At 43.9% G+C, this 288,358-nt stretch overlaps 1 protein-coding gene across 1 annotated transcript; it reads right to left on the reverse strand.

Annotated features, from left to right (window-relative positions):
- Nucleotides 1–27,539: 27,539 nt before the first annotated feature.
- Nucleotides 27,540–221,871, reverse strand: LOC124545152. Its single transcript, XM_047123985.1, has 3 exons — nt 221,628–221,871; nt 31,830–31,952; nt 27,540–28,361 (listed from the first exon to the last, which is right to left on the reverse strand). The coding sequence occupies exons 1-3, from the start codon at nt 221,737–221,739 to the stop codon at nt 28,309–28,311; spliced, it is 288 nt and encodes a 95-aa protein (XP_046979941.1). The 5' UTR covers nt 221,740–221,871; the 3' UTR covers nt 27,540–28,308.
- Nucleotides 221,872–288,358: the final 66,487 nt, after the last annotated feature.

Consider the following 288,358-nt stretch of genomic DNA (forward strand, 5'->3'; position numbering starts at 1 on the left):
CGCAACTACCCTCCCGACCTGGTACAGAAGGAAATAGCTAGAGCCACTTCGTCATCCCCTCAAACCCAGAACCTCCCACAGAACAGCCCCAAAAGTGCCCCACTTGTGACAGGATACTTTCCGGGATTGTATCAGACTCTGAATGTGGCTCTCCAGCAGGGATACGACTTCCTCAGATCCTGTCCTGAAAGGAGATCCATCCTTCATGAAATCCTCTCCACTGCACCAAGAGCGTCTTTCCGCCGTCCACCTAACCTTCGTAACCTCTTGGTTCATCCCTATGAAATCCCCAAAACACCTTCCCTACTTCTGGCTCCTACCCTTGTATCCGCCCCCGGTGTAAAACCTGTCCCATGTGCCCTCCCACCACCACCTACTCCAGTCCTGTAACCCGGAAGGTGTACACGATCAAAGGCAGAGCCACGTGTGAAAGCACCCACGTGATTTACCAACTGACCTGCCTACACTGTGATGCATTCTATGTGGGAATGACCAGCAACAAACTGTCCATTCGCATGAAAGGACACAGGCAGACAGTGTTTGTTGGTAATGAGGATCACCCTGTGGCTAAACATGCCTTGGTGCACGGCCAGCACATCTTGGCACAGTGTTACACTGTCCGGGTCATCTGGATACTTCCCACTAACACCAACCAGTCAGAACTCCGGAGATGGGAACTAGCCCTTCAATATATTCTCTCTTCCTGTTACCCACCAGGCATCAACCTCCGCTAATTTCAAGTGCTGCCTCTCGTACCTCACCTGTCATTCAACAACATCTTTGCCTCTGTACTTCCGCCTTGACTGACATGTCTGCTCAACCTCTTTGTATTTACACACGTCTGCCTGTGTCTGTATATGTGCGGATGGATGTGTGTGTGTGTGCGCGGGGGGGAGGGGGGGGGGGTGCGCTCACGTGTGTATACCTGTCCTTTTTTCCCCCTAAGGTAAGTCTTTCTGGTCCTGGGATTGGAATGACTCCTTACACTCTCCCTTAAAACGTACATCCTTTCGTCTTTCCCTCTCCTTCCCCCTTTCGTGATGAAGCAACCTTGGGTTGCAGAAGCTTGAATAGTTGTGTGTGTGTGTGTGTGTGTGTGTGTGTGTGTGTGTGTGTGTGTGTGTGTGTGTGTTTTTCATTGTGTCTATCAAGATACCAGCGCATTTCTCGTTTGGTAATTCACAGCATCTTTGTTTATTATAAATACCAGGTGATTAAAAAGTCAGTATAAATTTGAAAACTGAATAAATCATGGAATAATGTAGATAGAGAGGTACAAATTGACACACATGCTTGGAATGACATGAGGTTTTATTAGAACCAAAAAAATACAAAAGTTCAAAAAATGTCTGACGGATGGCACTTCATCTGATCAGAATAGCAATAATTAGCATAACAAAGTAAGACAAAGCAAAGATGATTTTCTTTACAGGAAATGCTCAATATGTCCACCATCATTCCTCAACAATAGCTGTAGTTGAGGAGTAATGTTGTGAACAGCACTGTAAAGCATGTCCGGAGTTATGGTGAGGCATTGGCTTCGGATGTTGTCTTTCAGCATCCCTAGAGATGTCGGTCGATCACGATACACTTGTGACTTCAGGTAACCCCAAAGCCAATAATTGCACGGACTGAGGTCTGGGGACCTGGGAGGCCAAGCATGACGATTGTTATGCGCAATCACTGACATTTTGAATTTTTACCCCTCTATCTACATTATTCCGTGGTTTATTAAGTTTTCAAATTTATACTGACTTTTTGATCACCCGATATATTAGAAGAAGAGTTTTACATAGAACTATACATTACTAAGTCCGGCTGTGTCACATCTTATTGTGGTTTGGATGATAAGATGAAGTGTAAGTGCATACGTCAATCGCTGTTTTCTATAAATTTTGGAATGATGCTATTGTTTCTTGCTGGAGATTTTTACATTTAAGAAGTTGATGATGTTATATTGGTCTCATGTTCAACAGAATTTAATATTTTTGTACATGCTGCTCAGGTTTGTTGCAATGTGTAAAGATACTCATTGGTGTCATCATAAAGATAAGTGTAGCACTCAAATACATTTTATAGTAGACAATTTTGCTGCTGATGTGACTGGTAGCTATGAAAAGTGTTTACTGTAAGTTGTTTAGGATTTATCTGCTAACATCCTGGCTAGGTAGCCAATCAATCTTTCTGTTTGTATACTCTGTTATTACAACTAAAATTATTGTATGACTGTACCAATGGAACAGTATTATGAAAAGGAATGTTGCTACTCAGCAAGTAGCAGAGATGCTGTGTCGCTTATTTGTTGTGCCTATCTGCAACTCAGCATCTCCCCTCTAGGGTGAGTAGCAACTTTCCTTTTCCTAATATTGTTACATTCCATCGTGAATTTTCCATTGTTTGTACCAATGTAAGTAGCTCAATGGGCTCATAGATCTCTGCCATGCTCAGTACCTTATGTTAAGCAGAAAAGTTGATTAATGAGCCTGTCTACGTCACACACCCCCATGATCCGTGGACCTTGCTGTCAGTGCAGGGCTTGCATGCCTCAGCGACACAAATGGCTGTACCGTAGGTGCAATCACGATGGAGGAGTATCTGTTGAGATGCCAGATAAATGTGCGGTTCCTGAAGAGGGGCAGCAGCCTTTACATTAGATGCAGAGACCTGAAGACGCTGGAAGATTCAGATTGATTTCACAATTGTAAGTCAGAGATTTCAGAACCAGATTTTTAATTGGAAGACATTTCCAGGGGCAGACATGGACTCTGACCACAATTTGTTCATTATGAACTGTAGATTAGAAACTAAAGAAATCACAGAAATGTAACAAATAAGAAGATGGAACCTGGATAAGCTGAAAGAACCAGAGCCTGTTAGAGTGTTTCAGAGGGAAGATTAGGCAACAGTTCACTAGAACAGGGAAAAGGAATACAGGAGAAGCTGAATGGATAGCTTAAAGAGATGAAATATGGAAGGCAGCAAAGGATTAAATAGGTAGAAAGACAAGGCACAATAGAAATCCTTGGACAACACAGAAGATATCAAATTTCTTTGGAGAAAGGAGAAAATATAAAAATGCAGCAAATGAAGAAGGTGAAAGAGAATACAAATGTCTAACATATGAGACTGACAGAAAGTGCAAAACGGCTAAGCAGGAATGGTTAGAGGGCAAATGTGAGGATTTAAAATTATGTTTCGCTACGGGAAAGATAGATACCGCCTACAGGAAAATTAAGGAGGCCTTTGGAGAAAAGAGAAGCAGCTGTATACATATCACAAGCTCAGAAGGAAAACCAATCCTTAGTAAAGAAAGGAAAGGTGAAAGGTGGAAGGATTCTATGGAGGTTCATATAACAGAGATGAACTTGAAGACAGTGTGATAAATATGGAAGAGGATGTAGAAGTAGATGATGAGATGGGAGGTACAATACTGCAAGAAGAATTTGACAGGGCACTGAAAGATCTAACTCAAAACATGGCCCCAAGAGTAGATGACATTCTGTTAGAACTACTGGTAGCCTTGGGAGAGCAAGATATATGAAACTGGTGAAATACTCACAGACTTCTAAAAGAATATAACAATTCCAGTTCCAAAGGAAGCAGGTGCTGACACGTGTGATTATTACTGAACTGTTACCTTAATAAGTTATGGCTGCAAAATACTAACATGAATTCTTTACAGAAGAATGAAAAATCTGGCAGAAGCCAACCTCGGGGAAGATCAGTATGGACTCTAGAGAAATGTAGGAACATGCGAGGCAGTATTGACCCAGGGACTTATCTTAGAAGATATGTTAAGGAAAGGCAAACTTACATTTATAGCATTTACAGACTTGGAGAAAGTTTTTGGCAGTGTTTTCTGGAACAGTCTCGTTGAAATTCTGGAGGTATCAGGGGTAAAATACATGGAGTGAAAGACTATCTGCACCTTTTACAGAAACCAGACAGTAGCTATGAAGACTCAAGGGGCATGAAAGGAAGGTAGTGGTTGAGAAGGGAGTGAGACAGGGTTGTAGCCATTCCCCAATGTTATTCAATCTGTTCACTGAGCAAGCAGTAAAAATTTGGAGTAGGAAGAAGAAGGCAGAAAAGCTTCTGAAGATGACTAATTAATTTGTCAAAACCAGTAAAGTATAATGAAATTTATTTTGCAACTGATGATTGAAATTTATCGTGAGAAAATAATACTAAGTTGCTGAAAATTACAGCCATGATTAAAATAAGAAATAGAACATTGAGGTTGCTGACAACGTTGTAATTTTGTTAGAAACAGCAAAGAACTTGAAAGAGCAGTTGAATGGAAAGGACATGATCTTGAAAGGATAATGTAAGATAAACATCAACAAAAGCAAAACAAGGATAATGGAATGTAGTTGAATTTAATCAGGTGATGTTGAGGGAATTAGATTAGGAAGTGATACACTTAACGTAGTAGATCAGTTTTGCTATTTGGGCCAAGTAGAGAGGATATAAAATGTGACTGGCAAGGGCAAGGAGAACATTTTCTAAAGAAGGGAAATTTGTTAACATTGATGTGTTAAGTGTTAGGAAAGTCTTTTCTGAAAGCATTTGTCTGGAGTGTAGCCATGTGTAGAAGTGAGAGATGGATGATATAGAGTTTAGACAAGAAGAGAATATAAACTTTTGAAATTTGGTGCGACAGAAGAATGCTGAATATTAGATGAGTAGATCACATAACTAATGGAGAGGTACTGAATAGCATTGGAGAGACAAGAAATTTGGGGCACAACTTTACTAAAAGAAGGGATCATTTGATAGGACATAATAATCTGTGACATCAAGGGCTCACCTATTTAGTGCTACGGGGAAGTGGGGGGGGGGGGGGGGGGGGGGGGAGGTAAAAATCACAAGGGGAGACAAGAGATGAATAAAGTAAAAAGATTCAGAATGATGTAGATTTCAAAAATCATCCGGAGATGAAGAGGCTTGCATGTGAATGAGTAGCGTGGAGAGGTGCATAAGACCAGTCTTTGGTCTGAAGACCCCAACGTAACACATTGCATCATTTAGTTAAGCAGTTAGCTCTCCATCCACATTCTAAACACTGAGGTCTAAGATAATGCTCTGCAAGATGTATTTAAATGCTCAACAATGAATTTAGTTGAGTAAGTAGATGCCTGCCTGCCTGCCTGCCTGCCTGCCTACCTACCTACCTACCTACCTACCTACTACCACAAACCCACCCACCCTCCCAGTGATATATATTCAGTTACCATATCTGGATTAGAACCAGAGCTATAGTCACTTATCTTGAAATGCGATTTTAAATTTTACAGGTTTTAGACTTTATATTCCACAGACTTCTCATAGACACCTGCAGACCAATGGTATTTCACATCTTACCAGGACTGTCAAATTTGGAAAATATGAAATAAATCAGAAATGGTAAAATAGCAAATGTTTATCTTTTGTGTTGCTTACATAGAACATTACATTACATTAATACTTCTTCCACAGATCATGAATACAACATTTTGTAATGATGTGGAACATGCCAGTTTACCAACATATATATTGTCACATAGAAGGAGTGGTAATTAGATGAATGACGAACACAAACTTCACTTAATGAAGGTTTATTCAGCAGTTGCACATACAAGAGTGTGGAACGAATTGCCTCCGGCCAGAACACAGACAGTATATACACAGCTACAGAACATTCCAGTGCAATGATTCTTGACATTTGTGGATACTTCTAGAATGTACTCAAACTGAATATAGAAATTAAAATTGTCCAGTCCAGGTGAGTTTTGAACTCACGACCCTCCATGCAACAGTTTATTATCATAACTACTACACCACGGTGCTACTGAGCTGCTTCTGTGACATTGCTCCCTCCTTAAGAGAACAGCGTCTCAGTGTTATGTCCTCCTAGTCTGGGAACAAGTCATCGGTCCTGCATACACCAACTCCTGATGACTGTTTCTCCCCCTGGCAGTGATCTTCTTAGAACTTATTTTGCCACTACGCTCTTCATCACCTTTCCGATTGTTGCCTATTGCTGCAACTTTGAATGTACCCCGGGTTGCAGGATCCTTATAGGGCTTTATTCGAAAGATGTGGACCGTATCTCTGATCTTTCGACATCTTGTGTCGGGGGCGAAATCTTCAACTTCCAACTTCATAAGTAACATCAGATAACTGTCTTACAACCTTTTAAGGTCCAAAGTAGCGCCTGAGGAGCTTCTCAGAGAGACCAACCTTCTGAACAGGAGTGAAGATCCAGATCACCAGGCTGGTAGACAACAGGGTGGTGGCTCGCATCATTCCTTTGGCGATCATTTTCTTGAACCTGCAGCATGTGGAGTCGAACTAACCGCCGAGCTTCCTCAGCTCTGGTTAAGACCTGGCTGACATAGTCGTCGTCCACGTCATCAGAATGTAATGGAAACACAGTGTCCATCGTCATAGTCGTCTCACGCCCATGTACCAGAAAAAATGGCGTAAATCCCGTGATGTCTTGTTTGGCGGTGTTGTAGGCAAACGTCAAGAAAGATAGCACCTCATCCCAGTTGCTCTGCTCAACATTGACTAACATTGACAGCATGTCGGCCAAGGTCTTATTAAGGCATTCAGTAAGCCCGTTAGTTTGCGGATGGTAGGCAGTCGTCATGTGATGAGTAATGTTGCACTGAAGGTTTCTCTCTCTCACAAGATTTGATTGAAAAACTTTCCCCCGATCCGTAATTAACGACCATGGGGCACCATGTTTTAATACAATGTCTTCCACGATGAATTTGGCTATTAGGGATGCTTCAGGTGTTTTCACAACTTTTGTAATGACATAGCATGTCAGATAATCAGTGCAAACAGCAAACCATCTATTGCTACTAGCAGACATTGGTATTGGTCCGAGGAGGTCAATCCCAACATGCTGGAAAGGCGTTTCAGCTGGTGGAATTGGTATGAGTCGACAAATTGTTTTCTGAAGAACTGCATTTCTCCTCTGGCACTCTCGACAGTGCGACACATAGTGACAGACACTCCTAAATAAACCTGGCCAGAAAAATCTGTTGCGGATTGTATCATATGTCTTAATAAATCCTAAATTTCTGCAGGACATCTAAACGCTTGTGTTTAGGAGTAACTGGTAGCCACCTATTTCCAAACGAATCAAAGTTTTTCTTGTAAAGTAATCCATTAACTACCTTAAATTGTCCTTTCACATCCTCTGACTGATTTAAGGCAAGCATAATTTGAGATATCTTGGAGTCCTCCTCCTGCTCAGCAGACAGTTCCTGGAGTGCAGCGAGACAGTCACTATCTTCATCAAAGTCTTGATGGTCTTGCACAGGGTTTCTTGAGGGACAGGCAGCATCTTGGTGTTTTCTTCCACTTTTGTATACTATGGTAATGTCATACTCTTGAAGATGTAGTGCCCACCGGGCGAGTCATCCTGTTGGATCCTTAAGACCTGTCAACCAACAAAGTAAATGATGGTCTGTAACAACTGTGGATGGCCATCCATTGTTGTTGTTGTTGTTGTTGTTGTTGTGGTCTTCAGTCCTGAGACTGGTTTGATGCAGCTCTCCATGCTACTCTATCCTGTGCAAGCTTCTCCCAGTACCTGCTCCAACCTACATCCTTCTGAATCTGCTTAGTGTATTCATCCCTTGGTCTCCCTCTATGATTTTTACCCTCCACACTGCCCTCCAATACTAAATTGGTGAGCCCTTGATGCCTCAGAACATGTCCTACCAACCGATCCCTTCTTCTGGTCAAGTTGTGCCACAAACTTCTCTTCTCCCCAATCCTATTCAATACTTCCTCATTAGTTATGTGATCTACCCATCTAATCTTCAGCATTCTTCTGTAGCACCACATTTCGAAGGCTTCTATTCTCTTCTTGTCTAAACTATTTATCGTCCATGTTTCACTTCCATACATGGCTACACTCCATACAAATACTTTCAGAAATGACTTCCTGACACTTAAATCTATACTCGATGTTAACAAATTTCTCTTCTTCAGAAACGCTTTCCTTGCCATTGCCAGTCTACATTTTATATCCTCTCTACTTCGACCATCATCAGTTATTTTCCTCCCCAAATAGCAAAACTCCTTTACCACTTTAAGTGTCTCACTTCCTAATCTAATTCCCTCAGCATCACCCGACTTAATTCGACTACATTCCATTATCCTCGTTTTGCTTTTGTTGATGTTCATCTTATATCCTCCTTTCAAGACACTGTCCATTCCGTTCAACTGCTCTTCCAAGTCCTTTGCTGTCTCTGACAGAATTACAATGTCATCGGCGAACCTCAAAGTTTTTATTTCTTCTCCATGGATTTTAATACCTACTCCGAATTTTTCTTTTGTTTCCTTTACTGCTTGCTCAATATACAGATTGAATAACATCGGGGAGAGGCTACAACCCTGTCTCACTCCCTTCCCAACCACTGCTTCCCTTTCATGTCCCTCGACTCTTATAACTGCCATATGGTTTCTGTACAAATTGTAAATAGCCTTTCGCTCCCTGTATTTTACCCCTGCCACCTTTAGAATTTGAAAGAGAGTATTCCAGTCAACATTGTCAAAAGCTTTCTCTAAGTCTACAAATGCTAGAAATGTAGGTTTGCCTTTCCTTAATCTTTCTTCTAAGATAAGTCGTAAGTGTAACAACTGTGAATGGCCATCCATACTGACGAAATTTGCACATGGCCCAGGTCACAGCAAGACATTATCTTTTTGTAGTTGAGTAGTTTCTCTCGGCTTTTGTAAGTGTCTTAGAAGCATAGGCTATAATCTTCTCTTTTCCATTCGAGATTTGCAACAGAACAGCACCAATCCCATACCCGCTGGCATCTGTGTGTAGTTCTGTAGGTGCTCTCTCATCATACAGACCAAGTACAGGGTCAGTTGTCAGCACCACCGCAGCTAAATTTAGCATTGGCTTTTAACAACTCTTGGAATGACCTGGCTTTGATACAAATGTCTTTGATAAAACGATGGTAATAAGAACATAATCCGAGGAAGCTTCTCACTTTTCTAATACTTTTAGGAACAGGATATTCTGTTATAGATCTCACATTTTCTGGGTCTAACCACACACCTTTGTTTGACAAAAGGTTTCCAAGTATTTTGATTTCTTTTGCTCCAAAGAGACACTTTCTTGGACTGAGTTTCAGTCTGCCTTGTTGGAGACACTTAAGAATGGCTCTCAGTCTTTTTGTATGTTCATCAGATGTCTCTGAGAACACTATAATGTCATCTAAATAACAAAGACACATTGTCCACTTCAGGTGCCTTAGAAGATTATCCATCATCCGTTCAAAAGTTGCTGGTGCATTAGACAAACCACACAGCATTACCTTAAACTCATACAGGCCCTCTCGGGTGATGAATGCAGTTTTCTCACAATCAGCTTCATCTACTTCAATTTGCCAGTATCCCAAATACATGTCCATGGTTGAGAAAAACTTAGCCCCCTTCAGACAATCAAGTGTATTGTCAATTCGTGAAAGAGGGTAAACGTCCTTTTTTGTTATCTTATTAAGCTTCCTGTAAACAACACAAAAGTGCCACCTGCCAACCTCCTTCCTGACGAGGACTGCTCATGACGACTATGGGCTCTGTGAATGTTGAATGATGTCATTCTTCATCATTTTCTCTACCTCGTCGCAAATTATTTGACATTTCTTTGCTGACACACGATATGCTCTCTGGTTTATTGGTTGATGGCCTCCAGTGCTAATCTGGTGCTTCACCGTCTATTTGTCTAATTTGCTCTTCACCTGTGGACTGAAGAATGGCAAGTAGCGTCTTCTGTTGTTACTTAGTGAGATCTGGTTATAGTCGAGCTAGAAGATCTTGTCTCATAGTGGCAGCACTAATTTTGCCTACAGACTTGGCATGGGAGATTTCTATGATGCTCAGCTGTTCTTCAATTAATGGCTCAGTGTTTGCTACGCACATGCGTCTTGGAAGGATCTGCGGTTTTCGGCGACAGTTAACTATCCACAATTCATCGAATCTGTTCTTAAACGAGACAACAGAAGCTGGGATGACCAAGTTATTCTTCAGTGGTATGCTTCTCTTACATTCCACTACAAGATCCATGGATTGATGCACGACACGACACGTGACAGTTACCTTTCTAGTGCTGACTTCAGGCATGATCACTTCATCCAGCACACATAGTCTCCCCACACTCAGATGCGCATCACAGTATCTTATCTCGTCTAGCTCAATCTTCAAGTGACCACAATCTATAATTTCCTATGAAGCTTTCAAAAAGTCCCATCCGAGAACGATGTTATGACTACACTCTTGTAACGCGATGAATTCTAAGGGCTGTGAATGGCCACTTATACCCACACGAAATGGTACATCTTCTTGTAGGTTTTACATATTTCCCATCAGCCACCTTCAGCAGAGATGTTTTGTTGTCAACAAATATGGTTTTCTGCATATGGTGACGGTACTTCTCTGAAATGACTGAATATGATGCTCCAGAGTCCACAAGAGCTTGGGCTGGTCGGCCGTCCATGGGGATATCGACATTGTTTCCCATCATTTTTGTAGTGATCGACAGTGGAGGATTTTTCTCTCCTGCGGCCTCACCTCCAAGGAAGGTCGCACCCTTTAGTTTTCCAGGTTGCGGCCACTAGGTGATGGGCTGGAGCTTCTAAACAGCGATGGAGACCTTGATCGGCATGTTGGGGAGCATCCTCTCCAGCAGCTAGCTTGCAGTGATGGTGACCTGCGTCGTCCTGCACCCACATCTTCTTGTTCATCTTCATCCTCCTGGAGTTGGCGTCGGCTAAGATCGGTCTGCTGTCTTCTGGCGCAGGCATCATCAAATATCCACCGCCTTTCTCGACAATAGCGCACCCCATGTCCCAGTCGTCCACAGGGGAAACATACCGGTTGGTTATCCTGAGCCCTCCAGATTTCAGTCTTCCTTGGTGCCCAAACAGGTTCCACATGCAGCATTGTAGGAACATAACTCCACCTGGGTCTCAACTTTTTCACCGTTTTAAAGGTAAATGAAGGACAAAAGATTGGGTTCAATGTCTGTTCCACTTCCTCACTTATGACCCCTTGAAGTGTCTTGGTTTTTTGCTCACCATGCAATCCAAGTGCCTTCTGAACTTCCTCTCTCACTATCTGATGAAGAACACTTTTGAAATCAGTTGCTTCCTCCATCGCAGACATCGATACAATGTTTGGAAGCCGATCAAACTTCTTGCGTGTTATTCTTTTTTGATGCATTGTCTCGATATACTGGCACCATTTTATGAAGGTGTCTGCTGTCGAAACCTCCTTCAGGAGTAGGGCTTGATACATGTCCTCAGCAACAGAGATGTGCAACCTTATCTTCCTCCTTCATTCTAGGACCCACTATTTTACACAGCTCCAAGACACCTTGAATGTAGGATGCTGTAGTTTCTCATTTACACTGTGCCCTGCACTTTAATTTATCTTCAGCCTTGCACTTCTGTTGTTGTGTGTCGCTGAAATACTTGCGCAGTTCCACCTGGGATACTTCCCAGTTTGTGAACTTCTCCTCGTTGTTCTCATACCATTGCTTGGTACTGCCCTCCAAGTAGAAAAATATGTTAGGCAAACACACGGCGTCATCCCTTTTGTCAAATTTGGCTACACGCTCATATATCTTCAGCCACTTGTTTGGATCTTGGCCATCATCACTAGAGGAACCGGAAGGATGTCTCGTGTGGTGGCACACAATTTCTGTCATCGTAACGTCTTCTTCTTCTTCTTCTTCTTCTTCTTCTGGTAGACTGTGATCTGTTGAATATGGCTCGAACTCGGTTTTCTCAGCACGTAAAAGGCGGCTCTGTCGTGGCCTGATGGGAGCCACTGTGTCATCGAAAAATTGCGCTATCACAATTTCCAATACCCAGTGTCTCCACCAGAATAATGTCACGTAGAAGAAGGTGTAATTAGATGAGTGACGAAGACTAACTTCACTTGAAGGTTTATTCAGCACTTGCACGTACAAGAGCGTGGAGCGAACTGCCTCTGGCCAGAAGAAATATAGGTCTATATATAGCTACAGAACATTCCATTACATGATTCTTGACATTTGTGGATACTTCTAGAATGTACTTGAACTGAATATAGAAATTAAAAGTGTACAGTACAGGTGAGTTTTGAACTCACAACCCTCCATGCAACAGTTTATTATCATAACCACTACACCACGGTGCTACTCAGCTTCTTCTGCAACAATTTAGCAAAGAAATCTTATGTTGATATATATATACACTCCTGGAAATGGAAAAAAGAACACATTGACACCGGTGTGTCAGACCCACCATACTTGCTCCGGACACTGCGAGAGGGCTGTACAAGCAATGATCACACGCACGGCACAGCGGACACACCAGGAACCGCGGTGTTGGCCGTCGAATGGCGCTAGCTGCGCAGCATTTGTGCACCGCCGCCGTCAGTGTCAGCCAGTTTGCCGTGGCATACGGAGCTCCATCGCAGTCTTTAACACTGGTAGCATGCCGCGACAGCGTGGACGTGAACCGTATGTGCAGTTGACGGACTTTGAGCGAGGGCGTATAGTGGGCATGCGGGAGGCCTGCTGGACGTACCGCCGAATTGCTCAACACGTGGGGCGTGAGGTCACCACAGTACATCGATGTTGTCGCCAGTGGTCGGCGGAAGGTGCACGTGCCCGTCGACCTGGGACCGGACCGCAGCGACGCACGGATGCACGCCAAGACCGTAGGATCCTACGCAGTGCCGTAGGGGACCGCACCGCCACTTCCCATTAAATTAGGGACACTTTTGCTACTGGGGTATCGGCGAGGACCATTCGCAACCGTCTCCATGAAGCTGGGCTACGGTCCCGCACACCGTTAGGCCGTCTTCCGCTCACGCCCCAACATCGTGCAGCCCGCCTCCAGTGGTGTCGCGACAGGCGTGAATGGAGGGACGAATGGAGACGTGTCGTCTTCAGCGATGAGAGTCGCTTCTGCCTTGGTGCCAATGATGGTCGTATGTGTGTTTGGCGCCGTGCAGGAGAGCGCCACAATCAGGACTACATACGACCGAGGCACACAGGGCCAACACCCGGCATCATGGTGTGGGGAGCGATCTCCTACACTGGCCGTACACCACTGGTGATCGTCGAGGGGACACTGAATAGTGCACGGTACATCCAAACCGTCATCGAACCCATCGTTCTACCATTCCTAGACCGGCAAGGGAATTTGCTTTTCCAACAGGACAATGCACGTCTGCATGTATCCCGTGCACCCAACGTGCTCTGGAAGGTGTAAGTCAACTACCCTGGTCAGCAAGATCTCCGGATCTGTCCCCCATTGAGCATGTTTGGGACTGGATGAAGCGTCGTCTCACGCGGTCTGCACGTCCAGCACGAACGCTGGTCCAACTGAGGCGCCAGGTGGAAATGGCATGGCAAGCCGTTCCACAGGACTACATCCAGCATCTCTACGATCGTCTCCATGGGAGAATAGCAGCCTGCATTGCTGCGAAAGGTGGATATACACTGTACTAGTGCCGACATTGTGCATGCTCTGTTGCCTGTGTCTATGTGCCTGTGGTTCTGTCAGTGTGATCATGTGATGTATCTGACCCCAGGAATGTGTCAATAAAGTTTCCCCTTCCTGGGACAATGAATTCACGGTGTTCTTATTTCAATTTCCAGGAGTGTATATCAAAAAATTCATCTGCTATTGAGTAGAAGTAGTTGTCATTCAGAAATTCTTTTAATTTGCTTTTAAATGCTAGTTGGCTATCTGTCAGACTTTTAATGCTTTTTGGTAAATAACCAAAGATTTTTGTGGCAGCACAATTCACTCTGTTCAGAGTTAATCCAGAATATTGAAGAGCATTCTTTCTTCTAGAGTTGTAGCTATGCCCTTTGCTGTTATTTTTGAATTGGGATGATAGCAAAATGCATAGCTACAACACTAGAAGAAAGGATGATCTTCACTACTCATGGATAAATCTGACTTTGGCGCAGAAAGGTGTGTATTATGCTGTCTCAAAAATCTTTGGTCATTTACTAAATTAATGTGTTTTTGTTCATCAGAAAATTAAGCCCCCCCCCCGCCTCTAACTCTCTGGCCTATGATAATTCTCTACATGCTTTATAAAAATGCATAACCAATGAAGCAAACAAGCAACCAACCAAGTGACAGACATTTCATTACTGTACCTGGATTAGAACAATAGGAATAGTAATTTATCTAGAAATGTGTGGTTAATTTTCATAGTAGTCAAACTTGGCAGGCCAATAATTTCCTATAGACATGTCATAAACATCTGAATTAGAACCGGAGTCATACTCATTTATCTTTAAATGTGTGGTTAAATTTCACAATATTCAGACTTTGTAGAACAGTAATTTCTCATAAACATATCACGTATATCTCCAGACTGATGATCTTTCATATCCTGATAGCATTGTCAAATATAAAAAATGTGAAAGGAATCAGAGATGATTAAGTTTTAAATGTTTATCTTTTGTATAGAAAACAGAACAACAAAATAATTTGTGTTACCAACTTACACACATCATTGCAGTACATGGTTTAGAGCAAGTATTATAGTTATTTATCTTGAAATGTATGTTTATGTTTCACAGTTTTCAACTTTTGAGAGCGAGTAATCCCCCATGGACTTATCACATTCATCTACAGACTGATGGTCATTTGTATCCTACAGGATTGAAATATGAAGGAAGTCAGAGTTTCTCAAGTAGAAAAAATTTATCATTTGTAATGTTTACATAGCTACATAACTAACTAACTACCTACTTACCTACCTGCCTACCATCCAGACAGCCAACAAACCAACCAAATAATAGACATTCCATGGTGCAAACTGAATTAGAACTGGACCTACAGTCATTTATCTTTAAATATGATTGTATATCTCAAAGATTTCAAAGTTTGTAATTGAGGAATTTCCCACAGACTTGTCATATTCACATGCAGAACAGTGGTCATTTGTATTTTACAAGGAATGTTGAATGTAGAGAATCTGATACAAATCAGAGGTGCTGCAGTTAAAAATGTTCATATTTTGTATTGTTTACCTGCTTACCAGTTTGGATTCCATAGAAATATTGGAACACGTGAGGCAATACTGAGCCTACGACTTATCTTAGAAAATAGATTAAGGAAAGGCAAACCTACATTTGTAGCATTTGTAAACTTAGAGAAAGCTTTTGACAGTGTTGACTGGAATACTCTCAAATTCTGAAGGTGGCAGGGGTAAAATACAGGGAGCAAAAGGCTATTTACAATTTGTATAGAAACCAAATGGTAGTTATAAGAGTTGAGGGGCATGAAAGGGAAGCAGTGGTTGGGAATGGAGTGAGACAGGGTTGTAGCCTCTCCCCGATGTTATTCAATATATATTGAGCAAGCAGTGAAGGAAACAAAAGAAAAATTTGGAGTAGGTATTAAAATCCATGCAGAAGAAATAAAAACTTTGAGGTTCACCGATGACATTGTAATTCTGTCAGAGACGGCAAAGGACTTGGAAGAGCAGTTGAACGGAATGGATAGTGTCTTGAAAGGAGGATATAAGATGAACATCAACAAAAGCAAAATGAGGATAATGGAATGTAATCGAATTAAGTCAGGTGATGCTGAGGGTATTAGATTAGGAAATGAGACACACAAAGTAGTAAAGGAGTTTTGCTATTTGGGGAGGAAAATAACTGATGATGGTCGAAGTAGAGAGGATATAAAATGTAGACTGGCAGTGGCAAGGAAAGCGTTTCTGAAGAAGAGAAATTTCTTAACATCGAGTATAGATTTAAGTGTCAGGAAGTCGTTTCTGAAAGAATTTGTATGGAGTGTAGCCTTGTATGGAAGTGAAACATGGACAATAAATAGTTTAGACAAGAAGAGAATAGAAGCTTTCAGAAAGTGGTGCTACAGAAGAATGCTGAAGTTTAGATGGGTAGATCACATAACTAATGAGGAGGTATTGAATAGGATTGGGGAGAAGAGAAGTTCGTGGCACAACTTGACTAGAAGAAGGGACCGGTTGGTAGGACGTGTTCTGAGGCATCAAGGGATCACCAATTTAGTATTGGAGGGCAGAGTGGAGTGTAAAAATCGTAGAGGGAGACCAAGAGATGAATAAACCAAGCAGATTCAGAAGGATGTAGGTTGCAGTAGGTACTGGGAGAAGCTTGCACAGGATAGAGTAGCATGGAGAGCTGCATCAAACCAGTCTCAGGACTGAAGACTACAACAACAACAACAACAACAACAACCTGCTTACCTACCTACCAACCAAACAACGTGACATCCAGCCAACCAACCGAGTGACAAACATACCATTGCAGTACCTGAATTAGGAACAGAGATGTAGTCATTTATCTTGAAATCTGTGTTGAGAATTCATAGTCATCAAACTATGCAGGTGAGTAATTTCCTACAGACTTGTCATATACACCTGCAGATTGGTGGTCATTCTCATCTTACCACAATTGACAAATGAAGAAGATTTGAAAGAAATCTGAGATACTTAGTTGAAAATGTTTATCTGTTTTATTGTTTACATACCTATGTACCTACCCACTGAAATGTTTCCTCTTTCGATCAAGCATCAAATACTGAATGTGAATTATCTGCTTTGTAGAGCTGATTTGTTGCTGTTGCTGTAGAAAAGAAGTAAGTTGAACTCCTGGTAGAACCAAGACTGGCCAAGTGGGTAGTAACACCCACATTAATTTGTGCCACACCTGATCTTGAGCTTAAATGTAGTTTATTTCTGTGATGAAGTCATTCGAGCAACAAGACAAGCCATGGTACAAATGTACAAAGTTGGCACTGTGTTTGCCTTGGCAGAGTTGATTGTTGTTTCAGTATGAAGACTGGTTTGGTGCAGCTCACCGTGCTACTCTATCCTGTGCAAGCCTTTTCATCTCCCAGTAACTACTGCAAACTACATCTTTCTGAATCTGCTTACTGTATTCATCTCTTGGTCTCCCTCTACTATTTTTACAACCCTCCTCACCACCCACTTCCCTCCAATAGTAAACTGATGATCCGCTGATGTCTCAGAATATGTCCTAACAGCTGATCCCTTCTTCTAGTCAGGTTGTGCCACAAATTTCTTTGCTCCTCAGTTCTGTTCAGTACATCCTTATTAGTTACGTGATCTACCCATATGATCTTCAGCATTGTTCTGCAGCACACATTTCAAAACTTCTATTTTCTTCTTGTGTAAGCTGTTTATCATCCGTTTTTCACTTCCGTACATGGCTACACTCCATTAAATACTTTCAGAAAAAAACTTCCTGACACTTAAATCTACACTTGATGTCAACAAATTTTCGTTCCTCAGAAACACTTTTATTACCATTGCCAATTTAAATTTTGTATCCACTTTACTTTGGCCATCAGGTTCCCCCCCCCCCCCCCCCCCAATAAAGAACAAAACTCATCTACTGTAAGTGTCTTGTTTCCTAACCCACATTCCATTATCCATATTTTGTTTTTGTTGATGTTCATCTTATATCCTCCTTTTAGAAAACTGTCCATTCCATTCAACTGCACTTTCAAGTCCTTTTGGATGCTAATTCCTACTCCAATTTTTTGTTTTGTTCCCTTCACTGCTTGCTCAATGTACAGATTGAATAACAGCGGTGATAGGCTACAACCCTGTCTCACTTCCTTTTCAACCACTGCCTCCCTTTTATGCCTCTTGACTCTTTATAACCACCATCTGGTTTCAGTACAAGTTGTAGTTAGCCTTATGCTCCCTTGAGAATTTCACAGAAAGTGTTACAGTCAGTGCTGTCAAAAGCTTTCACTAAGTCTAAAAATACAGATTTGTCTTTCATTAACCTATCTTCTAAGATAAGTCGTAGGGTCAGTATTGCCTCATGTATTCCTACATTTCTCTGGAATCCAAACTGATCTTCCTCAAGGTCAGCTTCTGCCAGTTTTTCCAATCTTCTATAAAGAATTCATGTTAGTATTTCACAACCATGACTTATTAAGGTATTAGTTCAGTAATAATCACACATGTCAGCACCTGCTTCCTTTGGAACTCGAATTGTTATATTCTTTTAGAATTCTGTGAGTATTTCACCTGTTTCATATATCTTGCTCTCCCAAGACTACCAGTAGTTCTAACAGAATGTCATCTACTCTTGGGACCATGTTTTGAGATAGATCTTTCAGTGCCCTGTCAAATTCTTCTCGCAGTATTGTATCTCCCATCTCATCTTCATCTACATCCTGTTCCATATCTATCACACTGCCTTCAAGTTCATCTCCTTTATGTGAACCTCTGTGTACTTCTTCCACCTTTCATCTTTCATTTCTTTACTTAGGATTGGTTTTCCTTCTGAGCTTGTGATATTTATACAGCTGCTTCTCCTTCCTCCAAAGGCCTCCTTAATTATCCTGTAGGCCGTGTCTATCTTTCCAGTAGTGGAACATGCTTTTAAATCCTTACGTTTGCCCCCTAACCATTCCTGCTTAGCCATTTTGCTCTTTCTGTCAATTTTATTTTTTAGATGTTTGTATTCCCTTTTGCCTGCTTCATTTGCTGCATTTTTATATTTTCTCCTTTCATCATTTAAATTCAGTATCTCTTATGGTATCCAAGGCTTTCTATTATGTCTTGTCTTTTTACCTATTTAATCCTCTGCTGTCTTCACTGTTTCACCTCTTAAAGTTACTCATTAATCTGCTATTGTATTCCTTTCCCCTGTCCTAGTCAACTGTTGCCTATTGCTCCCTCTGAAATTCTCAACAACCTCTGGTTCTTTCAGCTTATCCAGGCCCCACCTCTTCAGTTTCCTACTTTTTTTGCAGTTTCTTTAGTATATAATCTACAGTTCATAACTAATAAATTGTGGTCAGAGTCCATGTCTGCCCCTGGAGATATCTTGCAATTTAAATTCTGGTTCTGAAATCTCTGACTTACAATTATATAATCTATCTGAAATTTTCCAGTGCCTCCAGGCCTCTTCCATGTATACAACCTTCTTTCATGATATGTCTTCTATTTTTCCTTCTCTTCCTTTTCCTATTACCAAATTCCAGTCCTCCATCATTATTACAGTTTCATCTCCCTTAACTATCTGAATAATTCTTTTATCTCATTGTACATTTCTTCAATCTCTTCATCATGTGCAGAGCTAGATGGCATATAAACTTGTACTACTGTGGCGGGTGTGGGAGTTATTTCTTATCTTTTGTACAATAAAGCATTCCCTATGCTGTTCACAGTAGCTTACCCACTTTTCTATTTTCTCATACATTATTAAAGGTATGTCTGTATTACCCCTATTTGGTTTTGTATTTACAACCCAGTATTCACCTGATCAGTAGTCCTGTTGCTCCTGCCACCGAACTTTACTAATTCACACTATATCCAACTTCAATCTATCCATTTCCCTTTTCAAATTTTCCAACTCATCTGCTCAATTAAGGGATCTAATGTTCCACACTCTGATTCATTGGATGTCAGTTTTGTTTCTCCTGATAGTGACATCCTCCTGAACAGTCCTTGTCTGGAGATCCGAATGGGGTACTATTTCAACTGTGGAATGTTTTACCCAAGAGGATGCCATCATCATCCAGCCATATAGTAGAGCTGCACACCCTTTGGAAAAATTTCAGCTGTAGTTTCCTTCACTTTCAGCTATTTGCAGCACCAGCACAGAAGGCCATTTTGGCTGATGTTACAAGGCAAGATTGGTCAATCATCCAGACTGTTGCCCTTACAACTGCTGTAAAGGCTGCTGCCCCCTTCAGGAGCAACAAACTTGTCTGGCATCTCAACAAATACCCCTCTGTTGTGGTTGCACCTATGGTACAGCTATCTGTATAGCCGAAGCATGCAAGTCTCCCCACTAATGACGATGTACATGGTTCATGGGGGCAGAATAGTTTACGTAGTTACAAATGAGACTGGCACAGAAACTTCGAGAAAAATGCCCCCCCCCCCCCCCCCTCCAACAGTGGTTTCTCATGGGCCTTATATACATTTTTCTGCAATGTCAAGACTGTTAAGAACAGAAAATTAAAGAAATACCATGTATTTTGACAGATATCAGAACAGTAAATGATATTATATGAAATGTAAAATAAAACAGTGTTACTCAATATATGAGTCTTGCTTCAGATCATTCTCATTCACAATGCAAGTAGCAAGAGATACAAATATACAACACAAATTACATTTTAGTGGATTGTTCGTAAAATATCAAATATAATTTCTGCCTGGTTGGTTTCGTAGTTTTAATAAAATATATTTTATTTCAGTGGTAACAGTCTTTTGAAAATCGCCCTGGCAGACAGGATAATGCTTTGCAGTTACATACTAAGACTCATATTTTAATATAATTCTGATTTTTTACTTTCAAATAATATCAGACTAAAAATATGTTATGTTTCACACCCCCCCACCCCCCCTTTTCCCCAAAAAGTTTGTTCAACCAAAGGCTAGACAATACTTTTGAAGCCTGAATGAGAATTTCACTCTGCAGCGGAGTGTGCGCTGGTATGAAACTTCCTGGCAGATTAAAACTGTGTGCCCGACCGAGACTCGAACTCGGGACCTTTGCCTTTCGCGGGCAAGTGCTCTACTATCTGAGCTACCGAAGCACGACTCACGCCCGGTACTCACAGCTTTACATCTGCCAGTATCTCGTCTCCTACCTTCCAAACTTTACAGAAGCTCTCCTGCGAACCTTGCAGAACTAGCACTCCTGAAAGAAAGGATATAGCGGAGACATGGCATAGCCACAGCCTGGGGGATGTTTCCAGAATGAGATTTTCACTCTGCAGCGGAGTGTGCGCTGATATGAAACTTCCTGGCAGATTAAAACTGTGTGCCTGACCGAGACTCGAACTCGGGACCTTTGCCTTTCGCGGGCAAGTGCTCTACCATCTGAGCGCTCCGCTGCAGAGTGAAAATCTCATTCTGGAAACATCCCCCAGGCTGTGGCTAAGCCATGTCTCCGCTATATCCTTTCTTTCAGGAGTGCTAGTTCTGCAAGGTTTGCAGGAGAGCTTCTGTAAAGTTTGGAAGGTAGGAGACGAGATACTGGCAGATGTAAAGCTGTGAGTACAGAGCGTGAGTTGTGCTTCGGTAGCTCAGATGGTAGAGCACTTGCCCGCGAAAGGCAAAGGTCTCGAGTTCGAGTCTTGGTTGGGCACACAGTTTTAATCTGCCAGGAAGTTTCACTTTTCAAGCCTGTTGAAGTAATAGCAAGTAGGTACAGTTTTACATTTTTGTAAGTTACAGGTGAAAATGACAATATAAGTCTTCTGCTGTATATGAGTGATACAAATTTACATAATCAGAATACCACTGGCATGAAACTTAACTGTTTGAACAAAAGATGGATCGCATATTTCTAACTTGGCACAAAATTACAGAACTTTCAGGTATGTAAAACAGTAAGTATCACATCAGTGGTATCATTCTTAACTGGTTCTGGTGATTAGGTATGAGTCTTAATATTTCAAGACAAAATTAAATAAACTGTTACATTTTCAATATACTAATATGATACAAAATTGTAAGAAATAATGACAACGTTTAACACAAAGTAAATACTTAAATATGATTACCAGTGCTGCTGTGTGTATACAGGTTTATTGTTAATAATGCAATATAGCTATAAGTAACAAGTCATGGATTTTACAAAATAATATTACACATGCAGTTCCTTCATTGCTAAATTTCAGGCAACATATGCCACTGTAGCTCAGGTGACAAGACATTTTAATACGCCAACAAGCACAAATGTTAAGTGTAAAATAAATAATTTTACCAAGATTCACAACACAGTGCATGGTAATAGAAACCTTTCACTATCCCAAGGAAGATCCAATTTCAAGAATCATTTACCTTCTTTTTACATCACAATAATGAAGTATCTGGCATTAAAGTGTCTAAATCATTAGTCTAATTACAATGAAGTGTTAATGAAACTGGTGGAGCCATGAAATTTCTGGTGCAGTTGTTAGATCGGTTACTGCTGCTACAATGACGGGTTATCAAGATTTAAGTGAGTTTGAACATGGTATTATAGTCTCCGAGGTAATGATGAAGTGGAGATTTTCCCATGCAACCATTTCACGAGTATACCATGGATATCAGGAATCCGGTAAAACATAAAATCTCCGACATCACTGTGGCAAAAAAAAAAGATTGTGCAAGACAATGACTGAAGAGAATTGTTCAATGTGACAGAAGTGCAACATTCTGCAAATCATTGCATATTTCAGTGCTGGGCCACAACAAGTGTCAGTGTGCAAACCATTCAATGAAACTTCATCAATATGGGCTTTTGGAGCCAAAGCCCACTCGTATACCCTTGATGACTGCACAACACGAAGCTTTATGCCTCGCCTGGGCCTGTCAACACCAACATTGGACTATTGATGACTCAAAACATATCCATTAACTCCTGTCTATACATTAGGTCAATGCAATGTATAAAGCATAATTTCCAGTGTATGTACTGGTGCAATAAGATGAGAAACTGCCCAAACACAATACACAGTGACATATTATGACCTCCCAAAATTGCATTATATATATATATATATATATATATATATATATATAGTTATAATAGAGGGAAACATTCCACGTAGGAAATATATATCTAAAAACAAAGATGATGTGACTTACCAAATGAAAGTGCTGGCATGTCGACAGACACACAAACAAACACAAACATACACACAAAATTCAAGCTTTCGCAACAAACTGTTGCCTCATCAGGAAAGAGGGAAGGAGAGGGAAAGACGAAAGGATGTGGGTTTTAAGGGAGAGGGTAAGGAGTCATTCCAATCCCGGGAGCGGAAAGACTTACCTTAGGGGAAAAAAAGGACGGGTATACACTCGCGCACACACACACACATCCATCCACACAAATGCAGACACAAGCAGACATATTTAAATATACATATACAGACACAAGCAGACATATTTAAATATGTCTGCTTGTGTCTGTATATGTGTGGATGGATATGTGTGTGTGTGCGAGTGTATACCCGTCCTTTTTTCCCCCTAAGGTAAGTCTTTCCGCTCCCGGGATTGGAATGACTCCTTACCCTCTCCCTTAAAACCCACATCCTTTCGTCTTTCCCTCTCCTTCCCTCTTTCCTGATGAGGCAACAGTTTGTTGCGAAAGCTTGAATTTCGTGTGTATGTTTGTGTTTGTTTGTGTGTCTGTCGACATGCCAGCACTTCCATTTGGTAAGTCACATCATCTTTGTTTTGGTAAGTCACATCATCTTTGTTTTTATATATATATATATATATATATATATATATATATTGTTTGTTTGTGTGTGTGTGTGTGTGTGTGTGTGTGTGTAATTTCTTGTATGTAATGGGGAAGCAAAAGTTCATTCATATATTCATATAGGTAATTAAAATTCCACATAAGCACAAGTTTATATAATTTAAGTAAATTTTAATACATCATGACAAATGTACATTTATGTAACTAAGTTTTAATTAACAGACTGATACTAAGCAAAGCCACAAGTGTAATTCATAATTATAATCCAAGTGACAAAAGTAGGTCTAACCAATCACGTATGTTATTAACTAAGGGACAAGAGCAAGTTTTTATAAGCATAGGAATAATAAGGCAATTGCTACTGAATTCATATAATCATGTTAAAAGGAACTGAGTGCCAAATATTGGTTTAAATAGACACATGTGAGCAATAAGCATGGTAGTATAGAATCCATTCAATCACCTGTGTAATAAATTGATAAGCAAAGTAACAAGTGTTGGTTTATACAGACAAGTGTGAACAATAAGCAATGTAGTACACAATTCGATCATTTGTATGTAATAAATTGAGTGGCAATAAGCAAAGTGACAGGTGTAAATTTATATAAGCATGTGAGCAATAAATGTGCATGTACCTTACCAGATATTCAGATAGATGAGTATAGATGATTTATTATCAGTTTTCTCTTGTTTAAAAGAATGGTTGTTAGGAATTGTTTTCATCCTCGACACAAGAAGTGTACAGGCAATTTATGTCCAAAAGGAATAAGTATTTGGGTGTAATAAACAGGATGATAGCATGTGTGAAAAATGAATGGTAGGAATTTCAAACGGGTATGTGCATGATAAAATTGTACTCATATGCGAATCATATATTGCAAGTTTTCTGTGAGTATGTGTTCTGTTCGGTGTGTATAGAAATATTATAAGAATAGGAAAAGACAGGAATATGACATAAGAAACTGTGTTTGATGTTGAAGAAATGTCGCATGGCTAGGACCCTGTGCTTGTCACACACAAAATGCCTGAAGAGTGTGCATTCCCCTGAGGGTTGTAATGATCATATGTGTCTGAAGAAGATTCCAAATTGGTATAAAAATTTCTGGATAAACAAACTGGTGTGTAAAATGTGTTAGCTTAGTCAGAATGCATGTGTGGTTTCAATTGAGTTACGTTTCGGAGTCCATAAAGTTTCTTGGATTTTGGATAAATGAGCCTGTAAGCAGTAGAGTGTGGGTTTTGATAAATTTCAAAAGATTGTATGTAAATATCAAAAAATTCTTAATTTCCCTATTTACTGCTTTAGATTTCGTATAAATTTTTGCTAGAACTAAACCTCAAATTTTAAATTGTTTGCGTCTTACTTTCCTATTATGTCTCAGCATTCTCTTGTTGTAATGCTGTTTCATAGTTTGTCTAAAAACATCCTCTCTCTCAGTGACAGATATGCTTTTGGAAGCTGGAAATTCAGCAAGTTCGCTAATGAGATAAGTGGGTTTCTTGTTATACAAAATTTCATGCAGACAGAATCCTGCTGTGGTGTGTTGTAACCTATTTACTACATCTTCAAAACTACTGGTATATTTTAACCAACCTGAATGATCCTTAATCCAATAGGTTCTACATAAACAGTTTATTTTTCTTGTGTATTGTTCAGTCATGTTACAGCTTTGTGAGATAGTGGAAATAAGAATATATTTTATGTTGTAGATTTTGTTAAATTGTTTCCATACTTTTGATGTGAACTGACTTTCATTATGAGATAAAATTGCTTTTAGTATGCCTACTCTGTGAAAATAGTCCTTTGTGATTTTAGTGTTGACTTTCTTGTGGATTGCTTTCTTCAAAGCGTATATTTTTACGTATTTTCAGAACAAATCTACCATGACAAATATATATTGAAAGCCACTTTTTGCTCTTGGCAATTTGCCAAACAGGTATAACTCTTTGTAAATAGCCTCTACTCTTTTTGTTACTAACCTTTACGCTTTGACATCTGTCACAACTAGCAACAAACCTTCTGACTGTGTTGTGAAAACATTTTTTCCTGAATTTTTTGAATACACTTCAGTGTCCAAAACTTACTTGAGTATTTCTTATAAAGTGTGTCAACATATTGGTTTGGCCAACTAACTTTCTCGAATCACTGTCAGAACTGTGTCTATAAAATAAAATATCTTTGTACATTTAATTGTAAAGTTGTTCTTTTTTATATCCCATCTTTCCTGTATAGCTTTTTACAAGTTTCCAATTATCATCATTGTTTTGATTTCTTCTGAACTGATTGCAAATTGCCCTAATTTCCTTTCATCCCTTACTGCTTTCAGGTACATAGGCTGCTTTTGAAATTTTCCCCTACAGTTTCAGTCTCATATCCATCATCACCCCAGCTGGTAACCTAGAAAATGCATGTGCAATTAAATTTTCCTTTCCTTTAATATACTGAACTGCATAGTCAACTGGTTGTAAGTAAATTGCCTGGTAATTCTTCCATGATATGTAGCTTAAACTCTTGAATATATTATGTAATTGGATAGATAAAATACCTACTTACCAAGTGGCAGCAGAACATTGTTGTTGTTGTTCTGGTCTTCAGTCCAGAGACTGGTTTGATGCAGCTCTCCGTGCTACTCTATCCTGTGCAAGGCTCTTCATCTCTAAATAACTACTGCAACCTACATCTTTCTGAATCTGCTTAGCGTGTTCATCTCTTGGTCTTCCTCTACGATTTTTACCCTCCATGCTTCCCTCCTTGTAATCCCTTGATGCCTCAGAACATGTTCTACCAACTGAGCCCTTATTCTAATCAAGTTGTGCCACAAATTCCTCTTCTCCCCAGTTCTGTTCAGTATCTCCTCACTAGGTACATGATATATCCATCTAATCTTCAGCTTTCTTCTGTGGCATCACATTTCAAAAGCTTCTATTCTCTTCTTGTCATCCATGTTTCACTTCCATACATGGCTACACTCCATACAAATACTTTCAGAAAAACTTCCTGCCACTTTACTCTATACTCGATGTTAACAAATTTCTCTTCTTCAGATACACTTTCCTTGCCATAGCCAGTCTACATTTTGTATCCTCTCTACTTTGACCATCATCAGTTATTTTGGTCCCCAAATTCATTTACTGCTTTAATTGTCTCATTTCCTGACTGAATTCCATTTTATTCCGTTATCCTCAATTTGATTTTGTTGATGTTCATCTTATATACTTTTTTCAAGACACTGTCCATTCTGTTCAGTTTCTCTTTCAGGTTCTTTGTTGTCTCTAAATTACAATGTCATCGGCAAACCTCAAAGTTTTTATTTCTTCTCTATGGATTTTTAATTCCTACTCCAAATTTTTCTTTTGTTTCCTTCACTGCTTGCTCAATAAAAAGACTGAATAATGCCAGGGATAGGCTGCAACACTGTCTCAGTCCCTTCTCAATCACTGATTCCCTTTCATGCCCTTTGACTCTTATTACTGCCATCTGGTTTCTGTACAAACTGTAAATAGCCTTACACTCCCTGTATTTTACCCCTGCCACTGTAATATCCATGAATATTGAAGGAATATCTCCCTGCAAGACATGTGCCACACTGAGCACTGTGATGTTTTGCGTGTTCAAGAAATACATAGGGATACCCAGCAGAGACGTCCTTCTGTTTCTGTAATGAAACTGGTTGCTGAAAGACCACATGCACAGTATGGAAGCGCCTTCTTTATAAGACCTGACCTTGAAGTCTGTAGTGTTTTTCAGTCAGACAATAACAATACTGAAATTATTACTGTTGAGTTAAGTAACTGTACAGTCACATCAGTATATAAACCTCCGGCAACAGATTTTTCCTTCACCCCACCTGAAAATTTTATTCCAGGAAAATCTTCTATTGTGATAGGTGATTTCAACAGTCAGAGCCATGTTTGGGGGTACACTCAAGAGGATCAAAATGGTGCAGATGTGCGGACCGTGAGAAGATGCCTCAGACTGCGAGACTACCCCACGCAGCTGTTAGTAGTATACACACCACTGCCAGCAGAATTTGTCTCGAAATTAATATATTATCTTTGTTCTACATAGCAAGAGTGCTCTTCCAGCCAAGTATTTTGCTAATATTGTGAAAATTTTATAGACTAAGAGACTTTGCCCAATAGTAAATAAAAAAATGATATTTTTTGGAGAAACCGTTATATTGTTACTTTCCAGCAACAAATAATAGCAGTTGTAATTTTGACGGTTAAGAGGAAGGGGCTCATGGCATGTAAAAATGAAATACCAAAGAATTCTTGCATTATGTTTATTTCACATTATTTACAAAAATATATTCAAATGTTTTTGATACCGATAGAATTAGGTTTAAGTGCCACTTGTATAGCCTAATGAAATACATATTAAGTAGCATTGTACATGCAGTAATTTTTTTATACATGATATATACTTTCTTTCTGCTTCCAACTGATAATGTTCATTAAAATATATTTACATGAAACAACATGTAGTTTGAAAAACAACATTAGAATTTTTATTGCACAACACTTATCAATTTGTATATATGTCTGTACAACCTTAAAACTGTATTTTGTTTTGAAATTTTGCATAAAACAGAGTAACTAAATAAAATTAACTTGTGCATATAACTCTGGGCTTTCTTAATATTTACATTAGTTTTTACATTATTTGTAATATATTAAGAAAAGCATTTTATTTTCCTAACACATTAATTTCACTTATCAATATTATTATCATCTAGATGGAGTGATATATTGACTTATTACACATTCTTGTTAATACTGTTACAAAATGGGGGTTACAGTAAGAGAACATTTATGTTATAATTGTTTGCAGTTATAGATGTGCTTGGATGTCATTCTCACATTAGTTTAGCATTAACATGAGTTCAGCCTGGTAACAATTACATGAAAGTCTTCGTATTTAGCGCTGAGTGGTTGCTGACTACTTCTGGTTCACTGGTGAAGAAAATATACCACAAAATATTCCACAGAGAAAGGTTTTTAATGCTGTGTGGGAAATTTAAATGATGTTACTTGCTTTATTCACCAGTGTTGCCCTCAACTTTTTTGACACTTGTCTTCTTTTTTGTAGCTGAAACAGATATTTCAGATATTGTCAAAGTACAATAATGAACCATATATGTGCAAACTTTTTGGAAGTCAGTAGGTATCATCTATTCTGTCCATTAAGTCCTTTTTTGTGGTGATATTCATAATTAAACTGGACAATGTGTCACACTCATTTTTAGTTCAAAACCTGATGCACAACTTTAGTATGTATATAAAGTGATAAACATATGTCACATGTACAATGCTCAAAATCAAAATCTCACTGCTTGTTATAAGCAGGTAATTTTTATTAAGTACACATATCCCTAAGTCTATAAGGGTTTTGAGAACTGTACCTGCATACAAATAATACCTTTTTGCCAGAATTTTGCATGTTTTCTCTGTTATTTATGTATTTCATTGTTTATGTTTCACTTAGATTATGAACTATTGTTGTTTGAGTGAATGCTACTGTACTGATTATGATGATTTTTTGGAATATTTGATTTACATGAGTAATAACATGGAAACTTTAGGAAGTTGTCTTATGGAATCAAGTGCAGTTTTAAGAATGGTTCCTCCAATTCAAAAACAGTCATTAGTCCACTAAAATGGTCATCAATGAGAGACACGTTTGACTTTAGCTGGTACTGCTCACATTCAGAAACTCAATGGTTTGGCGCAAATTAATTGTTGCTAAACTGTCAGGGAACTTCCAGAAGGGGTTGGAATCTCAGCTGGATTTGTCATGAGATTTTAACTGAAAAATTGTATGTGCATTGGATTGTGACAAACTGTGATTCTTGTCTGATGATGACCAAAGAATAGAAGGAACATCAGTTGAATGTTCTGAAGATTCACCTCTTATTTCTGTCCAAGTAGGCATATTTGGTCGCTAATCTGCTGCAAATTCAGATATCATCCTGCCAGATCATGTCTAATCTGATTGATCCATCTCTTCTTTGGGCATTCTCTTGGTGTCTTGAAATAAGTTCTTTCCCAAACCATGCTCTACCTACTTTTTGTGGGCCCATTTTTTTGAGACGATCAAACACCGTGAGATTTTTAACTCAAAATCACTGCTGAAAGGCTGCTGTTTTTACACAATTAATGAAATTTGTCATGTGAACTGGACATAAGCAGGTATAGCACTTGGTTTCCACACTGGGAAAGGCTGCAGCATTTGTTGGGCTATACTACACATCAATCTGTCACCACAACCAAGATTTCAGAGGGACGGTGGTGGTAGGGGGGGGGGGGCATTCACACTTTATCCAGAAGTTTACATATTCTATCTTCTTTCTGTTTCATAATCAGATAATAAACACTACCAAAATCTAATTTCAAGACAAAATCTAGAGGTAGCATATTTATCTACTGAAGTCACATTTCCCGACACTTTACCACAACAAACTGTACTAAAAGACATGATTTGGAAAGACTTCTATGCATGTTAGCTTCACTGCACGCTTAATAGTTTTCATGTTTTCAGTTCTAAACAGGAGATGTTTAATGTTTGTTTGTTCAATCCACGGCATTAATGAGTTTGTGCGAAATCCACGGAATTAATGAGTATGTGTGATGAAATAGTGATGCTTCTGGTACATCACAAGTCATGTGCTGTGTTTGTGAATTTTGGATGACAAAATAAATACTGAACTGTGATCAAATCAGGCAGTGACATAGAAAATAGTCTTTGTTGGCTCATATTCTCTAGCATGTTTGCATAACGTAATGAAGTCCCTCCTGAGAAATAAAGCTCTTACACATAAATGAATCTAATATTACAGAACATACTTCTATTAAATTAATGAGAAAGTCTTAAGATCTTTTGCCAATGGCCTTGCCGCAATGGATACACAGGTTCCCGTCAGATCACTGAAGTTAAGCGCTTTCGGGCATGGCCGGCACTTGGATGGGTGACCATCTGGGCTGCCATGTGCTGTTGCCTTTTTTTGGGGTGCACTCAGCCTTGTGATGCCAATTGAGGAGCTACTCGACTGAATAGTGGCGGCTCCAGTCAAAGAAAACCATCATAACGACCAGGAGAGAGTTGTGCTGACCACACGCCCCTCCTATCCGCATCCTCAGCTGAGGATGACAAGGTGGTTGGTTGGTCCTGATGGGCCACTTGTGGCCTGAAGACAGAGTACTTAAGATCTTTTAGAAAACGCAGAGGTGAATGAAAAGACTTCTGGAATTTTAACTGCTACACTACCATGATCTTGCTAGTTTTGGTATCTCACATTGTCTGATACCCTAATTGCCAATATGTCATTAACTTCCATTTAATTATATTAAATTGTGCCAAGAATGATGTTTTTGGCACACCTTCAATATGCCATTGCTTTGAAGCAGAACCCTTTCCTAACACTTGAGTTGTAATATCAAAACAACAAAAATTCTTTAACAACAAATAGGACATTTCCCACATTTTCTTAATACAAATTGTACCAATAACAATGCGTTTTTGAGAGATCCACTATGTGGTAGTGCTTTGAAACACTATTTGTTCATTGGATGTAAGCTATAATATAGAACCATGCATTAAACTCACTAGCTATTGGCTCAACCAAACCTAATGTGGCATCTTCCTAGTTCTGCTTGTGACATGTACGTGATGGAGGAGAGCTAAGATAAAGCAACTTAGCCTTCGGGAGGTCCATAAGAGCCTTACTCAGTAGCAACCTTGCTCCAAATCTCTGCTACACAGAGTTGACCAGTATTTCAAGACACAGCCTAGACTGCTGTCTGTTCGAAAAATGCCATTCAGTGTTAACAGTTCAAAAAATTTTGACTGTCATTACGTGAATTCATGTGGTATATAATTGAAATGTGTTCTGATAATTCATGTTCTGTAATCCATTACTGAGAAATGTATTTTAATGTACATTTTGTGTGGCTCTGCCTCAGAGTGTTTAACTATGAGCCACAACTATACAAGCCAAAAGAAAATTTTAAGAATGGAAAGTGGAGTGGAAACATCACTGGGGCAAGTGCGCATTTATATCCTTACTTTCAGCTGCTACTGCTGCTAAGATATCACATGAAGGCTACTTTACATTGGAAAAGAGAACAAGTTTAAATAGTTTGATAGTGTGTAGAAATGTTACACCACTAAAGAAGGTGTGCTGTTCCTTCTGTAGTTCCTTCTGCTGCCATATTCACTCAAAGATGTAAAGAACAGAATAGTTAGATCAGTGATTCACTGTGTAATTTATTATAATTATTTAAAGAAATTTAACTGTATCTTTAAACTGTGTTTCATTTTCTCAGAGAGGTCATTGTAAATTATGCAGTAGGCTGTCTGAGCTGCTTGAAATTTTACATATCAAACAGAGAGCAAACAAATAAAGTATATTTTGTTTATTTTCTTAGTTCTCTTTTTTCTTTATGTAATACAAGTAAGTATTAACTTATTACATCTTTAATGTAATTATTTCTGTTGTACAGTCTAAAAAAATTAATTGTGCTGATTTTGATAATTGTAGGGAACCACAAAAACTCTTACCTGTAATTAGCTTTATAGGCTCATCAGGCTTGTGGTTCTTGTAGTCTTTTCCTCCAAACTCCACTCCTGAACTAACTTGGTAGATTGGCAAGGGAATCACTGTTGAAGATACTGGAACCATTACTGTGAACAGAAAAAAAGTATTCATTCAGTACATATGTGGAAATCTTAATTAATTAAGGAAAAGAACAGTCTCTGTAAATAATTAACCGATGCGTGTGACTGACAGCTCTTAAAAAGAACTGAATTTTTAGTTCTATAAAGACAATTCCTTTTTCCAGAAAGTAAAAAGTGTCCATAAAAAAAGAAAGCAACAGAAGGATTTGGTTTGTTGAAAGCAAAAGAGAGATCATGAGAGATCTGTGAAGTAAGTGAGATGCATTACTTAGTATCAGTACCGTACACAGAATGAATCTTTTTCTCTAATGTGAAGTATGTGGTCTTTTGAAATATTCTGACAGATTAAGATTGTGTGCTGGACCAGGTCTCAAACCCAGTTTCTTGCCTCTTATGTTCAATAATCATATGAACTGAGCTATTCAGGAATGATCCTTTATCTACTTTTCTGAATATACTACTGCTGTGGGTAGCGAAGCATATGTCATGTGCAGTGTGGACTCTTTGATTATCCATGTTATCTCTGAATTTTGAGAAAATGAATGATATTTAGATTTTCTTTGTAGTTTATCATTACAAGATGTAAATATCAATTGTATGTTGAGTCAGATAAATTGTATTCTCACTTGACACTGGTCTTGAAGTCCTAGAGGACAGAACTTCCAGGTCTGAGTCACGTTCCAGCTCATAGTTTTAATCTGTCAGGAACTGCCACACAATGGGTGCTGCACAGCACTGTACATGCAAACTAAGTTGGCACTCAGTGTGATGGCTGATGGGAGCGACTGTAAATGGGAAATGCCTTTACAGTCGTTCCTACCAAATATCGAGCTGAGTGTCAGCTTCGTATCTACATATAGCAGTGGTTCCCAACATGGGGGTAATTACCAGCTGAGGGGTAAAATGAAATTTCCTGAGGGGTGAAAACTAAACGATTTGATTCTGTTTCAATCACAAAACTAAATTATTTTTAAAAAAGCATTACTATTATCACAGTTTTGTACGACTCAAATAATAATTTTATATACATATGTTTGTGTTTTGCTAAAGGTGGACCCAATCCAAAAACATATATTGTTAAAGCAAACACAGACAAAAGAGCTTCAATCCCAAGATGAATAATTATATAAGTTATCAATAATTACTTTTTCAATTATTACCATTAATGTGGCAGAGGTTAAAGGTTTTTCACATCGTCCACACACATGTTGTGCTTTGTGCCATACATTGCCAATGATAAAAGTAGGGTATATATGTAACAAATGCTAAATATCTCAGCAAAATGTCTTCTCCAAGTTGTGGATAGTACTTACAATAGTCCAGAAAATTCTCATTACTCGCTTTGAAACAGGAAAATGAATTGATTTACAGCATGACACAAGAATAACTACATAAGACCAACTGTAGTGCTGTACACAGTAATTATTATCATTTTATTACTATTGCTATTAGTGGCTGTGGTCAAATACAAAACGTTAACAGCCTGAAGTTTACCAGCTTCACCAGTTCAGAAGAATGGAGGGCGGCAATCAAGTGATTTATGAACAGTAAGTATAGTGCACTCATTTTAACTTGGTTGATTTTACATGGGGGTGCAGTCTGCAGGTCAAGCAAGTGCTGCAATCAATGGAGAGGAGTAATGCAGGGGAAGTATGTTTTGTAACAAGTGTCTACCCTTCCCACTTTCTTATCGGGAAAGGAGTTATGGGTAGCACTTGCAATGCACCATGAATACCTTTGTTGTTCATTCTAAAACACACACACACACACACACACACACACACACACACACACACACACACAAAAATATCATTCATCTTTCATCATTTTAAAAATAAAAGTGTTCCATGAAAAGTCTTTCATTCTACAGTTTAGTTAGGTGCTAAAGAAGTTGGTGATAATGTGGGGGAGGTGTGACAGATCGTTTTTTTTTTTTTTTGGGAGGGGGAGGGGAGGGGGGTACTAGCTTATGTCCAATTGCTCTCAGGAGTAATGATCTAAGAAAGGTTGGGAATCACTGACATATCGTAAGCAATCAACTGTGAACCAAGGAGAAGAAAAATACACATTTCAGTGATAGCTGTTGTTCAAAAACGTACATAATAAATAAATAAAGTTATTAATCAGTGCTTCACACTCAGTTTTGTGCAATATGTGCTATTTTGTCATAAAATGATTTTCATTTTTCCAAGGGTTCAGTGGCTGAAAAATAAAATCTTTTGCTGAAAACGTCATGTGTTCAGTTGTATTGAATAACATCAAAAGGGTTTTAATTACTCAGCTATTGTAAGTTAATTATTTTATCCTGCGCATGAGTTTCCATGGATGTGTGACCAGGAGCATTAAATAGATAAAAGAACTCTCTCATCAAATTGCATCAATAATTGTCAAGCCCATGAGGTTTTGAATATGTGAAATGTCTTTTCCTGTAGCCAGAACACAGGATGTTAACATGCATTATATAAATTCTGTCAACAACAGCCATTTCTGATGAAAATAATACAAATTATAACTGTGAATAATTTTAAACTTATGGGAAAGAAAATTTGTGCATTTGGTGGAACCTACCAATAAAATGTATCTTACTATTGATTTTGTTGTTTTCATATATACCCATACAATTCTATTCATTGATGAGTCACCAGTATTTCAGTCATATGATTGTATAGCAGATGCCATGTGACAGTAAAGATTGCATTGTATTCCATTCTGTTTAACAGGAGGTAGCTTGACGAAAACCATAACTATCCAAATATGCAGAGAGAGAGAGAGAGAGAGAGAGAGAGAGAGAGAGAGAGAGAAGCCACAAAATTGCTGTTGAATTGTAATTTATTTATCGCAGGATGATAAAGGATTTATATGTTATTTTTTTAAATCTTGTCTTTGATTCATACTACAAGTAATCACCAGAAATAATATATGCAAAATATTTGACAGTAGCAATTTCTCCTTGAAGCAGATGTACCAGATTGTTTCTGACATATTAGTCCAAAATCTATGAAAACCTTCAAAATTTTGTATTTGACAGTTTTATTTAAATGTGTACCAGCATTTTTTATTAGCTTAGTGTCATGACATTATGCCAATATGCAGCACGGTCATCCTAATGTATGGATTTATAACCTGTTCCATTTTGACAATAACAGAAGTTCCTGGATGGAGCATTTCTTAAAATAAGAGAAAGTCTTGCCATGGCCACGGGAGTGTACATTTGGGTGTCTGTATGGTTGTGAGTGTGAATGTGTGTACTTTTGATAGAAAAAGAGCTAGTGCTCAAAAGTTAGTGTGAATGCTCTTTCCTGTCACATGTCTCTGTGCTCCATCTGTCTATCCCTTATTTTACATATGGTTCCATTTTGAGAATTTCTGAAAAGTGATAGGCAGCAGTTATGAAGCAATAACTGATTTTACATCATGCCCAACTTGCACTCTTGTTTTCTTCATGTCATTAATAACACACTCTGACCAATTACAGTTTTGATCACAAGGGACTGAAAGCAGAATATATTGTCTTTTTCTCATTGGTAGCAGCTGTCATTCTGGATTTCAGTTTTGAATTTGTTCCTCTTACTGGGTTAAGGTTAGCAGTAGCATAACAGTGTGGAACATAACACGGCAATGAGTGATGTGATGAACATTTCTCCGATTAAATGAAAAGAAAAGGAAGGAGGATTAGATTTTAATGTCTCATCAACAGGAATTCATTAGAGATAGTTAAATAAAACTTGTGATAAGGTGAGACACTTCTTGTACTGTTCCTAGTCTCTCTTCACTGTTGACAGGAGCTCGCAGTTGTGAAGATACACAGTGTTAACACTAAGTAAATGGAGGAATGCAGTGAGTATGAATATGATCCAAATAATGTTCTCACACATGCAAAGTTGATTGGAAATTACAGTTGGTAAGTAAAAGATGTCAGGGAAATAGCTCTATCAGCTGCAGAAAACAATACCATAAGCCCCTAAGAGCAGAAACTAATCCATGGACTGTAACTGAGTAATTGTTGCCATATCCTATTTTTATTTCCATCAAGTAATTTGTTCAATTGATGAAGGAGCAAACGGGCAGGCTAGTATAAGGAGCAGCCAATAAGCAATGCAACACATGTTTTTCTGAAAGTAGCTGGGTTTTATTTAGGATTCCACTGCACCATATTATTCCCTACCGTTCTGGTGACAGAGCCCTGTTTTTCAATGTAATCTCCGTTCAATGTGACAGCCTTACACTCCTTACAAGAAGGGCCTGTATGCCCTCATGGCACCACTCTACTGGTTGACATCAGAGCCAACATCTTGCTGCATCAATGACCTCCCCATCATGAATGTATTGCTTCACACAGAGTGCATCCTTAATTGGGCCAAACAGACAGAAGTCAGAAGATGCAAGATCCATGCTGTAGTGTGGATGAGGAACAGCCCAGTGAAGCTTTTTCTCTCAGGTGCACAGACTTCTACATCTACATGAATACTCTGCAAATCAGAAGTATCTGGCAGAGTGTTCATAGAACCACTTGTGTTAGGTCTTTTGTTGTCATGGAGAAAGAGAAGTTCGTTTGCATTTTTGTGGTAATGAACATGCTGAAGTCATTCTTCAGTTTCCTGAGGATAGCACAATATACTTTAGAGTTGATCATTGGACCATGAGGGATGACATCAAACAGAAAAACCCTTCAGCATCCCAGAATACTGTCACCGTGACTTCACTGCCTGAGGGTACACCTTTGAACATTTTTTTCAGAGGAGGGGTGGTGTAACACCACTTCATGTACTGCCGTTTTGTTTCCGGTTCAAAGTGATGAAGCCATGTTGCCACTGTTTGACAAAAAATTGTCTCAATCAGCTTAGTAATGCACAAACAATTCCACACAGATACCCCCTTGTTGCTCTCTATGGTCTTATGTTAGGCGATGAGGAACCCAGCAGTCCAACTGGTTGACACGTGTCAGCACTACCAACAGTTTTGCAGTGAAGCTTTTGATTGTGACATGTTGATAACCTCAAATGAGAATGTCCACATGTTGCAACATTGCAGGAATCAAAGCTGTGTGCAGCTGGCTGCCATGTGGGAGATGGGACAGGTTTGCACATCCTTGCTGTGATGATGAGAGACCCCTTGCTCAACGGCTCACTGTATTTTTGTTCACTGCCATGTCTCTGTAGACACTCTACTAGTGTCAATGAATATTTGCAATGCTGTGGTTTCTGCCAAAAGAGACTCAATCGCAGCTCTCTACTTGGAACACACATCCATCACCGAGCTGCCATTTTGAAGGCTACGTACAATGTCGCCACCCGTTGGTACTTTGTGAAACTATAAGGGCTGAATTGGGAATATTCCATGATGTCCCACAACAATTTCCGCATTTCTCAGCTGAAATTGGCTGAGAGAGGAAAAAACAAATGTTGCATTCTTTATGGAACTTTTCTTGTATTTACACAGAGGATGTGCAACTTTCAGTAAAGTTGTACCCCTAGTCTTCAGGATGGATTGTTTCTTCATTACAGGATAAAAGGGAAATACATAGCTGCAGATGAAGGAGGTCTGTAGCTGACACAGAGGTCAAAACAGTCACCTAGTCTCACTGCAGGTTGTCTACCTAACGAATTCCAGGGACAACAAAAATTTGACTTTCTGTAATTCATATTAGGACTGTTATTAAATATTGATATGTCAATATCAAAATGGCAATATCAATTGCCCATATTTTTATTTTATACCATACTTTATCGCAATTTTTTATAAATACTTGAAGTTGTTCTTTTGAAATTTTAATGGAACATAATTTTACTTTCACTGTTTGAAGGAGTCTTAGTACTTTTTGAGGTTTCATCACATCCAGTATTTCTCTTTGACCATGTGAAGCAAGTATGGATGGCACAAAGAGGAAGTCCAATTGCCTTGGGGGACGGCAGTGTGAATGGAATAACAAGATATCTGATGTGAAGAAATAGCACACCAGTTGCGCTAAAGAAACAATTTTAACGCAACTAGTGAGCTATTTCTTCACATCAGCATTCTTCAAAAAACAATTGCTGAAATTGATAAACAAAAATCTAAATGACAAAATTGTCCTTGGCGATAGATGTAGATGTGTGAGGAGAAATGCTACTACAACTATCAGCCCTGTGAGGTAGCCGCGTGGTCTGAGGCACCTTGTCACAGTCCGCATGGTTCCCCCTGTCAGAGGTTTGAGTCCTCCCTCAGGCATGGGTGTGTGTGTTGTCCATAGCATAAGTTAGGTTAAGTAGTGTGTAGGCTTAGGGACTGATGACCTAAGTAGTTTGGTCCCATAAGACCTTACCACAAGTTTCCAAATTTTCCAACTGTTAAGTCAGTGGCATTTGCAGGAATGAATAAACAGGGAAGTCGACATGAAGTGTTCCAGAAAAATCAAATACATGACGAAACTGAATGACAGATCCATGGGACACCTGTTATTGTGCCACTTACCTGCAGTTACCACTGTTAGCAAAACGATTATGGTGAAGAGTGAACATGCATCATTTTCCTTTCAATTCTTGCTCTAAGGGGGATAGACAGACTGCTATCTTGTTAATGTACAGAATATCTAATAGTAAGTCAACTCTTAAATATACAGAACTAAAAATGGCAGTACATTTACAATTTGCAGCTGATATTTGTATAGACTGGTACGTCGATATTTTTTCTGTCGATATGTCGACAATTTTTTTTCAATATATTCAGGGCCAATAATGGCATATTTTTAAATATTGATATATCACATTCCCCCCCCCCCCCCCTTCCCCATCCTGCCCATGAACTATGGGCCTTGCCATTGATGGGGAGGCTTGCGTGCCTCAGCAATACAGATAGCCGTACCACGTACCGTAGGTACAACCACACAACGGAGGGGTATCTGTTGAGAGGCCAGACAAATGTGTGGTTCCTGAAGAGGGGCAGCAGCATTTTCAGTAGTTGCAGGGGCAACAGTCTGAATGATTGACTGATCTGGCCTTGTAACACTAACCAAAACGGCCTTGCTGTGCTGGTACTGCAAACGGCTGAAAGCAAAGGGAAACTACAGCCGTAATTTTTCCAGAGGGCATGCAGCTTTACTGTATGGTTAAATGATGATGGCGTCCTCTTGGGTAAAATATTCCGGAGGTAAAATAGTCCCCCATTCGGATCTCCAGGCATGGACTACTCAGGAGGAAGTCGTTATCAGGAGAAAGAAAACTGGCATTCTATGGATCGCAGTGTGGAATGTCAGGTCCCTTAATCAGGCAGTTAGGTTAGAAAATTTAAAAAGGGAAATGGACAGGTTAAAGTTAGATATACTGGGAACTTGTGAAGTTCAGTGGCAGGGGGAACAAGACTTCTGGTCAGGTGACTACAGGGTTATAAATACAAAATCAAATAGAGGTGATGCAGGAGTAGGTTTAATAATGAATAAAAAATATGGGTGCAGGTAAGCCACTACAAACGGCATAGAGAACACATTATTGTGGCCAAGATAGACACAAAGCCCACACCTACCACAGTAGTACAAATCTATATGCCAACTAGCTCCGCAGATGATGAAGGGATTGATGAAATGTATGATGACATAAAAGAAATTATTCAGATAGTGAAGGGAGATGAAAATTTAATAGTCATGGGTGACTGGAATTCGATAGTAGAAAAAGGGAGACAAGGAAAAGTAGTAGCTGAATGTGGCCTGGAAGAAAAGAATTAAAGAGGAAGCCACCAGTTAGAATTTTGCACAGAACATAACTTAATCATAGCTAACACTTGGTTCAAGAATCATTAAAGAAGGTTGTATACATGGAAGAACCCTGGAGATACTGGAAGATGCAGATAGATTATATAATGGTAAGACAGAGATTTAGGACCCAGGTTTTAAATTGTAAGACATTTCCAGAGCCAGTTGTGGACTCTGACCACAATCTATTGGTTATGAACTGTAGATTAAAACTAAGGAAACTGCAAAAAGGTGTGAATTTAAGGAAATGGGAGCTAGATAAACTGACAGAACCAGAGGTTGCAGAGAGTTTCAGGGAGAGCATTAGGGAACGATTGACAAGAATGAGGGAAAGAAATACAGTAGATGAAGAATGGATAGCTTTGAGAGATGAAATAGTAAGGGCAGCAGAGGATCGAGTGGGTAAAAAGACGAGGGTTAGTCAAAATCCTTGGGTAACAGAAGAAATACTGAATTTAATTGATGAAAGGAGAAAATATAAAACTGCAGTAAATGAAGTAGGCAAAAATAATATACTAACGTCTCAAAAATGAGATCGACAGGAAGTGCAAAATGGCTAAGCAGGGATGGCTAGAAGACAAATGGAACGATGTAGATCCATATATCACTGGAGGTAAGATAGGTACTGCCTACAGCAAAATTAAAGAGACCTTTGGAGAAAAGAGGACCACTTGTATGAATCTCAAGAGCTCAGATGGAAACCCAGTTCCAAGCAAAGAAGGGAAAGGAGAAAGGTGGAAGGGCTATATAGAGGGTCTATACAAGGGCAATGTACTTGAGGATGATATTATGGTAATGGAAAAGCATGTCGATGAAGATGAAATGGAAGATGTGATACTGTGTGAAGAGTTTGACAGAGCACTGAAAGATCTAAGTTGAATCAAGTCCCCGGGAGTAGACAACATTCCATTAGAACTACTGATAGTCTTGGGAGAGCCAACCCTGACAAAGAGCAAGATGTATGAGACTGGCGAAATACTCTCAGACTTCAAGAAGAATATAATAATTCCAATCCCAAAGAAAGCAGATGCTGACAGATGTGAAAATTACTGAACTATCAGTTTAATAAGTCACGGATGCAAAATACTAACACAAATTCTTTACAGACGAATGGAAAAACGGTAGAAGCCAACCTCGGGGAAGATCAGTTTGGATTCCGCAGAAAATTTGGAACACGTGAGGCAATACTGACTCTACGACTTATCCTAGAAGATAGATTAAGGAAAGGCCAACCAATGTTTCTAGCATTTCACAATGTTGACTCGAATACTCTCTTTCAAATTCTGAAGGTGGCAGGGGTAAAATACATGGAGCGAAAGGCTATTTACAATCTGTACAGAAACCAGATGGCAGTAATAAGAGTCTATGGTCATGAAAGGGAAGCAGTGGTTGGGAAGGGAGTGAGACAGGGTTGTATCCTATCTCCGATGTTATTCAATCTCTATATTGAGCAAGCAGAAAAAAAAAAATAAAAAAAAAATTAAAAAAAAATTGTAGAAATAAAAATCCATGGAGAAGAAATAAAAACTTTGAGGTTCGCTGACGACATTGTAATTCTGTTAGAGACAGCAAACGACCTAGAAGAGCAGTTGAACAGAATGGACAGTGTCTTGAAAGGAGGATATAAAATGAATGTCAACAAAAGCAAAATGAGGAAAATGGAATGTAGTCGAATTAAATCTGGTGATGCTGAGGGAATTACATTAGGAAATGAGACACTTAAAGTAGTAAAGGAGTTTTGCTATTTGGGAAGCAGAATAACTGATGATGGTCGAAGTAGAGAGGATATAAAATGTACTGGCAATTGCAAGGAAAGTGTTTCCGAAGAAGAGAAATTAGATAACATCAAGTATAGATTTAAATGTCAGGAAGTCGTATTTGTGTGGAGTGTGGCCATGCGTGGAAGTGAAACATGGACAATGAATAGTTTAGACAAGAAGAGAATAGAATCTTTTGAAATGTGGTGCTATAGAAGAATGCTGAAGATTAGATGAGTAAACCACATAACTAATGAGGAGGTATTGAACAGAGTTGGGGAGAAGAGAAATTTGTGGCACAACTTGACTAGAAGAAGGGATCGGTTGGTAGGACATGTTCTGAGGCATTAAGGGATCACTGATTTAGTACTGGAGGGCAGCGTGGAGTGTAAAAATCGTAGAGGGAGACCAAGAGATGAATACACTAAGCAGATTCTGAAGGATGTAGGTTGCAGTAGTTACTTGGAGATGAAGAGGCCTGCACAGGAGAGAATAGCATGGAGAGCTGCATCAAACCAGTCTCTGGACTGAAGACCACAACAACAACATATCGCATTCCCAGTATTTTTAAAAATATCAGCAGTCCTAATTCATATAATTATTGATTGGATATAAAAACTTAAAATGCTCTCACAGTCTTTCATTAAGAGGCGTACTCTTATTTTAAAAGTTGATGACAATACGTCAAGTGTTTAAGTTAGAAATTGTGTATACGTCTAGACACAACATAACTCAGGGTGTGCTATATTCTTCCAATGTTTGAGAATGACAGCATCTAACAGCTTCAAACAAAGTTTAATCTACTCATAATTTCAAACCCTTTCAAAACCTTGTCTTGCTGACTTCTTTACGAAGTAATTAAAGGAAAAATGTCTACAGTTTACTACATTTTCACTGTTCATAAGGTAAACTTCAGCCTGAGCAAAATGGTCCGATTTTTTACTTTTTTGCTACTTACTCTATTCCCAATGTATTTTGTGAGCAGTATCCACAAATACCACTGTGTGCACCTGCAAAGTTATATATTGTACGACACACAGTTTAGGAGATAAGACCCTGAAAAATGTGAAAAACTAGCTTCACTTAAAACGGAGCCAGAATTACCCAGACTATCCTCATTTAGTTTGGTTTTACTTTTTCATTAGTCTATGAGTGACTAATCCAAAACTAATAAAACTGATGTGATTAGGGCCTTGAGTCTTCGAACCATAAAGACTTTTCATGATTAATGTCATCAGGTTGTAACAAGAAGCTTTCAGATCACATTCCTCACACATAGAGGAATAAAATATGTTATGTGGACACTAGTCCAGAAACACTTTTGTTTTTGTGTTGGAGCTCATTTTCTACTTCTCTTCACAATAACATTAATCACGGGAAATGTACAGAAGCAAAATGTACTAGCCTTACAAGTAATGTTTCTTGTTTATGTTTGGCTGGTATGTACAGTAAGCTTTAATTCTTTGGTTCATTGTCAGTGTTCGTAATTCCACTCGAACAAAGGTAATGTTGACATGTGACTCAGTTCATTTCTATGCTAGCATCGACCACGTAGGATGAGCCGTTTAATGTTCTCATGGACTGTACAGTGCAATGGAACCGTACTCAAATGCAGAGCTGGCAGATGCCCATTTGTTGGCCTGGCACGAATTAGCAGCCCATACTGGCTGTGGCACTCAATGCTTGTGTTGGGAGAGATTTACAGGACGATGGTGCCCACACATGAGGATGTTTTGAGCAACTGATCACGGTGTTAGGGAGCATGGAACATTTTGAGGCTACTACTCGCAACTAGGACATCTTAACTGGAGGAGCAACTTGGTGCAGTGATGACAACCCTGGTGTCAGCGTAAGACAATTAGCTGCAGCACGTAATGTTGACTGCATTACTGTCTAGGGAGTGCTGCACGAGAATTGGCTGTGTGTATACACAGCAGAGGGTCGAAATCGTGTTGGAAACTTGGCACGAAGGGTACAGAGAAGCAACATTAGCACCCACTGGCTTTCATATCAAATGTTGCCAGGTCAACGGCTCACAACTGCCATTACTTTGGACAGAGATGTAGCCAGGGCTTTGTCAAATGGAGGGGGGTGGGGTACGATTTCTTAAAGAGGACCTTAAAAAGACTGATTTTCGAAAATGATCACGAAGTTTTCAGCAAGCAGAGATATAATTTTGTTAGTTAGGAGTGCTATATGTTGGCAAACCACTAAGAAACAGTCATGCTCCAATCTACCATCATCCTCCAAGGACATTTTACATTCCTCTTTTTTTTCAGTCTTGATGTGATTAGATTAGATTAGATTAGATTAATACTAGTTCCATGGATCATGAATACAATATTTCGTAATGATGTTGAACAATCCAAATTTTCCAATACATGACGTAATTATGTTAATTTAACAACATAATTAAGTTAATATAACAAAATTTTATTTATTTTTTTAAATAATTTTTTGTTTGTTTGTTTTTTCTTTTTTTTCTTAATTTATATCTAAAAGTTCCTCTATGGAGTAGAAGGAGTTGTCATTCAGAAATTCTTTTAATTTCTTCTTAAATACTTGTTGGTTATCTCTCAGACTTTTGATACTATTTGGTAAGTGACCAAAGACTTTAGTGGCAGTATAATTCACCCCTTTCTGTGCCAAAGCTAGATTTAATCTTGAATAGTGAAGATCATCCTTTCTCCTAGTGTTGTAGTTATGCACACTGCTATTACTTTTGAATTGGGTTTGGTTGTTAATAACAAATTTCATAAGAGAGTATATATACTGAGAAGCTACTGTGAATATCCCTAGATCCTTAAATAAATGTCTGCAGGATGATCTTGGGTGGACTCCAGCTATTATTCTTATTACTCACTTTTGTGCAATAAATACTTTATTCCTCAGTGATGAATTACCCCAAAATATGATGCCATATGCCAGCAATGAGTGAATATAGGCGTACTAAGCTAATTTACTAAGATGTTTATCACCAAAATTTGCAATGACCCTTATTGCATAAATAGCTGAACTCAGACGTTTCAGCAGATCATAAATGTGTTTCTTCCAATTTAATCTCTCATCAATGGACACACCTAAAAATTTTGAATATTCTGCCTTAGCTATATGCTTCTGATTAAGGTCTATATTTATTAATGGCATCATACCATTTACTGTACAGAACTGTATGTACTGTGTCTTATCAAAATTCAGTGAGAGTTCGTTTACAAGAACCACTTAGTAATTTTCTGAAAGACATTATTGACAATTCCATCAGTTAATTCTTGTTTGTCAGGTGTGATTACTATACTTATATCATCAGCAAACTTCGCCTCTTCATGACTATAGAATGGCAAGTCATTAATATATATTAAGAACAACAAAGGACCCAAGACTGACCTTTGTGGAACCCCATTCTTGATAGTTCCCCAGTTTGAGGAATGTGCTGATCTTTTCATATTATGAGAACTGCTTATTTCAACTTTCTGCACTCTTCCAGTTAGGTTCGAATTAAACCATTTGTGCACTGTCCCACTCATGCCACAATACTTGAGCTTGTCTAGCAGAATTTCATGATTTACACAATCAAAACCTTTGAGAGATCACAAAAAGTCCCAATGGGTGGTGTTCGGTTATTCAGATCACTCAAAATTTGATTGGTGAAAGCATATGGCATTTTCTGTTGAAAAACCTTTCTGGAAACCAAACTGACATTTTGTTAGTACTTCATTTTTACAGATATCTGAAGCTACTCTTGAATATATTACTTTCTCAAAAATTTTGGATAAAGCTGTTAGAAGGGAGATTGGACGGAAGTGGTCAGGAACGGATAAACACTAATGTTTTGAGAGGCCGTGTTTATTACCGACAGGGTTTTTGAATAAAGAGATCATTGTTCGACAGAGAAGCTAGAAAAATTTTTAGTAGCGAAAATGGAAAGTATTTGGAATTATTCAACCTTAGACGTTCCCAAATTTCCTCACTTAAGTACGCACCTTTCACTTCTTGCAGCGTAAAAAAGATCATTTCTGCATAAACAATGTCCCAACAGACAAATCCATGAGCCTAAATGACGAAAATTTGGATTATTATTAATTTATCACATGGCATTTAGTGCGTGGAGTCTCGAGAGAGATGCTGGGCTCGCCTCTGATGCAGCTCTTTTCGTTTAAGCAGAGGGGCTGTATCTGTAACGGAATTCGAATCTTTCAGGAAAGGAAGGTATTCGGAAGGAAATGGCTGCGGCCTATAGAACGGGAGCAACCTCGGCATTTGCCTAACTTGAAAAGGGGAAACGACAGAAAACCATTTTAAAGGTTGCCGGTGGGCGGATTCAAACCAACTGACCTCCCGAGTCCAGGGACTGCTGGCTTAGCGGCTCAGCACACAGAGCTACGCAAAGTCGGTGGAGTATTTGGGAATACTGGTTTATGCACGTTGTTTTAAAATAAAATAAAATGCGTCACAACAAAAGATGGACTTCTCATACTGCAAGTTTTTCCTCTAATTGTGTAGTCATTTGATAGTGCATGAGTACAAGCGTATGTTAAGATTTAATCGTGCATGGAATTACTGGATTCAGTTATTATAGTATTACAAGAGCGTGAATAGATTTTGGACGAAAGTGGGTGAGAGGGATGCAGGGCGCAGGGGGCTTGAAGTCAAGCATCCCGCTGAAAAAAATCTTTCAGAAGAGACCGAACTATATAGTGTGCTGTCTGTCTTCACTTACGCCTTCCTATTTTCACAAACCTTTCCCATCGTTCTGTATCAGAACTGGTTTTCATAACTGGGCACTGCCATGGTGACCAGATTGGGCGATATTTTTCCATCTGGGTTAGTAATGATACAATTTTTTTTAAAGAAATGTAACCATCGCCACTTGAGCGATATTTTTGTTGATCAAAGCGACTTTTGGGCAACACAGACAAATTCAAGTTTTTTTATTTAAGCACTGATTTTAACATAATGTTATTTGTAATGATGTTTACCGCTCCGCTGCCTTTTGAAATACTGAAATATTGTGACCTCAAAGTTCTATCAGCCTCCAAATAACGACTTCAGTGTAACATTAAGCTGCTATACATGGGTATTTTTAACTTGCCATAACGCTAGTGGATGAACCAAAATAGGTTTTCCTCTTCCTTCTTGTTGCAAACTTATCCATAATGAGGAACTGTCGGTACAGCACACAGCACAAAAAACAATAAACGGTACCACTCACATTAAATTCAACTATAAGGACTGAACTCATTAACAAAACACCAACTGAGCTCAAGCAAGACCAACGTTTGGTCTTTGCTAAAACAGGCATGGGCGATAGCCGACGGTCCTATGAATGCATAGGTACATCTACATCTACATCTACAGCTATACTCCGCGAGCCACCTTACGGTGTGTGGCGGAGGGTACTTATTGTACCACTATCTGATCCCCCCTTCCCTGTTCCATTCACGAATTGTGCGTGGGAAGAACGACTGCTTGTAAGTCTCCGTATTTGCTCTAATTTCTCGGATCTTTTCGTTGTGATCATTACGCGAGATATATGTGGGCGGTAGTAATATGTTGCCCATCTCTTCCCGGAATGTGCTCTCTCGTAATTTCGATAATAAACCTCTCCGTATTGCGTAACGCCTTTCTTGAAGTGTCCGCCACTGGAGCTTGTTCAGCATCTCCGTAGTTTAAATCTGTCGTTGGCACTGCTGACAATCGATAGTACGTACACTATGTGATCAAAAGTATCCGGACACCTGGCTGAAAATGACTTACAAGTTCGTGGCGCCCTCCATCGGTAATGCTGGAATTCAGTATGGTGTTGGCCCACCCTTAGCCTTGATGACAACTTCCACTCTCGCATGCATCCGCTCAATCAGATGCTGGAAGATTTCTTGGGGAATCGCAGCCCATTCTTCACGAAGTGCTCCACCGAGGACAGATATCGATGTCGGTCGGCGAGGCCTGGCACGAAGTCGGCGTTCCAAAACATCCCAGAGTTGTTCTATAGGATTCAGGTCAGGACTATGTGCAGGCCAGTCCATTACAGGGACGTTATTGTCGTGTAACCGCTCCGCCACAGGCCGTGTATTATGAACAAGTGCTCGATCGTGCTGAAAGGTGCAATCGCTATCCTCGAATTTCTCTTCAACAGTGAGAAGCAAAAAGGTGTTTAAAATATCAATGTAGGGCTGTGCTGTGATAATGCTATGTAAAACAACAAGGGGTACAAGTCCGCCGGCCGGAGTGGCCGTGCGGTTCTAGGCGCTACAGTCTGGAGCCGAGCGACCGCTACGGTCGCAGGTTAAAATCCTGCCTCGGGCATGGATGTGTGTGATGTCCTTAGGTTAGTTAGGTTTAATTAGTTCTAAGTTCTAGGCGACAGAAGTTAAGTCGCATAGTGCTCAGAGCCATTTGAACCATTTTGGTACGAGTCCCCTCCATGAAAAACACGACCACACCATAACACCAACGCCTCCAAATTTTACTGTTGGCACTAAACACGCTGGCAGATGACGTTCACTGGACATTCGCCATACCCACACCCTGCCATCGGATCCGTGCCGTGATTCGTCACTCCACACGTTTTTCCACTGTTGAGTCGTCCAATGTTTACGCTCCTTACACCAAGCGAGGCGTCGTTTGGCATTTGCGCCGTGATGTGTTGCATATGAACAGCGGCTCGGCCACGAAATCCAAGTTTTCTCACCTCCCGCCTAACTATCATAGTACTTGCAGTGGATTCTGACGCAGTTAGCAATTCCTGTGTGATGGTCTGGACAGATGTCTACCTATTACACAGTACAATCCTCTTCAACTGTCGGCGGTCTCTGTCAGTCAACAGAAGAGGTCGTCAACAGACGAGGTCGGCATGTAGGCTTCTGTGCTGTACGTGTCCCTTCACGTTTCCACTTCACTATTACTTCGGAAACATTGGACCTAGAGATGTTTAGGAGTGTGGAAATCTCACGCACAGATGTATGACGCAAGAGACACCCAATCACCTGACCACATTCGAAGTCCGTGAGTTCTGCTGAGCGCCCCATTCTGCTCTCTCACGGTGTTTAATGACTACTGAGGTCGCTGATGTGGGAGTACCTGGCAGTGGATGACAGCGCAGTGTACCTAATATGAAAAATGTATGTTTTTGGGTGTGTCCGGGTACTTTTGATCACATAGTGTATATCTTTCAGTTTCACTACACGGCATCTAGGTCGTGTGTATTTTCATTTACAGTAGGTGATAGGGACGTCCGCACCCAATGGATCCCCATCCTCTTTGGCTAAGTCTTTGTCCCTCCCCCTGTAATTTTTACCTGTGGGCAAATTGAAGGGTCAGGTGTATTAACATAACCCTCACTGGAAGAACTACAGCAGAACAATGAAAGCGCTGTTGCCGCTATTCCTCAGGCATAGCTGCTACGTGTCGCTCAGTTCGATAAATCTAGCGCAGTGATACATCGACATCGAAGGTGGCCATTTCCAACATGTTCTGTGATGCTCATTAACACGGGTCTAACGCGCCAGTCGTATTGTGAACATTTTCAGGGACAGTTTTATTTTGACCGCCCTGCGGGCCTTCCGTGGTTTCCTTAAATCGGGATCGTTCCTTTGGAAGAGACACAACCGGTTTCCTTCTCTGATCTTCCTGTTTGTTCGCGTGCAACTACAGTAGGAATTGATTAGCGGCTCCATGGAGTGCTGTGTGCACAACGACCATATGTGTTAAATTAAAAGGAAGGTCAGCGTTGATAACTTGATACCAGTGTCTGAGTTTAACGTGTACAGCCCCGAAGATGATCACTATGTGATCGAAAATCGATTCTGCTATCAATAAAACATCAATTACGACCAACGCTCACCTTCCTTTTAATTTTACAGAAGGAATGTTAAAATGTGTATTGGCTATGATGTTTTGTGGTGTTAATTTTGTGTGCGGCATCAGGTTTTTACACCTCACAAGCAACCATAGTTGACACTGCTACAGCTTGGTGCCAGCAGTGAAGGGAGAGAGAACCAAACACGAGGACGTAGCCAAAGAGGGCAGAGGGGGGAGGGTGTCCAGCAGAGGTCCAGGCTTCCGTTCCCTATCAAATAAACGAAATTATATACAACCTAGTTACCCTGTAGTGAAATTGAAAGATATTTTGATTTCCAATCATACGGCGTAAAAGGGATACGCAGTTGCGACTGCACCTCGCATCCCTCCCTCCTCCCTTCGTCCAAAATCTATTTTCGCTCGTGATACTGTAATAACTGAAGCCAGAAATTCCATGCACAATTCAGTCTTAAAATATGCGTGCATTCATACACTATCAGATGACTGAACATGCACAATTGAAGGAAAAACATGTTTTGTCAGAATTCAGTCGTTTGCATTTTGTTATAAAACAACGCACAACAACCAGTTTCTCCAAATACTCGACCGACTTCGGGTAGCCGTGTGTGCTGAGCCGCTGAGCTAGCAGTCCCTGGACTTGGGAGGCGAGTTGGTTTTAAGCCATCTGCTGGCAACCTTGAAATTGGTTTTCTGTGCTTTCCCATTTTCAGTTAAGGCAACTGCCGGGTTTGGTCCCATACTAAAGGCCTCAAACAATCCTTTCCGACCACCTTTCTTTCCTGAAGGATTCCAATTCCCTTAAAAATGCAGCCCTTCTGCTAAAATGAAAAGAACTGCATCTGAGGCTAGCCGAGCTTCTCTTCTGAGAATTCCGGCACTAAAAGTCATATAAATTAATAATAATCCAAATTCTTCTTATTTAGGCTCATGCAGTTGTCTTCTGGGACATTCTCAAATGTGGAAATGACCTTTGTTTCACAGCAAGAAGTGACAGATACATACTTAAATGAAGAAATCTGGGAAAGTGTAAGGTTGAATAATTCCAGACCCTTTGCACTTTCGACACCACAAATTGTTGTAGCTTCTCTGTCGAACAGAGATTTCTTTATTCCACCAGCCCTGACGGTAATAATCACGGTGTGTTAAAAAATTTGAAACTGTCCATTCCTGATCATTCCCTCAGCTCAAAACTAGATTGAAAGAAGATGAGTGTAAAATGAGCTTGGAGGGTGAAGGGAGGTGGGAACACGGCTGTTTCTGGATGGTTTACCAAAATACAGCACTCCTAAGTAACGATATATTCTGCTCTTGGTGAAAACTCCGAAATCATTGTCGAATAAAATGGGTTGTCCTTCTTATGGAAACTTTCAGAATGAATGAAAAACACGAGGTAATTTGAGCTCGATTTTAACCAAATGCTAGATTTTCACGCAACTAAATGTTGCACTACGTCGTCTACATCCACATCTACATGGTTACTCTGCAAGTAGCCAGTCACTTTAGTAGACTTGTTAAATTTTCATGTTCCTCCAATAAATCGAAGTTTTTGGTCTGCTTTCTCCACAACATTATCTACGTGATCGTCCCAGCTAAAGTTATTCGTACCTAATCGTTCCAATTTCAGTAATTTGTAATTGTAATCGCTAAAGGTTTAGTTGAGTTTACAGTCTTTAGATTTGTGTGATTTATCGTGTAACTGAAATTTAGCGGATTCCTTTCAGTACTCACGTGGATGACTTCACACTTTTCATTATCTAGAGTCAATTGCTACTTATTACTCCGTACAGATATCTTGTCTAAATCATTTTGCAATTCGTTTCGATCATCTGATGACTTAACAAGACGATAAACGACGGCATCATCTACAAACAAATTGAGAGGCCTGCTCAGATTGTCCCCTAAATCTTTTATGTAGATCGGTAACAACAGAGGACCTATAACACTTCCTTGGAGAACGCCAGATACTGTTCTGTTTCACTTCATGAGTTTCCGTCAATTATTACGACGGGAAATCACTATTCGAGTCACACCTTTTTGACAGGAAATCGCGATTCCCGCCAAAAACTGAGACGATACCCCACAGGCACGCAATTTGATTAGAAGCCGCGTGTGAGGGACGGTGTAAAAGGTCTTCTGGAAATCTACACTCCTGGAAATTGAAATAAGAACACCGTGAATTCATTGTCCCAGGAAGGGGAAACTTTATTGACACATTCCTGGGGTTAGATACATCACATGATCACACTGACAGAACCACAGGCACATAGACACAGGCAACAGAGCATGCACAATGTCGGCACTAGTACAGTGTATATCCACCTTTCGCAGCAATGCAGGCTGCTATTCTCCCATGGAGACGATCGTAGAGATGCTGGATGTAGTCCTGTGGAACGGCTTGCCATGCCATTTCCACCTGGCGCTTCAGTTGGACCAGCGTTCGTGCTGGACGTGCAGACCGCGTGAGACGACGCTTCATCCAGTCCCAAACATGCTCAATGGGGGACAGATCCGGAGATCTTGCTGGCCAAGGTAGTTGACTTCCACCTTCTAGAGCACGTTGGGTGGCACGGGATACATGCGGACGTGCATTGTCCTGTTGGAACAGCAAGTTCCCTTGCCGGTCTAGGAATGGTAGAACGATGGGTTCGATGACGGTTTGAATGTACCGTGCACTATTCAGTGTCCCCTCGACGATCACCAGTGGTGTACGGCCAGTGTAGGAGATCGCTCCCCACACCATGATGCCGGGTGTTGGCCCTGTGTGCCTCGGTCGTATGCAGTCCTGACTGTGGCGCTCACCTGCACGGCGCCAAACACGCATACGACCATCATTGGCACCAAGGCAGAAGCGACTCTCATCGCTGAAGACGACACGTCTCCATTCGTCCCTCCATTCACGCCTGTCGCGACACCACTGGAGGCGGGCTGCACGATGTTGGGGCGTGAGCGGAAGACGGCCTAACGGTGTGCGGGACCGTAGCCCAGCTTCATGGAGACGATTGCGAATGGTCCTCGCCGATACCCCAGGAGCAACAGTGTCCCTAATTTGCTGGGAAGTGGCGGTGCGGTCCCCTACGGCACTGCGTAGGATCCTACGGTCTTGGCGTGCATCCGTGCGTCGCTGCGGTCCGGTCCCAGGTCGACGGGCACGTGCACCTTCCGCCGACCACTGGCGACAACATCGATGTACTGTGGAGACCTCACGCCCCACGTGTTGAGCAATTCGGCGGTACGTCCACCCGGCCTCCCGCATGCCCACTATACGCCCTCGCTCAAAGTCCGTCAACTGCACATACGGTTCACGTCCACGCTGTCGCGGCATGCTACCAGTGTTAAAGACTGCGATGGAGCTCCGTATGCCACGGCAAACTGGCTGTCACTGACGGCGGCGGTGCACAAATGCTGCGCAGCTAGCGCCATTCGACGGCCAACACCGCGGTTCCTGGTGTGTCCGCTGTGCCGTGCGTGTGATCATTGCTTGTACAGCCCTCTCGCAGTGTCTGGAGCAAGTATGGTGGGTCTGACACACCGGTGTCAATGTGTTCTTTTTTCCATTTCCAGGAGTGTAGATATGTGGAATCAGCTCGAGATTCCCTGCTGATAGCACTCATTATTTCTTGTGTTTCGCAAGAACGATATTTTCTGAATAATCCGCGTTGCCTGTCTATCAATAAATCGTCTCCTTCGAGGTACTGATAATGTTCGAACACAATATGTGCTCCAAAATCCCACCGCAAATCAATATTGGCGATATGGTCTGTAATTCAGCGGATTACTCCTACTTCCTTTCTTGGATACTGGAGTGACTTGTGCAGCTTTCCATCTTTGGGTACGGTTGTTTCTACGACCGAGCGGTTGTATATGATTGCTAAGTATGGATCTAATGTATCAGCATACTTTGAAAGTTACCTGACTGGTATGCAATCGGGACCGAACGCCTTGCCTTTCTTTAGTGTTTTAAGTTGCTTCGCTACACCGAGGATGTCTGCTTTTATGTTAGTCATGTTGGCCGTTGTTCTTGAGTCGAATTCTGGAATATTTATTTCATCTTCTTTTGTGAAGGAATTTCGAAAAACAGTGTTTAGTAACTATGCTTTAGTGGCACTGCCATCAATAACATAACCATTGTCACTGCGCAGTGAAGGTTTTGATTACGTCTTGGTACTGGTTTTCTTTACATACGACCAGAAGTTCTTTGGGTTTTCTGCCAGATTTCAAGACAGAGTTTCGTTGTGAAACCTATTAAAACCATCTGGAATTGACGTTCACGTTAAATTTGAAGTTCCCCTAAAACTTCGCGAATCTTGGAATTATCCGTTCTTTTAAGTACGATGTGCTTTTTTTGTTGCCTCTGAACACTGTTGTGACCTGTTTTGTGTGTCGTACTATGATATAATTTTGCAGGTGCATTCAGTGGTGTATGTGGATACTGTTTGCAAAATGTGTTGCGAACAGAGTTAGTCGTCAGGCTTGATGCCTAAGCTTGGCTGCATGAGCGTCGAAAGTGTAGTAAACGATAAGCTTTTTTTCCTTTCATCCTTTTGAGGGAGGTGTCAGCGAGAAACAATTCCGTAATGATTAGAAATTATGTGTAGAGTTTGTTGCAAGTCGCAAAGTGCCCTCATCCTCAAATACTGGATGAATGAAGGCTGAGTATTTGCGCGCCGTCAGTTAAGATGGCTTGAGACAAACACACTGTTTTTAACTGCAATACTTTTCTTACTGTGTTCAGCTTTTAATATAAAAATGTATGTAACTATCAATAAGCACACTGTTACAGTATTTTTAACATTTAAATTCGCTCAATAAGAGTGCGAAATATTAAAAATCGAATTTTTGTTGCCCCTATGCTGCGACTGGTAGCGGACTCTGGGTTTTGGGATAGCGTTTCAGTAACATATACCGGATGGTTACAATTAAGCGCTCTTTATTGAACACGTTATAAGACGGAAACTAACTACCGTACGAGGAGCAAACTTGGTAGCATTAGTATCAAGGTCATGAGGAAGAGAAATAATGAACAATCAATTACACTGAGCCGGCCGGTGTGGCCGTGCGGTTCTAGGCGCTTCAGTCTGCAACCCCGTGACCGCTCCGGTCTCAGGTTCGAATCCTGCCTTGGGCATGGATGTGTGTGATGTCCTTAGGTTAGCTAGGTTTAAGTAGTTCTAAGTTCTAGGGGGACTGATGACCACACATGTTAAGTCCCATAGCGCTCAGAGCCATTAGAACCACTAGTCAATTCCACTGAAATACTACAGTTCATCGTAGCATTACATACCGGTACCATTACTGCCACAATATGGGGTCAATACGGAGCGCATCAGTGTCCAGAAGAGTCTGAAAGCGCAGGACTGCATTCTGCACATCGGAACGAAGCACGTCCGTAAGTATGCTGGCTACCTCTCTTTATATGCTGCGCTTCAGGTCAGAACAAATGTGAATGTTCCGCTGGTAAGCCGTGTCCTTCAGGTAGCCCCGCAACCAGAAATCACAGGGAGTGAGATCAGGTGATCGTTCCGGCCAAGCATTTGGAAACGATCGGCTGATAATTCGATCGTTCGGAGAAGCAGGTGAAATTCGCGAGCGATGTGCGGTGGGGCCCCATCTCACATAAAAACTGTTGAGTTCAATGCGTCTCTCTCCTGTAGGGGCCGAGCGGTTCTAGGCGCTTCAGTCTGGAACCGCGCGACCGCTATGGTCGCAGGTTCGAATCCTGCCTCGGGCATGGATTTGTGGTCCTTAGGCTAGTTAGGTTTAAGTAGTTCTAGGTTCTAGGGAACTGATGACCTCAGATGTTCAGTCCCATAGTGCTCAGAGCCATTTGAACCATTTCTCGTGTAGGGCGAGTACGACATGTTGGCGGTAACGCTGGCCAGTCACACTGCACGCCTTTCGTCCTTGTGCGCCAACCTGTTAAAAAAAGAATGGGCCAATGATGAAAGTAGCCGCGAAGCCACACCACACGGTGACACGTTCACCATAGAGAGGAACTTCATGCACAGTGACTGGAGGTGAAGATCCCCACACTCAGCAGTTCTGTGTGTTCATCTCATCCGTCAGAGAAAAATGAACTTCGACTGTCCATAGGACGATCCAGGGCCCGCCCTCGTCGACTTCAAAACTTGGAGAGCGAAGTCAACACGTCGTTGTGCATCCTGCGGTGCAAGACGCTGTATGATATGGATCTTGTACGGATACTATTTTAGAATGGTTCGGAGCACCTTCCGTACAATGGACTACGGGATGTTCAACTGTCAAATGGCTCTGAGCACTATGGGACTCAACTGCTGAGGTCATAAGTCCCCTAGAACTTAGAACTACTTAAACCTAACTAACCTAAGGACATCACACACATCCATGCCCGAGGCAGGATTCGAACCTCCGACCGTAGTGGTCGCGCGGTTCCAGACTGTAGCGCCTAGAACCGCTCGGCCGCCAGCGGCCGGCTGTTCAACTGTCGGGACACAGCACGCGCACTGCCTGACGATCGGGAACTGCGTGCAACTTATCTGCCATAGCAACAGCGATTTCATCAACCACCTGTGGTGCAACAGGTCGCCGGCCTCTTCCCGGAGCGACGCCCAATTCTCCAGCTCACTGGAACTTCATCACGCTCCGCACAGCAGGTGGAGAAAGAGGAGCCTTCCGTAATCCTTTCACCCGGCGATATTCTCGAAGTGCAGCTGCAGCATTACTGTCGTTTTTATAACAGAGCTTCACTAATAATGGCCTGATCCTTTTGTCCAAGCTGCCGGCCGCGGTGGTCTCGCGGTTCTAGGCGCTCAGTCCGGAACCGCGCGACGGCTACGGTCGCAGGTTCGAATCCTGCCTCGGGCATGGATGTGTGTGATGTCCTTAGGTTAGTTAGGTTTAAGTAGTTCTAAGTTCTAGGGGACTGATGACCTCAGATGCTAAGTCCCATAGTGCTCAGAGCCATTTGAACCATTTTTTTTGTCCAAGCTCAAGTTGACACGCCAACATGTGCACTGCGACTGGTCAGTTGTGTGAGAGTACGATTCACGATGGCGGGAGAGAGTGGCCAAGCGGACGATACGGCGGCCATTTTTCTGCCAAACTGCGGGCGGGGCTTTTGAATGGCCAGTAGTGCAGTAGTGGAGTACACACTCACCGAATCAAAAGCACAAGACAATATGGCGAAATCATTCGTTAAATGCCTTTCTTTACAGCTATAATATACTCATAGTAGCCTACTACGTACAGCACAGGAAAATTTGATACAGTGGCTGTAAAAATTATTCGTTACTTGCATTTATCTCCTTTAAAGTTCGTTTACTAGACATATTGCAATGAAAGTAACGTAAATAAAAAAATATATAGTGTATACCATTTGTTTTGTATCGGATTTATGTCATCCTGTTGACTGCGACTGCCCACTGCTTTCGTCTTTCCTCATTGCGTGGAAATGCTAATATGCGGAATCCACCTCCGCCTCTATTTGGAACAACCAAATGCAGCTCAACCTGGCATCGTTTACGAACGTCTGCAGAACGAATTACAGATGTCAAAAACAATACTGTGCAATTACTAACGTGTTTACTTCAAACATGTAGGCCTACCGACTTCAGCACAAAACGCGTCATTATTTCAACTCGTATTTAAGACCGCAAACGCTAATTACGTACTAAAAACGATATACAACTAAAGCGAACATGCATGCACAACGCATAACAAGTCTCTCAATAATTCAACTACCTTTTAATCATTTCCAAAAGTCCTCTGAACTTCGATTCAGCTCAAAAGCACGGCTAACATAGGAAGCGCCAGAGACGCTTTGCAGAAAAATGGCGCCAAAGCTAATCAACCAATCACGGGCAATTTCACCTATGGCCACTCTCTCTGTATACAGGCTCTCTAACTCACGATGACTGATCACGGCACCTGGTGGTCATAGTTGGAACTGGACGGTGGCGCTGTGACGCATCGAAATCGTGCACCCCATACTCTGGACATGAATGCTACGAAGTTTGGTGCTCGTAAGGCAATTAGTGCCCGTGTTATGATGTGTTAGATAGGGAAAGTTTAATTATAACCACGCGGCATAACACCCGTTGAAAAATCACAGTTTTGGGCGCGAGTTTTTGGAACTTACTGGTATCGTGCGCTTTCGTGTACGGCTCGGTAATGTAGCGAATCGTACCAGTTAAACATTTACCGAATATATCTACACCTCGGAAAGGATATACTGGGTGATCAGAAAGTCAGTATAAATTTGAAAACTGAATAAATAACGGAATAATGTAGACAGAGAGGCACAAATTGACACACATGCTTGGAATGACATGGGGTTTTATTAGAACAAAAAAAAAATTATACAAAAGTTCAAAAAATGTCCGGCAGATGGCGCTTCATCTGATCAGAATAGCAATAATTAGCATAGGAAAGTAAGACAAAGCAAAGATGATGTTCTTTACAGGAAGTGCTCAGTATGTCCACCATAATTCCTCAACAGTAGCTGTAGACGAGGAATAATGTTGTGAACAGCACTGTAAAGCATGTCCGGAGCTATGGTGAGGCCTTGGCGTCGGATGTTGTCTTTCAGCATCCCTAGAGATGTCGGTCGATCACGATACACTTGCGACTGCAGGTAACCCCAAAGCCAATAATCGCACGGAGTGAGGTCTGGGGACCTTGGGAGGCCAAGCGTGACGAAAGTGGCGGTTGAGCATATGATCATCACCAAACGACGCGCGCAAGAGATCCTTCACGCGTCTAGCAATATGAGGTGGAGCGCCATCCTGCATAAACATCGTACGTTCCAGCAGGTGTTTATCAGCCAGGCTGGGGATGATGTGATTCTGTAACATATCGGCATACCTCTCACCCGTCACGGTAGCAGTTACAAAACCAGAATCACGCATTTCCTCGAAGAAAAAAGTCCCGATAACGGTAGATGTGGTAAATCGAACCCATACGGTGACTTTCTCGTCGTGCAATGGAGTTTCCACGACAGTTCTAGGATTTTTGGTAGCCCAAATTCTGCAGTTGTGGGCATTGACAGAACCTCGGATCGTGAAATGAGCTTCGTCGGTCCACAACACGTTACTCAACCATTTGTCAACTTCCGCCATCTTTTGAAACGCCCACACTGCAAGTGCCCACCGCTTCACTAAATCGCCAGGTAACAGTTCATGATGCCGATGGATTTTGTACGGATTGCATCGGAGGGTACGCCTCAGTGCCAATCAAACAGTAGTGTATGGAATGCCAGTGCGACGTGCGACTGCACGTGCGCTGACTTTCCCGTGCATACACGAACCCGCTACAGTCTCCATTTCTTCCTGAACTGTCTCAGCAGCATTACGCCTTGTGCTCGGTCGGCCACTACGGGGTCTATCGTCTAAACAACCCGTGGCTTCGAAATCATTCTCGCCACAGCTGCATTTAGCAACGGACCTTTACCCGTTCGAATCCCCTTCCTATGGCGATAGGATCGCAACGCTGAAGTAGCACATTCCCTATTCTGATACCACAGCTTCACTAAAAGCGCCTTTTCAGGTAACGTCAACATGCTGCGACTGCTGGCGCATCTGATTCTCTCTCATTACAGCTCCTTTTATACACGATTGTCATGCGCAGCCACTGACGTTTTCCTGTCCAGTGCCATCTGTCGGACATTTTGTGAACTTTGTTTTTTTTGTTCTAATAAAACCTCATGTCATTCCAAGCATGTATGTCAATTTTTGCCTCTCTATCTACATTATTCCGTGGTTTATTAAGTTTTCAAATTTATACTGACTGTTTGATCACCCGGTAAACCGTACGGTTAGCTGGTTCAGCTTTTCAGCCCTTTCCCTCAGCATTCAGTTTAATGGAGCAGATCCACTTTTGCTCCGTGCGTCGGTAGAAGCGCTGAAGAGGCCGAGCCTGTGCGCTTGGCGCGGCTCCAGGCGGGCCGTCCTCCGGAGCTGCGGCCTTACTTTCACCTGCCGTGCTGACCCGGCGTGGCTTACGTTCCCACAGCACAGCCGCCCGCCGACTGCAGGCTCCCGTCGCCTAGCCTCGCACACACCGCCCTAGCCCAGGCGAGGCCGGCAGCCGCGCTTGCCTGGAACTCCATCCGCGAGCTCCTCTCCGTGCGTGGCAGTCGCCTTGCAATCTCTCCCATACTACTGACAGCAGGACTGCAGAATATGTCGTATTTATTGCGTTTACAGGCAACACATGTACAACCACACATGCAAAGCGTTTCAGGAGAAATAGGAAGTATTTTAGCAGATGTTAATTTAGAATAATAGGTGTGGTGTGCGTACTGTAAGACCTTCAGTACACACACCATCAGATTATTTGACTTGTCGCTCTAACGAAGTAGGCGAGTGTCAGCAATATGTCTCGTGGTCTTATCGTGGCGTGTTTATCTTCTGCCGTTAGGTCAGACAATAGAAACGCCACTTGCACGCTTAGAGTAGCAGAATGACGGTGACCAATTTTAAACAGAACTGGGTTAATTTTCACACACATTTATTAAATTAATAAAAATCATAGATATTACGTAACTTGATTCTGGGAGCTGTTTACAATTGACAATCTGAAGTTCCTTTGGTATTGGTACGTTAATCTTATTCTCACTTGTATTTCTGATACCTGACAAAAGTGTCTATACATTTATCTTCATGGCTATGTACAGGGATATGGTAATCTTATTAGGCGCAGACTGAAGCTTGACTGTAGACTGGTACAGACAAATGTAGACAAATGCAGACTGACTAATCGGAGGTCTGTACACTCGTTATAATACCTCGCGCGTTCAGGTATCACCGCGCGAGTGTGATCCGCGAGGAGAAAAGGTTCTACGTTGGCAGCAATCTCATTGGCTGCGTTACATATTAATACGCGGATCGGCGGAAGCAGAATTTGGTCCGTCTCTATGGCAGCGCCATCTCGTAGTGTAGAGACGGACGAGCGCTGCGCCTGCGCTGTTGTGCTTAGCGGGGCGCGCTCTAGTGGGAAAGTTGTGTACGCGCTGACTACGCGGAACTATGTACACAACAATAGGAATACAACATTCCATACCCTACCGACAAAAAAAAAATCGCAACACCAAAAAATAATTAATGTAGGGCAATGAAATTTCGAGAGTGAATTTGTCTAGGCAACACACACCACTGGCCATTAAAATTGCTACACCAAGAAGAAATGCAGATGATAAAGGGGTATCCATTGGACAAATATATGATACTAGAACTGACATGTGATTACATTTTCATGCAATATGGGTGCATAGATCCTGAGAAATCACTACCCAGAACAGCCACCTCTGGCCGTAATAACGGCCTTGATACGCCTGGGCATTGAGTCAAACAGAGCTTGGATGGCGTGTACAGGTACAGAGCTGCCCATACAGCTTCAACACGATACCACAGTTCATCAAGAGTAGTGACTGGCGTATTGTGACGAGCCAGTTGCTCGCCCACCATTGACCAGAAGTTTTCAATTGGTAAGAGAGATCTGGAGAATGTGCTGGCCAGGGCAGCAGCTGAGCATTTTCTGTATCCAGAAAGGCCCGTACAGGAACTGCAACATGCGGTCGTGCATTATCCTGCTGAAATGTAGGGTTTCGCAGGGATCGAATGAAGGGTAGAGCCACGGGTCGTAACACACCTGAAGTGTAACATCCACTGTTCAAAGTGCCGTCAATGCGAACAAGAGGTGACCGAGACGTGTAAACAATGGCACCCCATACCATCACGCCGGGTGATACGCCAGTATGGCGATGACGAATACACGCTTCCAATGTGCGTTCATCGCGATGTCGCCAAACACGAATGCGACCATCATGATGCTGTAAACAGAACCTGGATTCATCCGAAAAAATGACGTTCTGCCATTAGTGCACCCAGGTTCGTCGTTGAGTACACCATCGCAGGCGGTCCTGTGTGCGATGCAGCGTCGAGGGTAACCGCAGCCACAGTCTCCGAACTGATAGTCCGTGCTGCTGCAAACGTCGTCGAACTGTTCGTGCAGATGGTTGTTGTCTTGCAAACGTCCCCATCTGTTGACTCAGGGATCGAGGCGTGGCTGCACGATCCGTTACAGCCATGTGCATAGGATGCCTGTTATCTGGACTGTTAGTGATACGAGGCCGTTGGGATCCAGCACGGCGTTCCGTATTACCCTCCTGAACCCACCGGTTCCATATTCTGCTAACAGTCATTGGATCTTGACCAACGCGAGAAGCAATGTCGCGATACGATAAACCGCAATCGCGATAAGTTACAATCCGATTTTTATCAAAGTCGGAAACGTGATGGTACGCATTTCTCCTGCTTACACGAGGCATCACAACGACGTTTCACCAGGCAACGCCGGTCAACTGCTGTTTGTGTATGAGAAATCGGTTGGAAACTTTCCTCAAGTCAACACGTTGTAGGTGTCGCCACCGGCGCCAACCTCGAGTGAATGCTCTGAAAAGCCCAATCATTTGCATATCACAGCATCTTCTTCCTGTCGGTTAAATTTCGCGTCTGTAGCACGTCATCTTCGTGGTGTAGCAATTTTAATGGCCAGTATTGTATGTAACTGATTAACATTGCAGGATCACAGGTTAATGTAGTCGCGGCATAAGCCATTGCAAATGCAAGATGCTTGTACATTGATAACCGGCATAACCGCCAGAATGTTGAATGCAAGCGTGCAAGCAGCGTCGTACAGGCGCCGGATGTCAGTCTGCGAGATGGAGTTCCACGACTGTTGCACTTGGCCGGTCTATAAAGGGCCGGTTAATACTGTTTGTGGGCGACGTTGGAGTTGTCGCCCACTGATGTCCGACGTGTGCTCGACTGGAGACAGATCTGGTGATCGAGCAGGCAAGGCAACATGTCGACACTCCGTAGAGCACGTTTGGCGGTATGTGGGCGACCGTTATTTTGCTGGAAAACATCCCCTGGAAAGCTTTTCGTGAATGGCAGCACAACAGGTCGAATAACCTCACTGACTTACAACTTTGCAGTCAGGGTGTGTGGGATAGCCACGAGAGTGCTCCTGCTATCATAAGAAGTCGCACCCCAGACGATAAGTAGAGGTGTGCGTCCAGTGCGTCTGACAGGATGGCTGCACGCCTCCTCACCGACGCACGGCCATTACTCGTATCGCGGCAGAACGGCTTTCATCAGAAAACACAACAAACTTCCATTCTGCCCTCCACAACAGCGACAGTAGTGAAGTCGCCAATGACGGTAGTTTGGAGTCAATAGAATGCGGGATACAGGGCGTCTGGTTCCAAGCTGTGTTTGAAATAACCGATTTGTAACAGTTTGTTGTGTCGCTGTGGTTCCAACTGCTGCTCAAATTGCAGCTGTAGATGCAGTACGATGCGCCACATCCACACGCCGAACACGATGGCGTTCCCTCTCTGTAGTGCCACGTGACCGTCCGGAGCCTGGTCGTCTTTCTGCGACCGTACATTCTCGCGACCACCACTGCCAGCAATTATGTGCAGTGGCTACTGTGCTGCCAAGTCTTTCTGCAATATCGCATGAGGAACATCCAGCTTCTCCCAGACCTACTGCACGACCTCGTTCAAACTCAGTGAGGTGTTGATGATGGCGTCTTTCTTGCCTTAAAGGCATTCTTGACTAACCTCGACTCACCATGTCCAATCTCAAAGTAACTAACGCTTATGACCATTGCAGCGTGTACCCTTAACTCACGAGGCGTGACAACTTTTTGTCCACGCAAGTGACTTATCTTTTGCGGTCCCATCTCCCCCCCCCCCCCCCCCCCTTCTTCCCTCGCTAATAATTGTGATTCGTGCAGTATACAAACCTTGCAGGGGCGCCTCAAGCGGCCGCTACTGACTGTGGTAACGTCCCGTATAGAAATGTTACGATCGTGTCGCCTCTGGCACCCCTCTCCTCTCAGCTTGGCGTCTGACACTAAACCCGGCAGCGCTGACAGCGCCCAAGTCCAGTACAGTGCGTATCACGGTTAGTAGCGACAACTGACGCGGGCGGAAGTGTACGAGGGAGGGCGGCGGTGGCGACAAACGCTGAGTCGCTCGTGTGCAAAAATGTTCTCGAACCAGACCTGTGTGCAGCTGTCTCATTCTGATGCAGATGCAGGAGACGTTAAGCAGATGCAAATGAGTCAGTTCGAAGAGGATTTTCATAAATTTCGCCTCCGACTTCAACGCACATTCGATTTGTCATGACATCACCACGTGTAGCTCTTTAGAGATCTTCTCGGTGTTCTCTTGGGGAGAGAGGGGGGGTGGGGGTGGAGGGGGAGCACTGTTTTCACAGTCCGACCGATCTGTTGTGTTTACCTGTTCCTTGTAAACTCTGCCTTTGAATGACCTCCCACGGGAAAAATGTAAAGTAACACGTTCCTACGACTTTCCTGGCCAAGAAACGTGGTCGTTTCTGCTGACGCATCTTCTACGGAAGGTTGGTTTAGAAGATGCGTCACCAGAGAATCAGAATGTGCGTCACGCCGGAAAAACGTACTCAACCTTGTATCGAAACGAACCTCATCCAATAATGCTGGACGCCCGTTTATAAGAAAGTAAAGATACCTGGACCCTGTGAGACGATGCGGCAACAGAAAAGTCAAGAGATCGTCCATCACACTACACCGCAATTTACTGAGAGGCGTTCTTGAGAACGTTTCTCCACAAACGCATGTGGCTTTTAGTAGGACCACCGATGTGAGTTACGGATGCTATTGGCGATATCGCCACGACTGAATGCAAGTTCATCAGTAACCTGAATCAGCGGGATTATTTGGCGATTTGCCATTAGCCGACTTCAAAACTCGAATCGTCTACCTTCATCTCAATATTTGACCTTTCGAATCCTCTGTCAATGATAAGGCCAGATGTCGCGTGTGCGTCATTTCCGCAATATTGTTGTATGTAAAACACCGATACGTGGAGAAATTCTGCATGTGCTTATTGAATGACTACGTTCCATCAAATGAATCGTGTTTCGTGCTTTATCCAAGCCGTTCATTTGCACGTTCACGTGAGATCTGACTGCTGAGCACTCCATCAATGTCTTTCCGTTTAGTGAAAACGCGCGTAAACACGCTCGAACCTGGTACTCTGCGCTTAGGAGACCGTCTACCGTATTTTCTGGAGGTATCAGCAGCGTTCCAGTTGCAAAAGCCGTACACAAATACTATACGGCTAGCGTCTCCTATCTTGCTCCTGAGATGCCTTCCTCTTCATCTTTCTCTATTAGCCACGCAATCTTCTTTTCCTTTATATTTCCTTAATTATGTTTCATCATGTCTCTATTCTTCTCCTCCCTTCACCATGAGTCTCCCTCATACTCCGTGCTGCCGGCACTCCTATCTAAAATCTGTCTCTTCAATAATGTCTAATTATAACAGTACTTGTGACCTAAGAATATAAACTCTATATGTATGTATTTTTCCAGGTGTACCTTTCAAATTGTTTATTTCACTTTTTGTACTAGATGTAGTTTAACATACCTACTAAAACATATGAATGTAAAATAAGTAGAATGCCTGGTTAGATGTAAGAGAGGGCCTGATGGCCCTAATCTTGCCAGGTTAAACAAATCAATAAAAAAAATAAATCAATAAAAAAATAACGACATTCCGGTATCTTGAAAACTGGAAAAAGTTGAAAGAAGAATTCTAAGGAAACTACTCTGAACTAGAAATAATAGTACTGATGAATACAAGTTAAGATCAAAAATAGTGATCTACTTTAAAATGGAGAAGCTAGCTGATCTAATGAGGAATAGAAGAAAATGTTCAAATGTGTGTGAAATCTTATGGGAATTGACTGTTAAGGTCATCAGTCCCTAAGCTTACACAATACTTAACCTAAATTATCCTAAGGACAAACACACACACACCCATGCCCGAGGGAGGACTCGAACCTACGCGGGACCAGCCGCACAGTCCATGACTGCAGCGCCGAGACCGCTCGGCTAATCCCGCGCGGCAGGAAAAGAAGACTCGAGTTTTACGGACGCATGTGTCGAATGGATAAGAACAGACTAACCAAGCAGATCTCCAACTTATAGATATAAATCGAAACTCACATGGTTGGCAAGGAAATATAGAATCCAGTAGTAGTATAGCATAATTATAGAATAAAATAATAATTGGATCCTTTTACCGACCTCCCAACTCATATGACGTAATTGCTGAAAAAGCCACATTTAAACAAACGGAACACACACAAGATTGGCGATGTTTTACACAAGTTCGAAATCTGGTGCAGGCTTTAATGCGAGCTGCTTATAATACATAGCTTTCACAACGAAACTTAGTCTCGAAACTGGCAGAAAATCCAAAGAGATTCTGGTCGTATGTAAAGTATATTAGCACCAAGACACAATCAATGCATTCCCTGCACGATAGCAATGGAAATATTATCACTGACAGTGCTGCTAAAGTAGAGTACAAACACAGCCTTGCGAAATTCTTTTACCAAAGAGGGCGAAGTAAATATTTCAGAATTTGAATGAAGAATACCTGCCAACATGAGTAACTTAGAAGTGGATATCCTAAAAGTAGTGAAGCAACTTAAATTACTTAACAAAAGCAAGTCTTCTGGTTCAGACTGTACACCAATTAATTTCTTTTCAGCGTATGTTGATACACTAGCCCCATAGTTAACACTCATACACAACCGCTCGACTGACAAAAGATAATTGCCCAAAGAGTGAAAAGTTGCACAGGTCACATCCGTATTCAAGAATTCACTAAATTACAGTCTCATATCATTAACGTCGATATGTAGCAGGATTTTGGAACATATATTGTGCTCCAACGTTATGAATTACCTCGAAGTGAACGGTCTATTGATACACAGTCGCCGGCCGTTGTGGCCGAGCAGTTCTAGGCGCTTCAGTCCCAAACCGCGGTGCTGCTAAGGTCGCTGGTTCGAATCCTGCCTCGGACATGGATGTGTGTGATGTCCTTAGGTTAGTTAGGTTTAAGTAGTTCTAAGTCTAGGGGACTGATGACCTCAGATGTTAAGTCCCATAGTGCTCAGAGCCATTTGATACACAGTCAACAGGTATTTAGAAAACATCGTTCTTGTGAAACACAACTAAATCTTTACTCACACAAAGTGTTGAGCGCTGTTTTTGGATTTCCAGAAGGCTTTTGACACTGTACCTTACAACCGGCTTGTAATCAAATTGCGTGGAATATCGTCTCAGTTATGCGACTGGATTCGCGATTTCCTGTCAATGAGGTCACAGTTTGTAATAATTGAAGGAAAGTAATCGAGTAAAACGGAAGTGATTTCTGGCGTTCTCCCAGGTAGTATTATAGATCCTCTGCTGTTCTTTATCTATATAAAAATTTAGCAGACAATCTGAGCAGCCGTCTTAGGTTGTTTGCAGATGATGCTGTCTTTTATTGTCTAATAAATATATTAGAAGATCAAAACTAATTGCAAAACGTTTCACAAAAGATATCTGTATGGTGCGAAAATTGGCGGTTGATCCTAAATAATGAAAAATTTGAGGTGCTAAAAGGAATCCGTTAAACTTCGGTTATGCGATAAATCAGTCAGATCTGAAGGCCGTAAATTCAGCTAATTACGTAGGAATTATAGTTACTAACAACTTAAATTGGAAAAAACACACAGAATATGTAGTGGAGAAGGCAAACCAAAGACTGCGTTTTTTGGCAGAAGACTTAGAAAATGCATCAGATCTACTAAAGAGACTGCCTACACTACGCTTGTCGGTCCTTTTTTTTTTTAGAGTAATGCTGCGCGGTCTGGGGTCCTTACCACATAGAATTAACGGAGTACATCGAGAAAGTTCAAAGAAGAGCAGCACGTTTTGTACTATGGAGAAGTTGTGGAGAGAGTGTCAGGGACATGATAACAGGACATCATTAAAACAAAGGCGTATATCATTGCGGCGGGATTTTCTCACGAAATTTCAATCACCAACCTTCTCCTCGGAATGCCAAAATATTTTGTTGACACCGATTTATGTAGGGAGAAACGACCATCATAATAAAATAAGGGATATCAGAGCTCACACGGAAAGATATAGGGGTTCTTCTTTTTCGCGCGCTGTTTGAGTGTGGGATAACAGAGAATTATTGTGAAGGTGGGTCGACGAACGCTCTGCCACGCACTTAAGTACGATTTGCAGAGTATCCATGTAGATGTCGACGTAGAAGCAAAATTGAAAAAGAAAAACACTGGAGCTAGAGTGGACACAATAGATAACAGAATACTTTTTAGAGAAACAACAGAAAAGGCAGGATTTCAGGAAAGAAAGAGGGCTGCGAAAGGAAAAAAGTGAACACAGAAAGAAAAGAAACGACACTTTCTAAGGATGATGGAAGTCTGGAAGCAACGATAAACTAAATACAAAGAAGCAAAACAAAAGTTGATTTCTCTGTATGTCCATATTTTTAGAAGTGGTTGCGGGACTCGGCTGTTCGGTAGAGGATGTCAAATTAACTGTCAGTCGTCAATTTTCAACTTTATTTTATTTGGCAATCAGTTTCAGCGTTTTACTACGCCATCTTTGATTTATCGTTCCGTCCAAAAGGGTTATTCGAATAAATGAATAAATAAATAAATGTCGCCATGCTCAGCATTTGTAGGTACACCCAGCATTGTTAAACGATACGGTAGAATTGACCTAGAAATCACAATCACGGTTCAAAATTGGGTTATGTAAAGTAAAAACAACTTCGCAATTTGAACTTCAAGACAAACGTGGCACGGCAACCAACTGTATCCCTCTAACAAATGCAAGCTAGACCCGTGTTCTGTGGAATGTTTTATTCGAATTAGTGTGAGTTACCGGTTTTAATTCCTATTCCAATCGCGAACTGAGCGAGGCGAAGGAATGACTGCTTGTACGAATGTGTAGGGGCCCTATCCTCTTTTATATTATTCTCAAGAACCCTGCACGAAATACACGTTGCTCACAGCATAATACCGGCGCTACAGTCTGAACCCGCGCGACTGCTACGGTCGCAGGTTCGAATCCTGCCTCGGGCATGGATGTGTGTGATATCCTTGGTTAGTTACGTTTACGTAGTTCTAAGTCTAGGGGACTGATGACCTCAGACGTTAAGTCCCATAGTGCTTAGAGCCATTGGAACCATCTGAAAAGTGAAAAACGTATTAAATAAATAATATTTAAGCTGGCGCCGTACTCAGATCTTGGTGGGCTGCCGTGCAAGTTAAATTATTTTAACGTCTATTTTACACTGAAGAGCCAAAGAAACTGGTACACCTGCAGCACGTTGCTAGACATCCCAGATATGCTCAATAATGTTCATATCTGGGGAGTCTGGTGGCCAGTGGAAGTGTTTAAACTCAGAAGAGTGCTCCTGGAGCCACTCTGTAGCAATTCCGGACGTGTGGGTGTCTCATTGTCCTGCTGGAACTGCCCAAGTATGTCTGAATGCACAATGGACGTGAATGGACTCAGGTGATCAGACAGAATGCTTATGTATGTGTCACCTGTCAGAGTCGTATCTAGACGCATCAGGGGTCCCATATCACTCCAAATGCACACGCCCCACACCCTTACAGAGCCTCCACCATCTTGAACAGTCCCATACTGACATGCAGGGTCCATGGTGGTTGTTGTGTTCATATCCGTAGACGTCCGTCCGCTCGATACAATTTGAAACGAGATTCGTCCGACCAGGCAGCATGTTTCCAGTCATCAACAGTCAAATGTCGGTGTTCATGGGCCCAGGCGAGGCGTATAAAGTTTGTGTCGTGCAGTCATCAAGGGTGCACGAGTGGGTCTTCGACTCCGAAAGCCCATATCGATGATGTTTCGTTGAATGGTTCGCACACTGACATTTGTTGATAGCCCAGCATTAAAACCTGCAGCAGTTTGCGGAAGGGTTGCACTTCTGTCACATTGAACGACTCTCTTCAGTCGTCGTTGGTCCCGTTCTTGCAGGACCTTCTTCGAGCCACAGTGATATCGGAGATTTGATGTTTTACCGTATTCCTGATATTCACGGCACACTCGTGAAATGGTCGTACGGGAAAATTCCCACTTCATCGCTACCTCGGAGATGCTGTGTCTAGTTGTCTTGTATAGGTGTTGCCGACCACAGCGCCGCATTCTGCCTGTTTGCATATCTCTGTATTTGAATACGCATGCCTATACCAGCTTCTTTGGCGCTTCAGTGTATTTCTTCAATTTTCTCGTAATACGCACCACATAAACGTCCTTGTTAGTAATCTTTCAGGCTCTTGGTCATTAGTTTACAAGGAGCCACCAAACCTTGTTAGCATCCAACTATGTTGCAACATATAAGCTACTGTATGTGTTCGTCAACAGTGCCAACATCAAGATAACTTCTTTATACGTCCTGTGAGAATTGTTAGAAAGGCAGTTGATGGAGAACTGAGCACTTGTGGAAGTCTATAAGTGCCATGTAGACTGTGCAGGAGAATAGTTTACAAGCACCAGAATTGTGTATCACAGCCACACGTGTAGAAACACCAGTATTCAGGCTCGTACACATAGGAAATACATAATGACATACATTTAAAAGCTGAGCGTTCCTTATTCTCCAGAATAGCACGTAGCGATACAGTCACTTAATTGAGCTTTGATACCCTCTGTGCTGCTAACTGATGCCCCTGGTACTTAGAATGCCAGGAGAGTATCAAAGCTCAATTAAGTGACTGTATCGCTACGTGCTATTCTGGAGAATAAGGAACGCTCAGCTTTTAAATGTATGTCATTATGTATTTCCTATGTGTACGAGCCTGAATACTGGTGTTTCTACACGTGTGGCTGTGATACACAATTCTGGTGCTTGTAAACTATTCTCCTGCTCAGTCTACATGGCACTTATAGACTTCCACAAGTGCTCAGTTCTCCATCAACTACCTTTCTAACAATTCTCACAGGACGTATAAAGAACACGTTACTGTTAATTTAAATACATAATCATTAATGTAGACTGAACTGGGAATATCCCACATGTGTACCATTGGCGATTTATCATTTATTATTGCGTTAACAGTAGGATTTTTATTGTATATTAACAGTGTGTATCCTGTGTTCGGCGTCTTGTTTAGTCGTTTTGGCATACTCTGAATGTAATTCTTATTTGATGTCGAATCAGTCCATTGTTCCTCCAAGTTACATTGTACGAGGCTACGCCTAGGTAATGTCTACCCCATGAATTGTCAAAACCAATTGTAATATGATATTTCCTGTGATTAACTGACTGTATGGACAAGTTCTGAACGCCAATAAATTAAAAAAGAAAGGTACCGGCACATGCTTCGTACTACCACATGACAGACACACTTGTACCTCGTGGACAAGGGAGCAATACCGTGTAAACTGAGGAGCTAATGCAATAAATTAAACTCCAGTGACTGCTTACGTTAAGTAGTTAAGCTAAGGTGCGAGTATGTCACCTTCAACCCTAACCAAAAATTCTTTCTTAAGCGAAGGTAAAGAAAGATCAGAGGGGCAGCAATAAACATCCAGACTTTGTCTCCACGTCCTGCTACAGCGGAAAAAAATGTGCAGCCGACACATAAAACCTTATAGTGTGTATTCTTGAACGAAATTCCCTTACACATCTACATCTTCACCTAGACTCTGAGAATTACCGTAAACCGCGGGGCAGATGATACTTCTTACTGAACCCAACATTAAATCTGTTAGTGTACCATTTACGGATGGAGCATGTAAAGAATGACTGTTCGGACGTCTCTGTGCGAACTGTTGTTACAGTCTATCAACGGGAATTATACTGGATGCTTACACAGAGGACAGGCGAAGACTTTTTATCTTATTTGAAGAGAGCTAAATATAAAATAAAATGTCTTCTTTGTACGATGACAATCTATGCCTTCGAAAGCCGGGTGTGTAGTACATATTTTGGGCTATCACAACAGTCGAGGTCAGATGATGCAAGGTACATCAGCGCCAGATCAGATTAGACCAACAGAGCAAATCATCTGCCGCTGAGCTCTGTCTCGAAGATAATAACGGTGGAGGTAAGTTTTTATGGGACCAAACTCCGGAGGTCACCGATCCTTCGGCCTATCACTAATTAATCTAACTTAAAGGAACTGACGATAAGGGTAACACACACACCCATGCTCGAGGGAGGACTCGAATCTCGGACAGCGGGAGCCGCGCCAACCGTGGCAAGATAATCATGAAGAGACCAGTATCGTGGGGAAAACGCCAAGTATTTGGGACTGTGTAATACAAGATTCTATCGAAATAAAGACGTCGTAAAACGTAATGAACAGGGGCGGAGGTTTCAGGTCATAACTTGCGATCTGACACTGGATGTTTTAATAACTCGCTGGCCATCACATCCACCAGAACTGGATAACGCTGAGATAATTTGCGATTCACGGAGTATCAGCGCAGTATCTGAAAAACGAAGCCATTACATGGCGTAGTAGATGTCGGGAATCAAACTCAGATATAAATAGCGGCGCGAGACCAACGGTGGTTCACAGTGATTGGATTCCAGGCAGCGAGGGCAAAAGCTGATGAAGACGACTGTGTCGGTCGTCGAAATATTATGCAGAAAATGGAAACAACAACTCGGTGGGATATCCGGAAGCTCAATAATAATCTACCATCCCTAGAAAATTTGAGATGACATGTTCTTGAAATGCATATAGCGTCCTGCTTCTAGTTACGACTTTTCAGCATTTATGTTACACTGTCTCTCCAGCATTTTTTCATCCGTGACACCTTTCTGTTATCTATTGGTAGTACATCTAAACCACCTGACCATTCCTGACGCACTGTAGAACAGGGGTGTCCAACCCACGGCCCACACGCCGCATGCGGCCCAAAGCAAGTATCAATGCGCCCCAAGAAATCAGCATCTATCAGATGATGGGTAAAAAAATCCATAGAATTCCGTTTATGTAACGTTATGATTAACTGAGTATTATAATGTGAAGGTCCTGCCATACATTTCTATTCTCTCATTGATCCATTGATCCATACCCTTCTCTATTCTCTCGGCAGTTGTTATTAGTGTTTATTAAGTGCGTCCTAAAATACTTGTCTACTTCCAACGTCGCCCAGGTAAGCTAAAATGGAGGGCGCCCCTGCTGTAGAACGTTAAGTGCTTTTATTTTTCATTGTAAGTAGCATGTGAAGAGAACAGCCGTGGGTTCTGTTAGATACATCAGGAGGGTGGTTCGACATCAGTCTTGTACACGAGACATTTTATATATTTGTACTTGGCAGGTAAGTCTTATCAGCATCCGCTATGCTGGAAAGGAGAGGGTTATGTCATGAGGAAATGTCATAGAAAAACTTCAGTGCTTGATTTTGAGGATTTCGTCGTAGACGGTAGATACGAAAAAAAGTTTTATTGCTACGTATGCATCGATAACGTACTTCATACCTTAAAACAATGTATTTAGTTGCGAATAAATGTTGTTAATCAGTGGCTAAATAAGGTGACATTCTAATTCAAGTTACGGGCTTTGGCAACCTCTGGTCCTCGCAAAGTCCATCGAAATACTTCTTTTTTCTACTTGTTTGTTAGACAACTTACACTCGATGACTCATCTTTCACAAATGTTGTGACCAATCGAAAGTACCTTCGTCCAGCCTTAACTATGGACTCTTTGATTGCTCTGGCAGAAGGCTCATCAAGCTAGAACATATGAAATATTGGTTAACATTATTATATTAATGAATGAAAGATTCACGTAACTTTGAAACACTTCTTTACAATGGCAGTACTGGATAATTTACAACTTTCATTGACTAGCAAAGCATCACTTGATGCACTAATTAACAAAATGTTGTCTTGAGGTACTATGGTCTACATTTACTAAGGTACAAATTCATCAGGAACTTTACCAACTCGTCGGTCCTACACTACGACGCTGACTCCGTCAGATGAGGTCACGAACTGGGGACGAGCTCTTGCAGGCTCGACACTACACTGACCTCGGCGTGAGGGCTCCGCTATCCTGAACGAGAGGCGGGGCCTGCAGGGGCGCCTTCCATTGGCTGTTGCGCACTGCAGCGAACCTCGCTAAGGTCTGTGGTTTCGAATCGCGTTGCCGACTGTGTTGTGATACCACTATCTCTGGAAGGTATCACGTTGAAAGTGCCTCGTATCGTATGATCCTCTGACACTGGCTGTTTGTGACAACAATTGAGCGATATGTCACAGTGGTAAGACATTGTCTCGCAGGGGGAGGGGGAAGTGATTCAAACTCCAGTCCACCCACGCAGATTGAGGTTTTCTGTAATTTTACTCTCCCACTCCGAAAAGGCTTGTGGAAATTGTCACGTTGGTTCATTTGAAAAGTAAACAGTCAATATCCTTGCCGTATCCGAGTTTGCAATCTGTCTCTTAAGAACCTCGTCATCGACAGGATGTTGAACTCTCTGATCTTCCTTCCTTTATTTCTAATAGCGCGGTTCATAACACGCCATTTGCAGCTGCGCGACCATATTCTCAGACTGCAGGACCTTAGCTGCCGGATAGGTTCTTTCTACTACTTTACATTCAACGTTAAAATGATATCCAAGCTGTAAGATTCAATCACGTTGGCGAGAGCTATCGCTACACTTCGTTCGTTACATTTCATAATCGTTCGAATGACGTTTATCAGACGCTCGAGAAGATCAGTGAACCTAAGTTTGAGTGTATAGATAGTGTCGTATCTGCTAGCCTCCACGCGATAAATTTAGTTTCTCTAGCGTTACGCTAGAAATATTCACGGAACAAGTTTTTGACTGCTACAGCCGTAGTATTTTGTGGCCAAAAAGTTTGTATACAGTCTCTACTAGTTCTAAGATGGTGGCTGTTTCTTGATTAGTCTCGTAGTTTACGACGCCCTTAAAGTCCAAATTTAAATTATAGCTTGATTCATTTTTGTACACCACTGTTTTCAACATTCCGACGGATGCTGCGTCATAGCCTTCCACGAAACATTTGCTAATATCTAGTTCCCTTCTTTCTATACATTCAGTTAACTTATGATCGTAGGAGATATCTGATTCACGTACCTTCACGTCAGAATGATTTTCAAATAATCTTTGATTATATTAACATAGGTAATTACTTCTCTTGACTGACTTTACAAATTGTTCCATTTTCCATCGCATTTTAATTTTTCTTTATATTCTCTATTTTTTTCTTTCCAGAGGCACTTTATCCTAGTGGGCATTGCCCCTGTCATACCAGCCTGTTTACTTCTCTGCTGTTATCGCTGGGTAATCTTCTCAATTGCGCGGCGGTTATTTTCCGCGTATCCTCATAGTATGAACGAAAAACAAATGACGACTTGACGCAGTTCTCAACAATACAGAGGTCCCTGCGGCTGCCCACACCGTTGCTTAGCATCAGTCTTGTGGCGAGTGGAACTGCGAGTTACGCAACGGCTTCCGTCGTCAGCAGTCTTAAGAAAACCGTGAAACGAAGTCAGAGCGCGGCGCAACGGTACCAGTCACAAGGTAAGCCATCAGCCGATATAATTATGAGTTCCAATCTGTGGCACCCAAGGTGCAGGCGCCAGATCGACTGCATCTTTCTGCTCGCTCACGACAAATTCTCACAGGCACGAGTGTGTAGTGAATATACAGATCCTCGACAGCAACTATTTCCAGAGTAATCTGATTTTGCGTATTAGTCTTCTGGACTGCTTACCACGGTTTATCTGAGACAGTTTGTGTTCGAGAAGCATGAATTTTATAACTGATAGTTCTCCTACAAAGTTTCTGTACGAAATGCTCTCTGCATTCCCCCGTATAGACAATACTCTACAAGTCGAATACATCACTATAGTGTCTTTGAAACTCACATTTGTTATGCATGTCTCAGAAGAAGAAACACATTTATGTAATACCTTTATAATGGATTACAGCAGCATTTCATGCATTAGGCTGTATTCGTCAGAAAAGTGATTTTTCTTTTAAAAGCATAGTCTTATCACTGGAATAAATCGTGATTTGAAATTGTTGTTTCTTCTTCTTCTGCCTCTCCACTGACAGATGATGGCGACCAAACGACGCATATTTATTGTCTGAACCGCAGCATGTACTACTTCACCTGGTCATGGTGATCTTCGCCACTGCTTAATACGAGGGCTATCCAGAAAGTAAGTTCCGATCATCGGCGAAATGGGCACTACTGTAAAAGTCAAAAATGTTTTATTTGCAACAGCTAGCCACAATTCCCGGCTAATTATCTAAATAATCGCCGCTCCGACTTAGACATTTGTCGTGGCGTCGTACTAATTTTCAATACCCTTGTCATAGAAGGCAGCCGCCAGTAATTTCCGCTAATTGTCTACGCAGGTCTACAGCTCGTTGTCTGTGCCAAGCGGTTCGTGCGAGCAGAGATGAAACTCAGGGGGTCAATTACGGTCTGTATTGTGTAAGATAAAACACTTACCACTGAAAACGCTGCAGGAGGATCTTCATTGCCCCTGCAGAGCGCAGCTGACAATTGTCATGAAGAAGGAACGGCGTGACAGTTGTGTTACGTGGGCTACATAGCTTCAGGCGAAATTTCTCACCTGGCCCTCGTACTTGGCGAGAGACACTATTTTCTAGGTTCATTTAGGTGCTCACTGTGAGCTCAGAACTGAAAAGAGTGATGTGACGCGATCGACTGGCGTTCTACAAACACTGCCTAACACATCTGTGTAAAGCTTCATCGGATTTTTACAGTGGTTTCCATTTCGCGACCGATCGGAACTTACTTTCTGGATAGCCCTCGTATTATTAAGTTATTCTTCTTCGCTCTTTTCTTCTTTTACACTCTGTCTTCCCCTCCATTACGAAATGCAGAAGTGCATGTATGTGTTCCGTAAGAAATGTCCCAGGTACGCAGTTTTTCTTCGTTCAAACGTTGTTAACTTTCTATAGTCGTCGCTTTACTTCCGTCTTATTTATTCTTCCTGCGTACTGTATTTTGAGCATTTCAAAGGCCTTGACAGTCTTTGCTGTTGGTATGTTTGTGCTCGTCCTCCAGAACCGTACACATGTTCAGACCATACGTAGCATCTTAGAAATTGAAATCTAAGGCTTAAATTTATGATTGTGCTCGAGAGAATTTTCTTAAGTGATATGAGAGCAATACGGGTGTTCTCTATGCGACATTTTATCTCCGTGTCTGATACCTAGTCTTCACAGAGCCACCTTACAAGGTACACAAACACATAAACGTGTTTGCTCTTTCAGTTGAGGAGCCACTGAATCGCTGATTTGCATCCCTGATGGAGTCAGGCTGTCATTTGAAAATAATTCATAAAATGCGTCTTTTTATGTTGGTATTCGGACCTAGATTACTGCTGAAAACTCCTATTGTGATGACGAATTATTCAAGATCATCTAAATTACTAGCAACCAATACTGTACCATCAACATAGCGGACGTTATCGATCAAGACCAAATTAACTTTAAGCCCTTTTGAGAAATACCAAGTGCTCCCCGCAAGATACTCTCTGAGTACAGATTGGACAACAGGTGTGAAAGAAAGCGTACTCGCCGCACTCCTCTACAGATGTTAACCAAGTCGGTGTCCGCATTGTCGAACATAAACTGTGCTGTCTGATGTTTCTGCTTTTGCATAATTAAGTCGCTTCAGCTTTTAACACCCTTGTGCCAGTGCGGTTCTGAGTCGTCTATCTCTGTATAGTTTGTCTACATTTGCTTGCTGCTCGTCTCCATTGGTTTGAATTGGTAGAGGTTTCCGTAATTTGAGCTGCTAATTTATTGACGACGATAGTACAGGTATACACGCCGACGTCGCAAGCTGAGGATGAAGAGACAGAGAAAGTGTATGAGGATATTGAAAGAGTAATACAGTATGTAAAGGGGGATGAAAATGTAATAGTCATGGGGAACTGGAATGCAGTTGTCGGGGAAGGAATAGAAGAAAAGATTACAGGAAAATATGGGCTTGGACGAATAATGAGACAGGAGAAAGACTAATTGAGTTCTGTAACAAGTTCCAGCAAATAATAGCGAATACCCTATCCAAGAATCACAAGAGGAGGAAGTATACTTGGAAAAGGCGCGGTGATACGGGAAGATTTCAGTTAGATTACATCATGGTCAGACAGCGATTCCGAAATCAGATACTGGATTGTAAGGCGTACCCAGGAGTAGATATAGACTCAGATCACAATGTAATAGTGATGAAAAGTAGGCTGATTAGTCGGGAAGAATCAATACGCAAAGAAGTGCGATACGGAAGTACAAACAAGGGAACCTCCCCATCGCACTCCCCTCAGATTTCGTTATAAGTTGGCACAGTGGATAGGCCTTGAAAAACTAAACACAGATCAATCGAGAAAACAGGAAGAAGTTGTGTGGAACTATGAAAAAAATAAGCAAAATATGCAAACTGAGTAGTGCATGCGCAATATAGGCAACATTAAGGAGAATGTAAACTGCGGAGTGCCGTGGTCCTGTGATTAGCGTGAGCAGCTGTGGAAATAGAGGTCCTTGATTCAAGTCTTCCCTCGAGTGAAAATTTTAATTTTTTATTTTCAGACAATTATTATCTGTCCGTCTGTCCGTCAGATGCGATCACTTTTTTGGGAGTGATTATCACATTCACAAGAAAACCTAAATCGGGCAAGGTAGAAGAATCTTTTTACCCATACGCCAAGTGTACAAGTTACGTGGGTCGACAACATATTCCTGTCCTGTGACGCACATGCCATCACCAGTGTCGTATAGAATACATCAGACGTGTTTTCCTGTGGAGGAATCGGTGGCCCTATGACCTTGAGATCAAATGTTTTCGGTTCCCATTGGAGAGGCACGTCCTTTCGTCTACTAATCGCACGGTTTTGCGGTGTGGTCGCAAAACAGAGACACTAAACTTATTACAGTGAACAGAGACGTCAATGAACGAACCGACAGATCATAACTTTGCGAAAATAAAGAAAGTAAGCTTTTCACTCGAGGGAAGACTTGAACCAAGGACTTCTCGCTCCGCAGTTGCTCACGCTAACCACGGGACCACGGCGCCCCTGCGTTCATAGTCTCCTGGATGTTGCCTATCTAGTGCATGGACTACTCAGTTTGTATATTTTGCTTATTTTTTCATAGTTCCACACAACTTCTTCCTGTTTTCTCGATTGATCTGTGTTCAGTTTTTCAAGGCCTATCCACTGTGCCAACTTATAACTAAATCTGAGGGGGGTGCGATGGGGAGGTTCCCTTGTAAGGAACGACGAGATAGTCTCTAAGTTCTGTGAGGATGTAGATACAGCAATAAGGAATAGCTCAGTAGGCAGTACAGTTGAAGAGGAATGGACATGTCTAAAAAGGGCCATCATAAAAGCTGGGCCCAAAGAAGGTAACTGCGAAGAAACCACGGGTAACAGAAGAAATACTTCAGTTGATCGATGAAAGGAGGCAGTACAAAAATGTTCCGGGAAACTCAGGAATACAGAAATAAATAGGAAGCGCAGGGAAGCTAAGACGAAATGACTGCAGGAAAAATGTGAGGACATCGAAATAGAAATTACTGTCGGAAGAACAGGCTCAGCATACAGGAAAGTCAAAACAACCTTCGGTGACATTAAAATCGGGGGTGGTAACATTAAGAGTGCAACGGGAATTCCACTGTTAAATGCACAGGAGATACCGGATAGGTGGAAAGAATATATTTAAAGCCTCTATGAGGGGGAAGATTTGTCTGATGTGATAGAAGAAGAAACTGGAGTCGAATTAGAAGAGATAGGGGATCGAGTATTAGAATCAGAATTTAAAAGAGCTTTGGAGGACTTAAGGTCAAGTAAGGCAGAAGGGATAGATAAGATTCCAGCAGAATTTCTAAAATCATTGGGGGAAGTGGTAAGAAAACGACTTTTGACGTTGGTGTGTAGAATGTATGAGTCTGGCGACATACCATCTGACTTTCGAAAAAATATCATCCACACAATTCCGAAGACGGCAAGAGCTGACAAGTGCGAGAATTATCGCACAATCAGCTTAACAGCTCACGCATCCACGTTGCTTACAAGAATAATATACAGAAGAATGGGAAAGAAAATTGAGGATGAGTTAGATGACGACCAGTTTGGCTTTAGGAAAAGTAGCGGCACGAGAGAGGCAAGTCTGATGTTGCAGTTAATAATGGAAGCAAGACTAAAGAAAAATCAAGACACGTTCATAGGATTTCTCGACCTGGAAAAAGCGTTCCACAATATAAAATGGTGCAAGATGTTCGAAATTCTCAAAAAAATAGGGGTAAGCTACGGGGACAGACGGGCCCTATACAATATGTGCAACGGCCAAGAGGGAATAATAAGAGTGGACGACCAACAACGAAGTGCTCGTATTAAAAAGGGTGTAAGACAAGGATATAGCCTTTCGCCCCTACTATTCAATCTGTATATCGGAGAAGCAATGATGGAAATAAAAGAAAGGGTCAGCAGTGGAATTAAAATTCAAGGTGAAAGGATGTCAAGATACGATTCGCTGATGACATTGTTATTCTGAGTGAAAGTGAAGAAGAATTACATGGTCTGATGAACGGAATCAACAGTCTAATGAGTACAGAGTATGGACTGAGAGTAAATGGAAGAAAGACAAAGGTAATGAGAAGTAGTAGAAATGAGAACAGCGAGAAACTTAACATCAGGATTGATGGTCACGAAGTATATGAATTTAAGGAATTCTGCTACCTAGGCAGTAAAATAACCAATGACGGGCGGAGCAACGAGGACATCAAAAGCAGACTAGCTATGGCACAAAGGCATTTCTGGCCAAGAGAAGTCTACTAATATCAAATGTCGGCCTTAATTTGAGGAAGAAATTTCTGAGAATGTACGTCTGGAATACAGCATTGTATGGTAGTGAAACGTGGACTGTGGGAAAACCGGAACAGAAGAGAATGTAAGCATTTGAGATGTGGTGCTACAGACGAATGTTGAAAATCAGGTGGACTGATAAGGTAAGGAATGAGGAGGTTCTATGCAGAATCGCAGAGGAAAGGAATATATGGAAAACACTGGTAAAGATACTGATTAAGAGATGAGGGAGTGACTTCCATGGTAGAAGAGGGAGCTGTCGAGGGCAAAAATTGTAGAGGGAGACAGAGATTGGAATACACCCAGCAGATAATTGAGGACGTAGGTTTCAAGTGCTACTTTGAGATGAAGAGGTTAGCACAGGAGAGGAATTCGTGGTGGGCCGCATCAAACCAGTCACGAGACTAGTGAAACAAAAAGAATATATATATATATATATATATATATATATATATATATATATATATATATATATAAAATCCAAAGTTGATTATCTTCGAAGGGGAGATCTGGTGGTGCTAAAATTAGCTCGCCACCCCAGTCACGTGGGGGTGGGGCGGGAGGCAACTTTAAAAAAATTCAAATGGGAACCCCCATTTTTTATTGCAGAATCAGATTCTACATAAAAAACTACATACGTTTTGTCTTAAGCATCTGTTTTGATTGTTGATAGTTGGCGCTGTAATCAAGAAAATATATGTTCTCATTTTTGCATGGAAAATGATTACGGATAAATGAATACTTATTTACTTCGTAAATTTTGATTCACTAAAACTAGAACTCTCCCTCTCTCCCCATATGGGTTAGTTAGTTAGCTAGTCAGATGATTTGTTTGATAATTAAAAGTTGTGTGGTCTCATGACCACGAAACTAACAAAACTTATCCGAATCTGCGGAAAAAATTAGTATTTGGGTCAACATTTGTAAAACTCTAATTCCTCTCTCCCAAACCCCACCGTGTGGGGAGAGAGGGAGAGTCTTAGTTTTAGCGAATCAAAATTTACGAAGTAAATAAGTATTTTTTATTTATCGGTAACCTTTTTCCACACTAAAATGAGAACATGGATTTTCTTGAATTACAGCGCCAATTACCAAGAATCAAAACAAACGTTTAAGACAAAAGGTACGTAGTTTTTTTTATGTAGAATCTGATTCTGCAATAAAAATGGGGGTTCCCATTTGAAATTTTAAAGTTGCCTCCCGCCCCACCCCCAGGGGGCTGGGGTGGCGGACTAATTTTAGCACCAGAAGATGTCCCCCTCGAAAATAATCAACTTTGAATTCTACACATTTTTTCGTGTGAAGCTTATTTTTCGAGTTATTCTGGTTTGTCAACTTAAAAGGAATGTATATATTCCTTTCGTAGGCAACTTTGTCGACCAAATGATACTATACGCAATAGCCTGACGCTAGTCTATAGGAATCATTGTCTGACCCTGCTTCATTTCGATTAAAGGTAGTTTATGGCGTTGAGTACGAACTGTCTTAAGTAGGTGCATGAGTTCGTAGCGTTTTTGTTTGGCATGTTGCTATTCCTATTGCTATGGGTTTATTCATCGATTGTAATTTTTTTTAATTGAAGTTCACTGTCGCTGTTTGTGTTTAAATGCTGCCATTATGTCATTTGGAGATAGTGAGGGGAGCTGTGGACTCTAAAAAATCAAGTGCCAAGTGGCATATTTTCCTGTTTGAGTTCAGTAGAGGGGTGACAGCAGCGGAGGCAGCCGCAAACATTTGCGCCGTGTATGAGGTTAGTGCCACTGGACAGAGCACGGCAGGAAAATGGTTTTCTCGTTTTAAGCAGGATCGTTTTGACATTACTAGTTACCCTCCGTGTTCATGAAGCCCTTCGGGGTTTCATGAAAGTCTTTGGAATGCATTACTGCACAATGACCCGCGCCAGCGTACTCGAGAACTGGCAAATGTGTTGAACTGAGATCATTCCACCATCGTGCGACATTTGCATACATTGGGGACGGTTCAACCATCGAGTGTATGGCTACCGCATGATCTAAGCCAAAATCACAAAAATCAATGGATGGCCACATGTGGCACATGTGCATCTCTGCCAAATTGTCATAAATTGGCTCGTAAACAACACCGACCATCCCTGTCCTGTATCGTTGCTGGTGACAAGAAATTGTGTCTATATGCAAATGTAAGGAAAAGAAAGCAGTGGTTGAGCCCAAGCAAAGCAGTATAAAGACCTGCACGCATCCACAGAAAATAATGTCATGCATCTGGTGGAACAGCGACGGTCTACGGGCTCCCCCATCACTGCTGACACTTATTGTCAACAACTGAGACGTCTTACAGACGCAGTCCAAGAACAACGACCAGGAAGACTGCGTCAAGTGACGCAACTCCACGATGACGTCATTCTGCTAGGCTGCCAACAAACGCTGTACTGGAGTTGGGTTGGGAAGCCATTCCGCAACTCACCTTATTCACCAGATCTTGAGCCCCCAGTTTTTCACCTATTCCTCTCTCTGTTGAACAACCTTCAAGGAACGTCCTTTCCGTATGAAAATGCGCTCCGAACGTGGCTCGAGTTCTTCGCCTCAAAGCTATGCGATTTCTACAATCGCAGAATCGGAAAGTTACCCCAGCTTTGACGGACTGTTGTACACCGTGAAAGAGAATGTACTGTCGATGATTAAAATCCGCCGTGTTTATTTAACTTATGGAGAAACGCTAAGAACTTATGCACCAACCGAATACGTGACCTCTTACGTCATTTTGTAGCTGCTGACTTGACCATGACCGATTCGAGAACATTTCTCCATACCGGCGACACATTATTTGTTCTCATCCCCCATCCTCTCCCTCAGTTACCTTTTTTTGGGCTCTTGGTAAGACCATTTGAAGATAAATGTTATAATGTGTAACCTAGTTGGACGAAACGAATTGATGCACACGGTACAGAAGGGAATTCGCATTTTTCATGATGCAACAGAAAATTCGTGCACTGTGCTTAGGGGCATCGAGGCAGACGCAAATTTGGAATGCTGCTTTTTTGCGATGGCTGTGCAGTGTTGACGGCTCGATAGCCGGGAGCCGGACACTCGAGACTGCAGAGTGTTCTTCATTTTTTAAAGATTATATCACATTTAGCTTTTTGATCACGAACCAATCCGCAGATTATAATAATGCAGAATTACACCGCTAAAATTCGTTTTTTATGTAAAATGTGTAATTTTTTAACAACAACTAAATAAAATAAGGTCTCACCTGACTCAGCAGTGGCTCAACTCTAGAAGAGGCAGTTACAGCTATAGGAAGGTCATCAGCTACGCTCACAGTGCTGCTGTTTTTCGCTGCATGTAGAGGGGTATCGTAACTTAAGTTTGTTTTTCATTTTCCTTCCTCTCCTGTGCTTTACGTATTCGGTAATATGCGCCAGATAGTTTCTTGTTTTCTTCAGGCCACAATTACGGCATTTTTAAATGCTTGTGTCGTTATTTCGAAAAAATGTTAAGCTGGAAAAGGGCGGCTAAAGTGTAGAGTTGGGCTAAGACACAAACTGGATGAGCTTCAACGCAGTAAATAAGAAAACACTTGTTGGAAGAATGTATTTAAAAATACGTGATGCTGGATTTTACTTTGAGACGTACACGTGTTGGTGCTTTTATCATAAGGGATAAGGTGGATAAGTGGACAAGGCAGTGCTCAGTGTGTCTAAGTTTCTCTCGCTTCGACGATGCCTGCAGCTGTTACCCCGCATCGTAGTGGCTACATATGGAAGAAGGCAGGAAGGTTCCCATGTAGGTGCATCAGCGTTGCTTCCCGCTTGTGTCATCTGCTGGAAATACTCTCCACTAGACTGATGTGCTCGCTTCCTCACTACCCCATCACCTTGCCTGCCTCCCACCACCACGTATTCTCTCCCCGTCTCTGTACATTTCTTTCTTAATTTTTTTTTGTTCGAGTATGACAACGAAATGCACTGCCTCTCAAAAGAGTGAAGCATCGACAAACGTCGGGAGGGGCAGGTGGGAAAGGGGGGAACGAAATGCAAATTCAAGGGCTGATAGGAAATGTGACGTTGTTTGAGTAACTACAATATCGTCCGTCCCCGATAGCTGAGTGGTCAGCGCGACAGAATATCAATCCTAAGGGCCCGGGTTCGATTCCATGCTGGGTGTGGTGTTGTCCTAATCATCATCATTTCATCCCCATCGACGTGCAAGTCGACGAAGTGGGGTCACATCGAAAGACTTGCACCCGGCGAACGGTCTACCCGACGGGAGGCCCCAGTCACACGACATTTACATTTTACTACAATATCGAATCAAATGTACAAAGAAGTTGCCAGTATGAGTTCTGTTATCAGTACGATATTTCATCCCTTCTTGTCTGGATGCATGCACTGATTCGTTTGCGAAGGGTATCACCTGTTGTAACTGGTCCTTGATATCCCAGATACTGGCTTGGTGTCCCAGCTGGTCCCACACATTTCTCTTGGGGGAGATCTTGCTGGCCACGGGAGTATTTCATCACCACGCGCACAGTTCACTGGGACATGTGCCATCTGTGACAAACCTTGTGCTGTTGAAAAAATGGCAACATCGTATGTCACATGAGAGGTAATACAAGAGGGCACAGACCGTCCGTGACGTTCCGTTGTTCAGTTAGAGTTTCCTCAGTCATCATCAGCAGTGACCTGAAGTCATGCCCGATGGCTTCCGATTAAGGCTGTTGATTACATAACAATATGTATAGGCAGTAATTTTTTTTCGATATATCGGTACGTCGACATCGAAATTGCAATATCGACTGCTGATATTTTTATTTTATATTACATCTTCGTCGCAATTTTCGATAAATATTTGAAGTTGTTCTTTTGAAATTATAGTAGAACATAATTTTACTTTCGCTGTGTGAACGAGTCTTACTACTTCTGGAACTTTCATCACGTACAGTCTTTCACTTTGACTGTGTGAGGCAAGTATAGGCGGCACAAAGAACTTCGATTGCACTCTGGGGTGGCGGCGTGAACAGAGTAACAAGACATCCTATGTGAAGAAATAGCACATAACTTGCGCTAAAAAAAAAAAAAAAAAAAACAAATTTAACGCAGCTAATGTGCTATTTGTTCACATCGGTATTCTTCAAAAACAGTTGCTGAAACTGGTGAACAAAAATCTAAACGACAAGAAAATGTCTTTTGGGGTGGGCGTAGACGTGTGAGGGGAAATATTGACGTAATCGTCGCTACCAACAGATACTGCAGCGCCACGGAATTTTGACACTACAACTGCTGGTTCGCTGGGGTCTGCACAACATGAGATATGCCAGTGACGAAACCGAACGACAATCCCATCGGACATATTTCATTGTGCCAGTTACCTGCAGTCACTACCGTTATCAACGTGGTTATCGCCAACTATGGACGTCCATCATATTTCTTTCAATTCTTGTTCTCAGGCTACTAGCTTGTTGATGTACAGAATATCTAATAATAAACCAATAGTTAAATATACAGCTCGAAAACTGTCAGTATATTTACAATGTGCAGCCGATATTTTTTTCTTGGCTGGTGTGTCGATATGTTCACGACAATATGTCTGTTGGTGGTGTCTAACTAAGGTAAACACACACAAATAAGAACTTATAACTTCTTTATTAGATAATGTTATAAGACATGAATCGGCGTGTTACTTACGCAACGATACATTTACAACTCTCTACAACAAGACAATCTTGTTTTGTGTCTTGTGACATCACAGAACATATATCACTGAAGCCGACCTTATCGCCGTCAAAACAATCACTAACACACCATATAGCAGTGCAACCTGCTCCCACATATTGATATACGTACACTACTGGCCATTAAAATTGCTACACCACGAAGATGACGTGCTACAGACGCGAAATTTAACCGACAGGAAGAAGATGCTGTGATATACAAATGATTAGCTTTTCAGAGCATTCACACAACGTTGACGCCGGTGGCGAAACCTACAACGTGATGACATGATGAGAGTTTCCAACCGATTTCCCATACACAAACAGCTGTTGACCGGCATCGCCTGGTGAAACGTTGTTGTGATGCCTCGTGTAAGGAGGAGACATGTGTACCATCACATTTCCGACTTTGATAAAGGTCGGATTGCAGCCTATCGCGATTGTAGCTTACCGTATCGCGACATTGCTGCTCGCGTTAGTCGAGATCCAATGACTGTAAGCAGAATAAGGAATCGGTGGGTTCAGGAGGGTAATACGGAACGCCGTGCTGGATCCCAACGGCCTCGTATCACTAGCAGTCGAGATGACAGGCATCCTATGCGCATGGCTGTAACGGATCGTACAGCCACGTCTCGATCCCTGAGTCAACAAATGGGTACGTTTGCAGCAGCACGGACTATCAGCTCGGAGACCATGGCTGCGGTTACCCTTGACGCTGCATCACAAACAGGAGCGCCTGCGACGGTGTACTCAACGACGAACCTGGGTGCACGAATGGCAAAACGTCCTTTTTTTCGATGAATCCAGGTTCTGTTTACAGCATCATGATGGTCGCATCCGTGTTTGGCGCCATCGCGGTGAAGGCACATTGGAAGCGTGTATTCGTCATCGCCATACTGGCGTATCATCCGGCGTGATTGTATGGGGTGCCATTGGTTACACGTCTCGGTCATCTCTTGTTCTATTGACGGCACTTTGAACAGTGCACGTTACATTTCAAATGTGTTACGACACGTGGCTCTACCCTTCATTCGATCCCTGCGAAGCCCTACATTTCAGTAGGATAATGCACGACCGTATGTTGCAGGTCCTGTACGGGCCTTTCTGGATAAAGAAAATGTTCGACTGCTGTCCTGGCCAGCACATTCTCCAGATTTCTTACCAATTGAAAACGTGTGGTCAATGGTGGCCGAGCAACTGGCTCGTCACAATACGCCAGTCACTACTCTTGACGAACTGTGGCATCGTGTTGAAGCTGCATGGGCAGCTGTACCTGTACACGCCATCCAAGCTCTGTTTACCTCAATGGCCAGGCGTATGAAGGCCGTTATTACGGCCAGAGGTCCTTGTTCTGGGTACTGATTTTTCAGACAAATGGCAGTTTTAGCTCCATCAGGCATACGACCTTTTGCATGTACGGCATGAAAAGTCTGATAGAAACAGTCATCGGAAGGGTGCAAGCGGGAGCAGGTCGCCTTACCATCTGGGGAATGTTTTCGTGACATTCCTTGAGTGATTTCGTCATTCTGGAAGGCTCACTGGACCAACACAAGTATGCTTCTATCCCTAGGGATCATGTCCACCCCTGCATGCAGTTTGGTTTGCCTCAGTACGACGGCATCTACCAGCAGGGTAATGCGACGTGTCACACAGCTCGCAGTGTACGCGTCTGGTTCGAAGAGTATCAGGATGAGCTTACAGTACTGTCCTGGCCGCCAAACCCCTGGACTGAAACTCAGTCGAGGATCTGCTGGACCTGCTCATACGGGCTGTTCCCTCCCTGGATCCTTAACCTAGCACAGCTGGGCGTGGCAATGAAGTTGGCACGGCTCCACGTCCCTGTCAGCCCCTTCCTGCATATCCCACGGCAGTCCGCCTTGTAAAAGGTGGCTATTCAGGCTTTTGACGGGTGGTCTCATTAATGTGACTGCACTGCGTTGAGCTGTGGCTGGCCCATGTTATATGTTGTATTAAACCTTGGTTGCTATTCTGTGTCTAGTCTCCTGCAGTTATCGTGATAATGTTGTTATCCTCTCTGTCTCTGCGAGTGGCAGCAGCGGTGTGCATCCATATTCGCACCTTTTACTATCTTTGGGCTAGCCCTTATAGTTTCCGGCTGTGCTGTGTGCGGTTGGCGTGGAGCAGCGAGGAAATCTCTGTGGCGCGTAGTTTGGCCAGGGCCGCTGGCGGTCTCTACGCGGTGTCGGAGTGTCTGGGGCTGTTCCCATTGCTACAAGGTCCGTGGCTCACTGATCCTGGACACGAAAGTTGAGTTTTGACTTAATCTACCAGCAAGTCACAACTGTTCACATTGTGTCGTTTGGATTTCGTTGTCGGCTGTTGGGACATTCCCGCGAGCGACAACGCGTGTTTTCAAGTTGGCAAATTTTAGCCACGCTCCGGTGGAGTTTAACTGTACTTGGTTATTTTGAATTGAAGTGAACCAGCCGAATCTTCTGCCTTGTGTCCGTTAACGTTCCAGTTACGTACCCTTGCCGTTGACGTAAATTCAGGCAGCGTATTTTCCTCATCGTCTTGTCGCTGTCCGGCATGGTGTGTAGTTTGACAGCTCAATGTATAGTTGGTTGTGGGCGCCAGTACCTTCTACGTTGTTCCATTGAACTCCCTGTTGTGTGCTGGTCGGGTGAAGCGGAGGTTATCTTGTCGGTGAGTCCGTTGACTGTCTGTCGGCTGGGTTGTCGTCGGATCCAGAATGGTTGCGCTGACTGCCTGTCTCACCTAAGCTAGCGTTAGTGTTTCAGTTCCAGGCCGACCCTTCGAGACTTTTGAGCGCGATTGGGCGTACTGTCTTCTCATATTTGTTCCTGTTGTTTGTATTTGTATGGCTTCTAGCCGATTTTCAAACTAAGGTTGTTTTGCACTTAAGGCGTAAGATTGTTTGGGCCTTCAGCCTAATTTAAAGAACTGTTTTAAGGTAAGGCCTTTAGCCTTTTAAAAATTTATTTTGGCCTGAGTCTTAAGTGATGGGCCTTCAGCCGATTTTTAAATTAAAGTTGTTTTGCTCTTAAGGTGTCAGATTGTTTGGGCCTTCAGCCTAATTAAAGAACTGTTTTAAGATAAGGCCTTTTGCCTTTTAAACATTTAATTTTGGTTTGAGTCTTAAGAGATGGGCCTTCAGCCGATTTTTTTTAAAATTAATGTTGTTTTACTCTTACGGTGTGAAATTGTTTGGGCCTTCAGCCTAATTGAAAGAACTTCTGCCTTTTAAATTTCTGATTTTGGTTTGAGTCTTAAGTTATTGGCTTTCAGCGGATTTTAAATTAAAGTGGTCTTGCCCTTAAGGCATGAGATTGTATGGCGCATTCAGCCGGTAATTAAGTTCAGAATATTAATGCTGTGTTTTTTTTTCTTGGCTCTCGTAATGTTTGGTCAAATAAATAATGTTGCATCTTCGAATGTAACTGACAGCTGCTTATTTTGGCTCCTTTCCACAATTTAAACTACCTGTCCTGTCCTGCCGATGTAGCAGTGCGTCTCAAGCGAATTAAATAACGATCCAGTTGCCTAAGTAGGTGGGCTGTCAGAGACCAAACAAACCCAATAAAATAATAATAAAAGTTAGCACGGCGCAAACTTTCCAAACTAATTAATCTATATCTACATCTGTATTCTGCAAAACTCCGAATGCATGTCATGGCTGCTTCCCACTGCACCACTTATTAGGGCCGCTTCTCGTGCCTTTCGTGTTGGGTTTCGGAAAGAGCGCCTGCTTAATTGCCTCTGTGCACTTTGCTAACAGTCTACTCTCCTCTTTGCGTTTCCTTCTGGAGCCATACATGGCTGGCTGTGGTCTGTTCCTAGATTCCTCACTTCACACTGCTCATCGCAACTTTGTAAGTAGCTGTATGATGCGTATCTTCTACTGTCTGCTAGTGTAGGTTTGTCAGCACCCCCGTGGGTCAAACCTACATATAACCACTTGTGTTTCCTCCTTTGTACCTCGGTATTCCTTCTTAGTCCTCTCTGATACCGGTCCTACACATTTCACCAATATTCTAAGACGGGACGCCCGTGTGTTTTGTAAATCTCCTTTGTACAGCTATTGCATTTCCTAGCTTTCTAAGAATCAGCTGAAGTCTGCTGGCAGCTTTAACTGTCACTCAGCATGTTGATATAGGCCTGTTGATGTATCATTACAAATTATCGTCGCCAGGTATTTGTATGAGGTGACTCCAACTGTGGTATTGTAGTCACAACTGAAGTAACTTGTCCTCGGAAGGCACTAAATTTTTGGTTTCTCGAAGTTCTCTGTTTCACATACCTAAATATTTAAAGTTGTTGCCAGTACCTGCACTACTCTGACACGCTATTAACGTTTGATAGATTATCTGTGCAGCTTTTTCAGATAGTATTTCATCATAGCTAACTGTATCATCTGCAAAAAGTCTGAAGGTATTACTAAAGTTGTATTCCAGACAGTTGTATTCCAGACTGTTAATATACAACGTGAACACTGACGCTTACTTCTACTTCTATGTCTGTCGCTGACTCTCCATGAAGGCAACATGCTGTGTCATCTGTGCCAAGAAATCCTCACTCCAATCAAAACTCTTGTTTGACACTCCATCCGATCGTTCTTTCGACAATAAGCGTCGACAAGGCACAGGGGCGTACGGTTTTCTGAAGTCGAGAAATACTACACATACCTGATAAACTAGATTCATGGCTTTCAGAATGTCATTTGATAAAATTGCAAGTCACGTTTCGCATGAGCGATGTGTCTGGAGTCCATGCTGTTTGGCAAGAAGAAGGCCATCCAGCTTAGGCACCTCGTCATGCGTGAACTCAGGATATCATCTAAGAATATTCGTTTCCTTCGTTTGTTAAACGATATCTGCTTGAACTTTGGCCCTTTTCTCGCAAAGATTCGTCCATCACAACCGCGACTCACACGTAATAAGGTCGCGCGTGCAGAAATGAGGGTATTGAAGTCACATTCTAATTCCTGTTTCATGTGGCTACTGTGCGCTGGCTGAAAGCGTTGTCAGCGGTGGGAAGTAAAGCGAGGATCGGGACAGCAAACTGGGACATTATTATTGAGGAGCAGTGTCGTCCCGACTGTCTCTCTGATCGGTCGCTTTCGTATCAAAGTGCTTCCACAGAATAACATAGGGGACACTCCTACAGTACCGGCCACCTTAACTTTTACACATGTAAAGCGTGAAGTATTTAAAAATTTGGGAATTTACTAGAATACTCTGATACTTAAACCAATGGCTTACGGATGAACATGTATGATTTCCCTGAAAGTTTACAAAAGTGACAGGTCATGTAGAAGTAAAAACAGGTGGTTTTCAGTCACTTCAAAAATTGTCGTCTAGTACCCGCCAGTGCCTCTGCAGGAAGATTGTCAGGCTTTATTGGTAAATAACATTACACAAGTAAAGAAAACCATTAAACGTATTATTATATGAACAAAATTCACTAATTTCAAAGACCACTGGTCACTTATTGGAATCTTCATAAATGAAATCAAAATATTTTCTCGGTTTACACAACCAACATGTGCCCACTCTTTACTTCTAGTGAATTCCACCCAAACTTCTTCGAACGATTTACAGCATATTACTCATATTGTGCTCTCGTCCGTTGCTGTAGTGTTTCCACCAAATTCCACCTTCTTTTGACGCTTTTTTATTTGTTGCATCACTATTTGAACTGTTTACTTGTTTGATTCTTTTAGACGTATCTAACGTTTACCTTTTGCGTGCATGACGTCTTTCTGACTTCCTTTTCCCAGCTTTTTGTCTTTTATTCAATCACCTGAAGTGCTTCTCAGGACGCGAAAAGACTCAGCAGCCTGCCTTGCTGTCATAGTCCCAGATATTCTCTTTAGCCCATTTTTCTGCTTTTTCCCCTATTCTCAGCCATTTCCCTCTGAAAAGTGAAGAGTTATTATTATGTCGTCCCTAACGCTCTGACTGGTCGGTACTGAATGACAACTCATCGGCCGCTAGTGTCCGACAGTCACACAGTAGAAACGACACCGACTGGGTATTGCTTAATACACGATGTGTTGAAAGTCTTACGGCTACAGTATCATGGCGTCTTCCATCCTATCTCTTGTATAGCCCGCGCAGGATACTATGGAGAATCCGCAGTGACCAGTTTTCGTCCAAAGCGCTGGGCAAGTTCATTCGGTAGTTCAGAAGGGAAGGCCGGTAAGAGTTTTTGACCTTTCGGCCGGCCAGAGATGACAGAATCGAGCAACGCGTCCAGTAATCTTTTTCAAACTATTTTACTCAAACTGTTCGATAAAAAATTTCATTTTTGCTTTACTTATAGCTTTGTATTTCAGGTTCATGATGATGTGCCCATCATTTCGTTAATGGTCATAGTTGTCGTGATATTTACGTGAAAGTAAGACACTGCGCGAAATTCGGAGAAGTGTGCAACAAAAAATTGAGGTCGCTATGATTTTGCGTTTGGTGCATATTACATAAAATATTGTTGCGTATGAAATTTAGCTAACACATTGAATCTTTCTTTTAGACTCGGGCAGAGGTATCTATCTATCTGTCACAAATCTCGAGAAAATTTATCTGATGTAGGACACTCATTTGCGATGGCGCCGCGCCAGCGATAAAGCCAGAGTGAAATATCCAAAACATTCCTAATATTTCATAAACGGTTTGAGACATCGAAATGACATTTTGGTAAATGATAGCAGGCAAAGAGGAGAGTATTTTACCATATTATTATTATGTAAAACTTCATTATCTACCGTGTTACTCCAGTAACTATATATATGAATTACAAAGTGTCTTGTATTATTGCATATTTTGAGGAGTAAGCACCAGTAAACCAACAATGTGGGAAGACCTCACCCTGTTACTTACCCGTCCTATGGCGGTTTGGGGCATTTTTGTAAGAACATGAAACAAGGAATTTTTCTCCAGCGCGGCGTGTCTCTGTGAAAACGTCGTTTGCGTTAGTCACCACCAGGTAAACATCGCGCGTGTTGAGCAAACAATTACGACACTCCGACTGAGTCAGCGCGCGGGACTGTGCCTTTGCACAAGTGATCTTGCACGGAGTGCGTTCGGCCATTGACTCCCAAATCCGTATTTACATAGCGGCCACCTTGCGCCCTGCCTGCGTCCGTGATCGAGGATTTCTTCCCTCAATGGGCAGTTCTTCTTGCCAAGCACATGCAAATCGGTGTGGCTCACTGTCCACCTAGAGAAGTGGACTGAAACCTACTGGGCTGATGGAGGGCTACGTCACTCGGAGGCTGGATGCGAGATGGCGTTCATTCCGTGGTTATCTGCAGTCACCTGCGAAACTATAGCCTCACGCCAAAGTTGCTCCTCTCCAGCTTATTCGTGACTGTATACACGGTAAACCCGAAATCCACCGATTAAAATTTCCGATATTGTTCAGGTATACTTTCTTGGTGTTTTGGTGCATAGTCTCCGGTGGTTCATTACAGAGTAACTGGTTTAATCTCGTTTCCCCCTTTATCTCTTCCTCTGCGCACTGAACACAAAATACACAATGCGGGGCAAAAAACTGAAGAACCCATATGTGAAAGAGGAAACGAAATGAAACTGCAAGGGCTGAGAGAGTATGTGTCGTTATTTCAGTGATTCCAAGATAGAGCCAAATTTACAGACAACTTGGCAGTACGAGTCCTATTATCAGTAAGGCGTTGAAAAAAAAAAAAAAAAAAAAAAAAAAAAAAAAAAAAAAAAAAAAAAAAAAAAAGCCTCTAAGTACTATGGGACTTAACATCTGAGGTCATCAGTCCTCTAGACTTAGAACTACTTAACGCTTACTAACCTAAGGACATCACACACATCCATGCCCGAGGCAGGATTCGAACCTGCGACCGTAGCAGCAGCGCTGTTCCGGACTGAAGCGCCTAGAACCGCTCGGCCACACCGGCCGGCAAGGCGTTGCACCTCCTCTGTCCTGGATGCATGCACTCATTCGATTGGGAAGGCTATCAGACAGCAGTTGTATACTCTCCTAAGACAAACTAATTGGTCGTCGATATCCTGGATCCGGCACAGGGATGGATTTGATGTCCAAGTTGTTCCCTCTGTCGGGGACAGAGCTGGTGATATTGCTCCCTACGGCAGTACCTCAATAATACTGAGACGTCTCGTAGAGATGCGTGCCATGTCTGGACGAGCGTTGTCCTGTTGGAAAATGGTATTACGATACTGTCGCATGAGAGGTAACATATGAGGAGAAGCGTGTCAGTGACATCCGTTGTATCATTAGAATTTCCTGTCACTACGAGCTGTGACCTGCAGCCATACACGGCGGCTCTCCACGCCATGACAAACTCCGCTGCTCCTCTGTGACCCTCCATAATGCTGGGAGACTGAGACACCTCCGCAGGTGGCCGCCGTACTCGCCGAATACAATTATCAGGGGTGTTACACAACCGCGATTCGTCGCTGAGCACGATGCGATGCCAGTCGTCAGTAGTCTACGCTTCATTTCACAGCTCCGAACAGAGCCGTTTGTGTTGTGGTGTAATGGCAGCCTACGCTTAGGATGGTAATTTTCTAATCCAGCAGCTGCTAATGTCGGATCGATGGGGCAGGATGACACAGCGTGTTGCAAAGAGCCCATCACATGATGTCGTTAGATAGCGTCAGATGTAAACGGGCTACGATCTGCATGGTGCGGAATACGCCGATCGTCACAGGTGGTCTATCGGAGTCTTGACGAAGAGTATGTATGCCTTGAAGTTGCCATGCAGTCCAACGTGGGGCGACTGTCAGATCCGAATGCCCCACAAATCTGGATGTTCCACGATTTGACCATCTACGGAAATGGAGATCCACAATTAGGGTCCTTTCAAACTCTGTCCGCTGCTGACAACGCTGTATCATACGAGTGCGCGGTATCTCCGCGTCCTTCACAGTGGTTAGTCAACACCCCCAATACACTGAAGCGCCAAAGAAGCTGGTATAGGGGTGCGTATTCAAATACAGAGGTACGTAAACAGGCAGAACACGGCTCTGCGGTCGGCAACGCCTATATAAGGCAATAAGAATCTGGCGCAGTTCTTAGATCGGTTATTGCTGCTATAACGACAGGTTATCAAGGTTTAAGTGAGTTTGAACTTGGTGTTATAGTCGGCGCAGGAGTGTTCCGTGGATATCAGGAATGCGGTAAAACGTCACATCTCCGACATCGCTGCTGCCGGAAAAACATCCTGCAAGAACTGGACCAACGACGACTGAAGAGAATCATTCAACTTGACAGAATTGCAACCCTTCCGCAAACTGCTGCAGATTTCAATGCTGGGCCATCAACAAGTGTGAGCGTGCGAGCCATTCAACGAAACATCATCGAAGGTCCATTCGTGTACCCTTGATGACTTCATGTCACAAAGCTTTAAGCCTCACATGGGCCCGACAACACCGACATGGGATTGTTGATGAATGGAAGCATGTTGCCTGGTCGGAAGCTGTTGGACGTATGGAGACAACCTCATCAATCCATGGACCTTGCGTACCAGCAGGGGACTGTTCGAACTGGTGGAGGCTCTCTAATGGTGTGGGGTCTCCGCAGTTGGAGCGATGTGGGACCCCTGATACGTCTAGATACGACCAGGTGACATGTACATAAGCATCCTGTCTGATCACCTGTGTCCATTCATGTCCATTGTGCATTCGGACGGACTTTTGCAGCTCCAGTAGGACAACGAGACACCCCACACGTCCAGAACTGCTACAGAGTGGCTCCAGGAAAACTACAATTCCGCTGGTCACCAAATTCCCTGGACATGAACTTTATTGGATGGCTTGCAACGTGCTGTTCAAAAGAGATCTCCACCCACTCGTACTCTTACGGACTTATGGACAGACCTCCAGGATTCATGGTATCAATTCCCTTCAGCACTACTTCAGATATTAGTGGCGTCCATGCCACGTCGTGTTGCGGCACTTCTGCTCGTGGAGGCGGTACACATATCAGGCAGTATACCAGTTTCTCTGGCTGTTCAGCGTATATCCTATGAGGCCGAGTAACAACACTAAACACGAACAGTACTTGATGTACGCTGATGGTCGCTCTACCTGTCCCAGAGAACTGCAGTTCAAATCATTCACATACACGGGGGCCGTGTGTATTCATACGAAGGCACGTTGACATCTGAGCAGGATGCTTCAATTTTTTGTCAGGCAATGTATTTGTGAGCAATGCAAATGTCGACAGTATTCACTGTGTTTCTGTATATCGTGTAGATTACGATTGTTTGCTGAAATGTTGACTTCTGCAGTCAGTCTGCTTACGAAATATTACGAACAGCTCAACTGCTCATGAGCAATGTCCCCAGGACGCTCCCTGTTCAAGAACCAGCTCGGCATGCAGTTTTAAGCCGTCGCATAGTTTCATTACTGATTATCCCCCTCTATAAAGTGGACATTTCAATCGGAAACAGCATCTACATCTACATCTACGTGATTACTCTGCTATTCACAATAAAGTGCCTGGCAGAGGCTTCAATGAACCACCTTCAAGCTTCTCTCTACCGTTTCACTCTCGAACGGCGCGCCGGAAAAACGAGCACTTAAATTTTCTTTGCGAGCCCTGATTTCTCTTATTTCATCGTGATGTTCATTTTTCCCTATATAGGTGGGCGCAAACAGAATGTTTTCGCAATCGGAGGAGAAAACTGGTGATTGAAATTTCATGAGAAGATCCCGACACAACGAATAGCGCGTTTGTTTTAATGATTGCCACTCCAATTCACGCATCGTGTCTGTGACACTATCTCCCCTATTTCGCGATAATACAAAACGATCTGCCCTTCTATGTACCTTTTCGATGTCATCCGTCAGTCCCACCTGATGTGGAACCCACACTGCACAGCAATACTCCAGAATGGGACGGACAAGCGTAGTGTAAGTAGTCTCTTTAGTAGACCTGTTGCACCTTCTAAGTGTTCTGCCAATAAATCGCAGTCTTTGGTTTGCTCTATCCGGAACGTTATCTATGTGATCTTACCGATTTAGGGTATCTGTAATTGTAATCCCTAAGTATTTAGTTGAATTTACACTCTTCAGATTTCTTTATTCAGGGTCAGTTACCACTTTTCGAACCATACGGATATTTGATCTAAATCATTTTGCAATTCGTTTTGGTCATCTGATAACTTTATAAGACGGTAAATGACAGCATCATCTGCAAACATTCCAAGAAGGCTACTCAGATTGTCTCCTATGTCGTTAATATAGATCAGGAACAATACAGGGCCTATAGCACTTACTTGGAGAACGCCGGATATTAATTTTGTTTTACTCGATGACTTTCCGTCTATTACTACGAACTGTGAACTTCCTGACAGGAAATCACGAATCCAGTCGCACAACTGAGGCGATACTCCGTAGGCACGCAGTTTGGTTCGAAGACGCTTGTGAGGAACGGTGTCGAAAGCCTTGTGGAAATCTAAAAATATGGAATCAATTTGGCATCCCCTGTCGATAGCACTCATTACTTCATGAGTATATAGAGCTAGTTGTGTTTCGCAAAAACGATATTTTCTCAATCCGTGCTGGCAATGTGCCAATAAATCGTTTTCTTGGAGGTAATTCATAACGTTCGAACACAGTACATGTTCCAAAACCCTACTGCAAATCGACGTTAGCGACATGGACCCGTAATTCAGCGGATTACTCCTACGTCCCTTTTTGGGTATTGGTGAGACCTGAGCAATTTTCGAGTCTTTAGGTACGGATGTTTCTATTAGCGAGCAGTTGTAGATAATTGCTAAATACGGAGCTATTGAATCAGCATACGCTGAAAGGAACCTGACTGGTATACAATCTGGACCGGAGGCCTTACCTTTATTAAGTGATTTGAGATGCTTTGCTACACCGAGGATATCTACTTCTATGTTTCTCATGTTGGCAGTTGTTCTTGTTTGGAATTCAGGAATATTTACTTCGTCTTCTTTGGTGAAGGAGTTTCGGAAAACCGTGTTTAATAACTCTGCTTTGGTGGCACTGTCATCAATGACTTCACCGTTGTTATCGCCCAGTGAAGGTATTGATTGCGTCTTGCCACTGGTGTGCTTTATGTGTGACCAGAATCTCTTTGGGTTTTCTGTTAGATTTCCTTGTGGAAATTATTAAAAGCATCTCGCTTTGGAGCACGCGCTATGTTTCTAACTTCTGCAGATCTTTGACAATCTTGGAGATTTTGCGTTCTTTTAAATTTGGCATGATTTTCGTTTATTCTGCAACAACGATCTGACCCGTTTTGTGTACCACGTGGGATCAGTACCATCACGTATTAGTTTATGTGGTGTACATCTCTCAATTGCCGTCGATATTGTCTCTTTGAAATCATTCAACATCTTTTCTGCGCTTATTTGATCAGATCCGAGGGAGTGGAGACTGTCTCTTAAAAAGAACTCACTGAAGTACTCTACTCGACTTTTGTAAGTTTTGCAACAGCCTTCCAAAATGGATACTGCACGTTATAACTGAGACGTCAGTGGACTGGCGGCATTTACATCCTACAACCACTAAAGTAGGAAATAAGTAGTCGTTTATTCGTTAAAACAGCAGTGAAGTGTCGTAAGATTATAAGATGTGACAACAACAAACAGCGTTATCGATACAATGGTCAAAAGCAACATCGCCCGCCGTGTGTGCCAGTTGTGTACAGCCCGCGGCGCGGGCACGGACATAGAGTGACAGGTGAGGAGAAGGCCAAGCGTGTCACATACATGGTAGGGGCGTGGCACGAGCACGACTCGACGCCAAGACAAGTGATTGAGCGTTGCCAACTCGGAACTACGTCTTCTTCGAACGACGAACGTGAATTGGGTTAATTAATGGTAATCAACAAAAGTCTAAAAGACGTTCTTGGGTGTATCCTCACTGGTATGCTAATGTGAATAAACGTGGCGCTTTCGACATTATTTAAGGAGATCATATGTATCCCGCTTTCCTTTTCTTTCTTTCCGTGAACATACTAGCGTCCCAGAACTGTGGTTGGAACGTCAGTGGCAATACGGGAACATCTGCAGCCCGCATATTTATCACCATCAACTCAACAAATCTGATAGAAAGCAGCTGATCTTCACTGGGAACTATGAATATACCGAACTGTATTGCTGGCATCGACAGAAAGCACATCAGAGTTGAAGCTCCTGCTAAAACTGGATCAAGATTTCATAATTCCAATCCACAAGCTTGTTAGCTGTTTTCATATACAGATGGATTATTTTGATCACTTAACGTTGGTAGGTATGGCTGCAACAGTGATGGATAATTACTAAAGTGAAGTTCTTTAGGCAAAGCATTGTTTGAAGGCGCACTCCCCCCTCCGGAACCTACACCTTTATCGAGAGAAGACTCCATATTTTCTTATTGTTTTGCTGTGAAAGGACATTTTCTTTCACAGAATACATAATGAAACCATAATCTCGTAGATGACTAGTCAGTAGTAGAATATGTACGGGAAGAAGGCTTGCAGAATGTTCTTTTGATATGCTAGTGTCTAAGATCCGGCTGTTGGATACTTCAGTAAACAGCAACTTGAATAAAATCTATGTGGTAGTTCAGGCTATTTGTGTGATAGAAAACTTTATACGGGTTCGTGATAGTGTTTACTGGATGACGAAAGGATCTAATATTACATTAGAGTCGGCAAATAAGTAAAACAGATTTAGAGATACGTTTTGTACAGGACCACGTTACGTATTTCTGTTTAATTCCCTACTTGTGAACTCTCCACTCCACTCCGCTCCGATGTATCAAAGAGATTCAAATGTCTGATGCCTTTGCAAACGAGATAATGTGTTAAATATATGGCGTTAAGCACGTGAGATAAAGTTTAGTAGACATTTGAAATTCCGTTTAAAGTTTGTAGCAAGGCACTAAGTACTGTTGTTGTTGTGGTCTTCAGTCCTGAGACTGGTTTGATGCAGCTCTCCACGCTACTCTATCCTGTGCAAGCTTCTTCATCTCCCACTACCTACTGCAGCCTACATCCTTCTGAATCTGCTTGGTGTATTCATCTCTTGGTCTCCCTCTACGATTTTTACCCTCCACGCTACCCTTCGTTACTAAATTGGTGATCCCTTGATGCCTCAGAACATGTCCTACCAACCGATCCCTTCTTCTAGTCAAGTTGTGCCACAAACTTCTCTTCTCCCCAATCCTATTCAATACCTCCTCATTAGTTATTTGATCTACCCATCTAATCTTCAGCATTCTTCTGTAGCACCACATTTCGAAAGCTTCTATTCTCTTCTTGTCTAAACTATTTATCGTCCACGTTTCACTTCCATACATGGCTACACTCCATACAAATACTTTCAGAAACGACTTCCTGACACTTAAATCTATACTCGATGTTAACAAATTTCTCTTCTTCAGAAACACTTTCCTCCCCATTGCCAGTCTACATTTTATATCCTCTCTATTTCGACCATCATCACTTATTTTGCTACTTTAAGTGTCTTATTTGCTAATCTAATTGCCGCACCATCACCCGATTTAATTCGACTACATTCCATTATCCTCGTTTTGCTTTTGTTGATGTTCATCTTATACCCTCCTTTCAAGACACTATCCATTCTGTTCAACTGCTCTTCCAAGTCCTTTGCTGCCTCTGACAAAATTACAGTGTCATCGGCGAACCTCAAAGTTTTTATTACTTCTCCATGGATTTTAATACCTACTCCGAATATTTCTTTTGTTTCCTTCACTGATTGCTCAATATAAAGATTGAATAACATCGGGGAGAGGCTACAACCCTGTCTCACTCCCTTCCCAACCACTGCTTCCCTTTCATGTCCCTCAACTCTTATAACTGCCATTTGGTTTCTATACAAATTGTAAATAGCCTTTCGCTCCCCATATTTTGCCCCTGCCACCTTCAGAATTTGAAAGAGAGTATTCCAGTCAGCATTGTCAAAAGCTTTCTCTAAGTCTACAAATGCTAGAAACGTAGGTTTGCCTTTCCTTAATCTAGCTTCTAAGATAAGTCGTAGGATCAGTATTGCCTCACGTGTTCCAATATTTCTACGGAATACAAACTGATCTTCCTCTAGGTCGGCTTCTACTAGTTTTTCCATTTGTCTGTAAAGAATTCGTGTTAGTATTTTGCAGCCGTGACTTATTAAACTGATAGTTTGGTAATTTTCACATCTGTCAACACCTGCTTTCTTTGGGATTGGAATTATTATATTCTTCTTGAAGAATGAGGGTATTTCACCTGTCTCATACATCTTGCTCACCAGATGGTAGAGTTTTGTCAGGACTGGCTCTCCCAAAACCGTCAGTAGTTCTAATGGAATGTTGTCTACTCCCGGGGCCTTGTTTCGACTCAGGTCTTTCAGTGCTCTGTCAGACTCTTCACACAGTATCATATCTCCCATTTCATCTTCATCTACATTCTCTTCCATTTCCATAATATTGTCCTCAAGTACATCGCCCTTGTATAAACCCTCTATATACTCCTTCCACCTTTCTGCTTTCCCTTCTTTGCTTAGAACTGGGTTTCCGTCTGAGCTCTTGATATTCATACAAGTGGTTTTCTTTTCTCGAAATGTCTTTATTTTTCCTGTAGGCAGTATCTATCTTACCCCTAGTGAGATAAGCCTCTACATCCTTACATTTACCCTCTAGCCATCCCTGCTTAGCCATTTTGCACCTCCTATCGATCTCATTTTTCAGACGTTTGTATTCTTTTTTGTCTGCTTCATTTACTGCATTTTTATACTTTCTCCTTTCATCAATTAAATTCAATTTTTCTTATGTTACCCAAGGATTTCTACTAGCCCTCGTCTTTTTACCTACTTGATCCTCTGCTGCCTTCACTACTTCTTCCCTCTAAGCTACCCATTCTACTTCTACTGTATTTCTTTCCCCCATTCCTGCCATTTGTTCCCTTACGCTCTCCCTGAAAGTCTGTACAACCTCTGGTTTAGTCAGTTTATCCAGGTCCCATTTCCTTAAATTCCCACCTTTTTACAGTTTCTTCAGTTTTAATCTACAGTTCATAACCAATAGATTGTGGTCAGAGTCCACATCTGCGCCTGGAAATGTCTTACAATTTAAAATCTGGTTCCTAAATCTCTGTCTTACCATTGTATAATCTATCTGAATTCTGTCAGTATCTCCAGGCTTTTTCCATGTATACAACCTTCTTTTATGATTCTTGAACCAAGTGTTAGCTATGATTAAGTTATGTTCTGTGCAAAATTCTACCAGGCGGCTTCCTCTTTCATTTCTTAGCCCCAATCCATATTCACCTACAACGTTTCCTTCTCTCCCTTTTCCTACTACCGAATTCCAGTCACCCATGACTATTAAATTTTCGTCTCCCTTCACTATCTGAATAATTTCTTTTGTTTCGTCACACATTTCTTCAATTTCTTCGTCATCTGCAGAGCTAGTTGGCATACAAACTTGTACTACTGTAGTAGGCGTGGACTTCGTGTCTATCTTGGCCACAATAATGCGTTCACTATGCTGTTTGTAGTAGCTTACCCGCATTCCTATTTTTTTTATTCATTATTAAACCTACTCCTGCATTACCCCTATTTGACTTTGTATTTATAACCCTGTATTCGCCTGACCAAAAGTCTTGTTCCTCCTGCCACCGAACTTCACTAATTCCCACTATATCTAACTTTAACCTATCCATTTCCCTTTTTAAATTTTCTAACCTACTTGCCCTATTAAGGGATCTGACATTCCACGCTCCGATCCGTAGAACGCCAGTTCTCTTTCTCCTAATAACGACGTCCTCTTGAGTAGTCCCTGTCCGGAGATCCGAATGGGGGACTATTTTACCTCCGGAATATTTTACCCAAGAGGATGCCATCATCATTAACCATACAGTAAAGCTGCATGCCCTCGGGAAAAATTACAGCTGTAGTTTCCCCTTGCTTTCAACCGTTCGCAGTACCAGCACAACAAGGCTGTTTTGGTTAGTGTTACAAGGCCAGATCAGTCAATCATCCAGACTGTTGCCCCTGCAACTACTGAAAAGGCTGCTGCCCCTCTTCAGGAACCACGCGTTTGTCTGGCCTCTCAACAGATACCCCCCCGTTGTTGTTGCACACGGTACGGTACAGCTATCTGTATCGCTGAGGCACGCAAGCCTCCCGACCAACGGCAAGGTCCATGGTTCATGGGGGGGGGGGCACTAAGTACTCTCATTATGAAATACTGAATGAGTGTAGTCTGCATAATTTGCTGTCCGTATTAGGCGAAAGCTAGTCTTTCGCGCATCTTAGTGTTTAAGACGCCATATCTGCTTAACTATGTGTTGTATAATTTTGCAAGTACATCCAGTTGTACATGTACGTACTCTCCAGAAAGTCTGTTGCGGATAGAGATACTAGTAAAGAAGTATTAAGCTATAGCGCCATCCCTGACACTGAAATTTTACTGCTTGAAGGGCGAAAATATAGTAAGCGATAAAATCTCTACCTTTCACTATTTTGTGGGTGTGTCAGCGAGAAAAAATTTCGGAAATATTTGAATTTATGTGTAAAGTGTGTTGGAAGTCGGTAAGCGCTGTCATTCTCAAATGACAGATTAATGAAGTCTAGGTAATTTGTGCACCGTCAGTTATATGCTGCTTCAAGACAAGTACACTGTTTCTACCTGTTGCACTTGACGTTACCACATGGAGCGCTAGCATCGCTGCAGCGTACTGTCGTCTGTAGTGTTTTTATAACCATTGCCGGTAAATACAATTGGTGTGTGCGGACAGCTACAAAATTAATAGAGATGTATGAAGCTGATGAGGCGCTTTACAACGTGAGGTACCCTGAATACAAAAATAGATTAAGAATATTGGAGACCTAACCTGACCTGACCTAACCTAACCTAACCTAACCCTCTCCTGTAGCAAGGAATCGGAGTGTTATAGTGAGCCTGTCTTCAGAAGATATAGCATCAAAAGATTACGACAGAAATTTAAATTTTTGATTTGGAGCAATAATTATGTGAAATACTGTAAATCAAGTTTTGCTGCCCCTGGGAGGTCTTACATAGGCAACCTGCAGGCGGAGTTGTGCACCGTGGACCGTAAACCGGCTTTGGTCGTTTATTTAATATAGATTTTCTTTGTTTTCGGCAAATAAATTTATGAATTCGAATTACCGTACCTGTCTATTGTATGTCACTTGCGCTCGCTCCCCAACCTTTATTCTGAGCGTCCCTGTTGCTGTGGTCAGCATTGCTGTGATAGTAAATACATGGGTATTTCTGCACAGAACCAATAAAATAATTATTGTAAGCGGGATCGTTTCCCATTTTCCAGGGTTCGGAGAAAACCGCACAACGAAAGGAGAAACGTTCGTGAAATGTCACTAGCATAGAGGTGGAGCCTGGCAAAAAGTGGCGCTCGCCGCATTCACCGCTTGCCAGTGGCGTGAAGTGCCAGACGCCACGGTTCATACTGTCAGCCCAGGAGGCGCTGCTGCAGTAGACATGGGTGTGTGTTCCATCTGCAGTTGTGTGCCTTGTGGCCGGGCGGTTCTAGCGCTTCAGTTCGGAACCGCGCGACCGCTACGGTCGCAGGTTCGAATTCTGCCTCGGGCATGGATGTGTGTGATGCCCTTAGGTTTAAGTAGTTCTAAGTTCTAGGTGACTGATGACCTCAGTCCCATAGTGCTCAGAGCCATTTGAACAATTTTTTTGCGTGCCTTGTGACGCGCCACTTGCTAAGGCCGGTATTACATTATCAAATTTCTTTGTCAAAGACTTGATCAAAGATGTGATCCAATATTCCGTCCAATATATTTGACAAAGATCTTTGACGTAGTGCTAGAGGGTCATCAAATTTTTCGTCAAAGTTCAAGATGGCTGACAACAACTTGTTACTAACCGCAGCAGTTCTACGTACTCCAATTGCATTGTGTGCACATGCGGAAAAGAAGTGGGGGAAAAAATGGAACCATACATACGAGGTTGACAGTCTTAAAAATCCTGGGATTACAACTTGATAATAAATTCAGTTGGGAGGAGCACACCACAGAACTGCAGAAAGGCCTTAACAAATCTGTATTTGCAATTCGAGTGTTAGCAGACATAGGAAACATAAAAATGAAAAACCTTGCATACTTTCATTCCATAATGTCATATGGGATAATATTTTGGGGTAAATCTTGAAGTCAAACAAGTTTTCAAGATCCAAAAGCGTGTAATACGTGTTATTTGTGGAGTAAATTCACGGACCTCCTGCAGAAACCTCTTCAAAGAACTGGGTATACTAACTACTGCCTCTCAGTATATTTACTTCTTAATGAAATTTGTCGTAAATAATATATCTCTTTTTCCAATAAACAACTCAGTTCATACATACAATACCAGGAACAAAAATGATCTGCACAAGGACTTAAAAGCGTCTGTGATCTATTCTGTTACTCGTTTTTATTCTCTATGGGTGTTTTTAGTATTTGGAAAAAGGGACTGATGACCATCGCAGTCTGGTCCCTTTAATCCCACAAACCAACCAACTTACTTTAGTTCAAAAAGGGGTCCACTACTCAGGAACACTCATCTTCAATAATTTGCCAGGAAACATAAAAAAATTTAGTTAGAAATAAAGATCAGTTTAAAAGGAGCCTGAAAGACTTACTACTGGCCAACTCCTTCTACTCCATTGGCGAAATTTTTAATAGAAACAAATGATGTATTGTATTTATTCATACTATTAGTATTGTTATTTCAGCTTAAACAAAATCGACATGTTCCACATCCACGAGGCTCTCCTCAGCACGGATCTATGGAACGAAAAACAAATCTAATCTGGGTGAAGCCGTGGGTTTTACGACGACACGATAAAAGCATTCAACAAAACTTGTTACGTGAGCTTACAGTGGAAGACGTCAAGTCGTACATCAATTACTTAAGAATGGATGAGCATACATTTCTGTCTGTGCTCAATGAAGTGTATCCTCATATCACAAAGCACAATATTCACTTAAGAACTGCTACATCTTCTGAAGACAGGCTCACTATAACACTCCGATTCCTTGCTACAGGAGAGGGTTAGGTTAGGTTAGGTTAGGTCAGGTCAGGTTAGGTCTCCAATCTTCTTAATCTATTTTTGTATTCAGGGTACCTCACGTTGTAAAGCGCCTCATCAGCTTCATACATCTCTATTAATTTTGTAGCTGTCCGCACACACCAATTGTATTTACCGGCAATGGTTATAAGAACACTACAGACGACAGTACGCTGCAGCGATGCTAGCGCTCCATGTGGTAACATGTCACATTGCAGTGAACAGAAGACAAGCGGTTTCTTTGATCAAATATACAGCGAGGCCCTAGATTTGATCAAATATTGGACGACATTTGACAAAGTCCCTATTACACTATCAAATATCTTTGACAAAGATATTGGACAAAGATATTGGACAAAGAAATTTGATAGTGTAATACCGGCGTTAGTTAGGTTTAAGTAGTTTAAACTTGTAGGCGACTGATGACCTCAGTCCCACAGTGCTCAGAGCCATTTGCCCCATTTTTTCGCGTGCCTTGCGACGCGCCACTTGCTAAGGCACTTCTGGCCAGGGGTTGGAGCACTGACTATTCCACAGGAAACAGGCGTCATCCAAGGTCTCGTCTGCCGTTGCCACTTCTGCTGGCCGTCGTGTGGTCCGACGGCGACACTGAATTACAAATAACACAAGAGATGCGAACAGCCACGCTGTAGCTGACGTGCGTTTCTTGATAGCGGATGTCTCTCCACTGCAAAACTGCCTACAATTCTTAGACCATGGACACCTGTAGACTGTGTACGGAATTGTCTCCGTCGAGTTAACGTTTGCATCCAATATCTAACAAGGGGAGGTAACGACGCTAGGCTCGCGAATTTACTTCAGACTTTGTGCACCTTTAGTAGGCCATTAAACCAACATAATGTGCGAGTTGTAAGGTACAGTACTCTGGCAATCCCGAGAAAATCGCAAGAGAAGTTCTACGCGTCTATTATGTAACCTGTGCATCTGTGCCAGGTGTCGGGCGTTAGAGCTCATGGTGGTCAAGTAATTAGCTTTCGAGCTTTGTAAGACGAACGCGAATGAGGCGACGGTTCGACTCCCGCTGCGACCTTCATGTATGTAGTACACGGCGTAATTTGACTTGTGTAGTACAATTGCGTACTGCAGGAATGCGCGCCAGCCCGTGCCGCATTCGTGTACTAATGAGCTGCCATTTCGAGTGTGACAGTGATGTGGAGTTGTGGAGTGCTCAGCATCGTGCCTTTGCTGTTGGAAGTTATTTCAAGAATAACGACTCTGTTATTGCTACCCAGCGTCTATTTCGGCAACGTTTCAACTTGGGACGTCATGGGAAAGTTCCACATGGACGGATCATTGTGAGGTGGGTACGTACTTTTCGAACAACAGGTTCTGTTTGCAATGTCAAACCGGGAAGAAGTGAAAGAACTGTGCAGACAACAGAAGCCGTGGAAAATGTTCGTGCTGCACTATTGCGGAGCCCAAAAAGATCTGGTCGTCGTCATGCGCAAACTGTGCATATGTCCGATCGCTGATTCGGGAGATAATTGCACGAAGATCTCCATTTTCACCCATATAAGCTGCAGATTGTTCAGGATATTAGGCCTCGCGATTGGGTTTCATGCGAAGCATTCTGCTTAACCATGCGTGATGTCCTTCGCCAAAATCCATAAATGTTGCACACCACCCTGATATCAGATGAAGCTCATTTCGAGTTATGGGGTTCAGTGAATGGAGTGATGTAAACCCTCATGAACTGCACATCAAGCCCTTGCACAGTTCTCGAGTCACAGTGCGGTGTGGAGTTGCTTCCTTTGGGATTATTGGCCCTTACTTCTTTGAGGATGACAGCGGTGTGGCTGTAACTGTCACCAGTGAACGCTACCTAAGGATGCTGCAAGACTTAGTTCTTACCCAATTAGGTATGGTCGATGTGGATGTGGAACAATTATGGTTTGAACGAGACGGAGCGACCTCGCATACAACCAGAATTTGCATGGATTTCTTGCGACAGACATTTCCCGGTAGAGTAATTTCCCGTTTTGGTGACATTTGCTGGCCGCCTCGCTCACTTGACCTTTCAAGTGCAACTTTTTCCTTTGGGGCTACCTGGAGCAAGAAGAGTTCCGAACACGTTGTGCCATCATTCATGAGTTGAAGCATCGCCTCAGAACTGCCGTCGGCAATGTCCCAGGGAATACGTTACGCCGAGTTATGGAAAGCTTCCAACGCCGCCTAGATGAATGTGTTGTGCAGAGGGGACATCGTTTGACAGGAGACCATACGCAATGGACAGTGACTTACATACTAGTAAAAGTTAATTGACATAAGAGGTAATAAATAAATTACAGTTACTGCCTCATGGTGTGTTTCTAATATCCTACTATGAACGCTGCCGCACTCTGTACAAGTGTAAATGTTCAGATATTCAAAGAATTTGCACCTATACCATTCGTTCTTGCTCATCGCTAAGGAGGTTAAGTACCAAATCCGGGTATCTTACCAGGTTGCACGTATAAGGGATTTCACAAATCACGACAGGCATATACTTTCAGCAACCGCGCGGGTTTAGCCGAGCGGTCTCAGGCGCCGCAGTCATGGACTGTGCGGCTGGTCCCGGCGGAGGTACGAGTCCTCCCTCGGGCATGGGTGTTTGTGTTTGTCCATAGGATAATTTAGGTTAAGTAGTGTGTAAGCGTAGGGACTGATGACCTTAGCAGTTAAGTCCCATAAGATTTCATACACATTTTTATACTGTCAGCAGGAAAACTGCGTTTCTTCGTTTTTTTGTCGATACCTCTAAATATATTTGTTCTAATAATTAAATTTATATAAAAATAGTAAGTAGTCAAATAACATGAAATTCACTAAAGCGTAATGCAAATACACGTGGATTTTTTAATTATGTTACCTCATATAAATTAAACAATATGACCAGCGATGAAAAAATACAGATTAAAAATTAAGTGTGAGTAGGACTACAACAGTCGCCTCATACACCTTCGTCTTACGAACGCTAACCACTTGACCACCAGGAAGTCTAACGTCTGGCACCTACGTCAGTTACATAAAAGACACGTAAAACTTGTTCTTGTGATTTTCTCGGAATTACTAGAGTAACGCACCTTGCTACTTGCCCATCATGTTGTTTTAATGGCCTACTAAAGGCGTACAAAGTTTGAAGTAAATCCGTGATCCCAACGTCGTGGTCTCCCCTAATGGTTCAAATGGCTCTGTGCACTATGGGACTTAATATCTGAGGTCATCAGTCCCATAGAACTTAGAACTACTTAAATCTAACTAACCTAAGGACACCACACACATCCATGCCCGAGGCAGGATTCGAACCTGCGACCGTAGCGGTCGCGCGGTTCCAGACTGAAGCGCCTAGAACCGCTCGGCTACACCGGCCGGCGCGGGGTGCAAAGAGGCGGCTTTGTCACTACCCACGGTGTGAAATAGAGCCGGCAGTTAGCCTACAGTTTTTTTTTTTTTTAGCTGAAATTAAGCACTGATTTTAACAACTGAACGACTAGTTGTATTAGTATTACACATGCACTAACACAGTTAACCTAATTTTTTCGCGGTTCCCAGTGCCAGTACGATGGCTATTGTTTTTGCACCTGGACAGGTGAAAGGGTTACCAGCACTCCTAAACATGTTCTTTCTTCTACAGGCGACAGAACTACAGTCCTTCAGCGAATACACGGCCGTGCTCGAGTATGAGTGTTCTAGCTCACCACTCCCAAAGGAGTAGCAGACAAAATATCAGTCTGGCGGCAAGCATTCAATTTTCTGGTTCCTCTTTTTTTTAAGCCGTTTAGTGCGGAGAAAAATCGAAAATTGATGACACAGCATGTGAGATTAGTTTTTTCCGATATCAAAGGGCTCAGTGCCAAAATATTTAGGTGGAAAAGTTTGCTGCGTAGCTTTGAGTAGTCGTCCGATTTGAAATTCACCCTATTCTTAGGAAGGGTGTAAACATTCCTTCGTAATTGAGCAGTGGGGAAACTATAATCAAAATCGACATGAAGTAAAACAAGCTCTGAGGTTCCTAGCCTCAGTGGGCGAAGTCGCTTACGGAGACTTGTGTGGTGTCGCTCGACTCGGGAGTAAGCCGGTTCGACTCCTGGTGATGGAAAAACTTTCGCTGCCAGTATTTGGCTCGCAGGAGGAAATGAGATGGTAGTGTAGACTTTCTTTGCGCGAACGTGCTGGTTTAAAAATCAAACCCCTCCGCAGCGTCTGATGAAGTGAGGGCACGCGACAGCGGTGGGTGGTGATGGTCCATCGGTGGCCTCCTTGGTGCTATTCGCGAGGAGTGGGCTATCTGCCGGTACCGCGTCTCACCCTCTCCCTTCTCTCATCATCATCATCATCATCATCATCATCATCATCACATCACCATCATACAACAGAAACATCACAGTACACACACACAAAATACATACATGTAATATTACAAATAGTGTGTACTGAAGCATGTTGTAAATAAACAAACAAAAAGTTGTGAGGTTGAATAGAAAAAAGAAAGACTTTGCAGTTAATGTTTCATAAATATCCTGAACTATTTTTACGACATGAAGTATAATGAACACTGCCATACAATTCGTAATATTCGTACGCAAATACGTTCACTCAAATAGGCGGTAACTGCTTGGTAATGATATCATTTATTAGTTTGAACTTGTAAATTGACTGCAGTATCTCGAGAAATGCGATCGCAAATTATTCTGTTTTCGAAAACAACATTAATTTTGAAGCGAAATGCAACGGCCTATCGCGTGTCACTTGGTGCAAACAAACGTGGTAGAAGATTTAAGCAGGGTACTGAAGGTACCTTTATCGCAAATACTGCAATTGAGATAAACTTAAATGGAACAGTATACTGCCAGTCGCCTGCAAATGGATGTCACCACTAACCGGCTGATCGACATATAATGACGTCATGTGTGGTCTGTACCATCTGTGGTCTAAGCCACAGCAGTACATAAGTTGGACAAAAACACCGCGAGAGATGCATTCTTTAACATGAAGGCGGATGCTAGCCGAGCCTGCAGGCTGCGATGTCGTATTTGCCCTCGAACGACCCCTGCAGTGTCCTCAATACGTTGCAAGTGCGAGTCCTGGTCAGAACCGTGTTCTGTTTAGTTGTGAGTGCATTAGGTCGGAGCTACACGGTGTTTCAAAAATGACCGGTATATTTGAAACGGCAATAAAAACTAAACGAGCAGCGATAGAAATACACCGTTTGTTGCAATATGCTTGGGACAACAGTACATTTTCAGGCAGACAAACTTTCGAAATTGCAGTAGTTACAATTTTCAACAACAGATGGCGCTGCGGTCTGGGAAACTCTATAGTACGATATTTTCCACATATCCACCATGCGTAGCAATAATATGGCGTAGTCTCTGAATGAAATTACCCGAAACCTTTGACAACGTGTCTGGCGGAATGGCTTCATATGCAGATGAGATGTACTGCTTCAACTGTTCAATTGTTTCTGGATTCTGGCGGTACACCTGGTCTTTCAAGTGTCCCCACAGAAAGAAGTCACAGGGGTTCATGTCTGGCGAATAGGGAGGCCAATCCACGCCGCCTCCTGTATGTTTCGGATAGCCCAAAGCAATCACACGATCATCGAAATATTCATTCAGGAAATTAAAGACGTCGGCCGTGCGATGTGGCCGGGCACCATCTTGCATAAACCACGAGGTGTTCGCAGTGTCGTCTAAGGCCGTTTGTACCGCCACAAATTCACGAAGAATGTCCAGATAGCGTGATACAGTAATCGTTTCGGATCTGAAAAATGGGCCAATGATTCCTTTGGAAGAAATGGCGGCCCAGACCAGTACTTTTTGAGGATGCAGGGACGATGGGACTGCAACATGAGGCTTTTCGGTTCCCCATATGCGCCAGTTCTGTTTATTGACGAAGCCGTCCAGGTAAAAATAAGCTTCGTCAGTAAACCAAATGCTGCCCACATGCATATCGCCGTCATCAATCCTGTGCACTATATCGTTAGCGAATGTCTCTCGTGCAGCAATGGTAGTGGCGCTGAGGGGTTGCCGCGTTTGAATTTTGTATGGATAGAGGAGTAAACTCTGGCGCATGAGACGATACGTGGACGTTGGCGTCATTTGGACCGCAGCTGCAACACGGCGAACGGAAAACCGAGGCCGCTGTTGGATCACCTGCTGCACTAGCTGCGCGTTGCCCTCTGTGGTTGCCGTACGCGGTCGCCCTACCTTTCCAGCACGTTCATCCGTCACGTTCCCCGTCCGTTGAAATTTTTCAAACAGACCCTTTATTGTATCGCTTTTCGGTCCTTTGGTTACATTAAACCTCCGTTGAAAACTTCGTCTTGTTGCAACAACACTGTGTTCTAGGCGGTGGAATTCCAACACCAGAAAAATCCTCTGTTCTAAGGAATAAACCATGTTGTCTACAGCACACTTGCACGTTGTGAACAGCACACGCTTACAGCAGAAAGACGACGTACAGAATGGCGCACCCACAGACTGCGTTGTCGTCTATATCTTTCACATCACTTGCAGTGCCATCTGTTGTTGAAAATTGTAACTACTGTAATTTCGAAAGTTTGGCCGCCTGAAAATGTACTGTTGTCCCAAGCATATTGCAAAAAACGGTGTATTTCTATCGCTGCTCGTTTAGTTTTTATTGCCGTTTCAAATATACAGGTCATTTTTGAAACACCCTGTAAGTCAACGTGGGCAAATTCTTGGTGCTCGTACACTGGGTGCTTCCGTAACCGTGGGAGCCGAAGCGTTTGGTGTTCCAAGAGGCACCGTGTCGAGTATTTATACCGCACAGAGGGAAAGCGGAGACCCATCATCCGCCAAGTCACGACGCGGGCGAAAGTGTGTCTTGAGTCATTGCGGCAGACGGTCATTGAAAAGGACTCTGACGAAAAATCAGAGGTCGTGAGCTGCAAAAGTCACTGCAGAACTGAAATCCGCTCTCGCGAACGAGCTCATAACCAAAACAACACGGAACGAGCTCCAAAAGCTGAGAATTGCGGGGCAAGCTAGAATTCCAAAACTGCGCATCGGTGGTGGAAACGGCAGTAACAGGAAAACGTGTTGCCGATGCCATAAAACTGTTCTATGGAGCAATGGAGGAAAGCCATTTGGCTAGACGAGTCTTGTTTCAGGTTGTTTCCAACAGCTGGCCGAGTTTACGTCCCAAGAGTGAAATATGGCGGTGGTTCGGTGATGGTTTGGGCAGCCATGTCGTGGTATTCCATGGGCCTCATGGCTACTGCGCAGGGTCGCTTTACTGACAAGGATCACGTGCCATCCCACGGTACAATGTTTGGTGCCCAAAGGTTGTGATGCGTTCCAAGTTTGCTACTCAATGTTAGGCATTGTAATGTGTCGTGTTCTTAGTCTTCCCATGCTTTTGTCTACAGCATGAGTGTACAAAAGAATTGCCCGGGCCGAATAATATAGAGTCCAAAAACAGAGTGTTCCGCTTGCCCTAGTTCAGAAGTTTCAGTGTTCACAGCTCTAGCGGTCCGTGGATCTTCAGCTTGGTGTTTATATCATCAAACAGAAGCACTATAATAGTTGGGATACAGTATATGTCGAGATTCATTGCAATTTAACTCATCATATCATTTATTTTCAAAATAATTATTCGAACACTTAGAAACGGTTGAAATATATGAACTCCACGTCAACAGAATTACTACAACCAGGGCGTTTCACATCTGTTTCAATGGACAGGTGAATGGGCTGAGGGTTTACGAACGTAAAGAGCGAGTGTTCGCATCTAACCGGAATCAATTGTCATTTCTTTATTTAGACCTGTGCAGGTAATGTTTTAAACCTCAATTCGCTACAAATTGTGCAGTTGTAGGCTTTTCTAAGTTCCACATTCATTCAAAAGACCCCATTTTATAATAGTACAATCTTTAAACAAACAGACAAATGGTCATAGTAAAAATATTGAAAATGGATGTATTCATTTGTAATTACATCGGCCGCCACCTGGTGTCTGTATAGTTTTCAACTAAAACAAACGTATCAGCTGACTGGCGTATTTTTCTAAGTTGTTTCCAGTTTAATATTCGTTCTTCAACCACAGTAGGCCTAAGAAGACATTGGTAGCGTGCTAGCTTACTATACTGGTACCTGTAATATGTATGGGAACGGATTTCACCGCAGCATTTTTGTAATCGCGTCGCAAATGTTTCGTGGTTTATTTTTGTTATTAAATTGTATTTTCTTTATTTCAGTATTCTCTTCAGTAAATAACCAATTATGGTTTGTGAATTTGATGTCTAAAACTAATCTTCCTTGAAGGGTGATATTCATATGACCTCCTATAAAAATACAAATAATCTTTCTTGGTGGGTGATATTCATGTAACCTCCCATAAAAATACAAATAATCTTCCTTGGTGGTGATATTCATCTGACCTCTCATAAAAATACAAACAATCTTCCTTGGAGGGTGATATTCATCTGACCTCCTATAAAAATGCAAATAATATAGTAGCAAGTAGATTTCTATTCTGAAATTAATATTGTTAGCCTAATAGCTGTGTAGTCAACTGGCTCTGAGCACTATGGGACTTAACATCTCAGGTCATCAGTCCCCTAGAACTTAGAACTACTTACACCTAACTAACCTAAGGACATCACACACATCCATGTCCGAGGCAGGATTCGAACCTGCGACTGTAGCGGTCGCGCGGTTCCAGACTGAAGCGCCTAGAACCGCTCGGCCACACAGGCCAGCAGCTGTGTAGTCCATTTACGGAGAAATGAAATAAAATTAAATGAATAGTAGGCTACGTATAGCTTCAGTCTTTTGTCCACATGCCATTGGTATCAAGAACAGCTCGGATTCTTCGAGGCATAGAATTTACAAGTGTATCAAAAAAGTTCTCATCCATGGAAGTTGGCTCCCATGAACAATGACCCAAATCCCATAGCGCATTCACAGTTCCCGGAGGAGGGTCTGGTCAATTTTATCATAGAACCTTCTTTAGCTGAGCCCGTACATGCTCTTTGGGATTGAGATCAGGTGACTTTGGAGGCCATGGAAGGCAATGAATACATAGTCCCTTCTTTGAAATCAGCTCTGATTCCTACTGCTAGTATGTGATGGATGATTATCATGCCGGTAAGTGAGACGTCCTTCGGGGTACCAAAGCCGAGTTCGAGGAATCATTACATTTTCAAGGAAATGTTCATAGAATACTGAACTGAACTTGCCTTGGATACGTTGTAAGATTCCTGCACCCATGTAAGACGTCCAGCCCCAACATTTCACACTTCGGCGTCAGCTTCTAGCGCGTGTGGCCACGAAGCGCGCGTCATATCGTTGCCCATCTGTACGGTAAACAAGAGCAGCACCCCTGGTCGTGGTCTCAGTAGTGCACTCGTCGGAGGAAATGACTTTCCTCCAATTGACATCCTCCCAGGAACTCCACGGCTTGCTCGTCAGACAACGGTTGTTTGATACGAGCACGACGGGACCTCATTCCACGGTCCTTTAGTCTTTTTGGGTGCTGTTCTCGACGATCCCGGGAAATGTGAAACTCCCCTTAGTTCCCATATGAGTGACAAAGGTGCATTCTGGGGCGCTCTGACATGTTCTTCATCTTGTCTCCAAGTAGAGACTCGGGATCTTCCAGGTATTGGACGCCTCGCTACCTCCCCATTATTTCTAAATCGTCTACTGCTCTACTCCGTGTCCTTGCTGTGGAAGCATCAAAACCTCAACGACGTCCTGCCTCAGATGCACTAACACCGTTTGCAAAGAGAGCAGTTATTCGCTAGCGAATGTTCACATCAGCCATTTTGAAGCAGATCTATGACGTATGCCAATCAGCAGATATGTTTCTCTTAGCTGAAAACTGTAGAGACACCAGGTGGCGGTCGAAGTAATTACAAATAATTTCAACCATATTCAATATTTTTACTATGAACATTTATCTGTTTATTTAAAGATTGGACTATTATAAAATGGAGTCTCTTGAAAGAATATGGAACTTAGAAAAGGCTACAACTGCACAATTTGTAGCTTACTAAGATGTAAAGCTTTACCTGCATAGTTCTAAATTTAAAAAAAAAATGAGAATTGACTCCAGTTAAATTCGAACGCTCGTCTTTTACGTTCGTAAACCGGCAGCCTACCCAGTCAGACACTGAAACACAAGTGAAATGCTCCTGGTGTGTAGTAATTCTATAGACGTGGAGTTCTTATATTTCAACCGTTTCTACGTGTTCGAATAACTACTTTCAAAAAAAAAAAAAACAAATGATACGATTAGTTAAACTGCAGCGAATCTCGAAATGTACTGTATGCTAACTATTATATTGCTTCTATTTGACGATGTAAACAGCAAGCTGAAGCTCCACAGACCGATAGAGTTGTGAACACTGGCACTTTTGTTTATTTATTAATTTGTCAAGTAAAGACCTGCAGCGTGTTATTATATAGCAGGTCGTACATTGTGTGACTTTACCATGTTATATCATAGAAATTCAGTTTTATTAGTAGTACATATGGTCTTTTTGTTTAAACTTATTGCTAACTTAGATAATGATAATAAATGAGATGTATAATAGGTTGTCGATGTATTTTAAATTTAAATTACAACTGTATTTAACGGAAGAAACAAGATATTGCAAATTGACTTAGATATGATGTGACGGTTCTCCCCTTTATACCTTCTGCGTGTATGGTTACATCTGTTACATATGCTGTCCTGACAATGGTAATACTCAATTTGATGTATTGATTAGTTGAGTATAATGTGTTTCCGAACTTGAGGTGACAGTGGAGACTGGGAGTTGATTTGAAATGTCATAGTCAGCTGCACCTGGTGCAAGGGCTCGGTAAAACTTCGTTGCAGCGAAAGAAGAAGAAATGTCACAGCTTCAGATACTGTTACATGCTGTGAAATGGTATAACGAACAGTTACATACTGGGTTACGTTTGCAGATTGATTCGATTTAGTGTTGTAGAACCTTCGGTTACTTTGACGATGTTTGTATGTTTATCTAGTTTTCACTTCCTGTGTGTGATAAAGCATCCCATTCCGTGTTTGTGCTTGTGTCTGTGTCGTTTACCATGTACCGCTGATCTGTCCGATGTGGAGCTTGTCTTATTCTAGCGTATGGTGTCTCCTGTTGGTATGTTGCATATAGTGCTCGCGATACTTCGTCTGCGATGTTCTTTATAGAGTTCCAGTCATCTTGTCTGCGTATTAACTGTCCAATGTCCTGGTTTCCTAAACACGGCGTTATGTGCCACAGGTTATCGGAGATGGCACTTCTGAACTTGGGCATCCGCAGTGCTCTGTTCTTGGACTCTGCACTATTCGGGTCGGGCGATATTTTTGCCCCTCCTTGTAAGCCGCTAGTCACGGTCGGCGTGGAGAGAGACAGGAACACGGGTTGACAGCAGCGCTGGAACGGGCGAAAGTGGTGGCCCAGTTTCCGGCGGAGCTGGAAGCAGCTGGAGCGGCGCGGCGGTGAAATGCGGCCCGGCCTTGGCTCGCTGCCTCCAGGACCTTGCCTTGCTGGACAAACCGCGCCAGGTACAGCAGAGCTAGGGCGGCGCCGCGGCAGCAGTATTTACGGTACTCTCCCAGTCCGCATTCCGCTCCCGAGTGGCGGCATCTCGCACCCTTCACCACCTTCTTTTCTTCTTTCTTTTTATTCCAAGCCAACACTACTAGAGAGACGCCCCCGGCGCCCAGAAAGAGAGAGGTCGTAGCAGACGGAGCGCCAACACCTGCCCCTACGTCTATACTACGCAAGGTACTTTATGTACCACTCTCACTTCGCATCTCACCTGTTCCAGTCGCGAAGCTGCGAGAGAAGGGCGATTGCTGGTAAATTTCCGAATGACATCCAGTCTTTTTAACGCCACCATTTATTATTTTTTATTTGCTTGCTGTGCACTATACGATAGGGTGACAATTTCTTATGACAATAGTGGAATTTTCATACATTACTGGCCAATAAAATTGCTACACCAAGAAGAAATGCTGATGATAAACTGGACAAATATATTATACTAGAACTGACATGTGATTACATTTTCACGAAATATGGGTGCATAGATCCTGAGAAATCAGTACCCAGAACAACCACCTCTGGTCGTAATAACGGCCTTGATACGCCTGGCCATTGAGTCAAACAGAGGTACAGGTACAGCTGCCCAAGCAGCTTCAACACGATACCACAGTTCATCAAGAGTAGTCACTGGCGTATTGTGACGAGCCAGTTGCTCGGCCACCATTGACCAGACGTTTTCAATTGGTGAGAGATCTGGAGAATGTACTGGCCAGGGCAGTAGTCGAACATTTTCTGTATCCTGAAAGGCCCGTACAGGACCTGCAACATGCGGTCGTGCATTATCCTGCTGAAATGTAGGGTTTCGCAGGGATCGAATGAAGGGTAGAGCCACGGGTCGTAACACATCTGAAATGTAACGTCCACTGTTCAAAGTGCCGTCAATACGAACAAGAGATGACCGAGACGTGTAACCAATGGCACCCCATGCCATCACGCCGGGTGATACGCCAGTATGGCGATGACGAATACGCGCTTCCAATATACGTTCACCGCGATGTCGCCAAACACGGATGCGACCATCATGATGCTGTAAACAGAACCTGGATTCATCCGAAAAAATGACGTTTTGCCATTCGTGCACCCAGGTTCGTCGTTGAGTACACCATCGCAGGCGCTCCTGTCTGTGATGCAGCGTCAAGGGTAACCGCAGCCATGGTCTCCGAGCTGATAGTCCGTGCTGCTGCAAACGTCGTCGAACTGTTCGTGCAGATGGTTGTTGTCTTGCAGACGACCTTATCTGTTACTCAGTGATCGAGACGTGGCTGCACGATCCGTAACAGCCACGCGGATAAGTGCCTGTCATCTCGACTGCTAGTGATACGAGGCCGTTGGGATCCAGCACGGCGTTCCGTATTACCCTCCTGAACCCACCGATTCCGTATTCTGCTAACAGTCATTGGATCTCGACCAAAGCGAGCAGCAATGTCGCGATACGATAAACCGCAATCGCGATAGGCTACAATCCGACCTTTATCAAAGTCGGAAACGTGGTGGTACGCATTTCTCCTCCTTACACGAGGCATCACAACAACGTTTCACCAGGCAATGCCGGTCAACTGCTGTTTGTGTATGAGAAATCGGTTGGAAAATTTCCTCATGTCAGCACGTTGTAGGTGTCGCCACCCGCGCCAACCTTGTGTGAATGCTCTGAAAAGCTAATCATTTGCATATCACAGCATCTTCTTCCTGTCGGTTAAATTTCGCGTCTGTAGCACGTCATCTTCGTGGTGTAGCAATTTTAATGGCCAGTAGTGTACTTTTCTTGGCCAAAAAAGAAAAAAAGGGACAACTTTTAATATCTCGTTAGGTAACGCTTTTTATTTCCAACATTTCCTCCTCCTTTGAAAACGTAGCAATTACTGATATGAGTAATGGTAATTAAATATACACTGGTGTCCAAAATTAAAGCAGCAAACCACTATTTCCCCGTCCTGTGTCTAATTCACGATATAATCAGACAAACTGTCAACAGATGTCCGTATGATCGTCGTCTGCACGGAAGATGGCATTCTGGATGGTGGACAACCGTGTCAACGATGGTGTCTGGGTACCTATCAAACGGGATAGTGTTTGCCTAGTAGTCCCCACATCCTCAATCGCTGTGTACACAGTCACAGATGGTGCAGTATGGCAAAGAGAAGACGCTTATCAGGCTCTTTGCGGTGGAGAGCGATGGGAAGAATGGAAGCAAGACAGTCGCAAACTGATGTGTTTAATGTTTTTTGGATGTGGCGACAGTTTGTAGAGATCGAAACCGTATCCCGAAGACCAGGGCGGGGTCGACCACTTGTAACATCAGAAAGAGAGAACTTATTTGGCTGTAAGGGCATGACTGCACGGTAACTGGCATCTCACCTCGCAGCATCCACTGCTCGTGCTTCGACAGAGCGGCCCTTATTGTCGGAGACCTGGTGTATCTGTACCTCTGACGCGTCCTCACTGAAGGGACCGCCTTGAGGGGAGCCGCCAACATGGCACCTGGGCGCTCGAACAGTGGACGGTGTTGTTTTCATAGATGCGTCACGTTTTGGTCTGGACAGTGGTTCTCGTCGGATTGCCATCTGGTGGGGGACCACTCGAACACCTTTCTTTGAAATTGTACGGTTACATCGGCAAGGTTTAACTGTTGTGGGGCATCGTGAAGAATCTTGGGACGTCATGTGCGGTTGTTGCGACATGCTGTTGGCCCTGCCTTCGTACTGCTGGACGATAATACTCGACCTTATGGAGCACGCGCGGTTGATGTTTTCATAGAAACGGAAGATATTGCGCTCGTGGCGTGGCCTGCCCACTCTCCCGATTTTCATCCAATAGGGCACGTCTAGGATGCACTGGGCACACGGGTTGCATCCAGCAGCCATTCTGCGAGCAACGCTGCAGGTAGAGTGAGCGTTATCGCCTCAACATGAGACTGACACATCCTTCACAGCATGTCGCATCGTTTGTCAGGCTGTATTGCTGCCACAGGTGGGCACGTCCGATAATGGGCGCGTTAACCAGTTGTCGGAATGTGTGTGTAAATCTGTGAGGTCCGAAAGAACTAAGCACATTTTTGTCTACCATTGTGCACCATGCAGTTGTTTACTTTCTGTATTCTTTATGTTGTTTCTACTTTACTATCACCTGAATATACTGTTTTGTGGCAAAATAAACTCAATCTTGCAAAATTTCGGCTTGTTTCTTTAGTTTTGAACAGCAGTGTATACATACTGAGGTGGAAAAAGTCATGGGATGCCTCCTAATATCATATCGAACCTACAGGGTGTCCAGAAAAGGACACCCTGATTTCAAAATTAAATATCTCGAAAACAAAGATCGATATATGAATGCAGTAAACGGTACGTTTATTGTGAAAGCTATAAGAAGTTTGTACAGCAGTTTCAAATAATAGTTACAAAAGCTGCTATCAGATGGCGCTGTAATCGCCATACGTAATGCGAAGCCCAGAGCGATCAGTTCCACTATTGAAACGTGACAGGAGGTTAGCGTACCGAAGGAAATGATTAAAACCGTGTACTCCATTGAACAACGCGTTTTTCTGGTGCTACAGTACCACAAGGCGAAGTTTTCAAGCACGATTTAATGTTCCAAAAGGACCCGATGCGAAAACCATTTGTACGCTCTTCGCAAAATTTCAACGAACAGGCAGCGTAACTGATGATCTAGTTGGGCATGTTGGCCGCAAGCAAACCGCAGTTACACCTGAAAATACCGCCACAGTTTCTGGAATTATTCAGCGAAATCCAATGTCATCCGTCCGTAGAATTTCATCTGCGACTGGTTTGAAGCGTTTCAGCACGCAGAAAATACTGAGAAAGAGCCTACACATGTTTCCATTCAAAATTCAAACGCACCTGGCCATGCCTGTACGAGCTGTGCAACAAAGGGTTGCCTTTGCTAATCAGATGCTCACAATGATTGATAGTGAAGGATTTGATGTTGGCTGCATCTGGTTTACAGATGAAGCACACTTCCACCTGAATGGATACGTGAATAAGCAGAACTGGCGATTTTGGGGTTCCGAAAAGCCATATTGGTGTGAAGCGAAACCCCTTTATTCTCCTACACTTACTGTGTGGGCTGCAGTATGCAGCAGAAGCATTATTGGCCCTTTTTTCATTGGAGAAACGGTCACTGGTGCACGTTACGTTGCAATTTTGGAACAATTTGCCGCCACACAGCAAGCGTTAGAGGATCGACCAGGTACTGAATGGTTTATGCAAGATGGAGCCCGACCACGTCGGACCAAACAAGTGTTTCGCTTTCTTGAGGAATACTTCGGGAACGGAATGGAAAGTGTCTTGAAAGGAGGATATAAGATGAACATCAACAAACACAAAACGAGGATAATGGAATGTAGTCAAATTAAATCGGGTGATGCTGAGGGAATTAGATTAGGAAATGAGACACTTAAAGTAGTAAAGGAGTTTTGCTATTTAGGGAGTAAAATAACTGACGATGGTCGAAGTACAGAGGATATAAAATGTAGACTGGCAATGGCAAGGAAATCGTTTCTGAAGAAGAGAAATTTGCTAACATCGAGTATAGATTTAAGTTTCAGGAAGTCGTTTCTGAAAATATTTGTATGGAGTGTAGCCATGTATGGAAGTGAAACATGGACGATAACTAGTTTGGACAAGAAGAGAATAGAAGCTTTCGAAATGTGGTGCTACAGAAGAATGCTGAAGATAAGATGGGTAGATCACGTAACTAATGAGGAGGTATTGAATAGGATTGGGGAGAAGAGAAGTTTGTGGCACAACTTGACTGGAAGAAGGGATCGGTTGGTAGGACACGTTTTGAGGCATCAAGGGATCACAAATTTAGCATTGGAGGGCAGCGTGGAGGGTAAAAATCGTAGAGGGAGACCAAGAGATGAATACACTAAGCAGATTCAGAAGGATGTAGGTTGCAATAGGTACTGGGAGATGAAGAAGCTTGCACAGGATAGAATAGCATGGGGAGCTGCATCAAACCAGTCTCAGGACTGAAGACCACAACAACAACAACACTTCGGGAATCGAGTCATTGCTTTGGAATATCCCAAATTTACTGGTGCAGGCATGGATTGGCCTCCATATTCGCCGGATTTGACTCCCTGTGACTTTTTTTGAGGGGCACGGTGAAAGACATGGTTTACCCGAAGCTTCCCGCCACGCTGGACGAGCTTGAATCGGCGATCTCTGTGGCATGTGAATCCATTTCGGTTGAGACACTACGAAATGTGATGGCGAATTTCATTCTTCGTTTGCGCCACCTCTGTAGTGCCAGTGGTGAACATTTTGAAAACATTGTGATGTGATTGTTTGCAAAGATTGTTTTCATACGATTATTTCACTTATGTATGCTGATATGAGCTGTACAGCGTACAGCGCCATCTGTTAGCAGCTTTTGTAACTATTATTTCAAACTGCTGTATAAACTTCTTAGAGCTTTCACAATAAACATACCGTTTACTGCATTCCTCTATTGATCTTTGTTTTCGAGATACTTAATTTTGAAATCAGGGAGTCCTTTTCTGGACACCCTGTACTTTTGCCCGGCATAATGCAGCTACTCGACTATGCAGGGACTCAACAAGTCGTCGGAAGTTCCTCGCAGAAATGTTGAGCCACGCAGCCTCTATAGACGTCCATAATTGAGAAACTGTTGCCGGTGCAGGATTCTGTGCACAAACCGGGCTCTTGATTATGCACCACAGATGTTCGATGGGTGCCCAAATCATGCGCTCGAATTGAGCCAGGTGAAGCGTTGCTTCTCTAGGTCATTAAGTGAAGGCCATCGGCCATTGCGTTTCCGGGGTGGGAGGTGATGCCTGAGATTTGGTATTCGCGGCACTATCTTGACACTGTGGCTCGCCCTGCAACTCCCTGCTTGTGGACCTCCCTTCGTGTTATTTCACGAGTGGAATATTCAGTTCTGGAGTGACTTTTGCACCTGTCGTCCTCTTATTTTCCGGCAAAATTCTGTTCAATGATCGTCCGTCACGATCACTCAACACACGCTGTCATCCGTGTTGCGACTTAGAGGATGATGTATTACCGTCTTCCCTGTAGGGAGTATAAGTCTTCGATACGGTGCCTCTTGAAACACCGGACACTTCACTTGGTTACGGGAACAGCCACCGTACACGCACCAACAATTTACCTACGTTCGTGTTAACTTCCGACATAGTGCTCTCACAACTACACAGAACACTGTTCTGAGCGCTATTGACGTACTGCGGACGTAGCACTGCTGCCGTTCCTGATGAAATATATCAGCGCAACCTACAGGCTTGGCTCGCCCCTGCGTTTATGTTCACGCCTGAATTTTTCGCGGTGTTTCCATATTTTTATGGAACACCTGCATAATAATACAAAAGGTTTCTGCATACTTATGCGCCGTATGTTACATTTGTACATGTTGAGAGTTAACTGCCAGTTTCTACACCAAGCGTCGATTGCTTGCAGATCTTCCCGAATTCCTCTACGGGTTTTAAGAGTTTCAACTTTCATGAACCTAACGTGGGTTAGCCCCACGCCTTCTTTTCCAGCTCAGATCCTAGGGACGCCACCGCATTGCTGGTACAGAATGTCGGTATTATTTTGATATCAGACTGTTCATTGGTAGAATACCTTATCAGAAATGTTAACTCTTTTCGAGTGGAGGCCTGTAGGACACGGTGTGCAATGTTGCTGTATAGTTTTGTTCATTAGTTACATTTCCTACTTAAGTAATCCACGCATAGGATAAGCAGAACTCGACATGAAGGATAAAAAAGGTCCGTGGGTAAACACTGCCAGCGAAAAGGAAATGTCTGGGTTCGATCAACGGTCTGAACATGAATGGAAGTTTCAGTGTACAAACGCGGAATCCCTCCCACAATGTAAGTTCACCCTTAAGTCATGATATTTTCGAAGTCAATTGTAAGCATATGAAACAAAACTTTGACTGACATTACATACACTAATTACATTTCAACGCAGTCTTAAGCTAAGAAGATACACGAAGTAAGACGAGGCAGCACAAAGATGCTCACATCACAAAAATTTTATAGATAAACTTCTTTCTTGTAAAACTGAAGCGCGAGTACCCTTGCAATAGTAAAAGACGTAACTTGAGTACTTTGTATGGACTTATCTAGCTGAATTCCGCAATGGACGTCTGACGTGAATCAAGTCAGCATTCGACTGTCTAACCACGCATACCCTCGAATCGAATTCCCAGCAGCGCCTGGCCAAACATGTGGCAACACAGCTCAGACTGAAAGCAAAAATTAAAGGAATTCTGAAAGTCTGGAGTTAGTCTGGTTTTACAGAAAGCTGATTTGCTTGACAGCTCACTTCACCCTGACCATTATGCATAAAACGTCAGTAACGGTTTTCTTGATACTGATTCCATCCTAAGAATGTGCTTATCGCTTGCTATCACAAACAGCAATGGAAAAAAAGTAATTTTCAAATGTGAAGTTGATCCAAAATTGACTTCAAAGGTGAGATTGAATTAGACTCAGTTTTCGATCCCTAGACTCAAAAAATGAGATGACTCTCGTGCATGTGGAACAAGTCAGAAAGTGTAACATAAAAAAACATAAACATTCGAATGTAATTCTCACTTCCCCGATCATTTATCAGGAAATTGTCAAAATATGTGAACACGTGACAGGAAACTAGAACTGCTAATATTTACAGAATTAATACACTCCCAGAATGAAACGTAGTCACGCACTTTTAATAAATTTATCATACACAAAATACCTAATCTTGACTTTTGTGACCAAATGTCATGAAACTGAAACCTAATACACATTTTTACTTGAGTTGGTCTAGCAGGTTCTGTTAAGATATTCATCTATAGAGTAGAACGAGTTGCCTATCAAACAGTCTTTCAAATTATGCTTTATAAAATCAAGTTTTTAATGGTTGTTGGCAATTTATTGAAAATGTGTGTTCCTGAATACTGGACTCCTTTTTGTACCAAGGTAAGTGATTTTAGGCCTTTATGTAGACTGTTCTTATTCCTAATATTGATACAATGTATTGAGCTATTGGTTGGCAATAAAGATATATCACTTGTAAGAAATTTCATTAAAGAATAAATGTACTGAGAAGCAGCGGTTAGAACACCTAGTTCCTTGAACAGGTTTCTACACGATGTTCTTGAATTTACACCACAAATGAGTCTTATTACACTCTTTTACACTTTTAAAAACTTTTCATCGGATTGGCGAATTACACCAGAATATGATCCCATATGACATGATAGAATGAAAGTAAGCAAAGTATGAAAGTATGAAAGTTTTTTTAATATTAATATCCCCTACATTTGAAATCTTTCACACTACAGACCTGTTCACGCGCTTCAGCAATTCTGTAGTAACCCCTTCCCAACTGTAGTTATTATCGAGTTGCAACCCCAATAATTTTATTCTGTTAACCTCTTCGATCTCCATGATTTCGTATGTTATACACGTACTGAAAGGAAATCTCTTAAAGGTTCTGAACTGCATAGAGTAGGTCTTTTCAAAGTTTAATGACAGTGAATTAACTTTAAACCATTAATAATATCAGCGTGATTAGCAGCCATTTCTAAATCTGTACTTGGCTTGCTCTTTGTTGCATTGTTTGTATCATCTGCAAACAAATAAAACCATGACAATGTAACTAGAAGTAACTAACAGAATTACTTTCGTATTTAATAATATTAGAATGGAAGAATGGATTAAACACATTCGGAATTGTATAAGCATAGTATACCAGCTGTTAACATACGGCTGCGCTGGTATAACAGTGAAATGAAAAGAAATGTGCGTATGTAGAGCTTTATTGATCAAGGAGTCCTTGATAGGGATGTTCGGCCACTTGGTGCAAGCCTTTTTATTTGACGTTAACTCAGGGACTTGGAGAGCCATGATGGTAAAATGATGAGGAGGAAAACACATGTCCAGTCCTGAGGGGACAAAATTCGACCAGGATGGGAATAGAGTCCACGACCCAGTGATCCAGGGTCAGCAACACTTACAGCAAAACGACCAGCTCATGACACCTATCAGTTGTTTTATTATGACTAGTGATGCTGATGGTACTGAAATAAAATAGTGACTTTCTAAAATTATTAAATAGCATTAAATTGACGAAGAAAGAAATAATTTCTAGTTCTGAGCAGCACATGTTTTATAATATTTGTACGTGTAATGACTTCAGCTACCATCACGTGTCTGCCTGTTAACCCGTGGCTGCTCTCACATATCATAATCAACTGCAGCCTCACTGAAAGCCTGCCACATTGTGTTTGTAGTACACCGTATAACTGACACGTCATCGTGAGTCATCAAGCGTCTCAGAAGCCGTAAGAGAAGCGTGATGCTTAGTGGCTAAAATGCGATGGGTTGTGACTGATATTGGCGTGGAAGTATGGGTTAAACACGTTGAGGATTGTATGAACATTGTATTTCATTACGTTGAATCGTACTAGGTGGAACATATCAAACAATAAAACCGCTTTCACAATTACGATAAACTTCAAAACTCAAAGAATAAATAGCTTTTTCAAACTGCAATTATTGTTCCAAATTTCGTGTTATATTTTTCGTATCAATAAATATATTATACTGCACCCTTCCTAGAGCAGCCTATGTTCTTCCTTAGCGTTCGTACTAAATTTCATCAAAATCGTTTCGGCGGTTTACCCATGAAAGCGTTACACACAGAGTTACTTTCGCATTTGTAACAGTAGTATGTATTACGCGTAGTTTCGTTAGCATGAAGTGTAGACGTAAATCAATTAACCAATAAGAGTATTTAAAATATTCGTTTTAAAGCTGGTTATTAGTGAATCAAATACACTCCTGGAAATGGAAAAAAGAACACATTGACACCGGTGTGTCAGACCCACCATACTTGCTCCGGACACTGCGAGAGGGCTGTACAAGCAATGATCACACGCACGGCACAGCGGACACACCAGGAACCGCGGTGTTGGCCTTCGAATGGCGCTAGCTGCGCAGCATTTGTGCACCGCCGCCGTCAGTGTCAGCCAGTTTGCCGTGGCATACGGAGCTCCATCGCAGTCTTTAACACTGGTAGCATGCCGCGACAGCGTGGACGTGAACCGTATGTGCAGTTGACGGACTTTGAGCGAGGGCGTATAGTGGGCATGCGGGAGGCCGGGTGGACGAACCGCCGAATTGCTCAACACGTGGGGCGTGAGGTCTCCACAGTGCATCGATGTTGTCGCCAGAGGTCGGCGGAAGGTGCACGTGCCCGTCGACCTGGGACCGGACCGCAGCGACGCACGGATGCACGCCAAGACCGTAGGATCCTACGCAGTGCCGTAGGGGACCGCACCGCCACTTCCCAGCAAATTAGGGACACTGTTGCTCCTGGGGTATCGGCGAGGACCATTCGCAACCGTCTCCATGAAGCTGGGCTACGGTCCCGCACACCGTTAGGCCGTCTTCCGCTCACGCCCCAACATCGTGCAGCCCGCCTCCAGTGGTGTCGCGACAGGCGTGAATGGAGGGACGAATGGAGACGTGTCGTCTTCAGCGATGAGAGTCGCTTCTGCCTTGGTGCCAATGATGGTCGTATGCGTGTTTGGCGCCGTGCAGGTGAGCGCCACAATCAGGACTGCATACGACCGAGGCACACAGGGCCAACACCCGGCATCATGGTGTGGGGAGCGATCTCCTACACTGGCCGTACACCACTGGTGATCGTCGAGGGGACACTGAATAGTGCACGGTACATCCAAACCGTCATCGAACCCATCGTTCTACCATTCCTAGACCGGCAAGGGAACTTGCTGTTCCAACAGGACAATGCACGTCCGCATGTATCCCGTGCCACCCAACGTGCTCTAGAAGGTGTAAGTCAACTACCCTGGCCAGCAAGATCTCCGGATCTGTCCCCCATTGAGCATGTTTGGGACTGGATGAAGCGTCGTCTCACGCGGTCTGCACGTCCAGCACGAACGCTGGTCCAACTGAGGCGCCAGGTGGAAATGGCATGGCAAGCCGTTCCACAGGACTACATCCAGCATCTCTACGATCGTCTCCATGGGAGAATAGCAGCCTGCATTGCTGCGAAAGGTGGATATACACTGTACTAGTGCCGACATTGTGCATGCTCTGTTGCCTGTGTCTATGTGCCTGTGGTTCTGTCAGTGTGATCATGTGATGTATCTGACCCCAGGAATGTGTCAATAAAGTTTCCCCTTCCTGGGACAATGAATTCACGGTGTTCTTATTTCAATTTCCAGGAGTGTATATGTAAAATTTGCTTGAGTGATACATTCCTTTTCTTACATTATCTTTGCTAACAAACATGTTCTCTTACTGCCACCATTTCTTATTTTTAAAATGGAGATACTGATATGTGCACGAATACAGATCTCAACTCTTTTACATCTAGTATTATTCATAAACATTTCTGTATAGCCGCGCGCTTTAGCACGCTGTTTCCGGGAACCCATGCAGACGGTTATGTACTAGGGCCAATGTGGCGGCCAGCTTGGATATCATTTTTGTGTCGTTTCCCACATCCGACTAGGTGAATTCTGGGCTGGTACCCACATCCCCCTTGAGTTACACGATTCGCAAACATTTCGAAAACGTCCTCACACTCTCACACGGGACAGACTGTTGGGGTGTACAAATTTCGCCTCGGCGGGGAAGGGGCGGCGTCACGAATATCATCCGGCCACCCTCTACCACTGACATTGCCAAATCCAGATTAACACGCCGATCCCGTGAAGATACGCGATAAGGACAGAAAATAAAGAAAGATAATTGTTGTTCACATCGTTATCAATAAATCCTGCTGAATAACTAGATGATTTCAATCATTTTCATTTTAATGTAGTAAATTTATTAGATAATAAATTGTATAATCAAATGTCATGCAATTAAATGAAACATGTTCTGCTATAGGTTTTTAATTCGAGATTTACTCTAAAATTGTGTTTTATTGTTTGTCACATTATTTCTGCTGGTGGCTTGAGCCTGAGGTTCCTTTCATCTACACAGGTATCAAAGAAGCAGACGACTATGTGATGTCAGCAACCCATGCAGGAAAAGTATATACCATGAGGCTATCCTGCCACACGGATTGACATGCTATGCTGTATGCTTAATTATATCACTAGAAACCAGTTTTTATTTAATGGGTATATGATTTAAATGCAAGATATTAATCCTTATTCAACATTTTCAGAAAGCAATAACGTGTAAAAGAAATAAATTAAACAAACCACAGTGGATTACTATGAAATGGGAATTTCACCTTCGGAATGAACGAAAGAAGATGCAATACCTCGTCACGAAGAGTAAATGGATTAGAATTAACAAACATTAACAAGAATATACTATACACATCGTATGATAGCAGTCTTAACTAATTTTTTCTTTCAGAATACGAGGCGATTGATGCAGGCTGTCAGACAGAACTACACATCTTAGTTTTAGTGATGAAGTATGCTAGAAATAAGAAACTCTATACTATGATTAGTTGTATGAAGTAAATGGTAATATGAATAATGAATAATGAAGTGTCTTTTTTGCAGATGATAATGAATGATGATGAATAGTTATATGAAGAGTATGCTAATATGAATAATGAAGTTTTTCTTTGCAGGTGATGATATTGATAAATTTTATATGGCCATTAAACGTACCACTTTTAAGTTTTTCTCTGCAGATGAGAATAATGATGAAGTTTATATATTTACTGTTAGTTAAGAAATGCTATGTAGTTACTTAAGTGTTCGTTGCAGTTCGTTTTGACAGTATGTCTTATGTTGCATGGTATAATGACTGAATGTTTTGGAAAGGACAGCTAGAGTACGTACATATTGAGTACACGTTTCATTACCTGTTAATTCGAAGTTCACTACTTTTTAGCATAATATGCGATTCTTCTTTCAACTGAATAATCCATTTTGTATTTTTTACAGGAGAAGCTATTCATGAAATTAATGTGCTATAAGCAGTTAGTCATTAAACCTGTTCTAGTACTTGCATTTTTTTTGCCCATTTGTGTGTGTCATTCATGAATGTGATCACATATACTCCACTTGTTTCATAACCTTGCTACAGCTGACTCGTGACGAATGACGTTACTAATCGTTATTTGCAGCAATAAGTCAAAAGCAAATATTTTCATGCCCCAGCAATTAATTATCGATCCCAACGCAATGCACTGCTAGCACAAAAAAAAAAAAAATGTATTACCAGTCCCAAATAATGCCACCAGTTTAAGAGAGTTCTGAGTAATACTGAATGATGTTTTCTAACCACAGATCTTGAGTAGTAGTTACAGTGTGTTACATTTTAAATATGTCATATGTCACTGGAATGATGAGTTCTGAGTAACACATAATGATGTTTTGTAATAATGCATAAATACTATGCCAATAATTTCTGTAAATAATATTTTTGTTATACTCTATAAATGCTATGCCAATAATTAACTCTCATTTTGAATGATGACTTCTGAATAATACTGAATAATTTTTTATAAAAATATAAGAATACTTTGTAACTGGCCAATCAGCGCCAATAATTATTTTAAATATGTCGTTTGTCACTTGAATGATGAAAAATGTTTTGTAATATTCAATACTTGCTATATGTTTAGTAACTGGCCAATGAATGCCGCTGTTTCTTATATTTTAAATTTGTATTATGTCACTTACATGCTATTATATATGAATACTAGTGGCTTGATGCTACACTCATTAGCTCCTGTTTTGAATGATGACTTCTGATGGTTTGTAACTGGCCAATGAGTGCCAATGATTAGTATAACTAGATGAATTATGTAAATGGTATGCCATTAATTAACTCTTGTTTTGAATGATCACTTTTGAATAATGCATTAAAATGGTTTGTAACTGGCCAATGAGTGCCAATATTCACTGTAATCAGATGACTTATGAATATTATTCTGTAATACTTCATACATAGTACAGAAATGTTTAGTAACTAGGCGATGAGTGCCACCAATTACTCAAATCGGTTGATAGACTAGTGTAATTCTCAATGATGACTAGCATAAGACTTAATGTCCTTCACTTTCTAACCTAATTACCAGAAATTACTGCAATATCCGTTTGTCCTGTCCATCCTTATGATCATGGAGCACGATATTTGGTTTTTGCACTAATTCTACGTTGGTGAAGGAGTGTGGTGTTGACACATCATGCTGTCCACCACCTTGAACAATGGAGATGTTATTATGGCTATACTATTTGATGTACCTAATGTACTACCAAAATGATAACATACAATATTAATACAACATTTCAGTGTCTTGGCTACACTGATAAATACTTCAGGAAGAGAACTTCAGATTGTCTCACTTGGTGTTGTGCTTCTGTAGAAAGATATGGACTTTCAGTGCAACTACGTGCAACCTACTGTGCTACAACCATGATGCAATCCTTCCCATTCCTTTCCTAGTTCTTGTAAAATGGTAAAGACTTATACAGTGCTTTTAAATTCTTATAAAATGATAAGGACTTCTACAGTGCGTGTGCACTTCATTTCATTTGTTAGCAAGATCAGTTGTCCTAAATATGCTAAAGACTTTTACAGTGCGTGTGCACTTTATTTCACTCCATGATATGTTATGTAAATATGCTAAAGACTTCTACAGTGCGTGTGCACTTTATTTCACTCCATGATATGTTATGTAAAAATGCTAAAGACTTCTACAGTGCGTGTGCACTTTATTTCATTCATTGAAATGTTTATTTGTTGTAAAAATGCTAAAGACTTCTACAGTGCGTGTGCACTTTATTTCATTTTTAGGGTAATCAGTTCTTGTAAAATACTAAAGATTTTTACAGTGTGTGTGCACTTTATTTCATTTGTTAATATGATCAGTTGTCCTAAATATGCTAAAGACTTTTACAGTGCGTGTGCACTTTATTTCATTTGTTAATATGATCAGCTGTCCTAAGTATGCTAAAGACATATACAGTGTGTGTGCACATTATGTCATTTGTTAATATGTTTTGTACTCATTGCGTATACATTTTGTCATTTCTTGATATGTTCTGTACTCAGTGCATGTGCACTCTATTTCATTTCATGTTCTGTACTTATATATATGTATATACTCTGTGACTGTAGACTTAGTTAATTAAGTAGATTATAGAAAAATTTGTTGCTCATGGCAAGTCCAATTGACTCACCATCGCTGCCAAATTTTTGCCCCCCCCCCAGTGGAGGGTTATGTGAGAGGTCCATGATTAAGGAATTTGTTGCTAGCGCAGTCGAGCAGATGTAATTTCGATGGATTGCTCACGCGCTGCCTGCGATATGTAAGGTATAAGAGAATCTCAGACCAGAGAGCAGTGTTGTATGCAGTAGGAACTGTGCGGTAGTTGGAGTAAGTAGTGCCAGCGAGCAGTCTGGTGTATCGTGTTGGCTGGGCCGGTCGTGGTGCAGCGATGGCAGAGCCTGAGCGTTATAGTATAAGGTAAAAGCAGCCTCGCGCATATCTAGTAATGTTATGTGAACTCCCATGTAAATCTTTTAAAAATGTCCTAATAATAATCTTTGTCATATAAAGTAATTTCTAACAAGCATTCACTTCAATTTAAAGAATTTACTAATTTCTCCAATCCATGATCATTCCGATTGTTGCAAAAGAAAAATCAGTTGCTTCCTTCCATAAATGACAAATATATAGGCCGGCATTGCACAGAGCTGTGCTGGAAAAAGGTATTGTAAGAGCAGATAGTTGCCGACTTTATCGAGGTAAGAATTTTTGCTTTTTATTCAGAATGATCTTACAGGGCCATGACGCAGCACTGCTGTCGTCCAAAGTTTACCAGGTTATTGAATTTATTTTTTTTTATCACGAGGTTTAGGAATTTTTCTGTTTCAAGCTTACATTAAATGAGAAAAGAATTTTTGTGGGTACATTAAATGGGAAACAAATTTTGTGTGGAGGTTAAATGTGAATGAATTTCTGTGGGGAGGTTACACTAAATTAGAATCACATTCAATATTCGTATTATTGTTTTTTTTATTTTTTGTGGGGAGGTTACAGGATTCAAACGCCATGGAGACGGAGACGTCTAAGAGCACTGCCCAAAGTACTCGCGGTGCTCCAGGGCACGTAACACCTGTTCTACCAGCTGCAACAAATGCTGATGGGATGTGAAGCGTCCCCTCTGGTCGACGAACTGTTCGTCTGGGATGAGGTCTTCTGCTGCGACATTTTGGAGGAGATGCCTAGCATACAATCTTTCAAATACTTTCGAGAGGGAGGGAAGCAGACTTATTGAGCAATAATTCTTTGTCATCCAGAAATCCTTGCCGCTCTTCAGGATAGCTGCTACTTCCACATGTTTCCACATGGGAGGGTATCTGCTGGACTGCGTCATGCTGACAGCATTTGGCAAACCTCAAGAGGTAGTTGCTTCAGTAGGACATTGTTAATCTTCGAATTGAGGCACTGAAGCTGTTGCCCACCTCCTCCTCAATGACTGATTCGACCACAGGCGTAAAATTGGCCGTAATCGCGTCAGTCAAGGTACTGTTTTTGTATCCAGCTTGCCCACTTTGCAGTGGCTGAATCTGTTGCTTACAACACAGGAACCGTTCGGCGCTTTGCCAGGCGCTGTCATCCTCTGGATTGAGTGTGGCTGTGGGGCCGTTCCAATGACAGTTATGTTTATCTACAGTCACTTTAATGTTACTGTGCAGACAGTGGAGAAGCCATTTGTTTGCCAAGTGGTGGATGAGCTGCCATTCATGGAAGAACTGGTTCTCCCATGTCATGGCCTCTAGGTCGCTGGGTATGAACTGCTGCAAGAACACCTGCAGCCTCTGCAGCTGCTTGGGCGTGGATGTGTCTTGCAGTGTCTGGTGTGTGAGATGAACCAGTGTCTCGTGTACCGCCACAACGGCTGCAATCGACTCTTTCGTGCATCTGGAGCAACTGGCCTCAGAAATGCTCGCAATCAACTCCACGGAAGTGGCAGTGTTGCTAAACTGTGCTGCAGTGTCAACATCCGTGTCGAACACCACCGGAAGGTTGTCAGACGATGAGTCACAGTGCTTCAACGCGAACTTGATCTGGCCGACACCCCTGAGAATGACAACGTCCAGGATGTCTGACTGGCAGTGACAGCACTAAATTTTGGGGTTGTATGGCCTCTGGACGATCGGAACACGCCTCCGAGCAACATGCGGAAGGCGAGGCAGCCACTGGTGTTGGTGATACACGAGATCCGATCTTCATGTTTCACGCTGAAGTCGCCAGTAATAAAAGACTTTCCTTGCATCGACGGCAGCGCATCACAGTCTCCTATCTCCACGTTCCCTCTCAGCATTTGGTAGGGTGCGATGGAATTCATGGTGATGGCTGTAGAGTTGATAGCAACACCCATTGTGTCCACACTCTGCTGGCTGCTGATCTGCTGTGGGTGGGCGTGCTGGTGTCATCCTCGGTTGGTTGGTTGATTTTGGGGGAGAGAACCAAACAGTGAGGTTATCGGTCCCATCGGATTAGGGACAGATGGGGAGAAAAGTCAGCCATGCCATTTCACAGGAATCGTCCCAGCATTTAGCTGAAGCGATTTAGGGAAGTAATGGGAAACCTAAATCAGGATGGCCAGACGCGGGTTTGAGCCGTCGTCGTCCCGAATGTGAGTCTAGGGTGGTAACCACTGCACCTGCTTGTTCGGTGGTGCCATCTTGCGAGCAGGACAGGCGGTGTGACATCAGACTGCACATGCTCGAGTCGTGCTACATCGCTGACCTGCTTGGCGTCTGTCTGCACGTAAGCCGCGGTAACTCGCAATTTGCAGGTCACCTCGTTACACCACTGCGGTTATTTTTCTCTTGCCTCGGCGTCGTTCTTGCTGTGGTGCAGTCCAGTACACACGATGGATTGGACCAGGGAGGCACACGAACGAGGTCGTGGTACGGCAAGGACTGTTCTCATTGACCCTCGGCCCGCAGCAGCTCCATTGCGCTGGAAGCTTTTGCGGTTCTTTACGATGCGACAATAACACTAGGAAGAGTAACATGTTCTTTGGGTCTCAGGCGACTTTATGCAAGAGGGACAATTCACGCCAAAGCCGAGGTTTAGTAAGTAGACATCTTAATGGGGAGATGATGGAAGACCACCTACAGAAGCTTCAGTGATGCCACTGAATAAGCGCAGCAGTGGAGTCCTACCCTGCCGATGAGTTTCGTGACCTTTCGGTAGTCGTTGTTTTTCTGAAGTGTAACCTTGCGGAGGTCACATCCTGAGACACAGATCGAGAACGGCACGGTCTGGGACAACTTGAAGTCCTCTGTCCAGTAGATGGTAATCTTGGTGTGGTATGACTTGATGTCCTTCGTCCACTAGATGACAATGGGCTGTAGAGGAGGAGATTTCTTCACGTGTGGTGCGGCTTCGCACTGGCCGGCAGAGTCGAGAATGTGGTCGAAACTAGCGGCTGTACTTCAAGTACAGCAGCTTCGGTAGTGTGCCTGAGCTTTCAGGTAACAAGCCTGTCCTCCTGACCCTACTGCTCGGACGCTGGAGACGCCTTGACGCCTAACGTCGATGCCTTCTTCACGGTATGCAATCTGGGCGCATCAGCTGACGATGTGTAGAGTCGTCCTCATCTACAGTGGCACGGGGCTTCTGTGAGGTGTTGACCACCTGTATCCTTTCTTCTCGTGTCCCACCCTCGGTGATAAGACAGACAAGGAAAGCCGAGGCAGCACTGTTGGGCCCCACATCAGGTGTGGAGACGGTGGCTGGCGTTGTTGCAGGACCGCCAGTAAGCTGAGTAAACAGGAGCGGAAAACGGCTCTTCGTCGACAGTCTTCACTGCGTTTGGATCAGTGCCGCCCTTGTGGCGGCGTCGCTGTTGTACACCGGGGCTATGCAGTAACTTGTATCAAAGTAGACACGCACGCATTCCTTCCTACTGACTGCTTACCATTACGCTGACGCCGAGCTTGCGAATCTGTAACTCCGTCCGCAGTCGTCGGCGCGCTCTCGTGACCATCTCAGAGCGCCCATTAGTCGCAAGCATGGCCACCGACTGAGCCCGCCCTGCCGGACGGGGATACGTCACCCCCCCCCCTCCCCCCACCCCCGCCACTTGGACACTGCTCATACACTGTCCCATTCCTACAGAAGCTTAATGTACCAGTGCCCTTTAAAGAGGTACACTGAACTTCTGTAGGAATCACCAGTGGCTAAAAACCGAAAACTGACCGTTAGTCCGGTTCTAACTACTGTACAAAAATGGTTCAAATGGCTCTGAGCACTATGGGGCTTAACATCTATGGTCATCAATCCCCTAGAACATAGAACTACTTAAACCAAACTAACCTAAGGACATCACACAACACCCAGTCATCACGAGGCAGAGAAAATCCCTGACCCCGCCGGGAATCGAACCCGGGAACCCGGGCGCGGCAAGCGAGAACGCTGCCGCACGACCACGAGCTGCGGACGACTACTGTACACTCTCACATATTAATTGTATCGGTTTTAGCAATTCGTGACCAATAACTTGTGCGAGATATTCGAAATCGTGTTTCGACATTCTGGTAAAATTCTGTAAGAAGTATCTATCTACCATCAGTCCACCAGCTAAATTTTCTGATGCATTTCAGTTACTCTAAAACGGGCGCATTCACGATGCCCGATTTCTCTTGCTTTTTCTAACTTTATTCCGTATGTACTGCAATAGCAGTAGAACTGCACTCAGTTCCACTCTAACTCGCGTTCGTCCATTGTGTAGCAATAGTTTAGATCCGTGTAAACACTTCAGGATTGGAAATTTATTGCTAAAAACATTGCCGGGCCGGTAAAGTAGTGGCACATACGGCTGCATTCGTGTGGTCGCAGTGCTGCCGGACAAGATTGTCCAGATGTATTGTTGGCAGTGTGCAGTTTACACTGATAAGCCAAAACATTATGACCACCGCCCACTGCGAGGTTGGGCGCCGTCTGGTAGCATTGCAGGAGCGTGACACGGCAATGAAGTGGATCAGAGGCGGATGGGGAATCATTCTACCTGCGACATGAACAGCAAATCGGGAAACCTACTGACATGAGCCTCTTTCACACAGTCTTTGAGTGAGTATCTCGGGCCGGTCGGTGTGGCCGTGCCGTTCGAGGCGCTTCAGTCTGGAACCGCGTGACCGCTACGGTCGCAGGTTCGACTCCTGTCTCGGGCATGGATGTGTGTGATGTCCTTAGGTTAGTTAGGCTTAAGTAGTTCTAAGTTCTAGGGGACTGATGATCACAGATGTTAAGTCCCATTGTGCTCAGAGCCATTTGAACCGTTTTCTAGTATCTCGGGATTAGCCGAGCGGTCTAAGGGCGCTGCAGTCATGGACTGTGCGCTTGATCCCGGCGGAGGTTCGAGTACTCCCTCGGGCATGGGTGTGTGTGTTTGTTCTTAGGATAATTTAGGTTAAGTAGTGTGTAAGCTTAGGGACTGGCGACCTTAGCAGTTAAGTCCCATAAGATAACACACCCATTTGAAAATTTTCGAGTATCTCTAAAACTGCTTAGCTGGTCGAATGTTCACGTGCTACTGTAGTGAGCATTTACGGAAAGTGGTAGAAAGACATTGAAACTACCACTGGTGGCAGAACGTGAGATTCGGAAGGCTTGTCTGTTCTGTTAAACAGGGTAAGTGGCGATCCGTAGCATCTCTGCCAAAAGAGCACAACGCTGGTGCACGCACAAGCGTTTTTGAGCACACAGTTCATCGTATATTGTTGAACATGGAGCTCCGCAGCAGACCACCTCTACGAGTTCACATGTTGGCCCAGCGACATGGTCAATTACGATTGTAGAGGCCACTGGATCGTCGAGATTGGACCGTGGATCAATGGAAACGTGTCACCTCGTCGGACGAATCAAGTTTTAGCTGCACCAGGTCGAGGGTCGTCTCCATAAACGCCGCCATCCGCGCGAACGGTGTTCGAAGCGTGCACCACACCCAGGCCGCAAGCTGGTGGGAGCGGTATTATGCTGTGGGAGACATTCCGCTGCGCTCGCATGGGACCTGCGGTAGTAATCGAAGACACGCTGACTGCTGTGCACCACCTGCATCCCTTCATGCTTAATGTCTTACCCGCCGGCGGTGTCATCTTCCAGCAAGACAATATTGTCCGTGTCTCAAAGCCAGAACGATGCTACAGCGGTTTGAGGAGAACGACAGTGCACTCAAGTTGAACTCTTGCCACGAAATTCGCTTGATGTGAATCCAATGGATCCCATTTGGGCCGCTATGAGGTGCCATCACCGCCTACACAAGTCAGCGGCCCGCTCTGTAAGGAAATTACGCACGAGTTGTGCGACGTTCCTCCACAAACCTACCAACACGCTGTCGAATCCATGACATGCAGAATCGCTGACGTATCGCGCTCCAAAGGCGGACCTCAAGTTATTAAGCAGGTGCTCGTATTGTTTTGGCTCGTCAATGTATATGGCCCGTGGAAACCGTACTTCTGCACCAAGACGTAATGCACGTAAAACAAAAGTCACTATAGTGTGATCCATGAATGATGGCGGTTGGCGCACGTCGAGGCACGGACGGGTATTACACTGTTGCAGATTCCAAGCGATTCCCGTACGCGCATGGGTGCGCTCTGCGCTTGAAAGAAGCGGCGTCCAGAAAATTATGTCTCCCGCTTCCTTATGCAGAATTTGTCACTTACCACACCACCAGCGATGACAACTCGCAAAAAATGGAATTTAAATTCACCAAATAACCCGCTTCTATCACATTTAATGCTCGCATTAGCTACAGAATTCGCAGTAAAGCGCTCAGAGCACTACTGACCGCTCATTGGCTGTCGGAGAACGGGTGACGTAAGAGCGCATAACCAGTCTAAACTCGACTGCCATCGTTCGCGACTCCAACTGTAACAATATAAAACCGAGCGACGTGGCGCAGAGGTTAGCACACTGGACTCGCATTCGGGCGGACGACGGTTCAAACCCGCGTCCGGCCATCCTGACTTAGGTTTCCCGTGATTTCCCTAAATCACTTCAGGCAAATGCCGGGATGGTTCCTTTGGAAGGGCACGGCCGATGTCTTTCCCCATCCTTCCGTAATACGATGGGACCGATGACCTCGCTGTTTGGTAGCGTCCCCCAAATCAGCCAACCAACAATACAAACGCCTTAAAAGCATATCTTGGAAGCTTACATTATAAGATTTCGTATTAGTTTTTAAATTTTTAAAAAGCATTTATGTCGCTAGTTACTAACATTAAAGAGAAGAATATTTTACTGTTAACAGCTCATCTACCTCCATGAGGTGCATACGATTGGAATAACGCGAGATGTGGGGGCGGGGGGGGGGAGAAGGAGGAGCCATTTGGATTCGTGAGATGGAAATGAAAGCGTCCTCTGGTGTGAGGCCAGGCTTCAACACTTCTGACTCGTTCCTTGCTGTGAAACGTCGCTGGGAGAACACCCACAAGCACAACAGCGCGCCTTTCCGGGAGGTCACCTCCTGCCGCTTGCGAAATACGCCCGTTAACTTAGCCAGGCTGTTGTTCCGTGGTACACACACACACACACACACACACACACTCGCACACGCACACCTCACTCCATGGCTACACGCGGACGCACGAACCACAGGCAGCTTGTCTCGTATAAGGAGCCTCAGAATGTAAGCTCTCTAGTCTCGTAGTGTTCAAGTCGACCACAATACTACTGTAATAAAATGCAACACCTACAGCCGTCCTTACAGTGCCATTTATTATATGGCTACCAAGTTGGCAGTTGACAGTTGGAGACACAACATCGCTGTTACAGGTTACTTGCGAAAACCAGCTCATAGATGTTGGCCGCTATACGATTAGAGTTAGCCCCCTCAGCGTCAGTTAAGACCTGAAGATAGTCCACGGAAGCACCGAAACTGGTAGCCATATAATAAATAGCATCGTGAGGACGGCTGAAGGTGTTCTATTTTATTACGTAAGTGGAAAACCGAAGTCACTCAAATCTCCAATCAGAGCGATGTCCATGCAAAAATGGGCTTGGGGTCTTCGGTCGGCATATCGCGACTCAGGGCTATTCGAGACGATAATATAAGCACAGCCGAGCTTAAAGCACCGGCAGTGCGGCGCGTGCTCCTCAGTCGCCACTGCGCTTGTTTACTGTAACGTCAGCGACTGTTTCCGATAACGGCCAACTGCACTAACATCGTGGTTGAGCAGTAAACGCAACATGCGACCCACCAACACACTTTGTCGTGAATCACTGGCAAGGCAAGCATACCTCGAACAATTTTGCTCATCTTTTCCACGACCGTACCACAAACATGGATGTAACAAAGGCTGTACTACACGATATCCTACTCAAGCGTTTTCCATAAATCAACGTGAAAGTCTTTGTGAGCCCGTTCATTAACACGCGAAATCGCTAGCTTTCTGTCGCGGCGTTAGCGCAATTGGCTAAGGGCGTATACTAGAGATCTAACGCTGTTGCGCTCAAGTCTCATTATTTTTTTTTTACTTATTTTTGTCCTAATCTTCCAATAAATGTGCTACAACGAATCAAGTTTTTCCTTCGGAAAAGAACAGTGACAACAGCAACGATACTCACTGTGGTATTTCCTGATCTCTACGTCTAATGAGCAACTGCGCCTTAACAAGCATGTATTTATCGTTAGATTCACGTGCGTGTCGTAGTGTTGCTTTGCAGAGCAATACCTCCTTTGGATGGTGTAAGCGAGAGCGTATGTACTCTACCTTTCACTAAAATAAAGCAATTACCCTTTTCTCACTGAGTTGCGTATGAATGATTTAGCTTTTCGGTAGTGGTTGTTCCAGGCAGCTGTTCGAAAACACGCAACTTTATGATGTGGTCCGTCGTAATTTAGAATGAGGTTAAGGGAAATAGTAAATCCCGACGTTTTAACCGTTCTTTACTGCAATAACTGTGATACGTGTTCGAACTTCGTCACTAAAGATGCAGTTTCAACTGTACAATGTAAATAGAATTTTAAACAGGTTAAGAGGGGTAGGACGTCAAACGGGCCAACTTGGTTCAAATGGTTCTGAGCACTATGGGACTCAACTGCTGAGGTCATTAGTCCCCTAGAACTTAGAACTAGTTAAACCTAACTAACCTAAGGACATCAAAAACATCCATGCCCGAGGCAGGATTCGAACCTGGGACCGTAGCGGTCTTGCGGTTCCAGACTGCAGCGCCTTTAACCGCACGGCCACTTCGGCCGGCGGCCAACTTGGAGCAGGAGAGGCATCACAGGACATTTTAACTTCCACTGTCTATATTTTTACAAATAAATCCATAAAACTTTGTCAGCATGACCAGGAAGGACTCGGAATTTAGACTCACAGCAGTGGAAGTTCGAAAACATAACAAAATAATTTTTTTTTACATGTGCAATTTCATCATTTTTTTCACTTACTAATGGCAGCATTTGTTGCTATAGGCACACTTTTCTTCATAAGTAAGAGAGATTCTTCGATGAATTTTCCACATCATACAAACCATACTCAAAGGTGTATAAAACTCTAGAATTTTACAAATATATTAAAAACTGTGGTAAAAATTGAGGTAATTAACTAGAAAATTTGTGTTTTTTCTAAACATGAAGTTTAAAATATAACAGCTCATTCGTTTTTTCATAAATTAAATAAATTCTAGAGTGCACCGAACAGCAACAATGGACTCACCACGTGGTCTTTTGAGACGAATCCCAGCTCTGTGTGCAGTATCGCGATGCATGTATCCACATGTGGACGCTCTGAATCGTGGTGGTATGGCGTGCCATGGGTACACAACATAATCACTTCCGCCTTAAATATACGGTAATGTGGACAGCAGACATTAAATTACTAACATGTTAAGAAAGAGGCTGCCCCCGTACATTGGTGGTTTCATGATAATGTCTTCCAAGAAGACAACGTCAGACCGCATGTGACCCGTGCTGCCCTGACCTACCTCATTACAGGTATTGGACTGTTGCCCTGGCCACTACGTTTCCGGATCTCTCACCCACTGAAACCAACATCTGGCCGCATAGCTCTTACTTGTTTCAAACAAGCCCATTTCAGGACCAAAGATATGGGATGTGGTTCCACGATCCTGCACAATCGAGTGGATAGTGTGTCTGTGTTCTCAGGCGCTACTCGTGTGAAGCTTGCTAGATCCTCCTCGGCGGTGAGCACGGATCTCCTGGACCCATCGACTCTGTACTTACAAGACAGTCGTCGGATCACTGCCAACGCTAGCAGCAACGCTACAGAATGACAAACTGCAGTCTTGATGGGTGACGGTGCTACAACTGGCACAGTCTGGTAGACATTTCTCCTTGTTACGTGAGACATAACACGATCTTCTCACAAACAACCAACATTCGAATGCGATTTATGAACGAGCAACACGCTATGTAATCTTTCCTCTATACAAAACCTAGATGGCGTTAACCCTTCCTATTTTCTGCAGCTGTGCTAAAATGCTAATCATTTGTATACCCGAGCACACTTCATGCTAGTTTGATATTTCTTGCTTGCTGCCCTTATTGTGTGCAGAGTTGTACGAGAGACAGAACTTGGTTTGGGTCGTCAGAATCGAGCAAGGTCTCGCTCTAGTTGAGGTACTGGGACAACATTTTAGAGGACTGGGTATCCGTGCCATTGAGGAAGCTCGCTCCTCAATGGACCAGTGAGGAGACAGGTGGAGTGATTAGACTGATGCGTATGCCGAGTAGTATGGTGAAGCGTGTGTCTGGCTCCATCGAACGTAAGTGCTTGATAATGGCTGCTGCGTTGAAACTCTATTGCCTGACAAAAAAGTGAAGCACCCAGGAGAGGTGAAACAAAATTAGATGCCGTGGGTTGAGAGGATATGTATTGTTATTTCGATGATTACAGAGTCGAGTCAGATTTACAAAGCACTTGGGTGTATGAGCCCATTTATCAATATGACGTTGCGCCGCCTCTGGTGTGGATCCACGAGCTGATTCGATTGGGAAGTGTGTCGTAAAGCCGCTGTATTCTCTCCTGAGGCAAGCGGGCGCAATTGTTGTGACTGACCCTTGACATCCACCGAGCGAGGTGGCGCAGTGGTTAGCACACTGGACACGCATTCGGGAGGACGACGGTTCAATCCCGTCTCCAGCCATCCTGATTTAGGTTTTCCGTGATTTCCCTAAATCGTTTCAGGCAAATGCCGGGATGGTTCCTTTGAAAGGGCACGGCCGATTTCCTTCCCCATCCTTCCCTAACCCGAGCATGCGCTCCGTCTCTAATGACCTCGTTGTCGACGGGACGTTAAACACTAACCACCACCACCACCTTGACATCCTGGATACTAGCTCTGGAGCGAAGTTAACAATGAGCTGATGTCTCACGTGTTCTATCGAAGACAGATCTGAGGATTTTGCTAACCAGACACGATCAACAACACCAGGCAGGCAGTTCAGAGACACATGTACCATGAACGAGCACTGTCCCATTGAAAAATGTCAAAACATTATGGTGTGAGAGGTAACACATGAGGACACAGGATGCCCCTAACGTACTGTTGTGCTGTCAGCTTTCCCCCAATCACTACCAGCTGTGACCTGAAATCATAGCCAATGGGTCCCAAACTGTGACGTCAGAAGTAACACCGCTGTGGCTATCCAAAATATTGGAAGAATGGTACCTCCCACAAGGTCACCTCCGCACTCGACGATGGTAGTCATCCAGTAGAGTGCAGAACCACAGTTCATCGCTGAATACAACACGACGCCATTCACCAGCAGTGCACACTTCCCAGTGATGGCAGCAGTCCACAAGCAGCCACGTGTGTTGTGGTAACAGCAGCCTACACATGGGGTGGTACCCCCCAGTTGCCTGCTGCTACTCTCCGACTAACGGAGTGGGATGACACGGAATGCTGCAGGAGGTCCATTACTTGTTCTGGGATGGCAGATGTGAAGGTGCAAAGGTGTGTTTGGTGAACAATACTGCGATCCTTCCTTCTGCTGGTCAGACCTGGTCGTGCAAAACCTCGGAGATGGGTATGCCTGCCTTCACGTTCGCACAGCAGTCTCACACTGGACGCCACACAAGTATGGTAATTGCACGATTCGAGTAGCTGACCAAATGGAGATCAACAACGAGGCTCCTTTCGAACTCTTATCACGTGCTGATAGTGCCATATCACACAAGCACGTGGCATTTGCACGTCCTTCACACTGATCGCTCAACGTCTGCTGCTGTTCGCACATCTTATATATGCTGCCAGGACTGGTAACATAAGTAATCACGAACCACACCAGTGCACTCCGGTGGTGGTTCTACTTGTCACAAAAAACTGCAGCTCGAATCATTTACGTACCTGTCAGTGGTGTGTACGTGTAAGACGATACATTGACCCGCTATGTCTTCTAGGTACTTCAATTTTTTGGTAGTGTCAGTATACCTGTGGCCAAATAAATGGAGAAATAAACTGCAGTAGAGGAAGAGTTATGTATAGAACTTTAGCTGGCGACAGAAAAAAGTGAAGACTGTGAACTTGTTATTTATCCGCCATGCCAGGGACTACATTAAATGTATTCGCTATTGGGAATAAGGATAACCGTCAGCTGTAGAATGAATGACGACAATGAAAATTTCTGCCGGACCGGGAATCGAACCCGGATTTCCCGCTTATCGACAGCGGTCGCCTTATCTCTGCCTGCTTAGCCGGGTGGTAAAGTGCTTGCCTCCGATGCAGCCGGCCTGGGTTCTATTCCCTGCCGGGTCGGAGATTTTCTCTGCTCGTGGACTGGGTGTTGTGCTGTCGTCATCATTTCATCCTCATCGCCGGCACGCAAGTCGCCCAGTGTGGCGCCGACTGAAATAAGACTTGCACTCGGCGGCCGAACTTCCCCGGGTGGGGGCCCCTGGCTAATAATGCCACACGATCATTTCATTTTTTGCAGTATTTCTCTTATTCTGATTACTATGCAAAGTTCCTTTGTAGCAGGAGCAGCGCCTGTTCCTTTGGACACGCATCCATGCCCAAAGGAACTTTGCAGCGTAATCAGAATAACACAGATACTGCAATATCATATGTCAGGAACTATCTTAATGGACTACAGTCGCCCATTGACGGGATAGTACAGATGAAAAGGGCTTTGCACTGTCGATAGCATATTTGTGATTGGAAGTAGCGGAGAGGCTCCGTCGATAGAAACCCAAGTGTTTCGTCAGCGACCTTGGATCAAATGGTAATCAAGCTCTCAATGACGTGGCGCCGCAAGTCCGTGATATGGGCGTTTGCGAAGCTTGCTCAGAGTTACGTCAGCTCTATTATATGAAGACGCCTGCCCACAAACGGGTGGTCGAAATTCTACATCAACGTCAACATCTGTACTGTACAAAACTGAAGTGCGTAGTAGAGAGTACTTCTCATTGTACCATATACATTACCTGTTCAAAAGCATTCGGCGGCCCACTAGTGGACATAATACGACTTTTGTCCACCCTTCGACTTTGTGACGACTTGAACTCTGGACATCTTCAGTGGGGTGCTTGAATGTCTGTGGACGAACAGCGGACCATTGTTCCTGAAGAGCGGGAACCAGAGACGGTGGTGGTGATGGATGCTGGGATATGGAGTGAAGTCTACTATCCAACTCATCCCAGAGCTGTTGCACTGGGCGCGCGTCGGGACTGCGTGCAGGCCAGTCCATTTCAGGAATGTTATCGTCCACAAAACATTGTCTCACAGATGCCGCACTGTGACACCGTTCGTTGTCATGCTGACACAAAGAGTTATCGTCCTTGAATTGTCCCTCAGCAGTAGGCAGTACCCAGTGCTGCAAAATGCGTTCACAGCCATTTAGCGGCTGCTTTAGAGCAGTACGGGGGACTCACCATAGCCAAGAAAGAACGCCCAAACTGCAACACCGTCTCGTACCGGACTACCACAGGCTATAAGTGCTACAGTTTTTCTCTTGACCTGTTTGTCCCTATACGTTCTACTATATTTAACAAATGATTATTAAATATGTATTTCTACCTGTGACTCATCATTTATAGCCCTTCCATTCAGTTCCATAGTGATGTTCTCCTGTCCTGCTAAGACTGAGAGGGGGATGTTCAGCGTATACAGAGAAGGAAATGACGAATAGTCACAGGTCTGTTTGACCCACGGGTGAGTCTCACGAAGATGAAGAAAATAATGCCTCGAAACAGGTCATAATATGACAACCAGTAACGCTGTAAAGAAATTAAATTTAAAATACTTACCTCTAAATGACGTCACACCAGCCATTACCATTACTGTTACATTCACTACTTGAAACCGACAGAGTTTTTGAGATAGTTATCTTTCTCCATGCAAGCAGATACACAGAAATGTATAATGAAGGACTATCGGAAAAAAAGCTGCACAAATATCCAAGCAGATATTGATAAGCTGCCAAAGTAGTGCGAAGACTGGTAACTTCGTTTCAACGTTCAGAAACGTAAAGTCACGTGGCTAAAGCATCGATGACTCATAATTTAAATCAATGAACTTATGTGAATATTTGGGTACTACTGTTCCTAGGCATATCGCAAGGAACGATCGACTAGCGTCAGTCGTACGTAAGGCAGGTGGCGGACTGCGGGTCGTCGGTAGAAAACTGCGAAAATGTAGCCATTTTACAAAAGAGATTGTTTACAAAACACTCGTGCGACCCATCCTGGAATATTGCTGAAGTGTGGCGGACCCAAACCGAGTAGGACTCAGAGGCGATATTGAAAGTATAACGAGAAGGGCAGAAGGAATGGTCACAGGTTTGTTTGACCCATGAGACACTGTCACGAAGGTGATGAAAAGACTAAACTGGTTGAAGAGACATACTACCATTTAGGCAGACATTCTTCTCGCGCTCTATTTACGTAAATGGAAAGCGAGAAACCCTAATTAGTTGCACAGCCTGATCAAAAGCATGCGGACAACCGTACATAATGCGATTACTAGATTTTACGACAATCGGACTCTCCAGTATACGAGGAGGAGGATATTCTGATGTGAGTAGCCAAGCGGTAACAGCAGAATGGGTCGATTACGAGAGCTCGCTGACTTTGAACGTGGACCAGTCATTGCATGTCATCTGAGTAGCGCTTCCATCAGGGACATTTCGAAGAATTTGTGTGTAATGTGTAAAAGGTGGTGGATAGGAATAACTAACTCACATCTGTACGTTTCATTTTTTAAAAGAATGTTCAGCATTAGCCATACTCACACATTAATTTGCGATGTGAATGTGAAATGACTCGTTCCACATCATTACGATTTATCGAACAAAATGAAGATGAAAATAATTAACAAAATAACTTAATATCTATTATGTAAGAGAGAAAATACTGTCTCTTTTGCAACTAAAGGTTGGGGGTATGTAGACTCAGAATCTGTTTGGATTAGCATTTACAGTGATCGCTGATCGGCATATCGTTTTATGTGGAATATACCTTCATTGGATTTTAGCTTACTTCTCCTACAGTAGAAATTACTGTACGTACGTACGGTGACAAATATCTGGGTAATGGTACTTTTTTGCTGTCTGCTATAGTTAAGAAGCACTTGTATTCTGCAAGACACTTTAAGGTAGCAGTTTTAAGTGTGGGGCGTTTTGAATTAAGGTTACGTCAGCTTCGCTAAGAGGTCGTGCCTGAACCAAGTCGCCCGTTGTTTTCTTGTTTTGAAACGCGTGCAGAAACTGAGGCTGGCCAATGATGGGTTGGAGCGCGACCGTCACAACGCCAGAAGGGATGGGCGATCTCTGTGACCATTACGTCAGATCTGCTTTCGCACAAGCTCGGAAAGCTCGGAGCACGGCCAGGCCACAGTCTGCGATGCGACAAGAGAGGGGGGGGGGGCGGGGGGGGTCTTCTTGTACACTCACTCTGCTCCTCTCCCATCGGACGGCGCGAGTTCTCCCTCGTTTACAGTCGCGGCAGGTTACTACGTTGTACCGTCCACACTCTACCATGACGTCTGCATGTAAACACTGGTTGGTTGGTTGGTTGGTTTGGGGGGGATTAAAGGGACCAGACTGCTACGGTCATCGGTCCCTTGTTCCAAAGACAAAGAACACCCACAGAGAATAAAAACGAGGAACAGAAGAGATCACAGACGATACAGAACAAGAGAAACAGACAAGCACAAGACAAAACGAACTAAAACCATACAGAGCGTGACGGTGGTTGGCCGACCATAGAAAGAAATAAGGAAAAGCCAACCACTTAGAAACACATTAAAAAATCAGTGTAAAATCATAGGCCAAAGGCCAGAATCAACACAAAACGATAAAATAAAACAGAAACACTCAGAGTAAATGATAAAATCCCCCTGCCCGAATAAAACGTAAAACTAAGTCAGCCATAGTGGAGGCGTCTGTTAAAAGGGCAGGGAGCGTAGCAGGCAGCGCAAACGTCTGCCTGACCACAGCTAAAAGGGGGCAGGCCAGCAAAATGTGGGCCACTGTCAAAGCTGCCCCACAGCGACATAGAGGAGGGTCCTCCCGGCGCAGTAAATAACTGTGTGTCAGCCGGGAGTGGCCAATGCGGAGCCGGCAAAGAACTACTGAGTCCCTGCGAGTGGCTCGCAGGGATGACCGCCACACAGCCGTCGTCCCCTTGACAGCACGGAGTTTATTGGACATTGTCAGTTCGCGCCATTCATCTACCCATAGCGCCAAGATTTTGCGGCGGAAGACTGCCCGCAAATCAGTCTCTGGGAGGCCAAGGTCCAGAGATGGCTTGCTGGTGGCCTCTTTCGCCAGGCGGTCAACATGTTCGTTACCCTGGATACCGACATGACCGGGGGTCCACACAAAGACCACAGAGCGGCCGCAACAGGCAAGAGTATGCAGAGACTTGTGGATAGCCATCACCAGACGAGAACGAGGGAAACACTGGTCGAGAGCTCGTAAACCGCTCAGGGAATCGCTACAGATAACGAAGGATTCACCTGAGCAGGAGCGGATATACTCTAGGGCACGAAAGATGGCGACCAATTCAGCAGTGTAAACGCTGCAGCCATCCTGCAAGGAACGTTGTTCGGAACGGTCCCCTAGAGTGAGCGCATACCCGACACGACCAGCAACCATCGAACCGTCAGTGTAGACAATGCCAGAGCCCTGATACGTGGCCAGGATAGAATAAAAGCGGCGGCGGAAGGCCTCTGGAGGGACTGAGTCCTTCGGGCCCTGTGCCAGGTCCAGCCGAAGGCAAGGGCGCTGGTAATTTGCAAGTTTTTACGAGTGACTGTTGATACAGGGTTTGTCCGGAAACACGTCCAGGCGTTTATAAATAAAATATCGCACGGTGTTTGTGAAGATGATGTTTCGAGAAGTACTGTCTTTTCTTGATTTTAATTTTTTCACTCTGAAATTACCACACGAGGTGGCGCAATGGTTAGCTCGCTGCGTTGTGGGCTGACTGCGCCCACTCTGATGAAAAAGCCTGATAACGGTGTCTTGCGTTGTTCTAGGCCAGCACACACGGAATCATAGTAACACAGAATAGTGAATAGTAATGCATATTACTCAGCTTTGGTAACGCTGGTTACAGCAATTGTAGAATGCAGGTTAGGCCTATGTGTCCTGCGTTGACTTCACATCCATGAACACAAACCCAATAATGTTCCCTGAATTACAGTTGGAAGAAAACTAATCTTCAATCTTGACGCTCTATTGGCAAAACAATTCCAAACAAACAGTACTAAAAAACAGAGGCCACGGCGTTGGAATCACGAACTTGCTCAAAACTTCTTACACCTTTAGTAGGCCATTCAAACAAGATAATGTGCAAGTAGTAATACCGAGAAAATCGCAAGAGAAGTTTTACGCGTCTATTATGTAGCTGATGTGACTGTGCGTAGGGGTCGGATGTTGGAGCTCCTGGTGGACAAGTGGTTAGCGACCGACCTACATAAGACAAATGCGTATGAGGTGACGGCTGGACTCCCGCTCAAACCTTCATTTTTGTAGTGTAAGTGTAAATTCTGTGATACTCAAAGAATTTGCACTTACACTATTCATTCTAGTTACATTATCAACGTCACATGGCTAACAGCCAAATGAGACCTGCGTCTGTGTCTGTCTGCAGCTCGAAGCGTCGAGCTGCAAAGTAGTTCCGGGTACCTGACCAGATTGCATGTATCAAGGATTTCTCAAATCAGGACAGTCATATATTTTCAGGAAAACTGTTGTATCCGCGGACCCAACCGAACAGCGCGCGCGCCCTGCTGTCGCATCGCTTGCCACAGTTTCCCGTCGCGACCGCCGGCGGCGCGTGGCGTCGCGCCATCGCTGAGCTGGGGCCCACAGCGCCCTCTGGCTACACGATATAACAGGAGCGCTGGCCGCGAGTCAGCGAGTCTGGCGGACAGCTCGTTGCAGTCGTCAGTGTCGTCGTTCGTTGTCTGGTTAGCTAGCTCGCTGTGTCATTCAGTGTTCTATAACGACTTAGGCCACGAACCAGGAATATTCTTTGGAACTGTATCTACGAATTTAGTCACAACCTGGTCACATCCTACTCCACATCCAAATTACGGTTGCCACGCCCGGGCAGCAATAAAAAAACTCTGTGTTTCTTCATTTTCTTGTCGATAGATGTACAGATGTTAGTTCTAATAAATAAATTTATTTAGAAGTAGTAAGCAGTCAAATAACATGAAATTCACTAAAACCTCATGGAAATACACATGGTTCTTCATATTACCTCTCAGATGTCATATAAATTAAATAGCATGAGTGAGGAAAAAACGTAGATTATATGTTAAGTAGGAGCAGGAGTCGAACTGTCGCATCATAAACGCTCGTCTCACGTAGCTCGACCGCTCTCGACTTGACCACCACAGATACATCACTTACATCACGGACGGGTAGAACTTCTCTAGCGATTTTCTCGGAATTGCCAGAGTAGGGCACCTTACTACATGTGCATTATGTTGTTTTAATGGACTACTGAAGGTGTACAGAGTTTGAAGTAAATCAGTGATCCCATCGTCGCGGTCTTCCCTTGTCAGTTAACTGACTAGGCAGGAATTCTTAGTTCATACACGACAATCCTATTCACTGCTCTCTTTCTGCTGGAGACTAACACCTGCCTATCTCACTCGACGACTTGAAGAGTTCAGGAACGTTCTGCAGAACTCCCTAGCAAGTCTCGGACTGACTGTTAACTGACCACTCCTGCTCGCGCACGGTTACTTAAGCGCGCGTCTCTCTTGCTGGTGGCGCTACCACTCCAGAGGCCGTCATTCTCTTGGACAGCGTCATTTGGTTTCCGCGCAGCGGTCTTCCTGCTGCGGACGTCCACAGTACTTCTGGCACCGTCATAAACTCATCTCAGTGCACCACACACACTGACCTCGCATTCGGAAAGGTAAAGATCCAGCTTCCAGTCCAGCCGTCCACATTCAAGTTTTCCGGGGTCCATAAATAGCTCAAGACAAATACTGCGATGGATCCTTCGTAACGGACACGGCCGTTTTCCCTGCCCATCTTCCCAGCTTGACCTTGCGCTCCGTCCCCAATGTGGCTGTCGACGGCACGTTACACCTTACTCGCCCTTCCTCCTTTCCACACTGAAACTAAAGAACGTCGGGCAGCGTCGCGTTGTCGACAGTGCCGGATGCCCGCCAGCGCCTGCAAAGTGGCCCAACAGCGGCGGCCGGAGGCAGACATCCGCGGCGGCAGGTAACAGCTGGCTCCCAGGTTGTAATGGGGACGCGGCGCGCTGCCGTTCTGACCTCAGGCCGCCGGGCGCGCGCCCGCCGCGAACGTGGGTCAGCCACAGGGGTCTGTGCTAGCTCACTGCTTCTTCTTCGTACACTACGACGAAAACAAAAATTGCAACACCAGGAAGGTATTTCGCGACATAAACGAAATGTGGTAGGCGTTTTTGTACACCTGAAAGACTATGTCCATTCAAATTTCGCGCAAGTCGCATAAGGGTGGCGCTAGTGGCGCCACTATGAGGGTGCAAAGCAGGTTCGCTTTAAATACACGCAGTACATCTACATCTACATGATTACTCTGCAATTCACATTTAAGTGCTTGGCAGAGGGTTCATCGAACCACAATCATACTATCTCCCTACCATTCCACTCCCGAACACGCGCGGGAAAAAAGAACACCTAAACCTTTCTGTTCGAGCTCTGATTTATTTTATTTTGATGATCATTCCTATCTATGTAGCTTGGGCTCAACAAAATATTTTCGCATTCGGAAGAGAAAGTTGGTGACTGAAATTTCGTAAATAGATCTCGCCGCGACGAAAAACGTCTTTTCTTTAATGACTTCCATCCCAACTCGCGTATCATATCTGCCACACTCTCTCCCCTATTACGTGATAATACAAAACGAGCTGCCCGTCTTTGCGCCCTTTCGATGTCCTACGTCAATCCCACCTGGTAAGGGTCCCACACCGCGCAGCAATATTCTAACAGAAGACCAACGAGTGTAGTGTAAGCTGTCTCTTTAGTGGACTTGTTGCATCTTCTAATTGTCCTGACAATAAAACGCAACCTTCGGCTCGCCTTCCCCACAAGATTATCTATGTGGTCTTTCCAACTGAAGTTGTTCGTAATTTTTACACCCAGGTACTTAGTTGAATTGACAGCCTTGAGGATTGTACTATTTATCGAGTAACCGAATTCCAACGGATTTCTTTTGGAACTCGTGTGGATCACCTCACACTTTTCGTTATTTAGCGTCAACTGCCACCTGCCACACCATACAGCATTCTTTTCTAAATCGCTTTGCAACTGATACTGGTCTTCGGATGACCTTACTAGACGGTAAATTACAGCATCATCTGCGAACAACCTATGAGAACTGCTCAGATTGTCACCCAGGTCATTTATATAGATCAGAAACAGCAGAGGTCCCAGGACGCTTCCCTGGGGAACACCTGATATCACTTCAGTTTTACTCGATGATTTGCCGTCTATTACTACGAATTGCGATCTTCCTGACAGGTAATCACGAATCCAGTAGCACAACTGAGACGATACCCCATAGGCCCGCAGCTTGATTAGAAGTCGCTTGTGACGAACGGTGTCAAAAGCTTTCCGAAAATCTAGAAATACGGAATCAACTTGAGATCCCCTGTCACTAGCGGTCATTGCTTCGTGCGAATAAAGAGCTAGCTGCGTTGCACAAGAACGATGTTTTCTGAACCCATGCTGATTTCGTATCAATAGATCGTTCCCTTCGAGGTGATTCATGATGTTTGAATACAGTATATGCTCCAAAACCCTGCTGCAAACCGACGGTCGTGAGCGTTAGTTATTTTTGAGATTGGACGTGGTGAGTTGATGTTAGTCAAGAATAGCTTTAAGCGGCCGGCCGGAGTGGCCGTGCGGTTCTAGGCGCTCCAGTCCGGAGCCGCGTGACCGATACGGTCGCAGGTTCGAATCCTGCCTCGGGCATGGATGTGTGTGATGTCCTTAGGTTAGTTAGGTTTAAGTAGTTCTGAGTTCTAGGGGACTTATGACCTAAGCAGTTGAGTCCCATAGTGCCGAGAGCCATTTGAACCATTTGAATACCTTTAAGCCGACAAAGATACCATTATCAACACGTCACAGAGTTTGAAGGAGGTCGTGTAACTGGGCTACGAGAAGCTGCATGTTCCTCCTTCGACACGGCAGAAAGACTTGGCACGTAGCCAATGTACATGACTGTTGGCAGCGGTGGTTACGAGAATGTACGGTCGCAAGAAGACCGGGCTCCGGACGGTCACGCAGCGTTATCGAGAGGGACGACCATCGTGTTCGTGGTGGGTCTCTGGCGCATCGTACTGCATGTGCAGCAGCAGTTGAGCAGCAGTTGCCATCACAGGATACAACGAACTGTTACAAATGGGTTACTTCAAGGACAGCTCCGAGCCCGTCGCCCTGCAGTGTGCATCCCACTCACCCCAAACCATCTCCATTTACGGCTTCGGTGGTGTCAAGCAACAGCTCACTGGAGGGCAGGATGGAGGTCTGTTGTGTTTTCTCAAGAAAGCGGATTCTCCCTCGATGCCAGTGATGGCCGTGTGTTGGTTAGGAGGAGGCGAGCTGAGGGACTGTAAACAATCTGCGTGTTACATGCACTGGACCTACACCTGGAGTTATGATCTAGGGAGCGATTTTGTATCACAGCAGGAGCATTCTCGTTGTCATCCTGACTGCAAATTTGTATGTCAAACTGGTGACTCGACCTGTTGAGCTGCCATTCATGAACAGCATTCCAGAGGGTGTTTTCCAACAGGATAACGCTCGCCTCATACCGCAGTTGTAACCAACATGCTATACGGAGAGTCAACATGTTGCCTGGTCCTGCTCTGTTACCAGATGTGTCTCCAGTCGGGCACAGATTGGAGATCATCGGACGTCATCTACAACCTGCCCTTCTGTTCAGAGACTAGATGCAACAGGCATGCACCTCCATCCGAGAAACTCACACACGGAACCTGTGTAATACAATGCATGCACGTTTCTATACTTGCATTTCCAATTCTACAGTTACTAATGTACCGGCATTCCACATTTGCAAAGGCTTATCTCGTTTCTACGTTAATCTGTCATCTTGCAATGTTAATCACTTACGTTTGTGACCTACACAAATGTATTCGCGAGTTTTATTAGTCTGCACTAATATTTTTCGTGGTGTTGTTCTTTCCCTCTGTCAGAGTACATAGGCTGTTCTGAAACTAATGTTTCCCATTTACTTTCATGTAGACTATGACAGATACAAAAAACACAGTTAAATAGAGCGAGATTCCAGCTACATAATGTCACTTTTCCAATCAGTTAGCACCGTTCGTTGTGCATTTTTGCCATCGATCAGCAAGAGACTGTCTGCCCCGCTCCGAAAAATCGTAAGCAGCTGAAGACTGAAACGTCCGAGTATGATATAAGCTGGCCACGTAGTCCATCTTTCGTAGGTCCAAAAACGTGAAGGTCTGAAGGTGCTAAATCTGGGCTATACAGTGGATGTCTCAGGTAGGACAGTCCACCGAAATTTGGCAGAGTCTTACAGTCGTAAGATTATCGTGTTGCAAGCGGAAGTTCGTCTTCTTTTCTGCCCTGATCCTGGAATTTTAGGCTTTCAGCCTGGTCAGCGTCGCCTTGCAGCGTTCTGAACCGACAGTTTTTTTATGCTCCACGACACCCGAAAGAACCACACCTGCCTACCCCAAAAGAAAGTGCACATCACTATGCCAGTAGGTGGATGTATCTTCTTTGTTGCAGAATATGTGGACTGTCCTTTCTCATCTGACACGTGGTGACATCACGTTTCATCACTGGTGATCATGGTGTTCAGAAAACTACCAATTTCAGCCTCATGTCAGTTCAACAGGTCATGACAAAATTTAGTCTAATGATTCTTTTGGTCTCAGATAGGTTTCCACAGGGCTCATCTCGCACACACGTTGCAATAGCTGAGCTTGGCAAACATTTTGTCAAAGGGATGCAGCTGATGTTCGGGTGTGCACACAGTTCCATGGTAAATCAGCCATTCGTCACAGATGAGTTGATGGAGACAGTGCTCATTGCGAGGGATGGTACCTCAGCAGTGTCGAGCTGCACGTAGCTTGTAGTACACATCCTTTTTACCAAATGAAACTATATATTTCCACAGTCCTTTTCATGTCGCAAACATCCATGCTGTTTATATATGTCTGAATGTATACATTATAGATGTTTGGGACTTGAAAAGGTCTGTGGGTACGTAGTTTCATTTGATTCAAGCAAATCTCCTGGGTTGCAGGCACTATCTCCCGTTTCGTTCAAAGCGTAGGTGCTATACTAGTACAGCTGGACAGCCTGTGCAATGGTGTTCGAGTTTAGGGGGAATAGCAAGTGGGGTGAACCATGAATGGTGTGCTGGCGTAAGCTGTCGCCAGCACACTGATTGGCAAAGACGTAGCAAGAAGACAGATAGTAGGCGCTGGATCAAGCGCGCCTATCAGGAGAGAGGCCAGAGACAGACTCGCAAGCAACGCGCCGCCAACGCCCGCTCGACCGCAAGTGTTTAGACCACCGCCGCGGGCCGGAGGGCTCAGTCTGTCACTAGTGCACTCGCTCAGCCACTAGCTCATTCACTGACGCACCAACTCGCACTCCAGTTTGGTACCTGTCATTCATCGCATAGTGGGCCTTGCACTTGACCAGCAGTGAGGTTAACGTGGAGCATTAGTGAACAGCTTGTACCACAACACATGGACTCCTAAAGCTAAGTAGCTTCTTGTTTATGTAAATAAAGAATCCTGTAAATACATATGTGCAATTGTGTTGTAGAAAGAGGATACGGACCACCAAGAAACATCTTCTCCCTTGATTTCTATGGTACAAGACTCGACAATGAATGGGAACTTGAACTGAGGAGGGAGACGAGCTAGAGCAGTCCGTGCAGTTGCACAAAGCCACTGTGCCAGGGTGGCGTAGTGACTAATGAGCACCAGACCCAGGTTCTAACCCTGGCCTCAGTAGTAACTTTTATTCGTTGCTTCAGTCTGCATAAGTGTTAAATGGTTCAAATGGCTCTGACCACTATGGGACTTAACATCTATGGTCATCAGTCCCCTAGAACTTAGAATTAATTAAACCTAACTAACCGAAGGACAGCACACAACACCCAGCCATCACGAGGCAGAGAAAATCCCTGACCCCGCCGGGAATCGAACCGGGGAACCCCTGCATAAGTGTAACATACTTTTTATCCACTAGTGAAAAACAGTCCACTCGGCAGATAAAAACGACTCTTCGATACGAATCCTTGGCTTTTGCGAGTGACGTAAAAACATACGACAAACCTCTAAATACTATGTCCAATGTGACGTCATATCAATGTGGATGTTTTCAACTTAACAGACAGAAACAGTGAGTAAAAAAAATTAACAACTTCACAAAACAAACACTTCCGATTACGAATTTTGTAATGAAAGATATAGTTTTCCGAACGAAAAAAGAATCGAGTAGGTGCTATCGTAAAAACACACACTACCGCTTTCATGGACGTAACAACATAAAATATGAAGTGGAAAGAAATGATTCTGGTAAAAATGGAAAGTATTAGAAAATACACTTTATATATATATATATATATATATATATATATATATATATATATATATATATATATATTTACAAATACTGTAGATGAACGGCTGGACACTGAATCGAATCGTAACCGAGAACTGCGACTACCGGTACTGCCGGAAACTACCAAAATAAAAGCTGCACATTAATTTTCGCAAAATACAGTCCATGTAACTGGAAAAAAACTTACTACTAACCGAACGAGTCAAAACTATGATGTTGTTGTTGTTTATGTGGTCTTCAGTCCTGAGACTAGTTTGATTCAGCTCTCCATGCTACTCTATCCTGTCCAAGCTTCTTCATCTCCCAGTACTTACTGCAACCTACATCCTTCTGAATCTCCTTAGTGTATTCATCTTTTGGTCTCCCTCTGCAATTTTTACCCTCCACGCTGCCCTCCAATGCTAAATTTGAGATCCCTTGATGCCTAAGAACATGTCCTACCAACCGGTCCCTTCTTCTAGTCAAGTTGTGCCAGAGACTCCTCTTCTCCCCAATTCTATTCAACACCTCCTCATTAGTTATGTGATCTACCCACCTAATCTTCAGCATTCTTCTGTAGCACCACATTTCGAAAGCTTCTATTCTCTTCTTGTTCAAACTATTTATCATCCATGTTTCACTTCCATACATGGCTACACTCCATACAAATACTTTCAGAAACGACTTCCTGACATTTAAATCTATACTCGATGTTAACAAATTTCTCTTCTTCAGAAACTCTTTCCTTGCCATTGCTAGTCTACATTTTATATCCTCTCTACTTCGACCATCATCAGTTATTTTGCTCCCCAAATAGCAAAACTCCTTTACTACTTTAAGTGTCTCATTTCCTACTCTAATTCTCTCAGAATCACCCGACTTAATTCGACTACATTCCATTATCCTTGTTTTGTTTTTGTTGATGTTCATCTTATATCCTCTTTTCAAGAGACTGTCCATTCCGTTCAACTGCTCTTCCAAGTCCTTTGCTGTCTCTGGCAGAATTACAATGTCATCAGCGAGCCTCAAAGTTTTTATTTCTTCTCCGTGGATTTTAATACCTACTCCGAATTTTTTTTTGTTTCGTTTACTGCTTGCTCAATATACAGATTGAATAACATCGGGGAGAGGCTACAACCCCGTCTCACTCCATTCCCAACCACTGCTTCCCTTTCATGCCCCTCGACTCTTATAACTGCCATCTGGTTTCTGTACAAATTGTAAATAGCCTTTCGCTCCCTGTATTTTGCCCCTGCCACCTTTAGAATTTGAAAGAGAGTATTCCAGTCTACAGTATCAAAAACTTTCTCTAAGTCTACAAATGCTAGTAACATAGATTTGCCTTTCCTTAATCTTTCTTCTAAAATAAGTCGTAAAGTCAGTATTGCCAGTGTTCCAACATATCTACGGAATCCAAACTGATGTTCCCCGAGGTCGGCTTCTACCAGTTTTTCCATTTGTCTGTAAAGAATTCGCGTTAGTATTTTGCAGCTGTGACTTATTAAACTGATAGTTCGGTAATTTTCTCATCTGCCAACACCTGCTTTCTTTGGGATTGGATTTATTATATTCTTCTTGAAGTCTGAGGGTATTTCTCCTGTCTCATACATCTTGCTCACCAGATGGTAGAGTTTTGTCAGGACTGGCTCTCCAAAGGCCGTCAGTAGTTCTAATGGAGTGTTGTCTACTCCGGGGGCCTTGTTTCGACTCAGGTGTTTCAGTGCTCTGTCAAACTCTTCACGCAGTATCGTATCTCCCATTTCATCTTCATCTACATCCTCTTCCATTTCCATAATATTGTCCTCATGTACATCGCTCTTGTATAGACCGTCTATATACTCCTTCCACCTTTCTGCTTTCCCTTCTTTGCTTAGAACTGGGTTTCCATCTGAGCTCTTGATATTCATACAAGTGGTTTTCTTTTCTCGAAATGTCTTTATTTTTCCTGTAGGCAGTATCTATCTTACCCCTAGTGAGATAAGCCTCTACATCCTTACATTTGTCCTCTACCCATCTCTGCTTAGCCATTTTGCACTTCCTGTCGATCTCATTTGGAGGCGTTTGTATTCCTGTTTGCCTGCTTCATTTACTGCGTTTTTATATTTTCTCCTTTCATCAATTAAGTTCAATATTTCTTCTGTTACCCAAGGATTTCTACTAGCTCTCGTCTTTTTACCTACTTGATCCTCTGTTGCCTTCACTACTTCATCCCTCAGAGCTACCCATTCTTCTTCTACTGTATTTCTTTTCCCCATTCCTGTCAATTGTTCCCTTATGCTCTCCCTGAAACTCTGTACAACCTCTGGTTTAATCTGTTTATCCAGGTCCCATCTCCTTAAATTCCCACCTTTTTGCAGTTTCTTCAGTTTTAAACTACAGTTCATAACCAATAGATTGTGGTCAGAGCTCACATCTGCCCCTGGAAATGTCCTACAATTTAAAACCTGGTTCCTAAATCTCTGTCTTACCATTATATAATCTATCTGATACCTTCTAGTATCTCCAGGATTCTTCCATGTATACAATCTTCTTTTATGATTGTTGAACCAAGTGTTAGCTACGATTAAGTTATGCTCTGTGCAAAATTCTATCAGACGGCTTCCTCTTTCATTTCTTAGCCCCAATCCATATTCACCTACTACGTTTCCTCCTCTCCCTTTTCCTACTCTCGAATTCCAGTCACCCATGACTATTAAAGTTTCGTCTCCCTTCACTACCTGAATAATTTCTTTTATCTCATCATACATTTTATCAATTTCTTCATCATCTGGAGAGCTAGTTGGCATATACACTTGTACTACTGTAGTAGGCGTGGGCTTCGTGTCTGTCTTGGCCCCAATAATGCGTTCACTATGCTGTCTGTAGTAGCTTCCTCGCACTCCTATTTTTTTATTCGTTATTAAACCTACTCCTGCTTTACCCCTATCTGATTTTGTATTTATAACCCTGTATTCACCTGACCAAAAGTCTTGTTCCTCCTGCCACCGAACTTCACTAATTCCCACTATATCTAAAACAAAACTATGATACAAAATAGTAAACAAGGAAAGCATAAGTTCAGCTACTTTTCCAAAGTCTGCTAGTGTTGTGTTGTGAGATACTCTATTGTTGATAATGGCTCCCATGATTCTCGGAAATAATATTTGCATCCCGAATAACTGTAGCTCATATTATACTCGGAAACAGCGAAATTCTTCTAATAAATAATTACTCTTAAATCGAATCATATTCCGAACTAACCCAAACAAGCATCACAACGAACAAACTGATAACGGTAAACAGATAGTATGTTTTCAGCCAATGACAACAGTATTCATTTGTTGATAATATCAGCTGCAGTTTTCTACGTACAACTCGTAACTGAACCACATAGTCCAAATATTCGGCAAAGTAGTAAATTCAAGTAGGATACTGCGAAGAGCATCATATATCACGACATACGATATAAATCAACCAAGCACCGTACATTCGTGTTGCCATTCGTTTCCTTCGACACCTCAACGAAATTTGCACGTGCCACCCAACACAGATTTATTGCTACTCTAGAGGTGAGTCTCTTACCACATGCAGTTTTCTTGGCTTTAACTAGAACATTGTAGAATTATAGCCTAAGATAGACCTCAGGCTACGTTGCGGATTAGCCTGTCACCGCAGAAAGGTTGGTCGCTATCATATTCATTGGTTTCACTAACAACCAAGCTGTCGCATTTCAACCTAACCTAGAACTCGGGCTACGCTACGTATCAGTGTGTTACCAGAGACAGATTTTCCACTGCGAGATTTCCACTGCAAGACGCGTTGGCTTTGCCAGTTCACATCCAAATCGTCACATTCCATCCTAACCTGGACGTACGGCTAAACCAGTCCATTATCGTGACATTAAGCTGTTCTATAGACTCTCGAGGTAACCACTCTTTCGGATATTCGGAACTCCTTCAATAATTCCAAAAATACATCTCTTTTCACTCCACCTCCTCCTCCACATATAGCCAACGTCGGACAATTGCCAACTTCAGCTCAATGCAAGAAACATCACGCAGGAGGTCACTGTTGGACAGGAGTAGTATACAAATGAAAATTACGGTAACAGGGCACGCATCAGTATTTACCAACAGCAGATTAGTATCCCCCAATAGGCTGACGTCCAAGAAATCGATGCTATTTATGAACCATTAAAAAAAGCCAAACCAAACGTGAAACAAAATTGAGAGCCGCGCGGGATTAGCCGAGCGGTCAAGGGGCTGCAGTCATGGACTGTGCGGCTGATCCCGGCGGAGGTTCGAGTCCTCCCTCGGGCATGGGTGTGTGTGTTTGTCCTTAAGATAATTTACGTTAAATAGTGTGTAAGCTTAGGGACTGATGACCTTAGAAGTTAAGTCCCATAAGATTTCACACACATTTGAACATTTGAACAAAATTGAGGAAACAAAAATAACTGCAAAAATTAAAATAAAAAAAAAACGAAAAATGGAGCATCACCCAAAACTCTCTTTCTTTGGCACATACATTCTCGGCACACCTTCCACAAGAACCACAAACAAGCACAGTTTTTGTGGGACATTTTGCCTCGAGACATACTCACTTAAATGACTATGAAGTACTCAAATTCTCCCACGTATCCAGTTTCGTCTTCTTCTTCTTCAGTAGCTCTACAGCCTTTGGTGAGCCTTGGCTTCTTCAACAATCTTCCTCCACACTTCTCTGTTATATGCTGCTCTTTTCCACCCCCGGACTCCCATATTGGTGATATCCATTATTACCTCATCGATCCATCTTCTTCTAGGTCTCCCTTTTCGCCTAACTGAATGGATCATACCTTTCATCATTTTCTTTGGAATTCTATCCTCTGCCATTCTCTCCAAGTGTCCTAGCCATCGTATTCGCTGTGATTTAACAAATTTTACTATGTCCCTGCCTTGTATTAACTCCTGTAATTCAGCATTGTAGCGTATTCTCCAGCCTTCTTCCTCCCTTATTGGCCCATAGATTTTGCGTAGTATTTTCCGCTCAATGCTTCTTAGAGCATTTTTATCGTGTTCTGCCAACGTCCATACCTCTGAGCGGTATGTGATAACTGGGCTGACTAGGGAATTATATATTAGCAATTTAGTTTTTCTTGTAACAAGGCTACTTTTGAAAAGCTGCATATTTGCAAAGTAATCTCTGTTTTCTGCTTGTATTCTTTCCCTTATAGCCTTTCCAATACTGTTATCATTTGTTATTAGGGCTCCCAAGTAGTTAAAAGAGGACACTCCATTTAAGCATTTCCCATTGATGTTTAGGTTTTTAGGGGTTCTTCTGGCCTCAGATTGTGACATTACCACATATTTTGTTTTGTTTACATTTACTATGAGGCCAATTTTTAAGGCTTCTGTTTCCATTCAAAAAATGGCTCTGAGCACTATGGGACTCAACTGCTGAGGTCATTAGTCCCCTAGAACTTAGAACTAGTTAAACCTAACTAACCTAAGGACATCACAAACATCCATGCCCGAGGCAGGATTCGAACCTGCGACCGTAGCGGTCTTGCGGTTCCAGACTGCAGCGCCTTTAACCGCACGGCCACTTCGGCCGGCTCTGTTTCCATTGCCCGGTATGTTTCTAGGAGTGTATTGGTATTTCTTCCTACTATAGCAATGTCATCATATTTTAGTGATTGCGCGCCACTCCACGTCAGTTACGGATGTACGGAGCTGCAGAGGACCAAACTGTGATTTAGACCACTTTCAGATAAAATCAGTCTTGAGAGAGAAACTGTCACTAACAAATGGCAACAGAATGGGAAAGATGATGAAATGGAATACAGACAAACTGAACATCCCTGATGAAGTAAAAAAATACCAAGTAACACTAAGCAGAAAGTTGAGCAATGAAGAGACCACAGTAGGAGTAGATGAAAGGTGGAACAGGTTTGAAAAAGCCATTAAGGATGCTGCAGAGGAAATAATAGGCATAAGAAGGAACAGAAGAACCCAGGAGTGGTTTGATGAAGATTGCAGGTCAGCAATAGAGGAAAAGAGCAGGGCAAGAACAAAAATGCTACAGAGAGAAACCAGAAATAATGTGGAACAATATAGAGAATTAAGGAGAAGAGCTAACAGACTGTGCAAGAGAAAGAAAAGAGAGTGGAATAAGAAGAAATTTCAAGAACTAGAAGAACTAAAGGAACAGAGTGAAATAAGAAAGTTCCATCATGCCATAGGCAAAATGAAGAATAGATTCCAACCAAAAACAATGGCCTGTTCCAGTAAAGATGGGAAAATGATAAGGGAGGAAGAACAGATAGTGGGAAGATGGGCAGAATATTTCAAAGATACACTAAGCACCAGCCTAGAAGGTGAAGAGACAGCCGCACAGGAGGGAAGAGTGGAGCTGGAAGTAGACAGTGAAACCAATGAGGCAAGAAAGCCAACACTACAAGAGGTCTCCCAGGCTGTGCACAAGCCAAAAAACAATCGAGCCCCTGGGGAAGACAGCATAATTGCTGAATTAATAAAAACTGGTGGTGAGGCTGTAATAAAGGAACTGCACACATTAATATCAGCTATATGGGAAACAGAAACTATGCCAGATAATTGGAAAATTGGAATAATAGTCCCCATTTATAAGAAAGGGGACAGAACAGCACGTGAAAACTATAGAGGTGTAACACTCCTAAGTACAGCTTGTAAGATCTTCACAAGTATATTAAACGAAAGGATACGGAAGTGTGCAGAAGGCATACTAGGGGAATATCAGTGTGGCTTTCGACCGGGCAGAGAAACAACTGATCAAATATTTGTGATAAGGCAAATGATGGAAAAGTTCTATGAATATGATATAGATCTGCATTTCTTATTCATCGATTTCAAACAAGCCTTTGACAGCATAAATCGGCAAGAACTATACAGAGTACTGAAAGAAGTTGGTATATGTGCTAAATTAATAAGACTAATCAGAATGACAATGACAGAGACAAGAACAAAAGTAAAGGTCCTTAGCAGAACAAGTGAAAGCTTTGACTTTAATAAAGGTGTGAAGCAAGGGGATAGTCTCTCCACTGTCCTATTCAACATTGCCCTGCATAGTGCAGTAAATAAAATCAACAAAAGAGGCACCATATTTATGAAAACTAGCCAGATATGTGCATCCAGTTTCGTCTAATCCCGTATAATTAGACCACTCATCTGACATTATGATTGACCCATTTGATACATAACTTTTTAGTAACTCAAACATAGTACAAGCTGCCCTGTCGTTAATTACCTTAAAAATCATGTCTGGAGAAGAGTGATGCCCTGAAACATCTGACCCCCCACACTCATGGTCCAACAACATCATGCTCTCCCTCTCTTCTTCTTCTTTTTGTTTCAAATTGCGATTTGTCAGTTTCTATAATAACAACCTTCCCACCAATTTTGCCCCTTCTCATAACAAAATCCGAACACGCTTCCCGGCAAAACGAATACCAGTGTATAACAGTTTTAGGGTCTGTTTCTGTCTCATGAGCAACAGGCCAAATAGAAGATCTTAAACAAAAAAAGTAACAAGATAATAGGAAGCCTTGATTTCTCAAACTACGTCCCTCTAACGAATAGACCGCCACACACAATCTTTTGCATAGCGGCACATAAACAAATCGCTGCTGCGTATCTTCGCAACCTTGGTAAATGCCATGTCGTTTCCACAAACACTTCACTTCAATAGCAAGCAATTATATTGTACTGTCCGGCAAAGCTGATGACATTCGTCCGTTCCCTCAATTCATCAGCTAATTTCACAATAGCTAAACGAATGTGAGGAATACGTTGTTCCCTATTCCCACTATTTTCCACATTTTCAAAATCAGGAGCAGAACTTGGCAACGCGCTCGCCTCAAATTTCGCGATGCTACGAATATGGTTCAAATGGCTCTGAGCACTATGGGACTTAACATCTGAGGTCATCAGTCCCCTAGAACTTAGAACTACTTAAACCTAACTAACGTAAGGATATCACTCACATCCATGCCCGAGGCAGGATTCGAACCTGCGACCGTAGCAGCAGCGCGGTTCCAGACTGAAGCGCCTAGAACTGCTCGGTCACAGCGGCCGGCGATGCTACGAATACTTGAAAAGTAGTTACAAATCCCACGCAAAGATTAACAGACTACTTTCTGTATAAACCAACGAGATTACGATCGATAGAATGTAAGGCTACACAGAAATTCAATTCAAACCACGCACCAAAAAGTGACGTCACAGCAGCCATTACGTCACAGGTCACCCGACGTCCAGTATCGAACATTCCTCTACATCCCACACAACCTCACATCACTCACATCTTCTGTACCGTTTCCGTACACCTTCAGCAAGCATCGATGGATTTTCGTTCGCGCAATTCTTCCAGCAGTGACGCTGCCTTATGACAGACGCCGTTTTGGTACACTCTCTCCTGCTGCTGCTGCTGCTGCTGCTGCTGCCGCCGCCATCTGTCGCAGGGCAACGAACCAACACGACGTTACCGGGGAGACTAAACAATTAGTACCACACCAACACGGTCTGGCTCAAATTCGAAACACAGAAAATAACTGGAGGGATTGGCATCGGAATGACTGTAACACTTGGTTGTGGAGGGTATTTTGAGTAACGAACGAGGATGGGAACCCACGGCCAGAAATGTCACCCAATATCCCTACACAGCGTCCAACTTACAGTGTCCAACGTCTTCACACGCTTACAGACATCAAGGGGAACTTCTCCCAGAGGGTTGGCATAAGCTCGGGGCTCACGCGGAACAGAATGTCAGTTAATTGCGCAGAAAAAAAACACAGCGCATGTGATTTCTGCGTGAGCATACTTCTCTCCGAAATAGGTTCATTTTATCTCGGATTAGCTGACTGGGGCACTGTGAAGCGAACTGGTTGCAAGAACAGTAACAAAATTTATTGGCTGCTTCAAGCAAACAAATAACAAAGAAAAAAAACAAAAAACAAAAAACGCACGGCTCATTTAGTAACTGGAGCGGCTATTTTTTTGTTATTGTCATGTGCGCAAATGTAGCGCCGATCGCAGGTTCTACTGCAGCATACGCTGCGTTACGTCGACCCAAGGCAAAAGTTCTCTGACATCTCTTTGGTCTTTGACGACACTTAGCGGCAGTAAGAAAGACGGTGCAGCTGTTCAGAACGTATGCGCCTGTGTTTATTTACTAGAATGAGCTTCAATAGACAGTAAAGCAGTATCAGAACTAAAGCTAGTCAAAGAGAAAAGGTTATCACTTTCGAGAAAGTAATGAAACCTTATAAGTCAACATACAGTGAGCGAAGTATCTGAATTGACAATTTGGCAACAGCATTCGATAAATCATTCAAACTGAAGAGTGCCATTTATTATTTAATATCTGTATTATTGAAACCCCATGACGGAAACCAGAACCTGAGACCCAGTACCAGTTGCAGCGTAGGGGTAAAAAAACCTTCGATTTGCCGTACGTCGCGTGTATATTGACCGAATTTAAAAATTTAAAATGCAGTCGTTATCTGCTCATTAAGAGGTACAACCTTATGTTAACAGTTTAGTACAATAAGACGAGTATTAAAGTTAGAAACTGTGTGTTTGACTGACGGCGCGCAAATAACCGGACGTCATTCAGGCAGTATTTGACAATGAGTCAACTTAGCGATTTCCAACGAGTTTTTCACATAGCTTCAAACCTGTACGAGACTTTTTATCGCTGACACTTCTTACAAACTGATGAAAGGGGAAAAAATATTGCTTACTACAATTTCGCTGATCGCGCAGTCGGACTTCACCATCAGGCACAATGTCTTAAGTTATTACTTGTTTAGTACTATCTCTATTCGCAACTCAGTCTGAAGGCAATATCCACATCTATCACTGAAAGTACTAGCAAAATTATATCACTGTACGACACGCAGTTCAGCTGACATGAAGTCATAGTCATTTAGATGTGTGAAAAATTAGCTACTGCTTCAAATAGCGCGCGTAAAACTTCACTATCGGACGTAACATTTTAATTTATTACTTCTTTACTACTGACTATCCGCAACACATTTTGCATGCAGGACCTCCATATGAAGGGCTTATTTCAGTAGTGGTACAAGTCCATTACCCCCACTTTTCTGTCTGTGATGCTTCTGAAATTAATCGTCGAAACAAACAGAAAGAAAGGTTCATCTCTCGCTAGAAGCCATATGCTTCAATATTTCTGGTATGTCAACTGCAGATTTTTCAGCGCTCATTTAACTTTAGGATCCTGTATCTCAGAATGAACAAAAATGTACTTGTACCACTATTGAAATAAGCCCTTCATATATCACTTAATGTACCTCCAAAATTACGAGGTCTGCTCAAAAAATTCCGGAATATTCGTGATTTCGCGCCAATGGTGTGTTGAAGCGAAATGCAGTTGACATCTACGCACAAGCCAGTGTTTAATGTGTAACTGCCGCAAGTTTCATTGTGGTATGTTTGTTAGTTATTGTTCTGCTGTATTGAGTAGAACATTATGTCGCAAAGTTTACGACTTTCGAGATGGCATAGTCAGAGGAGCAACCCATCTGCATTAAATTTTGCGTTAAATTCAAGAAAAATCTTTACAGAGAAACACCAAACGATGCCAGAAGCCTACGATGATCAGTGCATAAGCCATACTCGGTGTTACGAATGGTTCACACGGTTTAAAAATGGCCGGATGACCCTCGTTCAGGGCGCCCTTTGACGTCTACCGACGACACTCACGTCGAGAACGTCAATGAAATAATGCGTGCCAATCGAAGGACGACTGTCCTAGCATTACCAACTGGGAACGGGGTTCGTAGGCGCACTGACTCCATATTTATACGTTGTATCCGCGTCCTTTGATATACGAACTTGAAATCAAAGCTAGTTGCTCATTACTTCATTTACAACTGAGTCATTATAGAAACGAACTTTTGCGTTGTTGTCCTCAAACATGTTTTTATGAAGTCGACCGTTTTTATTTTCATTGTTTCTGCTGCTGTTGAACAAATAACATGAATAGACAACGTTTACGTGATAGTTCTATTGAAAGAGAGCTTGAAGAAACCTTGAACGAATCAGATTTCGATGAAAGTGAAGTGGACGACGATGTGGAAGAAACTGGTTGACCTGATTCGCCATCTGAGAATGAAGATGAGGTTCAGCCCTACCCACCAGATGCTAACGATACTATCTGTGATAAATTCATTGTCAAAAGTGGACCGACAATATCGGCGTTCTGTACAAAATATGGCAGTGGAAACAACGGGACTAAGACAACAAGGAAAACTCATTCTCCAAAAGAGGCTACAGACCTCTTTTTTACACTTCACTCCAGGAATCCAAGAAAACTATACTTAAATGAAGAAGCCTCTCGACTAGGAAATCGACACACCGACGAAGATGAGTTATTTTGTTATACAGGGCTTCTACTAATCGTGCGTTCAAATCATGACAATAAGGTACCTGTCTAAGATTTATGGTCTATGCTTCAGGGTCAACGAGTGTACCGATGACTGGAACTCAATTTTTCGAAATGAGTAAAATATTGAGGTTCGGAGATAAGAATACCAGAGAAATTCGTCGTGAGTATGGTAAGTTTGCTCCAGTGAGGGAAATTTTTGAAAACTTGAATTCTTCGCTTTTATTCCAGGTCTACACACCACAGTGGATGAGATTTTCCCTTCGTTCCGCGGCACTTCCCCATTAAAGGTGTTTCTAATAGAAAATCACGAAAAATACGGCATTCTTATCAGAATTCTGTCTGATTCTGAGACTACATGTGTGATCAGCATGGAAGTCTACACAGGAAGGTCTGGAAATGCACAGCATACAAATGGACCAATGGATATTTTAAAGAGACTAATAAATGCCATTGAGAAATCAGGTCGCTATGTTAAGGCGGATCAGTACTACACTTCAGTGGATTTTGCTGAGACTCCATTCAATGATTTTCACCTGTACGTGTCGGCACATTGCGATCATACTAACGACACGTACCTGAAGAGCTGAAGACTACAACTGGCCACAGTGTACGGTCATCCATCTTGCATATACTGACCCTCAGACAGAGAAGCCACCAGTTAACTCTAGTCCGTGCTGTTGATGCTTTCGACCCATCACTCAGAAGGGGTGATTAGTGAAGACTCAGAAAAGACTAACATAAATCTTTTTATATAATTCTGCAAAGGCAGGTGTGGACCAAATGGCAATAAATTATATCACGAAGAGAGGAACAAGATGATGGCATACGTCTCTCTTCTACACACTCATTGATATAGCAGAGATAAATGCACATTCAGTCTTCCTTCTCAACTTTGCAAATTGGAAAAAGAATTTGCTAAATCGCAGAAGAGTTTTTCTCACAAACTTAGGTCTCGGACTAACAAGCCCTCATGTAGATAAACGGACCCGAAATTTGCACAGGCTGCAGAGTCCTGTAATAATACCAATGAAGAAGCATAACACAACGGAAGCTGAGCTGCACTACGGAAACTTAACCATCAAGAGCAGAGCCAGGAACAAGCGGACGCTGCCACCCATGCTGCCCAGAAGCTGCATCTATTAAAAGATCAAGTACAACAAGCTGGGAAAGTCAACCGTTACCTGCTCCCAGTGTCGCTAAAAAGTCTGTGGAAATCATACAGCAAGAAGGCTGTTCCGTGTGAAAAAGTTTGTTTCGCAACGAGACAGTAAACTGTGTTTGCTTCATGCAGTGGGCTGAAATTAAATTGTTGTTCTTTTATAACACAACACAATTATGAATGTTATGATTTGTTGATTTTGTTCCGATTATAATTTAATTTTTTATTAGTCAATATACAAAAATAATGTCTAAGCAGTTCTATACGTTCTAGATGATATCGGAAGTAAATAAACTTGAATTATGACAAATTGCCACTTCCTTTCTGGGCCTCAGAGGCCTCCCGTTGATAATACACACATCAAGAAAAGTTTTGCATCAGATCGGTTCCGAGAGTTCCGGAACATGTAGAGAAAATTGGAAAAGAATCAACATAAACATCATTTCCGCCCTTTTTATTGCTCATGAAAATTACACATTGCATGTTCTACCACCATACAACGAGGCCTTCAGAGGTGGTGGTCCAGATTGCTATACACACCGGTACCTCTAATACCCAGTAGCACGTCCTCTTGCATTGACGCATGCCTGTATTCGTCATCAAGGCACTGTTGGTCCAGATTGTCCCACTCCTCAACGGTGACTCGGCGTGGATACCTCAGAGTGGTTGGTGGGTCACATGGTCCGTAAACAGCCCTTTTCAATCTATTCCAGGCATGTTCGATAGGGTTCATGTCTGGATGTACGTGGTGTCCTTAGGTTAGTTAGGTTTGAACCATTTTCTGATGTCGCTATCCTGAAGGAAGTCATTCACAAAAATGTGCACGATGGGGGGCGCGAATTGTCATGCATGAAAACGAAAGCCTCGTCAAATATGCTGCCGATGTGGTTGCACTATCGGTCGGAGGATGGTATTCACGTATCGCACAGCCGTTACGGCACCTTCCATGACCACCAGCGGCGTACGTCGGCCCCACATAATGCCACCCCAAAACAAGGCAAAGGTCCCGAGTTCGAGTCTCGGCCCGGCACACAGTTTTAATTTTCCAGGAAGTTTCATATCAGCGCACACTCCGCTGCAGAGTGAAAATCTCATTCTGGAAACATCGCTTTGGTTCACTCCGAGACGCCTAGACACTTCCCTTGTTGAGAGCCCTTCCTGGCACAACGTAACAATGCGGACGCGATCGAGCCGCGGTATTGACCGTCTAGGCATGGCTTTGAGCACTATGGGACTCAACATCTGAGGTCATCAGTCCCATAGAACTTAGAACTACTTAAACCTAACCAACCTAAGGACATCACACACATCCATGCCCGAGGCAGGATTCGAACCTGCGACCGTAGCGGTCGCGCAGTTCCAGACTGTAGCGCCTAGAACCGCTCGGCCACTCCGGCTGGCGCCTAGACATGGTTGAACTACGAAGAACATGAGCCGTGTACCTCCTTCCTGGTGGAATGACCGGAACTGTCTAATAGGAGCTGCTCAGGTGTGGTAGTTTACATCTTTGGGTGAGTTTAGTGACATTTGTGAACAGTATATGAGACTGTGTCTGTAATGCAATATCCAAAGTCAACTTCTGTCTTCAGGAGTTCTGGGAACTGGGGCGATGCAAAACTTTTTTTGATGTGTGTACATGCAAGAAAAATTACTTTTGTAATACTAGGATTAACACTGTTTCAGATGCTGTTAGCAAGTTATTTCTGTGAAGGACTGTGGCTGTATTATGATTCAAAGAAATACATATTGAGATTTTAATTCAGTAAACAATGGTTTAATTTTACATAGTGAAGGGAAATTAAACTATTTTCATTTACTTGTCACTAATGTAGTGCAGTGTGCAGTTTTTTTAATTGCTGTGGGAAACTGAGACGAAGTTCTACTCTTTGATTTATCACATAGTGCTGTTTGCTTTCATTATCCGCCCGGATAGCCGAACGCGATAAAGCACCGCTTCTGGGACGGGGAGGTGCGCCGCCCCGAATGGAAGCCGCGCGGCAGATTGACGAAGTGCGCCGGAGTGCCGGTCGCTTTCTAGGCGCCTTCGCACGTCCCACTAGGTTTTCTTTTTCTTTCTTTATTGAATTTCAATTCCCCCCGAAGGGGGGCGGGCTGGCAGCAGCTTAGTATGCCGCTCTTCAGCCTACAGACTTTATGAGAAAGATGAAGAGAATAAATAATAAAAACAGGCGATAAAATCGGAGACTTAAAGAGTAACATGGCGAAAAGAAATCGTGGAACTTAAAATAAAGAACAGAGGGATGATGAAGCTAATAAAATACATACGAAGCAGACAGGTAAAACGATAGACAATTAAAAAACACGGCTACAGTCTGGATTCTGTTCGCAAAAGACATAAAATTCACACCTAGCGACAGCATGGTGTCTGTTCGCAACACGAGAAAGACGAACAACACTGAATAGTCACTGGAACACTGCACGAAAAAGTTGGCTAATGCGACATACCACAGCCGAGAGCAGGTGGGGGGAAACTGGACAGATGATGGGAAAACAAAGAAGGGGGGAAAGGAGAGTAAAAGCGAAGGGGAGAACCGGGAAAGGAGCTGATGGAGGAGGAGCACCCATAAGAGGGGTGGGGGGGCAGACGCGACATGGAGTGGGGTAGGCAGAGGAGGGGAATACAAAAGGACTTGGGGGGGGGAGAAGGGAGGTTGGGAGAGGTTTAGTGGGGAGAAAACAGGATGGTAGGGGGGGAAGAGGGAGCCCAGGGAAAGGACAGAGGAAAGGAGGGGGAGTGAGGATCAGAGTTGATAGGAGGGATAAATGGAGGGAGAGAGGGCATCATCCGGGAGGGGGAGTTGACGGAAGCCACCTTGGGAAAGGAGATGTAGGGTGTAGAGATGGATGGTAGGGGGGACACAACGGTGAAGACGTGGCAGGGGGCGGGGACGGGAGAGGAGAGGAGCAACCAGGGGGTGAGGGGGTGCAAGACGGCGGGAGGTGTAGAGGATGCGGATATGTTCGAGGAATAGGAGCAGATGGGGGAAAGGAATGAGATCATAGAGGATCCGCGAGGGGGACGGGAGGCGTATTCGGAAGGCGAGGCGGAGTGCATGACGCTCAAGGATCTGGACGGACTTACAGAATTTGGGGGGGGGGGCAGATATCCAGGCAGGACTGGCATAACAGAGGATGGGACGGATTATGGATTTGTAGGTGTGGAGGATGGTAGAGGGGTGCAACCCCCACGTCCGGCCAGAGAGGAGTTTGAGGAGTCGGAGGCGGTTGTGGGCTTTGGACTGGATGGAGCGGAGATGAGGGATCCAGGTGAGGTGACGGTCAATGGTGAGGCCAAGGTAGATGAGGGTGGGGGTGAGGCGGACAGGACGGGCACAGACTGTAAGGGAGAAATCCAGGAGCCGGAAGGAGCGAGTGGTACGACCTACGATGATTGCCTGGGTCTTGGAAGGATTGAGATTCAGGAGCCACTGGTTACACCATGCAGCAAAAAGGTCAAGGTGACTGGAGGAGGCGTTGGGACCGTTGGAGGGTAGGAGTGAGGGCGAGGAATGCGGTGTCATCAGCATATTGCAAGAGGTGTACTGGAGGGGGGGGGGGGGGTTGGGGCATATCCGCCGTGTACAGGAGGTAGAGGAGAGGGGAGAGGACAGAGCCCTGGGGCACACCTGCAGAGGGGTAGAAGGTGTGGGAATTGGCATTATGGATGGGTCCCACTAGGTGAACAGCGGGCTGGTACTCAAGTCCCGCCTCACTTACACGATTCGGGAACACGTAGAAAATCTTCGCAAACTTTCACACGGGTAAAATTACTCGCAGGTAGTTGGGGTACACATGGACAGGAAGGGCATTCGGCCACCCTTTAATCCAGTATTTCCCAACTTGGGGCTAATCACCCCCTGAGGAGTGAAACTACGAGAGTCGTTCCGAAAATAATTTCTCCTATTTCTTTGTGGTGACTTTGGATATCCGCGCCAGATGTCGCTGGTGTAGTGGTAATGCTTATACCTTCACCTTTCATTTGCAGGTGGTTCCGCTGTTCTGCGGTAGTTGGGGCAAGCAGAGGAATGTTCCAATATGGAGTCTGATATGGACGCGCATATACAGGGCGCAAAATATTTAAACCGACAAACTCTGGGAGGTTGTAGGGGATATCAAAACAAATACTTTTTCCTAATGTCATTTTTTCCTATGAGGAGTATTTGAACCGGTAGTGGAAGATTTCTCTGGCTGCAAATTAATTAAACCAACAAACACTTTTCCATTTTTTTTATGACCAAGAGGCAACACATTAACCCAATTTCAATTACAGTAGATTTTCAGAAATGCCTCCATTGACACGTAAACAAAGGTTACACCGTCGGATCATGTTCTGTCTGACACAGGCAAAAACCCCAGCAGTATCCTGAATTGTTCCTGCTGCTGCGACTACCCGGGCAACCAGATCCTCTTCTGATGCAACAGGAGTTGCGTAAACAAGGTTGCGCATCTCTCCCCACACAAAACATTCCAGAGGGAACATATCTGGGGATCGAGCAGGACGTGGTACAGGATCATCTCTGTCAATCCACGTTTCTGGGAACCGTCGGTCCAGGAATCGACGCACACGACGACTGAAATGTGACGGCACCCTGTCATGTTGGAACCACATGCTTTATCTTGTAGGTAGCGGGATGTCTTCCAGCATTTCTGGCAATGCTCTGGCGAGAAAATTGCAATAGTGCCTGCCCATTTAATGACCTAGGTAGCAGACACGGCCGAATTAAACAGTCCCCAACAACACCGACCCATACCTTAACGAAGAACCGCACTTGATGAGCGCTAGTAACTGTGGCATATGGGTTATCCTCACTCCAAACATACGAATTGTGCATGTTGAAGACTCCATCACGCCCGAACGTTGCTTCATCGGTAAACAATACAGAGGATGGAAATGTAGGATGCATTTCACACCGTTCTAGGTACCACTGCGAAAACTGTGCTCTGGGTGGATAATCAACTGGTTCTAGGTTGTGGACACGCTGTAAGTGAAATGGACGTAACAATTGCTCTCGAAGGACTGTTCTTACATTCGTCTGATTCGTCTCCATGTTATGTGCAATTGCACGAGTGCTGATGGAAGGATCCCGCTCCACATGCTGCAAGAGAGCTTCCTCAAATTGCAGCGTTCTTACCGTGCGACGGCGTCCCTGTCCAGGTAATCTGCTAATGATCCGGTCTCACGCAGACGTTGGTACACAGCACCAAAGGTCGTATGATGCGGGATACGGCGATTAGGATATTGTTGTTGATAAACCCGCTGTGCAGCTCGTCTGTTGTGGTGCGCTACGTAGTACGCACCAACCATATCAGTGTACTCACTCCAGGTGTATCGCTCCATTAGTAAACAGAGACAATGCACTACCACACGGGTGGACAGCAGTTGCCTACAACTGAAGAGCGTAATACGCTCTCTAACAACTGAAGATGGTAATACGACCTCTGACAACTGAAGAGCGTAATACGGCCTCCGCCGGTTTAAATAATCCTCATAGGAAAAAATGACATTAGGGAAAAATATTTGTTTTGATGTACCCTACAACCTCCCAGAGTTTGTCGGTTTAAATACTTTTCAACCTATAGAACAGCGATAAGCGATGTGTGATTGAATTCCTCACTGCTGAAGAAATTGCGCCTATTGAAATGCTCGACGCTTGCTAGAGGCCTATGGAGACGATGCAGTAGGCGTGAGCTATGGGCGTCGGTGGGTGCGGCATTTTCGAGGCGGTGAAAAAGGGTGCGCATGTCAAGCCACGGCCCGGTCGACCCTGCACGGCTGTCATTCCTCGCAGTGAAGAGCGTCTTGAGTAACTCATCAGTGCTGATCGGCGCATAACGACCAGAGAATTGTGCGCGCAGCCGAAGTCGGCTGTAATGCCTTGGAAACAACGTTGGACCACCTCGGTTATCGCAAAGTCTGTGCGATATGGGCGCCGCGGACCCTTACAGCAGAACAAAAAACTCATAGAATGGAAATTTGTCGAAACCTGCTGGACCAATATGAAGCTGAAGGTGACAAATTTCTGAACAGCACCGTCACCGGAGATGAGACGTGGTGTCCCCACTACGAGCTGGAATCCAAAAGACAGTCCATGAAATGGCGACATGCGAATTCTCCGCCAAGAAGAAATTCAAGACGCAGCTGTCTGCTGGCAAAGTGATGTGCACAGTCTTTCGGATGTCCTGGAGCCTGGAGAATCTGTCAGTTCAGCACGCTACACTGATTAAGCTGAAAGCCCGAATTTCCAGGGTAAGACCAGAGAAGATGACGAGCTTTCACCTGCAACATGATAACGCCAGGCGCAGCACCAATTTTGCGACCACGCAACTCATTGCAAAGTTCGGCTGGACTGCCTTACCACATCCACCGTACAGTCCCGATTTAGCACCTTCAGACTTTCACACCTTTGGGCCTCTGAAAAATGGTCTACGTGGTGAACATTTTCAAGACTGGGATGCTGTTGTCAAAGCTGTAAGGAAGTGGTCAGCCTCAGCTGGCTCCCATTGTTGCAAGCGCGGCATGCAGGCTCTGCTTCATTGTTGGCAAAAGTTCGTTATGAATGGTGGTGACTACGTGGAAAAATGAAAGTATGTAGGTGGAATATTGCTCTATTTAGCAGTGCTATTGTGAATTACGTATCTCCTGTAGTATGCATGAATAAAAATAGGAGTCATTACTTTCGGAACGACCCTCGTAATTTTCTGAGGGGCAAAAACAATAAAGTTGAATTGTGTTTCGGTATTGACGCTAAATTATTTTTAAAATCAATATTATCATTATTTCCTTACTCTGTAATACTGACCACATAAATTGCCAATAATTGCATTTTTGTTTCAAAATCTAGCGTTAATGTGCGACACAGTGTAATATATATTACAGCTTGTGAAATGAAAGTACAAACAACGTCTTCTTCACATAGTCCACCCGTTACATATATACCGTGTGCGTTGCATCTATCGCTGTAAAATTGAGACGTTGAAGTGACATATGCTTAGAAATCTTATGCAAATACGTTGTCTGAAGTGCACGTGGTTGCCACGATAGGCCATAAATTGCTTCTTTATCCCCCTTCGTAAAAATAAATGAACTAATCGACAGCACAACACACTAGTAACTACGCAATGGCTACTAAGCTGTTGTAGGATCTACACTGTATTATCATTAATAATAATAATAATAATAATAATAATAATAGTGGCGGCGGTGGGGCACAAAACATGACAGCTTGACGTCTTCCAGTTTTTGCCGATTGGGAAGTAAGGGGTCCAGCAGTCAGGTGACGTACAAACAGCAGGGCTATGAATAGTTCACACGTTTCACTTTGGTTGATTTTAAATGAGTGTGCAGGGAATGGGTGAGGCAGGTGTTGCTAGGAAGAGGAATGGTGCAGAGGGAGACTGTTCTGTAACGAGTGTCAATCCGCAATGTGGATAGTCAGTTTTCTTTTCTGTGAAGAAGTTACAGGTAACACTCGTCATGAACTGAACATTGCTTCATTATTATTCAAAAATGTTCTTAGAAATAAACAGCAACAACTGTCTGGCTGAATCGTTAGTCCTTGGTGTAATAAAGCCCTATAAAAAGTAAATGTTATTTATCTGCTGTCATCTTAAAAATGCAAGCGTTCAAAGAAAATTCTTTTTTGTTGTAAAATTAAGTTAGGCGATAATTTTCATAATGATGGGAGGAGTGCAGGATTACTAGCTTATATCTGGTTGCAGTCATGGGTAACGGTCTCCGAAAGATTGGGAACCACTGCTGTAAACGATCGACGCCAATTAAAGCCGTGCCGACTCTGCGCCGATGAGGGACAAAGGCACGACGAAAAGAACAGGCACAAGTCCTCTTTTTGTGCTAGCGGCACTCGTAACGGCAGAGCATTTTATGACAAGCACGTGCGAACGCCAGGCCGCAGTTATGACTTCTCATATTGGTAACTTCCATCTTCCCGGGGATTTCTTATTTTCAGCTCATTACAGCGGTAGTTCACCCGAGACAAACCGCAAGAACTGTGTCTGTTCACTGAACTTCAGGCTCAGGATCTGAGGGCATCAATTAACTTTTAAACAAGTTCGAGCTTCGTTTTTAAGATTCCGAATCCCAATCGCTAGAGACGGAACCGTTACCGGATCAGTCTGTTATCCCTCTGTCTGGCTGCTAAGAACCCTTTTTCTCAGGGACGGATTGAGGTATCAGCTTCAAATTTATGTCAAATTCTAAGATCTACAGTCCCTTGACGGTGTGAAAAACGTAAGCTTCAAAGACAGTGCAACCAAAATTTACAGCCACGAATACGAGACATACGTGGCTGTAAATTTAGTCATAATACACAATGATGTATATCACATATTCTGATACTCGTAAATGCACCCTCCAAAACCTATAACTGAACTATCTACACACATGTTGGGCCTGGTAGTGCGGTGGTGAAGCAGTTGCCTGGAAACCAAGAGGTCGCGGAATCGAATCCCTGGCGGACCTGAGATTTTTCAATCATTATTTTAATCTCGTCTCCACCTCTCAACCATGTGAGGTTTCGCCAGAAACGACACGTGGTACGGGTTTCACGTCTAACTGTACGTCTCCTTTCCCCAGTTGGATAACTACGGCAGGTTAGGGGCCAACACGTCTCCAAAGAGGCTTCCGGTAGATAGACTTGCACCAGGCCACTGAGCCACACCAAATTATTAATTGTTTATTTACTCGCTGGGGCCATCTAAGACCACGTCAAGTGCTGTTGCACTTAGCACTGAGCCCAGATTTCCCTCATTCGTTGTGAGTGGTCCTGCTTGCGCTCTTCTGTCCCAAGGGCACCGTGTCTTGTTTTCGGTTGCTCGTCTCGGGTTATTCCGTTTGACACTATCTCCTTTCGGAAAAGAGCTCTGTCAAAAGCATCTTCGGGTTTGATATGTACCATCTGGAGGCCTTCTTTGGTGTTTTTAAACCATGGCATCGTAGTTTTTGGTTTTGAATCAAAAAGATAAATATATTTTTGATTAACCTATTTCCGTGAATAAAATCGTGCCCGTCTTTTGCCGATTGACCATAAAATCGTGCCCGTCTTATGCCGATTGTGCCCGTAATTTTTTCTATTTTACTGGAGACTTCCTTGTTGGATCTGTTTTGATGGATGCCATTCTTGTATTTGCAACCTAGGAATCTTCAAATGATTTTGCACTCTTTTTTCTCCAGTTCTTATCAGCGTTTAGGGATAAGGTTTGGGCTGCATACAAAACTACTGTCTTCAAAACTGTTTTGTAGCGACGCATCTTAGCGTCCTGGTTCAAATGGTTCAAATGGATCTGAGCACTATGGGACTTAACATCTGAGGTCATCAGTCCCCTTGAACTTAGAACTACTTAAACCTAACTAACCTAAGGACATCACACACATCCATGCCCGAGGCAGGATTCGAACTTGCGACCGTAGCGGTCGCGCGGTTCAAGACTGAAGCGCCTAGAACCGCTCGGCCACAGCGGCCGCCTTTAGTGTCCTGGGAAAGGCATTTCTGGTTGTAGATCGTGCGGGATGTTTGGTAAACTGTTTCTAGTTTTTGTATCCGTTCCCTAAGCGGTTTCTTGTTCAGTCCATTTTTCATGATGATCTCGACCAGGTACTTGAATTTGTCTGCGCGGGCGATGACCCCATATTTCGTACGGAGTTTCCGTGGGGCGTCTTTAATCTTGGTCATGACTTCTGTTTTCTCAAATGATATTTGCAGACCAGTTTATCCAGCGATTTCTTTTAACAGCTCGATTTGAACTTCAGTAGTGTCTACGTCGTTTGACAAAATGGCAGCCGGCCGCTGTGGCCGAGCGGTTCTAGGCGCTTCAGTCGGGAACCGCGTTGCTGCTACGGTCGCAGGTTAGAATCCTGCCACGGCCATGGATGTGTGTGATGTCCTTAGGTTAGTTAGGTTTAAGTTCAAATGGTTCAAATGGCTCTGAGCACTATGGGACTTAACATCTATGGTCATCAGTCCCCTAGAACTTAGAACTACTTAAACCTAACTAACCTAAGGACATCACACAACACCCAGCCACCACGAGGCAGAGAAAATCCCTGACCTCGCCGGGAATCGAACCCGGGAACCCGGGCGTGGGAAGCGAGAACGCTACCGCACGACCACGAGATGCGGGCTTAGGTTTAAGTAGTTATAAGTTCTAGGGGACTGATGACCTCAGATGTTAAGTCCCATAGTGCTCAGAGCCATTTGAACCATTTTGAACAGAATGGCAATGTCATCGGCAAAAGCCAAGCAGTCTACGTCGATCCCTTCGATTTGGTTCCAATTCACACCGGGCTATAGTTGGTTCCTATTAATCTTTCAGGCCAGGTTCTGATCATCATTTCAAGGACGCAGTTGAAAGAATTGGAGACAGGCCACCACCTTGCTTGACCCCTGTTTTGACAAAGGAATCCGAGAGACGCCCACGGAATTTTGCTTTGGATTTGTATCTGTTAGGGTAGCTGTAATTAATGCCTACAGTTTAAGGTCAACTCCGAACTCATTTAGGATGTTCAGCAGGACCTCCCGGTCTATGGAAACGAATGCTTTCTTGAAGTCCACAAAGACTGACACGTAGTGTTTGAACCTTAAAGTACAAATCTTATTGTTGTTCTGAGGTTGGAGATCTGTTCGGCTGTTGAGCAACTTTTTTGAAGCCCCCTTGGTATTCTCGTATTTGATGTGCGATTTGGGCTTCTAAACGCTCCAGAATGACGAGTGAGAGAATTTCATAGGTTACCAGTAGCAGGGATATTATTACTATTATTATTATTATTGTTATCAATACACGTAATAAAGTTGGCATGGAACAGTCAGAGAGCTAGTTCTACAACCACTTGCTCTGTTTTCAAATTAGGTGGGTGTTATGCCAGTGCCAAGGTAGCCCCTGAGGGCTGGGAACCCATATTACACCACAGAAGACGAGGTTGTCTATGTCCAAGGCGTACCAGAAGCACAATGGTAAACACGGGCTATTTACGTACAAGACAATGGAAACAGACATTCCGAGCACTACTTCCCGCAGGGGGAGCTCGAGCGACAGCCTGCAGGAAGTATCACTACGTCAAAACCTGATTGGCTGGAGACAGCTATTTAGGGGCTAGAACCAGCCCCAAATTTCAGTTCACTCCGGATGCCGACCTCGTGGACTTCGACCGCTGAAGATTACATGTTCGTCTCTGAATTAGACTTTTACTACTGTATGTGTGTTACCACAAACCTTTCTGGAAAATTAGAAGTGAACTTTTGTTTACCTCAATTAGGAGACTTTTACTGGCATCATTATTGTTACCTTTCTTTTGTGCTTCAGTCGTCAACCTTGTAAACGTACATAAAGAGGAGTTGTGTTTGTGAACAATTGCGAATTGTCAGCCACTACAGTGGTCGCTATAGCTATGAGCTTAGGTTACCAACATGGCGGTGAATGAAGAAGACGTCATCTTGCATGCAAACTGTAATTTTCGAATCTAGTGGGCCTCTTGTGAAACATCTAACAGGCAGCGAGTTACATGGCAAAAACAGTGTTGCATTAAACGTGAATTTCGTCGCATTTCGTACATTACGTGGCAAACGCTGGTGAAGTGCTAGGTGTTGTTCAGCACGTTGTAATGTTGTTCTTATGGGCTTCATCTACTCCTCACGGATTTTGACCAACACGTGTACCGGAATGCGAGCACAAGCATCATGAAGGCGCTCTCTGAGGTCTTTACGTTTTTGAGCTTCGCCGCATATATATTGCCTCCTCGTGTCTCCACAGAAAGAAATCTGATGGATTTATATCCGAGGGACGTGGTAGCCACCAGACGTCTACGACATACGCAGCTTCGGCGAAACTGGATACCGAGGCATGCTCACACAGCTAGCCCTTAATGAAGGGCCCGCATCGTGCTGAAAGAAAGACGGAAATGTTGCGTGCTCAGACAGCAGCGCACCGTCGTCTGACAAGTGCACCTAACGGCCTGCTCTTAGTGTACCCTGAATTGAGAACGATTCATCAATACGACAGTCCCGTATTCAACCCAAAACATCACTTCAGATGTGCCAACTATCTTCTATGTATCTATCGAGTGAGGACTGTCATTATTTACCTCTCCGTTCAGACAGAAATTATATTCGACGATAAGAAATAGGTCACACGGGAAAGGACAGTTTTCGTCCAGATTTCGTGTCACCCATTCTGCAAACTTGAACTCGACGATATGGACCATCCACGCATAGATATTGTAACATCCCCATTTTACACTGAAGAGCCAAAGAAACTGGTACATGTGCCTAATATCGTGTAGGACCCCTGCGAACACGCAGAAGTGCCGCAGTAGGATCTGCCATGGACTCGACTAATGTATGAAGTAGTGCTGGAGGGAACTGACACCATGAATCCTCCAGGGCTGTCCATAAATCCGTACGAGTACGAGGGAGTGGAGATCTCTTCTGAACAGCACGTTGCAAGGCATCCCAGATTGCTCAATAATATCCATGTGTGGGGCGTTCGGTGGCCAGCGGAAGCGTTTAAGCTCAGAAAAGTGTTCCTAAATCCAATCTGTAGCAATTCTGGACGTGTGGGGCATTGTGTTGTGCTGCTGGAATTTTCCAAGTTCGTCATAATGCACAATGGACATGAATGGATGCAGGTGATCAGGCAGGATGCTTACGTACGTGTCACCTGTCAGAGTCGTATCTAGACGTATCAGGAGTCCCCTATCACTCCAATTGCACGCACCCCACATCATTACAGAGCATCCACCAACTTGAAAATTCCTCTGCTGTCATGGAGGATCCATGGATTCATGAGGCTTTCCATACCCCTACACGTCCATCCACTCGATACAATTTGAAACGAGAGTCGTCCGAGCAGGCTACATGTTTCCAGTCATCAACAGCCGAATGTCGGAGTTGACGGGTCCAGGCGAGGGTCAGTAAGCCCACATCGATGATGTTTCGTTGAATGGTTCGCACGCTAACACTTGTTGATAGCCCGGGATTGAAAGTTGCAGCAATTTCCGGAAGGATTGCGCTTGTGTCACGTTCAACGAGTCGTCGCTGGTCCCGTTCTTGCAGGATCTTTTTCAGGCCGCAGCGATGTCGGAGATTTGATGTTTTACCGGATTCCTGATATTCACGGTACACTAGTGAAATGTGGTAGTTCGGGAAAATCCCCACTTCATCGCTACCTCGGAATTGCTGTGCCCATCGCTCATGGGCCGACTATAATACGAAGTTCAAACTCACTTAAATCTTGACAACCACCCATTGGAGCAGCAGTAACCGATCCAACAACTGCGCCAGACACTTCTTGTCTTATATAGGCGTTGCCGACCGCATCGCCGTATTCTGCCTGCTTGCCTATTTCTGTATTTGAACACCCATGCCTGTACCAGTTTCTATGACGCTTAAGTGCATAAGGGTAACTTTTATGTTAGGTCAAAATTATTTTTATTGTCGTGGGGCTGATCTCAGTTTTCTGGGAGGAAAGGCGAGTACTGTGCTGTGGACCGTTAATAAAAGGTGTCAGGACAGCGGCTGAGGTTACTTCATACGCACCCGTTTTCGATAGCACAGCTTTCGGTTTCTCTGCGACACAGACAGTTTGACGGAATGTCGCGAGAAATCTCCGCACCTCGCTGTGGGCGTTGAGTGGTCCGTCTGGGTGACGTCGTTCAATATGGTCTGTGATAACACTGCCGCACCTCTCTCCCCATACCAGGGCAATCTCGGCGGGAAGATCCCACCTCGGTCGTTGTATACAAGTGTTTGCTTTATTTAATTACGCACAAGTGGCCATTTTCGGCTTTAAACGCCATTCTCGACATATTGACACCTACAGCACTCGAGAATGGCCTATGAAGCAGAATTTGGTCAATTTTGCCTAATTAAATAAAGCAAACCCACGTAAACAACTGCCGATGCGGACTTTTACAATCTGTTTCTACAAATATACGGCTGTGGTGCCCCACAAGGAGAAAATTATACAAATCCGTTAGGTTTGTGGTAACACCACCACCTACCACGTCAACTATAAGGAAGAGACATCAGTCATAACTTCAGAATGACTAAATCTATGCTGAAGTGAATTTTCCTCGTATAATCTGTTCGGTGTGACGCATGACCCCGTTTTCTTTTGCAAATTACGGGACGTATCGAGGTTGGCAGTCATGCTGGTAAGATAGTCTCAGTGGTCCCCCCGCGACCCGCCCTCTCACATCTGATATTACTTGACACCTCAAATTTCTTTTCATTTGTCTGTCGCCACACCTGTGGATCGCCCTGGGCCCTTTCCATCTTAACCTAGAACCGTTAGACGTAAGCAGTCGCAAACGCTGCTATTAACTCTACAAAAGCAGAAAAGTTCTCCCGAAACTCTTGAGCTGTACGGCCAGTTGCTCAGCTCCTGGAACTGAGAACTAGGCGCGACAACTGGATGTGCCGCTGCCCCGCCACTTCACGGTAGCACTGCCGCCAGCAGCGGACCAGGCATGGCTGATTCTTGCGTCATCTCCGGAACGTCCGACGCCGAGGCCTCCCACACTCGTGTCCACACTCGCTTCCCTCCGCTGAATCACTCCGGCACGTCTCCCATACTGACGTAAGGTGCCTCGGGTGCGCAGCCTGACGTCACGCCGTGGGGATACGAAGTCTATTCGGCAGCAGCCGAGCAGCGAGCACAGTAGCTACTAACGAGATCAACAGACTGGCGGAGAGGAAATGCGAAGCACCCGCAAAGGGAGAAAGAGACGAATTGAAACTACACGTGTTGGGGTGGTGATGATGTCTGGTTTGTGGGGCGCTCAACTGCGTGGACGTAGCGCCCGTACCAAATCCCAATTTTTACACAGTCCAATCTAGGCATTTCACGAATAATGATGACGATGGTGAAATGATAAGGACAACACAAATACCCAGTCGCCAGGTAGAGAAAATCCCCAACCAAGCCGGGAATCGAACACAAGACCCGTGACCCAGAGGAATGGTGTGTCATGTTGTTTCAGTGATTACAAAACCGAGTCAAGTTTTCTAAAAAAAAATTATGAACACGATTATCAATATGAAGCCGCGCATCCTCTGGCTAGGATGCACCCACTGTTCGGTTGGGAATGCTGTCATAAAGCCGTCGTAACCTCTCGAGAGACGAGCTCTCCCACAGCTGTTGTAACTGGCTTCTGATATCCTCGATGCCGGCACTGGAATGATGTTGACTTCCGAGCTAGTCCCACAAATGTTCTATCGCAGACAGAAGTGGAGACGTACTGGCCACAGTAGTACCTAAGCACCACGCAGACACTTCATAAAGACAGATTCCATGGTAGATGGGCATTGCACTACTGAAAAATGGCTTCACGAGACTCCCGGTTGACAGGTATCACTCGGGGGCAAAGGATGTCAGTCGTGTAAGCCGCGCGGGGTAGCCGTGCGGTCTAGGGTGCCTTGCCACGGTCCGTGCGGCTCCCCACGACGGAGGTTCCAGTCATCCCTCACGCATGTGTGTGTGTGTTGTCCATAGCGTAAGTTAGTTTAAGTTAGATTAAGTAGTGTGTAGGCTTAGGGACCGATGACCTCAGCAGTTTGGTCCCATACGACCTTACCACAAAAAAAAGTGACGTACAATTGTGCCTCACAATTCCCTGTCACCACCAGCTGTGACCTAAACCAAATGGCTCGCCACACCTTGACGCCACGAATAGTACCGCTATGGTTCTCCAAAACACTGGAAGAATGTGACTTCTTCCCATATTCACCAACGATAGTAATATTTCTGGCTTTACAGGTGCCATGTTCAGCTACAAGAAGCTATTCTTAAAGCAGTTGCGAAGGTAGCACTGGCAACGTGACGTAATGTGGTGTAGGTACCGATGACAGATGGTTCGTTCGGTACGGGTATCGTCAGAAATATCCCCTAAATTGTGGTCCTTGTCCGTGATTGGATGCTGCGTTCGGAAGTATCGCGTGCCAAAATGATAATTTTCACTTATTAATATTAGAAAAACTAAACAGGGTATTTGCTTGCATTTTATGTAAAATAGCAGGCTATCATCTCTTTATTTCAAAAATTAATTACCAGCGGAATAGCGAACATGTGCTAAGCGAAAAGGTAGACGAAGCAGTTCGGAGATCTTCGGATCGCCCCTGACTAGGATAGCGGGCGAAGAGTTTCCGCTGTAAGATTACAGCTGGTTCGGCAGTTTAGGAGGTCAAACGTTGTCTGCCGCCGTCACTATTCAATGAAGCGCTAAATAAACTGGTATAGGCATGCGTATTCAAATACAGAGATATGTCGAATACGGCGCTGCGGCCGGATACGCCTATATAAGACAACAAATGTCTGGCAGAGTTGTTAGATCTGTTACTTCTGCTACAATGACAGGTTATCAAGATTTAAGTGAGTTTGAACGTTGTGTTATGGTAGGCGCACGAGCGATGGGACACAGCATCTCCGAAGTAGCGATCAAATGGGGATTTTCCCGTACGACCATTTCAAGAGTGTACCGTGAATATGAGGAATCCTGTAAAATACCAAGTCTCCGACATCGCAGCGGCCGGAAAAGGGATTCTGCAAGAACGCGAACGGCGACGACTGAAGAGTTCGTTCAACGTGACAAGAACGCAATTTTTCCGAAAATTACTGCAAATGTCAGTGCTGGATGATCAATAAGTGTCAGCGTGCGACCCATTCAACGAAACATCATCGATATGGGCTTTCGGAGCCGAAAGCTCACTCGTGTACCCTTGATGACTGCACGGCACACAGCTATACGCCTCGCCTGGGCCCATCAACACCGACATTGGACTGTTGATGACTGGAAACATGTTGCCTGGTCGGACGACTCCCGTTTCAAATTTATCGAGCGGATGGACGTGTACGGCTATCGAGTTAACTTCATGAATCCATGGACCCTGCATGTCAGCAGGGGACTGTTCAAGTTGGTGGAGGCTCTGTAATGGCGTGGGGCGTCTGCAGTTGGACCGATATGGGACCCCTCATACGTCTAGATACCACTCTGACTGGTGACACGTGCGTAAGCATCCTGCCTGATCATCTGCAAGCATTCATGTCCATTGTGCATTATGACGAACTTGGGAAATTCCAGCAGGACAAGGCAATACCCCACACGTCCAGAATTGCTACAGATTGCCTTTAGGAACACTTTTCTGAGCTTAAACACTTCCGCTGGCCACCGAACGCTCCACACATGGACATTATTGAGCAGTCTGGTGTGACTTGTAACGTGCTGTTCAGAAGAGATCTCCATCCCTCGTACTCTGACAGATTTATGGACAGCCCTGGAGGATTCATGGTGTCAATTGCCTCCAGTACTACTTCAGACATTAGTCGAGTCGATGCCATGTCGTGTTACCGCGCTTCTGCGTGATGGCGGGGGTCATACACGAGATGAGGCAGTTGTACCAGTTTCTTTGGCTCTTCAGTATAAGTTTCAATTAGCAATGTCTAGTTTGCAAATCAGAGCTGGTTCGGCAGTCTAGGAAGACAGACATGATGTCTACCTTAGTCGGCATCGGTTAAGGACTTACTCAGCAATCTCTGGTTATTTGGGTTTGTAGTTGAGGACAATTTGAGAGTAATTACGCAAGTACGAAGTTCCTTGTTTTGTTTTAATGAAATTGTGAATATTTGAAATTGTTTCATGGAGTGGAATATGATTGTGCAGTTTCTCCTAGTCTGTTAATAAAAAGCGAGTGGCATCCCGTATAAACAAACTTATTTAAGAATTAATTATTTATACAATATCAGTTCCTCGCTAATAGTTTCTTACAGCCTCAAGATAACGGATTCACGACCTACGTGCTGTTTTCCGACCAGGGGACAACAGCTATAGGAGACTGTAGGTTGGTGAACATTAATTAGAACTCCTGCATTCCAATCTGTGTGGTGGAAGCAAACAGGCACCTCGCGTGTACTGCAGTCTTAGTACGTACAAATGAGATGAGTGACACGTTATCTGTGGTAACACAGAGAAGCTATGAAGGAGAGAAATTTTCGAGGGAAGAGGTTTATCAGATGCACGTATATGCCTCACTCACTCTCACCCTCTCTTTTTCAGCTTACTCTGCAGGGTAGTGCTGAACACAATGTAACGCCATTCGTCAGCTGCACATGCTTCCTAGTCACAGGACCACTCCAGATGCAGCCGCTTGTGTTACCGTGTTACCAGCATCCTACGCTCGTGACGGTAATTTCCCACTCGTGCTGGTCTTCGACCAATGGTGCGGGATGACGCGGAATGTTGGAGCAAGTCCATCGCTTAGTTTCGCTTGGCAGTCGCAGAAATGTAGGGGCTACGGCGTCTCTGGTGCACAGTACGGTGATCGTCCCTTGTGGTGGCCAGGTCTGGTTGATGGAACCTTGGAGACGAATATGTCTGCTTTCATGTTCCCATCCAATGCAACATCCGGCTACTGTCAGATCCGAATGCCCCACAAATCTAGATAGTCCAAGATTCGACCAACGGCCAAATCGAGACACAATAAAATCCGCATCAAACTTTGTCAGTTGGTTATGCCACTGTCTCACAGGAATACGCGGCGTCCCTGTGTCCTTCACAGTAATCGTTCAACACCTGACCACGCTGCTTACACACCCTACCAGGCCTGATAACAACACCAAACCCAGAAGACAGTAATGCATTCTGGTGGCTGTTCCACCCGTCGCAAGAATAGGAAATATTATCGTTTACATACCTGCCGTGGTTTGCGCGCGTACGAACTTACATTGACACCCGATCATGCCTTCTGGGTGCTTCATTTCTTTATCAGACAGCGTTTTTTCCAGTCACTTTAATCGTGTCCCATGATGACCTATCATTTTGGTTACGGTGTTTTGTTCAGGACGCCCAAACATCTCGGCAGCCGGAGTTTCATGGTCTTGTGAAGTTACTACTGTGTTACCGATATTTGGTTGGAATTGAAGTCAGCTCTCGAGTAAAAACCAGAGTTGATTTGGGAGTGCAGGCAGACATTATAATCATGTGGTTGATGCCGTTTTGTCATCTGAGTAGTACTTTTTGAGTTATTCGGTTTTTAGTGCCACCATTGTCGATTATCTAGTAGTAGTTTTCCTCAGGGTTAAAAATCATTAATGGCATTGTATGAGGCAGTTCAAGTGAGGAATATGTGCTGAGTTTGAGGTCCTTCAGACTAATAACACTGGGCGCAAAAATTTTTGAAGAAAATTTTTGAAGAACGCTTTCGTCTGTTAAAACAGTTCCCAAGGGCAAGTGTTATGTGTAGAAAACTACGCTTTGCATAGAGGAGAAGCCATGTGATCTCTTTTAAGGGAAAAATTCAAGCGGTACGAGGTCTGTGCAGTTGTAAAAGTCCACAACCGTTTTTGATTCAGCTCGCGACCGTTTTATAAGTGGCAGTCAAATGAAAACGACACAGATGGAAAAAAGATAAGTAAACTGTTTATTTTTTCAAAAGTAGTCGCCATAACAGTTAATGCATTTATCGCTGTGTGAGACAAGACGAACGCTGCCTTAATGGAAAAACGTATATGGTTGCCTATGGAAACATGGTTATACTCAGGCACGAGACTCTTCGTCCAAAGCAAATGTGCGGACACGAATGTCTTCCTACAGGGCTCCAAAAATACGGAAACCGCACGGGGAGAGATCGTGACTGTGTGGAGGATGTGCAAGGGCTCCCCAGAGAAACTTCTGCAACCTAGTCGAAACAATCTTGGCAGCATGTGCGTCATCCGTACGGTCCCTATCTCTTCCCACGCGGTTTCCATATTTTTGGAGCCCTGAAAAAAAGAAAAGAAAACCAATACCATTCATGGCCGTCGATTTGTTTCGGACGAAGGTGTGGACGCCAGGGTGCAAACATGATTTCTTAGGGAATCGCAAACATTTTTTCCATGAAGGCACTGACCGTCTTGTCTCACAGTGGGATAAACGTATTAGCAGTCATGGCTATTACTTTTCAAATAATAAACAGTTTACTTATCTTTACCATCTCTCTCGTTTTCATTTTACAGCCCCTCATACATATAAATTTTACAGTGACTTTCAGACTGGAGAGTTACATTGACTAGAAACTCCAGGAGAAGTATGTGGTGCGAACTAACCTGGTGAACTATAATTTTCGTGGGAGTGAAAGACTTTCTTTTTCGACAGTTGCATCGAGTTATAACGTTATATAATTTTGATTGATTGGACTTATTCAACTGTGGTATTCTGAACACTTTTACATGCATTCCGTTCCTTGTTATAAAAACCGCGGCCAGCACTAACGCATTTCCGACATTTGAGAGCACTTCTTTTTTAAGAGCGTATTTATTGACTTTTGCTGTTGTTCATCCTTCAACTGTGCTAGTCTGTTGTCTATGTATGTTCTCGGTTCGTCCGTAAACCATTTTGCTTCCAAGCTAGCTCAATTCTTTCACTTCTCACTAATTTCATTCTGCTACTGCTCATTATTTTCCTCTTTCTTTAGCTTACTCTCACTACGAGTTCTTTGATTAGCAGACTGTTCATTCTTTTAAGTGTTTCATGTAATTCTCCCACGCTTTGACTGACGATATGAATTTCATCAGCGAATCTTGTCACTGATATCTTTTCCTTGCGAATTTTAACTCCACTCTTAAAACTTGCTTTTTCTTGTGTCATTGGGTCTTCGGTGTGTAGATTGAATAGCAGGGATGACGCCATTCGTTCTTGGTATTCAGGTTTTCTCTGTTGTCTCTTGCCTGTTGCACATACTGCATATTAGCTGTTTTCCCCTATTGCCTACTCCTATTTCCTCATAATTTCGATTGTCTTCCGTCATTTTACACTGACGAACGCTTTTGGCAAATCAACACAGCTTACGATGGAATCTTGGTTTTTCTTTAGTCTTCATTTCATTATGAGTTAAACAGCGTTGCATAAAACTTAAGGACAAAAGTAACTGTCAGATGCTGTGTCACTGCCGAGTAATAGAGCTCGATCAAATTTGGATCATACATAGACAGAACTGATACGGCATATTTTATTGAAAGACAATAATTGCACTGAAGTCATCGCGGTCAATGATGGTTCCCTGGGCGTTACAAAAGGCCGTACGTACGCTGAGGCGACGAATGTCCCGGGATTCCTCCTAATATCGCGCCAGACCTCCTTCAGCCGGACATAGTGCACGAGCTGGACGTGCCGTGGACTCAACAACTCCTTGCACAAATCCCAACCAGAAATGCCGAACCATGCTACCTCTATAGACGCATTGCCGGTACAAGATTTTGTGCGCTAACCGACACCTCGATTATGTCTTATAAATATTCGATGGGATTCGTGTCGGGCGATCCGGGTGGCCGGAACATTCGTTCAAACTGTCCAGAACGTTCTTCAAACTATTCGCGAACAACTGTATCCTGATGACATGGCGCACTGTCGCCCATAAAAATTCCGTCGCTGTTTCGGAACATGAAGTTCACGAATGGTCTCCAAGTAGTCGAACATAACCGTTTCCAATTAACGCTCGGTTCAGTTGGACCAGAGAATGTAGTCCATTCTATATAAACACAGTCCACACCATTATGGAGCCATGGTTCAAATGGCTCTGAGCACTATGGGACTCAACTGCTGTGGTCATAAGTCCCCTAGAACTTAGAACTACTTAAACCTAACTAACCTAAGGACAGCACACAACACCTAGCCATCACGAGGCAGAGAAAATCCCTGACCCCGCCGGGAATCGAACCCGGGAACCCGGGCGTGGGAAGCGAGAACGCTACCGCACGACCACGAGATCCGGGCTATGAAGCCATCACCAGTGCTTTGTTGACAACTTGGGTGCGTGGCTTCGTGGGGCCTGCGCCACACTCAAAGCCCACCATCAGCTCTTACCAACTGCAGTCGCGACTCTTCTCACCAGGCCACTGTTCTACAGTCGTCTAGGGTTCAACACATATGGCCACGAGCCCAAGAGAGGCGCTGCAGACACTCGCGTCGCTCGTCTGCTGCTATTAAGGCCGCAGTGTCCTGAAGTATACGTTCGTCGTGCTTCCGACATTGATTTGTACGGTCATTATACGCAGTCTTGCTTGTCTGTTAGCACTGGCAACCCTACGCATACAACGCTGCTCTTGATCGTTAAGTTAATGCCGTAATGTTCGCACATGCATTGACAATGCGCTGACGCATGTTGTCAGGCGTTGTCCATGGATCACGATAGCAAATATCCTTCAACTTTCCCCACAGAAAGAAATCCGGGGGCGTCAGATCGGTGAACGTGCGGGCCATGGTATGGTGCTTCGACGACCATTCCACCTGTCATGAAATATGCTATTCAGTACCGCTTCAACCGCACGCGAGCTATGTGCCGGACATCCATCATGTTGGAAGTACATCGCTATTCTGTCATGCAGTGAAACATCTTGTAGTAACATCGGTAGAACATTACGTAGGAAATCAGCATACATTGCACCATTTAGATTGCCATCGATAAAATGGGGGGCCAATCATCCTTCCTCCCATAATGCCGCACCATACATTAACCCGCCAAGGTCGCTGATGTTCCACTTGTCGCAGCCATCGTGGATTTTCCGTTGCCCAATAGTGCATATTATGCCGGTTTACGTTATCGCTGTTGGTGAATGACGCTTCGTCGCTAAATAGAACGCGTGTAAAAAATCTTTCATCGTCCTGTAATTTCTCTTGTGCCCAGTGGCAGAACCGTACACGACGTTCAAAGTCGTCGCCATGCAATTCCTGGTGCATAGAAATATGGTACGGGTGTAATCGATGTTGATGTAGCACTCTCAACACCGACGTTTTTGAGATTCTCGATTCTCGCGCAATTTGTCTGCTACTGATGTGCGGATTAGCCGCGACAGCAGCTAAAGCACCTACTTGGGCATCATCATTTGTTGCAGGTCGTGGTTGACGTTTCACATGTGGCTGAACTCTTCCTATTTCCTTAAATAACGTAACTATCCGGCGAATGGTCCGGAGAATTGGATGATGTCGTCCAGGATACCGAGCAGCATACATAGCACATGCCCGTTGGGCATTCCGATCACAATAGCCATACATCAACACGATATCGACCTTTTCCGCAATTGGTAAACGGTCCATTTTAACACGGGTAATCTATCACGAAGCAAATATCGCCCGCACTGGCGAATGTTACGTGATACCACGTACTTATACGTTTGTGACTATTATAGCGCCATCTATCACAAAGCGAAAAAAGTGGTCCAACTAAAACATTCGTACTACACGAATATGTAATAAAAAAAGGGGGGGTTCCTGTTTAAAAAAAAAACTCAGTTGATATCCGTTTGACCTATGGCAGCGGCATCTAGTGGGCCAACCATAGCGTCATCTGGTTTCTCCCTTGAAGCTAGACGAGTTTCGTTCTTTTTAGTTTTTTCGTTTGATGCTTATTTCGTGAGATATTTGGCCCAGTAACTATCAGTGGGCCACACTGTATATAGAATTCCGTAACGATTTTCGGAAAGGAATCTCCCGTTCGTCTGCAGAAGAATGTAACATTCCTGTTAGTTCCCGTCGTACGGGCACAATGACGTGGGCGCCTTTTCACATGAATCACGTGAGGACACTCCGCCCCGACAGCTGAGTGGTCAGCGTGACAGATTGCCCGTCCTGCGGTCCCGGGTTCGATTCCCGGCTCGGTCGGGGATTTTCTCCGCTCAAGGACTGGGTCTTGTGCTGTCTTCATCATCATTTGATCCCCATCCGGCGCACAGGTCGCCCAATGTGGCATCGAACGTAGAAAGACCTGCACCACGGCGGCCGGACCTGCCCCGGAAGGGGCCTCCCGGCCAATGACGCCAAACGCTCATTTCCATTTACCTGAGTGCAAGACAGCTCCACCGGAATTACCACCATCTTTATACGTGCATATCGCTCTCCCATGACTTTTTGTCGCCTCAGTGTAGTTCTTAATAGTGTGTGATCATAACGGATTGGAATGCGTGCTCTCGAACATGCTCCCTTGCTGCTCACAGGGTTGTTAAACAGTTCTCAATGGTAGGACATTCCATTCCTCCACCAGCGCGGTTGACAACTAGTGGATGGTCGCTGGCGCATGAGGACGTGCTGGAATACGTCTCCACAACGCATCCCATATGAGCTCCATAGATGGAGGAGTTAGAGGAACAAAGCACCTCCATTACATTTTGCGTGAAATTCAAGAAAACGTTTACAGAGACACGCCAAAATGCAGGAAGTCTACAGTGATGAGTGCTTAAGGCATATTCCGTGTTACGAATGTTTCACACTGTTCAAAAACAGGTGGACGGAAGTTAAAGATGATACTCGTTCAGGACGCGTTTCGGCGTCTAGCGACGACGCTCGTGTCAAGAACGTCAACGAAATCGTGCGAGCCAATCGAAGACTGGCTGTGAGACGGACTGCAGAAGAATGTAACATTGCAGTTGGATCATGTCATTAAATCCTGACACAGCATCTTGGAATTCATCTGGTTGCCGCCAAGTTCGTCCCACAGGTGAGTCAAGACAAGAAAGACCTCCCCCTCGCAATCTGTGAAGAGCTTTTGGATCGCGCAAAGGAAAACGAGATGTCCCTTAGGAGAGTCAGAACTGGTGATGAGACATAGGTCTGCGGTTATGAGGTTCAACCTGCACAATGGTTCGGGAAAGGTTCTCCAAGACCAAAAAAGCTCAAATGTCAAAGCCGTTCAGACAGTTTTCTTTGTCTTTGAAGGATTAGTTCATCACGAATTCGTGCTACAGGGACGTGTACTGCTAATCGATGGTACTATCGGGAAGTTTTGCGGCGCTTGCAAGAAAATGTGAGAAGGAAATGGCCAGAAATGTGGCAAGACCGTTCATGGCTTTTTGCATCACGATAACGCATCCGCACACTCATCCCTGTTTGTGCGGGACTATTCCAAGAAAAACGAAATCAGTGTGCTGTCTCATGCTCCGTACTCTCCAGACCTGGCCCCTGCGGATTTTCTTTCGTTTCCAAAGTTGAAAACCCTGCTGAAAGGACAAAAGCTTAGCGACGATACACGAGATAAAAGAAAATTCCCAGACGGCGCTTCGTGCGATCCAGCAAGAGGCGTACCAGGACTGTTTTCGTATTTGGAAACGGTGTTGGGAGGGGTGTATGAATTGTGGAGGAGAATATTTCAGAGGAGACCATGCACAATAAGTAAAAGGTAAGCACAGAAAAATTTCGTGGACAAAGTTCCGGAATTTTTTCAACGTACCTCGTGTATATTGTGAAAAGTACTGGTCCTACAGCTCTCCTTTACTTGAGCAAGATCGTCGTTTCCAAGGTTGAAAACCCCGTTGAAAGGACAAAGATTAGTGACGATAGACGAGATAAAAGAAAATTCCCAGACAGCGCTTCGTGCGATCCAGCAAGAGGTGTACCAAGACTGTTTTCGAAATTGGCAACGGCGTTGGGAAACCTTGGACACCTGTGGGTCGTTAAAAGTGCAAGTGGCAAAGGGCTGCATTTGGAAGGGAGGAGAGGGAGAGGTGGGAAGAAAGAGTAACGGACAGTAACGAAGAGTAACCTCCGCTCCCGCCCCCTCCAGCTTGACCAGAACTGAGCCCTGGATCCTGTCCTGCCTGATGTAAAGGGCACCACACCCGGCACCAACTAGGCACTCGCCTCGACACCGCACAAACGATCGATTTCTCAAGCAATTTCAAATGCCAGTGTGTCAGCAAGTTCTGCTATAGAAAATAAACAATGTTCAGCAGCAGATGCCATCGGTTTCAATAGCCCCACGAGTACTCGTAAAAAATAACTAAAAAAACGATAATCATAATTTATTACACTATTTTTGATATGGTAGAGCACGTGAGGCAATACTGACCCTACGACTTATCTTAGAAGAAAGATTAAGGAAAGGCAAACCTACGTTTTAGCCTTTGTAGACTTAGAGAAAGCTTTTGACAATGTTGACTGGAATACTCTCTTTCAAATTCTGAAGGTGGCAGGGGTAAAATACAGGGAGCGAAAGGCTATTTACAACTTGCACAGAAACCAGATGGCAGTTATAAGAGTCGAGGGGCATGAAAGGGAAGCAGTGGTTGGGAAGGGAGTGAGACAGGGTTGTAGCCTATCCCCAATATTATTCAATCTGTATATTGAGGAAGCAGTAAAGGAAACAAAAGAAAAAATCCGAATTGGAATTAAAATCCATGGAGAAGAAATAAAAACTTTGAGGTTCGGCGATGACATTGTAATTCTGTCAGACACAGCAAGGGACATGGAAGAGCAGTTGAACGGGATGGACAGTGTCTTGAAAGGAGGATATAAGATGAACATCAACAAAAGCAAAACGAGGATAATGGAATGTAGTCGAATTAAGTCGGGTGACGCTGAGGAAATTAGATTAGGAAATGAGACACTTAAAGTAATAAAAGAGTTCTTCTATTTGGGGAGCAAAATAACTGATTATGGTCGAAGTAGAGAGGATATAAAATGTAGACTGGCAATGGCAAGGAAAGCGTTTCTGAAGAAGAGAAATTTGTTACCATCGAGTATAGATTTAAGTGTCAGCAAGTAGTTTCTGAAAGTATTTGTATGGAGTGTAGCCATGTATGAAAGTGAAACATGGACGATAAATAGTTTAGACAAGAAGAGAATAGAAGCTTTCGAAATGTGGTGCTACAGAAGAATGCTGAAGATTAGATGGGTAGATCACATAACTAATGAGGAGGTATTGAATAGAATTGGGGGAAGAGGAGTTTGTGGCACAACTTGACGAGAAGAAGGGCTCGGTTGGTAGGACATGTTCTGAGGCATCAAGGGATCACCAATTTAGTACTGGAGGGCAGCGTGGAGGTTAAAAATCGTAGAGGGAGACCAAGAGATGAATACACTAAGCAGATTCAGAAGGATGTAGGCTGCAGTAGGTACTGGGAGATGAAGAAGCTTGCACAGGATAGAGTAGCATGGAGAGCTGCATCAAACCAGTCTTAGGACTGAAGACCACAAAACATTTTGATATGGTTTTCCTCCGAAATGAAGGTTACTTTATAGAGTGTATAATATTTTTGACTGACGTGAATTAGGTTGAGTACATCTGTCTAGTACGCTAACACAATGCGTATTTTCTTTTTTAGCTTTAATTCTTTCTTATTTATTAGCTTGATTGTTTAACTTCTACTATTTACACAATTTATTTGAAATCTCGATGTGTGTATAGAGATGTCCATAGCAGCACTACTGATTACACTGCCACAATTCCTGTTATAAATTGTGTGAGGGAGCGTTAGCTTACATAAAATGACAAGGCATAGTAGTTTTGCCCCGAACATTTAAATTAAGATATCCTGTTAACCCTGTTCAAAAGTTAGTAACTTTAATAACCCGAGTAATTGTATCATAAATAACTCAGTATCATTAGCAAATTGAATTGTGTCTGTTACTGTCAACTTGTTATCAATTCTGCTCCTGTAGTGCTAATGATTGCAAAATCGGAGTTTATATTTTGTATTAATTCTTAACATAAATGAGAAATGCTGGCTTCACTTCACTTATTAGAGCTGTTCGTGGTCCCTGTAAACTGAAGTGACAAAAATCATAGGCTGAGGGAGTGTCGAGAATACCACATTTCAGGCACTAACGTTTACGACGGACAACGCAATAGCCGACGGCCTTCATTTAACTGTCGAGAACATCGGCGTTTGCGTAGAGTTATTAGTGCTAACAGAAAAGTGACACTGCACGAAATAACCACAGAAATGCATGCTGGATGTACGGTGAACACATTCCTTAGGACAGTGCGGCGAAAATTGACGTTAATGGGGTATGACAGGGGACGGCCGATATTACTGCCTTTGCTGACATCACGACATCGCCTGCAGCGCCTCTCCTGGGCTTGTAACGACATCGTTTGGACCCTAGACGAGTGGAGAACAGTGGCCTAGTCAGATGAGTTCCGACTGCAGTTGGTAAGAGCTGATGGTGAGGTTCGAATGTGGCGCAGACCCCACGAAGCCGTGGATCCAAGTCGTCAACAAGGCACTGAGCAAGCCGGCGGTGGCTCCACAACGGCGTGGAGTGAGTTCACATGGAATGGGCTGCGTCTTCTGGTCCAACTGAACCTATTATTGACGGGAAATGGTTATATTCGGTTACTTCGAGACGATTTGCAGCCATTCATGGAATTTATGTTCCCAAACAAGATCGAATTTTTTTGGATGTCTATGCTACATGTCACCGGACCACAGTTGTTCGCAGTTGATTTGAAGAACATTCTAGACAATTCGATGATGTTTGGTTTTTGGGGCACTCAATTGCGCGGTTATCAGCGCCCATACATATTCCCAACCTTTCCTCAGCCCAATCTCGCCACTTTCATGAATGATGATGAAATTATGAGGACAACACAAACACGCAGTCATAGACAATTCGAGCGAATGATTCGGCCACTCAGATCGCCTGTCATAAATACCATCGAACATTTATGGGACATAATCGAGAGATCAGTTCGTGCAGAAAATCCTGCACCGGCAATGTTCTCACCATTACGGACGGCTAGCATCGCTCAGTATTTCTGCAAGAGACTTCCAATTACTTGTTGAGTAGATGCACTACGCCAGGAGGTGAGACACGATATTAGGAGGTATCCAGTAGCTTTCGTCACCTCACTGTAACTTCTAACGTAAAGTTCTTACTGGACGTGGGCACAGCGAAATGAGACCAAAACGCATATTAAGGGTGGAAAACCACATTAGGAGGTTCAAAGAATCCGATTTTTCTTAATACGTAAATCGTTAGCTTAACTATCCAAGAATACGCTGTCAAAATTTCAAAGCGAAATTTGCATTCGTTTAGATTTTATGACAGTGTGCAAGACAGGAAAAAAGCAATTATGGCGACATACTATCATATGATTTCCAGACGGATAAAGCTGGTGAGAGTGGCAGAAACGAACAGCCCTTGGAATGGAACACGAATCGCATCCTCCTCCATTGCAGCCCGACGTGTAGAAGGAAATTCTTCCAATACATGAAGATTTATCAAGGGATGTGTTACTGAACAGATGTTTAGGTGGCCACAGACAAAATGCGAATGCAAGTTTTAATACCACTACATGGTGATTAGCTCCTAAACACCTGCACTCTGGTGTAAAAGTCGTTCAATTAGCATCGTATTTAGCAGCAGGCTTATTCAATGAAGGAAATTAATCCCTTCTGATGGTCGTTAACGAGGCAGGAATTGTAGTAGGCACGCAAAGCTTCAATTATGCCGAACAAATGGATAACCAGCGCGTGAGCCGGCAGAATCGACGTAGTTCATTGGAATCGAAGGAAGGTCGGAAAGCTCGGAAAGCACTGCTGCAAGCGCAAAACGAAGCCTACGAGGAAGAAGAAGGATTACTATATGGTGCTCGAGTCACAGATTAATCGTTAAGCATTTTACATTATTGTTAACTTCCTTGAACTTCTAGTTTCCGATAACTTATTTTTCAAACGCGTTTATCTCGAAATGACTTTTTTCACTATTGCGAGCAGTCTAACTCAAAAAAGTATGGAACCGGACATTATAAAAATTTGTACTATGATTCTTTATATAACTGCGAATTATATGAACCAATTTGTGAGATGATATCATGATTTAAGCATATTTTTCTTTGCATAAGTAGACAAAAAATGGCGAAAATCGAAGTAAATTGTTCGAACGCCTGGAAAATTTTTAATTCTCATTATTTCCACCTGCATTCAGGTTCATAGTCTTAGAAAATAAGTTATTAATGTAAAATCAATACCTTTTTGATTTCAGACGATAATCGGAACGACTACACTGCACGCAATTGGAGAACTATACTCACAACCTTCAGCCGACATTACAGCGTAACTTTGTTATTTTTGGCTGAAAATATTAAAAAAAATTCACAAAAACTGTTCGAAATACGAGTGGAGCGATGTCAAAATTTGATTAAATTCTAATTCCCAAACAAAATTCCAAAAAATCAGTGTCAAATAGCCTCCTGATATAGTTTCCCCCCCTTATTAGGAAAAAATCATATTGCCCACATGGCTGTCAACCAGCAGGGTAGCCACTTTGCTTCCACGAATCGTGTATGGTCCACCAGATTGCCTGGTGTTTCCGTGCGATCAGCGATCGACCGCTGCGATTTGCTCACATACGTGCCTGTTGCAAAGCGATCCGTCGCACAGACACGTATCGCTGTGGTCCGTCGCCCTTTTTACCACACAGTGTCTGGGGACTTTGTTTAATTCGGGCAGCCAGGGGCAGCGACCGGTCTGCAGAGGAGGTCCGCACCGTGCCGTGTTGGCGACTGCAGAGCGAGCAGAGGCGAGCACGGGCGGCGGGAGGTGGGTTTCAGTGGGCGAGCCGCCCGCGCACCCACGCCGTCGCCTTTGCGGGACGCGACGGCGCTCGCTCGGCGCTTGTCTACCATGCCGAGACTCTGCAGCGAAGCCCTCCTCACACGGGGCGAGACCGCTGACGTTGGCGTGGACGCGGACGCTACATCCGACCTCGCGAGAGACAGCGCCGCCCTCACACGGCACGAGCGGGATCTCCGCTCTCATTTCTCTCCAGAGGCCGATGTCTGCTTTATTTGGCTCGAGAACCACACGGTTTATTCAGGAAAACAGACCCTGCATTAACTCTGTTAGCTAGTACCTAAGAACAGCGCAGAAAACCGTGAAGAAAGTTTTGGACTCATCGATGGTTTGGACAGCGAACTGCTGGTAGAGGAACACAACTATTGCAGCACAACGATCTGAGATACGTAACAGCAGAAGTTATTCGACAGCTCAACTAAATTTTCATCCCATTTTCAGTTTCAAATTGACTACAGTTAAGGCATAGTCTCTAACCGCAATTTGCGCATGCCAGGGCCAAGGCCCTGCAACGAACTTGTGACGTCACACTAGTAGGCTTGCCCGCCACACTTCGGCTCCTTCCAGGGCTCATGAGAAATCAGAGAAGGTACCCACTAAAGATCTTAATCTTCTCGTGTGCTGTCGAGGACTAGCATGCATTTAAACACGCAGACAAGGTTTATTAAGCTCGACTGAAATAGTTACTCGCTCCCCGCCGGACACGGCTGCTGCCAGTCTTGAAAACCTGCAGTCTCACGAGCTGTCTCACGACCTGGGCTCTTCATGTACCTCGGCGTATGCATACTACCCATGTTCGCCAAGTTATACTATCACCACTCTTAAATAACGTACTTCATCACATACACTAATGGGCATTAAAATTGCTACACCAAGAAGAAATACAGATGATAAACGGGTATTCATTGGACAAATATATTATACTAGAACTCACATGTGATTACATTTTCACGCAATTTGGGTGCATAGATCCTGCGAAATCAGTACCCAGAACAACCACCTGTGGCCGTAATAACAGCCTTGATACGCCTGGGCATTGAGTCAAACAGAGCTTGGATGGCGTGTACAGGTACAGCTGCCCATGCAGCTTCAACACGATGCCACAGTTCAGAGTAGTGACTGGCGTATTGTGACGAACCAGTTGCTCGGCCACCATTGACCAGACGTTTTCAATTGCTGAGAGATCTGGAGAATGTGCTGGCCAGGGCAGCAGTCGAACATTTTCTGTATCCAGAGAGGCCTGTACAGGACCTGCAACATCCGATCGTGCATTATCCTGCTGAAATGTAGGGTTTCGCGGGGATCGAATGAAGAGTAAAGCCACGGGTCGTAACACATCTGAAGTGTAACGTCCACTGTTCAAAGTGCCGACAATGCGAACAAGAGGTGACCGAGATGGCACCCCATACCATCAAACCGGGTCATACGCCAGTATGGCGATGACGAATACATGCTTCCAATGTGCGTTCACCGCGATGTCGCCAAACACGGATGCGACCATCATGATGCTGTAAACAGAACATGGATTCATCCGAAAAAATGACGTTTTCCCATTCGTGCACCCAGTTCGTCGTTGAGTACACCATCGCAGGCGCTCCTGTCTCTGATGCAGCGTCCAGCCATGGTCTCCGAGCTGATAGTCCATGCTGCTGCAAACGTCAAAAAAAGTCCAAATGAGTGTGAAATCTTATGGGACCTAACTGCTAAGGTCATCAGTCCCTAAGCTTACACACTACTTAACCTAAATTATCCTAAGGACTAACACTTACACCCATGCCCGAAGGAGGAATCGAACCTCCGCCGGGACCAACCGCACAGTCCACGACTGCAGCGCCTTAGACCGCTCGGCTAACCCCGCGTGGCGCTGCAAACGTCGTCGAAATGTTCGTGCAGATGGTTGTTTTCTTGCAAACATCCGCATCTGTTGACTCATGGATCGAGACATGGCTGCACGATCCGTTACAGCCATGCAGATAAGGTGCCCGTCATCTCGACTGCTAGTGATACGAGGCCTTTGAGATCCAGCACGGCGTTCTGTATTACCCTCCTGACCCCACCGATTCCATATACTGCTAACAGTCATTGGATCTTGACCAACGCGAGCAGCAATGTTGCGATACAATAAACGGCAATCGCGATAGGCTACAATCCGACCTTTATCAAAGTTGGAAACGTGATGGTACGCATTTCTCCTCCTTACACGAGGCATCACAACAACGTTTCACCAGGAACACCGATCAACTGCTGTTTGTGTATGAGAAATGGGTTGGAAAATTTCCTCATGTCAACATCTACGCCAACCTTGTGTGAATGATCTGAAAAGCTAATCAATTACATATCACAGCATCTTCTTCATGCCGGTTAAATTTCGCGTCTGTAGCACGTCATCTTCGTGGTGTAGCAATTTTAATGGCCAGTAGTGTAATTTCAATAAAACTTATCTCAAGAACGTATCGAGTTTTTCTTATCTTCGAATTGGGTCTTGGGCATTACACCCTTCAGAAAACAATGATATGCAGGACCTAGAGAAGGTGGCGTAGCAGTACAAGAGTTCCAAATCAGTAACCACTTCAGACCAGAAAACAAATTGAATCAACTTGGATGTACAATGCCGCGACAAAAATAGCTTCACAGTAGCACTTTTAATATTTTTGAAAACATCGAAGTTTCGATATATCGATATTTAGAAACATATCATTACCGTTCTAGACATACCGTAAAAATTATCTATATCAATATATCGACGGACGAAACATCGATGTACTGGAAAAAAAAGCAAAAGACATCGCCTGATACCGGATTCGGCTGGAACGCTTCATGTCGGTTTCCACGTTTTTTTCTTTTCTGCAAACGCCAGCGACCTAACCGTTGTAGTGCCAACATTGCTTGGTGAAGTTAAACGTTGCAGTTTCTGTAGGTAGCCCCAAACGCCGATTTGTCAGCATTTACCAAATGGTTCAGATGCCTCTAAGCACTATGCGACTTAACATCTGAAGTCATCAGTCCCCTAGACTTAGAACTACTTAAACCTAAAAAACCTAAGGACATCACACACATCCATGCCCGAGGCAGGATTCGAATCTGCGACCGTGGCAGCAGCGCGGTTCCGGACTGCAGCGCCTAGAACCGCACGGTCACAACGCCGGCCACAATTTCCGCTCACACGTCTCCGCCCACCGCAAAGTCCAATCATGTCATTTAGCTCTTTGTTCATCATTTTCAGCAACTGTTTGCGAAGAATGCCGATGTGAAGAAATAGTACAGTAGTTGCGTTAAAAATTGTTTCTTAACACAACTGGTGTGCTACTTCCTCACATCGAATAGCTTGTTATTCCATTCACACCGCCAACCGACAGTGCAGTCGGACTTCTTCTTTGTGCCATCTTTAGTTGCTTCACACAGTCAAACAGAAAGACTGAACGAGATAAAAGCTAAAAAAGTAGTACCACTCCCTCACAGTCCGCCACCGTAGCTAGGTGGACAGCACGCCGGTTTATCATGCCGGGGGAGTGGCCTCACCTCAAAAGATTGCACCAGACGATCAGGTGTACCCGCCGGGACGCCCTCGCCACACGATATTTCACTCCCTCACAAAGTAAAATTATATTCTACGGGAATTTCAAAAGAACAACGCCAAATATTTATCGAAATTTCGAAAAAATATAAAATTAAAATATCGGCACTTGATATTGCCATCTCAATATCGATACATCGATATATGTGAGAAAAAGATGTGCCGAAATGTTTCGTTAAGTTTTGGAAAAAATATCGACGCATCTATATCTCATCGACAGCTCTGCTACACATTACAGCGAGCAATGAGCCGTACGGTGAGCCCGGGCCGCCGGCTCAGCGGCAGACAGTCGCCAGTGCTTGGCGCCCCGTGGCGTCGCTCGCCTCACGTCGGTGCTCGCAGTCTTAGTGCATCTGACGTGTCCACGTCCGTGCTAGGCGGGAAACACGAATCGCTGTCGGATATAAAACTCCACAGCAGACCGCACTCACACCTTGTCACGCTAACCCGGACGGCACCGTCAATACTGTCAATACGACTCCATCGGGCAGCCGATCGTCGAGACTGGACTGGGATCAATGGAAAACGTTTCGTCCCGTCGGATGAATCCCGTTTCTTGTTAACCCACGTCGATGGTAGAGTCCGGTTATGCCGCCTGGCAGGCAAGCAGCTGCTCGAAAGACGTACCACGTCACAGAGACAGACCAGTGGGTACTGTATTTTGCTACGGAGGGAGTTCGCCTGGGTTTCCATACGGGCGTCGTGGTAGCTGTGGCGTACGTGCACATTACTGTGGACCACATGTGTCCCTTCGAGCTTCATGCCTCCCCCGACGTCGATGGTGTCTTCGAACTGGATAACTGTCTGTGCTACACTGGTCTTAAGAGCACGACAGCGAATTCACACTGACGTCTGGGCCGGAAAAATCGTCTGATATCAATACGATGTAAGGCGTCTGCGAGGCTACTGGGAGCCACCTCAGGGCCCACGGATCACCGCCTCGTAATGTACGGGCATTGAGTGACCTGTGCAGACATCTGGTGCTACCACAGACAAATCGGATCCATGACACGCATTGTCGCTGACGTTTTGCATTCCAAAGGTGGACCAACAAGTTATTAAACAGGTCATACTGTTTGACATATTAGTTTATATACACTGAAAAGCCGAAGAAACTGGTACACCTGTCTGACATCTTGTAGGGCCCCCGCGAGCATGCACAAGTGCCGCAACTCGACTTGGAATGGACTCGACTAAGGTCTGAAGTAGTGCTTGAGGGAACTGACACCACGAATCCTGCAGGGCTGTCCATAAATCCGTAAGAGTACGTGGGGGCGAATATTTCTTCTGAACAGCAAGGCATCCCAGATATGCACAATAATGTTCATGTCTGCGGAGTTTGGTGGCCAGCGGAAGTATTTAAACTCAGAAGAGTCTTCCTAGCTCTGGACGCGCGTGGTGTTGCATTGTGCTGCTGGAACTTCCCGTCGGAATGGACAATGGACTTGAATGGATACAGGACATCAGACACCTGTCAGAGTCGTATCCAGACGTATCAGGGGTCCCATATCACTCTAACTGCACGCGCACACGCCCCACACCATTACAGAGCCTCCACCAGCTTGAACAGTCCCCTGCTGACATGCATTCATGAGATTGTCTCCTTACCCACACAAATTCATCCACTCGATACGATTTGAAACGAGTCTCGTCCGACAAGCAATATGTCATCAACAGTCCAATGTCGGTGTTGACGGGCTGAGGTGAGGCGTAAAGCTGTGTCAATGCGGTCATCAAGAGTAGACGAGTGGGACATCGACTCGGAAAGCCCATATCGATGATGTTTCGTTGATTGGTTCGCTCGCTAACACTTGTTGATGGCCCAGCATTGAAATCTGCAGCAATTTACAGGAAGGTTGCACTTCTGTCACGCCGAACGATTCTCTTCAGTCGTCGTCGGTCCTGTTCTTGCACGATCTTTCTCCGGCCGCAGCGACGTCGGAGACTTCATGTTTTACTGTATTCCTGATATTCGCGGTACACTCGTGAGATGATCGTACGGGAAAATCTCCACTTCATCGCTATCTTGGAGGTGCTGTGTCCCATCGCTCGTACGCCGACTATAACACCACGTTCAAACCCATTTAAATCTTGATAACCTGCCACTGTAGCAACAGTAACCGATCTAACAACTGCCTCTTTACATATCTTTGTGTTTGAATACGCATGCGTATGCCAGTTTCTTTGGCGCTTCAGTGTAAGCTAAACACTTGCTTGAAACAAATATGTTAACTCATGTATATTGGCCAAAACAGATGTATCTCTATTGTTGTACGTTGATTGGCGGGCCCGGTTTAGTTCTCTTCTCAGCTAAGTATTAAAATAGTCTAATCAAGGTTCGGCAGCATCGCTTCGCCCCGAGAGACAAGGATAAACTTCTCACTACAGCAAAGTGAATAATTAAAAGCCTTTTTGCTGTGTAATTAATTTCAAGAAGATTCCGAGAGCTGACCATTGAACTGCAATAAATGGTTCAAATGGCTCTGAGCACTATGGGACTCAACTGCTGAGGTCATTAGTCCCCTAGAACTTAGAACTACTTAAACCTAACTAATCTAAGGACATCAAAAACATCCATGCCCGAGGCAGGACTCGAACCTGCGCCCGTAGCGGTCTTGCGGTTCCAGACTGCAGCGCCTTTAACCGCACGGCCACTTCGGCCGGCCATTGAACTGCAATACACTGGCGCAAAGAAAATTAGTACACCTGGAAAGACGACGTCTGTTTTGATACGATGACCGCTATGCCACTTGGGATTTACAAGATGTACTGATAATGGTTTCAACGTCGTCCGCTAACAGATAGAGTAGCGGCATAGCTACAAGAACAACATCTGTGTACACGGCCAGAAGGCTCAGTGTGGTACAAGCGTGTGAAGCAAGGAGACAACCTTGCCACGGAGATGCTCTCGTCCTTCCAACAGCCAACTGAGCGTGTTTGTAAGGAGTCACTTTGGGGCCCCTCCGAGTCGCAGGGTGGTATTTTCGGAAAAATTCCGCACGAGTTGGATATCCTGCGTTAGCTGTGCAACGATGCTGGTATCAGTGGTCACATTCTCACACCTGAAGAGGAGGTCTTGGATGTCCACACAGCACAGACGCCCACCAACATCGCCGCAGCAGAGGCAGATCGTACAGCTACCACAGCACAGGACAACACACTGTAGCGAACTGGTTACTAGCACTGGGATTAGAGGCACGCACACCTCTAGCCTGTCTTCCAGTCACGCCACAGCACCGACGGGCGCGGCTCGGCTGCTGCCGTCAGAGGATCACTTGGAAGATGGAATGGCGCGCCGTGGTCTTCATCAGTGAAAGCAGATTGTGCCTGCACCCAAGTGATGGTTACTTGTGGGTTTGGGGGACTGATGACCTTAGCTGTTTAGTCCCCCTTAAACATCCCAACAACCACCACCACTTGTGGGTACGACTAGACGTGGTGAGTACTGTCTCATAGAGCTCTTTTATCCAAGACACATTTGCCCCACCATAGGCCTTATGGTCTCGTGTGAGGTAAACTACAACTCTCGGTCGCTTTTGGTGTTTCTGGAGGCGAAACTAACCAGCATTCGGTACGTGCAGAATGTTGTTAGACCCGTTCTTTTGCCAGTCTTGCAACGCGATGTGTTGTTATAACAGAATAACTCGCCCACATACTGCCCGTGAAACTTAATGTGCTGTGCAAGACGTGCAGTAACTTCTCTGGCCAGCATGATTCCAGACTTGTCTCCAATCCATCACGTGCGGGATATGATTGGGTAAGAAGTGACTCGTGCTACTGCTCACCTAACAACTCTCACAGAACCGCGTGAACAGGTCGAGCAGCCGTGGAACAACGTATCCGAAATGGTTCAAATGGCTCTGAGCACTATGGGACTTAACATCTATGGTCATCAGTCCCCTAGAACTTAGAACTACTTAAACCTAACTAACCTAAGGACATCACACAACACCCAGTCATCACGAGGCAGAGAAAATCCCTGACCCCGCCGGGAATCGAACCCAGGAACTCGGGCGCGGGAAGCGAGAACGCTACCGCACGACCACGAGCTGCGGACTAACGTATCCCAGTACAGTATGCGGCCATCTGTACGACCGACTGGATGCGACCGTGGACGCTACAACACGCACTAATATGGAAGTTTCACCGTGGGTCTAAACCTGGTACCTCAGATCTGCTTGTGCTACTTATCTGAAAATGTAATCAATTCGTGTACTCCATATGCACTGTTGCAACAATAAATCTTGAGCGATATGGAAACCTCTAAAAGGATGTACTAATTTTTTTTCGTAGTGTATGTTCACCGCTAGCTGTTCATGTAGCGCCTTCAGCTAGTTACTGGCAACTACCGCCGATAATAAATCACAACAAGAAATTAGTAATATTATTCGAAGACAAACAGGAAAAAGTCACATAAAGATACTATATTTCATGGAAAAAGGGGCTTATTGGCTTCAGTCAAACCTCAGGATATCCGCCGCTGTTAACAAACATCACTTCTCGCTGATGACTCCTCTCTCTGCTACGCCGTCTGTTTGTAATTAGCACGTCCACACTCACTAAGCCACAACACCCGTCTCGAAAAACCTGAAAACGGCTGAACATAATTCCAAGACCACGCAAGGGAGCGTACCTCCGTTTCCTGCAGACTCTCCACTTTCGAAAAACCACTCGGTTAGTCACGAAAAAAACTCCTCGTTGGTGCACAAATTCTGCAGCTCACACTGACTGGTGGCCGGCCGGTCGATTCCACGTGCTCCAGTCCGTTCTACGAAATTATTAATCGTTCAGCACTCTCAACCAGTCAGCCTCAGCAACAGAATTCGCCGCTTCCTGCTCCCACTAGCGGCAGTCGTCAGTAAAGTACTCTTTCCCGGCTGGACTTTTCAAAGTTCACTTCGAACAGATGCTGGAAAACCCTCACCATCTCGGGGAAAGAACTCGCCTTGAAACAGCTCAGGCCGCAACCCGTTCAGAAGGACTAAGGGCAGACCAGCCTGGTCTCTCGAGACAGAACAAAAGCGTTTGACAGCAGAAACTGGCTCCGGCATTCACAATACGAGGGCGGTTTAATAAGTCTGGTAAATTGCCACGAAAGAACTCAAAATTTTTGTTGCATATTCATAGTTGGTAAGCTTGATTATTCCAAGGATAATATAAAGAATTTCAACAATACATAGCGTACAGTTCATTGTTGACAGCCGTTTGTTGGTGTATCGACTGCGACTGAAAATGGAGAAAACTGAGTGTCGTGCTGTTATTAAACATTTTCATTACAAGGGCTGGGTTGTCGCACAGATCAAAACAGAACTGGACTGGACGAAGCTCGCCGGACTCTGCACCATCATTTACTGTTGGATTAATGAATTCAAACGTGGTCCGACAGCCACCGAAGTGGAAGTGCGCTCCGGCCGAGCAGTTGAGGTCATTATAAAGTTCATGATACGCTGATGCATTGTCGCCAAATAAAATTTTGTGAGACTGATGATACTTTAGGCATCTCAGCTGAGCAAGTGCATAATATCCTGCGCAGGGAATTATCTACGAAGGAGCTGTGTGCAAGGTGGATGCTCTGATTGCTCACAGTCGATCAAAAGGGCCCCCGGCACTACATTTCAACACAATGTCTGGCGACATTTAATCGGAATCCGCAAGACTTTTTGCGTCGATTTGTGACTGTTGACGAAAGCTGTACCCTTCGTTACGCACTACGGTCAAAGGGCAGTCTAAACAATGGACAACGGCTGATGAAAGTGCACCAGAGGAGGCAAAGACAATTTTGTCAGCTGGTAAGGTAACATCCACGTTTTTTTTTGTTTTTTTTTGTTGAGATTCCCAAGGAATAATCCTCAGAAATTACTCGAGAAAAGGCGGAACCATAACTGAATATTATTATGCTTAATTTTGGGATCGTTTGAAACTTGCGTTGGCTGGAAAAAGACCAGGGTTGGCACACAAAAATGTGTTCTTTCACCAGCATAATACACCATCCCACACATCTCCGATAGCAATGGCGAAAGTGCATGAACTGGGCTTTTAATTGATTCCACAGCCATCAAACTTAGCCCAAAGTCACTTGAAACTTTGCTTGCTGGAAAGAAATTTTCATCAAAGGAGGTAGTAATAGTTGAAGCCAACGATTACTTTTTTTGCGATGGGATAAAAGAGCTAGAGATAGCTGGACCAAGCGTGTATGCTTCAAAGGCAGCTATGTCGAGAAATAAGGTGAGCTGTTTACGAAACAAACATTTTTATTCCTTTTTTACCACACATATCGAACCAAACTTGCAGCGGCAATGCGCCCACACACACGCGCCTAGGAAGTGGTGTGTTGCGCTGTCTTTCGAATGAATTCCGTGGAGAAGCGCCCTCTGTCCAAGATCGCATCACCTGAAGAGCACACACGGATGGAAGTACGTTCTTCGGCCACTCTCTTGGTGTTCACATCATCACCAGACCCGCTCGCCTTGGTGCTTTCGTGCGGTGTCACGTGAAGACCTACGTTTACCGGACCTTGACGCAGTTGCATCGAGACGCGTTTACTCGGAATTTGTCCGCAGCACAAGAGAATCGAGTGTTGCGCGCGCATCTCTCGGATACCCTACTGCAAACGCAGAAAAAAGTGACAACATTTCCACGGTGTTGTGTGGATTACAGGGCCAGTGAACGATAGACTACGAATTGTTTCTCCTGACTCAAAATACGCAAAGAATGTAACAAGCAACTACAGCATATTTTATCTGTTATTATGTCCTATATAAGTAAACAATGTAATAGTCACCTTTATCACATTTGCGTTTGTATAACCGTATATAAATTTATTAAAAGACATCTGTACACCATGAGCTGCACTAGAAACGTTTCATTTCCCAAAACCAGTTTTCCGGTTTATAACCCATCATCAGTAGCGTCTGATACAAAGAGACAAACAACTGGATGTGCATCGATTTCTATAAAATGAGAACTGTACGCATATAGCAGTAATGTAAGGGCCGGCCGGAGTGGCCGTGCGGTTCTAGGCGCTACAGTCTGGAACCGAGCGACCGCTACGGTCGCAGGTTTGAATCCTGCCTCGGGCATGGACCTGTGTGATGTCCTTAGGTTAGTTAGGTTTAATTAGTTCTAAGTTCTAGGCGACTGATGACCTCAGAAGTTAAGTCGCGTAGTGCTCAGAGCCAGTAATGTAAGTGTACTTACGTTATGAACTTCTACAGCAATGACATACTTGTCAGTTAATACGACAGGATCTGAAATATGTACTATAACATAGTACAAAGTTTGGCGTGTACGTTATTACTGTCAAAGTTTTAGGTACTGACAATTCTTGATAATGTTTGACGTAACTGTCACAAAGAGTAAACATGGAACTGAAAGGTCATGGCGTTTACATTATTCCGAAAACCTAATACATCCGACTGCAAGATTCACAGCAATTCTTGCCATCCACGATTCCATAAAGAGGCATATTTGTTGTGACTTGGTCAGACACCCAATCCACTATGAGATAGCCGAAAGGCACGCGTTTAAGCTCACGCAGGCTGGCGTGAGGTCTGGAACAGTTAAAGGAGTTGAGTCTAGTAAAAAAAGTACGTAGCTTCTGGAATACTTAACTTTAATCCGTAATTGGTAAACATCGGTCTGACGGTACATGCATCACAAGATAAACAGCAAATGATAATGGCGCCTTGCTATGTCGTAGCAAATGATGTAGCTGAAGGCTATGCTAACTATCGTCTCGGCAAATGAGAGCGCAATTTTTCAGTGAACCATCGCTAGCAAAGTCGGCTGTACCAGTGGGGCGAGTGCTAGGAAGTCTCTCTAGACCTGCCGTGTGGCGGCGCTCGGTCTGCAATCACTGACAGTGGCGACACGCGGGTCCGACGTAAACTAACGGACCGCGGCCGATTTAAAGGCTACCACCTAGCAAGTGTGGTGTCTGGCGGTGACACCACAATATTTCCGCTCAGCAATTGACAGGTTAATCAAATACCTTTAAACGAGGCGAGTACTAAACTGGAGGAGGTAGCATTTCACAATGGCAATGGCCCAAAACTAGTTATGACATTATACACACAAAAAACACGAAGAACAGAGTAAGAGTAAATATCAGATTACATTAGAAAAGAGCAAGGAAACAGAAAAAGATTATAGCCTTACCATACTGGGGTCACATTTATGTTAAAATAAGTCATTTGTTTCGAAACATTAGACTGCAATGTAAAATCACGCCTTATACACAATATCGATATGATTCAGATATATAACAGGTATCATACAGTGATTGTGATAAATTTTGTGTTGGCAAACGGAGAAATTTCCAAGCCAGATTTAGAGGAATACTAACGTTAGTGGACCCAAACCCTTAGCACTCAGCGATAATACAAGCATTCTGGTAATGACATTCTCCGCTAAGCAGAAAAAGACAGGTTACTAAATATTCTAGAAGAAACTGAAATATACACACTTATGGCAAAACAATCAGATTATACACTTTATGAATAAACAGACTTACAGAATAGGATGCATATACAAAATTTCTACAGTGTTTTAAGCGAAAATTTTGGTTTGGAGTTTGTGTCCTGCACGTAAAAATTGTTTAATTTGACGTGATACGTTGGATTATTTTGCATTCTCATACCTTTCTTATATTCTATCTTCACAAGTCAATCGTATTAACATTGTAATTTACATGATTATAAGAATACATGTCACAGACATTCATGATCTTAGAAACAACAAGACAGGAAATAGAGACTCCTTGACCAGTCAGTTCCATGTTTACTCTATGTGACAGTTATGTCAAACACTATCAAAAATTGTGGCTATCCAAAACTTTAACGGCAATAACGTACATGACAAACTGTATATTACATTATAGGACACATTTCAGATGCTGTCGTATTAACTGACAAGCACGTCAGTGCTATAGAAGTACATAATGTAAGTAAGTACACTTATCATTTTGTAGAAATCGATGCACACACAGCTGTTTGTCTCTCTGTATCAGAAGCCACTGCTGATGGGCTATAAATCCGAAAACCTATTTTGGCAAATAAAACTTCTTGTGCTGTGGTCTATAGAAGATTTGTTTTCATAAATATATGAAAGCTGCGGACCACCAAGCATTCAAGATTTTTAAGTGTAAAGTTCATAAAACCTAACTATCTGGTACAATGCTATGTGTAAACCAATTCAAATATGCTTTCTCTATGTCTAAGTTATAGACATTTATTTCATATTTCAACTCACCAGATCTTATCTGACTGTACAGTACTTAAAAGGGCCAAGTATAACGTATATGCTATACTGTTAGTCTTTTATCGTTGCGCATTATTTTCACTAGTAAAGCACTGTATAGTATTAACACTGACTTCCATAATGATAGTATCTGTTGAGCAGCCTTAATAGTGAGATCTAATAATCTCATTTGGCTTGCTGACGTAAAACTGTATTTTAATTCATGAATTTCGTTTTGTATACTGCAAAGATACTACCTAGCGCTGAGTAACGACAGCATTAAATCTCATACTTTTCTAGAATGAACACCAAATGAAATTGGGAAAATGTTGTTCGTCGGAAAATGTACACAGGGTGTTTCAAAGTCTTTGCTTCAACGTCTATGGGTGATAGATCACGTCATGGGGACACGTGACAGACAGTGTTCGTTAATGCTTCCACAAGACGCTAAGTGGTGTTTTGTTTTGGTTGTGCCCCTGAAGGGTGGCGGGGTATACGCGCTCTGCGGTGTGCGTGCGCCTTTTGTGTTGCTGGTCATCCAGCTATCTGTGCCGCATGTGTGGGGCAAGGCCGTGGGTTCTAGGCGCTTCAGTCTGCAACCGCGTGACCGCTACGGTCGCAGGTTCGAATCCTGCCTCGGGCATGGATTTGTGTGATGTCCTTAGGTTAGTTAGGTTTAAGTAGTTCTAAGTTCTAGCGGACTGATGACCACCGATGTTAAGTCCCATAGTGTTCAGAGCCATTTGAACCATTTTTTTTTTTTTTTTTTTTTTTTTGTGGGGCAAGACCCACCAAGTTCCTGCTTTGCTTCTAAAATATCTTTTCTTGTGATACTTATTTCGAACTTTTTCCTATTGAAAATCGCTCTATGAGCTTATGGAATAGGTAGCATGCAGCATTACTGGTTAATAGACCCTGCGAGTTCGGTGAAATCTCGTCGTCGCATGGCTGTCAGCAAATATTTTGTCTCAAACAAAAGTTGTTCATCATCACGTGATCTATCACATCTACATGTTTGAAGCAAAGACTAGGAAACTCTTACGATACGGATTCGCATTTTGGGAATCCAGAGTGATGCCAGCTGTTTGTGACAGATGAAAATTTGTGCCAGACTGGGACTGGAACCCAGTTTTCTCCCTTATCGCGAGCGTTCGCCTCAATGATTTCGACTATCCGAGCGCGTTTCCAGGATTGACCCGAAATTCCACATGTCACGCACGTTTCGTGATTCCCGCACAGGGAGAGACAACTATTTCATAGTCATTTTAGCCCGACAACGCAAGGATACATCATTGACGTTTAGAATGTCTGTGTTTATACAGCGTCATTATCTTCACATTATACGAGTAATGTTGTTGGGACATAGGTGTATGTCTGAAAGAACAGTCACAGTTCTTACGATTAGAGCAGTATAAACACATATACTGTAGCCATCAATGATGTACTAAAATCGCGATAAAATATTTGTCTCGCCACGTGCGGGAATCATGAAATGTGAGAGGGTAAGGTTTGTAGACTCGGTGACATATGGAAGTTTGGGGTGGTCCTGGAAGCGTGCTCGGATAGCCGAAGCCTCGCGATAAGCGGGAAGTCCGAGTTCGAGTTCCGATCTGGCACAAATCTTCGTAGTCACAAAAGTTGACGTCAATCCAGATTCGCAAAACGCGAATCTATTTCGTAATACATTGAGATGACACATGTCATGGGATAGGTCCTACTAATATGTCGGACCTCCTTGTTCCCGGCGTAGTGTAGCAGTTCGATGTGGCATGGACTCAACAAGTCGTCGGAAATTCCTTGCAGAAATATTGAGCCACCCTGCCCCTACATCCGTCCATAATTGCTGCTGCAGACTTTTGGCACGAACTGACCCCTCGATTACATACCATGTATGTTCGATGCGATTCACGTCGGGGGATGTCTGTAGCCAAATCATTCGCTCGAATTATCCAGAATGTTCTTCAAACGACTCACGAGCTATTGTAGCCCGGTGACATGGCTCGTTTTCACCAATAAACTTCCCAACGTTGTTTCGAATCATGAAGTCCACGAATGGCTGCAAGTGTTCTCCAAGTGGCTGAATGTAACTATTTCCAGTCAATGATAGGTTCAGTTGGACCACACGAGTCCATTCCATGTAAACACATTATGGATGCGCCATTTGCTTGACAACTTGGTTCCATGGCTTCGTGGGGTCCGCGCCACATTCGAGCCATACCAACTGAAATCGAGACTCATCTGACCAGTCGACGTGTTTCCAGTCGTCCAGGCAGTCGTCTATGGTCTAACCTATACGGTCACCAGCCCGGGAGAGGCGCTGCATTCGACGTCCTGCTGTTAGTAAAGGCACTCGCGTCGGTCGTCTGCTGCCAGAGCCCATAAATGCCAAATTTCGCCGCACTGACCTAAAAGACACGTTCGTTGTACGTCCCACGTCAATTTGTGCAGTTATTTCACACAGTGTTGCTTGTCTGTTAGCACTGACAACTCGACGCAAACGCCGCTGCTGTCGGTCGTTAAATGAAGGCCGTCGGCCACTGTGTTGTCTGTGGTGAGAGGTGATGCATGAAATGTGGTATTCTCGGTACACTCTTGGCATTGTGGATCGCGGAATTTTGAATTTCCTAACGATTTCCGAAAAGGACTGTCTCATGCGCCTAGCACTAGCTATCATCCGCGTTCAAAGTCTGTTAATTCCCGTCTTGCGGGCATAGTCACCCTTTCTCACGAACCTCCCGAGTACAAATGACAGCTTCGACGATGCACTGCCCTTATATACCAAGTGTACGCGGTACTAGTCCCGTCTATACAGGGTGTTACAAAAAGGTACGGCCAAACTTTCAGGAAACATTCCTCACACACAAATAAAGAAAAGATGTTATGTGGACATGTGTCCGGAAACGCTTAATTTCCATGTCAGAGCTCATTTTAGTTTCGTCAGTTCAAAATCAAATGGCTCTGAGCACTATGGGACTTAACTTTTAAGGTCATCACTCCCCTAGAACTTAGAACTACTTAAACCTAACTAACCTAAGGACATCACACACATCCATGCCCGAGGCAGGATTCGAACCTGCGACCGTAGCGGTAGCTCGGTTCCAGACTGTAGCGCCTAGAACCGCTCGGCCACCCCGGCCGGCCAGTTTAGTCAGTATGTACTGTACTTCCATGATTCACCGCCATGATTTCGTACGGGATACTCTACCTGTGCTGCTAGAACATGTGCCTCTACAAGTACGACACAACATGTGGTTGATGCACGATGGAGCTCCTGCACATTTCAGTCGAAGTGTTCGTACGCTTCTCAACAACAGATTCGTTGACCGATGGATTGGTAGAGGCGGATCAATTCCATGGCCTCCACGCTCTCCTGACCTCAACCCTCTTGACTTTCATTTATGGAGGCATTTGAAAGCTCTTGTCTACGCAACCCCGGTACCAAATGTAGAGACTCTTCGTGCTCGTATTGTGGACGGCTGTGATACAATACGCCATTCTCCAGGGCTGCATCAGCGCATCAGGGATTCCGTGCGACGGAGGTTGGATGAGTGTATCCTCGCTAACGGAGGACATTTTGAACATTTCCTGTAACAAAGTGTTTGAAGTCACGTTGGTACGATCTGTTGCTGTGTGTTTCCATTCCATGATTAATGTGATTTGAAGAGAAGTAATAAAATGAGCTGTAACATGGAAAGTAAGCGTTTCCGGACACATGTCCACATAACATATTTTCTTTCTTTGTGTGTGAGGAACGTTTCCTGAAGGTTTGGCCGTACCTTTTTGTAACACCCTGTATATGCGCACATCGCTAACCCGTGACTTTTGTCACAGCAATGTATTTATCACAGGCTGCAATCGTCAGGTCTGTTCCTTCACACACGCATGCGTTCATTTCGCACGTGTCCGTTTACGCTATAAATTATGATCCACCGTACAATGTATACGGCAGTAACAAATTTTTTACTGTAATGTGTATACAGAAATAAAACGATAAACTTGCACCGGTCAGAAAACGGTGTAAGTATGTTTCATGTGACGCCATTTCTTGCATATTTGTCTGAAAGAACAGATACGGTTGACGAAGCACAGGTGTACGAAATATTTTCGACATTAATTTGCTGTCTGCGAATTCTTTGACATCAGCTGTATTGTTTACAGATCTACTACACAATACTGATGTATGAAAATCTGTGCCAGAATAGCACTCGATCACGGACTGCCCGCTTATCGAAAGCAGCCGTCATAACCGCTTCGGCTATGCGTGCCTCCCAGACCGACCGATAGCCGCATGTCACACCGCCTACATCCTTCTATCGTAATCCACTAAATTCATCACCTGATTTTAGCAACACGACTAGTATTCACGCAACAGGGAGCACGACACAACGAGGAATGGAGACGAAGGTTCTTATTGTCGTATGGCCACCTAGGCTTCTCATGTGTACAAGACGGGTAGAATGCTGACGTCAAACAATTTCAAATGACATGTCGCTACTGTGGAAAAATATTCTCGAATCTGAACAGCAGAGAAATTCGGATGCCTTCTGCAGCATTACGTTCTGGCCTGACACAGCTGCAACTTTGCGCCTGTTACCGAGAAAGTGTTACCACACAACGTACCACTCTGTCAACGACCTGAGTAGTCTCGCCTTTGCTCCTTTAGTGGCGTTCTGCGCTACTGAGAAGGGAAACTCTCCATCGCATCCCCCTCTGATTTGGTGGCAAGATGGCCCAGTGGATAACCCGTCAAAAACTGAACACAGATCACGCATGAAAATAGGAAGGTGTACTGAACAGTGAAAAAACAAGAAAATAGAAGGAGTTAATAGTCCAAGCTCAAGACGTATAAGATCGAACACATTTGAGTAGCTAAGGCGTCGTGGTTGTGTGGTCACGATGTTGTACTGCGAAGGATAAGATCCATCCAGAATGAGATTTTCATTCTGCAGCGGAGTGTGCGCTGATATGAAACTTCCTGGCAGATTAAAACCGTATGACGGACCGAGACTCGAACTCGGCACCTTTGCCTTTCGTAGGCAACTGCTCTACCAACTGAGCTACCCGCCCCGTCCTCGTAGCTTTATTTCTGCCAGTACCTTGTCTCCTACTTTTCCAAACTTCACAGAAGCGAGAGCAGGAGTGCTTCTGTGAAGTTTATTGTATTCGAACTCATAATGTGTTCTAGGATTAGGAAGCTTATGTTCACGAATCAGCATTGTTTTAGAAAGCATCGGTCCTGTGAAACTCAGCTCGCCCTTTTCTCAGACTATATACTGCGGGCTATGGATGAAAGGCAACAGACAAACTCCATATTTCTAGAATTCCGGAAAGCATTTGACACGGTGCCCCACTGCAGGCTGTTAACGAAGGTACGAGCATATGGAATAAGTTCAAAGATATGTCAGTGGCTCGGCGAGTGTTCATCAGAGAAAAGTTCTTCAGAGTCTGGAGTGCCGCAGGGAAGTGTGATAGGACAGCTGTCGTGATTTGGCGGACGGTTGTCAGAAATCTGCAGCTAGCTCTAAATGACGAAAAATGTAAGTTAATGCCGGTGAGTAAGAAAAACAAGCCTTTAATTTTCGGATACAGCTTTAGCAGTGCACTGCATCACACAGTCACGTCGTTTAAATATCTGGGCTTAACGCCGCAAAGCGATATGAGGTGGAACGGGCTCTGCGAGTACTGTGGTAGGGGAAGCGAATGGTCGACTTTGGTTTATTGGGAGAATTTTAGGAAAGTGTGGTTCAACTGTAAACGAGAACGCATGTACGACGCTGGTGCGACCTATTCTTGAATACTGCTTTAGAGTTTGAGATCCGTACCTGGTCGGATTCAATAAGGACATCGAAGCAATTCAGAGGCGGGCTGCTAGATTTGTTATCGGTAGGTTCAAACAACACGTAAGTATCCCGGAGATGCTTCGGGAACTCAAATGGGAATCCCTGGAGGAAAGACGACGTTCTTTTCGAGGAACACTATTAAGAAAATTTAGAGAACTTTTGTTTGAATCATTCTACATGTATCGCGCATGAGGACCACGAAGATACTGTACGAGAAGTCAGGGCTCATACGGAGACATGTAGATCGTCGTTGTCCCTCGCTCTATTTGCGAATGGAACGGGAAGGGAAACGCCTAATAGTGGCACTGGGTACCCTCCGCCACGCACCGCACCGTGGCTTGCGGAGTATCTGTGTAGACGCAGATGTAGAAGCGACAGTTGGAGTCAACGAGTATTTCGCAAAATTTGAGAGAACGTATTTTTCCGATGCGATGAAGAAGCTGCAGGATCACTGGGCCTTGCGTATATTGCCCAATGGAGGCTATGTCGAGAAGTAAGGTGAGTTGTTTACAAACATTTTTCTTGCTTTTTTACCACACATATGAAGCCACCCTCGTATCAACAGCACCTTGAGGCAGCATCAGGACCGCGTCTACAGTGAACACCAGTGAGAGCCACGCTGATATTCTACAAATGATCGAGTTATCATTCATTGGATTGAGCACTAGATTAGCGTTAAACACAGTTTAGTGCAACTGAAGCTTTAGCTAATGCCACGCACTATCGTCATAGTAAAACCGAGAAATGTTATGTTTCTATCAATGAATTACTTTAAATTCTTGCTTATCTATGTTGTCATCAATCTTGCCACAATGTTCGCTAATCCTATTCGGTCCTTTGATGAGTCTATGCAGGTGCTGCGTGCAAGCAAACCACCTCGTAACAGAAACTACGAGGGACATTTCGTTAATAATGCACAGGTTGGTATTGCTGTGAAATGTTTGACGCAGGAAAAATGAAGATTACGTCAGATGCAGTTAGGAGCTTGAGGAAGAAACACTTCATTTTTGTTTTTTTGCTGTTTACTCTAACGTGGCGAGAGGCAGAAATGAATCCTGCAGGAGTCTCGGGCACTGTGAAAGACCGGAGGTCATACATCAAGATCGAAACTTTACGCGGCAAAAATCTGACAGGGCCTTAAGTGAAGTTAATGGTGAGTACATAGCGGACCATAGTGCAGTTTCACGTTGGGCTAATCGTTTTCGTGGTGGTCGTATGAGTACAGAGGATAATCCAAGACCTGGAAGGCCAAGAACGTCAACAGATGAACGAAGCGTGAAACTTGTGGCAGATGCTGTTGACGAAGACCGTAGTGCCATTTGTGAGAAACTGTCTGAAGCCACGGGAATTCCCGGAACATCAGTATTGCGTATTCTGGCAAATGATTTGAAGCGGAGAAAAAATTCTGCGAGATGGGCCCCACACAGTTTGACCGCTGAAAACGCCGGGACATTGCAACCTTGCTCAAACAACGATTCGGCCGTGAAGGCCAAGGATTCTTGTCTCAGACTGTCGCTGTTGATGAAACGAGGATTAGAGACTTCGAACCCGAGTCGGAATCACAGTCCAGTGAGTGGAGAGCTTCAGATTCTCCACGTCCAAAACAATTTCAACGTGCTTAATGAAAGCTCAATGAAACGATGATTTTTGCTCATGATCACCAAGGAATTATCCGAAGGCGAAAATATTTTGTTGGGCCCAACCTACATAGGTAGGAATGATCATCAAAATAAAATAAGAGAAATCAGAACTCGAACAGAAAGGTTTAGGTGTTCGTTTTTCCCGCGCGCTGTTCGGGAGTGGAATGGTAGAGATAGTATGATTGTGGTTCGATGAACCCTCTGCCAAGCACTTAAATGTGAATTGCAGAGTAATCATGTAGATGTAGATGACAGTGCGGCCGCTGTAGTCGAGCGGTTCTGGACGCTTCAGTCAGGAACCACGCGGCTGCTACGGTCGCAGGTTCCAATCCTGCCTCGGGCATGGATGTGTGTGATGTCTTTAGGTTAGTTAGGTTTAAGTAGTTCTGAGTCTAGGGGACTGAAGACCTCCGATGTTAAGTCTCATAGTGCTTAGTGCCATTTGAACCATCATGACAAACAGAGTCCCATGTGCAACGAATATCACAGCAGTGTACTATCGTAACTTGACGTAAAACGTCAGTTGCTCGAGGCTGGGCCATTCGTTCTCCACGACAAAGCTCATCCGCATATCGGCAATGTTGTGGACCGAAACTGCGCGAATACGAATTGGGAGTGTTGCCACATCCTCCTGACAGCCTGGACATGGGTACACCAGACTTCGACTGGTTCCCAAAGTTGAAAAAAGCTGTGCATGGACGTCGTTACCCTTCTCTGGAAGAGCTTTCTATCACATTACCCGAGCCATTCGACATATGAAGAGGTGCCCTGGATGGAATAATAAGAGCTTCCGAGACGTTGGGGCTCAGTCATAGAGAAGGAGGTAGACTACACTGAAAGACTGTAAAGAGACGCCGAAGAAACGTAAATAAACGTGTAAGCGAAAACTGTTAGCGTGCGTAATTTTTGAAATGTCCCTCGTACTTGCTGCCCCAGATTTATGTCTGACACCAAGTTGGTGAACACATTAGGACCGAAACGAAATGATGAATGAAGGAAATGACGCAGTATATATGGAACTCTCTAAAGGTGTGAGAGACGTAGCGGAGGGATGGCGAGATGCGGTAGCGAGTTACCTGGCTCTAGCTTGTCGTTGTCGTTGACGTGGTAGAGGGTGGGCCTGCCCAGTGCGGCGGACAGCATCGAAGCCGCCGCCAGCAGCAGCAGCGCCTGCATCGCGATAGACATGTGGAAGAGCAGCGGCAGCTGGCGGAACTCTGGGTGTACGCTCGCCGGCGACTCGGCGCGAACTGGCGGGTGCGGCGAAAGTCGGCCGCAGCAAAGCACAGCACAGCACAGCCCGCTGCCCACGCGCACCTGTTGCCCCCGCACAACAACAGCACAGCCCAGCCTCCAGCCGCCTGTCCTTGCGTCAGCTGACGGGGCACCTGCGACGGAATCGCACAGGGAGCGACGTCTCGGAAAGACGCCCGCTGCCTAGCTACGTTCTCGCTCTAGCTTCCGTCGCCACGCCTACGCGGTTTCCGTCAAAGTACAGCAGCGTATTGGCTGTTCACTGAATGTACACCAAACGGCCAAAATTCTCAGCACAGCTGGAAAACATTTTATGTGGTAGGGTCCGCGCAGAATAACGTGCCCGGTGGATGCACAGTCGTCAGGGCACGCGTGAGGAGAGCGGTAGTGGTGGGGGTTGCAGGCAGGCGCTTCAAGAAAAATGCCGAGCGCTGGAGGGGAAGTTTGGTAAATGTTTTGTGTAGTCCCTCCGTACCCACACTTCCATAGTGACCATTCAGACAGATCTGCCACCTCTGCTTTGATTAGTAGAATATTGGCTGTTGCTGAATGTATATCAAATGGCCAAAATTGTCAGTTTGTGTAGTAGAGCATGTGGTACCAGCTGGGGCTCCTCCGCCTCTGCTTTGGGACTTGTCTACTCTGCGGCAGAGTACTGTTCCCCTGTTTGGCTAAAGAGCGCTCACACCAAGATGGTGGACACAGTACTGAACCAAACTATGAGGATTATTTCAGGTACAATAAAATCAACCCCCATTCACTGGCTACCTGTACTGAGCCACATACCGCCACCTCACTTACGAAGAGAACATGCGCTTCTCAGAGAATTTAAAAAAAATACAAGACAACCCGCAACTTCCGATTGACACTTTGAGCAATGGCATTGACAGAGATCGACTGCGCTCTAGACATCCATAAGGGCCAAAGACCTGGAGGAAAACGGTTTCTGTCTTGAAGAATGCTGGAAAGTGGAATGGGAAGGATCAGCACCACCACAGGTAAACAACTTACTGAAACCGTCCAACAGACCTCCAGGCTTTGGCTTACCACGTAAAACCTGCACCATGCTCAACAGGCTCAGGACGGGCCACGGTCGAAGTGCGGACTCTCTACACAAATGGGGAAGAGCACCATCCCCAAAGTGCGACTGCGGCGCTGAGAAGCAGACGATCCGGCACATCATTGCAGAGTGCCCTCTGAGAGCCCACTCAGGTCAAACAACGGACTTCCTGGATGCGACTCGAAGTGCAGTTCAATATATTAAAAACCTAAATGTTAATTTGTAATTATATATATGTTGTTCATGACATAACTGTATTTAATTCTTTATGTCTTGTTTTTAGTGCCAAAGTTATAAAGTTATTGTAGCAGCTTATTTCTCTGTAAACGTGATTTGTACTTGCCATACGCTAAATAAAATAAATGTGCAGAATAACGTGCCCTGTCGTCAGGGCATGCGTGAGGAGAGCAGTAGTGGTGGGGGTTACGGTCAGGCGCTGCCGGCGAAATGCCGAGTGCTGCAGGTGAAGTGCCTTTCCAAACTGAGGCCTACACTCATACTTTTGTAAATGTCGAGTATAGCCCGCCATGCTAGGGCTGTTGATAATATATCGATGTGCTGACAATTTTTCCAAAAAAATATCGATATATATCAGCAATATTATTTCAACAAAATATCGATGTTGAGTGCTGATATTTTTATTTTATATTTTTTCGCAATTTTCGATAAATATTTGAAGTTGCTCTTTTGAAACTGTTGTACAATATAATTTCGCTTTTACTCTGTGAAGAAGGGCTACCAGATGGTTCAAATGGCTCTGAGCGCTATGGGACTTAACATCTGAGTCATCAGTCCCCTAGGTCTTAGAACTACTACCTAACTAACCTACGCACATCACACACATCCATGCCCGAGGCAGGATTCGAACCTGCGACCATAGCGGTCGCGCGGCTCCAGACTGAAGCGCCTAGAACCGCTCGGCCACTCGGGCTGGCGAGGGCTACCACTTTTCAGCTTTCATCACGTCCAGTCTCTAGTTGACTGTGTGAAGCAAACAAAGAAGTCTGATTGCAATGAGTGTGCAGTGTGAATGCGATAACAAGATATCCGATGTGGAGAAATAGCAGACCAGTCTCGTTAAAAAAAAAAATTTTAACGCAGCTAGTGTACTATTTCTTCACATCAGCATCCTTCAAAAACAGCTGCTCAAACTGATGAACAAAAAACTAAATAACAAGATTGGTATTGCAGTCGGTGGAGACGTGTGAGGGGAAATGCTGACGTAATCGGTGGGCGGCGCTACCAACAGAAACTGCAGCGTTTAACTTCACCACGCAACTTTGACGAGACAACTGGTAGGTTGCTGCCGTTTGCAGAAATGAAAAAAACAGGAGAGCCGACGTGAAATGTTCGGGGCAGATCCGATATGTGACGAAACGTAACGACGAACCCAGCGGATATCTTTTACTGTGCCACTTACAGGCAGTTACCATTGTCAGCAATGTGTTTATGACCAAGCATGAATGTGCATCGTTTCCCTTTCAATTCTTGCTCTGAGAGGGATAAGCAGGCTGCTAGGTTGTTGAAGTACACAATACCTAATAATAAATCAATAATTAAATATACAGCTCTACAACTGGCAGTATATTTACAATGTACAGCCGACATTTTTTTGGTCAGTACGTCGATACCTTTTCTGTCGATGTATCAAAAGTATTTTTCTATATATATTGAGGGCTGATATGATATTTTTTAAATATCGATATATCGGTTTCCCAATGTTTTTAAAAATATCAAAAGTCGTACTCCACCCCCGCACTTGCGTAGTGACCATCAAACAGGTCTGCAACTTCTGCTTTGCTTAGTATATAACAAGAATTCCTCTGAAAATGCCACAGAAGCAGGGATTTACACTGAAGAATCAAAGAAACTGGTACACCTGCCTAATGTCGTGTAGGGCCTCCGTGAGCACGCAGAAGTGCCGAAAATGACGTGGCATGGACTCGACCAATGTCTGCAGTGGAGCTGGAGGGAACTGACAGCATGTATCCTGCACGGCTGTCCATAAATCCGTAAGAGTACGAGGGGATGGAGATCTCTTCTGAATAGTACTTTGTAAGGCATCGCAGATATGCTCAATAATGTTCATGTCTGGGGAGTTTGGTGGCCAGTGGAAGTGTTTAAACTCAGAAGATTGTTCCTGGAGCCACTCTGTAGCAGCTCTCGGCGTTTGGGGTGCCGCATTGTCCTGCTGGAATTGCCCAAGTCAGTCGGAATGTACAATGGACATGAATGGATGCAGGTGATCAGACAGGGTGCTTACGTACGTGCAACCTGTCGGAGTCGTATCTAGACGTATCAGGGGTCCCATATCACTCCAATTGCACGCGCCCCACACCATTACAGAGCCTCCTGCAGCTTGAACAGTCCCCTGTTGACATGTACGGTTCATGAATTCATGAGGTTATCTCCATACCCGTACACCTCCATGTTTCCGTCATCAACAGTCCAGTCTCGGTGCTGACGGGCCAGTCGAGGCCGTGCTTTGTGTCATGCAGTCATCAAGGGTACACGAGGGGGTCTTCAGCTCCGAAAGCCGATATCAGTGATGTTTTGTTTTAATGGTTCGCACGCTGACACTTGTTTATGGCCCAGCACAGAAATCTACAGCAATTTTCGGAAGGGTTGCACTTTTGTGACGTTGAACGATTCTCTTCAGTAGTCGTTGGTCCCGTTCTTACAGGATCTTTTACGATCCGCAGCGATTTGGTGTTTATTTGATTCCTGATATTCACGTACATTCGTAAAATGGTGATACACGAAAATCCCCACATCATCTCTACCTCATAGATGTTGTGTCCCATCACTCGTGCGCCGACTATAACACCATGTTCAAACCCACTTAAATCTTGATAACCTGCCGTTGTGGCAGAAGTAACCGATCTAACAACTGTGCCAAACACTTGTTGTCTTATATAGGTCTTGCCGACCGCAGCCTAGTCATCGAAGACCAAAAAATGGCAATTACGGGGAAAAATTCGTATAGTCGCAAATCTTTGTATATTGGTATGGTGGAGTGTCATGAACAACATACTAAAAATCCTGACCTGTAGGGTGTGAGCGTTGTGGTTGGGGGGGGGGGGGGCGTTTAAAGGTCACTTTTTTACGTTTTCCTTGAATAACTCAGAAACTGTGGCTTCGAGCGACAATGTTCGCCAGTGCAAATGTAAAGTACTCTGAATTTTCTAGAAAAAAGGTCCCATTCATTTCTTCTCTAGGACCAATAATATTTGCGTTACAAGGGGTGGAAAAATAGCAAATTTATGAAAACAATCTTTTAATGGTATGAAATTAATGTTTATTGTTAAATAAAGTTGATTAAGAGCAAATATTAAATGGCTATAGCTCATTTACATAGAGTAAAAAAGTACTGAGAAATAAATTTTGTTCTGAGGATGATACAGGTGTCAGCAGGTGAGGGTGGAGTTTGGGGGGAGGGGGCGGTGGAGGGTAGAAGATGATGGAAAGCATGAGACAGAATGACGTGATGCACTTCCCTTATTTGTGCGTCTGCCAAACGAAGAGCGAGTTAGTGAGTCCGCACTCATCCTACCCCATTACGTCGCAAGAAGCAACTACGGGATGTTTCAGCAAGTTATACCGACCCTTCCACAGCGCACCTCGTAAATCACTGGCGACGCAAGGCGCAGACACGACTGGAAATTTTCGATATTTCACAAAATGCGTTGTACGAGGACACCAGTTAGAAGTGTTTATTTTCCACCTATGCATTAAGGGAAGATTCAAAAAATTCGATTTTTTTTTAAAATGTATAAATCGTTAGCTGAACTATCCAAGAATACGCTGTCAAAATTCAAAGCGAAATTCACATTCGTTTACATTTTGTGAGCATGGAACCGAGTGCACATCGAATACAGGCTCGAGCGCACATTTATTAATGGATTAATTACAGGAGAGATATTTAGGTGGCCGCACACAAAATGCGAACGAAAATTTTAATTCCACTATTTGGCGATTAGCTCCTAAATGCTTGTGCTTCGGACGAAAATGTATTTAGCAGCGTTCTTATTCATTTAAGCTAATTCATCCCTTCTGATGGTCATGAACGAGGCAAGAATTGTACAAGGCACGCAAAGCTTCAGTTATGCCGAACAAATGGATAACTACCGGGTGAGCCGGCAAAATCGACGTAGTTCATTGGAGTGGAAGGAAGGTCGGAAAGCTCGGAAAGCACTGCTGCTTGCGCAAAACGAAGGCTATGAGGAAGAAAAAGGATTACTATATGGTGCTGGGCTCGCAGATTAATCGGTAAGCATTTTACATTATTGTTAACTTCCTTGAATTTTTAGTTTCCGAGAATTTATTTTTCAAACGCGTTTATCTTAAATGATTTTTCTTCACATTTGCGTGCAGTCTAACTCAAAAAGTATAGAACCAATCAGTATGAAAATTGACAGTATGATTCTTTATAAAGTTACGAATTATATGAACCAACTTGTGAGATTATATCATGATTTTAAGTGTATTTTTATTTGCATAATTAGAGAAAAATCGTGAAAATCGAAGTAAATTGTTCCAACGCCTGCAAAATTTTTAATTTTCATTATTTTCGCCTGAATTGATGTTAATATTCTTAGAAGATAAGTTATTAATGTAAAATCAAAAAATTTTTTATTTCAGATGAAAATCGGAATGGCTACACTGTACAGAATTGGAGAACTGTGCTTACGATCTTCAGCGGACATCACAGCGTAACTTTATTTTTGGCTGAAATTATTTTAAAAAATTCACAAAAACTGTTTGAAATATGACTGAAATGATGCCAAAATTAGTTTAAATTCTAATTAACTCTTCCTACCAAAAAAAAAAAAGTCCAAAAAATCAGTGTCAAACAGCCTCCTCATATGGTTTCTCCCTTTAACACTAAACACAATACAGATATCAGTTATTAATAGAATTACACATACAAACAGAATGTACGTACGTCTCTCCACACCACCTGGGGCCGGTAGGCGGGAAACTGGTTGCTGGGCACCCTGTACGTTCGTTGCGGCTTTTTACTGGGAAAGGCGGCTTCCCCCACCATGAGGACTGCCCGCTCTTCTATTTACACACAGCATTTTCTGCGGACCAGTATTTCTGCACTTTGCAATCAGCACATAGCCTATGTGCTCAAACATTATGGTACAAATTGTACTGTGGTATTTGATTGTTATGGTGATGTGAACAGTACAAAACGAGCAGAGCAGAAGAGAAGGGTCTTCCCAAAAACTTCTGTTGACATCAATTTTAATGAAAGCACGACTGTCACTGTTGAACAGGAGCATTTTCTCGCAAACGAAATGAACAAAACCAGTCGTATAGCACTCATTAGTAACAAAACGGCAGCAAAGGGAACGGAAACAGCAATTACAACAGGCGATACTGACGGTACGATAGAGAGAGGTGCCTTAGGTAAAGCTGCCTGCACCGGACTGTCACGATAACTGAGGGAGATGTCGAATCAACTGTTTTACTGATCGCTTTTTCACAGCTGGGCACTAACATATACTTCATGAAGCCCGGTAAGGGCAAGACTGAATCCAAACTGTTTTCAACAGATAAAGTCCAGCAACCTCCCTTTGCTGAAACCATCCTCCTACTCCATGCCTTTAGCATAGTGTGACGCAACCTCCGTGAGCCGTGGTTTAAATTGTTGTTTTGAAGAGCACGTCGTATGAAGCAGTCGCCCTCCGTTTCTGGCGGTGGCGCCGCTGTGGCAATCGCAGCTTTGGTGTCTCCCTCTGGTGGGAAAGGGGAAAGGTTGCTTGTTCACGTGCATTTAAGGGGCGCTATGAGCTCGCCAGTTGGTCAGTCTGACTCGGTCAGTCTGGGTGAGTCTGGAGTCAGTCTGGTGTCAGTCTCTCGTCCCCAGCTAGCTGGTCTGTCTCTCGTCCGAATTTATGGCGCAGTGAGAGAACTCAAATAGTGGTCGCCCTGTCGGGGGCTGAGTTCCTGCATCTGAGTCTGCGCGTTAGGCCGCCAGTCTGCTCGAGTTGCTCAGGCAATGGTCATAGGCAGTTGGATCGATCGGTTGGTCGGTCGCGCACTGAGACACCAGATGACTTGTCCGCTTTGAGCGTCGGCGCATGTGAGGTCGCCACGTGAGTCCAGTGGACCGCGCCGTATAGCGAGGGGTAGTGGCTTCGCGGTCGACACGAGAGCAACAGGCGTGAACCAACGACATCGGTCTGGCTGGGGCGAGCTGCGACGCCGTGAGACGAGAGATCGGCTCGCCTTCCTGCGTCCGTTGAAGCGGCTGGCATCGGACGGTTCGGGAGAGCGTTTTGGGGGTGCTGCGCCAGGTCTTCTCGAGAAATCGCAGTTTATTAGAAGTTAAGTGATTGCTCATATGTTGTTTCATTTACTTGTTAAATTCTACTTGTTTTCTTGGTGAGGTCACCAGCCGCTTTGTTTTGGGGTCGTCCCACCATTCTTCTCCGTTTCCCCACCCGCGGGAAGGTAGTTATTTATGAATTGAGTGGTCCGTTTTTCCCTTGTGGAGTAGGGGCGGGTTAGAGCAACCTGCGGTTCGGGTTGTTCGGTAATCACCCTATCAATCTGCCCTACGTTAATAGCTGCCTCTGTCATGTATGTCGGATTCGGTGTATTAACGAATTTATTGCTTGAAGTGCAACGGCCTAATTCCTGAAATATGTTTTTTTTCTTGCCATCATCTTGAGAGGCGGTATATGTGTACTGTAGAGCATGTTTGGCCAACCTTGTATAATTTTATGTAAGACTGCATTTCATGGGCTTTTATTTAAATGGTCATTTTAGTATATAACGTTCCCACTCTTCCACCGTAAGAGTTTTCTTAGAAGTTAAAATCAAGTTGCACATTCGGTGGCAAGTTAATTTTTTAATTTTAGTGTTTTGTACCATTTCCATCCCTCCTATGGGGTGCATAGTTTGTGTGCTTGTGTGAATTGTTAAAACTTTTACTTTAAGGTAACCTGGTGTGTTGCAGATTTGCACCTGTGTTGTCGTTCAGAGGTTGTTGTGAGCGGTCGTGATTACGGCCGTGTCAAAAGGGAGCGGCAAGGTTCTCAGCCTGAAAGCTCATACACTCAAAAATTTGTTTCTTTCGGCCACTGAATACATTGTAACTTGATATTTAGAGGGTGCTTTCTGCTTATAATTTTAACTACTTCCACGCTCACATAGTGTGATTAAATGTGTTAATGTTCATGATGAATCGCTAGTAAATAAAGTAAATTCTTAAGAAAAAGTTTTGAAAGTAAATTCACAGTTGACTCTGCCATTTACAGCAACAGCAGAGGCGGAATGGTTAAGCTTTTCGGTAGATCCCGAGACAAATGAAGACAATATCGGACATCTTCAATAACCTCTCGACACGAGCAGAGAAAGTCGCACAGGCTGGTGAGAAGATGTTTGTATAAATGTATCAATCGAATGAACATCAGCAAGATTTAAATAAACTCTGATATGATGCATTCTTGAAGGCATCAACGAAGCCAAAACCAGACCTTGCCTCAATACCGTCAACCATAGGAGTTACAAAACAACACTCTTTTAGAGTTTATTTACAGGTAAATTAATTTTATTAAGTGTCTGTTTTTATATAATTATTATTACAATACCATTTCTTGTAATTAACTGACGCTTGGTTACTTACTTACGGATACAACAGTGGCTCAGCGGCCCCCTACTGCCAACTGAATGGGGATGGAAGCGAGGGAGGACGAATCGGTCCATCCACAGACTACCAATGACCCAGTAGCACCTGAAGCTATGCTGAACAACATCTTTTGCCGATGGTCTAATGGGTGTGAGGAACGATGTGGACGCCGAAAAGCAGGAATTATTTCTTCAATGGTTTGCGGCCCGTCCCGTGGCACGAGTACAAATGGCGCACCGTTGCTCGATACGCTGACGATGATACAGTTGTTGATTCTTGAAATCTACAAATCGAAGATAATACGTGGTTTTATATAACCAATGCATGTTTTCTGTTATTTCCAAGTTCACTGGGCATTAAACATTAATTTTACACCATTAAAACATTTTTTTTTAAATTGTGGCTTTTACACCACTTGTAAGACGGGAACTATTAGTACTAGAGAAAAATTTAATAGGAGCTTTTTCATAGGAAATTTAACGTACTTTAATTTTGTACTGGGAAACAGTTTCGCTAGAAGCCATGATTTTCGAGTTATTCAAGAAAAAAGTGAAAAAGTGCCCTTTGAACCCCCACTCCAACGCTTACACCGTACGGGTCAGAATTTTCAGTATGTTGTTCATTTGTCCATGAGAATTCGCCCAACCATTGTACAAAAATTTGCGACTAGACGAATTTTTTCCCCTAATTTTTCTTCTTTGACTGCGCTGTTCTCCCTGTTTAGATATCTGTGTATTTGAATACGCATGCTTATATCAGTATCTTTGGCACATCAGTGTATTTCCGCCTTGTATTTTATTAAACCGTGGACCTAGAAACGACGGGGAGGCTTCGTCCCGCCGTAGCATTCAGCGGTTCACAACCCCACAACAGGCCACAGCAGTCCACCCACCCCACCGCCACACAACACCAAACCCAGGGTTATTGTGCGGTTCGGACCCCAGTGGACCCCCAGGGGACGTCTCATACCAGACGAGTGTAACCCCAATTGTTTGTGTGGCAGAGTAGTGGTGGTGTGTGCGTGTGTGCACGTGGAAACGGTGTTTGCGCACGACCGCCGACACTATGCAAATGAGGCGGAATAAGGTTAACCAGCCTGCATTCGTCGAGGTAGATGGAAAACCGCCTTAAAAGCTATCCACAGGCTGGCCGGCACACCAGCCCACGACACAGATCCGCTGGGCGAATTCGTACCGGGGACCGGCACGCCTTCCCCCTCGGGAAGCAGCGCGTTATATCGCGCGGCTAGCCGTGCGGGCAGATTTTCGCCTTGGCTGTTAACCATTCGTAGCTTTCACAGAAGCGCCATGAGCAGTGAAGTGTGAGTAAAACCTACACATTTCTCTTGCTGTCATGTTAAAATTTGCTTATTTTACCAAAACAAAAGCGGATTTTACATAGTCTCGCTTCACTAACATATTGTGCAGACACAATTGTGAGAGTTCTGAAACAGTGGTTCATTAAGTTTATTAAATGAGGAACTGAGGAAAACCACAGTCAGTATCTTATGAAATAGCGAATCGTCGGTACAAAAATAAACGTGTAATATCTTCACTTACGTTGTTCCAAAACCCATAGCAGTTCTCGTTTCGCCGACTATCGCTGGACCTTAAAAATTAAACTCTTTCGTCGAAAAACTGTAGTTACTGGAATAACATGGTAGGTAAAGAAGTTTTGCATAGTAACAATATGGCAAAAAACTCTCCTCTTTGCATGCTATCATCTGCCAAAATCTCACTTCAGTATCTCAAACCTTTTATGAAATATGAAGAATGCTATGGATGTTTCACCCTGTCTTTATTGCTGTCGAACAGGATCACAAATGTGTGTGCTACATCAGAATAATTTTCTCAGCATTGGTGACCTCCACCAAAGTCTAAATAAAAAATTCAATATGTTAGCTAAATCTCATCCGTAGCAACATATTATGTAATATGCTCCACACGCAATGTCATAGCTATCCTTATTTTTCATTGCAAACATTTTCGAATTTGGTGCTGTCTTACTTCCATACAAAAACGACCATTAACGATATAATGGGTACGTCATCGTGAAGTCGAAGTAACGCAAATATGAACTTTATTACCGAGTAGTTTCTGTAAAATTGCATGGCGTGCGCCTCGATTGTGTTGTCGCCGACTGGCCGAAAGAGGGCAAACACTGTCGGCCTCCCCTACTGAACAAACGAATGAACTCGCACAGCGCTTTGGACGATAACTGCTCACTGTATGCTAACGACTGAGCCACCATTTCGTCTGAGGACATCGCGCGGTCAAAGGCACAGGAAGTACCTGGAAACGGTCGAGTACGTATGGATAATGCGAGACACGTGTTCTCTCATTTCGACTGCTCTTCCAGTGAGCAAAATTCCTAGAAAATCTCGGGAGGACGACGGTTCAATCCCGTCTCCGGCCATCCTGATTTAGGTTTTCCGTGATTTCCCTAAATTGCTTCAGGCAAATGCCGGGATGGTTCCTTTGAAAGGGCACGGCCGATTTCCTTCCCCATCCTTCCCTAACACGAGCTTGCGCTCCGTCTCTAATGACCTCGTTGTCGACGGGACGTTAAACACTAATATCCTCCTCCTCCTAGAAAATCAGGTGGTGGGGCTTGCAGTGTTTTCCTCCTAAGCGATAGCACACGGCACAAAATCATCCGTCGGAGGACAAGGAGCAAAAACGGTCGTGCAGACGTATGGCTGGAAAGACGTTCCATTGGAGGTACAGACACGTGAAGGAGGAGATAACAGATCTTTTTTATTATTTTAAGAAATACAGAAACCAGACACTTTTTTATGTATTTTTATTTATGCCAATACACCGTTCAGGGTTATGTCTCCCTTCGCACGATGTGTAGTTCTCTAGTCAGTGGCGGATACAGAAAAAGCTCAAGGAGGGTTCAAATGGCTCTGAGCATTATGGGACTTAACTTCTGAGGTCATCAGTCCTCTAGAACACAGAACTAGTTAAACCTAACTAACCTAAGGACATCACATACATCCATGCCCGAGGCAGGATTCGAACCTGCGGCCGTAGCAGTCGCGCGGTTCCGGACTGAAGCGCCTAGAACCGCTCGACCACCGCGGCCGGCGTCAAGGAGGGGGCACTAAACATATCTTGAGCTACCTTTACTTCTACCGTAATAAAAAATAATCAAGTCACATGCAAACTTAAAGTTTTATTTAAACTGATTATACACATATATAAAACAATGCCATCTTATGATATAAAAAAGCTACAGTTGTGGTTCTCTTCCTTAAATGATGAATTCTATGCGCCTATTCTTCCTAGCAAATTGGTTAATTACATCGTCAACAAGACAATCAATGTCAGGGTGAGTGTTCAACAGAGCGAAGCCATTAGGTCAATCCTCCTTCATTGTCGACCTCAGCCATGTGTTTGTACGCCGCATTGTTGAAAAACTTCTTTCTACATTTTACTTATTCACTCTTAATATTTCTGCTTCTGAATGTAAACCAGCTTCCTATTCGGCGAATAGTCCTCATTTATAACGCTACGTATCGAAAGTTCTCTGTACAAGAAAATAGTCGAATATTCGCGATTTTTTTCAGACAGAATAACGTCTCGAGATGACTAGAATGGCCGCGACTTTTCTCGTAGTTATGTGTTAGCTATCTATGTGCCAGATAGAAACGTATAAAACACGATGACTCGGACGCACGTGCTACATAGGGATGTACAACTACTCGATAACTCGATTCAGTCGAGTCGAGTCGACTGACGAAAGAAACGAACGAACAGAGTGCGGGTTGATCGGCGGGGACGCCGTGGGTGGCAAAGCGGGCGGCCAAGCAAGAGGGAGGGGGGGGGGGGGGGGGGGGGGGGGGGTGCGCCCACCATAGGTATCTGCCACTGTCTCTAGTGGATACAGGAGCAAGAAACAGATGCCATTCATAATATTAATTTATTCTACATGTTGTTGTTGTGGTCTTCAGTCCAGAGACTGGTTTGATGCAGCTCTCGATGCTACTCTATCCTGTGCAAGCTTCTAAGCTTCTTCATCTCCCAGTACTTACTGCAACCTACATCCTTCTGAATCTGCTAAGTATATTATCTCTTGGCCTCCCTCTACGATCTTTACCCTCCACGCTGACCGCCAGTACTAAACTGGTGATCCCTTGATGCCTCAGAACATGTCCTACCAATCGATCCCTTCTTCTAGTCAAGTCGTGCCACAAATTCCTCTTCTCCCCAATTCTGTTCAGTACCTCCTCATTAGTTATGTGATCTCCCCTTCTAATCTTCAGCATTCTTCTGTAGCAACGCATTTCAAAAGCTTCTGTTCTCTTCTTGTCTAAACTGTTTATCGTCCATGTTTCACTTCCATACATGGTTGCACTCCATACAAATACTTTCAGAAATGACTTCCTGACACGAAAATCTATACTCGATGTTAACAAATTTCTCTTCTTCAGAAACGCTTTCCTTCCATCGCCACTCTACATTTTGTATCCTCTGTGCTTCGACTATCATCAGTTATTTTGCTCCCTAAACAGCAAAACTCATTTTCTATTTTAAGTGTCTCATTTCCTTATCTAAATTCCCTCAGCATCACCTGATTTAATTCCACTACATTCCATTATCCTCATTTTCCTTTTGTTGATGTTCATCTTATATCCTCCTTTCAAGACCCTATCCATTAGGTTCAACTACTCTTCCAAGTCTGTCGGCCGTGGTGGCCGAGCGGTTCTAGGCGCTTCAGACTGGAACCGCTACGGTCGCAGGTTCGAATCCTGCTTCGGGCATGGATGTGTGTGATGTCCTTAGGTTAGTCAGGTTTAAGTAGTTCTAAGTTCTAGGGAACTGATGACCTCAGATGTTAAGTCCCATAGTGCTCAGAGCCATTTGAACCATTTTTCTGTATTCCCTCGCGTGTTCAACATTTCTACGGAATCCAAACTGATCTATCGCAAGGTCGGCTTCTACCAGTTTTTCCATTCGTCTCTACAGAATTCGTGTTAGTATTATGCAACCGTGAGTTACGAGACATAGTTCGGTAATTTTCACACCTGTCAACACGTGCTTTCTTTGGGACTTGAATTATTATATTCTTCTTGAAGTCTGAGGGTATTTCGCCTGTCTCATACATCTTACTCACCAGATGATAGAGGTTTGTCATGGGTGGCTCTCCCAAGACTGCAGTAGTTCAGTCGGAATGTTGTCTACTTCCGGAACCTTGTTTCAACTTACGTATTTCATTGCCTTGTCAAATTCTTCACACAGTGTCCTAAACAGCTGAAGCACCTCTTGGCATAAATAAAACGGTATAAAAAATAGGCTGTTTGCTGCACTTCTTCGAGTAATCGGATCCACAGCCACGGAGCTCAGTCAGCATTGTCATGGATAGATTAAAGATATTGGGATGTGACGGAACTCCTGAACACGGACAACTAGACGGGGATTTACCTTCACACCCTCCCAGACCCCGGTGCGCCGTCCGTCTATTGCGCCACCTGCTAGTGGAGTGAATGGGGTCCGGCAGGCCTTAGGCGTTGCCCGGTCTCGAAGTGGAGAACGCGTTCCAGAGCCTGGTGCGGAACCGCTGACCGCGATATGCGGCTGCGGCTGCGGCTGCGGCTGCGGCTGCGTGCTCTGGTCCCGCGCTATATCGCTTCCATCGCTGGCAATCGCCGGCGCCGCTCTACTGATCCAGCGAGCTACAGTAAAGGTCAGCCGCGACAGGTACCACACACTCACTTCTGCTGCGCGGTCAGTCTAGAACCGAACACGGGACTTAGACTGTCCGCCGACCTTGCCGTCGGATTTTCTTCTGTATCCTGCGTGTTGTGGGACAAATTAACAGCGTGCCCTACAGTGTGTAGGGAATCGGAAATCAGTATTCTGGTCTTCATGTCAACGTCAGTTGCTGATCTGTTGTCTCTTACGACAAGAGATACCAGGCGAACAAACAGATTTACCACAAAATCGCTAAGAGTTCTGTAAGATAGGTCTGAGGTTCTTACCAGGAAATAGCTGACGGAAAACCATGTATTAAAAGTAAACAACCAGAAGAATGCGACTCGAATGTTTACCGCTTTTTGATAATTGAGGTTGAAGTAACCTAGGACCAGATGAGAGGAAACGCAAGTTTTGGCAGCAGAGGCTCTTAACTGTGAGTAATACTTTACCCACATAATAAGTTGGGTGTGAGTTTTTTGTAACCTACAAGTATCACACGAAAGGAGAAGAGTGTTATTGCAGAAAAAGTCCACTGAAAATGCCTTTAATGTAAAAAGCGAAACGCTTCTGGAGCGCAAATAAATACGATATCGAGCAAGAAAAAGTCGTTCGTGGTTGTAAAACAAATTTTACTTTATGCATTATAAATGGTTGTCGGAAGCGTGAGACTGTAAAAAGCAAATATTTGTTTAGAAAATAACTTTTTTGCTGCCAGTCGTCATTGTCTTTTTCATCTCTTTCTTACACGACGCGATTCGGAAATTGTTCCCACTCAGAAATGGATTTTTCGTCAATTATGAAATTTATGCGTGGATTTCGACGTCCGACGAGCTGATGTTTTCTGTTGCCTTTTCTGTAATATACTAAACTAAACTCCGTCCGAACAGGCCTTGGCACCGACCGGCCGCCGTGTCATCCTCAGCCCACAGGCGTCACTGGACGCGGATATGGAGGGGCATGTGGTCAGCACCACGCTCTCCCGGCCGTATGTCAGTTTAGGAGACCGGAGACCAGACCGCTACTTCTCAGGCAAGTAGCTCCACACTTCGCCTCGCAAGTGCTGAGTGCACCCCACTTGCCAACAGCGCTCTGCAGACCGGATGGTCACCCATCCAAGTGCTAGCCCAGCCCGACAGCGCTTAGCTTAGGTCATCTGACGGGAACCGGTCTTACCACTGCGGCGAGGCCGATGGCACTGTAAGTTACTGGCTGGTCAAAAAAAATGTGTCGAAGACTTTGAGAAACAAGAATACTTTGAGAAACAAGAAAAATAAGTCCAAAAAACATGGATTCCAAAATGCATACTTTCTGCGATAAGAGAATATGTTTACAGGAGGTGTTCAAAGTGGCGGCCATTCATGACAATGCACCTCTCTGTCCTTCGGCGTAAGGAATGACGTACCATTTTTAAGTACACCCGGTTGCTGTTGTACCTGTTGGCACACATTGAAAACGCGTGCCTTTAGTGTCCTCACACCGTTGATTGCGGTGGTGTAGAGCGTTTCTTCAAGTGCCCCATAACCAAAACTCTACGAGATTGAGGTCTGGGGTACGAGTAGGCCAATATGTGCGTCTCAACTCACCCCCCCCCCCCCCCGTCCTCCACCCTATCCCCCCTCCTCCCCCCCCCCCCCCCCCCCGCCCAAATCTCTCCAGCGGCCTGAAATGTCTGGGCCAGAAGATGTTCGCGAACATTACGACGAAAGTATGCTGGAGCGCCATCATCCATGATCCACATTAATCTTTGTGGTAGCACAGGTGGCCTTATTAATCTATCGCCTAGTAAACCTTCCCATACACTGATTGAGAATCTGTGTTGATGTGCTCTTTCCTGAATTGCTCGGGGATTTACATCTGCCCATATACGCTGGTTATGGAAATTCACAATAGCATCCCTTGTCAACCCTGCCTCACCAGTAAATAAAATCTTGAATATGAATAGCTGATCTGCGTCACACTTCTGCAACAACCATTGACAGAACCGCCGTCTGGCACGATGATCCTGTGCCCTTAGGGTCTGAACGCGCTGTAGATGATATGGGTACAGCAGTTGTTCATGAAGTACCCCGCAGATATTTCAAACAGAGGGTTCGGTGAGAATTGGATACGTGCTCCGAAAAGCCATTTGTTTCGTGGCCTTTTTACCGACATTTCGGCGACACCACTTTTTGAAAAAAATTTTGTTATAATTTCTCTGTTATTAGTTATGATTTAAAATTAACGTAATGGCTGAATAAAATAACTATTTCTCATTTTTAAAAAAATTTTTGCTAACCTTAAAATAAACAAAGTGTTCTACATCTACATATATATTTCACTAGCCACCAAGCGGCGTTTGGCGGGGGCCACTATTCGCGCCAAAGTCATATTCCCCCCCCCCCCCCCTTGCCTCTGTTCCACTTGTGGATCGCGCGAGGGAAAAACGACTGTCTGAACACCTCAGTACGAGCTCTAATTTCTCTTATCTTTGAATGGTGATCATTGCGCGATTTGTAAGTTGGTGGTAATAATAAATGCTCTACATCCTAGGCGAAGATCGGATTCTGGAATTTAGTGAGCAGCCCATTCCGTTTAGCGCCTCGTCTATCTGCAAGTGTCCCACTTCAAAGTTTCTGTGAGATTTGTAGCGCTCTCGCGATGGCTAAATGTACCAGTCACGAGTCTTGCCGCTCTTCTTTGGAACTTCTCAATCTCTTGAATCAGACCCAACTGGTAAGGGTCCCATACAGACGAACAACACTCTAAGACTGGACGAACTAACGCATTGTAAGCAATTTCCTTTGCTGAAGGACTCCAGCGCTTCAGGATTCCACCAATAAACCGTAATCTAGAGTTTGCCTTACCCGTTACTTGTGTAGTCTGATCGTTGCATTTGAGATCATTTCGATAGTCATACCTAGATAATTGACGGATGTTACCGCTTCCAAAGACTGGGCATATATTTTGTACTCATACATTAATGGGGATTTTCGCTTTGTTATACGCAGTAGGTGACACTTACTAATATTGAGAGATAACTGCCAGTCATTAGACCACGCATTTATCTTCTGAAAATACTCATTGATTTGTTCACAACTTTCGTGTGATACTACTTTCCTGTAGACTACAGCATCATCGGCAGACAGTCTAATGCCACTGTCAATACCATCAACCAGATTGTTTATGTAAATTGTAAAAAGCAGCGGACCTATTACACTGCCCTGGGCACACTTGATGTTACTCTTGTTTCTGTTGAAGTTTGCCGTTCAGGACGACATACTACTCCCTGTCTGTTAGAAAACTTACTATCCAAGCGCATATGTCATCGGATAGACAAAAAACGCGCACTCTTTGGAGCAAGCGACAGTGCGGAACTGAGTCGAACGCCTTTCGAAAGTCGAGGAATATGGCATCAACCTGGGAGCCGGTATCTAGAGCCTGTTGTATATCATGCACAAAGAAGGCCAGCTGTGTCTCGCATGACTGCTGTTTCCTAAAACCGTGCTGGTTTCTGCAGATAAGCTTCCCAGAGTCTAGAGAGATCATTATGTCATGAACACAAAATATGTTCCATGATTCTACAACAAATCGATGTCAGTGAAATTGGCGGGTAATTATGTGCATCCGATTTTCTACCCTTTTTATAGATTGCTACGACCCGGGCCTTCTTCCAGTCCTGTGGAACTTTCCGCTGTTCCAGTGATCTCTGATAGATGATGGATAATAATGGTGCTATATTTGTAGCATAGTCAACAGAAAATCTTACGGGGATACCGTCTGGACCAGATGCCTTCCTGGCGTCTAAGGATCTTAACTGTATTACAGTCCCAGATACACTAACACTATGCCAGCCATCCTTGCATTTGTTCGGTAATTGAAATGGGGAATGGTGCTGCAGTCCTCTACGGTAAACGACTTTTTGAAAGCTAGATTTATAATTTAGGCCTTCTGTTTATCATCATCCGTTACATTACCCGTACTGTCAGCAAGAGAAGGTATTGAATTATTTGTAGCGTTCATAGATATTACGTACGACCGTGAAAGTACTAAAATTCTCGAAGTCTTTCCTCTAAGTTTGGAAATTCCTGCACTGGATCACCACGGCCAAACTGATAATTATAATATACTTCATTTATTATTTGGTCGTATTCCACAACTGGCGTATTTAATGATTTTATTTATTATAGTTTGCAGTTGCTGCTATCAAGTGCTATTTTTTGCATAAATGACCACAGTTAACATAAATTGGAATCTTAAGGTGACTAGTTTCATAAACCCATCATTACCAGAGCCACATTTAGACTGCAGGCTGTCTATAATGGTCTGCAGCGTAGGGGCTCACACCGCAAACGTTTAGAACAGGAAAAAATTTTCTGAAAAAAAAAAAAATCGCTGAGACTTTTAACATGCAGGTTAACAGAATGACGGCCGTCTGAAGCGAGTACAATTTCGTGGAAAGCTGGCAGGACCCACAACACTTTTTACGTACCGCCGGCGGACGCTTTGTCCATTTTTTTTTAGCTAGGGGGCGGTTTCTCGAAGCTCTGGAAAACCATTTTCAGGCTATTTTATTCACGTACTGCAGGAAATTTACACGATGGCTTAAAATCCATAGCCTCTGACTGACAGCTTATTGACTCGTGACGTCATAGCAAGTTCACGTGACCACGAATGTTTTCGCGGAAAACCTATAAGTTTCTCAAAAAAAGACGTTTCGAAATAATACGAATGTTGTAAGACGGAGACTTTTTGAAGACGTACAATGCATGTGGCCCGACCTCAAGGTCTGTTCAGACCAGTCCCTATCACAATGAAAGAGAGCCGAATAAAATTATATGGGCGATCAAGAAGTTCCCGCTTGAGACTGTTTCTGTGACGTATATGCAACGTAGCGCCACTCCGATGCGGGTATTCAGGCCACTGATCAGTGTGCCTTCCCGACGTGCGTGCGGTAAATGCGAAAATGTGAACTGTGGCGACGCTGCTACTAAATGCGACCAAACAGGACCGCCGCGCTGTTGTTCTTTTCTTGGCTGCCGAAGGACAAACGCCGGTGGACATTCACCGGAGAACGAAGAATGTGTACACGGCAGCGTATCTGTCGAAAACCACCTTTGTGGGATCGTGGCCAATGGCTGCTGCTGCTTGATGATGACGCGGGTTCTCATATCGCAAATGTCGTAAAGCAGAAGTAACTCAAGTGGGAGACAACAGAGCGCCCGCCCTTTAGTCCTGGTCTCTCGCTATGCGATTATCACGTCATCGTTCCCGTGAGAAAGGCTTTGAAGCGTTGATGACTCCTGTCGATATGCAGCAGGCGGTTACAGACTCCTTCGGGCAGCAGGACACGGTGTGTTACCAAACGGGTATCTTCAACACGGTGCGCCAGTGGGATCATTGCCCAAAGCTCACGACGAGTTTGCCTGATTGGCCTACCTGTTCTGGACTGTACGACCTTCTAACTGAAACCTTTTGACCGTCCCTTATAATTCAGTAATTTCAATCACAGATTGCGATTCCCTACAAAATTACAGTGTCATTGATAGCCATTTTAGACTGGACAGATCATTAATTAAAAAGTCAGAAAGTAACATGAATGAGTTCATGTGACTGGATGGATCACTTTTCCCCGGTCAACAGATACTACAAATGGTCCACCTGCATGGAGGATCATTGGTTGAGGAAACCCAATCAATTTCTGCATTCGGCATTTAATTAATTTAGAAAGTACACAAGACGACGAAATTCTGAAAGGTTCCAGGATTTTTGCGCTTAAAATTTTTTAGTCGAATAAACTCCTGTGCGGTGGCACACTGACTTCCTGTCTCGCAGACAGATGTCCCAACTTGGAAGCCAAAAGACTGTGCCACCCAGCTGTGCCGGTTTCGCCTCGGGCTCATGTCATGCTCGCTAGTAGACCATATTTAGTAACAGCGGACGCAAACTATGGTGGGTGGGATGACCGAGTTTACAAATAGAACGAAGAGTCAATGTCCAGCCCATCCTGTTGCTAATCCTGGGCGCCTTCACTTGTGCAGATAGGAGAGCTGAAGTTAACGCTATTCTCATACGTAAGCATTGTTTTCCACTATCGCCGGCCTCCGTGGCCGTGCGGTTCTAGGCGCTTCAGTCTGGAACCGCGTGACTGCTACGGTCGCAGGTTCGAATCCTGCCTCGAGCATGGATGTGTGTGATGTGCTTAGGTTAATTAGGTTTAAGTAGCTCTAAGGTCTAGGGGACTGATGGCCTCAGATGTTAAGCCCCATGGTGCTCAGAGCCATTTGAACCATCTTCCACCATCTTCGGAGCAACTTTTGACTAAGACCGTCGGTATTCGTCAGCACGATTTGAGATAGGAAGCTTACAGCAAGACGTCAGCCGCTGCAGTGCAGTCACACCGTTTCAACCACCATTATCTCACATCGCGACTCCACCCATCGTAAGGTAGTAAGCCCTGGCGTGCAGCCCCTGCCTCTGTACTCGTGATACGCAGCTCATGACTAGCATCTCCCGTCTTCATTCCTTAGTCTATCTATGGAACTGACGTATTCTCGTTTACTTTGGATTGTGTTGTGATGTAAGCTCGATGGACAAAAAATTAATCAGCCCAGTGAGCACGCGCCGATGAATTGTTAAGCCTTTGCACTCGGTGCAGCGACCGAGTCACGTGCTTCAACCGCTGCATGAGCATAAAGGCCGACGTAAACGATCATTTTGTCAAACATATCTACGCTTGCCAAATACTTGACTGTGTATGGTGCTGTTTGACGCGGTTGCCAAGTATAAATTGTGTCTCGGCGAATGAGAGCATATGTAGACAGTGAACCATCGCTAGCAAAGTCGGCTGTCCAACTGGGGCGAGTGCTACTGAGTCTCTCTAGACTAGACCAGCCGTGTGGCGGCGCTCGGTCTGCAATCACTGATAGTGGCGACACGCAAGTCCAACGTATACTAACGGACCGCGGCCGATTTAAAGGCTACCACCTAGCAAGTGTGGTGTCTGGCGGTGACACCACATTCCTCCCCCGCAAATCGGCGGACGGTTGTGGTATAAGGCCTCCGCCCGCCGTGGGGAGGACCGCATGTTGACATATGCGACGAGGTGGGGAACCCAACAACAGGCGAGGCTGTGCCACGCGCACCCTGCCATTCGGACCGCGGGGAGCTAGGGAACGCCTGAAAACCTACTCCAGGGTGCACGCCAACATGCGGTGTATGCGCCCGTAGAGAGACAGGAGGGGCAGAAGGGTCGACCTCCATCGGGCCTGGGTACCCGACGGGCGAAGACAACATCTGGTCCGGAGCGGGCGAGAGTTCCATGCCGGAGACAACTGGTCACGGGGAGCGATCGGCGGCGCGTGACACAGGGGGGCGCCCGGCGGCTGCAGCAACGCGTCCACTGCGGGCGTCGCCGGCGGGAGAACAGGCGGCGGCGGCGGCGCGTCGCCATGGGGCGAAATGGAAGGCAGCGTCGGTAACCCCTGGGGCTGAGGCGAGCCAGTAGATGGGTCCCCGGGGCGCTGACCGGACGGCACCGTCGCTGAAAGCAGACGGGGAGCGGCAGATCCCATGTGACAACAGAGGCGCAGCTGACTGAGATGCCGACGCACCTCACCAGAGGCCTCCAAAACCAGATACATAGCGCACCCTTCGAGTCAACGCCGTGAACCTCGATAGTGGCCTGGGGCAAAAGCAGGTATCTGCCGCTGCACAGGGACCTGATGCGGCGGATGTAGCAAAGACATCAAGGTTCTATGAGGGCGACCGTGGAGCAACTCAGCCGGCGAGCGACCATCTCGGCTGAGAGCGATACGAGGACAAAAAAAGCAATAACGCGTCCTCCCGAGAATGCGACTCTTTCAGCTTCAACATCTGTGACTTGAAAGTCCTGACCAATCGTTCAGCGGCACCGTTAGACTGTGGCGAAAACGGCGCGGACATCAGATGTTGAATACCATTGGCCTTGCAGAATGACTGAAATTCTTTGGACATGAATTGTGGGCCATTGTCGGAAACAATTGTCTCTGGAAGACCTTCACTGCAAAAGATAGCAGATAACACTTGGATGGTGGCAGATGATGTCGTGGAAGACATCCGGACAACAAAAGGAAAATTACTGAAAAATCTATCACAACCAACCATTTAGCATTCCAGAATGGATCAGCAAAATCGATGTGTAATCGTTGCTAAGGGTAAGTGACTTTTGGCCAAGCAAAGAATTTCCGCGGTGGTGCGGATTGTTGTTCGGCACACGCCATGCAAGAAGAGCACTTATTCGTAATGGCGGCATCGATTCCGAACCAAGTACAGTGCTGACGAGCAAGTTGTTTTGTTCTCATTATACCCCAATGTCCTTGGTGGAGAAGCTTTAAGACAGAGGACTGTAACGAACGTGGGACCACGATCCGGGACTGATCATTATCAGAACGCAACAGCAAAACACCACATTGAACAAAAAGTCTTTCCTTGTGAGCAAAAAATCGGCGAACCAACGGGTTCCCGATCCGTGACTTTGACAAGGGCCACTGCGTAGCAACAAAATGCAGAACTGTAGCAAGGACAGGGTCGGCAGTTGTGGCTGTAGCTACACGACGAAAATCAATCGGAAACGATTCGACCACATCGGTTTCCGAATAAATGAACATGCAAGCAAGTTCGGAGGAATCGAATGCCCTATCCTCAGCAACAGGCAAACGGTACAACGCATCGGCGTTTCCGTACTTAGCAGTGGACTGATAAAAGATATCGTAGCGGTACTGCGAGAGGAAAATAGACCAGCGAATGAATTCCTGCACTGTACGTGGAGGTACAGGCTTGTTCGGATGAAAAAGCGATGTCAAAGGTTTGTGGTCTGTGATTATGGTAAAGTGACGACCATACAAGAAGTCATGAAACTTTGTAACACCAAACACGAGAGCCAATGCTTCCTTCTCGATCTGGGAAAAACTTCTTTGCGCAGACGAGAGCAATTTGGACGCAAAGGCAATAGGGCGATCGTGCGAGCCATCTTTGTGGGCAAGCACAGCACCGATCCCGAAAAGCGATGCATCCACCATCAACAAAAGGGGCTTCCGGGGATCGAATGGCGTAAGGCAAGCATTGGAAAGCAACGCTGATTGCAATCGGCGAAAGGCGCGTCCGCATTCCGTCGTCCAGACGAACGGACCACCTTTACGGCGTAAGCGATGAAGCGGAGCTGAAATGGAAGAGGCATGCGGCACATATCGATGATAATAGTTGTTTTTTCCCAGTACACTCTGTAGCTGCTTCAAATTCTGCGGCGAAGGCAAGTCTTGTATGGTACGGAGGTGCGTGGGACTGGGATGTATGCCTTCAGCATTGAATACATGTCCCAGGTAGGGCACGTCACTAGCCAAAAACACGTATTTGTCCTTCCGTAATCGAAAACCATTTTGTCGCAAGACCTGAAATAATGTTCTGAGATTGACTAAATGTTCTTCTTCCGTCTTTCCGGAGATCACAATATCGTCCAGATAGTTTGCTGCAGTACGGCCGATGCACAAACAGTTTGTAGATATTGCTGAAACAATGCAGGGGCGGATGCACACCCGAATGGCAGTCATTTGAATCGATACAAACCAAGATGCGTGTTAACCACCAAAATGCACTGGGATTCTTAGTCCACCGGTATTTGCAAGTACGCATCTGCTAGGTCCAACTTCGAAAAATATTTGCCTGGGCACAGTTTGTCAAAAAGATCTTCCTGGTGGGGTAAAGGAAAAGGTGCAATCACTAGTTTGGGATTCACTGTTGCCTTGAAGTCCACACAAAATCTCAATTTTCCCAAAGTTTTGGCAAAATTACTAAGGGGGATGCCCAGAGAGAAGGCTGCACACGTTCAATTACATCTTGTGATTCCAAATCGTGTAATGTTTTTGCAACCTCATCACGCAATGCGTGGGGAACATTGCGCGTGCTGAAAAATGTCAGTCGTGCATTTACTTTCAGTTCCAAATGTGCTTTATAGTTCTTAGCGCAACTGAGGCCTGGTGCAAAAATGTCTGCAAACTCTTCACATAGACGAGAAACACTGTCTGAAGGCACAGTCTGGTTCACTGATAGGACCTGATTTACTATAAACAAGTTACACAACTTAAATAAATAGAAAACAAACAGGCTCACTGCAGAAGAGGAATGAAGGACATAAAATGACACAAGTTTTATTTGTCCTTTGTATGTTACAAGAAGGCTGCACTGTCCTAACACAGGGATCTCTTGACCTGAATAGCTAGTTAACTGAACATTTGCGGCACACAACAGAGGTGTGCCCAGCTGTTTGTAAGTGTCTTGATTGATCAGTGAAACTGCAGCTCCGGTATTGATCTGGAATGGTATCACTTTGCTGTTAATGTCCAAGTCCACAAAAAGTTTATTGTCCTGCTGACAACAAGAGCGACTGTCCCATGCAAGGTGAACTGACACTGATACAAAATCACTTGCGACTTGACGGGAGTTCCGGCGATGTCGATGCACACTATTTGTGGGACGAACACAGTCACTGTTAGAGAGAGTGGCACTGGGCGGAGTGGAATGAACGACATGAATTTCCATGGGTGAAGCTTCGCGAGCCTGAATAACCTTGGTTCAATTCCGATTCCGGCACGAAGCAAACGGCCTGAAATGGTTTTGAGCTTCCGATCGGAGCTTTTTCTGGCAAACACTTTGAACATGTCCTTTTTTATGACAGAAAATGCAAATAGCCTGGCGTGACGGGCAATTCTCACGCGAATGTTTAGTAGCGCACCGCGGGCATGATTTGAGCACTGCATTGGCTTGCCGGCGTGGCACACTTGGCTGAGAGCCTGGCGGCAGCGGCGCGGCCGGGCGCGAGGGCTGTTTACTGCTCCGTGCAGCTCTCCCGGCGGGCCGGTGAACCTGACACACGGGTGGCGAAGTTTCAAATTATTCCTGACCAAAGTCAAGTGTGTCCTGCCGATCCAATATGTCCATCACTTGTTGAAGAGAGGGATTGACTAGTTTCAAAATCTGTTCCCGTATACGAACACCAGAAACGTTCTGTGCAATTGCATCACGGACCATAGTATCTGAATAAGGGAGTCCACACTGACACTCAAAAGCACAATCCCTAGTAAGGCCTTGCAAGGTTGCAACCCATTCCCTATTAGTCTGACCTGCCGTACGTTTTGTACAAAAGAACGTATACCGTTTGGCAACTACATTGACTGATTCTTTGAAATATGCATCTCACGCAGACAAAATTTCTTCATAGGACAGAGTTGCTACGTCGCGTTGAGGAAGCAATTTCACTATCACACGGTACGTGGACACTCCGACAGAACATAATAAGAAAGGCTGCCGCTCCTTACCTTGAATTTTGTAGGCGGCGAGATGGAATCCAAATTGGCGTGACCACTCCGTCCAGCTTTCCAGTGCAGCATCAAAAGGTCTGAAGGTCGGTGCAACTGCATGTTGTGGCTGCGTTAGTGGTGGAGCGGCGGCTGCCGCATCGTTTTGCATTGCACGTTGACCCTGGACGAGCTGTCCAAGGGCATCCAGTAATGCCTGCGTCTGCTGATTCTGTAAGCTATAAAATTCGGACAGTATATCTGGAGACTGTGGCGAAGCCATTACACAATTAAATCAGGGCAGTATAGATACGAACACCGTTTTTACACTCGTCGCCAATGTTGTATTGGCAGAAGAGCCAACACCATGTTAGTAGTGGAGGCCGAAATGCACGCGTTTTAGCTCACACCCTGGCGTTAGGAGGGAAGGACTATACTGACGTGAGATCTGGAACATGACAAGGAATTAGAATTAAGAAAGCGGACGTAATTAGTTTGATACTTAACTTTAATCCATTAATGGTGAACGTCGCTCTTGACGGTACATGATTCACAACATTATCTGTTCAGAATACATTCTTGTAACTGAATATGGCGCCTTGCTAGGTAGTAGCAAATGATGTAGCTGAAGGCTATGCTAAACTGTCGTCTCTGCAAATGAGAGCGTATGTAGGCAGTGAACCATCGCTAGCAGTCGGCTGTACAACTGGGGCGAGTGCTAGTGAGTCTCTCTAGACTAGACCTGCCGTGTGGCGGCGCTCGGTCTGCAATCACTGATAGTGGCGACACGCGGGTCCGACGTATACTAACGGACCGCGGCCGATTTAAAGGCTACCACCTAGCAAGTGTGGTGTCTGGTGGTGACACCACATGTTTCGAATCACATCACAGGCAATTACAATTGTGGCAACTAATTCCATCTCCATATGGAAGTTGTATTATTCTGTACCTTTATGTTGTTGAAATGATAATTAATTCAACACCCTAACCTGTCGACAGGCGTTGATATACATCAACGGGGACAGCTGAAAATGTGTACCCTGACCAGGACTCGATCTCCTGCTTACACGGCAGACGCTCTATCCATCCTTTTTTTTCTTTATTTTGTTCCATGTTGTTCGTTGTGTTTGGTCTGGGCGGACGTCACATAACATCCATTCAAGTTGATCGTTGATTCCTTTACTCAGTTTTTTTTTATTTTTATTTCAGAGGGCCACCGCCTCTCTGACTGAACACGCTGAGCTACAGTGCCGGCATAAACTCTATCTGCTGCACCAACTGTACAGCACATCCATCTGAGCCACCGAGGGCACAGAGGATAGGGCAACTGCAGGGACTTATCCTGTACACGCTCCCCATGAGATCCACATTTCCAACTTAATGTCCACACACTACATTCGTAGCGCCCCCATCCATTACACTCGTTACTCGTGACAGACAGTTTTACTGATTCCCGTTAAGAGTTCAAGCAATGCGTGTGCATCCAGCACAGAAGAAGAAGGTCAATGGCTGGTTAGCCTTAACAATATGAAGATGGTAGACTTTTGTTAATTGACAATCTACCATTTCTGCTACAGTAGAGTCTCGATTATCCGACCTAAATCGGCTGTGGCAAGGTTGGATAAGCGGGAAGGTCGGATAACACGGAAAATAATACAAAAAAAAAACACAAAAATTAAACGAAAGTAGGCGAAATGAGTTAAACATTTAATAATACTCTATAGGAGTCCACTATCTCCTTGGAAAGTTTCATTCACAGTATTTTATATTGCTGTTAAGCTCCCATCGATACACTGTCGTCCATTAAATTCAGTAAAATATTTCTCAAATAGAATTTACATTGTTATTCATTTTTGGCACATTACTGTTCTTTAAACTGAGCAACTGCTATACCATTATCATCGGCACATTGCCGTCCTTTCAGTTCGATGAAACATTCTTTATACTTTATACTTCTTCTCACTATTATCTCTGCACCATGCCGTTCTGCAGTTATTGATATGAATGGAAAACAAAGATGTCCACTTCACATGGTTACAAATAAAATAAAGGCGACACCTATAAACTTCAGAAATTCGTGGACACGGTAGATCGTTACAGTCACACCTTTTACCAGAACATCCGAAAGCAGCCCACAACAGCAGCCTACCCTGATGATCCTGGTCGCCGGCCGGAGTGGCCGAGCGGTTCTAGGCGCTACAGTCTGGAACCGAGCGACCGCTACGGTCGCAGGTTCGAATCCTGCCTCGGGCATGGATGTGTGTGATGTCCTTAGGTTAGTTAGGTTTAATTAGTACTAAGTTCTAGGCGACTGATGACCTCAGAAGTTAAGTCGCATAGTGCTCAGAGCCATTTGAACCATTTGATTCTCTTGTCTATGATGTGGTCTCGTATTGTGAAACTCCAGACTTTCCAAAGTGGTGTTGTTCAACAACTGTGAGTCCATTCTACCATCTCCAACCTCGGCATACATCTCTACGAGGTGCATTCAAGTTCTAAGGCCTCCGAATTTTTTTCTAATTAACTACTCACCCGAAATCAATGAAGCTGGCGTTACTTCTCGACGTAATCGCCCTGCACACGTACATATTTTTCACAACGCTGACGCTATGATTCCATGGCAGCGGCGAAGGCTTCTTTAGGAGTCTGTTTTGACCACTGGAAAATCGCTGAGGCAATAGCAGCACGGCTGGTGAATGTGCGGCCACGGAGAGTGTCTTTCATTGTTGGAAAAAGCCAGAAGTCACTAGGAGCCAGGTCAGGTGAGTAGGGAGCATGAGGAATCACTTCAAAGTTGTTATCACGAAGAAACTGTTGCGTAACGTTAGCTCGATGTGCAGGTGCGTTGTCTTGGTGAAACAGCACACGCGCAGCCCTTCTCGGACGTTTTTGTTGCAGTGCAGGAAGGAATTTGTTCTTCAAAACATTTTCGTAGGATGCACCTGTTACCGTAGTGCCCTTTGGAACGCAATGGGTAAGGATTACGCCCTCGCTGTCCCAGAACATGGACACCATCATTTTTTCAGCACTGGCGGTTACCCGAAATTTTTTTGGTGTCGGTGAATCTGTGTGCTTCCATTGCGCTGACTGGTGCTTTGTTTCTGGATTGAAAAATGGCATCCACATCTCATCCATTGTCACAACCGACGAAAAGAAAGTCCCATTCATGCTGTCGTCGGGCGTCAACATTGCTTGGCAACATGCCACACGGGCAGCCATGTGGTCGTCCGTCAGCATTCGTGGCACCCACCTGGATGACACTTTTCGCATTTTCAGGTCGTCATGCAGGATTGTGCGCACAGAACCCACAGAAATGCCAACTCTGGAGGCGATCTGTTCAACAGTCATTCGGCGATCCCCCAAAACAATTCTCTCCACTTTCTCGATCATGTCGTCAGACCAGCTTGTGCGAGCCCGAGGTTGTTTTGGATTGTTGTCACACGATGTTCTGCCTTCATTAAACTGTTGCACCCACGAACGCACTTTCGACACATCTGTAACTCCATCACCACATGTCTCCTTCAACTGTCGATGAATTTCAATTGGTTTCACACCACGCAAATTCAGAAAACGAATGATTGCACGCTGTTCAAGTAAGGAAAACGTCGCCATTTTAAGTATTTAAAACAGTTCTCATTCTCGCCGCTGGCGGTAAAATTCCATCTGCCGTACGGTGCTGCCATCTCTGGGACGTATTGACAATGAACGCGGCCTCATTTTAAAACAATGCGCATGTTTCTATCGCTTTCCAGTCCGGTGAAAAAAAATTGGAGGCCTTAGAACTTGAATGCACCTCGTAGTACAATTCTATGAAACAATACAAAATGCCTTAAATTAGTTTTCTAATAATTTTAAACAACTTTTAAATACACGTTTTACGCATGTTTTTGGATAGGGTCCGCCTTAATTTTCATACACTATTAAAGTATAAATTATTTTCATTTTGGGTGTTTATAAACAACGCCACTGCTTACATCATACTACGACAGTGGTTAATCAATGTTTTTGTTTTGCTCACAACTGTAGCTACACACAGGTGAGTCATAACCCTTCGCACTCTTTAAGTGCTCTGTGCTTGCTCGCTCCATACGTTACAACTGAACTGCTTCGGTAATGACTCACGCACGCTGCCAGCCAGCATCACCTGCTATGCTCTTTAAATCTTACCTACGGAGACTTGAAATTGCGATTCACGGATAGATCGAGAGACCCGTTCACAACCTTGATTAAAGCATAATGCACAATCACTCATTTACCAAATCGCTGCTTCATTCCACAGTATGAGGTATCATTTTTTGTACATTTGAGTGCCACTGTTGCTACAAGAAGTACTAGTGGAACGCTGATTATCTTATTCTTGACTTGACTTTTATTCTACATTCGTTTCACATTTAAAAATCAGTGTGTGTTTTTTACTCTGTGTACTTCATATTACGCGGAGTTCTGTTTAAACCTCGTTTACTACATTTATGTCTTTTATGAGCTTTCAATGCCAATGTTGTGTCCTATGTCGTCAAACTGTCTGCTCCCCTGTACGTCATAAAATAGTAGGTAGAAACCACTTCGTCCATAAATGCCACTTAACGGCCGACTCACTCATCGCCTTTTGCGCTTTGCTTCCTCACTTGTCATAAATGATTGGCCGACTTCCCTGTCGCCTTGAAACAATACTTCCCCTTCCTCTCTCTTCGTAAATTACTGGCTGACTTTTCTGTCACCTAATCTACAACTCCCCACTTACCTCTTTCCTCTCTTCGTAAAAATTGGTAGAAAGTTCTGTTGCCTAATAACCAAAACTTTCCGTTTACCATAACCTCTTTGGCAACACGATTCCTAGCCTATCAGCGTATCATAATTCATTACAGCAGAAACCATTTCGCCTTATCAATTACGACTAAAGGGGAACGATACGTCTATTTCAACACAATCTGAACATCATTTCAAGACAACGTTTAGTTATTTCCTTTATTTTTGCCACCAGAATTGCTTCTATTCTACATTGTCGTATTCACTTACCTGGTTTAGCGTCGTCCTCTTCTTCTGCAGCCTTCAGCTTATTTTTATGCGTTATTTCATCTGTGTTATATATAATAGCCCTCGTCTTGCTTTCCAGTTCTTAAAATATTTTCAAACATAACTGTTTGCGTATCGTTGGTATAAATACACTCCTGGAAATTGAAATAAGAACACCGTGAATTCATTGTCCCAGGAAGGGGAAACTTTATTGACACATTCCTGGGGTCAGATACATCACATGATCACACTGACAGAACCACAGGCACATAGACACAGGCAACAGAGCATGCACAATGTCGGCACTAGTACAGTGTATATCCACCTTTCGCAGCAATGCAGGCTGCTATTCTCCCATGGAGACGATCGTAGAGATGCTGGATGTAGTCCTGTGGAACGGCTTGCCATGCCATTTCCACCTGGCGCCTCAGTTGGACCAGCGTTCGTGCTGGACGTGCAGACCGCGTGAGACGACGCTTCATCCAGTCCCAAACATGCTCAATGGGGGACAGATCCGGAGATCTTGCTGGCCAGGGTAGTTGACTTACACCTTCTAGAGCACGTTGGGTGGCACGGGATACATGCGGACGTGCATTGTCCTGTTGGAACAGCAAGTTCCCTTGTCGGTCTAGGAATGGTAGAACGATGGGTTCGATGACGGTTTGGATGTACCGTGCACTATTCAGTGTCCCCTCGACGATCACCAGTGGTGTACGGCCAGTGTAGGAGATCGCTCCCCACACCATGATGCCAGGTGCTGGCCCTGTGTGCCTCGGTCGTATGCAGTCCTGATTGTGGCGCTCACCTGCACGGCGCCAAACACGCATACGACCATCATTGGCACCAAGGCAGAAGCGACTCTCATCGCTGAAGACGACACGTCTCCATTCGTCCCTCCATTCACGCCTGTCGCGACACCACTGGAGGCGGGCTGCACGATGTTGGGGCGTGAGCGGAAGACGGGCTAACGGTGTGCGGGACCGTAGCCCAGCTTCATGGAGGCGGTTGCGAATGGTCCTCGCCGATACCCCAGGAGCAACAGTGTCCCTAATTTGCTGGGAAGTGGCGGTGCGGTCCCCTACGGCACTGCGTAGGATCCTACGGTCTTGGCGTGCATTCGTGCGTCGCTGCGGTCCGGTCCCTGGTCGACGGGCACGTGCACCTTCCGCCGACCACTGGCGACAACATCGATGTACTGTGGAGACCTCACGCCCCACGTGTTGAGCAATTCGGCGGTACGTCCACCCGGCCTCCCGCATGCCCACTATACGCCCTCGCTCAAAGTCCGTCAACTGCACATACGGTTCACGTCCACGCTGTCGCGGCATGCTACCAGTGTTAAAGACTGCGATGGAGCTCCGTATGCCACGGCAAACTGGCTGACACTGACGGCGGCGGTGCACAAATGCTGCGCAGCTAGCGCCATTCGACGGCCAACATCGCGGTTCCTGGTGTGTTCGCTGTGCCGTGCGTGTGATCATTGCTTGTACAGCCCTCTCGCAGTGTCCGGAGCAAGTATGGTGGGTCTGACACACCGGTGTCAATGTGTTCTTTTTTCCATTTCCAGGAGTGTATTTTAAAAAATTTCTCTATACACTGTATGACATACTTTTTTGTTATCTGCATTAATATGGTACTGGTGTCTTGTTGTAACTATACACTGTGTTTTCTTACTAGTATATCTGTAATATTATACGTCGTATATTCTGGCCTGTCCACGTGCACACATCAAATAAAGTTTTGCATCACCCTAGTTCCCTGAACTCCTAAAGACAGACGTTGACTGTGGATATTGTATCACATACACAGTCCCTTTGATTATTCAGAGACGTCACTAAATCCGCCCAGAGATGATGACAGCGCCTATTAAGCGAAGGGCGTCCGACAGCCGATCAGTTCCAGTCATTCCACAAGCAAGGAGGTACACGGCTCGTATTGTCTGTAGATCATGTCCAGACGGTTAAAACCGCTGTTCGATCGCGTCCGCATTGTTGCTTTGTGCCAGGAGGGGCTCTCAACAAGGGATGTGTCCAGGTGTCTTGGACTGAACCAAAGTGATGTTGTTCAGACATGGAGGAGATACAGCGAGACAGGAACTGTCGATGACATGCTTCGCTCAAGCCGCCCAAGGACTACTACTGCAGTGGATGATCGCTACCTACGGATTATGGCTCGGAAGAATACTGACAGCAACGCCACCATGTTGAATATTGCTTTTCGTGCAGCCACAGGACGTCAAGTTACGATTCGTACTGTGCGCAATAGGCTGCATCATGAGTAACTTCACTCCCGACGTCCATGGCGAGGTCCATCTTTGAAACCACGACACCGTGCAGCGCGGTACAGATGGGCTCAACAACACGCCGAATGGGCCACTCAGGATTGGCATCACGTTCTCTTCACCGATGAGCGTCGCATATGTCATCAGCCAGACAATCAGCGGAGACGTGTTTGGAGGCAACACGGTGAGGCTGAACGCCTTAGACACACTGTCCAGCGAGTGCAGCAAAGTGGAGGCTCCCTCCTGTTTTGGGGTGGCAATATGTTTGGCCGACGTACGCCGCTGGTGGTCATGGAAGGCGCCGTAACGGCTGTACGATACATGAATGCCACCCTCCGACCGATAGCGCAACCATAACGGCAGCATACTGGCCAGGCACTCGTCTTCATGGACGACAATTCGCGCCCCCATCGTGCACATCTTGTGAATGACTTCCTTCTAGATAACGACATCGCTCGACTAGAGTGGCCAGCATGTTCTCCATACATGAACCCTATCGAACATGCGTGGGATAGATTGAAAAGGGCTGTTTATGGGCGACGTGAGCCACCAATCAGTCTGAGGGATCTACGCCGAATCGCCGTTGAGGAGTGCTGCGATCTGGACCAACAGTGTCTAGTATACCACGACGAATACAGGCATGCATCAATGCAAAAGGACGTGCTACTGGGTATTAGAGGTACCACTGTGTACAGTAATCTGGGTCACCACCTCTGAAGATCTTGCTGTATGGTGGTACAACATGCAATGTGTGGTTATCAAGAGCAGTAAAAAGGGCGGATATGACGTATATGTTGATCTCTATTCCAATTTTCTGTAAAGGTTCCGGAACTCTCGGAACCGAGGTGATGCAAAACTTTTTTTGATATGTGAATATTCCGTCAATTGATTTTCTTTCACCCGTGCTATGTGTATGTTTATTCTGCTGGGTTATTTTGTTTGTGTTAGGCGCTTCAGTCCGGAACCGCGCGACTGCTACGGTCGCAGGTTCGAATCCTGCCTCGGGCATGGATGTGTGTTATGTCCTTAGGTTAGTTAGGTTTAAATAGTTCTAAGTTCTAGGGGACTGATGACCTCAGATGTTAAGTCCCATAGTGCTCAGAGCCATTTGAACCATTTGTTTGTGTTATAGCTTGTTTCTTTGTTGTCACATTGATAGTGAAGAATGTTAAAGAAGACAGATAAAGTTATGAATGAAAGAAGGCAAGAATCAACAGCAGGAAAACAAAATGAAGTACGCTGTCAGTTAACTTGGGCATCTGGTAATCGTCAGTTACCTAGCAATTCAAAGAACGTTATTGCCCCAGAGGTTAGTATTCATAACGTGTTTTCAAAAATGGCTCAAATGTCTCTGAGCACTATGGGACTTAACTACTGAGGTCATCAGTCCCCCAGAACGTAGAACTACTTAAACCCAACTAACCTAAGGACATCACACACATCCATGCCCGAGGCAGGATTCGAACCTGCGACCGTAGCGGTCGCGCGGTTCCAGACTGTAGCGCCTAGAACCGCTCGGCCACTCTGGTCGGCCATAACGTGTTTTCATGTCACTGTTTCATGTAATTATTGTTGTGGCGGTATTTCCGTGGTAGAAGGAGGTACTTCACTCAAAACCTTCCTAATGAAGACTACTGGCTATGTAGTTGCCTTACTAGAGAAGTGATCGAATTTACAAGCATTAGCGTAATTTCCTACGTCACTAACGTGAAATACATCTTTCTTTGTTGTTCACTACAAATTTCCACAGTTTGTTTAACTTGAATTTCTACTTTGTATTGCACCTCCGGAAGTCCTTTTTGATCTATTTCTCTTAATTTGCCATGAATCGCACTTGTGTTGCCTTTTCAAGAGGATACTGCATTTGAAATGTTACAACTAACTGTTTCATGGTCATTTTTTGTATCTGACTTACAAACTTCAAATTTTTTACCGCGTTCTTTTGTGTAATCATCTATTTTCTTCCAACATCCCTCAGTTTTACCTTCAAGATTTTTAACCTTCTGTCCTAAAACACTGAACTCACCATTAATTTGTGCTGTTCGTACATCGAATTCTTTTAACCCCATATCCATTTTCCCTATTTTATTTCGTGTTACTTTTTGTTCTTGCAAGATTAATTTTAGCAGAGACGTCAGATCCCGATCCTTCTCAGTCGGCAAAGCGTCAGCTGATGCTGTACCACGACTTTCTTCCTTTACCCCAGACATTTTACTAATGCTAATGTTCCAATTACAAATCCTAGACTGCTACATGTAACGGCAACGCTTACGCTACAATTATTTCTCGCCGCACTGCCGCTGATACTCGTAGCCGTGGGCCGCGCCGCTGGCCGAGACTCCGCCGTCGTGTCGTGCTGAAACCCCAGCTGCCGCTCGCTGCTGCCGCACCTGTTGTTCTGTGGCTGCTTCACGCCGCTCCTCGCGCTGCGCCGCCTCGTAGCATGGACAATCTCGAAGTGATGACTAACAACGTAATCCCATGGAGCGCGCACATAACTTTAACTTTTATTCTTGTTGCACTTCCGCACTTTCCATTCCAGCTTTACACCGATACTAGTTTCACTGTAACGAAAAAATTGATTTTGCGGCATCAATTATTACATTCAATTAAAGTTCAAAAACAGTTCAACCACAATTCCAGGCCTAAGCACGACAGTTCTTATGCAGTTCTCTGGTCATCTACAGTTCACAACAATCACAGTCCTTACATAGTTCACTGGTCTTTTAGAGTTCAGTTCTCGCGAATAAAATATAGCCTCATAATCACAAAGCACTTGGACTCCAACGATTTTCCCCGTAAGGGAAGCCGTGTACCGCGAGTAGAAAAAGAGAGAGAGAGTGAAGGAGTGAGAGACATTTACGTGCATGTGATAAACCCCTTCCCTCGAAAATATTTCAAATGGCTCCAAGCACTACGGGACTTAACATCTGAGGTCATCAGTCCCCTAGACTTAGAACTACTTAAACCTACCTAACCTAAGGACATCAAACACATCCATGCCCGAGGCACGATTCGAACCTGCGGCCGCAGCAGCAGCGCGCGACTGAAGCGCCTAGAACCGCTCGGTCACAGAGGCCGGCCTCTCGAAAATATCTCTCCTTCATGCGTCCTCTGTGTTACCACAGATGACGCGTCACTGATCTGATATGTACTAAGTAAGATTGCTGTAGACGTGAGATGCCTATTTGCTTCCACCGCACTGAGTGGAATGTATAAGTTCTAATTAATGTTGACCAACCTGCAGTCTTCTGTAGTTGTTGCAACTGCGCAGAAAACAGCACGTAGGTCGTAAATCGAATATCTTGAGGCTGTAAGAAACTCTTGGCGAGAAACTGATATTATGTGAATAATTAAATTTTGCATTATTTTGTTTAGACGGGATGCCAATCGCTTTTAATTAGCAGAACACGAAGAACTGTACAATTATATTCCACAGATCACCGAAGTGCTTCGCCTGTCTTTTCGTTTAGCAATTATTTATTATTCTCTTGGTTATTAATACTTGCGAAATAATGGAATTATAGCACGCTATTGAGAGACGCTTTAATATGAAACGCAAGTAAAATACGCTGTTTGTTTATCTGATATTAATAACATAAGATTATCATTTTGACGCACAACTTCCGAATAAACCATTTAGCAGACAACATCAAGTTTGATTAACGTAGTGCGTCAGTACACCATTCCGCCAGCAAGAACGGCAGCATAGTGCATACCTAAAAGGCTACTTTCACTGGTGCGGAGATACTCGATGTTGTTTCGGTTTCATGAAGTAAAAAACTCGGAATCCACGAAGCATACTAAAAAAAATGTTATAGTTAAAATTTTAATATTAGAAAAAGGGGGGGGGGGGCGACGACGACGACATCTGTATGTACTATAACTGATAACCTCCTAAAGACCCCTCCCACTTGGGCAGTATCAATTTTGTATTTTGGGATGGGACACTCCCTCCCTCCTCTCATTGTTATTACTTACTTGGATTCGACTACGACCATTGCTTTCATTCATGGTAGGTGTCTCTGTAATCGACAATTATCGAGTGTGCCTGTTTTCACAATTAAGAACCAACACATTTGATTGTACATTTCATTTGCGATGTAAATGCAAACCTTTGTGTTCTGATGATTGATATTTATGTTCTACATTTACTTTAGTGTTGTAAATTTGTTTGTACAGTACAGTATGGTTAGCAGTTTCAGTGTCCGGATGGACACTCCGTTTAACGTGGTCCAGCAACAACGACGAGCGTGGGAGCGTGGTATAGTTTTCTGTACCCATCGCGATGCTTGACATCGGTGACTCCCCTTGCTTTTTCCCATTGGGATGCTTAATTTTGGTCAGTCCCCTTACCCTTCAACGTTGGTGTGAGTAAATAAAATAGTGAGGCGGCCAGCTGTGTGTAGGGATAGGGAAACGATGATGACAAACTTTTGAGTATTGTACGGACTGTTGCGAGGAACAAATTGACGATACAAACCCGCCACACAGCGTCAGAGTTACAGCCACGGGCGCCTGCTGTTAGGCCATCGCCTCGGCAGCAAACGTGACTCTGCATACTGCCCGACAGTAGACGGGAGGTCTCGCAGTGTTGTTTGATGTCTAGTGATCGCCACTGATGGCCACTACTGGCACTGGAAAAGACGGCTGTACATGGCTGTCTGCTTCTTAGAGTTACACAGAAGAGGAATGCATATTCAAATACAGATACGTAAACAGGCAGGATACGGCGCTGCGGTCGGCAACGCCTATATAAGACGTGTCTCGCGAAGTTGTTAGATCCGTTACTGCTTCTACAATGGCAGGTTATCATATTTTGAGTGAGTTTTAACGTGGTGTTATAGTCGGCGCACGAGCGATGGGACACGTCATCTCCGAGGTAGCGATGAAATGTCGACTTCCCCGTACGACCAATTCGAGAGCGTACCCTGAATATCAGGAATATGGTAAAACATCAAACTCCGACATCGCTGCGGCCGGGAAAAGATCCTGCAAGAACGGGACCAACTACGCCTGAAGAGAATCGTTCAACGTGACAGAAGAGCAACCCTTCCGCAAACTGCTGTAGATTTCATTGCTGGGCCATAAACCGTTCAACGAAACATCGTCGATACGGGCTTTCAGTGCTGATGGCCCACACGTGTACCCTAAATGACTGCACGACACAAAGCTTTACGCCTCGCCTGGGCCCTTCAACATCGACATTGGATGACTGATTGGACGAGTCTCGTTTCAAATTGTATCGAGCGGGTGGACGTGTACGGGTATGGAGACAACCTCATGAACCCATGGACCCTGCATGTCAGCAGGGAACTGTTCAAGCAGGTGGAGACTCTGTAACGGTGTGGGGTGTGTGCAGATGGAGTGATGAGGGACGCTTAATACGTCTAAATACGACTATGACAGGTAACATGTACGCCCTGTCTGATCAACCGCATCCATTAACGTCCATTGCGCACTCCGGAGGATTTGGGCAATTCCAGCAGGACAGTGCGACACTCCACGCGTCCAGAATTGCTACAGAGTGGCTCTAGGAACACTCTTCTCAGTTTAAACACTTCCGCTGGCCACCAGTCTCCCCAGACATGAACATTATTGAGCATATCTGGGATACGTTGCAACGTGTTGTTCAAAGAGATCTCCACCCCCTCATACTGTTACGGATTTATGGACAGCCCTGCAGCATTCATGGTGTCAGTTCTCTCCAGCACTACTTCAGACATTAGTCGAGTCCATGCCACTTGCGGCACTTCTGCGTCCTCGCGGGGACCCTACACGATATTAGGTACCTCTAACTGTTTCTTTGGCTCTTCAGTGTAAAACACATACTGTCCGAGAAGAGTCTACCTACACTGCTCTAAATTATGTTATATGTTATACATCAGCTAAACTAAACATTTTATTAAAAATGCTTCAACGACCACCTGTACACCACAAATTAAATATTCTTCTTAACGAAACGTCGTTTCATGCTGAACGTAAGCGCGTAATGACAGTTCAAATGGCTCTGAGCACTATGGGACTGAACATCTGAGGTCATCAGTCCCCTAGACTTAGAACTACTTAACCCTAACTAACCTAAGAACATCACACACATCCATGTCCGAGGCAGGATTCGAACCTGCGACCATAGCAGCACCGCGGTTCCGGACTGAAGTGCCTGGAACCGCTCGGCCACAGCAGCCGGCGTAATGACAGTGTTACTAGCTACGTGCAATACACGCTGTCAACTTATTTGACATTGTAATGAAATCCCTCCTCCCCCCCATGAACCATGGACCTTGCCATTCGTGGGGAGGCTTGCGTGCATCAGCGATACAGATAGCTGTACCGTAGGTGCAACCACAACGGAGGGGTATCTGTTGAGAGTCCAGACAAACGTGTGCTTCCTGAAGAGGGGCAGCAGCCTTTTCAGTAGTTGCAGGGGCAACAGAATGGGTGATTGACTGATCTGGCCTTGTAACACTAACCAAAATGGCCTTGCTGTTCTGGTACTGCGGACGGCTGAAAGTAAGGTGAAACTACAGCCGTAATTTTTCCCGAGGGCATGCAGCTACTGTATGATTATATGATGATGGCATCCTCTTGGGTAAAATATTCCGGAGGTAAAACAGTCCGCCATTCGGATCTCCGGGCGGGGACTAGTCAGGAGGATGTCGTTATCAGGAGAAAGGAAACTGGCATTTTACGGATCGGAGCATGGAATGTCAGATCCCTTAATCGGGCAGGTAGGTTAGAAAATTTAAAAAGGGAAATGGATAGGTTAAAGTTAGATATAGTGGTAATTAGTGAAGTTCGTTGGCAGGAGGAACAAGACTTTTGGTCAGGTGAATACAGGGTTATAAATACAAAATAAAATAGGGGTAATGCAGGAGTAGGTTTAATAATGAATAAAAAATAGGAGTGCGGGTAAGCTACTACAAACAGCATAGTGTAGCAAAGATACACACGAAGCCCACCCCCACCACAGTAGTACAAGTTTATATGCCAACTAGCTCCGCAGATGAAGAAGAGATTGATGAAATGTTAACGAGATAAAAGAAATTATTCAGATAGTGAGGGGAGACTAAAATTTAATAGTCATGGATGAAATTCGGTAGTAGGGAAAGGAAGAGAAGGAAAAGTAGTAGGTGAAATTGGAATGGGATTAAGGAATGAAAGAGAAAGCCGCCTGCACAGAGCATAACGTAATCATAGCTAACACTTGGTTCAAGAATTATGAAAGAAAATTGAATACCTGGAAGAGGCTTGCATACACTGGAAGGTTTCAGATAGATTATATGATGGTAATACAGAGATTTAGGAACCAGGCTTTAAATTGTAAGACATTTCCAGGGGCAGATGTGGCTCCTGACCACAATCTATTGCTTATGAACTGTAGATTAAAACTGAAGAAACCGCAAAAAGATGGGAATTTAAGGAGATGGGACCTGGATGAACTGAACGAACCAAAAGTTGTCGAGAGTTTCAGAGAGAGCATTAGGGAACGACTGACAAGAACGGGGGAAGGAAATACAATAGAAGATGAATGGGGAGCTTTGAGAGATGAAATAGTGAAGGCAGCTGGGGATCAAGTAGGTAAAAAGACGTGGGCTAGTAGAAATCTTTGGGTAACAGAAGAAATACTGAATTTAACTGATGAAAGGAGAAAATATAGATGTGCAGTAAATGAAGCAGGCAAAAAGGAATACAAACGTCTCAAAAATGAGATCGACAGGAAGTGCAAAATGGCTAAGCAGGGATGGCTAGAGGACAATGTAAGGATGTAGAGGCATACATCACTAGGGGGTAAGATAGATACTGCCTACAGGAAAATTAGAGACCTTTGGTGAAAAGAGAACCACTTACATGAATATCAAGAGCTTAGATGGAAACCCAGTTCTAAGCAAAGAAGGGAAAGCAGAAAGGTGGAAGGAGTATATAGAGTGTCTATACAATGCCGATGTACTTGAGGACAACATGGAAATGGAAGAGGACGTAGATGAAGATGAAACTGGAGATATGATACTGGGTGAAGTGCTGAAAGATATAAGTCGAAACAAGGCCCTAGGAGTAGACAACATTCCATTAGACCTACTGATAGCCTTGGGAGAGCCAGTCCTGACAAAACTCTACCATCTGGTGAGCAAGATGTATGAGACAGGCGAAATACCCTCAGACTTCAAGAAGAATATAATAATTCCAATCCCAAAGGAAACAGGTGTTGACAGATGTGAAAAATTACCGAACTATCAGTTTAATAAGTCACGGCTGCAAAATACTAACACGAATTCTTTACAGACGAATGGAAAAACTGGTAGAAGCCGACCTCGGGGAAGATCAGTTTGGATTCCGTAGAAATGTTGGAACACGTGACGCAATACTCACCCTACGGCTTACCTCAGAAAATAGGTTAAGGAAAGGCAAGCCTACGTTTCTAGCATTTGTAGACTTAGAGAAAGCTTTTGACAATGTTGACTGGAATACTCACTTTCAAATTCTGAAGGTGGCAGAGGTCAAATGCAGGGAACGAAAGGCTAATTACAATTTGTACATAAACCAGATGGCAGTTATAAGAATCGAGGAACGTGAAAGGGAACCAGTACTTGGGAAGGGAGTGAGACAGGGTTGTAGCCTATCCCCGATGTTATTCAATCTGTATATTGAGCAAGCAGTAAAGCAAACAAAAGGAAAATGCAGAGTAGGAATTAAAATCCATGGAGAAGAAATAAAAACTTTGAGGTTCCCCAGTGACGTTGTAATTCTGTCAGAGACAGCAAAGGACCTGAAAGAGCAGTTGACCGGAATGGACAGGGTCTTGAAAGGAGGTTATAAGATGAACATCAACAAAAACATCGGGTGATGCTGAGGGAATTAGATACGGAAATGAGACACTTAGTCATAGATGAGTTTTGCTATGTGGGGAGCAAAATAACTGATGATGGTCGAAGCAGAGAGGATATAAAATGTAGACTGGCAATGGCAAGGAAAGCATTTCTGAAGAAGAGAAATTTGTTAACAACGACTATAGATTTAAGTGTCAGGAAGTCGTTTCTGGAAGTATTTGTATGGAGTGTAGCCATGTATGAAAGTGAAACGTAAACGATAAGTAGTTTAGACAAGAAGAGAATAGAAGCTTTAGAAATGTGGTGGTACAGAAGAATGCTTAAGATTAGATGTGTAGATCACATAATTAACGAGAAGGTACTGAACAGAATTGGGGAGAAGAGAAATTTGTGGCACAACTTCTCCTCATTGGTGTATATATCTGCACGCAACGAATGTTGACACAGAAATGAGCGGTCTGCAATGGAGACAAGTAAACAGGCAAATACATTGAAATTATGACACAGCGTAGAACCGGGGACTCTGCCCGGCGGTGTTTGCACCGCTAATGCCGATTCCGACCACCGTACTCTCAGATACTAGGATACTTCTCCAAATTTTTATGACATGTTTCAATGTCCCATTAACAAACGCTACTTCACTGTAATTGTCTTCTCATGAGGTATCGAATGCAGTTATAAAAAGTATATGGTTCCATATTAAAAAAAGTTACTTGCTTCAATATCTCCGTTGATACCAGCCCTAAAAACATTAACCAAACAAACTCATAAGTGCCCCTCGACGCTCTAACATTAGCCGGAAACCGCGCTTCGATATGTGTAGCCGTTCACGAAATGAAAGGGATGTACCACAAACATCACTCAGCCTGTATATACTGTATATGTAGTGTTTGGCGTATAAGCGCGAATATTTTTGTTGGTGACTGAGGACAGTGTATTGAACAACATTACATCGTATTTACTTTATCTGCAGACTAATAATTATAGCTATTAGGAGTAGTATGTTTTTAGGTTGGTTGGTACCTGCAAGTAGATGTGGCAAGAGCAAACCATTAATGCTTGTTTCCCCCTCGGTAGGAGGTCAGTTGCGAAACGAATAGTCTGTACTGACTGGCCTAGTCCACTTAGTGCCGCAGTTACGACCGTGCAGAAAACGTCAGGTAGTAAATTATGTGACGAGTTTGTGGTGACACAGTGCAGAGAGAAAGTAGCTAACGCACTGAAGTGGGTACATATTAAGGTAGCAGTAATCGTATAATATATATATATATATATATATATCCCTTCTGTTGATATTCAAGACTAGCCATCCTGCGCTTTCATGACAGCAACATAATGCCCACCTGCACACAGAGAGAGATCTCTCCCCAAATGAGAATTTTTGGAGTATTATGGGCTGGGAATTGGAGAGAATTTTGCACGATATCCTGTAGGAGGACATCCAGCAGCTCTCCCAATCACTGCCGAGGCGAATGACTGCTTGCGTAAAGGCCAGAAGTAGACCAACACGTTATTTATCTGCTCAGTTTGCGAAGCTCTTTCTCTTGAATAATTCATTCAATTTTTGTGACATTGCAATTATTTATCTGTCTGTACATATATTCTGCGTAACGAGGTGCATTCAAGTTCTAAGGCCTCCGATTTTTTTTCTCCGGACTGGAAAGAGATAGAAACATGCGCATTGTTTTAAAATGAGGCCGCGTTCATTGTCAATACGTCCCAGAGATGGCAGCACCGTACGGCAGATGGAATTTTAGCGCCAGTGGCGAGAATGAGAACTGTTTTAAATAATGAAAATGGCGACGTTTTCCTTACTTGAACAGCGTGCAATCATTTGTTTTCTGAATTTGCGTGGTGTGAAACCAATTGAAATTCATCGACAGTTGAAGGAGACATGTGGTGATGGAGTTATGGATGTATCGAAAGTGCGTTCGTGGGTGTGACAGTTTAATGAAGGCAGAACATCGTGTGACAACAAACCGAAACAACCTCGGGCTCGCACAAGCCGGTTTGACGACATGATCGAGAAAGTGGAGAGAATTGTTTTGGGGGATCGCTGAATGACTGTTGAACAGATCGCCTCCAGAGTTGGCATTTCTGTGGGTTGTCTGCACACAATCCTGCATGACGACCTGAAAATGCGAAAAGTGTCATCCAGGTGGGTGCCACGAATGCTGACGGATGACCACACGGCTGCCCGTGTGGCATGTTGCCGAACAATGTTGACGCGCAACGACAGCATGAATGGGACTTTCTTTTCGTCGGTTGTGACAATGGATGAGACGTGGATGCCATTTTTCAATCCAGAAACAAAGCGCCAGTCAGCTCAATGGAAGCACACAGATTCGCCGCCACCAAAAAGATTTCGGGTAACCGCCAGTGCTGAAAAAATGATGGTGTCCATGTTCTGGGACAGCGAGAGCGTAATCCTTACCCATTGCGTTCCAAAGGGCACTACGGTAACAGGTGCATCCTACGAAAATGTTTCACCAAGACAACGCACCCGCACATCGAGCTAACGTTACGCAACAGTTTCTTCGTGATAACAACTTTGAAGTGATTCCTCATGCTCCCTACTCACCTGACCTGGCTCCTAGTGACTTTTGGCTTTTTCCAACAATGAAAGACACTCTCCGTGGCCGCGCATTCACCAGCCGTGCTGCTATTACCTCAGCGATTTTCCAGTGGTCAAAACAGACTCCTAAAGAAGCCTTCGCCGCTGCCATGGAATCATGGCGTCAGCGTTGTGAAAAATGTGTACGTCTGCAGGGCGATTACGTCGAGAAGTACGCCGGTTTCATCGATTTCGGGTGAGTAGTTAATTAGAAAAAAAATCGGAGGCCTTAGAACTTGAATGCACCTCCTAAAATGAAGCACCTACAGGCGACGTTTTGCTGATACTTTATTATATTGCAACAAATTTCAGTGACTCAATGTGTCATTTTCATCCCTTAACTGACGCTAAGAGGGTAAGCTGCAATCGTATACACGAACCCATCAGTGGCTACGTTTATGAACTGGCTTCCGCGGAATACTGTAAAAGCAACGATGTGACTGCGACCATCAACTGCAACCCCTCAGAGTCAGTTAAGACCTGAAGATTGTGTATTGGGTCGGTGAAACTGGTATAATAAAATAACATCAAAATTACGTCTTTAGGTGTTTCATTTTATTACGTAAGTGAAAGGCCGAAGTCCCGCAGACCATCAGCCACAAGAATAGACATACAAAAACTAGACGTTCTCTACGATATCCGTCGCGCTTGGGTAATTCTTTCGTGATGCGTCGTTTCTTTCATTATTCCTTTTTTTTTTGTTAGAGTTTGTTAACTTGTCTGTTTTTCGTGTATGCTACATTTCATTTTTAGATGCTTTGAAATGGTGATTGCCAATACGTCAAAGGTGTTATTATAAGCATAGAAATGTTTCACTTTCTCTGATTATAAGACAGCAGCTCGTTGCATAATCGAGTTAATGGCGTCTGCGGGAAATGGAGCAAGGCCGATTATGCCCCGCTACTGACTCTACGCTGTTTTGCACACAACGTCAGGCAAGCGTGAATGGAAGAAAGCTGACGCTTTCGTACCAGAAGCAAGAAGGCACACCTGTTGGTTTTATTCTCTGTACGACCAGGTCCGACAAATTTGTGGAGGTGAAAAGGTAAAGCTCTCATCAGTGTGGTTGGTATGAACACTGCAGTGGTTACTAGGCATGGCCCTGTTATAAATGGTCTGTCATTGCCTTGCTTCGAACATAGGCAGTTATAGTTTAACGTGAACTCCCAGCTAGGGTGCAGCTTGACAGGCGAAAGAAGTGACAGGCGAGAGACAAAAACCGTAGAAGTGGTCGAGGATGAAAATGGTTCAAATGGCTTGGTTGGTTGTTTTGGGGAAGGAGATCAGACAGCGTGGTCATCGGTCTCATCGGATTAGGGAAGGATGGGGAAGGAAGTCGGCCGTGCCCTTTCAGAGGAACCATCCCGGCATTTACCTGGAGTGATTTAGGGAAATCACGGAAAACCTAAATCAGGATGGCCGGACGCGGGATTGAACCGTCGTCCTCCCGAATGCGAGTCCAGTGTCTAACCACTGCGCCACCTCGTTCGGTAAACATCTTAGGTCATCGGTCCCCTAGATTTAGAATTACTTAAACCTAAGGACATCACACACAGCCATGCCCGAGACAGGATCCGAACCTGCGACTGCAGCAGCAGAGCAGTTTCGGACCGAAGCGCCTAGTACTGCTCGGCCACAGCGGCCGGCCCATGGCATTTGAATCGAGAATCTGGCACTTACTGCGGTTAACTGTTAATCGAGGCTGGAGCACTCGGTCGTTGGTATGTGTGTGTGTGTGTGTCAGGGGGGGGGGGGGGGGGAGGGGGTGCATGACTGCGTGACTTCTACATCTGCAATGACAGACCATAACGTTTCCGCCTTGTAAAGTTAATGGCACGTTACGCATTAAGAGAAGAATTAGGTTGGTGCAAAAGTTGGTAGCGTTTTTGTTTTGCTTGTCGGTATTTCGTTCGCTATGAGCTTTTTCAACGCTTGTCATTCCTTGCTCGTAGTTCACTGTTACTATTCGTAGGGTTCCTGCACTTAACTTAGGATCCACTTCGCATCTAATAAATACATGAAACCCTCCGTTGCCAAATTTACCATTTTTGTAATTTTAATTAACGTGGAAGCCATAAAAACACCAAACATGGAGGCAAAATATACGCATCTAAAGGCTACTTAAAAAAGGAATAAAACCACTTAAATTTGTTTCCACAAGAGGAGAATACAACGTCGCAATTCGGACCTCGCTAACACTTACATTTTACTAACATTAAATATAACAAGATAAATCATCATACATGTGACGAGAACATATGAATAACACTATCAATCTTTACAGATGAGAATACGACTATATCCACGAAGGTTCGCGCCCTGGCAAGGGAGATACTTAACCTCAACTTATAAGGTGATTACAGAAATTCCACTCGACAAACGTAGTAACGATATAAGCAAGACAAATGTACTGAAGCAGGATAGCCGGATGTGCCGTAGTAAAAAGGGCCACTACCAACCACGTCAGGACGCGACCCCCGTGAACACGTCTGTTTCAGCTACCTGCAACATACACAGGGTCATTTGTAGCTTCTTAAAAAAACAATTAACATAAAAAGGCACAACGCTTAACACACTAATAAAATATAAACGACTACTTCACAGAAGTAGCTTCTCTTTAGACAAAGCAAACAGCAGAATATTAATAACACGTACAATACTTCTAACCTGTAACAAACTAAGATACTATGTAATAGAATATCGTCTTGAGCTCATAGAATACTCAGTTTGACTTGCCTGTTTATAGGTCTTACAACTCAACTTAACAGTGTCAGCTTAAGCAAACCCGCGAATACAAAACTCGAAATATGACAGGAATAATGATTGAAGCCACTGATAATGCTAGGCTGCCACACAGAGGAGACAATAGTAATTTACAGCAGCACACAACCGACATTACATCTCCAATTTAGTATTATCAGAATAAACAATTTTGTGTATAATAATTACTTACAGTATCATGACAACCTCCGAATAACACTTATTACCAAAGGTAGGTGCTGGTATCGAAAGGCACCTTTAGTAATACAGAGAGTGTATTCACTTATTGGATGGGTATCAACTTTACATCCCTTTCCACATAGCTCTCTGTTTACACACTTCTATAGCTTCTGCAACTAAAGAAGGGCATATAAATGCACATATAACTGAGACAGATATAAGCAGAATAAAACAGTACCTTAGTATGGCCCAAATGGCTTCATTTGCTTTACACGTGGGATATCTTCACCATTCAGTAATTCCGAAATATATTCAACAACGCGTGAGAGCAAGACTTCGCCGTGGTATCAGTTATTTACTTCACATAATTTCCTGCACAGACACGAGGCAGACGAAGCGTTTTCACATGCAACGGCGGCGAGCATCACACATTTCCTCCGTCACGCCATAGACACATCTGAATTTCATTGGCCAGTAACAAGAACCTATACATGCCATAGCAGCAGAAAAGCCCCAAAACACAACAGTGTACCACCGCGATACCAAACCCGAGGTCCCATCAAGTCATTGCCGGGATCTCTCGCTGACCCTTCCCATAGCGTACAGACGTCGTACAACAGGCCTCACGGAAAACGTCAACAAGCCACCTCCGACGCTGCGAATATCCACTCCGCTGTCTCTTTTCTCTCCTCTTTTAACCACCCGACCACCGGGCTGCATCGCGGAAGGGAAAGATGGTGACCCTACAATATCGATGGCAGCGATGCCATTCTAAGTGCGAGAACACTGGCGCCAGCCGCGCCACGGCTCAACTGTTTGAGACCTTTGTCATTTGGAGATAGTGAGGGGAGCTGTGGACGCTACAAAATGGAGTGGCAAGGGGAGAAATCAGAACATTTCCAACATATTCTTCTGTTTATATTCAATAGAGGGGTGGCAGCAGCGGAGGCAGCGAGAAACATTGGCGTCCTGTTGGACAGAGCACGACAAAAAAATGGTTTCCTCGTTTTAAGGAGGATCGTTTTGACATTTGTGACTCTCCACATTCAGGAAGACCTTAGGTGTTTGACGGAGATCGTTTCAACCCATTAATTCACGATGGTCCACTTCAGTGTAGTTGAGAATTGGCAAATGTGATGAACTGTCATCATTCGAGCCTCGTGTGACATGTGCATGCAATGAGAAAGGTTCAGAAATCTGGTGTATGGGTACCGAATGCTCTAAGCCAAAATCACAAAATTCAGCTGTGCATCTCTGCTCGCTCGTCATCAGTTGGCTCGTGAACAACGACGATCATTCCTCTGTACTGCATCGTTACTGGTGACGACGAATCGTGTTTTCATGCTAATATAACAAAAGGAAGGAATGGTCGAGCCTGGACAAAGCAGAAACTCCCTGTACTAAGACCTGCGCACATACACAAAAGATAATGTTATGCATCTGGTGAATCAGCGATGGTGTGGTTTTCTACGAATTGATTCCCTGAAGTGTAACCATCACTGCTGATATTTAGTGTCAACAACTGAGACGTCTTGCAGACGCAGTCCAAGAACAAGCAAGAGGACTACGCGAAGTGACGCTGCTCCATGATAACGCCCGCCTTCTGCTAGATTGACAGGGAACACTGCACAGAAGTTGGATTGGGAAGTCATTCCGCACTCACCTTATTCACCTGATTTTGAGCCCTCACTTTTTCCCCTCTCTATCGAACAACCTTCAAGGAACTTCCTTTTCCGACGAGAACGCGCTTCCAACATGGCTCGAGGAGTTCTTTGTCTTAAAACCACGCTATTTCTACAGTCGCTGAGTCGAAAAGTTACCCCAGCGTTGGCAGACTTGTAAATAGTGCAAGGGAATACATTACTGATGACTCAAGTATTCGTTATGAGTAAGTATTGTGTTTACTAAACTTCTAGGAAACGCTAAATTTTGGAAAATTTGTGGTAAGGTCTTATGGGACCAAACGGCTGAGGTCATTGGTCCCTAAGACTACACACTACTTAATCTAACTTAAAGTAACTTACACTAAGGACAAAACACACGCCCATGCCCGAGGGAGAACTCGAACCTTCGACGGCGGGGGGTTACACCGCTCAGCTAGCCCGCGCGGCGGGGAAACGCTACAAACTTATGCACCAGCCCAACATATATGCGGAGCAAAGACGAATGGGCGATCTTTATAGCGACGATACACACCGCAAATGCACAAATCCACTGACAAGCGACCTTCACAAGCGCCATAATGTTGTACCCAGCGATTGCTATGAGCATCTCAGAAACGGTGAAGCCGGTCGACTGTGCACAGGTTGCACACGTGGAGTGGCAGATGTGGAGTACCTCAAGGGCAGTCAGGCCACGAGTAGGCGACAAGGTGTTGCACGTACGGAGTCTGTTCAAAAAATTCTGGAACATTCGTAATTTCGCGCCAATAATGTGTTGGAGAAAATGTGGTTGGAATCCCTGCACACACCTGTGTTTAATGTGTAACTGCCGGAAGTTCCATTGTTGTATACCTGCTAGTTATTGCTCAGTGCTGTATTGAGTGAATGATGTGTTGGAGCGAATGTGGTTGGCATCCCTGCACACACCTGTGTTTAATGTGTAACTGCCGGAAGTTCCATTGTTGTATACCTGCTAGTTATTGTTCAGTGCTGTATTGAGTGAAACGTTGTGTCGAATTTCGAGATGGCAAGAGTTAGAGGAGTAACGCGTTTGCATTAAATTTTGCGCGAAACTCAAGAACATCTTTACAGAGACACACCAAATGATGCAGGAAGCCTACGGTGATGAATGTTTAAGCCGTGCTCCGTGTTGCAAATGGTTCACTCGGTTTAAAAATGACCGGACGGGAGTTAAAGATAATCCTCGTTCAAAACGCCCTTCGACGTCTACCGACGACGCTCCTGTCGGGAATGTCAAATTGTGCGTGCCAATCGAAGACTGACTGTCCAAGGGATTCCAGTGGAATGTAACATTTCAGTTGGATCATGTTATGACGTCCTGACACAGCATCTTGGAATGCATTTTCTTGCCGCCAAGTTCGGCCCACGGCTCATGAGCCTAGATCAGAAAGGCATTCGCCTCTGTGAAGCCTTTTGGATCAAACAAATGAGAACGAGATGTTTCTTAAGAGAATCATAACTGGTGATGAGACTTGGGTCTACGGTTGTGATGTCGAGCCCGAGGTTCATTACTCACAATGGATCAGGAAGGTTTTCCAAGACCAACAACATTCAGGTCAGGTCAAATGTGAAAGCCATGTTGACAGTTTTCTTTGAAGGATTAATTCACCATGAATTCGAGCCACGGGGACAAACTGTTAATCGATGGAACTAGCGAGACGTGTTGCGACGTCTGCGAGAAAATATGAGAAAGAAACGGCCTGGAATGCGTCGAGACCATTTCTGGCTCTTGCATCACGATAACACACCCGCACACTCACCCCTCTTGGTGGGTCACTATTGCACAAGAAAACGAAATCACTGTGCTGCCTCTTCCTGCGTATTCTCCAGACCTGGCCCTGCGGATTTTTTTTTTATTTTTTATTTCCGAAGTTGAAAGGGCGAAGCCTTGCAGCGATAGACGAGATAAAAGAAAATTTGCAGACGGCGCTTATACGATCCAGCAAGAGGCATGCCAAGACTGCTTCTGGAAGTGGAAACAGCATTAGGAACGGTGCATCAGTTGTGGAGGGGAGCATTTCGAAGGAGACCACCCACAACAAGTAAAAAAAAAAGCGTAGAAAAATGTTGTGACCAGAGTTCCGGAATTTTTTGAACGGACCTCGTATACAGCTCATGGCAGAACTTGTAAGTCGGAGGCTACCCCGCTCTGTAAAGAAGAATAGGCGGTGATCTGTGTCAGATCTGACGACAGAGTACAGTGCTGGAGCAGGCACAAGTGTTTTGGAGCAGACCGTTCATCTCATATTGTTGAACATGGAGCTTCACAGTAGACGACCCCTATGTGTTCCCATGTTGATCCAGTGACAGCATCAGTTACAATTGCAAGGATAGCTTCACCGAGACTGAACCATGTATCAGTGTATACGTGTCACCTTGTCGGATGAATGTCGTTTCTTGTTACACCAGGTTACAATTGCAAGGATAGCTGCTCCGAGACTGGACCATGTATCAGTTGATATGTGTCACCTCGTCGGATGAATGTCGTTTCTTGTTACACCAGGTCGATAGTCGAGTCCAGATACAGTGTCATGCATGGCAATGGTTATTTGAGACATGTGCCGCAACGCGGGCGTAGTCAGAGGGCGGGGGGAATAGTATTATACTATGGGGTACATCGGACCTGTGATAGTAATCGAAGGTGCCATGACAACCATGGATAAAGTCATTTCGGACCACTGCATAACTTCACGCTTCATGTCTTCTCGGATGTCGATGCGATCTTCCAGCAGAAATGTGAGAATTCCTAAGAGACCAAACTGCTGAGGTCATCGGTCCCTAGACTTACACACTACTTAAACTAAGTTATGTTAAGAACAACACACACACACCCACGGCCGAGAGAGGACTCGAACCTCCGTCAGGAGGGGCCACGTAATCCGTGACATGGCGCCTCAAACTGCGCGGCATTCCGCGCGGCTTCCAGTTGTGTCGTGGCGACGTAGGAAGTTATTTTGCAGATTGAGGTCTGTGGGTCTCACGGTTAGACCATCCAAAATCACCTTATGTCGCCCTAGTATTTCTTTTCTGTTGTCTCGGCTCGTGGGGTTGGTATTGATCATGAGAGAACCAAAGCTATTAAGGACTCCCCCCCCCCCCCCATGATCGTCGTGGTGTGGCCAGATTTATTGGCGTGGTAAATTTTTTTCGTCAGCACATTCCTAACTTTGCTCAACTCGCCGCCCCTCTTAACCGTCTTCGTAAAAAGAACTCAGCCTTTGTGTGGGGAGAGCGACAGCAGCAGGTCTTTCAGGCTCTAAAGTCTGCCTTGGCTAATCCTCCTGTTCTGGCTATTCCTGATTTTAACCACACCTTTATCGTGCAGATGGATGCCTCCCATGCTGGGTTGGCTGCCGTCCTATTGCAGGAACAGGAGGGGGAAAGACGCCCTATCGCTTATGGCTCTCGGCGCCTAACTGAAGCGTAAAGTAATTGTTCCGTCTACGAGTGTGAAGCCTTGGCTGTGTTGTTTGTGGTGGAGAAATTTCTTTTCTTTTTGGAGCACCGCGAGTTTATTTTAGAAACCGACAATCAAACTCTGAGTTGGGTATTGGCCCGCCCCCGCATGACTGGTCGTATTGCCAGATGGGCGGTGTGGCTGTCGGCTTTCCACTTCCGAGTCCGACATATTAGGGGTGCTGATAATGAGATTGCGGACGCTTTGAGTCACATGTTTACTGAGCTACAGTTCGGTCTGTGTCAACCTACTTACGGGGTTTGTGCTGTCCTTGCTGAAATGCCCGGTCTGTTTGGTGATTTGGACGGCGAACAGAGGAGAGATCCGCATTGGGATGGCATTTATGAGCAACTTCAGCATGGTCAGGTTGTTCCTGGTTTTACTCTGCGTGACCGCATGCTTTGTAAGCAGGACCGTGATGGTCGCAATTTAAAGATCTGTCTTCCTGGAGCCTTGGTTCCCGTGGTGGTTAAATTTTTTCACGATTCTCTGTTGGGAGGGCATCTGGGTATATACAAAACTCTGGCCAAGGTATGCAAGAAGTTTTATTGGCCTCGCTTGTATCGTGATGTTCGTGCTTACGTCAGCAATTGTTATGAGTGTAAGAGGGCTAAACCTGATTCGGGTCCGCGTAGGGGTTTGTTGCATTCTGTGCGTGAAGAATATCCCCTGGATCGAGTCTTTGTGGATTATATCGGCCCCCTGCCACGCACCAGGAGGGGTAATAAGTATGTATTTGTTGCCGTCGATGCCTTTTCCCGCTCTGTGTGGTTGTTGCCCACTCGCGGAGTTACCGCTTCGATTACCATACAGCAGCTTACTCAGGTCATGTCATGGTTTGGTCCGCCCAAGAGTTTGGTCACGGATAATGCTCCGGCGTTCGTATCTCGTAATTTTAAGGCATTTTGCTTCAATCAGGGGATCAGAATATTACTACCACCCCTTATCACCCGCTGCCTTCCTTTGGCGAAAGAGTGAATCGTAATCTCAAGTCTGCTTTGTGTATTTACCACGCGCATGCTCCCTCCAAGTGGGACAAGACCTTATTATCATTCTGGATTTACAATGTGAGTACATTTTTCCAGCACCTATTCTAGATTACAGTAAGTCACTAATTATTGTTCTCCACTCTTCTCTATTTGTCCATAAATCTTCAGGAATGTTGTTCTTCCTCATTGCTGACTGAACTCCCTGTATCCATGTATCAGGTGGTCGTCCCCTTTTTCTTCTTCCAATTGGTACCCAGTCGATTATGCATTTTGGTAGCCTTTCCTGTTCCATTTGTCTGATGTGTCCATACCATTTAAGTTGTTTGTGCTCGATGAAATCAATAATTGAATTTTTACATTTCATCTTGTCTCTGATTACTTCATTTCTTATTCTTTCTCGTCTTGATATTCTTGCTGAACGTCTCCAGAAATCCATTTCTGTGGCTAATAATTTTCATTTCAGTTGCCATTTTGTTGTCCACACTTCTGAACCATATGTAATAATGCTCCTAACTATTGTTTTAAAAATCCTTATTTTGTTATCAGTTGTTATGTGTTTGTCCCAGAGAATTCCATTCAATAAAGAGATTGTCGTCTTTCCAGAATTTATTCTTGATCTAATTTCTTTGTCCTGTTTCCCATCATTTGTAATTTTCACACCTAAATATTTATATTCCTCAGTAGCTGTTATTGTTCCCATCCCTTCTTCTAATATTAAGTCTCCATTCACTCCACCAATTACCATGTACTTTGTTTTATTCATGTTTACATTTAGACCTGATTTTTTATATTCTTGAATCAATTTTCTGGTCATATACTCTATGTCCTCATAGTCTTGGGCTATAATCAGTTGGTCATCTGCAAATTGTAACGAGTATATTGTTCTATCATTTATTGGTATTCCCATAGCGTGACATTTTTTCTTCCAATTCTGTAAAGTTACTTCTGTATATATTTTATACAATGTAGGTGAGATGCTACATCCTTGACATAATCCTTTTGTGACTTGGAATCCATGTGATAGATATTTACCAATTTTTATTTTTGAAATAGAATTTTTATATAAATTTTGAATTGCTTTAATTATTCTTGGATTTATTCCTATTGATATTAAAGTTTTCCATAAACTGGATAAAAGCACACTATCATAGGCTTTTTTCTATATCTATGAATACTAAATGTATAGGTTGTGCCCGAACCATTTTTTTTCAATAATTTGTTGTAGGCAAAAGATATGATCAATTGTTGATCTTCCAGCTCTAAAACCTGCTTGTTCTTCAGACTCCTTTTCTTTGTATTCTTGTTCTAACAAATATTTAATAATTCTTCCATATAATCTACTGAAGGTATTGGTCACTGTTATTCCCCTATAATTTTTACACTCATCTTTCGCTCCTATTTTATGTATCACTGAAATATATCCTACTTTCAAATCATTTGGGACATCTTCCCCATTTAAACATCTTTCGAAAAGGTTTCTTAACAATTCCATTAATTTCTTTGTTCCTAATTTTAATAATTCTGCAGGAATACCTCCAATGCCTGTAGCCCTTCCATTCTTTAAAGATTTTATTGCAGTTTTTACTGTCTCTACTTCCAAACGGATGTAATTCTCTGCTTGTAGATCTATCATTTCATTATTTTCAGGGTTTCCCAAGTATTCTTCCCTGTTTTCTGTTAATAAACTCTGTTAATAAACAAGACCTTGCGGTGAATTAATCAGGCGTTTAATTCAGCGAATCATGAATCTACCGGCACTACGCCTAATAGCTTGATGTTTGCTTATCAAGTGAATTCCCCATTGTCCAACTTGTGGAGAATAAATAATTTATTACCTGACCAGGTAACTCCGGCCGTTCTCTAGGAGAACTGGCAGAGGGCCAAGAATAATATTCTCGCTGCTCATTACAGGGAGGCCTCTAAATATAATCGAGGCAGGCGCCCCTACCACGCTAAGATAGGTGACCTGGTTTTTGTCCAAACCCAGCCCCAATCCGGGTCGTCGCAAGGAAAGGGGAAGTTCCACCCGCGTTTTAGTAGGCCCTGTCATATCATTAAGATACTAGGTCCGGTTACCTTTCACGTTACGGATGTATCATCTGGAAGACTCTCCCGTGTTCATCTTTCTCAGCTCAAATGTCTTTCTGAACGAGGTAGCCCCCCTTCTACACCCCTTGCTTGAGGAAGGGGAGATTGTGATGTGGCGGCGGTATTCCCGATCGATTCTCGATCGTTGGGCCTCTGAGTTGTGTTTCTTTCTCCGTTGCGGGGTGCCTCGTGGCGGCGGGTGGCGCCGTCTCTGCCCGGTGCTGTCTGCGCGGGCAGTCAACATTGGCCGCAAGTGGGGCGAGCATTGCCTTTTGTGTCGGACGGTGGTTCCCTCCGCGCTGTCGCTGGCCGGGGCTGGCGTTACTTGCTGCTCCCAGGGTCGGTGGTTGCAGTCGTCGCCTGATTACCAGCTTTCATGCCCTCTCTGGCTGCGCCTCGCTGAGTTCTGGGTGACGATACTCGTGCTGGATCATCTTACTCGCGGCGATTTCCCTGGACCGCGGCTTCGCAGGAGCTTGTGGCTGTGCTGCTCCCTGATATAGTTACAGGGGAGTACTTTTCCGTCCTCGGAAATTTGGTGCTGTTTGTGTGTTTCAGTGTGCTGTGGATAAGAAGATTATCTTCGTTGTTACGATTGTGTCGGAATAGTGGGCAAACCGCAGTGTTCGTCTTTCTCGGCATTCTGTGGGGTGATGTACCTTACTTAGCGTGTTTTTCTTGGCGTTTTATAGTGGCGTTGCAGAACTTGGTTTAACCTTTTCCCTCCTTACTCTTCTGCCGAGTGCCTTTGGATCCTGTGGCCTGTAATTTCGCTTGTGCCAAGTTCCGGGATTTTGGGGGATAATTGATTAAATTATGTTTTGGAATTCATGGGATTCTGTGCGTTTGTCTGAGGTTTTTGCTGGCCTGTGGCCGTACTATTTCCCGTTTCCTCGCCCGGGCGTCGTACGTAAAGTTTGTTGTTGTTGTTGTGGTCTTCAGTCCTGAGACTGGTTTGATGCAGCTCTCCATGCTACTCTATCCTGTGCAAGCTTCTTCATCTCCCAGTACTTACTGCAATCTACATCCTTCTGAATCTGCTTAGTGTATTCATCTCTTGGTCTCCCTCTACGATTTTTACCCTCCACGCTGCCCTCCAATACTAAATTGGTGATCCCTTGACGCCTCAGAACATGTCCTACAAACCGATCCCGTCTTCTGGTCAAGTTGTGCCACAAACTTCTCTTCTCCCCAATCCTGTTCAATACTTCCTCATTAGTTATGTGATCTATCCATCTAATCTTCAGCATTCTTCTGCAGCACCACGTTTCGAATGCTTCTATTCTCTTCTTGTCCAAACTATTTATCGTCCATGTTTCACTTCCATACATGGCTACACTCCATACAAATACTTTCAGAAATGGCTTCCTGACACTTAAATCTATACTCGATGTTATCAAATTTCTCTTCTTCAGAAAAGCTTTCCTTGCCATTGCCAGTCTACATTTTATATCTCCTCTACTTCGACCATCATCAGTTTTTTGCTCCCCAAATAGCAAAACTCCTTTACTACTTTAAGTGTCTCATTTCCTAATCTAATTCCCTCGACTACATTCCATTATCCTCGTTTTGCTTTTGTTGATGTTCATCTTATATCCTCCTTTCAAGACACTGTCCATTCCATTCAACTGCTCTTCCAAGTTCTTTGCTGTCTCTGACAGAATTACGATGTCATCGGCGAACCTCAAAGTTTTTATTTCTTCTCCATGAATTTTAACACCTACTCCGAATTTTTCTTTTGTTTCCTTTACTGCTTGCTCAATATACAGATTGAACATCGGGGAGAAGCTACAACCCTGTCTCACTCCCTTCCCAACCACTGCTTCCCTTTCATGTCCCTCGACTCTTATAACTGCCATCTGGTTTCTGTACAAATTGTAAATAGCCCTTCGCTCCCTGTATTTTACCCCTGCCACCTTTAGAATTTGAAAGAGAGTATTCCAGTCAACATTCTCAAAAGCTTTCTCTAAGTCTACAAATGCTAGAAACGTAGGTTTGCCTTTCCTTAATCTTTCTTCTAAGATAAGTCGTAAGGTCAGTATTGCCTCATGTGTTCCAACATTTCTACGGAATCCAAACTGATCTTCCCCTAGGTCGGCTTCTACCAGTTTTTCCATTCGTCTGTATAGAATTCGTGTTAGTATTTTGCAGCCGTGACTTATTAAACTGATAGTTCGGTAATTTTTCACATCTGTCAACACCTGCTTCCTTTGGGATTGGAATTATTATATTCTTCTTGAAGTTTGAGGGTAATTCTCCTGTCTCATACAACTTGCTCACCAGATGGTAGCGTTTTGTCAGGACTGGCTCTCCCAAGGCTATCAGTAGTTCTAATGGAATGTTGTCTACTCCCGGGGCCTTGTTTCGACTCAGGTCTTTCAGTTCTCTGTCAAACTCTTCACGCAGTATCGTATCTCCCATTTCATCTTCATCTACATCCTCTTCCAGTTCCATAATATTGTCCTCAAGCACATCGCCCTTGTATAGACCCTCTATGTACTCCTTCCACCTTTCTGCTTTCCCTTCCTTGCTTAGAACTGGGTTTCCTTCTGAGCTCTTATCTCCAAAGGTCTCTTTAATTTTCCTGTCGGCAGTATCTGTCTTACCCCTAGTGAGATAAGCCTCTACATCCTTAGATTTGTCCTCTAGCCATCCCTGCTTAGCCATTTTGCACTTCCTGTCGATCTCATTTTTGAGACGTTTGTATTCCTTTTTGCCTGCTTCATTTACTGCATTTTTATATTTTCTCCTTTCATCAATTAAATTCAATATTTCTTCTGTTACCCAAGGATTTCTACCAGCCCTCGTCTTTTTACCTACTTGATCCTCTGCTGCCTTCACTACTTCATCCCTCAAAGCTACCCATTCTTCTTCTACTGTATTTCTTTCCCCCATTCCTGTCAAATGCTCCCTTATGCTCTCCCTGAAACTCTGTACAACCTCTGGTTCTTTCAGTTTATCCAGGTCCCATCTCCTTAAATTCCCACCTTTTTGCAGTTTCTTCAGTTTTAATCCACGGGTCATAACCAATAGATTGTGGTCAGAGTCCACATCTGCCCCTGGAAATGTCTTACAATTTAAAACCTGGTTCCTAAATCTCTGTCTTACCATTATATAATCTATCTGATACCTTTTAGTATCTCCAGAGTTCTTGCATGTATACAACCTTCTTTCATGATTCTTAAACCAAGCGTTAGCTATGATTATGTTGTGCTCTGTGCAAAATTCTACGAGGCGGCTTCCTCTTTCATTTCTTAGCCCCAATCCATGTTCACCGACTATGTTTCCTTCTCTCCCTTTTCCTACACTCGAATTCCAGTCACCCATGACTATTAAATTTTCGTCTCCCTTCACTATCTGAATAATTTCTTTTATTTCGTCATACATTTCTTCAATTTCTTCGTCATCTGCAGAGCTAGTTGGCATATAAACTTGTACTACTGTAGTAGGTGTGGGCTTCGTATCTATCTTGGCCACAATAATGCGTTCACTATGCTGTATGTAGTAGCTTACCGGCATTCCTATTTTCCTATTCATTATTGAACCTACTCCTGCATTACCCCTATTTGATTTTGTGTTTATAACCCTGAAGTCACCTGACCAGCAGTTTTGTTCCTCCTGCCACCGAACTTCACTAATTCCCACTATATCTAACTTCAACCTATCCATTTCCCTTTTTAAATTTTCTAACCTACCTGCCCGATTAATGGATCTGACATTCCACGCTCCAATCTGTAGAACGCCAGTTTTCTTTCTCCTGATAACGACATCCTCCTGAGTAGTCCCCGCCTGGAGATCCGAATGGGGGACTATTTTACCTCCGGAATATTTTACCCAAGAGGACGCCATCATCATTTAATCATACAGTAAAGCTGCATGCCCTCGGGAAAAATTACGGCTGTAGTTTCCCCTTGCTTTCAGCCGTTCGCAGTACCAGCACAGCAAGGCCGTTTTGGTTATTGTTACAAGGCCAGATCAGTCAATCATCCAGACTGTTGCCCTTGCAACTACTGAAAAGGCTGCTGCCCCTCTTCAGGAACCACACGTTTGTCCGGCCTCTCAACAGATACCCCTCCGTTGTGGTTGCAGCTACGGTACGGCTATCTGTATCGCTGAGGCACGCAAGCCCCCCCACCAACGGCAAGGTCCATGGTTCATGGGGGGGGGGGGGGGGGGGGGGACGTAAAATTTAGGTGAGTGAATTTTGGTTCTTCCTTTCCAGTGGTTCGGTGGGCCCCGTGACGAATTGTTTTTTTGCACCCTGCCTGTCCTATTTCCCTGGCTTAAGGTTGGCTTCTCTGTACCCATGCGCGAGTGTGTATGTGGGCGACGGTGATCGTTTCCTGACTTGTTTACTGTTTCTTGCCGACTTCTCTGCATAGACTGCTAAATCTGTAATTTGGTCTATGCCATGTTATAGTTGCTTCAAGTTGGTTTGCACACTTCTCTTGGTAATGACATCTGCGCACCTATGAGATTGAATAATGTTTTGAACTATCATAAGCTGGCGGTTGTCGCCTTGTGTGTTAAATTTTAACTTGTATTTGAGTTTTGGTGTAATTGTATTTTGTTAGCTGAGTTAATTTTATCTTGCCTACTGCTGCGATGTCAGAAATGTTAAAATCTAGCCTTGGGCTCCTTGTGAATTTTTGTGTTGATAACTGGTGCAGCATTTTAGTGTAATGATTGATCTTTTACGTTTTGGGGAAATTTTATCTTGGCAAATCCTTGGGGTTAAATTGTGCAACTTGTGTCTATGATCATGGAAATGTTGGGGTGGATTGCACTTTCTCGTTAGGCCTATCACTTAGCGTACTACTAAAGGCATTAAGGGATGCTTGTGGAAAGTTTTTTTTTAAAATTATCATAAATTTAATCTTACCTGTGAAGCCATATTTGTGGAGAGTTGTTATTTAAATTTCATTGTCTACTGTTCACTCCAATAAAGCCACCCTGTTAAAGAAAAAATTTTAGTGCTACCATTTGTTTCCCCCCTTGTGCCCTTACCACAGCCCACCAGTAGAATAATTGCCTGTGTCAGAATGTCTTGGAGATCAAATTATGCTGCCGTGGACGCGTTGCAATACATGTGGGACGGCACTGGGCGTCAGATCCGCACTCCCAAACCACCGGCCCATAAATGGCGTTCAGAACACTGGCGATTTTAACTACACGCTGTCAATACATTTACCAATCAGTTTTGCGCATTCAAAATCACACAGGTAACGACTGCACAAACATCTCTGTCCATTGAATCTGAAATTACATTTACCATGGAAGTATAAACTCAAAATAGCATTTTCTATCAATGAATAAAACTGTATAATAAATTCTCAAAGGAGATTAAAGAAATTGCTAAAACAAACTTATTTAAAAAATCTGTTAAAAAGTAACTGTTAACCCAAACATTCTACACACTGACTGATCACTTATATAACATAGTATAGGGGTTTCGTAAAAAATGTAACAGAAGTAATAACGATAATAAAACATCGAAATTCCGCATAATACTTCCAGACTACATATTCTCCCGTCTTCTTTTTCCTCTCCTGGAAAAACGTGCGCCGAAAGATATGCAATGTATAGTACAAACACCATATTGTCTTTGTCTTGTCAACATCTCACTCGCTGTTGAGGGATGCTTACTCAGTTTTTGAGGCTAGGAAACGGCTATTTGCGGTGCGGAGCACATCAGCTGATAGTATGTATAGTGTTATGAAACAACGTGTGTGTACTGTGTGCAGTGACTGGAAGTGAGAAACAAATGGACAATATGGCATCAGCCTTCTATCATCACTAAATTATTCGTAAAACAGTATTGTCCGAGGATGGTTTGATAAGACCGGTGAAGTTGCGTGAAAGAACGGAACACTTTTGTTGCTCCTTCGTCTTTAATTAACTTCATTTTTCCAACGATCGTATAAAGAATTTCAATAATTTAAAGTATGCATTTAATTTGTTGGCAGCCGTCTGAATTGGTCAGTGCGTCGACTGCGACTGAAAATGGAGAAAACTTAGTTCAGTGCTATTAAACATTTCCATCGAAGGGTTGGACTGCCGCACAAATCATTACAGAATTGGATAAAGTTCGTGCAGACTCTGTACCATCATTGAGATCCATTTACCTCTGGATTTCCAGAATGAAATTTTCACTCTGCAGCGGAGTGTACGGCGATATGAAACTTACTGGCAGATTAAAACTCTGTGCCGGACCGAGACTCGAACTCGGGACCTCTGGATTAATGAATTTAAACGCGTTCGGATAAGCACCGGACACGAATCGCGCTACTGCCGTCCGACTGTGGTCACCACAAAGTAAACAACTGTCAAAATCCATAATACGGTAATGCAAGACCGCCGAATAAAAATTCGTGAGATTTCTGAGACTGTAGGCATCTCAACTGAGCGAGGGCACAATATCCTGCATGGAGAGGCGTCTATGAAGAAGCTGTGTGCGAGATGGGTGCCGCGATTGCTCATTATCAAGCGAAAGTGCATCTGGCACAACATTTCAACACCATGTCTGGCGACGTCTAAGGACAATCCGCAAGACTTTTTCGGCCGATTTGTGACTGTGGATGCAATCCGGATCCATCATTGCACACCAGAGCCAAAACGGCGGTCACAAAATAGGTCAAAGGCTGATGAAAGTGTAACGAAGATGGCAAAGACCGCATTTTGTCGGCTGGTAAGGTGAGGGCCACTGTTTTTTGGGTTTCCCAAGGAATAATCCTTATAGATTACTTGGAAAAAGGCAGAACTCTAATTGGGCCCTATTATGCTTCATTGTTGGATCGTTTGATACTTACGTAGGCTAAAAAAAGACAAATGTTAACACGCAAAAAGGTTCTCCTTTACCAGGATAATGCACCATACCAAACGTCAGCGATAACAACGGCGAAACTGGATGAATTTGGTTTTGAATTGGTTACTCGTCCACCCTGTTCACCAGACTTAGCCCCAAGTGACCTCATGCTGTTCGCCAACTTGGAACTTTGGCTTGCTGGGAGGGAATTTTCATCAAATGAGGAGGTGATAGTTGCAGTCAACGTGTTTTTGCAGAGTTTGACAGAACCTACTTTTCCGATGTGATGAAAAAGCTTCTGGATCGCTGGATCAATCTACATCCCTCAAAGGAGACTACGTCGAGAAGTAAGGTCTGTTGTTTACGAAACAAACATTTTGTCTTGCGTCATTCACCAGACTTATCAAACCACCCTCGTACAACTGAGGTAAACTTAATGAGGCAGCAATGTTTTAAACAGAATGGCCTTTTAATTCGGGAGAGTGAAGGCTCCAATCTTCATCCAGCCATCCTGATATAGATTATCCGTGGTTTCCCTAAATTACATCAGGCAAATGCCGGGATGGTTCCTACTTGTCGTTGTCGACCTGTAACTCTGTAAATATCTGTGTAGCTGAATTACTTTATTTTTGTTTTTCTTAAATTGTGCTACCAAGATATGTCCAATATCATTGTACAAGAGATCTACAGGTAAATAAAACGAGTACTAGTATTACTACAACAGTATGACTTACATAAACCTGAACTACTTTAATGAGTCATAACATTTGAAACAATAACGGGCCACATTTGAAATTTGGGAAATGATAATACACACCTGGAAAATTGCATACATACAAAGTCCCAACAGCAAGTGTTGAAAGTGCCCCCCATCAGCATCGACGCACAACTGTTCTTGTTTCACCAGGTTCCGCGGCGTTCTGTGTGGTGTGCCCCCTCCACATTGCTTATTTCATGTGTGATGGCCTCACGGAGTTCTGTAGTTTTCCGTATACGATTCTTGCACACTCGGCTATTAAGACTAGCATGTTGATATTTTTAAAAATATCAGGAGTCAGATATATCGATATTTAAAAAAATACCATTATCAGGCCCCAATATACCGCAAAATATTATCAGCGTATAAATGGAAACAATATCGACGTACTGGCGACATAAATATCGGCTGCACTTTGTAAATATATTACTAGTTTTACAGCTGTATACGTAAGTAACCTAGCAGCCTGCTTGTCATCCTCAGAGCAAGAACTGAAAGGAAAACGATGCACATTCATGTTTGGCGATAACCACTTTGCTAACAATGGTAACTGTATATTGTAAGGTGGCTATTATTTCGCACCTTACAAGCACTCATCCACATACTTTGCCATGAACTACAACCACAATTAGGTATCATTTGATAGGTTGTACATCGTATATATGAATATTTAAAGGAGACTGACACTGTCACGTATGCCTTGTAAATGATTGTTAAGGCTTATTGCATGAAAGGTGACGGAATGTCTTCATTAACAGAACGGCGTAATGAATGGTTGCCTATACTAGTAGAGGTTGGAATGCCAGTGGAGATGAAACGGCTGGCCGAACTCAAGCTCTGGATGGAAGGCCTGCACAGGTGTTGTGGTGGTGGTGGTGGTGGTTAGTGTTTAACGTCCCGTCGACAACGAGGTCATTAGAGACGGAGCGCAAGCTCGGGTTAGGGAAGGATTGGGTAGGAAATCGGCCGTGCCCTTTCAAAGGAACCATCCCGGCATTTGCCTGAAACGATTTAGGGAAATCACGGAAAACCTAAATCAGGATGGCCGGAGACGGGATTGAACCGTCGTCCTCCCGAATGCGAGTCCAGTGTGCTAACCACTGCGCCACCTCGCTCGGTGCACAGGTGTTGGTCCTGCTCAAAAACAGGAGGTAACCAGACGGACGTCGTGGCATCTGAGCTCTAGAGCACAATAGAGTGACGGCCGGCCGCTATTGTAGCAGGATCGGAAGGATAACTGGGAACTCTGCAAATCTTGGACGCAGGTGAGAGGAACGAAGAAGCGGCACCTCGGAAACCACGCAGGCTGGGTTACTTCCAAGGGTTTTTACTCGGAAGTGTACCATTGTACAAGTATAAGTTTTTCCTCGCAAACTTTCCGCGCTGAACGACAAAAGACTAAAATAAGGTTGGTCAGCGTTCGGAAGAATCTATAGAGAGGGAGAATATTCCGTGGTTTCAGGAATATGATTCGTTTTCGGAAGTACGAGGATGGGGAGCCGAGCCTTGCTGGGAAGCCAGCGGTGGAGAGACGAGGTCTTCCGTTGTGAGCGCCCGTGTGTGACGGTCGCTTTGTACCAGCTTTGTTGGACAAGACGGATTTGCTGTCTTTGCTCTCAGGAGAATTTATAGTTAGAACAGTTAGGCACTGTACTGTTGCGAACATATACGATTCTGGACTTCACCTCCCGGTTGGAAGTCGTCGTTGAGCATGCAGTGTTCAGTAATTGAGAGCACCTCTTCTGCCTATACTTACGTTGAGACATCAGAACTCTGTTCTTGTGGGCGAGAGTTGGCGTTTCTCGTCTGTAGAACACAGAGAGGAGAAGACAGTATTAGAGTATATTAGTCAGAGGACCGCCTTCTGCCGTCCTATTGTTTGAAAGAGTTTATTTGTGGCTGGAGTTCTTTCATCGTCGCAGACGAGTACGAAAACCATCACATCGACGCAGCGGACGCAGTACACACGGTGATATCGCAAATTGCTTCGGCTTATCAGGGCTATAAAAGCTAAACAGGTGCGATCACGTTAGTTTATTTCCACTGAGGTTCCACACCACCGGAGATCATCTTTGAAAGTAGTGTCTTCCAGTGTTTGGTACGTAAATGATGTCTGTCGTTTCGCGTTATTGATATTACATCGCGCAGTCATAATAAGGGACAGAGTTAGGCAACTGATTAATAATTTTAGTTAGAAAATAAAGATAATTGTACTTAAAGGTTGATTTTAATCTATAATAAATACGAATTGAACAACAACGTTTATCATTTAGTACTAATTGGATGTAAGTAATTGGACATATGACAAATGAACTCTAATTTTATTAAAAACCAAAGCACCGACAGGTAAGTCATATCGACGTCTTCCGAGATGCAACTAACTTCGTCGAGCCGCCAATATTGATTATATGGAAGCAGGTAGGTGAGAGAATTAACAAAAGGAACAACAATCATATCCTTGAACGATTGACTGGGTGACTGATAATCACAAATATTTGCAATAACAAATCAACACAGGAAACGGTTTATCACACATTTAATAATCATTGGTCTGTCCATTGAAGGAGACATAAAATCGTTTTTCATCAGAATCTTCTTAAAGGAAGTATTAACGTGACATTACACTACTCCACAGCATTACACACAACATTGCCATTACTTAATGACAGTTTTCTTGTGGGTAGAAGTACCAAAGATCGGTTGGAATGAAAATACAAACGAGAGCATCAAGGAATACCAAGGGATGCTTACATTCATTTTAGTACGAAATGTAACTCGAGGATAAAGAAGTTATGTATAAAGGAAATAATATCTTGAACTTTTGCTTTTGTTGCGGTTTTGCAACCGCTCGTATCACTATGATGAGTTGCCAATTACTTATGTCAAATTGCTTGTGTCTAATTGATTATGTCCAATTGCATATGTCCAATTACTTACATCCAATTAGTTATGTCTAATTGCTAATTCGATGTATTATTGTTACTATTGTTCATTTTGTCCAGGTCTTATTTATGCTATTATCAAATGTTTAGACAGTTTTAGCTAGAGTTTGCCAGCACCAGTAATTTAGTATTTGTATCAGCCTAGTGTTTCCATGTGTCACTGTGCTACTAGATTGACGAGGATAATCATTTTGTAGGATTTAAAGGATGCTAGAGTAAGTCCCCAAGTACTGCCAATTATTTGTTTAATAATAATGATGTCTTAGGTAATAAATTGTTTTGGAAGGGTAATTTAGGATGTAACCATGCTTTATTTTCATTTGTATTTGAATGTTTATTTGGAGGGACATACCACATGCCTACCCCAGTGATAGATAACGTAAACAGAGTGAATCACACCCCCAGAACGAGCAAGTTTTGGCTATATACCTGGTCTGTTGGATGAACAAG

The sequence above is a fragment of the Schistocerca americana genome, chromosome 8 (genome assembly GCF_021461395.2).
Source record: "Schistocerca americana isolate TAMUIC-IGC-003095 chromosome 8, iqSchAmer2.1, whole genome shotgun sequence".
NCBI lineage: Eukaryota > Metazoa > Arthropoda > Insecta > Orthoptera > Acrididae > Schistocerca > Schistocerca americana.

Coding starts and splice junctions, on each gene's coding strand:
- LOC124545152 (XM_047123985.1), bottom strand. CDS start 221,739: ATGTCTATCGCGATGCAGGCGCTGCTGCTGCTGGCGGCGGCTTCGATG. Junction 31,953..221,627: donor CAACGACAAGCTAGAGCCAG/GTAACTCGCTAC, acceptor TTCTGTTCACAG/TAATGGTTCCAGTATCTTCA. Junction 28,362..31,829: donor GCCTATAAAGCTAATTACAG/GTAAGAGTTTTT, acceptor TATCTGTTTCAG/CTACAAAAAAGAAGACAAGT.